This window comes from Schistocerca gregaria, chromosome 3 (genome assembly GCF_023897955.1).
Source record: "Schistocerca gregaria isolate iqSchGreg1 chromosome 3, iqSchGreg1.2, whole genome shotgun sequence".
Lineage (NCBI taxonomy): Eukaryota > Metazoa > Arthropoda > Insecta > Orthoptera > Acrididae > Schistocerca > Schistocerca gregaria.
This window is the reverse complement of record NC_064922.1, coordinates 104009674-104298031: the sequence shown is the minus strand read 5'-3', so window position 1 is coordinate 104298031 and position 288358 is coordinate 104009674. Positions and strand designations below refer to the sequence as shown.

At 41.6% G+C, this 288358-nt stretch overlaps 3 protein-coding genes across 5 annotated transcripts; 2 read left to right on the top strand and 1 right to left on the bottom strand.

Moving 5' to 3' along the window:
• The first annotated feature begins 5453 nt into the window (after positions 1–5453).
• On the top strand, positions 5454–12824 carry LOC126354085 (40S ribosomal protein S2). Of its 2 annotated transcripts, none has more exons than XM_050003465.1 (6): positions 5454–5545; positions 7977–8210; positions 8286–8403; positions 8991–9154; positions 12312–12471; positions 12583–12824. In XM_050003465.1, exons 2-6 carry the CDS (start codon positions 7980–7982, stop codon positions 12741–12743), a joined length of 834 nt encoding a protein of 277 aa, XP_049859422.1. In that variant the 5' UTR covers positions 5454–5545; positions 7977–7979; the 3' UTR covers positions 12744–12824. The 2 variants fall into 2 exon arrangements, with proteins under 2 accessions (XP_049859422.1, XP_049859424.1); XM_050003467.1 differs by having other exon boundaries at positions 5538–5608.
• A 22178-nt stretch (positions 12825–35002) lies between these two features.
• LOC126354086 (mitochondrial translation release factor in rescue-like) lies at positions 35003–39125 on the bottom strand. 2 transcript variants are annotated; one of them, XM_050003468.1, is made up of 3 exons: positions 38953–39125; positions 37725–38030; positions 35003–35379 (listed from the first exon to the last, which is right to left on the bottom strand). In XM_050003468.1, exons 2-3 carry the CDS (start codon positions 37969–37971, stop codon positions 35156–35158), a joined length of 471 nt encoding a protein of 156 aa, XP_049859425.1. In that variant the 5' UTR covers positions 37972–38030; positions 38953–39125; the 3' UTR covers positions 35003–35155. The 2 variants fall into 2 exon arrangements, with proteins under 2 accessions (XP_049859425.1, XP_049859426.1); XM_050003469.1 differs by lacking the exon at positions 38953–39125 and adding an exon at positions 38280–38370.
• Positions 39126–60843: 21718 nt separating this feature from the next.
• LOC126354084 (epidermal growth factor receptor substrate 15 homolog) lies at positions 60844–210219 on the top strand. Its single transcript, XM_050003464.1, has 8 exons — positions 60844–61024; positions 95623–95712; positions 106143–106317; positions 116687–116751; positions 134818–134920; positions 157380–157474; positions 171835–171939; positions 209785–210219. Exons 2-8 carry the CDS (start codon positions 95641–95643, stop codon positions 210004–210006), a joined length of 837 nt encoding a protein of 278 aa, XP_049859421.1. The 5' UTR covers positions 60844–61024; positions 95623–95640; the 3' UTR covers positions 210007–210219.
• Positions 210220–288358: the final 78139 nt, after the last annotated feature.

The following is a 288358-nucleotide window of genomic DNA, read 5'->3' as shown; positions in this document are numbered from 1 at the left end:
ACCAGCGGAGGTGAAGACTGTCACGGCACCTCAGACAAAGACGTCTCTCAACACTGGTGCAGAATTAGCTGTTAACATAGAAGACACGATTGCGCTTGCCTCCTGTCCAGATACGGCCGCATCGTGCAGCAGTTCTATAATACAAGCCAAGTAGGATTACAAGAGCCTACAGAGAAAACTCAATTCCTGAACAAGCGAATGAATGAGAATATCTTGGAAAAGGTAGACTCCCTGGCCAGACAGATGAATGATCTGCTAGCTGACACAAGGAATTCCACCACAGGTCATACTGTCGATCTTCATCAGACCAGTCCTCTGATGACTCGAAACCGATGGGAATGTGCTGCTGGCACCACCAGTTTGGTGAGCAAGCACAGAGCTGCAACCTGGCCTGCATATACATCAGCCAGAAGCATCAGTCAGAGGTAGGAGTTTTTGGCATTCATCCTCACGCCGTTTCATAATTGCCTGGAAGACTGGGCACGAATTCCTCATTGACACCAACTCAGACCTCAGTATTTGCCACAAGGTAGCCAGCACAAGTATCGACCAACCACTACGTTCAACTTGTCAGCAGCCAATAATTCCACTGCCGCAACACATGAATTGTAACACATGGAGCCATGGCTTGGAATTTTACGGTTGTTGACGTGAGAGAACCGATCATTGGTGAGAATCTTTTGGCTCATTATCACCTACTGTTTGACGTCCCGCGTGCCCGCCTGTTAGACACCGTCACTGAGTTGTCTGTGATCAGCTTTCGACAATGTGTTGCCATTTTCGACGCCAAAGTGGTCCAGTTTACTGCAGACAGGTACACACACACAAACTAGAGCAGTTTCTATCAGTCAAGTGCCCCTCTGGGCCCCATAGAAGGTATGTCATAATACGGTACGCTATATTAATACTACTTCTGGCCCACATATTTTCTGTCGATCTAGGCGACTGGCACTCCGCAAATATGCCATAGCTTGATAAGAGTTTGACATGATGTTGAAAGAAGGCGTCATCTATCCCTCAAGTCGGCATGCTCATCACCATTATATTTGGTGCCTGAAAAGAATGGTGTGTGGTGTACATGTGAGGATTTCTGCGCTGTTATTGCATGTAAATCCTGGACAGGTATCCAATTCCGCTTCTAAAAGGTTATAATCATGCCCATTCCGGCAAAATGGGTTTAAGAGTTTTACATTGTGCAAAAGCATACACACAGATCCCTGTTGCTGAAGAAGATATTCCATAAACAGTCATCATTACACCCTTTGATTTATTGAAGAGTTTGTATATGACCTTTGGACTTCGAAATACTGCCCAGAGATGACAGCGATTTGTAGACGCTGTATTGAAAAGATTGCATCACTGCTGCTTTGCCTACCTTTTCGACATCCTCATCTATTCAGATACTCCTGAAGAACATGAACGTCACCTTTTAAAAGGTTTTGATGACTCAACGAGTCTGGAATCGTTTTGAATACAGCAAAGTATGTATCTACCAATGCAGCAATTACATTCTTGAGTAACCTTATTTCCTCTAGAAACGCAGAAGTTACATTCTTGGGACACCTTATTTCATCTGAGTGGTCATGCCCGCTACCAGACGCTATCCTCAGTATATCTCGACCAGAAATGGGTGAGAAATTTGGTCGTGTCTAGGGGTTCTCAGGTTTTACCATTGCCATTTGCCCCATGCGGCAGAGCTAGCAGCAACACTAGCCTAAAGGCAAAGCTCCCATGCCATGGGCCCAGGCAGAGTTGGACGCTTTTGAGCAGGCCGAACAAAGCATAGTCGAGAGGGCACTACTAGCACAGCCTGCATTGGACTCTACTCTCGCACTTGTTGTTGACATGAGCCAATCAGCCATTGGCGCCCCACTACAATAATATGTGGACAGTGGCTGGCAGCTGTTCGCCTTTTTCTCCCACAAGCTGACGCCAATTCAGCCACAATACAGTGTGATCGAGCGAGGTGGCGCAGTGGTTACCACACAGGACTCACATTCGGGAGGATAGCAGTTCAAACCTGCATCTGGCCATCCTCATTTAGATTTTCTCTGATTTCCCTAGATGGCTTTAGGCAAAGGTCGGAATGGTTCCTTTGACAAAGTGTGGTCTGTTTCCTTCCTCATCCTTCCCACATCATAGTTTCTGCTCTGTCTGTAATAACCTCGTTGTTGATGGACATTAAGCACTACTCTCCTCCATCTCCAATACAGTGCTTATTATAGAGAATTGTTAGCCATCTACATCGCTATAAAATACTTCTGTTCGCAACTCAAGGCCAGATTCTATACAATATGTGCAGCTGATAAGCCTGTAACATCAACAGTCCAGCAAAATAATGATAAATGTTCTCCATGAAAGTCTAACCAGCCAGAGTGTACCTCATAGTTTTCTACAGACATTTGGCACGTTTTGGGTCTGATGATGTAGTGACAGACCGTTTATCACAGACAGTTGACTTCATGCAACTGGCTAGAGCTCAAGGAACTGGCAAGGAGCTTCGTGATTGCCTGGATGACACTGTGTCAGACTTACAGCTTAAGCTTGTTGAAGCTCCAGCCTCAGATACTAAAGTCAATTGTGAGGTATCTTATCCCAAAACCAGGCCGTTCGTTCCAGCACCACTTTGTAGACAAGTATTTCAAATTCTACATAGTCTGTGTCATCCAGGAGTTAAGGCAACAGTGAAAATAGTCTGCAACTGTCACCTCTAGCCAGGAGTAGAAAAGGATTGTTGACAGGGTGTCGTCACGTGTACACAATATCAATGTAACAAAAATGTACAGTATGGGCACTCACCAGTAGCCAGCTTCCCAGATACAAATAAGATCTGCACATATGCACACTGATGTCGGGCCACTGTCCCACTCTAAAAGGCAACGTTGCTTACTAACCATCATGGACAGATTTACAACTCTAGCGACCGCAATTATGTCACATTGGGTTGCAAGTTCTGGATGCCTAATCCCTACAGCTGTGGACAAAGGATGACAATTCAAATCTGATTTATTAACCAAACTTAGAAGCTTCTGTGGAGCAGTCCACCACTCTACTATGAGCTACCACACTGCCAACAATAGCATGGTGGAACAGTGGTATGGTTCCCTTAAGCCAGCCCTAATGTGCCATGAGACAAACTGTATGTCAACCTTGCAATTAGTTGTGCTGGGGCTTTGGACAAAGTGCAAGCCAGACCTGGATGCATCACCAATTGCGTCTGTGTACGGTGAAACCTTATGTCTACTGTTAAGTTCGTTGATTTGAGAGCTTTACCACAAGAAAGCACAGACACTCTGCATGTCATTGATGACCTAAGAGACAGAGTCTCACAAATTCACCCACAACCAAAATCCTGATGTAGTGAGCACCAAACTTTTGTGCATAAGGAATAACAGATTTACACAGGTCATGCTATGCAGGGATGGGATTAAGCCAGTGGTAACGCTTCTGTATACTTGCCCACACTGAGTTGTCGCCATAGGCGACAAAACATTGAAGATCATGGTCAATGGAAAACAAAATACCGCCTCCATCGGTCATTGCAAGCTTGTGTTTGTCACAGAAGAACCTGCTAGTATCCACCCCTGTTCTACCATGCCTCGACTGTTGAAGACTGTTGAAGACCAGACTGCGCCCTCGACAATGACGCCAGCTCGTAAAACACGCTCTGGTTGCAGTATGCACTTCCTGGCGAAGTACATGGATAATGCCTAGGGTAACACATAGGACGACACTCCACTCTCCTTTGGGGGGCTGTGTAGAGGTAGAGACTTTGAGAGGTCACAATCGGCTCTCGCCTTACAGTTAGCAATCAGATGATTGCAAAATGTCAACTTTCCGTACAGCGACCTATCTTTGCTTCTCACTTTTTTTAACTTTTAATCTGTTGTTTATGGAGACTGTGTGGTTAATATTGAATGCACTTAATTGAAAATTATTTTTCTTTTTTACTGTGTCTGATGTACACCACACTATGAGTCATTAGAAATAAAGTGTTGAGTTTAACTGTGCACACAGTCTTCTTCGTTATATGGATGCGATGTTCGTTCACTGATTTCGCACTTCAAACCAACACCAGTGACAGTGGTTACAAGGCCAAAAGAATCCAAGGGAAAGTTGTGGGCAGAGAAATGGCTAATGCAAAGCAACAAATTCACCCACACTCTGTTAATAAGGAGATGGGAGAAAATGATTTTCGTAAGTAACTAAGAATGGATGGAACATGCATTTCAGAGCAGCTAAACATCATCAAATGAAAAAGAATGCAGTTATGAGAGAGACTGTAAGCTATGAGAAGAGTATGTGAGCTGCATTACTGTTTATAGAGACTGGTAGAAGTTAAGAGAACCGCAACTTTAGTGTTGTTGTATTCCCACAATTTATATCTAAAATAATTCCTGAAACCTGCAATACGGTTTATAGTTCCATGAGGAAATACATCGTGGTAAAGCAAACTAATTAAAACAAACGATGTGCATGAACAATTTATAAATTTATTGACATATGTAGCATGAAAGGTACCCCTGTACTTTTAAGAAACTAATTTCAGATGAGAAGAAGGAAGACTGCAAATGGTAGAGGTGCATGTCATCTAATAAGTCCAACCATATCTAACAAATGAAGCATTTAGCAACTGTTAGAACTGTAAATAAGATCCCACACCTTTATTTTCATGGCAGAAGGCTTGGACAAAGGTTGGGCTATTTTAACACTTATAACAATAAAGCAAGTAATTTTACAGATAAATGTCTACTGACTGTCTATATTTCGGTTTTACTTCCGATAAGCATCGTAAATGAAATCTAGCGTCTAATCTGTCTATATTTTTGGTTTTCTTTATTTCATTTCCGATAAGTATCGGTACTAAGACCTAAACACTGAAATACAGGAGATCGACGGACTTTTATTAATAAAATGTATAACGTTTACTCTCTGCACTTGTCTCATAACCATTATGGATTCGTTAAAAAATGAAAAAAAGTGCTTCGTTTCTTGCGCCTCTATCACTGTAATCCTCGCATAACGTTTCGTACAAAAATCTCGAGTCTAAATTTCTCCACAATCTCCGTCTTAGTTTTGTCCTCCTCGCACTCTCCAGCACAGCATTTAATCCCACACGCAGTGAAAAAAAACGAACTTTTGTCGAGTGGTTGGCACGACAGCGTTACCTGCCTGCAGCACAATTTGTTAGTGTGTGTACAGGGCTGGACGGCTGTGTGTGGGGGGAGGGAGGGAAGGAGGATTTTGGGGCAGGGGTCGGCTGTAGTGTGCTCCCACCCGACCGACATCCCGATAAGAAAGTTCGTCTATCGGTCGGTCAAAATGCCTACATAAGTTATTTTGTCGGTCGGTCTGTCGCTCTGTAGTTGCATGTGCAGGCCCTTTATTTTCAATTGCTGTCTAATAAAAAAAAAAGTTATAGGGCAAAATACTTCGAGAGATCGATATTTCACTCAGAAATGGAAAGCACCCCTTGTTTCCGGCTGGCACCAGACAACAAAGCCGGAAGTCTTTCTCGTCATTCAGTCGATAGAAGAGTCTACCAGTAAGTAGCGTGGAATTGTGATTCTATTGATTTTTGTGTTATTTCGTGTTTTCTTTTTGTCAGGTTGTGTTTATGATGATAATTGTAGTAGCTATTAAATAGTTACAATTAACAACATGTGTTTTAGTAATATAATATGATGATATGAGTTGGTGTTTAGTCATACAAAGTCGGATAACAGATAAATCTTATTACGTTATAAGCCTATCCCTTATAATTCCCCTTGTGTGTGACACATGCGTTTTTTGCCAGTTCCGTCGTTTTATAGATATTGTGTAAATTTCATTTTGTTGTTGTTTAAAACGGGCTGAATACATGCCAGCAAGGCCACGTGCACCCGTTGTTATGTTACCAGTCACTTAACCGGATAGGAATTTTCTCTCTGTGTTTGCCTGCTTACCGTCTACTACACAATACCTTTTTTCTTTAGGAAGGAAAAAAAGTAATTTCAGCAAACTGTAGATTTTCCTTATTTAATATATCAGTAAATATTTCATGATGGTGCCATTTCGTTGTGAAAGAGAAGTTGAACGTGTAATTGACTAAGCCGCCGTGATTTTGGGGTGGCTACAGGAATCGTATTTGTTGATTGTTTTTCTAACACGTTTCAGAATCCGTCTTCCTCCATTGTATTCTGTAAGCGGTCATAATCCCTTCTTAACTTCCCATTATATCAGCAACGAAATTAATGAAGTTTTGAATCATTATCGCACTTGAAGACTTACCAACTTATAAGTGAGGGAGGGGGGTGGAGACGATACAAGAAAGTGCTGTAAAAATTTGTGCATCAGATTATTAAAGCATAAGGCTGTGACTCCTAAAACATAAGTAAAGAGGAAAACAATCAGAGAATAGAGTATGTTGCGCTAAAAGCTTAACTTGGGGGGGGGGGGGGGGCGCTTGATATTAGTTAAAGGTAGGAAATGAACTTTCCTGGAATAACATTACGTGTTTGTGGTTCTAATGCAGTCTTACAATCCTGTGAAAAAGGAGTTTTATTACTGATGCTGCAGTGCTGTTAAAGTAGCAGGCCTGCATAGTGCTCAGCCTATACACCTCTCTCCTGTTTGCGTGTATACCAGTCATAAGTATTTTGTTTTTGTACTGTATGCTTAGCAGGTGGTTCTAGTTTTTGAGTTAAATTATTTTTCACATTCCCAGCACAGTGTCTGATGTTAGCATATGTAACAGCATTTCACATGTGCAGTCACTCCATCAACTACTGTGCTGCGTTGGCGTGGATTGTGCGAATTGTTACAATTTTCTTTCCGTAATTGTCATTTTTCTTAAAAAGTATTAAATTTAAATATAAGCCTAAATTCAGTTAATTTTCTATCATATTACCGCTATGTGTATGAAAAATACAAGGGTTTTACAAGCTGTGACATGGCCGTGAATCTAACAGTGCCCTGAATATGGAATAAATTTCCTTTACTTCACATCTATGGTCACAAATTTTGTCATCAAATTAAAAGTTTTGGTCTGACGACACATTTCAGATGTGCAGCAAAATATGGGAAAACACAAATACAGTATCACATTATCTACAGCTTAAAATAATAAATAGACCATGATGATAAGTGTTAATGACACATGTGCATTTATGTGCTTTAAATATGGGGAGGCATACCTGTTTCCTAATGTATTGTAGCCATAGTGGCATCGTCAAATGTTAAATGCGAAATCAGCACCAGCATTGTCAGATATCTATGAATAACAACATAAGCAAGAGTCATTTTGTCAGCAGCAGTATTGTTCAAAACAAACTGCCGCACGGTAGCCACAAAATGTTGTGTAGCATGTTCACCAGATGTCACTACTGTAGGCATATGCATATTCTTCGGTTGTTAACTGTAAAGTGTAATATAAGGGGATACAATCAGAAAATTCTCTTAAGGGGTTATAAGGTGTAAGAGGTGTTACAGTAATAAAAAGCAATGAAATAAATTATGATGAAAGTTAGATGTTAAAAAGGACAATAATTGAGAAATTCTCAAGTGGTAATATTAAAGATAATGATTAATTAATAAACAGCTTTCAGAGTGCACAGAACAATATAAAAAATTGTCAGTAATACTTTTCATTGTGGTCAATTTTATTGTTTTAAGGCTTTGATGATTTGCTAGTGTGATTGTGTTCACCCGTATTTTGCTGCAGATCTTAACATGGTCGTTATAAACCAAAACTGGTAGTCTGATGACAAAAATATTGTTACCTTAGATGTGACACAAAGGAAATTTATAACACATGGGTTGGCCATGACATGACTTGTATCAAAATCTGTGCATGGTCATAGGCAGAAAACACTTAGTACATTATTCTTGAGATAGATTGCTTGTTCTTAGTGATAGAACTGAAAGTCTTCAACGCAATAACTATTGTATAAATTTCCATCTATGGCAAACTGTGTTGATTGATCTTCTTATTACAGAACATGGCGGACGCTGCTCCAGCCGGTGGACGAGGGGGTTTTCGTGGTGGTTTTGGTTCCAGAGGTGGTCGTGGAGGCCCAAGGGGTCGGGGTCGTGGTAGAGGACGTGGCAGGGGCCGTGGAGGCAAAGAAACTGAGAAGGAATGGGTTCCTGTTACTAAGCTGGGTCGATTGGTGAAGGATGGGAAAATACGCTCACTTGAGGAAATATACCTCTTCTCACTGCCGATTAAGGTATTATAGCCTTCCTGTGTAATGCTGATAAGAAATAACATAAAGAGAATCTAAATCAATTTTTTCTCTTTCTAGGAATTTGAAATAATTGATATCTTCCTTGGCACCTCTTTGAAAGATGAAGTCCTTAAAATCATGCCAGTACAGAAGCAAACTCGTGCTGGTCAGAGGACAAGATTCAAAGCATTTGTTGGTAAGGAATGAAGCTTTCATTCATCTTTTAAAATATATCCTTAATTTCACAAGATATTGTTGTGAGAACACCTGTACCTTTCCCTATTTGTCTGAAAGTAGCACCGAAAAACCCCATCATGTCTAGATGACTTGTTATGGCAGTTCAGGTGCAAGAGAATCATTTGGCCCTGAACCATTGGGCAGTCCTGATTTGGAGTCTCCACACTGATGTGGGCCATACAGATGATTTTATGTTATGTTATTTCATGTGCTTTTCATTAACAGTTGTTGTAGATGTAGTGTTCAAAGTATTTTTTCCCATACTTCTAATTGGATTCTAAGTATTTGTTTTTCTAAAATTATTTTATCTGTGGCTCTCAACCCAAATTTTCATTCTACAATGTTGTAGTCTGAATGTACTACAGAGCTTGGCATAAGTGTTTGTAAGTGATTGTATTGTAGACAATTCAACTACTGTATGGTGTATTAGGAGTAATATCTTTTTTTTTCTTTTCTTCTCAAGCGGTTTAATAGTTCACTAATTCACTGGCAAATCTTATGTAGAATGTCTTTCCCAATTAACATTATAATTGCACTTCTTTGCAGCTATTGGTGACTCTAATGGGCACATTGGACTTGGTGTGAAGTGTTCCAAAGAAGTTGCTACAGCTATTCGTGGAGCAATTGTTCTTGCAAAGCTGTCTGTTGTGCCAGTTCGAAGAGGTTATTGGGGTAACAAGATTGGAAAACCACACACAGTGCCTTGCAAGGTTGGTTTTAGAAATTAAATAATTAACTAAATTTTAGCACTAGACAAGAATCTTTCAATCATTTGCCAGATTAGAATGTCAGCAGAGTTACACTTTGGGAGCCATATGGAGATGACTTATATATGTATTAGTAATCTACTTCTACATTGGAGATGATGTGAATGTTATTCCGGGTGTATACACTCCGGGAAGTCCGTGTAAAATTTAGGAGTTTCCTAGAATTCTGGGAATTTTTCATTTAGTTTTTCGTGTAATTTTGTCTGGTAAGACCTGATGCAAAATGTGTCGAAGGCTTTACGGCAAAGACTATGGAATGCTTAATAACAGCAAATGTCTTCCGATGAACGTCATGTCACAACTGTTCACATTTAGTTAGTTTTGAGCAGTTGCCTGCAGGCTCATGCGCTTGTGCAGTTGAGTTGTGTATGAGCAGTGCCTTCTCCCACTTCTTGCTACTTGAAGCGCGGCTGCAGCAGTAGCAAGAAGGGGTTATGCTACACAGAAAAATTTTTCTGGTGCACCTAATCTGCCAGATTCACACGTGTCCGTAGAGCAGTCTGGGTTTTAGTGGGGAGTATAGTGAACTGTTTATCTTTGGTGATTTTGCTGTTTTTTGACCTATTTTGTCTTCGTTTGCAGTTAACACATCAAAAGAAAACAAAACTGATTTCTGTGGCTGGGAACTGTCAAGCCAATTTAAAAATGCATGTAATTACAAAAGGCTGTTATTATTTTCAGTTTTATGATTTTTATTTTCACTTTTTTGGCAGTTGCGCATTAATCGCCTTGCACAACATTGGAGTAATTTTTGTTTATTGCTAAATTAATATGGTTTTTATTAATCTTTTATGCAGATGCAGTCAATTTATAAGAAACATTGTTTCATTTCACATTATTGGCTAGTTTTTGTTGTTACTAAATTTCAAGGGCACTTTTTTTATCATCTGGCACATATGGCATTATGCCACAATAAAGAATCAAACATGAGACTATTCAGTACTGGTACTCAAAGAAAATTTTCATTCCAAAAAGTGCACTGAAAAGCTTGATAACAGGTCGGGCCTACTTCATTGTGAATCTGGACAAAATGAATGTGTCCTTAAAGTTGAATTATGCATTTTAGTGTAGTTTATGATAGTCCTAGGCTCTTAGAGTACCCTCTGATGTCCTGTTTTATTTTGACGTCATATAAGGTCTCTTAATGCTATTTGTGTACAAGCATATTGGCTTTCTACATCATCGTAGCTGCCCATGTGCAGTGACATCTGTTTTTGGCAATCTTTGGCTGCTGCTGAAAAGAACGCATGCCTAAGAGGTCACAGGAAAGTACTGCAAATGGTTTCGTTCTTTGAAAGGTGTTATTTTTCAAAGGAATTTTTCTTTTAGTCTAGATGGAGTATGTTACATTTGAGAATGTGCAATGAATTTCTTAAATCACAAGAGCATTTGAAACTTAACTTTCAGGAGCAGACATTGAAGTCATTGTTTAAAATTTTACTGGTGCATTTGTGTGATTATCTTAGTGCAACACACTAAAAGGACCAATGCTATATGTGAAAGCTTAACTTTCCTTGTTACTTATTAATCATAAAGACAAGTATTACATGTGAAAGCTTAGTTTTTCTGGTAGCCACACTAGGTACATTAATTAAACTATTAACTTTGCCTATTTGTGCATTCACGCTACTTAAGTGATGGTGTTGCTATTGGCTAACTAGTACATCATATGTCCTATATTCTGAATATCTGCTGAGACTTGCTGATGTGATCATGTGATGTGAGCTATGATTGGCTACAATAGCACATTGCACTCTCTCTTTCAATGCTTTGGAAACTTAGGTGCTGTGTTTAGTGGAATTCGAATTTATACTATGGAAACATGCAGTGCATATATTGCTGCACATAAAAGATCTTTCCAAAACATTTCCCCGCTCTCCTCCCCTGTGCCAAGTTCCATTTTCTAAAGTGCTGGGAAGTTATCACTGGTGTGTAAAGCCTTTACCATTCAAAGGGTTGGTGTTTTTTACAGCTCTGAGGGAAAGTACACTGTCACTTACGGAAAAAGTTTTATTTTCACTGTGGAAGAAATGTATTTTCACATGGAAAAAAGTGGTATTTTAACTGGGAATTTTTTCTTGTGTGCGTATACATCCTGGTTATTATACTGTAATTTGTAAGAATCCTAAGTTTGTTTCGTGATATATACAAATATCGAAACACTATTGGTCACTTGTACTTTAAATGTTAACTGGAGATAGTTGACATAGAGGCTGATAGGTATCGTTTCTGGATTGCTAATGAAATTCAGGTTTTTCTTTTTGCTTATTGGATGGCAGCTGTCGTGGAATAGGAGTAAAAATATAACTGTAAGCGGGAGAGAGAATATAGTAATGGTAAAGCCTGCCACACTTTTCAGATATGTAAGGATGATTTAGAATAATTCTAGGTTTTCAACAGGGTTAATGTTATTTTCCTTTCACCATATTTAAATGATGTCTGTAGCTTATCTTTGTCACATTGATTGTGATTTTGATGCTCATTGTTAGGACTCTAAGCAAACTGATACTAAATGGTATGTACCACTTAATCAATTGTACCTACTGTCAAGGGATAAAGCTTTTTTTAGACTTTTAAGACCAACCATATAGCTGTGCCAAACTGAAGTAGTTCTGTGTTAAAGGGAAGCCCTTATCCACTGTTGGGGCATGTTTGATAGTGCAATGAAACAACTGCCAGGGTAGCATACAGTGTTCTTCATTTAATTCGTATGAAGTCCAGACCCTTGAGTGATGGAGAATAGACGGGAATTAATCTCTTTGTGGATGGAGTAATGCATGGTGTGACTAATATTGGTGCAAAGTATCTGTCTTTTATGTACTGTCTAGTGGCTTGTGGAGAATATATTTAGATGTAGAACCCTCTTGATTTGTATAGATCTTGTAGAAGCCTCTGATCTGCATAGATCTTTTGGCCATCACCTTCGATGCGTGTGTTTGATCTTAACAGTTTTTTGTTGTGTGATGTAGTTTATTTTAACAGCGGTTTATATAACTTTTTCAAATGTGTAGAAATATGTTATCAAGTTATCCACATAACATTTCTTGCAGATATCTTCCATTTCCTATTGTGCAATTAAAAATTAATCTACTGTTTTCAGGTCACAGGAAAATGTGGCTCTGTTCAGGTGCGTCTCATTCCAGCACCTCGTGGTACAGGTATTGTGTCAGCACCAGTACCAAAGAAGCTGTTGCAGATGGCAGGTATTGAAGATTGCTATACATCAGCTCGTGGCTCAACTGGAACCCTAGGAAACTTTGGTATGTTCACTTTGTATTGATGCTTAACATTTATTGTAACTTTCATGCTGCAGTACATTGTGTTACCCTTTTTATGGGAATATGCCAATTATTTCATTAATTTCTTTTCAGCTAAGGCAACATATGCTGCTATTGCAAAAACATACGCATACCTGACTCCAGATTTGTGGAAAGAGGAGCCCCTCCTGAAGACACCCTATGAGGAATTTGCAGATTACTTATACAAGAATAATCGTCCTGTTGCAGGTTCCAATCCTCAGCGTGATGTATAAGGACTCTGTCAATTCCAGATGGATGAGATTCCTTGTACAAATGTTGCATTTTATAATTTGAATAAATGATACTTGAAAGAATTTTTCTCCCTGTACTTCTTATCAAATGTGTTATACATAAGTGGCCCTGGAAATAGAATTTCGAAAAAGTAAGAAATGGCTAAAGAAATTGCTTTGGTTGTCTTGCCTCTGTTTTTATATGTTGGAGATGTAGGTTCACTTCCAAAAAAATGTGTGGACCTAACATTCAAACCCAACGCTAAACTGTAGTCTTGTCACTCGTATGCCATTGCCCAAAATTAGGAATGAGAATTTGTCATGAGGCCTCTAAAGAATTTTGTAAAGCTCCATGAAATTTGTTGCACAATAATAGTATACAGAAATCACAGTACTTCTTAGTGTCTTAAGTGTGGAGCTGTTGGATTTGTCAGTGTATCTGCTGCAGCTGGCTTTGGATAGGTTGGTGTTGGTGGGAAGTATCCAGATAACCCGGACGGTGTAACACTGCGCCAAGATGTGCTGGCCGTGCATCAAGGCATGTTTAGCTACAGGGTGATCCTCATTACCAACAAACAGTGTCTGCCTGTGTCCATTCATGCGAACTCCGGAGATGGGAAATCGCCCTTCAGTATATCCTCTCTTCTCGATATCCGCCAGGCCTCAACCTCTGCTAATTTCAAGTTGCTGCCGCTCATACCTCACCTGTCTTTCAACAACTTCTTTGCCTCTGTACTTCTGCCTCGACTGACATCTCTGCCCGAACTCTTTGCCTTTACAAATGTCTGCTTGTGTCTGTGTATGTGCGGATGGATGTGTGTGTGTGTGTGTGTGTGTGTGTGTGTGTGTGTGTGTGTGTGTGTGTGTGTGTGTGTGGGCGCGCGCGCGCGCGCGCGCGCGCGCGCGAGTGTGTACACCTGTCCTTTTTTTCCCCCTAAGGGAAGTCTTTCCGCTCCCAGGATTGGAATGACTCCTTACCCTCTCCCTTAGAACCCACATCCTTTAGTCTTTCCCTCTCCTTCCCTTTTTCCTGAAGAAGCAACCGTCGGTTGCGAAAGCTAGAAATTCTGTGTGTGTGTTTGTGGGTTTTATTTATTGTGCCTATCTACTGGCGCTTTCCCGCTTGGTAAGTCTTGGAATCTTTGTTTTTAATATATTCCCATACTATGTTTGAAAAGGGTGGATGATGTAGCTTATAATTTCATTTCAACTTCTTATACTCAGCATAACACGTCTTGAGAAGACAAACCAAAAACTGTAGTTTATGTGCTCAGTGAAACCAAATTAAATAGTAAAGGGTTAATGTTTTATTGTCTCTTAATAGAGTATAACTTTGTAGATTTCACTTCAGTTATCCTTACACCTAACACAGTCGCAACACACAAATGTATTATACTTCCAGCCATAGTAAGGAGGCAGGCAGGTCTTACTTTTTTTAGGAGGTTTATGAGGAGGACTGGAGTTGGAAAGTGCATTTCATTGAAGGAATGATAGCCGGCCGGTTCTAGGCGCTTCAGTCTGGAACTGCGCGACCACTCCGGTCACTGGTTTGAATCCTGCCTCGGGCCTGGATGTGTATGATGTCCTTAGGTTGGTTAGATTTAAGTAGTTCTAAGTTCTAGGGGACTGATGACCTCAGATATGAAGCCCCATAGTGCTCAGAGCCATTTGAACCAGCAATAGATAACTTGGTGTTATTATACAAAGTAATGGAAAATGTGTGAAAAATTGTTTTTGGAATAGTAGTACACAAAGTTAGTGTATTATAGAAGTGGATGAAAATTTTATATCGCAACAAAACAGTGGTACTATGCAAACAGCTTCAACTACTATGTGGTTCCTGTATAACACTTAAAGCAGCTAGTAGACTGCATGTTTTCCTAATATACTGTATGTTGAAAATAGAAAATCTTGCACTGATAGCATCTACATCTACATGACTACTCTGCAATTCACATTTAAGTGCCTGGCAGAGGGTTCATCGAACCACAATCATACTATCTCTCTACTATTCCACTCCCGAACAGCGAGCGGGAAAAACGAACACCTAAACCTTTCTGTTCGAGCTCTGATTTCTCTTATTTTATTTTGATGGTCATTCCTACCTATGTAGGTTGGGCTCAACAAAATATTTTCGCATTCGGAAGAGAAAGTTGGTGACTGACATTTCGTAAAAAGCTCTCGCCGCGACGAAAAACGTCTATGCTGTAATGACTTCCATCCCAACTCGTGTATCATATCTGCCACACTCTCTCCCCTATAACGCGATAATACAAAACGAGCTGCCCTTCTTTGCACCCTCTCGATGTCCTCCGTCAATCCCACCTGGTAAGGATCCCACACCGCGCAGCAATATTCTAACAGAGGACGAACGAGTGTAGTGTAAGCTGTCTCTTTAGTGGACTTGTTGCATCTTCTAAGTGTCCTGCCGATGAAACGCAACCTTTGGCTCACCTTCCCGACAATATTATCTATGTGGTCCTTCCAACTGAAGTTGTTCGTAATTTTAACACCCAGGTACTTAGTTGAATTGACAGCCTTGAGAATTGTACTATTTATCGAGTAATCGAATTCCAACGGATTTCTTTTGGAACTCATGTGGATCATCTCACACTTTTCGTTATTTAGCGTCAACTGCCACCTGACACACCATACAGCAATCTTTTCTAAATCGCTTTGCAGCTGATACTGGTCTTCAGATGACCTTACTAGACGGTAAATTACAGCATCATCTGCGAACAACCTAAGAGAACTGCTCAGATTGTCACCCAGGTCATTTATATAGATCAGGAACAGTAGAGGTCCCAGGACGCTTCCCTGGGGAACACCTGATATCACTTCAGTTTTACTCGATGATTTGCCCTCTATTACTACGAACTGCGACCTTCCTGACAGGAAATCACGAATCCAGTCGCACAACTGAGACGATACCCCATAGCTCCGCAGCTTGATTAGAAGTCGCTTGTGAGGAACGGTGTCAAAAGCTTTCCGGAAATCTAGAAATACGGAATCAACTTTAGATCCCCTGTCGATAGCGGCCATTACTTCGTGCGAATAAAGAGCAAGCTGCGTTGCACAAGAGCGATGTTTTCTGAAGCCATGCTGATTACGTGTCAATAGATCGTTCCCTTCGAGGTGATTCATAATGTTTGAATACAGTATATGCTCCAAAACCCTACTGCAAACCGACGTCAATGATATAGGTCTGTAGTTAAATGGATTACTCCTACTACCCTTCTTGAACACTGGTGCGACCTGCGCAATTTTCCAATCTGTAGGTACAGATCTATCGGTGAGCGAGCGGTTGTATATGAGTGCTAAGTAGGGAGCTATAGTATCAGCGTAATCTGAAAGGATTACAAAAGTGATTTGAGGAAGACACTTCCACAAGTATATGACAAAATGTTTGCAGTATATCAATGAAAGCTTTTTTCAGCATTTGTTGGTACTTTCACAGTAATTCATCCTTGCACAACATTAAATGACAAATTACCCTTGTGCAGGTTTTTAATTTTATAGATATATGCAGTCCATGTTACCATGAAAACTGCAGGAACTAACAAAAATCTGTTCTATGAGTGCCGATTTCAGATGGTGCAGTGAGTGGTTAAAATTTTCATGATATTATTTATTTTTAATATTTTACATGTCATACAAAATATACTACAGCATATTGTTAGTTCAGTGACTTGTCAACTATATAAGTTCCCAAGCTGAAATACATAATGTATGCAATTTACACTTAGTGAATTTTAAGTTAGAACAGAAGTAATCAGATAAGGCTGCTGGAAAGAAAACTAATGAAATACATACTGTTAGGTTTATGGTGACACATTCTGTATGTAAATATAAAAATATTCCAGCTCCAGAAAATTAGTAACAATAGTAATGTCTGCATTAGTAACCTGTAAAGAACAGGTGCTAGCTGGTGACCATAATGTTTCAACTTTCAAAAACATACCAGCGACAAGTACAACTTTTTGTGTGTGTGTGTGGGGGGGGGGGGGGGGGGTGAGAGGTGTCTTTGAAATGTATGCAGGAGCACAATTTCATGCATGTTTTCATTAGTTACAGTACCAGTGTCATTTCTACTCATCCAAAATGAATTGTACAGCTCAGCTGAAATTAATTTTTCCTTGTGTGTTGTCTGTTGAGTCTACCTAATTGCACTTATCATTTGCTGTAAATAGGCCCAACAACCATTTTAAATATTTTCTTTTTCAAGGTAAGTCTCAAGGCTGACATAGTTTTGGTGTCAAATGTGATTACGTTCTCTATACTCTTGCAAGGCATGCTTTGAGGAATACATAGAGTAGTTCTCGAAACAGTCACCGTTTCACATCCCTCAAAAAACTGTATTGTGTAACATTCTAGATTTTTAACTTTGCTCTCTGGAATGAGGCAGTACATAGTGTATTAATATAAGGTCTTTTGTGCCCTACAACACAATCCATCAAAACTTATGTTAAGAAATATATTCGGACTTAAAGGACAGATTGTGACGGATATATTTTCTATTAATGCATACTACCAGTATAAATCAAACAGTGGAAAGTAAAGGATAGAATGTAACAATATTATGAAAAGAAAAGTTGATACTGTATAGTGGAGATGCTGAGTTGCAGATAGGCACAACAAAAAGACTGTCACAAATAAAGCTTTCAGCCAGTAAGTCCTTCGTCAACAATACAGACACACACTCAAACCACACACATGGCTGCTGTTTCAAGCAACTGGCAGTGTGGTTTTCAGTTGCCTGAGACTTCAGTCATGTGTGTCACACAAGTTCTGCTGTATTGCTTTCGAAAGGTGGATTGACAAGCTATTAAGCAGTTATAATGATTCGCCTCTATATATATTCTATGTTAACAGTAGTCCAATGCTGAAAAACCCGGAATGAATGAGTTTTTAAAAAATTGCACCGAACTTGACAAGACTACAACTGATTTTCTTAACAGTAAGTCTTCAGTTTTATGTGTCTTATTTTCAGTCCTAGGTGGATTTTGTAAAGCAAGATGTAACACAAATACAACAGTCTGTTACAGGAAATTTAGAAATTCAGTGGGGAAATACAGTGTGTACATAAAGTCTGGGGACACTTTCAAATATTTATTGCACAAGAACCAAACATTGTACATATATCATTTTGAAGAGAAACCATGAAAGTTTTTTTCGTGTATACTTCCACAGCGTATTTGGTAATTTGCTGATAGTGCTAGTCATGAAAATGGTGAGTTCAGGTGCGTAGCGAACTTTGTGTGTTGGGGGTTCGTGATAAGGTCTCCCCGATCACCAGATCTCACTCTGTGGGGACACATTAAAGATTTGGTGTATGTACCGCCTCTACCACGTGATGTAGCCGAGCTCCGGGAGAGAATATGGGAAGTGACTGCCACAGTTGACGATGCCATGCTGGGACAAAAAACTGTCAGTTTCTCTTCAAAATGCAATATGTATTACATCTGTAAAATGTTTAGTTCGTGTGCTGGGCACATGCAAATGTAAATTAGGTGTTCTTTATTATAAATTGGTTGATTTGACAGTATAGTAAAACAAAGCTCACCGTTAACTGTTCTCATGGTATTTATTATCCCCAGTTTATTAATTTTTTTTATTAATATAGCAGTAGGAGGCAGAAATTCATTAAGATTTTAGTTTTGTTAAGATTTACACATAAACATTTTGTTCAATGATTTATTATTATACCCATGATCTGGAAACATATTAACTATTCAATTTTAAAAGTAACAAAAACAGATTGCTTTCTGAGACTGATTGTACACACAATGCTTGAAAATGCAGCTCACTTCAGTTCAGATATCGTCTTCAGTACTAGTCAAAAATAAACTGGTTTGTCTACTTTCCAAGAAGTAAACCTAGGGTTATTTTTTATAGATTTTAATTTAGAAAAAACTTTTACTGTTGTCCACTGACAGTGAAGTTAGTTTTTACATGTTTTCAATAACTTGAGAAATACTAATATTAAATTCTTTGAAGTTGAATAATTCAGTATGTCTTCACACTGTGGTGCGGTCATCAGAGAAGGCTGGCAAAAGTCTTGTACTGAGGTGACAGAAGTCAAAGGATAGTGATATACTGATGGTGGTAGTATTGCATACTCAAGATATAAAAAGGCAGTGCATCGGTAGAGCTGTCATTTGCACTCGGATGATTCATGTGAATAGGTGTCCAGTGTGATCATGCCTGCATGATGGGAATTAACAGACTTTGCATGTGGAATAGTGGTTGGAGCTAGACGCATGGGACATTCCATTTCAGAAACTGTTAGGAAATTCAATATTCCGAGACCCCTGCTGTAAAGAATGTGCTGACAGTACCAAATTTTTGGCATCGCATCTCAACATAGACAACGGAGTGGCCGACAGCATTCGCTTAATGACCAAGAGCAGCGGCGTTTGCGTAGAGTTGTCAGGCATACAACGAATGTATCTTCTAGTGAAATCTGCTGTTGATAGGCTATGGCAGTAGAAGACCAATGTGAGTGCCTTTGCTAACAGCACATCGCCTGCAGCACCTCTCCTGGGCTTGTGATCAGTCAGGTGAGTCCCAGATCGCCCGACATGAATCTCATCAAACATTTATGGGACATAACAGAAAGGGCAGTTTGTGCACGCTTCTGCAATTTTTGTTGGCTACAGAGGCAGCATGGCTTTATATTTCTGCAGGAGACTTCCAGTGACTATTTGAGTCCATACTATGTCGAGCCAGGCATTAGGAGGTCCTACACAATATTAGGTGGTATCCCTCAGTGTATTTATATATGTGTGGCCATTCTGTCTCCAAGAACAGACACCACACATAACAGCAATGATGGCCAGTGATCCCTTCAGTGCAGATGCCCACCAAGCTTGAACTTCTGCGGGAATTGGCGAGCTGCCACGAGTAATGAGCGTGGGAACTACTGATGTAGTGTGGTATAGGTTGAGAATTTGGGTTGGACGGGAAGTGTGCTACGGTAGTCCATGCAGCTATGGTGACCACTTTATCCAGATGGGATAGTGGTCAGAGCATTTGCCTTGTAAGCAGAAGACCTGGGTTCAAATCCCGGCCTGGCACTAATGTTCAACTTCCCTCATTGATACAAATCAATGCCCACTGGCAGTTAATCTCTTTAATTCCTTTGTGTAATGGTTCTGTTTCATTAAATAGATGGTTTTGATCAAAATACTACTTAGCTGCTGCTCAGTTTATTTCTGTGTCTAGTTTTCCCCAATGATACAGTGTGTATCATAATTAACACCAAACAACTAACACAGAAGAATAAGATACATACTAGTAAACATGAGTCCACAAATAAGCCATTTGTAAAATAATTGCTAATAATGTGTGGTTACAAGTCACCAGTAACTTTAGCATTAAATAGTGTCCTATTTAGTGGAAATGTACTTCAAATGTAAACATTTCCATCGAGTTCCCATCTGATTGCCTTCAAATTTCATTCAACATGAATTACTATATTACACTTCAGCACATTTCAAGTTAAAATTTACTGTATGCTTGTACTTGGTATAAAGTGGTATATCAGATAGCACTGGATACAATACTCTGTGTTAAGGTATTTTCTTTGGTATTCTGATGATGGCTCATTCCCAAAATGCATACATAAAAAGTTTTAACAAGTGGATTGTTGTTGTCAGCCAATAAATGGTGATAAGGACAGGCTCAATAGGTGTGATGAATACGGCCACACAGGCACAATACATCTTTACACAACTGTATTCTGCACATGAGCTACACATCTGCTTCATAGTCACTCAAGCAAAAAAAAGGTCTTTGTAATTAAGATGAGTGATCTTGACTCTTCCTCAGCTCGGTTGGTGGAACTAAGTTGGCTGGTGGTGCTGAAGTGAGCTGTGAATGATGCAGTGGCAATACTGTCTGGAATTACACCACACAGGTATACTGCATTAGGGAAACACTACATTAAAAAAAATATTTTTCAGATTTGGGTAACTGAAATATCATTAATGAGGAAAGGGGTAGATTGCTACTCACCCTAAAATTGAAATGTTGAGTTACAGAGAGGCACAACAAAAAGACTGTTACCCACTTAGCTTTTGGCCAAAGCTTGCTTCAGAAAAGGACACACATGCATGTGTATGTTTATTTACACAAACAAGCACACCTCACGCACATGACTATTATCTCCAGCAGCTCGGTCTGGAATGCAGCTGTGATGTGGAACAAAAGCAGCAATCTGGAGCGAACAGCAGGGTATGGGTGTGGGGGAAGAAGACAGCTGTCTGGTGAAGTGTGTAGGTACTGAATGGAGGCATGAGAAGACTGCTACCAGGCACAGTGCTGAAGCCATGGGGGAAGGGGGGCGGGAGGAGAAAAGGAGAGAAGCTTGGTAGGGGAAGGAGAGCCAGGTGTATTGGCAAAGTACAGTACACAGTCATGATGATGGAACAAGAATAGGGAAGAGGTGACGCAGAGGGGGGGCAGAAACTGTTGGTTGGAAGGTTATCCTGGATTGGGGCTGGGATAATTTCACGAGTGGATTGGTTGGTTTAAAAGAGGGGGGAAGGGGCCAAACATCTAGGTCATTGGTCCCTTGTTCCGAATAAAACAATGCCACAAGGGTGAGAATAAAACAAGCAAGACTCATCGTCATTTAATACTGATTATGCCTTTCAGCGTTCAGTCTGGAGCATAGCCCCCTTATAAAATTCCTCCATGATCCCCTATTCAGTGCTAACATTGGTGCCTGTTCTGATGTTAAACCTATTACTTCAAAATCATTCTTAACCGAATCCAGGTATCTTCTCCTTGGTCTGCCCCGACTCCTCCTACACTCTACTGCTGAAACCATGAGTCTCTTGTGTAACCTTGCTTCTCCCATGCGTGTAACATGACCCCACCATCTAAGCGTGTTCATCCTGACTGCTACATCTATAGAGTTCATTCCCAATTTTTCTTTGATTTCCTCATTGTGGACACCCTCCTGCCATTGTTCCCATCTACTAGTACCTGCAATCATCCTAGCTACTTTCATATCCGTAACCTCAACCTTGTTGATAAGGTACCCCGAATCCGTCCAGCTTTCGCTCCCATACAACAAAGTTGGTCGAACGATTGAACGGTGCACAGATAACTTAGTCTTGGTACTGACTTCCTTCTTACAGAAGAGAGTAGATCGTAGCTGAGCGCTCACTGCATTAGCTTTGCTACACCTCGCTTCCAGTTCTTTCACTATGTTGCCATCCTGTGAGAATATGCATCCTAAGTACTTGAAACTGTCCACCTGTTCTAACTTTGTTCGTCCTATTTGGCACTCAGTGCGTTTATATTTCTTTCCCACTGACATTACTTTCGTTTTGGAGATGCTAATCTTCATACCATAGTCCTTACATTTCTGATCTAGCTCTGAAATATTACTTTGCAAACTTTCAATCAAATCTGCCATCACAACTAAGTCATCCGCATATGCAAGACTGCTTATTTTGTGTTCACATATCTTGATCTCACCCAGCCAGTCTATTGTTTTCGACATATGATCCATAAATAATATGAACAACAGTGGAGACAGGTTGCAACCTTGTCTTAGCCCTGAAACTACTCTGAACCATGAACTAAATTTACTGTCAACTCTAACTGCTGCCTGACTATCCATGTAAAGACCTTTAATTGCTTGCAAAAGTTTGTCTCCTATTCCATAATCTCGTAGAACAGACAATAACTTCCTCCTAGGTACCCGGTCATATGCCTTTTCTAGATCTATAAAGCATAGATAGAGTTCCCTGTTCCAGTCATAACACTTCTCCATTATTTGCTGTAAGCTAAAGATCTGTTCCTGACAACCTCTAAGTGGCCTAAACCCACACTGATTTTAATCCAATTGGTCCTCAACTAATACTCGCACTTTCATTTCAACAGTACCTGAGAAGATTTTACCCACAACGCTGATTAAAGAGATACCTCTGTAGTTGTTACAATGCTTAAAGATTGGTGTGATTACTGCTTTTCTCCAGTCTGATGGAACCTGTCGCGACTCCCAGGCCATTTCAATTATCCTGTGTAACCATTTAAGACCCGACGTTCCACTGTATTTGATGAGTTCCGACTTAATTTCATCCACCCCAGCTGCTTTATTGCACTGCAATCTATTGACCATTTTCTCCACTTCCTCAAATGTGATCCTATTTCCATCATCATTCCTCTCCCATTCTACCTCGAAATCTGAAACATTGCTGATCGTATTTTCACCTACATTGAGCAACTCTTCAAAATATTCCCTCCATCTGCCCAAGGCATCCACAGGGTTCACCAGCAGTTTTCCTGACCTGTCCAAAATACTTGTCATTTCCTTCTTACCTCCCTTTCGAAGACTGCTAATTACACTCCAGAATGGTTTTCCAGCAGCTTGACCCATAGTCTCCAACCTGTTTCCAAAGTCTTCCCAAGAGTTCTTCTAGGATGCTGCAATTATCTGTTTGGCTTTGTTTCTTTCTTCAATATAACTTTCTCTGTTTACCTGAGTTCTAGTATGTAGCCAATTTTGATACACCTTCTTTTTCCTTTTACAGGTTGCCTTGACTGTGTCATTCCACCAAGCTGTTTGCTTCATCCTACTTTTACACACTACTGTTCCAAGACATTCTTTAGCCACTTCTAGTACTGTGTCCCCTGTACCTTGTCCATTCCTGTTCCAATGACTGTAATTGACTACATTCAACTAACTCGTACCTTTCTGAGATCGTTGTTATGTACTTGTGCCTGATTTCCTTACCCTGAAGTTTCTCCACTCTTATCCTCCTACATATGGACCTGACCTCCTGCACTTTCGGCCTCACAATCCCAATTTCACTGCAGATTAACTAATGACAAGACTGACAACACAAAATGGAGAGAAAGGAAAAACTACAAGAACGACGGAAGGGTAACAAACACTTAAATGGAAAAAAGAGGAGAAGACCATGGCTGACTGACCATGAGAATAAAAAGGAGAAGCCAGCCACTCTGCAACACATTAAAACCTCCACCCTAAAAGCACAAGTGTGGAGGACATTCAGGAACAAAGGACATGCACTAAAATTTAGATCAAATGATAAAACCCACCAACACAATTAAAACGTAAAACTAAATCAGCTGATGAGGCGTTGTCAGATAATATTAGCAGCAACGAGTCCACTAACCGAAGATTTCGTTGCTGGGCAGACAATACACCAGAATATGAGGTACTGTCGACCGGGCACTGCATCGACACTGAGGTGGGTCTTCATGGAGCAGGAGGTAGCCATGGGTCGCTCAAGCATGGCCAATGCGGAGCTGGCAGAGAACCACTGAGGCCCACATGGAAGACTGACACACATTCATAGTCTCCTTAATGGCATGCAATTTGGTGTGTGTACTGAGACTATGGCATTCCTTCTCCCAAAGCCGAAAAACTTGGTGATGTAGAAACGAATGCAGGTCAGTTATTGGAAAGCCGATCTCCAAAAGCGGTTTCTGTGTAGCCTGTTTGGCTAGCCTGTCAGCAAGTTCATTGCCTGGGTTTCCGACGTGTCCTGGTGTCCAAACAAACACCACTGAATGACTGAACTGTTCCAGGGCATAGGTTACTCCTGGATGGTCACTACGAAAGGATAACAAGGGTAGCACTACTTGATAGCTTGTAGGATGCCCAAGGATTCACTACATGGATGTGTTCAAGAGCACGAGATATAGCCACTAGCTCTGCAGTGGAAACACTGCAGCCATTGGGTAAGGAATGCTGTTCAATCCTCCATGGACATACGTGAAGCAGACATGACCATCAGCTATCGAGCTGTCAGTGTAAATCACTTCATGACCTTGGTACATGTCAATAATCGGGATGAAGTGACAGCGGAGAACTCCGGGGTGAACTGAGTCCTTTGGACCATGTGAAAGGCCCAGGCAAAGCCGTGGCCTAGGTGTACACCATGGAGGTGTACGCGATTGGACTTTGAGTATAGGTGGTAAAGGCAAAAACTCCAGTTCAGATACAAGGGATCGGACGCGAACTGCTATTGTAAGCCGTGAGGGCTGCCGATGTCGGAGATAAACTACTGTGGGTGGAAAAAGGAGACAGTAATTAGGATGCGCAGGAGAACTACGGACGTGTGCAACGTAACTGGTGAGTAGTTGTGCACACCTGACCTGCAATGGAGGAACTCCAGCCTCCACAAGGACGCTGATCACCGGACTTCTCCTAAGAGCTCCCGTCGCTAGTCGAACACTACAGTGGTGCACTGGGTCGAGTAAATGCAACGCTGAGGGCGTCGCTGAACCATAAACCAGACTCCCATAGTCAAGGCGGGATTGAACAAGGGCTCTGTATAGCTGCAGCAGTGTACGGTGATCTGCACCCCGTATGGTCACCAGCAAGAGATGACTTAGTCCGCTGCATTGCAGGTCATCCGCCCTGATGCCACCCACTCCGGTCAGCGGCTTTCCCCATGGGAGCCACCCAGTCACAGCAGAGGCCTACTGGCATGATGGCCATTGCTGGGAGTCCTGATGCCCCAGGAAGACAGGCATCTACTCCTTGGCATAAGTGGGGAGTTTACAACTCAAGCATCAGTAGTGCAAACCCTGTGTTAACAGGGGGCTACCACCAAATCGGTACATGACAGCCCCACCACAGCAGACTGGCTACCATGCTGGATATTGGATGCAGAGAAATCCAATATTGTCATGGGAGCGAAAGGGGACAGGAGACAATGGAAGAAGATGACATACCCCAGAAAGTGTCCTCGCCAGAATAGTTGAATCGCAGGTGGAGATGCAAAGCCATGACAAGAGATTCAGGAGATCGAATCTAAGGGCACTCGTGCACCAAGTAAGCAGTAAGGCATCCTTCCGCACATGGCCCGCACTTCTGTAGAATTTTGAAAGTGGCAGGTCAAACGATAGAATGGGACCTGAACTCATCGGACTGAAAAGTGAGAGACTCCTCTTACAACGGGGAGGAATAACTCAGGCCTATTCTAACCTCTGGACCTGCAGGGGGGTGGGGGGGGGGGGTGTCAAGAGTAGAGAATGCGATGTAAGGATAACTCCCATCTGTGCAATTCAGGAAAGCTGGTGGTGAAGGGGAGGATCCAGATTGCTCAGGTTGCGAAACAGCCATTGAAATAAAGCATTTTATTTTCAGCTGAAAGTTGTGCTGCAGGGTCGTCTACTGACAACAGTTTGGCAGTAGCCATTCTTCCTGATGTAGTTACTACTTCTGACACCAACTGTTGCAAACTCTTCTTGTGTGGTATCTCGGCACACCATACCTGCTTTCACAGATGGTCTGGTCTCTGATGGGGTAGGATAAGCCTGTGACAGGACTAGAGCAGGAAGTACTAGGTAGGTGGATTGGGCAGACCTTGCATAGGGATATGACCCCTGTGGAAAATTCTTCGGATTGAGAGTGGAATAGGTATGGACAAGGAGGCTATGGAGGTTGGGTGAGCAAAGGAACACCACTTTATGAGGGATGGGAAGTGCCTTGGGTAGGATGTCCCTCATCTCAGAGCATGATTACAGGTAATCAAAGCCCTGACCAATAATGTGGTTCATTTGTTCCAGTTCAGCATGGTATTAGGTGACGAAGAGGGCACTCCTTTGTACTTGGTTCTCGGAGATGGGTGGGGAAATGACACGGAGATCTGTTCACGGACGAGGTCTGGGATAGTGCCTTTCTGTGACAGCCTCACTGCGACCTTCAGCATAATGGGCAAGGGGGTTCTTGTCATCACAGATATGCTGTCCCTAGGTGGCCAGGCTGTATGGGAGGAATTTTTTTGTGTACAAGGGATGACAGCTGTTGAAATGAAGGTACTGTTGGTGGCTGATGGGTTTAATGTGGACAGAGGTGTGAATGGAGCCATCAGAGAGGAGGAGGTCAACGTCCAAGAAGGTGGAAACTGGGACTAGGAGGACCAGCCGTTGCAGATGGGGGAGAAGGTGTTGAAGTTGCGAAGGCATGGGGATAGGGTGTGTTGGCCCTGCGTCCAGATCATGAAGATATTATCAATGAACCTGAACTAAACTAGGGATTTGGCATTCTGGGAGGCAGGACGCTAAGGTCTCCTCTAGATGGCCCATAAACAGGTAGGCATAGGATGATGCTAAGAGTGTGCCCATGGCTGTGATGCAGATTTCTTGTATACTTCGCCTTCGAAGAAGAAGAAGTTGTGAGTTAGTAAGGAGAATGAGGTAATGGCTTTGGAGTCTGAAGGACATTGGGAAAGGTAGTGTTCAACAGTGACAAGACCATATACATGAGGGATGTTGATGTATAGGGAAGCGGTGTTCAAAGTGACAAGTAGGGAACCAAGAGGTAAAAGGATGGGGATGGTGGAAAGATGAGAAGGAAGCAGTTGGTATCTTTGATGTGGGAGACTAGATTACGGACAGCTGGTTGTAAGTATCTGTCAATTTGGGCTGAAATTCTTTCAGTGGGAATGCATAACAAGCTACAATGGGGCATACAGGATTGTAGGGTTTGAGGATTTTGCAGAGCATGTACAAGTGGGTGCACAGGGTGAGAGGAAAATGAATTCAGGGGAGAGGATCTGGGAAGGACCTAAGGCTTTAAGCAGAGACTGGATGTTATGTTTTGACTTCTGAGATGTGATCACTCTGTCACATTTTATAGTTGCATGAGTCAGATCATTAGCACAGGCCTTCTGCCAGGTAGTGACTGTGATTAGTAATTACAGTGGTGGAATCCTTTGTCAGCAGGTGGGATGATTAGGTGATGATTTGTTTTGAGGCTGTTTGTGCCTTTCCTTTCTTCTACCGAAAGATTGGTGTTCTTAGGAGGGGACCTGGTGAAGGATGGCACTCTCCCACTGATCCTCCTCTCTGGCAGCTTCATCCACTCCTCTGTCCACATAAAATCCACCAACAGTACCTGGCATCGGGATGGACTAGGATGTTGTGGAGATTGGGTGGGTGATGGACCATCACTTTAGGAGGGATGGGAAGGATCTTGGATAGGATGTCCCTCATTGCAGGTCATGATGATAGTTTATCAAAGCCCTGAGAAATGATGTGGTTCAGTTGTTCTAGTCTGGAGTGGTATTAAGTGATGGAGGGGCACTCCTTTGTAGCTAGTTTTTGGGGGCATGTGGTGAAATGGCGTAGTACCTGTCTGTGAAGGCCTTGGTGAGACCTCCAGCATGAAGTGCAAGGCAGTTCTTGTCACTGCAAATACACCACCCCTGGGTGGGCAGGCTGTATGGGAATGATTTTTTGGTGTGGAGGAGATAGCTGTTGAGATACTTCTCACCCCTCCTAAAGTGGTGTTCTGTCACTCACACAACCTACACTAAATCCTAGTCCATCCCTATGCCACTTCCAATCCCAATCCCGTGCCACAAGGATAAAATCCTGTGGATGACCCAGGAGCAGGACATGCCCAATCCACCCACCCAGCGCTTCCTATTCCAGGCCTGTCACAGGCAGATCCTGCCCCAACCAGAGACCAGGCCACCTGTGAAAGTAGCCATGTCATATTCCAGCTCTGCTGCAATGGTTGCACTGCTTTTTATGTTGGTATGACTACCAACCAGCAGTCCCCCAGGATGAACAGCCACTGTCAGAATGTGGCCAACAGCACAGTACGCTACCCGATGGCACGACGTTCAGCTGAACATAACATGTTTGATTTCAGTGGCTGTTTCACATTCTGAGCCATATGGATCCTCCTGTTCACCACCAGCTTTTCTGAACTGCACAGTTGTGAGTTATCCTTACATCGCATTCTCCGCTCCTGAAATTATCCCGGTCTCGACCTATGGTAACCTACTGCCTCCACCCCACTATCCAACAGTTTCCCCACTCCTACACCCTATTCACACTTCACCCTCATTGTGTGCTGTACTCTGCCAATGCATCTGCCCATCTTTCTCCTTCCCTGTGCCTCTCCTTTTCTACTTCCGCTTCACTCTCCCTACCCAACAGTTTCCCAATGCTGCAGCTGGTGGCAGTTTGTCATGCCTCCATCCAGTCCCTCTGCACCCTCCACCAGACAGCATTCTCCCCCACCCCACCTACTATCCCTTTCTTGCACCCTCCAGAGAGCTCCCTTTGTTTCACATGACAATTGCATTCCAGTCCAAGCTACCAGAGATGATGGTCATGTATGCATGAGGTGTGCTTGCTTGTGTAAATGTGTGTTTTTTCTTTTCTGAAGAAGGCTTCGGCCGAAAGCTGAATATGTAATGGCCTTTATTGGCGCCTGTCAATGGGTCAACTTCACAGTAAGTAGCAATTTATCCTTTTCCTTATATTGTTGATATTTCTACCTGGAGTTGCCATTAACTGCTTTGACTTATTACTAAATCATCATCAAATCATCTGTCTAAACAGGAGGAAAATAGGGTGTAGTAAAATACCAGAAACAATTACAAACTATACTACTGTCTTTTCTCAGCTATACACACTTGCTGGTCAACTGAACAGGCCTGGAGAGGCATTCAGTGTAACCAGATCTGTGAGCTGATTAATGAATCTGAAGCCTACAGTTAGCCATGTAACAGGATGAATCTGGCAACTCTTAAACTGCAGACCTAAGATTAAAAATATTTTCAGTGTAATACTAATTCAGGGGTGCCATAAGTTGCCCCAAGTGAAATTCTCTCATTTCCAGACGAGTTTTGGCATTTTTCCCTGACGAATTTTGAGATCTCAAGGGTAAATTAAGATACAAATTGACAATCTGTCTTTGCAGCTAGAGAACAAGAGACAATAGTGCAGATGAGGGAATATCTATATATTAAAAAAAAAAAACAACTTGCAAGCAGGTGGCATTTCCTGATGTGAGAAAAAAAACCTTAACTACCAACATCAACATCTTTTGTAATGAACTGTTCTTAGATGGAGAAAGCAAGCCAAATGGTATGTGTATTTCATTGAGACCACTGATGTTATTTTATTTCAATACAACGAAACATATTTGGTGACAAAAATACGCATTTCCTTGGAGTCACAAGACGAATTTAAAATACCTTCACTGATTTAAGAAATCACCACAGAAAAAAGTAGGCACCTTGAAAGTCATGTATAAGGCGGGGAAGAATTGTGTATGCTTTCACTGTAGGTGACCTCCAATAAAATATTGGCTCTACTATATTCGTTATTGTCGGTTATTACCCACTGTATTATATCTATTATTTTACAAGTATTGTGTCATTTTTCTTTCGAGAAATATACGATTACATGTGTACAAACCACCACAAATTTCTTTTTCTCATCATCCACACTTTCAAACATATAAACTACTTGTGAAGTGCAAAATGTACTAGAAGAAATATAATATCTATAAAACACCACACTGTACAACATACTTGCCGCGAGATGATGTAATTCCTGAAATCCATTGCCTTTGGTCTCTGGCCTGCTGAGGAGCACCAGTTTTGCGTCCATGGAGAAAACGTGAAAATCTGCCGCATTATGCCACACACAAACAGATTTGGCCTGCAGGCAGATTAGTGAGACTAGATCCAACAATCAGGGTCTGCACATTAGTGGGACCTGAATGGCTTCAGATCAGCAGGCCTGATCCATTACAGATACCTGCAGAAACAGCCTCCAGTTTTGGTCCATTGCGGAAATCCACTCATGTGGCCGGCTGTTTACGAGCCACAGACAGCACGCTTGTGAAATGAGACCATGGTGATCAATACATGAAACAGATGACTTGTTCAAATACTCTGAGAATCAATAACAATGGGAATAGGTAGCAACTCACCATAAAGATAATTGATGAGCCACAGACAGGCACATAGAAAACACAATCATACACTCAACTAAATTTACAGCCAGCGTCAGAAAACAATAGTGCACACGCACACACACTCAGACATGACCGCAATCTCCAGCGGCTGTATCCACGCTATATGAGAATAAGATCCAAAGAAATCACTCTTCACTACCTCTCGCCGACAACTGATAGGCTTGCTGCAGGAAGTGGTGGCATCGCTGACTGCAAACTGAGGGGAGTGGTAGGACGGGGAGAAGGGAAGCGGCACAGGTCCTCAGCTGCACCCAGCTAACGACAATGGATCACACCTCAGTAAACAAACCATTTCATCTACTAAGACAAAATTATTTTTCCAGTGTATTTTTTTCTTTTTCTTTCAAATTTCCCTGATAATTCCATGAAGTGTTTGAAACTCCCTGATTTCCAGAGCCTGTGGTAACCCCTTAATTGCAAGAGAGAGACTTTTCAGGGCATAAACTATGAAGACACTACTTACCTACTGGTGCAGACACACTAGACATACCCTAGAAGCAGTCTAGATGACACCCAGCTCCAGATGTGAACCAGAACTAACAAACTAGTATCTGGCACAGTTAACTGTAGCATTCAATTCCTACAATCAGAGCACATCAACGGTTTATGACTTTCTATGTAGCCCATTGTAATATGTATAATTGTGTATGGAAGTATATATATATATATATATATATTTTCTTTCTCTTTAAACATGTCATCTGATGATCTGGTAATAAGTCGAAACCAGTTACAGTGGTTGGTGGTGGTGGTGGTGGTGGTGGTGGTTGTTAGTGTTTAACAACCCGTCGACAACGAGGTCATTAGAGACGGAGTGCAAGCTCGGTTTAGGAAAGGATTGGGAAGGAAATCGGCCGTGCCCTTTCAAAGGAACCATCCCGACATTTGCCTGAAACGATTTAGGGAAATCACGGAAAACCTAAATCAGGATGACCGGAGACGGGATTGAACCGTCGTCCGCCCGAATTCAAGTCCAATGTGCTAACCACTGCGCCACCTCGCTCGGTGAAACCAGTTACAATGCCATGGATGTGACCTTAGGCTAAAATATACAGGAAGTATCAAAAAGAATAATCCGATTTTTAAAAAATCATAACTGTTATGTTATTTGAGATACGTGTGTGAACAATGTACAGTTGGTAAGAGCAAACACTTGATTTTTACATGGTTCCCACTAGGCAGCAGCATTGTGTGTTCTACATTTTGCACAGTGCGGGTCAGTAATAACTGTTCAGTGCGACTTTTGTATTAGGTATGGTCTGGATCCTCCTACAGCACAGAGCATTGGTAAGAGCAAACTCTCGATTCCGAGAAACAGGTTGGTTGTGTAAAGGGAAATTGCTGGGCTGTCCCCAAGTGTCTGATGCAGATGTCGAACTCATCTGCCACAGTTTCACAAGGAGTCCCCAGAAATCTGTTCGCCGTGCAGCTCAACAGCTTAACATGCTCCTGATGTCTGTCTGGAGTGTGTTGTGTTGATGTTTACAAATGAAGCCATACAAAATTCAGCTACTGCTAGTTCATCGTAAAGGTGACAAACAACAATGTGTGGAGTTCTGTAATTTCGTTCTTGGCAAGGAGGAGGATGACAGTTTTCTTCCACCCTTATTGTTTAGTGATGAGGCAATATTCCATTTAAATGGAAAGGTGAACAATCATAATGTGAGAATATGGGGTATAGAACAAGCACATGAAGTTGTACAGCACGAGAGGGACTCGAGACATGTTCGCTGCAGTGTGAGGACAATTTGAACACCACATTGACATATACTGCATCTGTGCATATCAAGAGGGACATATTGAACACCTATGCAAAGGTGGGGGAAAAAAAAACTTCGAGTTTTCTGTTCATCAAAAAACAAAATTCATTGTATATGTTTATTAATTTCAGAAATCTAGATGTGCCAAATTGGATGATTCTTTTGACAAACCCTATCAATTAAAAAAAAAAAAAAAAAAAAAAAAAAACCTTAACTACTCGTTTATTATCACACTTAAGTGATAACAACTAGTCTAATAACAATGGAGTAGTAGTGTGCAGCAGTTTCTCCTTTGCTGCTGTGGCATTTCATATCCTTGTTCTTGTTGTAAGTTTCAGTCCATGAAGTGGAAATGTAATGCGTCTTCTCAGATAAATACAGTCACTTTCAGAGAAACATGCAGGTTTCTAATTTTGTCACTTCCACTGATAGCTCAAGATCCAATGAATATGTTGCAGTGTACAAACAACACATTTGTAAATGGATTCATTATGGTCATTCATCTTTCACAACACATTTTTAGTTTATTAAGAAAGTTAGATTATTTATTCGACCTAAGAAAAATGGGATATAACATAATACTGATTTAATCACAGATTTCTTCCTTTTTAGCCTGCTACAACAGTGTGTGTTTTCCACACCACACAGTTAATCTGCACTCTCTCCCTCTCTCAAATATCGTTAATGATGGGCCTATGCTCCATTTGACAACTCAGTTTCTGCCTATGACACTATTGTACTCACTTGTATGTGTAACACTTGGTATATTTCCTTTTAGCTTCCCACATTGAACACTACATAAAAATGATCATCATAAAATATGGCCCTAACAAAATTCCAGAATGGTCCTACTGGATCACAACCCATACTAAATTTTACCTTCTGATTACGAGGATAGAGCCAGTGAGAAGCACTCTTTAAAAATGAAAGATTTTAACGACTGCTTCGCAGTGCGTCCCATCTTTCCACCAACACCAGCTTTTCTGAGTTGCACAGGTGGGAACTCTCCCTGCAAGATATTCTACATTCCTATAACCCTTCTGGCCTCAACCTTCAGTAATCCGTCTATCCCCTTCCCTGTTCTCACTCCAGCATCAACATTACACAGCCCTCTATTCCACCAACACACCCACTGTCTTTTTACTTCTCTCCTTTTCTGCTGGCCTCCCACCCTCTGTCTAACCCCCCCGACTGCACCTAGTTCCTCTACCCTCTCCACCTAATCCTTGTGTGCTCCCACAAGCAGCACTTTACTGCGCATCACCCCTTCCTTGCTATTGCCCCCCCTTCCCCAACCCAGCCTCCTCTTTATCCCAACCACCCACACTGCTTCTGTCATCATGCGCAACTGCTTACAGTCTGGCCTCAGCAGCCAGAGACAATGGTCGTGTTTTCATATGATCAAAATGAAAGATTGTTTTGAGAAGATATCAATTTCTACATTCTTTGCTTCTGCTTTGATAATTTAACATTTCCATTCTCAGAAATGTGTTTCACATGCTAATAACATCTGAGTACACTCTGACTCAGTGGACCAGTTATGTGATAAATAAGAGTGACAGACAGCCAACTCCCAATTATCCAGGTGGATTATCCGTCCACAGCCCGGCGTTGTTTGAATGCATAATAAAAAGCAAGCCTGAAATATTCTCTTAAAATTAAAACAAATATTTTCATTTAGAATATAAATTTCTGGTTGTGAAGACACATGATGAAAACATATCTGAATGGTTAACTAGCAATGCCTATGAACTGAGATTTGAACAGCAGGTACAGTGAAATGAATGTGTCCGCCAGCAAAAGAGAGAAAAAGTGAAGATGGAGGAACTCATTTAAAAAAAAAAAATCTTTTTTTTTGATCTTTCACTGAAGCACGCAAGACAAAATTAGTCAGATTATATCAATGACTTGGGTCTCCAGAAAATGAGAATGCCAGGAAAAAAAAAAAAAAAAAAAAAAAAAAAAAAAAAAAAAAAAAAAAAAAAAAAAACCAACAACACACTTTGTCAGTTATTTCTTGAAAATAATCAGTAATAGGGCGTGTTTTAAATGTAATTTTGCAAGTAACACATAAGAAACACAGTTGGCTTTCAAATGTTACATGTAGTATGTTTTGTAAATGCAGTTTATGGTTAAAACATATATACTGCTCAGAGTCTGCTAACGGCTATCCCACTTCAAACTACGAAAGCAAACCTGGTCAGAAGTAAAGTAGATAATTTTCGTTATATTGTTCAAAATGAAAAATACCTATAAAACTTTCAAGCCTTGATTTGTAACAACACAATTACATTAATTTTATTCCTGACTGTGTCTAAGAACACCTATCAAATTTGTTACAAAAGGTGTTGTTAGTTATTTTTTTATCTGAATATAGTATGACAAATGCTGTTATCCTGGTGCCCCCCTTATCTGCTTGAGATACTTGTTACCTATTAGTAGCTAGTGAACACTGCATAATTTGGGACTTACTTTACTTCCATTTGGCAAATACTGTTCAGTCGTGCAATATTAGCATCGGAAGTTGGGTGTATCTTGTCAACAAATTTGATAATCTATCTGGATATGTCAGGTCCCAATAATAAGCTGTTTAACACTATGTTCTAAGTTACATGTCTTATTCCAGCACAGCACCTTTAATTTATGTTTTAAGAAGGAGGACGAGACTAGGAAGGGTTATGACTATTCACTTTTTTAATTTGTATATACTTTTCTTAAGGATAGTGTTACAGTTCAATCCTTTGAAAATTTTAATTATTTATCTGTTTTTCAGTAAAATACAAATGATAAGAACTAAAATTAGCTGCTTATTTGCTCCCACTTCAGTGCAAACCAACTGATTTACTGATCTATTGTCTTTGTACATCAAGTGATCCCTCTTATGAATTCAACCCTTCACGTTCACGCCAAAGTTTCTTTAGAAGTTCTCGTTTGTTTCGACGTTGCTCTTCCTTCTTTTGCTTTTGCAGTTGAAGACACTTCCGCTGCGCTTGCAAGCTATGTTCCCCATTTACGAGGGCATCCAGTTTCTCTACCAGCAAATCACGGGCTAGCTTCCGATTCTCACTCTGCAGTCTTGAATGATGAACTTTTACAACTAAACCTGTAGATAACAAGCAGTTTAATATTGTGCAATGTTTGATCTAAAAGGTAAAGAACTGATATTGAATTAGTACTTCATATGGAAAACTAGTAATGTATAAATACAGACTTTGTTGTAATAGAAAGTCCTTGGTGGAATACAAATAATTTAAAGACCAAAAGTAACAACCCTTCTAAGAATTAAGGCACAGAGTCGTCGATTGGCAAATAAACACGACACAGAAAACCACTACTTCTCAGATAAACTCTACTACACTCTGAGTTGTTAACCTGATTCCTTAAATTATGCATATGACTGTCAACTTAATTAATATACCTCCAATGCATTCTACATAGAATGAAAATAAAAGAAAATGTATATATTGTTGTGTGCGTAGCTTACCTACTTTATACTGCTGACAAATGGGAATACTATTTTTGGGGCCTCTATGAAAATAATGGAAGACATAAAAATGTTATGATAAATAATATCTATGAGCATCAGTGATGATGGACTGAAAGAAACTGAGGTCATGATAAAGTTAATATAAACAGCAGACAAACTTTCAGTTACATATATCAGTGAAGAACAAGTTGAACATACGACAACAAAGTAAGTCAGCAAGTAATCTAATCATTATATTCTTCGGTAACTGTGACATGTGGAATAAAAGAAAAAGATAAATCACACGGCTAGTACATACAGAAAACACTAACAACAGAAATAATTGTAATGAGCACTATGATAAGCAATTCATCTTTACATAGCTTTATTTGTAGTGTGTCTGCCACATTATGCTGTTTTGGCAGTGAGAATAAAACAATTTCTGTTTGCCTCTATGTGCTTGGTCTATGCCGACCTGACTTGTGAGGAAATAAATTCTTTCTGGTAGAAGTTTACACCCACGGCAAACCCATATTGACATGTTATGTGTAGCAATATTGTCAGTGCTTGCTATGAGGGATCACAGTAATGAAAGTGGGTGTGTCAGCTGCTGGTTCTATGCAGCCAATGAAAGAGGGAGAGATGTGTGTTTCATACCAAGAGATGAAGGAATACTGTATTGAATACCAACATGAATTCAACACATGTCTCTCACATTCATCTCATACCACATTTGTTGGCTTTGCCAACTCACAACAAAATAATCACCTTCCAACCTAACCTAGGCCTTCCGCTACCCTACAGATCAGTGTCACTACAGCCTTGATTCGGAGAGGAAACATCTTTTTCCACAATTTATTGGTTGGTTTTGCCAACTCACAATCAAATTATCGCCTTCTGTGGGGTTTGATATTACTATCTGATGCTACATAAGATTCCACTGAATCCTTTACTTGCTTGGACAGGATATCTGCCTCGAAAAGCCACCATCATGAATTTTGCAACAGATCTTTACAGGAAATACAGTGCTCGTTTGTACTATGTGTATTTTATGCTCAGCCCACTGCAGGTCTTCTCTTAAACAAAAGATACAAGGTGAACTCAAATGACAAGTTCAAATTGCAATGGTTTGTAAGCAAACAACTTAATAATAACAGTGCCCAAATCCAAAGCGGCAGATTACCAAGTTTATTGTCCTACACAATCAAAGATATCTATCAATAACACTCTTTCTTTGCAAATGTCATCATTTTGCCACCTGTGGGTTGATTTAATTCACTAAGTTACGACAAAGATAGACTTTTAGAAACAAAGATATAGTGCTTCAAATGTATGTATGGGACTTACGGCAGCTAATGCTTAATAACAGGTTTATAAAATATACAATATTTATTTTTAAATTAGCTAATGGGATAATTAATTTTGACACACGAGGCCTGTGTCTCCTTATAGAAAAATGACAGTATTGAAACAGCAGAAATGAGATTCCTAAGAAGAGAAGGATGTTTTAGGTTGTATAGGATACACAATCATGAAATAAGAATCAAATGAAATATTATAACTGCAACAAAAATTGAAGAAAATATGAATAAATGGAAAAGTGATACCTAGAAAATGAATGAGAGAGTACTTCCGGACAAACAGAATATGGCAGACGTAAAGAATGAAATTTTGGACAATCTCTGAAATGACGAGAGGAAGTGTCTGGATGAAGCCAGAACAGGCATTCTATCTATTCCATGAACGGAATAAATATGTCGTATTTTCAAGCATCCATCAGTCAAAGTAATGCATCCCTGCTCTTTATCACATATTCATTATAAGAACAGTTTTCCACTTTAAAATAACAATGATCTAATGCAATTTTGGGGAAAGAAAATAATGCAAAAATCTGCAGCGGAACCTTATAACAGAGCAGCATAAATACATTATGTGAACTACTTGCACATTACATAAACACACATGTAAATATATATTGTTACCTGTTGGTTTATGGGTGAGAACAACACAATTATTTGTCTTGTTAACAGCCTGGCCACCAGGTCCACTACCCCTGACAAATACTTCTTCGAGGTCTTCTTCTTGTAGTGTGGGGACACGTGAGTAATCCAAAGTATGTTTGTGTCTTAAAAATGTTAGGGCAGAAGCCAGTTGAGCACTTGTGCGTTCACTCTGGAAAATTGGTCCACTTCTTGAAATAATTTGCCTTATTCCAGTAACAGACATCATTCACTTTGATATTTACTCTTCTAGACAATACGACGATTTTGCAAAAGTCTCAGGCCTTTCTGTAAGGGAAAAATGGGTAAACAACTTACATATTACTGGACCTCAATCAGCATGAAAATTGTTCAGTCTAACTATAACACATTAACAGTGATCACAGCAAAACAAAAAGAACTTTGCAAAATGCTTAAGAGTCAATAAATCAAATAATTCTACGATGATGTATAATGTAATTCGTTACGTTTTTGTAATTACACAAATCTGAACTTGAAATAAAAGCATGTACGAAGTGAATTACTTCAGCGACGTACTTCATACTGAAATTTTACTTCGTCTTCTTCTACGAGCCTTTTGTTTGCCTTGAACTCTGCAGTAATCCTACCACGAAAGTACTTTTTATCCGTTAGTTTTATCTCTTTCCCATACTGAAGTAAACTTTTATATAGCCTTAGAACCTCACGCCCACTTGGTGCTGCCATTATCTGTAACGTTTGAGAAATGGTCCACAGTCATACACATATCAAATCAGTTGACTGATAAATGACGTGTTTCTCGAAATTATGTTATAATTAAGCACTGTTATGCAGCTGTGAAAGTTGATAAGGGCACATCAGAATGTTTACGGCTTACGGGTAATCCTAGCGCCTCTTCCGGAATCTGTACAAACTAGTGCAAGTAGTCTACATACGACATGCATTTGTCTTACTGCGAAGTGCGGACGGCTTTCGAACGCGGAAACATATACTACTGACTGACAATTTTATCTTTAGCTTCGAAACAATTTTTTGAAACATAGGTTGTAGGGACAGACTCATCTGTAGAGTACCCCGACTGCTATATTAGGCCGAAATGTGAGTTTTGTTACGAGTTGGGGATGGGGAAGTCAAGAAATGTGATTCCATGAGAAGCAACTCAGATAATAGCCTAAAAATCAAATACTCATTCAGAAAAAGGTAAGTTACTTGAATTTACTTTCAATCGTACCTTCTGTTCTACAGAATCATTTTTCTTGTTTTGTGACAAATTTCGAACTTTTGAGATTACGGCTCTCTCGACGTTTCGTATTTATGAACGTCACGATGTGAAGGTAAGGGTGTAATGAGAGGAAGTGCACTACAACAGAGAGGCGCGTCAGGACGCTGCTCCAGTTACTGGTACCGCATTTACTGCGGCGGAGGGGCAACATGCAGCAAATTTTATATGTAAGTCGTTCGGCAACCTCCGAGCAAACTGGGCGAGTGGGCGACAGTTGCATCTATGCGATAATGTCTTTGTTATGTCAGGAAGAAGAAAGTTTAAAGCAAAAGCAAGCAAGCGGATGCGCTATTCCGAAAACCAATAGACGTGGAAACAAAACTGGTGATAACTATTAGATAAGCTTTTATAACGCTGATTCAACATATGTAACATTTCGCCGCTAGAAAGCCATTCGAGGTAATGGATATGTGGTTTGTCTGTCCAGATTTACCTCAGAAATTCTTTGAGAAACGTTGTAATAAGTATGTAGTCAAAAACTAAAAACCTAATTGTCCGTTTCACAAAAGAACAAAAAATGTAATTTATAGGTATTTGTACATTATGTTTGACTAAAAATAAATGACTTGCACCAACGCAGAAACAATGTGAAATATACTTACCCTTTATTCCTAGTTGGTAATTTACTTCCAAATGTTGCTTTTTCTGGTACTATTCATACACTGTTTATTTTGAAGGTCATATAACTCTGGATATTCACTTATTCACACAATGAACTTTTCCTCTTGTAACGCCATTTTGGTAAATAAACTTACATTCTGCACGTCAACAGAGTTATGATTTGAATGGCGTGCAATGTCGTGACGCTTGCTGTACCGTACTATACGAACTATATTCCGCTACGCGACGGCTCACGGCACCTTATGGTTGGCCAGTTGGTGAACTTTGCCTCGCAGTGCTGCGACGCGCAATTCCGCTGTACAGGTGAGGCACGGTACTTCAAAGTCGCTTGCAGTGCCTGTATTGTTCTGAATTACACTGAAAAGTCCCTTTGGATATGCGTGCAGTATCGTAATATTTCTCGCATCGTGCTATGCCGCTCTGCTGCAGTGCAGTGTCGCTCAAGGCTTTACCTTTAATTCTGTCGTTGGTTCCGCCATTATGTACATAATACACGAATATACAAGGGGATAGATCGCAACAGTCGACAGAATGGGTACCTTAATTCGTCTCACACCTGACGGGACGAAACGTCAAAAAGATTGCACAGTGCAATTTGTACGTTGACGTAAACTTGTCAAGCACAAGCGACATACTAAACAAAGGGAGCTTGACAAGTTGTCCATAGCTGAGCTTTGTCTGGAAAACGGACACAACACACAATCTGAAAAGACGAGTGTCTTGGATCAAGCATCAATACATTGGGATTCCATTACAAAGGAGCAGCCGAACTTAGAGTAAACAGCAACAATTTTAACAGGGGCCAGGAATAAACACATAGTAGGACGTGGGCATGGACTTTGGACATCGAAAGAAAGGCAAGACGGATGCTTGGCGCTTATTGAGAGGGGGTGGGTGGGTGGGGGGGGGGGGGGGAGTGGTCGTCAGTCAGTCAAGAGCGTTGCCGACGAAAAAGGCAGGTCCTGGTGTCACGTGACCAGGATAGGCCTGAGCTCGCTGGTTCAGCTCAGCAGACGAATGACTTTCTAAATCTATTGACTTGTAATTAGCTGTTTATGTACACAGAGAAATGCATCTTCTACCGGTTTCCGCTATTTTGGACTCTTGCAGATTATTAGTACTGCAACAGAACATAACTTGGCAATATAGTGTAGTTTAACGTACACACTAAACATAAATGATATAACTGCATGTTCTTAGTTCTCAATTCTGTGTTTTTCCGCAGCTTGTGGTCTTGTGGTAGCGTTCTCGCTTCCCGCGCACAGGCTCCCGGGTTCGATGCCCAGCGGGGTCAGGGATTTTCTCTGCCTTGTGAAGACTGGGTGGTGTGTGTTAATCATCATCGTTGATGCACGCAAGTCGACGAAGTGGCGTCAACTAAATAGCGAAGTGGCGTCCGAACTTCCCCGCATGGGGCCTCCCGGCCAACAATGCCATACGATCATTTCATTTCAGTTCTGTGTTTGTTCGTCTGTATTTAGTTATTAGTTTGTGTACCGAAATCTCTATTTCATTTCCATTTCTTACGCTTTCCTATAGATTCACGTAGTAATACCAAACTTCTTTTTTGTACCTTCTACACATTCAAGTTATTAGATCATAAAACGACAGTTTAATTTTAATTTTGAACGCATCTCTCTAAAAGTGCGTATTTATTTCTAATGTATGAGACGTTCGCTTCAATTTTTAGATTGTAACACAACTTTTTTGTTTTCATTTTCAACGGTTTCGTGAAAAAGAACGTATTAGTAGTAGTAGTAGTTTTATTCATCCGTAGATCTCTTTTTACAAGGATATAGGACATGTCAAAGTATTTACAAGCTTAGATCAATTTACAATAAGCTAATTCGTATACACATATATTTACAGACTTCTAGTTAGAGACAATCATTAGATTTTACTCCTGGTATACAATAATTTATTTACAAATAACTCATTAAATAATGTAATGCCACACTATTCACTCATATTTCACTATCAGTCACTGCACACACTATACACACATTGTTTCATAACACTTCACTCACTACATACACACACACACACACACACACACACACACACACACACACACACACACACACACACAGGTGATCCTTGGGCCATTTTCTGTACTGCAAGTTCCCATTTGCTATCCTGAAAAACTGAGTCAGCATCCCTTCATAATGAGTGAGATGTTGAGCTCAGAAATAGGAAGAGGTGTTAGTATTGTGCTATGCATAGCTTGAGGGGAGAGTGTCTCTAGAAAGGAAAAAAGAAGAAAAATAATAAAGTGAAGGTGTTATGTGGAATATTGGATGTTTTATAATCATTATTATTATTATTATTTGTTTCTATAACATTTTTTTATCAAACCCCTACTCTGCTTTATCTAAGTAATCCTTCAATGTATAAAATGTATTGCATAACGGGTACTTTTTAGCTGCCTTCTTAAATAAGTGTATTTTTGAAATTTCTTTAATCTCTTTTGGTAATTTATTGTACAGTTTTATTCCTTGGTAGAAAATGCTGTTTTGAGTTTTATGTTTATTTTTTCTTGGTAAATGTAAGTTGAGTCTATCTCTTGTTGCATGGTCATGGACAGAGCTGTTTGTGCAGTAATTGCCAATGTTACTTTTGATGTGTACAACTGACTGGTAAATGTGTTCACATGGAGCAGTTAAAATTCCCAGTGTTTTGAACAGATCTTTACAATGAGCTCGACTACTATTTCTGGTTATTATTCTTATGGCTCTTTTCTGGAGTTTGAAAATTGTGTTCATATTTTGTGGATTTGTTCCCCAAAAAAGAATGCCATAGCTAAGAATTGAGTGTACATATGAATAATATGTAACTAAAAGACACTGCATGTTACACACAGATGATAGAATTCTAAGGGCATAACATGCTGATGACATTCTGTTTGCAAGTACCTTTGTGTGTTCGCACCACTTCAGCTGAGAGTCAATATTCATTCCTAGAAATTTTGCATTTGTTACACAGTCTATAGAGGTGCCATCTACATTTAATTTAACATTGTCATTTTTCCTCTTCAGACTGAAGTTCATGGCATTAGTTTTCTTTATGTTTAATGTCAATTTGTTGCTTATTGACCAATCGTAAACTTCCTTGAGAGTTTCATTTGCTTTCTCGGTAAGGAGTTCTCTTGTTCTCTCAGTGACTATAATATTGCTGTCATCAGCGAAGAGAATTTTCTCACCATGAGTAACACTACTGGGAAAGTCATTGATGTATATCAGGAATAGTATTGGTCCTAATATGCTACCTTGTGGAACCCCTATGTTAATATGTTTTGGTTCTGATAAGTATTTTACTAAATGTTTAGATCTATTTGAAGTATGTGTTATCTCTACTCTTTGTACCCTATCTGTTAGGTATGATCGAAACCAGTCATTAGCTACCCCTCTTATTCCTAATGCTTCTAATTTATTTAATAGAATCTTGTGGTCGACTGTATCAAAAGCCTTAGAAAGATCCAAAAATATGCCTGTGACACACTCATCTTTATCAAGAGCATTAAGTACAACTTTTGTGAATTCTACTATGGCTGACTCCGTATTTTTGCCACTTCGAAAACCAAACTGTGATTTGCTTAAAAGATTGTATTTATTCAGATAATTCATTAATCTGTCTTTCATAATTGCTTCTATTATTTTTGAGAATGCTGACACCAGGGAAATGGGCCGGTAATTTTCTATGTCTTCTGCATTACCTTTCTTAAGCAAAGGTACAACTCTTGCCTGTTTTAGCTGCTCTGGAAATGTCCCTGATGTGAAGGATTCATTTATTATATTTGTTAATGGGCCTTGTATAATCCCTATGCATTGTTTCAGTACACACATTGGTACATCATCTAAGCCTTCTGACTTTTTATTTTTTAGCTTTTGAACAGTTTTATTGACTTCATTCTCTGTGGTTGGAAGTAACATCATTGTATCTAGTGCAACAATTTTTGCAGGTGTTATATTTGTTTTGGGGAATTTTTGCTGTAACTTCTCTGCAATACTTGAAAAATGCTCGTTTACATAGTTTGCTAAGTGTTGTGGATCATTTATTACCTTATCCCCCTCCCTTAGCAGTATGTTATTCTGCGTTTGTTTGCCTCTCCCCGTTTCCTTTTTTATAACATCCCAGACTGCTTTGCTTTTATTCTCTGCATTATATATTATTTTGTCATTAAATGACTTTTTTGCAGCAATCAGCACCTTCCTATAAATCTTTTTGTATCTATGATAGAAATTTAAGAATTCTGGATCATTGTGAATCTTTTTCATGGAACTGAGGTGTTTAAGTGTTTGGGAGGACTTCTTAATACCTGCTGTTATCCATCTGTTTTTGTGAGATGTTGATACAGTCATGCATACTTTTGGAAATGCTGTTTCAAAGTTCAATTTAAACAATGTGGAGAATTTGGAGAATTTCATATTCACATTGGTTTCCTTATACACTTCATCCCAGCTTTGTTTTTCTAGTTCTTTTGAAAAATCTTTTATTTTGATTTCTGATAGATGTCGTTTATAGGCTTGTAGTTTAGGGAATGATTCGATGCCTGATTTTACTGTTGTTATTTGACAGAGATGGTCTGATAGTCCGAGATCTTTTACAGCTACATCACATTTTTCCCTGTCTATATTTGTGGCCACATGGTCAATTACTGATGCAGTCATTGTAGTAACCCTTGTTGCACTATTGACCAATAGGGACATGCCAAAACTTTGAAGGATATTTATGAAGGTGCTGCTGGATTCATTTATGATATTAGTGTTGATGTTTATGTCCCCACACAGAATTATGTTGACCTTTGTACTTGAGACTTTATCTAGAACTTCTGTTAATTTATTGAAAAAAGTGTCCACACTACCACTGGGAGATCTATACACACACAAAATGATTAATTTCTTGGTGATATCGAGCCCTGATAATTTAATAGCTGATATTTCAATGTGTTTGTCTTCACTTACTGTACTGAGGTCATGTCTAGATTTGAACTGTGTTCCTTTTCTGATATAAATGCATGATCCTCCACCCCTTGAAGTAGTTCTGCAGTAAGAGTTTGCCCTTTCATACAATGATAATACTACATGTTGGATTTCTGTGTCTCTACACCAGTGCTCAGTAATACAAACTACTGTGCAGTTCAAAGATTGGAGCTCAACTTCTAATGCTTGTATTTTATTTTTTATTGATTGCATGTTTTGATGGAGGATTGTTAAGTCTGTGAAATGCCCCATGTTACTCTTTCCGATGGTTTGTTTTTCTTTGTGACATCTGGTATGTGTGATTTTTGAAGTGTTATAATCTGTCTTGTGAGTGATTGTTTCAGTATTTTTTGAACTGCTAGAGATACTCTTTAGGCAGGGGAACCTGTTGTCTGGATTTATCCTAAAAAAGACCTACTTTTCCTACCTATGACAACAGGTATTTGACCATGTGTGGCCCGAGATCCACCCCCTATACTTTCATGAATCAGCTGTACCAATCTTCCCTTCCCAGTCCTGTTTAGGTGTAGGCCATGCCTAGTGAAACCCCATCTGTTGATAGTCCCAACGGGCACCAGAGAAACATGAGCAAAGTTGGCCGTCCTCAGAGCCATCCCCAGCCCCACATTGATTTGCCTCACAGCTCCATCAAGGCGTGGCTGATCATGACGCCGGAACAGCTCAACAAAGTGTACATTGGTGCCATGAGTCAGGGAAGCTATCTTGTCCAGGTCACCACCTACTTCATATGCCCCATCCCTGTCCAAACTGTTTCCCGCCCCACCCACTATCACTACATGGTCCTCTTTTGTAAAATCCTTACATAAAGACCCTAGGTCCTCTATCACATGACTTAGCCCTGCATTTGGTTTGAAGATACTGGTGGCCTGGTACGCTGCCCCTAAACTTTCCTGTAACTGAGGGCCTACACCTCACCCATGGCTACTACCTAGCAGCAGCACTTTCTTCTTCCTAACACTTTGTACATTCCTAGGCTTCTTGGCCTCGGTTGAAGTGTGCTGCACATTTCCTGCTCCTCGTTCTACCTGAGGCTCTTCTCCACTTAACTCTGGCAGTGGCAGATACCTGTTTTTGGTGTTGATGATAAAACTATCAGATCGCGTTCTCTTTCTTCCTATCCTCCTACCAGCTGCCAGTTCCCAACCACCCTCCTCCCCCCTATTTCCCTTGATCCTTATCAGTTCCTTCCTTGCTTCCTCCAACTGTGCCTGAAGGGCACAGATTTTCCTTTCCTGCTCCCCAATCAAAATGTTCCTACTGCATACTCTGCAGTTCCAGGAGAGAGCCTCTTCTGTTCTCCCAACATTCTCCCCACTGCATCCCCCCCAGTGAAAATATTTCCTACAAGATTGGCAACAAATCCCTCTACTCACTACCCTATAACAGCTCCCACATTTCTCACTCATGGTCAGTTTCGAAAGAATAGTTAAGTTTAAAGAATGTTTTAAATTTGTCAAGGTCGCGAGATTGTATGTCTGCAAGCAAAAAAAACGACACAAAGATCTTATGTGCGGTGGTTGTTGTTTTTCTACTGATTTAGAGATGCAAAAACAGAAGAATGAATTTGTAATTACTTTGCTTTTAGAGAATTTAAGTTATCAGGCGTGTTTGGTCAGGTTTTTAAAAGTTTATAACTCGGAAAATTTAGACCTAGATCGCGTCTATCTAACTAGTAAACAATACGAAATGTGTTAGTTAAATACGATTTAGAAATGTTTAATTACACTTTTATTGCGACAATAGACACTGATGAAACTAGTAGCTGTCTTTTTTAAACGATTTTTGCACTGTCAAGAAAACTTGAATAGAATTTGTTGTGTTTATGTCACGCAAAATTACGGGTTATGTCGCGATTATCGGGACCTCAGCTAAAGAACAAGTTTTTTCAAGAACAAGCTCTGCTTGGACGCTAATATTCAGTTGTGTGACAAGAACGGACACTACAGCAAGTAATAAAAACAAAGAATATTTAAACTTGGCACTATTTCCTCTTAAATAAGTTATTTTAGCGGACGAAGAAAATACCTGTGATCTCACTCGGCGGCCATCTTGGCATTCTTGATTAACTGAATGTATAACAAAAATCCGTTGTCGCCTACACGCTCTGCTGAATATTTAGGCCATGAAAGAAAAGTTATTTTCCTTGTGTTCGTTTCTGTTGTCTTTCGACAGAAGAATGTGTTAACACAATGCAGTTTTAAGTTTGTTTTATCCGCTGCTGTACACCAAGTACAGTTCAGGAACCATATTACGTTTTGGGCTCTCATTAAACTTTGACAAAACATAGTACATACAGTTCCACACAGTAAGTGGAATGACACCATTAATAAATATAGACTTCGACCAGAAATCGGTAGTTAAGGCAGAATATTCTAAATTTCTAGGTGTATGCATTGATGAGGGGTTGAACTGGAAAAAACACACTGAAGATCTGCTGAAACGTTTGAGTTCAACTACTTATGCTATTAGGCTCATTGCAAATTTTGTCGATATACATCTCAGTAAATTAGCTTACCACACCTATTTTCATTCTCAGCTTTCGTATAGCATCATATTCAGAGGTAACTCATCATTGAGTAAAAGAGTGTTCATTGCACAAAAGCGTGTAATCAGAATAATTGCTGGACTTCATCCCAGATCATCCAGCAGACACTTATTTAAAGAGCTATAGATCTTCACTGTAGCCTCATAATACATATATTCACTTATGAAATTTGTTATTAACAATCCGAACGAATTCAAAAGTAATAGCAGTGTACATGGCTACAACACTAGGAGAAAGGATGATCTTCACTACTCAAGGTTAAATCTAACTTTGGCTCAGAAGGGGGTAAATTATGCTGCCACAAAAGTCTTTGGTCACTTATCTGATAGCATCAAAGGTTTGACACATAGCCATATAGCATTTAAAAGGAAATTAAAAGAATTTCTTAATGGCAACTCCTTCTACTCATTGGATGAATTTTTGGATATAGTAAGTGGGTAATTTCCCCAACAACCACCAAAAACAAAAAACAGAAACAAAAATTAAAAATATTAAGTGTCATGTAACATTTTGTGTAATGTAATATCTTGTATGGACACCTTTTATTAACCTGACACGTTCCACATCATTACGAAGTGTAGTATTCACGATCTATGGAACAATTACTAATGTAATCTTTTGATTGAGCATGACAAGAGCTCTGACACGTCCTTCAGAGCAACAAATAGCAGAGTACGGAAACAGCGCTCCTACCCAAAACGGCAATTGTGAAGTAATCGGGTAGTAGTTATTATGTAACACTTTTTTTTGGTGGGCGGGGGGGGGGGGGGGGGGGGTGGGGGGCATATATTATGGTGTGCTCAGGGGCGCAAAATTGTTAAATCCGCCACTGCACATCGTCGTCTATGCTCATTTCTCCCGCCGCAACTTGTCACCATGGCTCTTCGAATCGTGTGACATTTGAAGACTGTGGACAGTTTGCATGGTTGCCAGCACAGCTGCTCAGCAGACGGTGCAGACTGTGAACTTTGCTGCACATGTTTCTATGCCCCGTGGACAATTCCCATGACATTTTACTCATTAAGTCGCTTTGTCAAGTGGCTTTTCTGTGCTTGAACATTCTGTACTGTCGTGTGACCCGTTTGTTACCCTTGCTGAGCCTAACCTACAACCCAGCTCACCGGCCGTCCACCAAGATGCCATATTGCCGACATATGCACATAACCTCGTCCTATTTGACGACATCCCACAAGTGTTCAACCCAGTGCAACAGCAGCAGTACATGAACATTGAATTTTTATCAATGAACAATATGACTTTAGCCGTTTCTGCCTCGTCTGGCGCTACTACATCGAGCATTTTTAGCGCCCCTGAACCTGTAAATAATGCACAGTGAAATAAGTCGTGAATTCCGAGCTTTAAGATGACCACGGTAGTTTCTGCTGCGCCGGTCGTGTCTGTTAGAGCACCTGCCGCGCCAATTTATATGCATGTATCTCAAGCATAGTGTAAATTCGAGTAGCCAGATATGGTGCCAGCCTCTGCTGTCTTAAAGCCTTCGTCAGTTTTCTCACCGTCTGTTCTGCTGTCTTTCTCAGGACGTTTACCACAACTGCCACCACTTACTAAGCACAGTCCGAAGATATGGTCTTATCTTATGGACAGCATTCTGAACGGTCACAGCATCATATCAGGCAAAGCATGGTTCATTGATTGCTTATAGATCTTCATGAGCATACGGATTTGACATCCAATCTCATCCTCATGGCATCGACGAAGGACTGCTACGAACATGCTAAATACACAATTTTCCAAACGATTGTCGAGAACCCTGGAAGAGACAAGTCATCACATAGCCCACGAAGTATCATTCAGCGAGCTCTCAACGTCTCAACGTTGGCTGAAGATTAGAGCATTCATAGACACTTCATACCTATCAGACAAAGCGCTGTGGTCGCTCTGGATAGTTCAAATACCATCGCCCTTCCGACTACAACTCTTATTCCATGCTAATGACAAGCTAGAAACCCATTTACGGTTGGCAGACGATGCCTGCAAAATCATTAAACATGATCAGCTCATCTCTGTGCCGATTTTATCTACACTGCCGACCGTTGACAATCCCATAGACACTTCAATTCGCAGTTTCACGCGATTCCACGGGGAGTCTCGCCAGTCGACGATCGTCATCGAAGTGCTACCTGGTGTTGGTGGTAGCAAGTCAGCTGAAGCCACCACTCCTGCTCACCCAGCCTCCAAAACGGCCTCAACCGGGTCACCGCCACAATGACAGATGCCATCCCCAATTAGCAACCACACTCCATGTATCCTCTGTGTTGGCATCACACCATCCTCGGGGATGTGGCTCAGAAGTGCAGTCCACCTTGCTTGTGGGACCCAAACTTGCACCATGGGATCAATTAGGCACATCATCTCATGGGCATTCTACAGGATACCTACGTCAGCACCTGTCATCATATAGTGAACAACTACTGACAGGCAGACTGTACGTTCGTGACTTCATCAGCGACACTCCCTTCCTCGTCGATACTGGTGCAGATACTAACTAGTGTTGTACCACCAACACTGTCTACTACACCACTGGTACCTTTCGCCGTGACTCTGCAGTGGCTAATAATTTGTTGGTCATAGCCTATGGCTTTACTCACCTTAAACTTAAATTTCAGCCAGAATTTTGTTTTTACTGGACATGTAACATGGCTGACATTGATGAATCTGTGTTAGACATAGACATTTTGCGACACTACAGACTCTCTCCAGATCTTTTGATGGCCACACTGTAATGACATTCTTCTGGTGAATACGTCGTGAGTTCCTTCATTGCAACACCTATGCATTTCAGAGTGTCAACTGCTGCCTCCCCACCACAGTTAAATGAACTGCATGTCTTACTTCTGACTTGGTAAATTCATTGCAAACAGCTCAGCCAGCAACATGACATTGCAGCTCCACGTGCGGCAAATGCATCACTGCAAGCACTTACCAACAACACATCAGCAGATCTAGGACATGCACAGACAAACGTCGCTCCACTAGCATCAAGGACACCAATTTCTACCACACATGTGCATCCAAATAACACAACTACAGTCACGCAGTCTCTGAAGGTTCACGTCGAACTGGTATCTTGCTCACATGGCGAGCAAACGTCTTCCTTCACAACAGAGAACTTGAACAACATGTCTGCCTCTGAGGCAGACCATTCCCTCTTTGCAACGGTCGAACCAGCGAGGTATGGAGCTAGCTTTACTGCTCCCGCCGAGCCTGTACAAGCCTGTGCCATGACACCCACTGCTGAGGCAGACCACTTTCCCCTCGCCGAGTCTCCGCTCCATACGGCAGTCAATCCAGCCTCTGCAACTGCGGCTGACAACCACCATATCCATGCTGCACTCAATAGGAGGCAGTCTTTGCAGCCTTCGCCACTTACACTTCAGGTCAGTCCTCTTTTTAACATGGCAGCATGTGAATTGTCACTTGGTCCAGAGTGCGTACTGCTATGTGACTGCAAATCCGGCATCCATTAAGGTTATTAGAAATGGTACCTGCCATACGCTTCATACCGCCGAAAGTCCTGCTGTCCGCACAATAGCACGCCACCTGTTGGCTGAGAAACTTGGCGCTGCAAAGAGTGCATTCAGGAATTGTTAAGCTTAGGGATTGTATTTCCTTCCGTCAGCAATTGGTCTTCACATTTTCATCTCATCCCCAAAAAGAACTCAACTTTCAGATTTTGTGGGGATTGTCATAGGCTTAATGCTTGCACCATTTTATACGATTGCCATATCCCTCACATTCAATTTTTACATTGCAATTACATGGTGCTCGGTATTCCAGCGTCATTGACTGTCGTAAGGAGTATCACCAGATTCCAACATACAAAGATGACTGCCGCCGGCCGGAGTGGCCGTGCGGTTCTAGGCGCTACAGTCTGGAACCGCGCGACCGCTGTGGTCGCAGGTTCGAATCCTGCCTCGGGCATGGATGTGTGTGTTATCCTTAGGTTAGTTAGGTTTAAGTAGTTCTAAGTTCTAGGGGACTGATGACCTCAGATGTTAAGTCCCATAGTGCTCAGAGCCATTTCAACCAAAAACTGCCTTTATAACTCCCTTTGGATTGTTCGAATATTGCTTTGTACCTTATGGACTTCAAAATGCAGCTTGGATGTGGCAATGTTTTGTGGACTTTTTATTTCTACAATTTGCATTTTGTCATGGTTATCTTGATGACATTTTAATTTTGTTCGCCTCCACTGATGAACATGAGCAGCACCTTTCCCAGATATTTTGCGTACTCCTGGATAATGGCGTTGAGATAAATGACGCCAAATCAAAGCTGTATCTAACAGAAGTTACTTTCCTAGGTCACACCATGAACTCTAAAGACATATGTCACATGTCTAAATGTGTGGCTCATTTTTCGAGCTTACCACAGCCCATCACTTTTCGTGGTCTGTTGCGTTTCTGGGACGTGATCAATTTTTTTGTGCGCCATATTCCTCATGCCGCCTCTCTTCAGACGCCTCTAACTGGCGTCTTACAATACAAGCATACCTCCGGCGATCGCAAAGTCACGTGCTCCCAAGACATGACTAGAGCATTTAATGACCTGAAAACAGCTCTAGATGATGCAGTCACGCTAGTTCATACCAGTCCCAACTAATCAATTTTAGTCTATACTGAAGCTTGCGATACCGCGATCGGCGCTGTGCTGCAACAATAGACAAGACGTCTCAGCCACTTTACTTCTTTTTAAAAATACTGTCTGCTTCTCAGTGTAAGTGGGCTGCCTTTAATAGGGGACTTCTTGCAATGTATGAAGCCATACGCTATTTTCCTGAGTACATCAGGGCATGTGACGTCACTATTCACTTGGACCAGCATTCCATTGTCGACATGCTCCGTAATGCTGCCAGTGACCGCCCTCCACAGCGCTTTCGACACATGGACTTCATCAGCCAATATATGACAGACATCCATTTTATCAAAGGCGTGGATAACACTGTAGCAGTCTACATGTCATGCAGTCATACTATCACAAGCTTCTTCAACCTGGCAGTACTCGTTCATTCACAAGCTACAGATCCTCAGGGCCAGTCACTAACTACAAACCACCTCCCTGATATCTGACCATGCTCTTTCCCTGGCGTCGCTCAACTGATCCTTTGTAATACATCGACAAACACACCTCTTCTCCTTCACGAGACCATCTTTTCTTCACAACATGGACTAACTCACTTGAACACCAGCTCGTCACTGAATGTTTCGTTTGATCAAATATTAAGAAAGACTGCCATGAGTGGACTCAAGCATGCAGTGCCAGCGGGCTAAAGCTGGTCGGCAAGTTCAGCCACCTCTTGGACACTTTGAGATTTTGAAGGGACATTTTAAACACTTATTTATGGACCTCATCAACACCATACCCCCTCTAATGGCCAACACTAAATTCTGTCCATCGCTGACTGTGTAACGAAATGGGTAGAGGCGGTCCCTTTGAACGATGTCTTGGCATATACTGTGGCTCGAGCATTCATTACCTGCTGGGTCTCCCATTTTGGTTACTTTTCATCCATCGCCAAGAATCAGGGCCCCCAGTTCATATCTTTGCTCTCTGACCACTTGTGTATTCAATATGATGCCAAGTGATTTCGTTTGACAGCTTATCGTCCATAAAGCTGAATTTGTCGAGGACTCTAATACTACTCATGACGAGGTACTGTGCTCTCCAGTCATGCAAGTCTGCTCTCATATCGCGCACATGCGCATACCACAACACATGGCACACACGCTCACACGCTTTTCTTTACAAAGATCTTGCAAGCTGTGATTTAGTCACGTTACGAGATGACTACATTCATCTGGCCCTAACTGCGCCGTGTTCAGGACCCCATCGGGTTCTCTGTCGGTCGGAAAATACAATGATGATCATGCTAAACAGCAAACCACTAACAGTCTCCCTACAGCAGGTTCAGCCAGCTTGGGTTTTTGCGAGCCGCACCTCAGACGACGAGGACTTAGAGCTCTCCCCAAATGCAGCCACAACGAGCGATTCGATTCCTGGCGAGTGTTCAGAGGCACTCCCTCCTCGCACTCCCTCCCTACTTGTCTGGGTTGTGCTAGTGCTGTGTTCCCAGCATGTGCTAGTGCTGTGTTCCCAGCAATGAAAGTGTCGCATCTGATGAATCAGCCTTACCTTTCTTCTCACTGCACACACCTTCTGGTGCCATGGTTACATTCATTGTCAACGGCTCTGCATATCCCAGCGAGGATATTTTCTTGCAGCATCATAAAGACTATTTGTTTGTTATTCAAGCACCACTACGCTCCCTTGGAGACTCTGATTGTAAGCTAACTCTCATCTAACCTTTCCAATTACACACTAACTTTGCAGACAGCTCTCTTAGAACTTCCATTGGTGAGGACAGTCTGCTTACAGTTCTATTCCGAGAGCAGTTGCTAACTGGAGACTGAACAATCGGCCCACTGTCGAGAATTTCTAACGTTTTTCTGTTTTTGCATGTGTATTTTCTCTAGCTATATGACACATTTGGCCTCGTTAATGTTACTTATTTCAGGTTGATAGGCTTTATTTAGAATCACTAAGAAGAGAAGTATGTGATGTGGAAAGGACGTTTTCCTAACCCATTTAATTCCACTTTTACTGTATTTGTATCGATAGCAAATGAATCCTTAATTCTGAAACCATTGCCTGTTTGCTTACTGGAAAGAAGCAACGCACTCAGGCCTCTCCTCCCCCCCCCCCCCCCTCCCAATCCCTCAGAGTGCGGAGCACAGGGTAGGAGCAGCGAGAGAAAGGGAGCAGTGTCAGAATAACTTTCCGCCTTTTAGTGAAACCATTAGCAATACAGGCCCATTAATGCTCCAGAGTGACAACATTACCTCCCACCCATCGTTATTCACTAAAGCCTGTGAACTACTTGTGACTACACTGGCTAAGCTTACCACAGTGGGATTAAGAGGGAAGTTAGCATTCTTTCTTTTTTTAAAACAATGGTGATGCTTCCCCAGCTAAGAAAGATAGCTGTTGTGTATTTCAGTTATTAGTATTATCGACATAAACCCTTATATATTTATCATAAATAATAGTTAAATATGTATGTAATAAGAGCATAACAAGAATCTAGTTATTGAATCTCCATGATTGGTCGGCAGCTGTGGCTGTGCTGTTCTAGGCGCTTCAGTACGGAACTTCGCGGCTGCTGCAGTCGCAGGTTCGAATCCTGCCTCAGGCATGGATGCGTATGATGTCCTTAGGTTTAAGTAGTTCTAAGTCTAGGGGACTGATGAGCTCAAATGTTAGGTCCCATAGTGCTTAGAGCCATTTGAACCATTTGCATGGTCGTAGAAGGTGTGACTGGAATGCCATGTTTTTAAGTTTCGTTGAATATCAAGTGATTTTCAATGTCCTTTTTTATGTCAAACTGTAGCTAGTTGAAGGTAATTTAAATCGAAACATCTTATAGGGCATTTGTGTGAAGAACGATTTTTCTGAAATTGATGGCTTATTATAATTGTTTAATTTAACAAAACGTTTGATAATGCTGAGTTCACTTAGCTACATCTATAGCACAATATACTGTTGATTCTTATTCCTCACATTCCATATTTTAGAGGATCCTTCAGACTGACAAAATTGTCCACAACCTAGCATTATTCCCATAAACACGTAAACAGTAAAACGAATAGGAAAGTCAGTTTCTTTTAAGAAAGTTATAGGAGATAGCTGTTGTATTTCTCAGCTATTAGTACTATCCTGATAACCGTATCCATATGCATCATAAAGTAATTGTTATCTTTGTGTTGTAAGAAGCTAACATGAATCTTTAGTTATTGAATCTACATAATCATTGCAGTGGAAGGAGTAGCTGGCAAGTTATGTTTTTAAATTTCTCTTGAACTGTCCCATGTAATTTTTTTTCTTTCTTTCAGAAACGACACTGTTCCACCAATGGAGAAGCTATTGTGCCCGCAAAATGCCGTGGGCGCTAGATGCGCAGTTGGCTGCGGGAGTATGGGGAGAGCGGCAGTCGTGGGGGATCGCTCACAGCACTGTAGGAGGGGGGGGGGGGGGGGGAGTGCCGTTCTAAACTGAAGCCTACACTCACAGTTTTGGTAAATATTAAGCGGGGCCCCTTCCACACTCACACTTCCATGGTGGCCAAAAAGATGTGCACCTCTTCTTTGATTAGTATCTAAAATGAGTTCCACCAAAAACGCAGCGATTTATTTCACCTAGTTTGTTAACCATTTGTAACTTTCAGAGAAGAGTCAGGAGTGGGGAATTTCGAGTAAAACCTACACATTTCTCTTCTTCCCAAGTTAAAATTTGCATATTTTGCCAGAACTCACCGGAGATCACTCAGTCACACCTCACTAACATGTTGTGCATACACAATCGTCACAGAATTCTGAAACAATGGTTTGTTAGGTGAGTAACTGAGGACCAGTAAAGTCAGCATCTTATGAGAAAGCTCGTCCTCGGTACAAAATAAAAGAGTAATGACTTCACTTATGTTGTCCCAAAACCCATAGAATTTCTCGTTTCACTAGTTATCGTTGGCACTTAAAAATTACATTATTTCATCATAAAAGTCTGGGATTAGTGGCATAACACGGTAGATAACGAAATTTTGCATAACAAACATACTACAAAATATTCTCTTCTTTGTGTGCTATCATTTGCCATACTCTCATTTCGATATCTTAAACCGTTTATGAAGTATAAGGAATGTTGTGGATATTTCACTTTGCCTTTATCGCTGGCGCGGTACTATCGCAAATGAGTGCACTACTTCAGATCAGTTTTCTCGATACAGAGACCTCCAACCAAGTCCAAACAAGCATTCAATATGTTAGCTAATTTTCACATACACAGTAATATATTATGTAACATGTACCAAACACAAAATCATAGCAACCCCAGTTTTTCACTGCAAACATTTTCGAATTTCGCTCAATGTTCTACTTCCACATAAATATCCTAATACCTATGATCATTACGAAATTATGGGCACATCATAAAGAACCTGACATATAAAGCTACAAGCAAAGCAAAAATGATTTTTTTTCCCTAATACACTCCTGGAAATGGAAAAAAGAACACATTGACACCGGTGTGCCAGACCCACCATACTTGCTCCGGACACTGCGAGAGGGCTGTACAAGCAATGATCACACGCACGGCACAGCGGACACACCAGGAACCGCGGTGTTGGCCGTCGAATGGCGCTAGCTGCGCAGCATTTGTGCACCGCCGCCGTCAGTGTCAGCCAGTTTGCCGTGGCATACGGAGCTCCATCGCAGTCTTTAACACTGGTAGCATGCCGCGACAGCGTGGACGTGAACCGTATGTGCAGTTGACGGACTTTGAGTGAGGGCGTATAGTGGGCATGCGGGAGGCCGGTGGACGTACCGCCGAATTGCTCAACACGTGGGGCGTGAGGTCTCCACAGTACATCGATGTTGTCGCCAGTGGTCGGCGGAAGGTGCACGTGCCCGTCGACCTGGGACCGGACCGCAGCGACGCACAGATGCACGCAAAGACCGTAGGATCCTATGCAGTGCCGTAGGGGACCGCACCGCCACTTCCCAGCACATTAGGGACACTGTTGCTCCTGGGGTATCGGCGAGGACAATTCGCAACCGTCTCCATGAAGCTGGGCTACGGTCCCGCACACCGTTAGGCCGTCTTCCGCTCACGCCCCAACATCGTGCAGCCCGCCTCCAGTGGTGTCGCGACAGGCGTGAATGGAGGGACGAATGGAGACGTGTCGTCTTTAGCGATGAGAGCCGCTGCTGCCTTGGTGCCAATGATGGTCGTATGTGTGTTTGGCGCCGTGCAGGTGAGCGCCACAATCAGGACTGCATACGACCGAGGCACACAGGGCCAACACCCGGCATCGTGGTGTGGGGAGCGATCTCCTACACTGGCCGTATACCTCTGGTGATCGTCGAGGGGACACTGAATAGTGCACGGTACATCCAAACCGTCATCGAACCCATCGTTCTACCATTCCTAGACCAGCAAGGGAACTTGCTGTTCCAACAGGACAATGCACGTCCGCATGTATTCCGTGCCACCCAACGTGCTCTAGAAGGTGTAAGTCAACTACTCTGGCCAGCAAGATCTCCGGATCTGTCCCCCATTGAGCATGTTTGGGACTGGATGAAGCGTCGTCTCACGCGGTCTGCACGTCCAGCACGAACGCTGGTCCAACTGAGGCGCCAGGGGGAAATGGCATGGCAAGCCGTTCCACAGGACTACATCGAGCATCTCTACGATCGTCTCCATGGGAGAATAGCAGCCTGCATTGCTGCGAAAGGTGGATATACACTGTACTAGTGCTGACATTGTGCATGCTCTGTTGCCTGTGTCTATGTGCCTGTGGTTCTGTCAGTGTGATCATGTGATGTATCTGACCCCAGGAATGTGTCAATAAAGTTTTCCCCTCCCTGGGACAATAAATTCACGGTGTTCTTATTTCAATTTCCAGGAGTGTAGTTTCTGAAAAATCTCTTGAGAAAGATTGCAGTGCATGCGCGTCACTCTGTCATCGCCGACCGGCCGCAAGGTGGCAAAGGTTGTCGACTTCCCCTCCTGGACAAACGGGTAAACTCGTCCAGCACTTTGGTCGAAAACTGGTCACTGCACGTCGGTTACAATATCCTATGCGACCTGTACTACTGATAGTCGAATATTTGTCCTGCTGGTGATTTCCGTCTGTCCATTGGAGACTTCATTGGTATTAGCAAGGAGACAGGCATCAGGATTATTAAAATGATGCTTATGACAGCGGTCACCATTGACAAGAGACAGTTTTTTTATTATTTCATTTCTCTGGTGCAATTAAATAAAACGTAAGTAAACAATTTTACATGGATTAATATATTTTTATTCTGAAACATTTGTTTTAATTTTTATTTACTGATCCAAATTTTGAGCTTTATGATGCTCCTCTTTTTCAACGAGCACAGTTCTTCCTACCCTCTCTGTTCTTGTCAAGCTCCTGCAACTCTACTAATTATTTCAAATTGAAAACAGGTATTTTTATTCTGAAAACAAAACTGACAAATCTAAGCTGAGATGACTGTACAAAAGAAGGATAAACACAGTGAAGGCGTCGTGCCTCCACTTACTTCCTCTTCCCTCCCATATCACATATAACTACTGGAGATGATTGCACAAGCCAAAATTATGTATCAAATAGTTACTGTTCTTCAAACATTTATGGTGAGATACAATAACAACAGTCTCCAGTTTGACATGTGCCATAGTAACGTTTATTACCTAGGATTATAAAAAAGATAACGATTTCTTATTGTAAAATTGTAAAATCGGCATATTATTTTTCATATATACCCTCGATATAATTAATAATCACCACATCATAGAAACAGGAACTGCAAAAGTGGATGCACAAATGGTGTTCAATAATTCAGCAAGGGTATTTTCTGTAGAACTTCCATTGCTACTGCAATGATTTTTACCATTCTAAGGTGTAAATACAACAGGAAGCTAGCCAGTAATACCTCTCAAAATTTTCAGTCAAATTAATCTGAAAGATGTCTGTGTTGTCACAGTTTGATGGAGAGACTGAAAAGACCAGCTATTTCAAACAACAGACAGCGTTTCACAGTTTCTTGTACATTATGTACCTATTTACAATTTGCCATCTACCATACAGCTACATTTGATGGAACACTATCGTGTATAGAAACATTGCATCTGAATCGACTGGCTGTGGTGTCCTGTTGACAACTTTATCAAATCATGTATTTTCATAACACACAATTTGGTGCTGACATTCCTCATATGGGGCGCCACCAACATGTAACCTCTGTTACCTTTTCTAGGCACAATAGTTACGTGTTTCTTTCTTTTTCGTTTTTTAATAGTACCTCTGCTGTAGCTGCTCTGTCGATCTATGTGAAGTTATTTGCGAACAGAATCTGGTAATATATTTTCTCATACTTTATTCAGAAATCTAGACAGATCTCTTACTGGTCAAACGACATACCTGACCCTTTCACTAATTTCAAGATGGATTGTTATATTTTTACATGCATAAGTATCCTAACAATTTACTTAAAAGTTTTGTCCTTATACTTTCTTTGAATGAGACTACAGCAGTTTTTGTGTTTGCTGCTACACTCTTGATCTCATTTACGGTATCTATGAGCCTCAAAGTGTTCTCAAGCAAATACTTTTGCGATCTGGCACGCTTATTACTCATGTTTGACACGCTGCAGATGACGACTAACAAGGGAAACTCCCCACCACACCCTCCTCAGATTTGGTGGTAACAGGGCCCAGTGGACAGTCTGTCAAAAACAACACAGATCAAGCACGAAAACAGGAAGAAGGTGTACTGAACTGTGGCAGAAAAAGGAAAATAGAAGTAGTGAATTGTCCAAGATCAACAAGTGCAAGATCGAGCGAGTTTCAGTGAACGAGGTGTCGGGGTCATGTGGTCATGATGTTGGACTGGAATGGTAGAACCGGGTTCAAATCTCCCTCATGCCCCACTTTTTTTCACTCTATTATTAACTGTGCATCTGATCATTGACGTCTTTTCACTGTATTCAAATGTGTGACTATATCGTGGTATAACGTCCGTTTGTAACAGCAATGTGTAATGAATTGACCACCATACGTGCATACCTTCTCCATCTGTTCTATAGGAGTACCACATGTTGTACCTCTTGCGTTCCGTTGTGGAGGTTTTGACTCTTCAATTCCAATTCTTGTTTTCATGTTTGAGAGAGGTCTATGAGGTACTCACCTGCTGCCACTATTCATCACATTTAATTGTGATGGTAACATATTTTTACACATGACTCATATGTTAAACCATAGTATAGCATGAAAATTGCCAAGACTAAAGAAGGAGAATAGACACACCAATGACCAGACGGACAGTTCATAAATTTGTGAAAAAAAGGGGCCATGAGGGAGGTTTGAACACGATCTCCAGCTTCATAGTCCAACACCGTGACGATGTAACCACGACGCCGGCGTTATTGCGAGTCGCTCGATGTTGCACGTCTTAAACTTCGACCGCTCACCGTTACTTTGCTTCTTTTTTAAAGTTCAGTGAACCTTCCTCTTGTTTTCGTGCTTGGTCTGTGTTCAGATTTTGACATACACTGGGTCTTTTTACCATTAAATCTGAGGGAGTGAGATTGGGAGTTTCCCTTGTAAGAAAATATGAAATGACGCACACAAAATACCCAGTGTGCTCTTCAGTTGTTGTCAACTTAAGTAGACATGAATGCTATTTCGGAAATAACTGGGGAATAAAATGGCTTCGTACAACACGCAGTCCAGGTTAACCTGTGGTTAGCCTATTCCTCGCTTAGCTATCTCTAGACTTGTCCTGACAGTGTACAAACGGCCAAATATGTTATTCACATAAGCATTACAATTTACAGCTGTCGCGCATACACGATAGAAATAATGAACAAGAAGCATTCGCAAACAGTAATCTGCTAATGTTTTGGGCTATTTAAGATGGCGGCAAGTACCACCCACTCGGCTTCAAAACAAAGTCTATAGCCCCATCTCCCTTCTTCTTTTTACCCTCATCGGTCTGCTGTGATTTCCGTGCTCTGTTGGTAACATTGTCGTTGCTTAGGAAGCGCCATGTTTGAAATGAAAAGAGTGGCTGCTGGAATAAACAAACACTCTGAGCACTTTGCTGTTAACAAAATCAGAATCATTGCTTGGAGTAACTCAAACATGGGATACTAAAATAAGAAAGGATTATTTCATAAAGATTTTCTATTCTGGTGCAAAAGAACGAGCTAGTGAGTGCAGAAGAAAACGAACACTAACGAGGAAATTACTGTTTTTATGTTTCTTCTGATGGTAGCAGGTACCTTTCCAAAAAATAGTTCAGTTAGGCCTTGAAAATCGTACTGTTGTTGTTTCTTGCTTATTATAGAATAATTAAATATAGGAACATTCAATTTACCAAGACACAAGAGAAACAAAAATGCAGGTTTATATATTGTGGTATGACAGGATAAATCAAAAATCTCTTTTGACGAGATATACACGTGACCTTTTTGTAGGTTGTATATGATGTGAGTACCAGTCATTACCAATGGTAGATAAGTTACGACTAAATTGACTTTGTCATATGACAATAGACAAAACAACTACAACAATAGAGTGGGCGTTATTGTAATCTTACAAAGTACGACCAGAATCTGACATATGTCGTAGGCTGTGGTGGGCACCTCTGGCAAACAGTCTTGTGTCTTGATTAGTCGACAGTGCTGCCCTTGATTACTGGTGTTGTGGTGGTAACTTCGATGTCCCTTCCCGTATGTGTTATAGTTAAGCTTCACATGAATAATGAAGTTGAACAGACATTGACCGTAAACTATCATAACTCCACATTGACATGGGTTTACAAGGTCCATTTTTTGCCAGAATTGTGAAAGGTTGCTGATGACCATGCTAATTAGCACCTAACAGTTTTAGATCCAATCCTTTTCGCCAGAAGTAATTATCCACACTGCTTTCATGTGTAACTGCAACACATTCATGCATCCTGCAGAATAGACCCATAGAATGAAATGATAGCTGATGCAACTGGGAAATGAGGCATAGTTATTTTTTAGTAGGTATTGTTCTGTTACAGTGCCTTTAGGTTTCCTCAGAAGGTAGAAGTTTTATGTCTTTCGCAAACACTACACTCAAGGTAACATTTTCACTTTCGCCATTCACAATAAGCCTGGTTTTCAACGGCTGAGACATTTTCTCATTTGGTGTTATCACTGTTATTTGATAACATAGCACTTACACAGTCAAACTTATCAAAATTTACGGCATGATGTCTCACTGTAAATGCATATTTTTCTAACTTTAAAATTGAAGCAATCACTGTGTCTTGCTTCCTGTTCATCACTGTATTTTGAGTCTTCACTCTGTTAATTATCTTAATTTTTTGCATATGATTTTTTGTGTTCATGCTCCATATGGCTGACAAGACCATGTTATGATGTGTCGTAGTATGAATTATGAAACTGTGAATTTGCTTCAGAGGTGCAAAGACTATCTAAACGTCACCTTTGTAGTTTTAATGTCTCATAATGACACTGCCGACCACCTTAAAGGATTTTATTCAAATACAGATGAGGTTCTTAATACACAAGGCGTAACTTCATTTGAGAACTGTGTGCTGTTTATTAGTAAGTCTTATGTACTAAATCTTCTGATGGGTGTGAGTGAGAAACCTCAAATATGTTAATACAGTCAGGTGCCTAAGCAAAATGACCAAGATATCTGATACATTATTCCTGTTGCACTTTTATTGGGCCTCTAATCATTTCCAATTTGACCATGGGTGCACCTTTATTATTCAGAATCACCTGTGCTACTAAATGCTGCATATCAAAATTAGGCAGGGTTGAGGTAGGTATGGATAAAAAGCAGCTCCTATGTTGAATGCAGAGGGTGATGAGCCCCACTTTCTGCCTCGATGCAGCTTTTGGCATTGGGCATGCATTAGTCATGTCTGTGTCACAGATGCCAATACTCCATGCTTTTCGTCGACCTACTCTGGATTCTAACATGCATCTTAATAACATGCAAGATGTGTGGAGATTTTAGGTCATGGATGTAGCTAGTTGTTACGAAAAAAATTTAACATTATTTGGTGGTACTGAATAACACCACATTACTCTGCTGATGGAAGGAAATAAAAATATTTAGAATTTTCTATCATAATAATTCTACACCTTCAGTTTTAGTAGACAGATTATTTGATTTTTTAAGTGACTTGATATGCCAAACCATGCAATGCTAGAAGCTTCATCTGAACAGAGACATGGTGAGTTTTGGTATCACTTAAGATGTTGAAATTTCACTCTGTGTATTTCAAGCCCTTGGTTTGTGCAATGATTACCATTTACATATAAATAAAAGGTAGGTGTGCGAAGTCTTTTAGTTGCTTTATTGTTGAGAATGTATCAAGTACATGAGTTGTCTCTCTATTAAAGAAAAGGAATGCAGAAAATGCTAAAAAACTAAATTAAAAATAGTAGGACCAGATATGAAAGACACACTAATGAGATACCGGAATGAATACAGCCTTCTTAATGAAACACAGTTGATTTCTAAAATAGCACAAGTACAGTATCAGCCATGACAGACTTTACATCAGAAGTACTGTACTTGAAGCTCTTGATAAGGAAGACTGTACTACAGGCAAATTTTTAAACCTGTCTCAGGTTTCTGACACTGTTGACAACAAAATACTACTAAACAAATTAGGAACATTATAGCTGACAGTCGCAGTGGGCTGGTCACAGCAGTTCCGCATGTCTATTGTAATCTGTCGCACTATGTGATTTTGTAAATCTCTGTGGCAACGCCTCAGTGTTGCCGGAGTTCTGTAGGCAGCTATTATTTTATTTGCCTGCAGCTGTTTGTACTCAGTACTTGAAAGCTGGCGAAAGCGCTGCCAGCTGTTATAGTTCAGTTTACGCCAACTCGACTATAGGTATGAGAGAGAGAGAGCTAATAGGGGGGCCAGTCATACCCGGAAAATAGAGTCAAAAGATAGAGATGGCGAATACTTCCAATGCTGATAAATACTCAGTGAAATAAGTATCAGAGCCAAAATTGTATTGACAGGACAATATTTTGTGATTATTTTTAGTCATAATAAAAGTGAATAGCTTTGCAGATAGTGTAAGACATGGAGAAAAATTCTCTTTTGCTGATTAAAGCAACAATATAGTCACTGCTTTCCTAGTAGGAAACTGGAAACTTAAGGATGTTCACAGTTGGGTAGAGTGTAATGAACTGATGCTGAACATAAGGAAAAGGATAGCATAAACTTCAGCTTCAAGAGGGTAAACAACTCTGTCACATTAAACACAAGTGATAAATCTTTAAACTCATTTCTTAGCTTTGTGGTTGTTCTCTTTGGATCAAGTGCATAAAATGTTGACATAATTTTCAAACAGCTGAAATGCCCCTTAAGAATAAAAACCAAAAGTAGCAGTCAGGCTCATTATAAAAAACGTTAAATAAATTGGTATCCTTACGATAGTAAATGAATGGAGCTGTCACTCAGTGTGCACATCAGGAGAAATATTAGTCAGTTCTACATATGATTGTGGAGGAAGATTCATTTGGACTCACATATACTAACGAAGACTAAATGAAAAATTGAAATACATTGACTAAAAAAATGCAGTCAAAATATACCCCTTCAGTGATGCATACTACACAGATAAAGGTTGCTTAGAAAACTAAGAGCATGGATTGATTAAAAAAAGGTGCCAACTAAAATACCCTTGCTACATTGTAATTTATATTTATTTGTAGTCTCCAATTTAGATCATAAAAGTTATTTATTAACACTTGTTTATTATACTGATACAGAAAATAAATGATGTATTCTTTGTAAGTATGCAGATCCTACGCTTGTCCAGAACTACAAATGACGTAATCAGCAGTAGCATAACTTGAATTGTTGTAGTGAAAACCACTTGTAGGAGAGGCTGAAAATAATCAGTTTGTTGAATGGTATCACAGCCCACCAAAATAGAAGTTAATAGTGGTAAGTGGACACAACTATACACAACTCCCAAGCAAGCTCATTCATATGTAATAGGGTAAAACTATTGGAGAGCCTGATGCAGAGATCAGATCCTGCTACTAGGTCATAGCCAGACGTCAGGTGCTGATCATTGAACTGCATGATCAGCTCCTGTGTCATCAAACTACAAGTGCCAAAACCAGGCAATGGCCCAGCACCACATAATCAGTGCGGTTTGGCTGACCTACTGCCAGTTATGCCACACCTTCTGGATATTGACATACACCAGATGCTTGGAAACGACCCAAAAACACTGATATTACTGTGGAATCAGGAGGGGGAAGCTGTATTTAACTACGGCGCAACCAGTTCATCATCATTTGACTAGCTGGGCAGAAACTGATGTCCAGTTTGTATCAGTTGGAGCCATAGCTTAACTCTGCTTCCACGGGGTCACAAACAAGCGATATCTGCCTGTCTGTCCAGCCTGGGCAGACAACACTGTGCCACCCTTCTCCAGTTGGCAGCTACAGGTTGACCCCGGCCAGTTCCCTGGCTGTGCCAATGGTCTTGGTTGATGCCCTTGGCTGCATCCTGTTGTATCAGCTCACCTCACATACTAGAGGCACTAGCGCGACATAGTGTCTCCTGGACAGTACATTTGCACCATTTGTCATACACAATTGCCTACAGCTGCGGTGCTGGAATATTATGAAAAGAATGAAATGCACTTGAATGGCAGTAGTAGCTGGATGGAATAATTAAAGACTTGTTCATGTTCCGGGAAGAATCAGGTTGAATGAATAAAGTACTGTGTATATGTCCACTGCTAATTGATCTGCCACTTCCCAAAACGTTTACCGCGACACTAAAATCATCTGCGGACCTTACTACACCTGCAGGAAGACTCAGACCCATCATGATGAGCAAAAACTGCTCATTTTTCACTCTTGTTCCTAGACAACTATCCCTGGCCTTCTGCTTGGAAAACAACAAGACCAGGAATAACCAACGTAGTGCAAATTTGTTGCCCATAGTTCAGTTAGCTATGGAGGGGGTTTACGTCAGATAGTGAACAGAAGTGAGTTTGGACCTATGGCTGCTTGGCCATAAAAGGCCAGCTGGTGTGCTCATGTGACTTCCTAACTGGAGATGCAAGCCCGCTGGATGCAGGTGTAGCGAGGTGTATCGATAATGTGGCATCATCTATTGATATGTCCAGACAGATAGGAGAGGAGATATGGGGAAGCACGAGGCAGCAGGGTTATTGGTGCGAATTTATCTGCAAATACAAACCGAACGAGGTAGTGTATTAGTTAAGACACTGGTCTCTGATTTGGGAAGACAGAATTTCAAGCCCTGTCTGGTCATCGCGAGTTCGGTTTTCCTAAATTATTTCAGGCAAATCCCATCAGCATTCCTTCAACAAGATCATGGCTGAAGACTGTCTTGTACGTGGTCAGGGTTGTCATCTCTGTTTGGGAAAAGGCATGATTGTTGGATACACCCAGTCTTCAAAGATCCTGGTATAATGGAAACTGCTCATATATTCCTCTGTGACTACTAAAAGTCAAAGTTATTTCTGCCTGAACATACCTTTTCATACCATTCCATACAAAATTACTTGTGTTATGAACATGCTACTTGCTGCATCAGTTAATCTCTAAAATTATGAGATAGCATTGTTAGCCAGTAATTATCTTCGGTGGCCAGAATTCTTAGTACTGCTGATAGAAATGTACAAAAGTACAAGAAAGTGTCCTAATTTTTGCAACTGTTAATTTCCTTTGCAAACTGAAAGGAGGATTGCTTGGGGAAGGTTAAAGAGGAAGGGCAGATCACTCAGATCATAAGATGAGTGGAAGAAACCTGTTGTGAGGATGAGAGAAACAAAGTTAATCTCGAGATCCCCTCATCATCACAATGGTAGTTTCAAAAGCTATGATAATTTTGTCATATTTTTCTTATTTGCTTATCAGCAGTACTAAGTGTTCCATTTCTGGACCGTAGTTACTGGGTAGCTGTACATTCTTATAATTTTCTCAGTTGACTTTTCCTTTTTATATATTAGTTAATATGTTACTGCATCTCCGTCAATCCTCCGCAAGCCACCTTACAGTATGTAGGTTCTCTCTTCTCTGTTTCATTTCTGAATAATCAGTGGGCAAATGAGTGTCGATAATCTTTTCTATCAGCTCTAATTTCTCTGATTTTTTCATCACAATAATTTTGCGAGATTCGTGTGGGGCATCGACGCATGTGATTTCAGAGGTTGTGTGTCCATACAGTTCACAGGCCACCTGGGTCTGGCCCCTGGTGTGCTCTGTTGAGCCACTAAAGAAACATTATTATTTAAGTGATCACAATTGCTCCATAAATCGTGTTTGTTCTTTGTATAGCAAACTTGATGACGAGTGGTGGTTATGTTTTCTCTTAATGTTAGCGTATGTGCTAAGTCATGCGACGAATGTCTCAATGGAAGGAATACTCCAATGTATCATTGCCCAGTAGCACACTTTTTCAGAGCAATAGCAGAATCTCGCCACTGCTTTACATCAAGTGGTATCAGCGTGTTCACGGCAGGCTACTCTCCCATCAGTGCAAGCATCACCCTTTCTGGCATGCAATCAATCGGCTGAAGATTGGGACTCCTACAAGGCATGGTTATGCCAAAATCCCCAGATTTTTCACGTGGGCGTTGAAAAGCTAAATAGGGCTTTCTTTCTTTCCTAGCTTTCGCCATACACTTATCAGTTGTGCCAACTTGTGCCTTTGCAAGAACCAGCCAGCATATTGTTTGCTGAAATGTGCAAGCTCCTCTCAACCTATTGCAGTGCAGAATGCATTTCATTGTAATGCGTGTAGAATTTTACTGTTGTCAGAAATGCTCAGACCAATCTTACAAAGATTGGGCTGCGGGAGCACCTGGGTTGAGCCCTCAGGTAAATTTTTCACTAGTACCCATCACGAATCCTACGCTGATCACATAGTGCATGGTGTATTATTCTTCTGGCTGTGGATAGGGAAGTCTGTGAAAAAGCAATTCAGTGTGAGAATCCAATGCTTACAGATATGCTCAATCTATCACTGTCCTGTGATGTGGCACAGGCCGCAGGCGATCAGGATGCTGCATGTCAGGAGGTATCAGAAGTCGTGAAGTCAACCCCTGTTAGGCATGCTGCAAGTGTTCAAGATGACAGGGTAGCTTTTGCAGCAGTACAACCTTGCACTCAGCGTCACATGCGGCAGTGGCAGTTACGGCCACAGCACGTACTACTTCATCCAACATGCTGTGTGCCCTAAGCATTGTGCGGTGAGCAAGTGTCAAAGGAAGGCCACATTGCATTGGTGTGTAATTCCTCTTCAAACATGGTGGACACAATGGTACCGATGGACAAATATATATCTCAACAAGGACTGTTTCCCTGAATAAATTGTGTATTGGCTTGCTAATGTGTAATGAGCCACTAAAAATGTAAGTGTACACAGAAGCTGCAGTGACTTTATTAAATGCACAAATGTACCTGGGCTTGGACTCCCCTTGGATCACACAGGTTTTACAGAAGTTGGTTAGCTGCAATAAACAGCAGATTCTGATCCTAGGTCAGTTCTCTGTTCCTGTCACTTTCAAGTCTGTTTTTCACCCTGTCACTTTGTTGTAGATCATTCCTATACTGCAGATCTGTTCAGGTTAAATACGTTTAATGCTTTCCATTTCTCCATTGCCGATGAGGTACATTCTTGGGCTCAATTGTGCTACTGGTTTTCAGCCCAACATTATCATGAAAGAGTCTGCTCGCCCTCATTTTCCTCAGGTGCGAGTCACGCTGCGCGACTCTGTCAAGGCCAAATTAGGCCATTTGATGTCACTCGATGTCATTCGGCTTATTTCCTCCAGTGAATGGGCTGCACCACTGGTCATCATTAAGAAATCTACCGGTAAGCTTCGCCTCTGTCGCGTCTTCAGTGTCATGATTGATGTACAGTTCATGATAAATACCTACCATTTGCTATGCCCTGACAAGTTGCTAGCAAAAGTGTCAGGTGGCCACTACTTTTCCAAGACTGATTTTTCGGAAGTGTACCTCCAGCTCCCCATGGATGAGGTCCACTAAGTGTCTGTATCAATATCAGTGCTTGCCTTTTGGTGTCTCTAGGAGGCTCACAATTTTCAGCATTTTTTAAGGACAGCTGATAGTCTCTGTACCTGGCTGCATCAGTTACAATGACAATATCATTATTTCAGGTGTTTCCACTGAAGACCACCTTCTCTGTTTTGCAGTCTACGGGTCTCAAGTGCAGTCTTACCAAATCTGAAATTTTTCAGCCGTCAATTGAGGTTTTTCGCACAGGGGTCAAACAATTGCGTCACCATGTCGAAGTAATTGTGGCTTTTCAGTGGCCAACGTCCGTTAAGGAACTGCGTGTTTTTCTAGGTAAAGTTGCATACTACCATAAGATCTTACCAGATGCATCAACTATCGCCTAACACCTTCACATGCTTTTCCATACGAATGAGCCTTTTTTCTGGTCCCCAGCTTGTGATTGAATTTTCGCTTTGCTAAAATCTAATTTCCACTCTGCCCTGTGTCTGGCTCCTTTTCGGTCGAGTCAGCATCTCATGTTGGCTACAGATGCATCTCAGCACTGTCTTGGCATGCATTAATGCACAGATACACAGACTGGTATGAACGACCCATTGTGTATGTTTCTAAGACTTTAACTCCTGATAAGCAGTGGTATTATCAGACTGAAAAGGAGGATTTAGTGATTGTGCTTACCCTCAAGAAATTTCAGTTCTTCTTGTATGGTTCTAAGTTCCATTTAATCACGGATCACAAGCTGTTGGCTACTCTTTTTAGCCCTTCAGCTTCTGTGCTGGACAGGGCAGTGCACTGTTTGCAGTAATGGACTCTATTCCTCTCCTGTTATCACTATTAGATCCATTACAGGGCCAACGGCACAACACGCCAACGTCGATGCTGTATCTTACCTTCAGATCAGTCAGAACCCAGCATTCGATCAGGATGAGTTGCTTTGTTTCTATTTGGATACTGAGAACTGGATCACGGTCGATGGTTTTCCCATCACTAGTGCCATGATAGCATCGGCCATTGCTGCAGATCCCGTACTTAGATGGATCCTCTCTTTTGTGCAGCACCGTTGCCCGGCAAAGCCCATGGGCTTTGCCTTGGATACCTTGTGTAATTAATTCTCCCACCAGCACCATCTTTCTATGTTTGACAGGGTTCTTTTGTTATCTATGGAGGACGCTGCTCCCAGGGTTGTGATTCCTGCTTCCTTACACTGTAATGTACTGTAGCTTCTGCATGTCAGTCATTGGGGGACCTCTCGTACTAAAGCTTTGGCCTGCTGACATGTTATTGGCTTGGTATAGCTGGGGCATTATGCGGCTTGTCGTCACTTTCTCTCACCTGTTCAGCAGCAGGTGGTAATGCGGGCGTCATTCTCCCCTTGGCCAACACTGCATTGCCTGTGGGAACATCTAAATGTTGATTTTGCTGGGTCCTTCCTAAATCAGTATTGGCTCATTGTACTGGATGCCTATTCCAAGTTTATCTATGTGGTGTGTTGTCGTAATGTCTGTGGCAACCACTATTTCTGCCCACTGTAAGACTTCACAATTGAAGGACTTCTGTATACCATTGTTACTGATAATAGCCCCCAGTTTGTTTCTTGAGAATTTGTATCTTTTTGTCAGGCTGGTGGTGTTCGCCATCTCACAGAACCCCCCATTTAATTCTCAATCTAATGGTGAGTCCAAATGCATGGTTCGTACATTTAGAACTCAGATGTGGAAATATGAATCTAGCAGGTCCCTTTAAGGGGCTCTAGACCATTTTTTGAGTTCCTACCATTTCACTCTGGTGGGGTACGAGGTTGGCAGAGCAGCTACATGGATGCCCACCATGAATCCTGCTTCACCTGCTGCATCCAACACTATGTCCACTGGCTCTGCAGAGGTTGCACTTGTCTGGGCTCATGGTTTCAGCTGCTGGCCAAGCTGACTTCCTACCGTCATTGAGTGTCGCGGGGACTGGCACCTGTGTGTTGTACACACTCCTGACAGGCAAATGTCCCATCACTTTCTCCAGCTGCAGCTGTGCAGAGCAGGATCTGTTCCGAAGGGCCCACTGCCTCATGTGCACCCACTGCTGCTGATGCCTGTTTCTGTGTTGCAGACAGCCCAACTTGCACTGCAGCGAGTGTTGCTGCCTGGCAGATTGCTGTCTGGGTTTCCAACCTCTGCTCCCAGTCCTTGACTGCCATCGCCGGTGAAGACCTGGCTCCACCTGACACAGCAGCTGTCGCTGCTGTCTCCATTGCTGGGTCCTGTGCGGCCGTTGTCTCCAATGCACCCACTGACGCCTGCAGCACCATCCGCTAATCTCGAAAAGGATGTTGGTATGGAGATGCTGTTCCTGGATGTGCCATACAGCCTCTTACTGAGATGGTGTGTCAAACCGCCCCTTCATCACTTCCTTCCCTGCTTGCCAGTGCTTGCGCAGTGCATGCTTCAGCAATTGCCATCGTCGGGTGATGAAATGGATGCCAATTCCATCGTTGGTGTTTTCCATGACTCTTAATGTCAGTGCTTTTTTCATGGTACTAGTGCTTTTTCAGTACCAGTACCTTTTTTATACCAGTACCTTTTTTTGGTACCAGTGTCTCTTTTTCCATGCATTTTTTATGTACCATCTATTTTTCTGGTATTTATGCATGCGGTTTTCCTGCCCCTGAAAGGGAGGAGTGATGTACCTTCAATCATGACGCGTGTAATTTCAGAGATCGTGCGTCCATACAGTTCACAAGCCCACTTATAGAGGGCGTCTGGGTCAGCCCACTCTGATAATAAAATTAAAGCAATTTGGTATATTATTGAAAGGGAAACTGGGCAACCAAGAGCACAGGAAGACTTTGGTGCCGTAAAACTGAATGACAAGTGTACTAACAAACAATCTGAAATTGAAAATATTTTCAATAATCATTTTTTAAATGTTGTGGAGAAAATAGGATCTAGATCTTCACTAGAAGAGGCAAGGCTACTAATAGAAGAGACCATACCTGTGCAGTTTGAAACAACTGTAATTCCACCAACCTCTCCCTCTGAAATCAGTAAAATAATACACTCACTGAAAAGTAAAAGCTATTACGGAATTGATGGCATTTCCAGCAAGGTACTTAAACCTTGTTCCCCACAAATACGTAGGATTCTCAGCCACATATGTAATAGCTCTTTGGAGCAGGGTGTTTTCCCCGATAGACTGAAATATGCCATTGTAAAACCATTGCATAAAAAGGGGGATGTCGGATGTCTACAACTACCGCTCAATCTCTCTTCTGACAGTTCTATCAAAATTTTTTGAGAAAGTAATGTATTCAAGAGTAGCCGCCCATATTTGTAAAAATGGAGTACCAACAAAATGTCAGTTTGGTTTTCAGAAAGGCTTTTCAACAGAAAATGCTATATACACTTTCACTGATCAAATATTACATGCTCTGAATAACCGGACATCACCCATTGGTATTTTTTGTGATCTCTCAAAGGCCTTTGATTGTGTAAATCATGGAATTCTTTTAGATAAGCTAAATCATTGTGGTTTGAGGGGGGCGGGGGCATTGCACAAATGGTTTAATTCATACTTAACTGGAAGAATGTAGAAAGTTGAAATAAGTGGTTCATGTAATGTTAAAACAACAGCTGATTCCTCAAACAGGGGGCTAATCAAGTATGGGGTCCCACAGGGTTCAGTCTTAGGTCCTTTACTGTTCTTGATCTACATCAATGACTTACCATTCCACATTGATGAAGATGCAAAGTTAGTTCTTTTTGCTGATGATACAAGTATAGTAATAACATCCAAAAACTGAGAACTAAGTGATGAAATTGTAAATTATGTTTTTCACAAAATTACTAAGTGGTTTTCAGCAAACAGACTCTCTTTAAATTTTGATAAAGCACAGTATATACAGTTCTGTACAGTAAATGGCACAACTCCAGTAATAAATATAGACTTTGAACAGAAGTCTGTAGCTAAGGTAGAATTTTAAAAATTTTGGGTGTGTCCATTGATGAGAGGCTAAACTGGAAGCCACACATTGATGGTCTGCTGAAATGTTCGAGTTCAGCTATGTATGCTATTAGGGTTATTGCAAATTTTAGTGATAAGAATCTTAGTAAATTAGCTTACTATGCTTTCTTTCATTCACTGCTTTCGTATGGCATCATATTCTGGAGTAATTCATCGTTGAGTAGAACAGTATTCATTGCTCAAAACGTGTAATCAGAATAATTGCTGGAGCCCACCCACGGTCATCCTGCAGACATCTAATTAAGGATCTAGGGATCCTCACAGTATATATATTTACTTATGAAATTTGTTGTTAATAATCCAACCCAGTTCAAAAGTAATAGCAATGAGTGTAGCTATAACACCAGGAGAAAGGATGATCTTCACTATGCAGGGTTAAATCTGACTTTGGCACAGAAAGGGGTAAATTACGCTACCACAAAAGTCTTTGGTCACCTACCAAACAGCATCAAAAGCCTGACAGATAGCCAACTAACATTTAAAAATAAATTAAGAGAATTTCTAGATGGCAACTCCTTCTACTCATTGGCTGAATTTTTAGATATAAATTAAGGGGAACAACAACAACAACAACAACAACAACAACTTATTAAACATTAGTGTCATGCAATATTTTGTGTAATGTAATATCTTGTACATACATCTTTTATTAACCTGACATGTTCCACATCATTACAAAGTGTTGTATTCATGATCTATGGAACAAGTATTAATCTAATCTGTGCTATGGTGAACCACCAAGGAATCAGTATTATTTAAGTGATCACAAATGAGTGCTTGGCCTATTCTTTACCCTGTTTTATTGTTGCCCAGTTAATATGTTTGGTGCTATGCACAACCTGTCCCTTGCGTGTTGCTCTAAGGTACTATGTTCTATTAATCATGTTTGTTTTTGTAATAGCAGCATGGGAGGAAGTAATATGATCTCCAACTCATGTTCAAATGAACGTTCTCGGAAAATACGTAGTAAGCCTCCCTGTGTTATACAACACCTCTGTTGTAGTGACTGCAACTGCAGAATGTTGAGGATCTCTGTAATGCTCTTGCATTTACTGAACGATGCAGTGACAAAATTGGTGTTCTTTGTTGGATCATTTCTATCTCTTTTGTTAATTTTACTGGATAAGAGTTCCAGGCTAATGAACAGTACTCAAGAATCGATTGAACACTTGTTCATTAAGCCACCTCTTTTGTGGATGAATTATGTTTTCTTGAGATTCTTTTTGATGAACCTCAACCTTGCGTCTACTTTTCCTACAACTTTTTTTTTGTGTTCATTGCATTTTAGGTCGTTACAGGTGGTTACTGCTAGGTATTTTATGGCTGTTACTGTCTCCAGTGATTTTTCAGCAATAGTGCAATTGAACAGTTCTGAATCTCTTTGTCTATTTATGTACAATGTTTTACATTTATTTACATGCTGGGACCATGTCTTCATCGGCAGGGAACAATTGTTCAAGCAGGTGTTGTGCTGTCCCAAGAGTATATGGTCTGAAATGGTGCTGATGCGAACAGAACCACTACCCTGCAAGTGGCCTTAAGGGAGTATAAGTGATGGTGGTGCTGCATACATGTCTACACCCGGACATGCAGTTGACAATGGAGGAACCAGAGAAGACGACAGTGGTGACAGACTGCTGAGTGGAGGCAACCAGGCACTGACTAGTCTGGTGGCAGCAGACCAGAGCAAATTCGGTGCTGAAGCCGGAGGTGTCACGGACCACACCATAGTGGCTGGTGCATATGGTGAAGGCAGCCACAGAGGTGGGGGCTTCTCTGACGCATGGGTGGTCACTTGTGGATGGAGCTGGTTGTAGTGTCGTGACACCAAGCCACTGGAAGTGTGTATGATAGAGGCAGAGACCTTGGCAGTGATGGGTGACCAGTGGTATCCAATTAGGGCGCAGGCCAAACCTGCAGGCCCTGACTGCGGAGCCCAGATGGAATTGCTGCAAGGGGGGCACTCGTAGGTTTGCAGGTGTCGACTGGAACAGATGAAGTAGCATACAGGACTGGCAGTCACGAAGCAGCTCTACCAGGCTACGGATGCTGACCAGTTTGAACCTATGTGAACTTAAGAAAATGTTAAGGGCTTCCTCGGGAGAAGTTTGTGCGATATATATTTTCATCTGGCATACATATCTTCATCTGAGTTTTGAATGTATGGACCAGCCACTCTGTCTCTCCATCAGAATGTGGATGAATAGGAAGAGCCACTCTTTGTACAAAACTCTACAAAATCTTGAGACACAAACTGTGAGCCTTTGTTCATCACAAGCGTATGTGGCTAACTTTCTAAGGAAATAATCCAATGGACTGTGTCTTTAGCCACTGTGTACATGAAGGAGCAATGAAAATTTTGAGAAACCATTAACTACTACGAGCCAAAAGGAGTTAAGGAACGGACTCACGAAATCAGCATGAATATGTTCCCAGGGGCACTAGAGGGCAGGGCAAGGTGAAAAAGATGTCCATGAGGCTACTTGATGTGTGGTCCATTGCGGGCAAGCTGTCACTTCATTTTTGAACCTTTAGCAAAAACTCATGCTCTTTGACTAATTATGTCATCATAACACACAACAAATTATTAAATCACCATACATTCTGTTTAAATGGAAGTTATTTGTGTGAATGAAGATAATTAATTTGTTACTTGCCGTACAGCCATTAACACCTTCTTGTATGTGTTTGGACACTTAAAAAATGCATAATACTTTGAGAGTTGTAAATATTTTTCTAGATGTACAGGATTCTACAGTAGAGACTATAGCTTGCTGTAGTTTTGTTACATTTATATGACATTTGTGCCTGCAGTATTTTCACAGAACTGCAACAAGAGAAAGAGCTGTAAATAAATCAGAAATATAAAGAGTCTATCACGGAACATGTCAAAAAAAAGTTTGAGGGAATATCGAATAGTTGTAGGTAAACAACTAGAATTCTCTCAAATACAGATTTATTCACTCTTAGCTTCTACATAGATACAAGTCCGGAGGCTAACTGCCGTTAGCGTCCAACATCCTGCCCCAAAGCTATCTCCTCAAAGATAGCACACTTACGCACTGAACGAATATCGATATGGAGTACATTCCTGTGAATGGGGGTGGGGGGGGGTGGGGTGAGAAGTTAGGAAGGTAACATACAGTTCTTCTGTGTCAGGCGGAAGCGGTCGACTGGTAGGAGAGGGGGGGGGGGGGGGGGGATGAAACCCGGTACGTCGAAGGCGAAGTCAGCAAGTGACGACGGCGGCTGAAGACGATGTCCCGTCCTGGTGTGGAGGTGTAGCACTTCGTCAGCCGGCAGGCGGAGAATCACCTTGCCAGAAAGCCTAATGCAAATTGCCACAAGCAGCACTTCTGCTCAATTTAAAGCGGCGCACCACACGAGATTCTGCACTTCCTCCCTCAACATTGTCACATGCGAGTACCACACACACCGTATCGCCATCCGATAATTTATGTATGTCATCAGGGTTTACATGTGTTGTGAATTCTTGGGTGGCACCTGTATGAGCAATGGTAGGGGGGCAGAGAGGTGTGGGAAAGCCATGGCAGGGGGAAGCATCTGCTAAGTGGGGGGGTGGCAGGTGCACTGGACTGCGCAGGAGACAACCTCGGGCGATCAGCTGACAGACAAGGGAGCGTGACCAAAGGCAACGAGGAGCCAGCGTGGATTGAACGGCGTGACAAAGAGCTGTCACACGAAGATGGTAACGCTATGGTAGAATCTGAGTGGTTGGCAGTTCGACTGTGAGGAGTGAAGCCCTGAAAAGATTGGCCACTTGAATTAGATGAATGAGGAGAAGGAGCAGTGTTCAGCAGTGAAGCATGCTGTGGAGAATCAGTACCAGAATGCATGGTATGGGGGGATGGATGGCCGCTCTAAGCAGGAGTGGGAGAAATAGGGGCAGAATCAGGGAGGTTCACTTGAGGCTCAACGAAAGCTGGTTTCAATCGGTTGAGTGAGACCGTGGTTACAGAGTCTTTTATGAGGAGATCCATGTTATTCTCAGAGCGTTTGACTACCTTGTAAGGACCTGTGTAGGGTGACTGAAGCGGGGCTTTGATTGAGTCGTCTCTGAGAAACACGTACTCACAAGAGTCTAGCGTGCGTGGTACGTACATGCGCGGAGGTGGCGGCTGAATTTTGCTGCAGTGCAAGCGCACCCGCTCGAGAAGTGAAGGGAGTTCAGAGGGTCATGGAAGTGGGATGGGAGTGACTAATTCTCCAGGCAAAACCAGAGGTTGGCCATACACAAACTCGGCTACGGAACCCTTGAGGTCTTCTTTGAAAGTTGCACAAAGGGCAGTGCCTCTGTCCATAGTGAGTCATGGCAATGCAGGGCAGACTTTAAGGTGCGATGCCATCACTCAACAAGCCGAATGCTTTGGGGGTGGTATGCACATTTTACATAAGTCAGAGAAAACTGAAGACTCGAATTGTCGCCCCTGGCCAGTGGTGAGGTAAACAGGTGAGCCAAATCTAGAGATCCACGAATCTTAGAATGCTCAACTTACTGTCTCAGAGGTAATGTTCGGAATAGGCACAGCCTCAGCCCACCGAGTCATCCTGTCAATAGCGCTGTAAACAAGTAACGGAAACCCTCGGAGGGGGGCAAAGAGCCTATGAGGTCAACATGAACATGGTGAAACCGGCCTGGCGGTTGGGCAAAACAGCCAAGGGGTTGGGAAGTGTTCCTGGAAACTTTGTTATGTTGACACAACATGCATGCCCTTGCCCAAGACTGACAGTTGCGGCGCATGTCTCTCCAGACAAACCGTTCAGCTACCAGACGGGTGGAAGCTTTGACACCGGAGTGTGCTAATGTGTGTAGTTTGTCAAAGACCTGATGTTGAAGGGGCTTAGGAATGAATGGCCGCAACGTACCAGTCGATTCATCACACCACACTAAGTCAGATATGCGAGGGAAAGTAGAGCGTACCGGTTGGAGAGAGGAGCTGTGGTCCGAAATTAACTGCATGGTATCAGGGTCTGCCGATTGCAACCGAGGTAGGTCCGTTAAGTCAATTAAAGTTGAGAGAAAATCAGCAACCACATTGTCCGCTCCTCGGATGTAGCGAATGTTATTCGTAAATTGTAAGATGTAATCGATGTGACGAGAGTGTCGTGGGGGCGGATCAGCCGCAGGATTTTTTATGGCAGGAACCAATGGCTTGTGATCAGTGAGCACAAAGAAATCTTGTCCCTCAACATCAGTTCTGAAGTGCCTTATGGCCTCGTAAACTGCAAGCAATTCTCTGTCGAATGCTCAGTATTTCTTCTGCGCGTTGTTTAGTTTTTTTGAGAAAGACTGCAGGCGGGTCGTAACATCGTTGTCTGACTCAGTACTGCGCCAATAGCATTGTCACTAGCATCAGTAGTGATAAACATTGTGGCGTCCACACGTGGGTGACAAATAGTGACTGCGGAGGCCAACAGCTGTTTGAGTTTGTTAAATGCCTTGTCCATGTCTGGTGTCCATGGGACCTGGTGGGTGTCAGAAGTTTGTGGGCCAGCGAGAGCATCTGTGAGAGGAGCCTGCACCGCAGAAGCGGCTGGCAAATGTTTACGGTAATAGTTAACTGTTCCAATGAACCTGTGTAATTCCCTATAGGTCTGAGGGCGTAGCATCTCGAGAACAGGCTTGATCTTGTCCTGCGGTGGTGTCAGACCGTCCGATGACACAACGTAACTTAGGAATGTGATGGATGACTGGTGCAATTGAGTCTTTTTATTGTTCAGTTCAATACCAGCGGCTGCTAAAATATCTGTCATGGCTTGAACACGCTCCTCACTCTGTTCCAAAGTAGAAGCAAAAACCAATATGTCGTCCATGTATACGAAACAAAAGTCTAGATGGGATAAAGTTTGATAGATGAAGCGCTGCCATGTTTGGTGGGCGTTTTTTAACCCAAACGGCATAAATTTGTATTGGAACACCCCGAAGGGGGTGGTTATGGCAGTCTTTTCAATATCCTCCGGAGCCGAAGGAGGTGGTTATGGCAGTCTTTTCAATATCCTCCGGAGCTATGGGAATCTGATGAAATGCATGCTTACAGTCCAAAACAGAGAAGTACTTTGCACCTATGAGCGCATGATTGAAGTCTGAAATGTGTGGGACCGGATATTTATCAATGATGGTGCGGGCATTTAAACGCCTATAGTCTTCGACCATACGCCAAGTACCGTCTTTCTTTTGGTCAAACAGGATAGGACTAGCCCAGCAACCGGAAGAAGGTTCAATTATTCCCTTTTGTAATAGATCATCCAATTGTTCTTTTGCAAATTTTCATAAATTCCGGCTTGAGGCGGCGTGGACGTTGCGATATGGGCAGCCCATCGGTTAGACGTAACCGATGAACTGTGCCTTTAGTGACTACCGCAATACGTGGCGGGGAACGACAGTCACATGTCCATGAAGCGAAGCAGGCAGTGGCGGACGGGCAAAGCTGTGGCGCTGAGGACACAGAAGTACAGGTGTGCCAACCACTCGTAAAGGCCGCACTCGTGTTGACATGGGCGAGGCTGGTACACTGGTTCTTGGTAGAAGGACGTGCCGCTAAGAGCACTGTAGGCACAAGTGGGCGTGGCCGAACAGCAGATGGCCATAGTTCATTGTCACGAGCTTGGAAAGTTAATTGTCCATTCAGAATGCAAGGAGCATGAGCACTCGGGCATACACTATCATTACAAAAGGGGGTGCTGACACAGTTTACAGAGTTCACAACATTGTCGTTAATGTGCGTGGGCAAGGGGACATCAGATTGGCATGGACTGACCTTGTCTGTAGCGGACGAGTCGTCTGCTTGTAGTGCCGCGAGCCGTTGTAGTGTGGAGGCCAACTCGTGGTGTATGTTGCGGAGGTGCAGCAGCATTTCCATACGTTCCATTCGCAACTTCGAAGACTTGGCGCCCTCCACTAGCCACTTATTTGTCCAAGATTGCAGGTCCAAGGATAGGTTTACACACTTCTTAGCACAGCACACATGTTTGGTGTTAGCCGAACTGTCACTCGGTGGAGCGAAAGGAATATGTTTGTTAAGGGGTGGGTAAAACACAGTATTTTGCACAAAATCTAGTGACAACTGATAGTGCTTGAGGAAATCAATTCCGAGAATAGGTTCTTCAATTGTTGACACTAGAAACGTCCACTCCAGCTTGCACTCGGGCGAAAGTTTCACTGTATACAAAGTGGAACACGAACACTGTAGGGTAGACAAGTTCACTGCACGAAGTACTGTTTTGTGTGGTTGCACTTTATTGGTTGCTAGGCGAACCAGCAGCAAAGAGACATCTGCGCCAGTGTCTACGAGAAAACATACACCTGATCGTAAATCGCGAACATAGACTCGACCACACTTACTGTTGTTGTCCGAATCGGAGTGCAACGTGGGATGGTGCCCATTGTTTACATCGCCGGAGGTGGCACCGTAGCCTACCTGCGGTTGGAGTTTGGGTAAGAACATGGTGACTGGCATTTGTGAGCTTGCTCCCCGAATCTCGTGTGGAAGAAACTGTATGGTTGGGCGGGCCTGTGCTCCTGTGGGCAGTTGCTAGGTGACAGAGTATGTGCCCCAGAGTCTTCAACAGAGGCCGATGCACTGTCGTTGCGGGGAATTGAAGGTGCAGGCAGGGCGGCTAGTTTAACAAACTTGTTATTAGCAGCACCAGACAAGAGCGTGGCGTCAGAAAGCATCTTAATGCGATCACGTCCAGAATGCAGTGCACGAAGCTCACGTTGCCTGGCGGAGTATGCTCTGTCGCGGTGCGTAAACGTTCATTTATTGGCCTATCTTCATACGCAGAGATTGCAGTCTGGACAGGCAAAGGCAGCTTTTCAGTCCAGATTTCTGCGAGCATGTCATCAGGCATAACTTGCTCATCGACGAGAAGACGGATGCACCGCCACAGCTGGGACGGAGACCTGTCGCCGAGACGCTCTTCGTAGATGAGCTGTCGCACATTCTCTCTCCTGGTTTTAGAGACGCTATCCAGTGTCATCTATTTCGCCACAGCATACTTCCCTGCTAGGAGGGGTGCTTTGACCAGGTCGTAAATTAAATCGACGTGGTCGTGAAGATGTTTCATGAGGCAGGCGAAGCGTGCGTCGTTGTCCAAAGCACAGACATTGAATGTTTGTTCAACCAGGTTAAACCAGAATTCCGGGTGAGCGGGTTTGAAGTCTGGTAGTTTCGGCAGATTCGGCACTGCAGTCACTGAGGAGGTGCGCCTATTACTTCGGACGGAAGTAGAGCATGCAGAAGATAGCGAGTCCAAATTATTGGCGTCCTGTAATTCACTTGACGCCGGGAGGGGGGGGGGGGGGGCGTGGGGGGTGCGGCTGAGAAGCAATGGACACTCGAACGGTGTGAGGATCGTAGTCTAAATGTGCATTCTCATTGATGTGGTAGCTCGGAGAGAAGCCACAAGTACTTAAGTATGCCGGTGAATGTCCGTTATGCACACAGTATTCACTCGACCGTGAGTGGTGGGGCTGGTTGTAGATGTCGGAGTAATTACTGTTCAGCACAGAATTGTTGAATTGATTAGAAGCAACACAAGGATCCCACACACGACCACTAGAATGCACACTCGGTGTGATATTTGCTATTTGGCGAGCATGGAACACCTCTTGACTAGCCGGCGCGGAAGGATGCACACGTGGCGGGAACTGATTCGAGTTTGAATTTACTACTGGACTTTCCAAAGTAGCAAAACCTTGCTCGACGCCAAAAACTGTATTGAATTGTGCGTTCGACACAGGAGTAGGAATGTTTCGACCAACACTCTGTGGAGAACACATGGGAAGGTCTAGGCTAACAAAGCCAAAGTCCACAACCGTTGGCGGTTGGAAGAAACTGGCGGCACTCAATGAATTCCACTGCATGTTCTGACTGAAGGATTCTGAAGATTCTTGCGGCATGTTCACTATGACGGCAGGAATGCTGGAGAGATGTTGCTGAAATCCGCGCGGCGGTGAGTGCTGAAAAGCCATTGTCTGGTGCTGAACAATCGCAGAGAAACCCAACGCAGTAGGCACGTAAACAACCATCGGACGATAACTCAGACGCGTATTACACAAAAAACGGGGACACCAGTGAGGGAATATCGAATAGCTGTAGGTAAACAACTAGAATTCTCTCAAATACATCCTGCCCCAAAGCCATCTCCTCAAAGATAGCACACTTACGCATTGAACGAATATCGATATTTATGGCGCTCTACGCTACAAGTTAATTTAATTCTGTATGAAACAAGATATATCACAATTAACAGTAATAATAATAATAATAATACATCAACAGACAGGGTATCTGTGACACAGATTTTTCAAAATTCCTGAATGGATCAGGAGTTGAAACAGTAATCACATATTACAGAGTTTCTTAAATGTTTGATCTCAGCAACAATTGGTCTATTTTATTGAGCTGATTATGGCACTGAAAGCATTAGAAAATTAAGTTAGTTTGCACACATTCCATTCATTAATGTTGTGAAATAATTTCCTGGGGCAATTCTAGTCTTGAACTTCTTGCAAGCAAGTATTTACAAAATTTGGCACACTGACAGCCACTTCACAATACCTTTACTTTCTTATAAATTTTATTGTAATGAGATAGGTACAGTTTCAAAACAGTTGTTACATTTGCAAATATAGCATTAGGGGCAAAAAGAAATAGTGTCTCCACTATCTACAGCTTAACCTTACACTTATGCAGAAGGAGCAAAGTATGCAGGCATAAAAATGTTTGATCACCTCTCTTGAGTGTTAAAGATGCCGGCAGTAGTCAAAGCTTTAAAAACTAAATGAAATAATTTCTGCTTGAAAACTTCTTCTAAAACATAATGAATATCTGAATAGATGCTGTTTAATCAAATGTATTATATTTATCAAATTTTTTTGAAGTTTAAGATTATAAACAATACAGTTATGTAAATGGTCAATAATAGACATGTTTTCACAGAGCAAATGTGTCTGATTTGTAAACCTTCTGACAGACTATGCATCATAGTGAACTGTCACAGATATGGTCTGTGGAACACACAAAAAAAGAGATTTTTTTGTATTAATAAATTGTGAGACTGAATCGCTGGCCCTTCAGGAGACAAAATGTGTAGTATAGCAACGGACATGTATAAAAGTAAAAGTTACACTGTGTTGTGACTGACAATTCGCAGTTTTTCACAAATGCAACTTTTATTGATGTAAGTTCACAAGGTTGGTGACTGAACAACAAACAAAAAGTAACCTTAACAATGCCACTAAAAGTCTCATAACTGAGACAAACAAAAGTTCACTTTTAAATTTTTGCAAAGGTTTGTGGTAACACACAGACACTAGTAACAGTCCAATTCAGAGATGAAAACGTAATCTTCAGTGATCGAAGTACACGAGGTCGGCATCCAGAGTGAACTGAACTTCGGGGCTGGTTCTAGTCCCTAAACAGTTCTCTCCAGCCAATCAGGCTTTGGCGTAGTGATACGTCCTGCAGGCCGTGGCTCAAGCTCCCCCTGCAGGAAGTAGTGCTTGGAATGTCTGTTTCCATTATCTTCTATGTAAATAGCCGGTGTTTACCATGGTGCTTTTGGTATGCCTTGGACATAGACAACCTCGTCCTCTTTGATGTAATATGGGTTGCCGGCCCTCTGGGACTACCTTGGCTCCTGTATAACACACTGTATCTAGCTTTTGGAAGTAACAGTTCCTTCTTCAGGGAGGAGAGGGGGATAGCTTGGGAAAGGTTAAAAAGGAAGGGCAGGTCGGTCAGAACCCTAGATGAGAGAGACCCATCTGTAGTGAGAATTGTTGAAAATTTGTATTTAGGCTTTCTCAGGATAGTTTCTACCAATTTTCACATTCCTGCTAGTTCAGTTTCTTCAGCATCTCCATGACATTCTCCCAAGGACCAAACAAACCTGTGACCATTTCTGCTGCCATTCTCCATATACATTCAATATTCTCTGTTAGTCCTATTTTGTATAAGTCCGATAAATTTAAGCAATATTCTGGGATGGCCACATGAGTGTTTCGTATGCACTCTTCTTTGTAGGCTGACTGCATTTCCCTAGTATTCTACCAATGGACTGAAGTTTGTCACTTGTTTTACCTTAGACTGAACCTATGTAATTGTTCCATTTCATCTCTCTGCAAATTGTTACACATGGGTATTTGTGTGAATTTACTGATTCCAGTTGTTATTATCACAGGATAGTATGCCTTTTTTTGTGAAGCACACAGTTTTACGCTTCTAGGCATGATGAAATTATAATGGCGACTAATTTGGCTTTGGAAGATGTGTGTACACACACACACACACACACACACACACACACACACACACACACACACACACACACACACACTCACACATACACACACACACAAAAGAAGCAATGCTTAGCTTATGATTAATTATTGTGAGTGTTCAAGACACATATATTTCATTCCTCTACTTATAAAAAGCATGTGACAGGATAGACTGGTAACACCTTTTTAAGATGCTGACAGAGAGTGATATAAATTATAAGGGCAGAAGAGTGATGCAGAGATCATATAGAGAACAGTGCATAGACTATATAGAGAGGAGGTGGCTCTGATAAGATGTGGAGAAGATCAAGAAGAAGCTACTACTGTATTAAGCAGGGCATATGATGGCTGCTCACTCTCTCCTGTCTTGTTCAATGGATATATTCAGAGGACAATGGATGAAGTTATGGAGAAACTAGGAGCTACATGTAGAATTAAAGTTTATGGTAAGAAAATAGACATGTTGAGATTTTCTGATGACATTGCAATGTTAGATGAAGAAGCAGAACAATCAGCATCGATGCTGGCCCAGATGAAAACCACCTTCAGTTTTTCCTATAACATGAAAAGTAAGAAAGCTAAATCAAAAATGTTAGTGGTGAGTAGAAAAAACACCATTGCCCATGACTGAAGAATGTTGAATTCTTTGTTTAGCAATTCATTCCTGGGGTACAGGTTTAAAAGTATGAATTCACAAACTGGGAGGAAAACACCATACTGTATTCTCAACAGCGAGAGTTCTAGCATTCAATGAGCTAAACCAATCAAAATGATACACAACCAAGAAATATCAGCAACACACTTAATATGACAAGAGAGAAAACTGAGAAAGAAATAGCCCTAAATAAGCAAAAATCTAAGTGTGGCAGAATATTGCCGTGTGAGATTTATGAGCTAACAAACATGAAAATGACCCGAGTTGGCGGTTACCTTAACTTTGCACCTTTAGATTAGATTAGATTAGATTAATACTTCTTCCATAAATCATGAATGTGACACTTTGTAATGATGTGGACTGTGTCAGGTTAATAAAAGATGTCTGTACAAGATATTACATTGCACAAAATATTGCATAACACTAATGTTCTTTTTTTTGTTTTTTCCCTTAATTTATATATAATAATTCAGCCAGTGAGTAGAAGGAGTTGTCATCTAGAAATTCTTTTAATTTATTTTTAAATGTTTGTTGGCTGTCTGTCAGGCTTTTGATGCTGTTTGGTAGGTGACCAAAGACTTTTGTGGCAGCATAATTTACCCCTTTCTGTGCCAAAGTGAGATTTAACCCTACATAGTGAAGATCATCCTCTCTCTTGGTGTTATAGCTATGCACACTGCTATTACTTTTGAACTGGGTTGGATTATTATCAACAAATCTCATAAGCGAATATATATATACTGTGTGGTTACTATGAGGATCCCTAGATCCTTAGATAGATGTCTGCAGGACGACCGTGGGTGGGCTCCAGCAATTATTCTGATTACACGTTTTTGAGCAATGAATACTTTTCTACTCAACGATGAATTACACCAGAATATGATGCCATACGAAAGCAGTGAATGAAGGAAGGCATAGTAAGCTAATTTACTGAGATTCTTATCACCAAAATTTGCAATAACCCTACTAGCATACGTAGCTGAACTCAGACGTTTCAGCAGACCATCAATGTGTTGCTTCCAGTTTAACCTCTCATCAATGTTCACACCTAAAAATTTTGAAAATTCTACCTTAGCTACAGACTTCTGTTCAAAGTCTATATTTATTACTGGAGTTGTGCCATTTACTGTACATAACTGTATATACTAATGATGATGTAAATAAAATAGAAAGAAACTTCCACATGGGAAAAATATGTTAAAAACAAAGATTCCAAGACTTACCAAGCGGGAAAGTGCCGGCAGACAGGCACATGAACAAAACACACAAACACATACACAGAATTACCAGCTTTCGCAACCGATGGTTGCTTCTTCAGGAAGGAGAGGGAAAGACGAAAGGATGTAGGTTTTAAGGGAGAGGGTAAGGAGTCATTCCAATCCCGGGAGCGGAAAGACTTCCCTTAGGGGAAAAAATGGACAGGTGTACACTTGCACACACACACACACACACACACACACACACACACACACACACACACACACACACACACATATCCATCCGCACATACACAGACACAGTGTCTGTGTATGTGCGGATGGATATGTGAGGAATACGGAGCTCCATCGCAGTCTTTAACAATGGTAGCATGCCGCGACAGCGTGGACGTGAACCGTATGTGCAGTTGACGGACTTTGAGCGAGGGCGTATAGTGGGCATGTGGGAGGCCGGGTGGACGTACCGCCGAATTGCTCAACACGTGGGGCGTGAGGTCTCCACAGTACATTGATGTTGTCGCCAGTGGTCGGCGGAAGGTGCACGTGCCCATCGACCTGGGACCGGAGCGCAGCGACGCATGAATGCAAGACCGTAGGATCCTACGCAGTGCCGTAGGGGACCGCACCGCCACTTCCCAGCAAATTAGGGACACTGTTGGTCCTGGGGTATCGGCGAGGACCATACGCAAACATCTCCATGAAGTTGGGCTACGGTCCCGCACACCGTTAGGCCGTCTTCCGCTCACGCCCCAACATCGTGCAGCCTGCCTCCAGTGGTGTCGCGACAGGCGTGAATGGAGGGACGAATGGAGACGTGTCGTCTTCAGCGATGAGAGCCGCTGCTGCCTTGGTGCCAATGATGGTCGTATGTGTGTTGGCGCCGTGCAGGTGAGCGCCACAATCAGGACTGCATACGACCGAGGCACACAGGGCCAACACCCGGCATCATGGTGTGGGGAGCGATCTCCTACACTGGCCGTACACCTCTGGTGATCATCGAGGGGACACTGAATAGTGCACGGTACATCCAAACTGTCATCGAACCCATCGTTCCACCATTCCTAGACCGGCAAGGGAACTTGCTGTTCCAACAGGACAATGCACGTCCGCATGTATCCCGTGCCACCCAACGTGCTCTAGGTGTAAGTCAACTACCCTGGCCAGCAAGATCTCCGGATCTGTCCCCCATTGAGCATGTTTGGGACTGGATGAAGCGTCGTCTCACGCGGTCTGCACGTCCAGCACGAACGCTGGTCCAACTGAGGCGCCAGGTGGAAATGGCATGGCATGCCGTTCCACAGGACTACATCGAGCATCTCTACGATCGTCTCCATGGGAGAATAGCAGCCTGCATTGCTGCGAAAGGTGGATATACACTGTACTAGTGCCGACATTGTGCATGCTCTGTTGCCTGTGTCTATGTGCCTGTGGTTCTGTCAGTGTGATCATGTGATTTATCTGACCCCAGGAATGAGTCAATAAAGTTTCCCCTTCCTGGGACAAAGAATTCACGGTGTTCTTATTTCAATTTCCAGGAGTGTATATCAAGAACAGTAAAGGACCTAAGACTGAACCCTGTGGGACCCCGTACTTGATTAGCCCCCTGTTTGAGGAATTAGCTTTTGTTTTAACATTACACGAACCCCTTATTTCAACTTTCTGCATTCTTCCAGTTAAGTATGAATTAAACCATTTGTGCACTGCCCCCATCAAACCATAATGATTTAGCTTTACCTCAAAAACAAGAGTCTTTATCCAATACACATGGCACATGTGCTCTGTTGGCCGCTGCCATAACCAGTTCACTGGCTTTCTGCACAATTGGTTCCACATCCTTTGTTGAAATGGCATTGTCAGTAATGTCGGATACCAGGATTTGCCTATTTAGGGAGTAAAATTACATCAGATGAAAGGTCAAGGAAGGATACTGCAGACCAAATCCATGAGGCAAAAGCTACTTTTAACAATACTTTCACATCCATTTGCATTAATATACATCTCAGGAAAGACCTCATAAAGACATTTGTTTAGTGTGTGCTGTTGTATGAAAGTGAAACATAGACACTCTAAAGATGCAGAAAAAACACTAAATAATAGCTCTCAAGATGTGGTGGTACTGCAGAATGCTAAAGATCTCCTGGGTAGGAAAAATGTCAAATGAAAAGGTGCTCCACAGAGTGGAAGAAGAGAAACCAATTTGTTGAAGCTTTTCCAGCACAGAAGGAACACGTGTGTCAGCCATCTGCTGAGACATGGTGGTATCATTAAAAGTATCATTGAAGGTACATTAGGAGGGAAGAATACAAGAGGCAGACCGAGGATACAGAACGTCAATCAGACGAGGATGAGGATGACGGCTGTGCACAACCTGTAGTAACCTCAAGGGCAAGGCTGAAGACAGAAATACCTGGCAAGCTGCTGCCTACCAGTGTGATTGTTGAAGACATAAGGAGAACATTTAAAATAAGTTACCAATCTTTGAATCACTTTGAAATCCTATCAAGATCAGACTTAAAATTTGTGCAGCTTCTTTCAGACAATACTTCACTGTATGTAATTGCATCATCTGCGAAAAATCTGAGGTTACTATTAACCCTAGGATGCCCAAGCCTTTTTTTCTAACTTGGTTGCCTAAGGGGAGAGGGGGGGGGGGGGGGGGGGGGGTTCGGCGAGCCCACAGGTATTAAACAAGTTTACTGATGAAAAATTACAACTTTCAAAATGGTCTATGTATTTTAACTAAAGCATCGGTTTATAAATGCTGTTAATTGTTATAAATATTGGATTGAGTGAATAAAAAATCGACATATTACAATACAAAATACAGATGTGTTTATATACAATAGACTACTCTGAGTCCTCAACTTCAAGGCAAGAGACACAATTCACAATTTTTTCTGAATGTGTGTTACACACATTTTTATGACACTGTCCACAATACTGTTTTGGTTTACTTAGATTGTTGTACTTCTGCTTCTTTGTTTTAGCTTCTCTTACACAAAGATGGCACCGACCTTTCCCTGCAGGAGGCTGACATGCTTCTGTTGTCACTTCTTTGATTTTCTTTTGTAGAATAGTCTCCATTGATTGAACAATTTGGTTAGATAACCCTCTTGCATTGGCACTTCTTTCTTCTACCTGCAATTTCACTTGTTCCATCCCAGCTTGCAGAAGATAAAGTTTCTGTTTGTTGTGTTTCTTTTCATTACATCTTGGATGTTGCTGGGTAAATATGGTGGTTGCATTGATAGCACAAATGTCAATGAGAGTGTAAAATACAGACGCCATTTCTTTGTTCCCCTCTTGCAGGTGTACATACATGTCGTTTGATCAATGGTATCAATTCCACTTTTAGTGGAGTTATAATATCTCGGTTTTATTCTTCTCTCCTCCAACAGTGCGTTTATCTTGGTGTATTGTTGACAACATCAAAAGTTTTTACTGGAGGCCTCAACTCAAAGGGAATATGTAGTATGAAAGTTACTTGGGCAAAAGCAGGGGGCATAAAAAAACTGTGGGTTCAACGAACCCCCCCCCCCCCCTCCCCCCCCCCCCCCCCTGAGGCGTCCTAGGGTTAATATTGTCTGTGAAGTCATAATAGACAACATAAACAGTGAGGCTCCCAATATGTTTCCCTGGGGCCTCTGAATCGCTTTGCTGTCTTCTTTAAATCTAACCTAGTGGGAATCCCAAATGCTTTAGCGGTACTGAAGTATGGATAGCACTAGTGTCCTATTTGCAGTTCCCTTTGTAAATGAGCTACACTTTCCTATAATTCTCCCCAAATAAAACAGAGTCAACCATCCATTTACTAATCTCATGACCTCGCTCCATTTCCTATTGCTTTGCAACATTATCCCTAGATATTTAATTATCAGGGCTACGTAAAGCATCACACCACCAGTACTGTCTTTGAACATTATAGGATTTTTTTTGTTACTCACCTGCATTAACGTGCATTTCTCTACATTCAGAGCAAGGTGCCATTCCAGTAAACACACAAAATAGAAATTCTAAGTCATCCCCCATCATCCTACTGCCACACAACAGTGACACTTTCCTGTACACCAGAATGTCATCAGCAAACAATCGCAGATTGCCACTCAACCTATCCGTCAGATCATGTATGCATATAGAGACCAGCAGTGGCCATATCACACTTCCCTGGAGCACTCCTGACTATATCCTTCTCCCAAATGAACATTCACTGGCAGGACAATGTACTGGGTTCCATTACTTAAGAAGTCTTTGAGCCATTCACATATTGAAATTATTCTGTATGCTTGGACCTTCATTAACAGTATGCAGTGGGGCATTATCTCAAACACTTGCCAGAAACCAAGGGAATGGAAACTGCCTATTGGCCTTCATGCATGGTTTGCAGGATATCCTGATAGAAGAGGACAATCTGAGTTTAGTACAAGTGATGCTTTGTAAATATGTTTCGATTTGTAGGCAGTAACTTCTCTGCCTCAAGGAAATCTACTGTGTTCAAACTTAGAATGTGTTCCAGAATTCTACAGCAAACCAACATTAAGGATATTGGTCTTCAATTTTGCAGGTCTGTTCTTTTCCCTTTCCTATATGCAGAATCACCTGTATTCCCTTTTTTTCAGTTACTTGGGCCTTGTCCTGGGTAAGAGGTTCATGGTAAATACAAGCCAATTAAGTATCTATGTGAAAGAGTACTCTCACTAAAAACAAATCGGGATTCCATCTGGACCTGTTGACTTATTTGTTTTCATCTCTTTCAGCTACTTCTCAGCCCTAGGGATAACTATTACTATGTTCTCCTTATGGGAGTCTGTGCAACAATTAAATGATGATGTGCCCTTACTGTCCTCCTGTGTGAATGATTTTTTTAAATTCTGAATTTTAAAAATTCAGCCTTCCATTGGCTGTCTTCTATTGCCAGCCCAGGCTGGCCAATGAGTGACTGGATGGAAACTTGTGACTCACTTAGTGATTTCACACAAGTCCAGGTTCTTGCCACCAGGTACTCCCTCTAACATATTATGGAGGAAACAAATACTAACAAAGAGATAGAGGGGCTGGCCAGTACTTACCTCAGCTCAGTACAGCCGATAGATACACAAAAAACAACCGAAAATTTACGTTCCTAGCTTTCGGAATAAATGTTCCTTCATCAGGGAGGAGAGAGGGGAAAGAAAGGGAAGAAGGGAAAGTGGATTTAGTTACTCACAACCCAGGTTATGAAGCAACAGGGAAAGGAAAACAGGGAGGGTAGCAAGGATGGAGGGAGGCATCATCAAGGACACAAACCACTTCTTAGAACGCCTCAAATCCATTCCCACTCCTCTCCCACCTGAAACCTTTCTTGTCACCATAGATGCTACATCCCTTTACACAAACATCCCACACACCCATGGTCTCTCTGCCCTTGAGCACTACCTCTCCCAATGCCCGCCTGAAGATCTTCCAAAAACCTCGTTCCTTATCACACTTACCAACTTCATCCTCACCCATAATTACTTCACTTTTGGAGGCCAGACCTACAAACAAATCATGGGAACGGCCGTGGGAACCAGGATGGCTCCATCCTATGCCAACCTCTTCATGGGCCGCATGGAGGAGGCTTTCCTGAAGACCCAACAGCTGATTCCCCTGGCCTGGTATAGGTTTATAGATGACATCATTGTGGTCTGGACTCATGGTGAAGAAACACTCCTTAATTTCCTCCATAACCTCAACTCCTTTTCGAATCTGAATTTCACCTGGTCCTTCTCCAAAACCCAAACCACCATCCTGGATGTTGACCTTCATATTGTTGAAGCTCACATCCACACCTCTGTCCATATCAAACCCACAAACAAACAACAGTACCTTCACTTTGATAGCTGCCATCCATTCCACATCAAACGCTCCCTTCCCTACGGCCTAGGTATTCGTGGCAAACGTATCTGCTCCAGTGACGAATCCCTCAACAATTACACCAATAACCTGACCAGTGCTTTTCTCTCCCGCAACTATCCTGCAGACCTTGTCCACAAACAGATCTTCCGAGCAATACATTCCTCCCTGTCCAACAACAATGTTCCTACCCTCAGACCACACAGAAGCATCCCTCTTATCACCCAATATTATCCTGGCCTCGAATACATCAATAAATTACTCCGCCAGGGATATGACTTTCTCAAGTCAACCCCTGAAATGAGATCATCCCTTGACAAAATTCTCCCCACATCACCCAGAGTTGCATTTTGCCCCCCCCCCCCCCCCCCCAACCTCCTAACATCCTTGTTAAACCCTACAATATTCCCAGACTACCTTCTCTACCCAGCGGTTCTTACCCCTGTAACCGACCCCGCTGCAAAACCTGCCCCATGCATCCCCCCACAACCACCTACTCCAGCCCCGCTACTGGTAAAACATACACAATTCAAGGCAGGGCCACGTGTGAAACTACACATGTCATTTATCAACTGACATGCCTGCACTGCACAGCCTTTTACATTGGTATGACAACAACTAAACTGGCTGAGCGCATGAACAGACACAGACGAACTGTCCGCCTAGGAGATGTCCAATACCGAGTAGCAGAGCATGCCCTCCAGCATAATTCTAGGGACCTAGGAACCTGCTACACCGTATGTGCCATTTGGCTTCTCCCACCCAACACCAGTCCCTCTGAACTGCAGAGATGGGAACTTGCACTCCAACACATCCTTTCATCCCGCCATCCCCCTGGACTGAACCTACGTTAAACAACCTCACTCCCATTTACTCTTCAGTCTTCTCCTCTTTCCCTTTCCTCTTAAGCCATTCATGCACCTCTTTATCCTACATCTTTATACTATATACCCCTTTAGTTCTGTATACATCCTCTTCGGTTTGAAGCTGGCACAGTACTTACAGTAAAATATCTTTGGCTTCCCTCTGACAACCATGCCTCCATCCTTGCTACCCTCCCTGTTTTCCTTTCCCTGTTGCTTCATAACCTGGGTTGTGAGTAACTAAATCCACTTTCCCTTCTTCCCTTTCTTTCCCCTCTCTCCTCCCAGATGAAGAAACATTTATTCCGAAAGCTAGGAACGTAAATTTTCGGTTATTTTTTGTGTATCTATCGGCTGTACTGAGCTGAGGTAAGTACTGGCCAGCCCCTCTATCTCTTTGTTAGTATTTGTTTCACATCTTTATATGAGATTTTCCATATTATGGAATCTTTTTATAGACACACAATTTGTACTGACTCTTACCTGTCAATATTTGCATGTCCCTTTTTTATCTTAGAGTGCAAAAATATCTACATGTTCAGCATTTTCCAAATTTTTGTGTGTTTGTCATGTACTTCTCCAGAGTGATTTACAGTAAATTTCGACTTTGCCAGTCATTCCTTTATATTCAGCATATTTTAACTAAATGATGTCCATTCATTGTATAAGTAGTAAGCTAACATCTGCTTATCTGGTCTCTCCACCATAAAAACTCTCCTAGCGTTCTTGGTGGATTTGTGAACTTGTATTTATTAGTGACATCATGATCACTAATCTCTGTCTCAGGCCTATTTGTAGCTACAGGGTATGAAATAAACTACCCGACAAAAAAAGTGAAGCACCCATAAGAGGAGGTTGAAATGAAATGGATCTTCATGGGTTGAGAGGGCAAGTGATGTTATTTGAGTGATTACAAAATTGAGTCAAACTGATGAGAGCTTGGCAGTGTAAGCCCACTTACCTGTATGAAATTGTACCCCATCTAGCATGGACACGTTTTCTATTCTATTTGGGAAGGGTGTTTTAAATCCATTGTATTACCTCTTCAGGCAAGCTGGCCCACAGCTGTTGTCCTTGATCCTGCATACTGGCACAGGGTCATTGATATCCATATCTATTGGAGACAGATTTGAGGATCTTTCAGACCACAGGAAGACCTCAAAATCGCGCAGACGGTTCCTAGGCATGCATTCCAAATGTGAACAAGCATTGTCCTGTTGGAAAATGGCACCAGATTATTATAGCATTACTAAGTTACATTGACATCTGACCATGTCTTATCATGCAGTGTATTTTGATCACCTGTGCATTGTCAAATGAGCTGCTCTAGTCAGTTTTCAGAAAATGTGCAGAACTACTTCATAAGACTGTCAGATCTGCTATGAATCCATAGTTTACACTCGGTACATTAAAATTGTGTCCAACAGTCATTGCATGATTGGGCTCTTTTGTGCTACTGAGCATAAACTTACTTTGAATGAGTCTGTGGCTGCCATGGTGGACTCTGGTGGCCAATAAAAACAGCTGATGATTAACTAGAGTTATCCAGGCTGGTTACTTACATGCAGATAACTTCTCAGACTCATTTAGACCTTAATAGGCAGAATAATTTTGACATCTGCAATGAATTCTCCCCGCCCCCCACCCCCTCCTCCCCCCAGTGCCATTTAACCCATCTTTTTGATATACGTTCCATGCCTTCTGATATAGTTTGGAGTTTTCTACTTTGTCTTTCTTGCAGTACTCTGTCTCAAGTGTAATTTGAACATGACAGCTTTCCTGGAAGGCAGTAAATTCAGCTACTTAGTTTCGAATGACTTGGCACTTAACAGTTAAAATTTTGACATTTGACGTGTTATTAATTTGTACTCGGTTGGATTCTCCTCTCTGTGTATGTCTGGTGAACATCCTTCAGAGAACCATAGACTATTATTACATTTGACATCAGGATAGTTTCCAAGATTCTGGAACAATGAGTGTCAAGGATATTGGCGGTAGTTTTGTGGATCGCTTCTGCTAACCTTCTTGTAGACGAGTGTGACGTGTGATGTCTTCTACTGCTTGGCAGTGTGGGAGATTGTGGTTGAAAGAGGGGCTAACTCGGCTGCAAATTTGGTATAGAGTCTGTTAGGGATTCCATTGAGCCCTGGTGCTTAGCTTTAGAGGCCAGAGGTGACAAGAATCATGTGAGAAGTACAGATTATTGGTAAGAGTGAAGAATAGTGCAATTATGAATTTTGACAGAAAAAAGAGTTTTAATAATTTTTTATAAAAAAAAAATAATAATAAAGAAGCAGGATGTGAACAGAGAGAAAATCCAGGAGGGTGTCGGGTTGCAAGAATGTGTTGTAGGCCAAGTTCCCATCTATGGAATTCAGGGAAACTAGTATCATATAGGAGAATCCAAATAGTCTGTAAGATTAGTTAGCACTCAGGTCCCTTTAGTCATGCTGTTGAGCTTGTTCAGCAAATGGGTACTGGGCACCACAAGGTAGACAGTTCTTCTCTGCCCATTCATGCACCATCCAGTTTAGTGGTTGTCATACCTATGATGTGTGGTAGGCACAAGTTAGTTGTAACAACATGACCTTTTTTTGTCCTAATTCTCAGTTGCATGTATCACAGCACTACACATTTTGCCACAATTTCCTTCTTATAATTTATTAATTCTCCCAGTTGAAGTTTTATCGATATAATTAACTATATTCATGCTGTCTTTCTTGGCTAATTTAATGAGTGCTACGTTTCTTTTTCCATTTGTCAGTTTATAATTTGAACTGCAAACGTTTATCTGAAAAAAATGTTGTTTTTAAAGGACTGAACATTTTCATCTGTTTTTACTGAAATTTTTATTTATAAGATGACATGATGTTTGTTTTGTTTTAGGGGTTATTTTCTCGTGGTATGACAGAAAAAGTAGTGGAACTTAGTAGTGATCTGCAGACTGTATTAAATAATTTCATTCATCTGAAGGAGGTAATTACAATTATTTCTCTTTTGTGGGCATTCGTTAATCATACAAACATTATATGTATTTTGTAGTAGACTGTTGTGTTGTATTACTATTAAACTGTGTGCCCCAAAACTGAAATAAAGGGGAAAAAGGGAGCATCTTGAAATAACTGAAAAAAAAGTAACACAAACATTTTGTGTGTCATAATTAATTAAAAAAATGCAGGAAAAAGAAGCATCATTCTGTCACATGTAAAATGATTCTGTTAGTTGCTGGAAATCTCTCTCTAAGCAACAAAGTACACTGAGCTGAAACTGAAGTGAAAACTTTGCCTGAACATGGGAAACAGTACCGGAAGTACTTGTAGCTGTGTTGAAATGTTGCTAGCATGTCTGTTCTTTTAATGTTGTAAATATTATTAAAACAATAATCACTTTGTTACTTATTTACATTCGTAGTGTGTGGACAGAAGTAAATTCATTTGCTTCCATAAATGGAAGATGCTTGAACGACAAATGTTTCTTATTTCAGCAAGTTGTAAGCTTCTAGTTTTATATGTGTTACAGCTGTAATCACTGAGGAATGCAACATATATGGGCACATATTTCACCACTGAGTATTAGAATCTTACTGAATTCCAAATTGCTGAAATCAATTTAAACTGGAACATTAGTTGTAGAAGTATGTACATCAGTTACCCTTGTTTTTGGGCATAATCTCCACCTTGCATGTCACAGTATTTCAATAAATTAAATTGCCCACAGGCTATCTTAAGTAGAATGGTTGAGGATAGTATGAATACCAATATTATTTCTCCACTTCCCTCTTCCATTTTGCCAATTCTACATGAAGGGAATAACAGTTGGTAAGCCTCCATATGAGCCTCAATTTCATGAGTTTGCCACCATAATTATTTCGCAAGACATTTGTGACAGACAGTATAATTTTCTTTGATTCTTCTTGGACCATGTGTTCTAGGAATTTTCGGAGTGAATCTCTAAGTGTTGCAGGATGCCCCTCTTGTAGCATCTCCCACTTGAGTTGGATGAGAAACTTGGTGATGCTGTGTATACTTACTAAACACATGACCATGCTTTTCTTTGCGTTTTCTTTGTTAAAATGATCTGTTAATGCTCACAAAAGCCAGTTCTTGTATGCAACAGTGATTCTTTGGTGGTCTTCCTGCATTTCACTACAGTTTTCATGTGTTGTGGGTTCCCCAAGTACCACAGCATTATTTGCTGCCCCATCGATATTACAAAATTATATTCCATATTGTTAATATACATAGTGAACACACTCTTGTGATATGCCTAAAACTAGTTTTACAACCAGCAAGTTCTCCCTAAATTTTATTGGCTGGGAAGTCCTTAATACAGTAACAAATCTGGTCCAATGTTCCATGATCCCATATTCTGTTCACTAGGCAAGAGTACAAAATTGTGTTCAGTGGCTACTAGAAGTCAAGGAAAAGTGCATCACCCTTGTCACCATTATCTATTATCTTCTTGATTAAACTGTGAATAGATCAATCTCAGTTTCACTAGGTAATGGTTTGTGGAATCCTACACATGAGATTTTTGGTCTCCAAAGCCATCACAATATGAAAGTCTAAAATACGTTTCATAGTTCCACAACAGATTGGCATCAGCAGTATAGACTTACATTTACGTACATTTGTCTGATGGCCCTCCTTGAAAACAGCTATGACATGTCTCTTTGCACAGTCATTTGAAATCCTTCATTGCCTCAAGTATTCCATCAAGTCCAGTGAGCTTTCCTTCACTCAAGAATTTTAGTTGATTGTCTGTTCCACTTATTTAAGTATGTGCAATTTTGGCATTCATACAATTAAAAGTAAGAACTGTTCTATGGTCTTTTTCAGTGAACAATTTCAGAACTTGAAATTCAGTATTTTGGTATTGTTTAGTTATTCTTTGTGCCAGAAAGGTCACTGAATGATTGTGTAAATGCTTTTGATGAGTTTACTGATTTTATGTAAGAATAAAGCCTTTTAGAATAATCATTGGATAGAATTTTATTTCTTAATTTATCAAAAACTTTTTGGGAGGCTTTGTTTATGTGGTGAAGGTCTCTTTGTTTTTTAACAGCTTTTAAGTTGGCTATTGAACAATGGGGGGTGTTTCTCACACTTCACAACCTTGCTTTGCACATACATCTCTAAAGTGTACTGCACAATAGCCTTGAATGCTGCCTATAAAGATTCCATATTTCCAGCCTCTATGATGAATGTTTGAAGCTTGCTGTCAGGTAATCATTAAGCTGTTTGTTGTTGTACTTTAAGCAGTAATGTTTTGATATCTTTCTGAACATTTCCTTAACACCTGATGCAATTGATGCTCTAACAGCCCTTTGGCTACATTTATCCTCTGCTTGAACTAAACTGATAAATTCAGCCATCCTGAAATATTTTCTTGTTAACATTTTCAGTGAACATACCAAGGTTCCAGTTACAAAATGAAGGATACTTTGTACCATTATTTGTTCTTTCCTTTTATTTTCCATTCACAAAGTACCTACAGTAGGGCCTTTGATAGTCATAGAAGATCCAGTATCTGTCGGTGCCAGCATATCAAATATGCCAAATTATCAAGCTAATGGAAAGGGCTTCACTAATCTTGTCCTTCACCTACCTATCCCTTTCCCTGCTCCCACCCTAGCAATACATAATATTTTATTTTACCACCTCACCCACCATATTTATTCCTCCCCCCCTCCTCTCTCCTCCCCTCCCCCTCTCCTCTCAAACCTCTTGACTGCACCTAGCAGCCCTAGCCTGTCCTCATCACATCCTTGTACACTCCCACAAGCAGCATTACACCTTCACCCACCACTACCCTGCTATCCCTCCTGTACCCCATCCCAGCCTCCTCTTTAACTTCCACCCTATCCATGCCAGATTGTTTCTCCCAAGAGATGCTGTTGCTATTCACTGTCCGGCCTTAGTGGCCAGAGACAGTGGTTATAGGTGTGTAAGATCTGCTTGTGTGAATTTATGGTTGTTTCCTAGTTCAGAAGGAGGCCTTCTGGCCAAAAGCTAAGTGTATAGCATTTTTTTGTTGTGCACGTCTGTAATGAAATATTTCCTTTCTATGGTGAGTAGTATTCTATCCTTTCAGAATATTGCCAGATTATCAAGGTTATTTGTAAAAACATGGTCTAAAACTATATTGTATATAGTTGAAGATGGAATATTAAATTCAAACAGTGGAAAGTGCAAATTGGAATACCAACAGTATTATGAAAAGAATAGATTGCTACTTGCCATAAAGATGACACGTTGAACTGCAGGCAAGTGCTGTAAAAGGCAGTTACATACCGAGCTTCTTCAGAAAAGAACATTCACAGACATTCACACAAGCAGGCATAACTCATGCGCTTATGTTGTGCCCATCGATAGTGCTTATGTGTGTGAGGTATGATTGCTTGTGAGAATGTATATGTGTGTTTTTTTCCTGAAGATGGCTTTGGCTGAAAATTCGTTGTGTAACAGCCGGTTTTGTTGTGCCTGTTTGCAACTCAGTGTATCATCTTTACAGTGAGTAGCAATCTCCTTTTCATAATGTTGATTGAGTTGTCACATTTTTCCAATCATCTTATGATGTCCAGTTTTTGGTGGATTGTCGATGTCATGTGCTCATGTGTTTGCATTTTCCCATTTAGGTGCACCTTTGCTCTGTTTGGAAAATATACTCACAGTATGTATGAACTATTTACTGTGCTCTAGTCTGTTTGACAGTTGTACAAGTAACTGAATATTGATACAGTGCACTGATTGTATTAAATAACTATTAAATAAAACTGCACAGCACTGATGTAAATTTAGTACTGTAAATTTATATCTAGGGAATGCAGAGTTATTGATCTTACTGCAAAGCTAACAAAACAACTGGCTTATCTTGATGAGTATATAATTTCTCAGTGAGGCAGACTGTTGTCAATGATGAGGTGCCATGCTGAACGATTCCAATGTTTTTCAAAGGCATTCAACTGTACTGCCAACAATGCCCAGCTAAAACTAAGGGAAAATTTCTGAGACATGCCAGGCTATTGGTTCTGCTAGGCCATCAATTGTCAGATTAGTGTGATCTTACTGTATACAAAAAATGACAGTCAGCGTACTTCCATATTTGTTGTGATATCTCTTATATTGTACATATGGACCTTCCATGAGATGTATGATGAAAGCAGTAAAATCTTTTCACTATTTGTCTTGAATATTTCTCGTTCTTGAATAGTGTTTCTTGAGAAGATCATTATCATTCTTCCAGTGCTCAACAGTTTTTCTGTAGTTTGGACCAACAGGAGAAGACTGCCTTAAATTGCATCTACCATGTGCAGTGATAAAGATCATCTGTGCGCAGTAACTGCATAAACTCATATACGTGCTTAAAAGCCAATTCCCAACAGGCCTCCTCCACTGCCGGGTGGTTTCATAATGACTAAAGGCATTGCAACAGCTATTAAGGTTTGTTAGTGGCCCTGCAGTGTCTCAAGTGACATTCCTCACAGACCATCCTCATTGCTTTTAAGCAGCTCTATACCAAGACTCCTTATCTAATTAAACACAGTAAGAAGGAATGCTGAGAGCACTATGTTTCCTCTGTGAGAATGTATTCCTCTTCATGCCAGGACCAAGTTCCACAGTGTACTGCATGGCCAAAGATCAAGTATTTCTACCAAGGTGTCGGTTCTTGCTGAACACCTTGCAACACACTTTGCAACAGTGTCAGCATTCTCTCCTTACTTGGCTACCTTTTGAATGTGTAGAAGACAAGTTGAAGACATCTCTTTATTCTTTACCCTCCATCATGCTGAGTTACATAATGCTCCTTTCACTGATTGGAAACTGCTTCTAGCTCTTGACTCATCACACAGTTCAGCTGCAGGCCTTGATTGAATTCGTAATCAGATAATCAAACATCTGAATGTTACTCAGACTCCATCTACCCAGGGTCTTCAACCATATTTAGCTAGAAGGTGTTTCCCTTTGCATTGGTGAGATAGTATCCTCATTCCAATCCTTAAACCAGGCAAAACTGTATGTTCATAGATAGCTACAGACTGATTAGCCTGACCAATGTGTTTTGCAAATAGCTTGATGGGTTCTTGAATCAGAGGCCCTTTGTCACACCATCATTGTGGCTTCCAGGAGGGCCAGTCCACAACTGACCAGCTTGTTAGATTAGAAACAGCAATCTGTAAGACATTTTATAAAATCCAACACCTCATTTGTAGTCCTTTTTGACCTCAATAAGGCATACACCACTTGATTCCATCACATTTTACTTATCCTCAACCCTCCATGACTGTGGATTTCTATCTTCCCTACCAATTTTCATCCTACTGGTTCTTTCAGGTTGGAGTTGATACATAACTCAGCTGCCCAAAGGTCCAGGGGAACAGTGCCCAGCAGGGTCAACACTAAGTGTGATATTTTTCCTCATTGCCATCGGCACACTGGTGACCTTCATCAGGCAAGTAGTGACCCCTGCGCTGCTACATTGATGACTTTTGTGTTTGGTATCTCTCTCAGTCTGTAGCGCTTTCCCACGGCTTCCAGTTCTCTCCAGCAAAAATGTGAGTCTTACATTTCTGTCATTGTATACCACATTCCATCCTGACCCAGAACTCTAGAAAACTCTACTTGGGTACACAGGCAATTGGAAGTTACTGCACAGTCTTGATTTTTTTGACTACCCTTCTGTAAAAAGCTGACATAGCTGCACCACATTTGTCAGCTAAACATATGCATGTGAAAGCTTAACGCTCTCTGCTTCCTTGCCCACATTACTTGGGGTGTGGGTCACATTACACTATTGCATGCTTACTGGGCCTTGGTTTTTTCTCGATTGGATTAAGTTTGCCAGGTTTTCAATTGGATTGTGGTTCACAGGCTTTTGGCTCAACATTACATTAAGTTTTGAAGTTATTGAACTCAGTCTGTCATCAGGGTGTAAGACTGGCCATGTGTGCCATCATGACTAGTCCTGTAGATGGTCCTTTTGCCAAAGTGGGGATCTTACCTATTCAGTTCTGACTATACCAACTCTAATTTACTTAACCAACCACTATCTGACTCTTTCCTAATAATGCAAATTATCGAGTCCTTTTTACATACAAGGGGCATCTGCTCTCAGGTTGGATTACCTATTCAAATGCACCTTGAGGCCTCCCACCGGAATCTCTTCCTTACTCTCTTAGAATGTGCTCCTTATGTTTCAATTGCTCCCCACCCCCTCTTCCTCATGACTTCATGGCATCTGTTCTTAAGGAGTATCATGTTGATATCATCACTTACACTGATAGCTCTAAAATCAAGAATTTTGAGAGAGCCAAATTGTTGCAGGCCAATTTGCTTGATAAATGTTCTGACTAAAATATAAGAAAAGCTCCTCTTCAGCTGCCCAAGAGATCACGGACAGCTAGCAGTCAGCTGGCATCAGTCACCCTGAGTAATTAAAGGCCACCAAGGATGTGATAAATCATATGCTGCATATTGTCAGCACCTCAAATGACAAATACTTCATTGTCGCAATTATTACATAGGTGATGATACATCTGATAACTTTAGTGGACTACCATGTCCAGCAGACTGACACAGTGGATTGTTTCAGGTGCCTCTTTAACAGCTTCAAAGATAAACAAAACTGAATTGCACCAGCAAGAAAATAATGAAGAACATCACCAAGGGGTCTCTGTGTAACTTAAGAGTTTTGTGGTGTTGATATACACTGAAGTGCGAAAGAAACTGCTATAGGCATGTGTATTCAAATACAGAGAAATGTACCAGGTGTACTGGTCTGAAATGATCGTTAAGATACAAATGTGTCGATAGGCAACATTTGTTGTGAACGAGCCTTAATTTTTTTTGTGTGGTTGGTATGACATCTATTAAAGATATTTAGTATACATCAAGTCATGTAACAAACAACATCATATGTTTTCATCATGTTAACAATGTCGAATTTTGTACCAGAAAGTGATGATTTGCGGAAAGCATTAATTTTTTGTTTTCATTTGAGGGGGGGGGGGGGGGAAGAGAAAAAGAGAGAAGAAGAAGAAGAAGAAGAAGAAGAAGAAAAAAAATGAGCTGCAGAGTTGCATCGAATGCTTTTCGGGGCATATGGTGATCATGCTCTTTCAGAAGCAACATGCAAACGATTGTTTTAATGGTTCAGAAATAATGATATTGATGTGAGAAATGAAGAACGTGGAAGACCACCAAAAACGTTTGAATATGCTGAATTGCAAGTAATATTGGATGAAGATGATACTTTGAATCAGAAGCAAATGGCAGAAATGCTAAATGTTGCACAACAAACAATTTCTGACCGTTTGAAAGCTATGGGAAGGATCAAAAAGTGTGGAAAATGGGTCCCACATGAATTGAATGAAAGACAGATTGAAAACCGAAAAACCATTTGTCAAATTTTACCTCAAAGACATGAAAGAAAATCAGTTTTGCATCGAATTGTTACTGGCGATGAAAAATGGATTTATTTTAAGAATCCTAAATGGGAAAAATCATGGGTTAATCTGGGACAACCATCAACATCCACTGCAAAACCAGATCGATTTGGCAAGAAGACGATGCTCTGTGTTTGGTGGGGTAAGAAAGGTGTGATGTATTATGAGCTTCTAAAACCTGATGAAACTGTGAATACTAATCGCTAAAAACAACAAATGATCAATTTGATCTATGCATTGATCAAAAAAAGACAAGAATGGGCCAGAAGACATGGCAAAGTAATTTTTTTACACGACAATGCACCTGCACACGAAGCAAAACTGGTTCAGGATACAATCAAAACACTTGGCTGGGAGCTGCTACCCCACCTGCTGTATTCACCAGACCTGGCCCTTTCCGACTACCATTTGTTTTCATCAATGGGACATGCACTGGCTGAGGAACACTTCGATTCCTACGAAGAAGTCGAAAATTGGGTGTCTGGCTGGTTTGCTTCAAAAGACGAACATTTCCATTGCCATGGTGTCCACAAATTGCCAGAAAGGTGGTCAAAATGTATAGAAAGCAATATTCAGTACTTTGAATAAAATGTTTTTACTTTCAATTCAAAATTAATGTTTCAGTTTCACAAAAAAATGCTCATTTCATACTGGTACACCTGGTAAACAGGCAGAATATAGCACTCTGGTCAGCAATGACTATATAAGACAACAAGTTTCTGGCGCAGTTGTGAGATTGGTTACTGCTGCTACAATGGCAAGTTATCAAGATTTAAGTGAATTTGAATGTGGTGTTATAATCAGTGCACGAGCTATGGGACACAGATCTATGGAGTAGTGATGAAGTGGGGATTTTCTCGTACAATCATTTCACAAGTGCACCATGAATATCAAGAATCTGATAAAACATCAAATCTCTGACATCACAGTAGCCACAAAAATAGCCTGCAAGAACAGGACCAAGGACAACTGAAGAGAATAGTTCAGCATGACAGAAGTGCAGCCCTTCTGCAAATTGCTGCACATTTCAATGCTGGGCCATAAACAAGTGTTAGTGTGTGAACCATTCAACAAACCAACATCTATATGTGCTTTGATGGCCGGATGACACAAAGCTTCACAACATGCCTGTGTCCATCAACACTGACATTGTACTGTTGATGACTGGAAACATATTGCCTGGTCGGACGAGTCTCATTTAAAATTGTATTGAGTGGATGGACGTGTACGGATATGGAGACCTCCTCATGAATCCATGGATCCTGCATGTCAGCAGGGGACTGTTCAAGCTGGTGGAGGCTTTGTAATTGTTTGGGGCGTGTACAGTTGGAATGATATGGGATCCCTGATACATCTAGATACGACTCTGAAAGGTGACACATATGTAAGCATTACGTCTGATCACCTGGATCCATTCATGTCCATTTTGCATTCCAATGGACTTGGGCAATTCCAAGAGGATAATGCGACACCCCACACATCCAGAATTGCTACAGAGTTGCTCCAGGGACACTCTTCTGGTTTTAAACACTGCCGCTGGCACCAAACTCTCCAGACACAAACATTATTGAGCATATCGTGGATGCCATGCAGAAGAGATCTACACCCCCTCATACTCTTACAGATTGATGGACAGCCCTGCAGGATTCATGGTGTCAGTTACCTCCAGCGCTACTGCAGATATTAGTCGAGTCCTTTGCCATGTCATGTTGTGGCACTTATGCATGCTTGCGGGGGCCCTACATGATATTAGGCGTGAGTGAGAAACTGCACAATATGAGTAAATAACCACCAGTGAAAAGCATCAGTTTACCAGCAACATTTTCCTCACCACTAGTGCGGGTCATGGAGTGGAAGATGGCAGAAAGATACTAGGTGTACAGCAAGCAAGGGTGATTGTGGAAAGGTGGCAAAGTTATTGTGCACAAGAGCTACATTTAAGAAGGAAATTAATGAGTACAACAGAGAATGGTAGGAAATCTGAATAGGCAGACACAGGGAGAATAACTTATCAGTTTCTGTTTAGAGCACGTAATCAAGCCAGTATCCAGTCAAACACTCTGAGGAAATAAGTGGTGGTGGTGAGGGGTGGGGAAAGCAAGATAGTGTCCAAAACAGCCAGTTGCAGCAGAGAACAGTGTTAGCAGTATTGGACAGCAAAGCACAGCACAGTCTGAAATGCCTTTGTCTGCTGATGGTGAGATACATTATAAATAAGACATGTGCTGCCAGTGGCCACAATCATCTCAGGATTCCAATTTCTCAGTCCCAAGACAGATATGAAGCATCTCCCCCCCCCCCCCCCCCTTTAATCTTTAATTGGTGACTTGCTTTTCCAGAGGGCGTTCACTCATGACAACCCACCATGCATTCAGAGAACACTTTAATATCGTGCCTGCAGGTCATGTTCCTGATTCAAAATTGATTGTTACTTGGGTGGACACATTTATGGATGCCAATAGTGTGCTGAAAAAGAAACAGGGCCTTCAGGACCCACAATTACACCAGAAAACGTCAAGAAAGGAAGCCTGGCGGTATTGAATTCTCCCTGCGATCTGCCCACAAACATGCAGTTCCTCTTGCAGTTTCTGACCATACACTGTGATGAATTCTTCATGAAATCTTGAAATATCATCCATAAAAGCTGGCAATGGTATGCACACTAAATTCTTGTCATGGTGCTTATGAAAAAAGATATTGAAGCCTTGACCGAAAACCTTCCTCGTAAAGCCCTTGTGTTCCTCAGCAATGAGTACATTTTTGTTTGTCTGGATGTGTGAATAAACAAAGTAGCTTAAAAGACTGGTGAGTCTCATATCTGTTTCCTGTTGGGACACACAGCCTGGACCCTTTTTGTGAATATGGGCAAAATTATGTGTAGTTACTTGTATTATATAGTGAGTACCTTAAAATTTTTTAAAGATATTGTAATCTATACCAGTTCTTTGTTGAAATTATGTAGTTTTGCCATGAAGCACAAAAACAGCAAGCAAAAATGGAGAAGATGATGGATCAACTGCAAAAGGAGCTGCACGAGTGCCGTGCTGCTGAGAAAGCGGAACGAACAAAACTGGCTGAGAGCAGACATTTGCTAGCAATGCAGCAGGATTCCATCAACAAGCTTCTGTCTGTAAAAGGTTAATTGACTTTGGTGACTATTATTACCTAAGATAAATAAAGTGCTAAATATGTACATAGGTTGTCCATAAATTAAGATCTTCAGTGCTTTTTCACACAGTAAACATCATTTTATTACAGATTATGAAAGCTTGGGCTTTTAGCTATGTTTCAGTGTTGTCTCCATCACAACTGATGTATTTTTGGAGATGCTCTGCAACCTTTTTCATACCTGTGTTGTACCACTCTCCCACCAACTCATGCAGGAAGGAATGGACAGCTGCCTTCAATTTTCATCGCTAGAGAATTTCATTCCCCCAAAGTGTTGTTTCAAGTTGAGGAAAGCATAGTAGTCACTGAGAGCCAAATCAGGACTGTATGGAGGATGGTCAATCATTTTCTACCCGACTTTGGCGATGAGATCTGTCGTGGTCCTGGTGACGTGATGGCGGATGCTGCCATGGTGCAAATGAACTCCCTTTATCAGCCGACCCCTCCTTTTGCTCTGTACTACCCAGTGTAGCTTTGTTAGTGTCTCACAGTAGCTCTTTCGAGGTGATTGATCAGCAGAATGCCTTTCTTATCCCAGAATACTAAAGCCATCACCCTCCCTGTTGATGGTGTTTGCTTGAACTTCTTGACATTTGGAGAACCAGAACCTCACCATTGTTTTGATAGTTCCTTAGTCTCTAGCATGAAGTACTGGATCCAAGTTGTGTCCCCAGTTATAGTTGAATCCAGAAACTCCTCACCCTCTTCCTGGTAACAGCACGGCAACTTCTGAGCACTTTTGATGCACTTACTTCTGTGTTCATCAGTGGGCATCTGCAGCACCCACCTGGCAAACACTTTGTGATCTTTCAAATTGTCTGTCAAACTCTTGTCCATGGTACTCTTAGAGGTGTCCCCTATCAGTTCACAGTCACATGCCAATCTGCATTCAAAACTTCTGTGTCCTGAATGAGGGTCATCTTTAACTTCTGTCCAGCCATTTTTAAACCCTATGAACCATTTGTAACACTGAGACAGCTTAAGCAATTATGACCGTAGGCTTCCTGCATAATTTGTTGTGTCTCTGTAAAGGTTTTCTCGAATTTCATGCAAAATCTAATGCAAATGCATTGCTCCTCTAATTCTGCTATCTCGAAATTCACTAATTGTGCGACACAACATTCTACTCAATACAGCACAGAACAATAGCTAACAGACATATAACAATGAAACTTCCGGCAGTTAAACAATAAACACAGGAGTGTGTGGATGGATGCCAACTGCCTTTCGCTCCAACACACCATTGTCGCAAAGTTATGAATGTTCCGGAAATTTTTGAACAGACCTCATATACAGTCCCTGGTCTCGCTAACTCTTAGATAAATGCTTTTTCTAGAAAAATATATGTATCCAGTATCAGTACATGAATTACAGTTTTGGTAGCAGCTCCCTAAATTAAAAAAAAAGCCTCTACAATGTTTGGTTTTGCTTTTTATTTCTAACTTTCTTTTCTTGTGGAGCAGGAAAGCAACTCTCAATTGCACTAGTTTAATTTTATCTATTTTGTGGCAATACTGTGGCCATGGAAACACTTCTTGTCCATGTATGTATTGACACAAACATTGTCAGCAAGTGGTTGTAATATTGCCAATGTTACTTAACATGTTGCTGTAATTTGTGTTGACAGTATGCAGTTTTTATGGTCCATTTAAATGCACTTTAAAGTGTACCTTTTACTGATCCCATTATCTTATATACTTTAGGAAACAATGTTGATTTAAATAAGCCTCCATTAATGTACAGCGTGTTCACTGTTGTATATCAAATGATACCAGATGTCTCACAATTATTTTGTATGTGATAACAGATGGGACTGTTTGAGTAGTGTAACTGGAAAGTGGCAGTCTCTTTCCAAAGTATTGTAGTGAGTTTTCGTTTTGTAAGATTGTAATGTGCAATCTTTTCAAGTAGAATACAGGTAATGTAATTAAAAGCAAGCAATTTATTTTTAACAAAAGGTAGCTTTTGCTGTAGTTTAGAAACAATTTAGCAACAGTTACATCTCTGTGGCTTTCTCCATACCTCTGATAGTTTTATCTCAGGATAGGTTCAATAGAACATGTGTGAATAATTGTATGAATTAATTAATTTTTGTCCTAGACATGTGTAGGTAACCATCCATTTTAGAATTAGGTTTAATGTATACAGATTATAAACTAAACCTTTTACCCTTTCAGGAATTGCTCACTTGTAACGTGCCTCACCTTCCTTTCCTACATCTCTTCTGAGTGAGACCAACATCACTCCTATGGAACCTTCTGTAACCTGAAAACATTTCCCAGAGAGAAAGGGAGAGAGATCAGAAAGGAGGGGGCGGGGAGATAGGGAAGGAAGGTGGGAGGGGGGGTGGAGAGGGGGAGAGAGAGAGAGAGAGAGAGAGAGAGAGAGAGAGAGAGAGAGAGAGAGAGAGAGAGAGAATATGGCCACATGAAGGGGGCAGGTGTGTGTGTGTGTGTGTGTGTGTGTGTGTGTGTGTGTGTGTGGAGGAGTGGTGGGAGAAGGCAGTACACAATCTGGACAGAGAAGGAGTGCTGTTGACTCATTAGAGAAGAGAAAAGGCAGGGGTAACCAGTATAGTGGAGGTTTAGGCTAAGCAGATTGTGAAGGTCTAGGCCAGGATATGCTGGAGAGATGATTTCCACCAATATAGTTGAGCAAAATTTTTGCTGGAAGAGTGTATCCAGATGAGCTGTGTAGTGAAGCAGTTATTGAAGCAATTAGTGTTGTGTTGCACATCATGTTTGGCAACTGGATGGTCAAGTTTGAGGTTTGCCACAGTTTGGTGGTGGTAGTTCATGTGAGTAGACTGTTGGTTACATGCCATGCTCACATAGAATGTTGTACAGCAGTTGCAGCACAGCTGATATGTAACACATTTGCCTCCACACATGGTAACATATTTGCCTCCACATATGGCCATGCCATTTTGGCCATGCCTTTTATTGTAGGAGATGCCAGTGACTGGACTGTGGTAGGTGGTGGTGAATGAGTGGGTGTATGGGACACATCTTGCATGTGGGTTGTGTAGTGGTAGGCAGGAGAGCCAACACCGTGCTACTAGAGGAGGCCGAAAGGCACGCGTTTTTGCTCACGCAGGCTGGCATGAGGTCTGGAACAGAAAAAGGAAATTAAACTTTAGAAAAATGGATGTAGCAGGTGGAATACTTAACTAATCCATTAATGGTGAACGTCGCTCTTGACATTACGTGATTCACAGTATCAATAGTAAATGATAACGGTGCCTTGCTAGGTCGTAGCAAATGACGTAGCTGAAGGCTATGCTAACTATCGTCTCTGCAAATGAGAGCGTGTACGGACGCAGGAGGAGCTGGCCACTCTTCGCGAACAGCTAAGCGTGTTAATGGCCACGGTCAGCCGTCTTCAGGCTGCTGCCTCAGAGTGTAGTGGCAGTGGGGAGTCTGGTGCGTCGCAAGGTACACCCCAGGTGTTACATGCTTCACCCACTGTCCCTGCTGTCGAGACATCTTCGCGGGTACCGGGCGCGGTTGGGCCACCCTCTCCCCAAGGGGAGTGGTGGGTTCAGCAGCGTTCGCGGCGCACGAGGCGCAGGGTAAATGTGGAGGCTGGCCGTGTGGCATCGCTTGCTCTGCCTGTGAGTGGACATGTGGCTGCTCCTTCAGCATGGTCCGAGCAGGCACACGGGGGGAGGGATTTATTAGTTATTGGGAGCTCCAATGTTAGGCGGGTGATGGGGCCCCTTAGGGAAATAGCGGAAAGGTCGGGGAAGAAGGCCAGGGTTCACTCTGTCTGCTTGCCGGGGGGGTCTCATCCGAGATGTGGAGGAGGCCCTATCAGCGATGATAGAAGGCACTGGGTGCACCCGACTGCAAATTGTTGCTCATGTCGGCACCAATGACTCCTGCTGTCTGGGTTCAGAGGTCATCCTCAGTTCGTACAGGCGGTTGGCAGAATTGGTGAAGGCGGAAAGCCTCGCTCGTGGGATGGAATCAGAGCTAACTATTTGTAGTATCGTTCCCAGAACCGATCGCGATCTTCTGGTTTGGAGCCGAGTGGAAGGCTTAAACCAGAGGCTCAGACGATTCTGCGGAGAGCTGGGGTGCAAATTTCTCGACCAACGCTATCGGGTGGAGAAATGTAGGGTCCCCCTGAATAGGTCAGGCGTGCACTACACGCCAGAAGCGGCTACAAGGGTAGTGGAGTATGTGTGGAGTGCACATGGGGTTTTTTTAGGTTGGAGAATTCCCTCCCTAGGCCCGACAAGACACCTCCTGAGACGCGGCAAGGTAGGAGTAGGCAAAATGCAACAGGGAATGACAATATTAATGTGCTAATAGTAAACTGCAGGAGCGTCTATAGAAAGGTCCCAGAGCTGCTCTCATTAATAAACGGTCACAACGCCCATATAGAACTAGGGACAGAAAGTTGTCTGAAACCAGGTGCAAACAGTAATGAAATCCTAAACTCAGATTGGAATGTATACCGCAGAGATAGGCTGGACAGTGAAGGGGGAGGCGTGTTCATAGCGATAAGAAGTGCAATAGTATCGAAGGAAATTGACGGAGATCCGAATTGTGAAATGATTTGGGTGTAGGTCACGGTTAAAGCAGGCTCAGACATGGTAATTGGATGTCTCTATAGGCCTCCGGGCTGTGACTGAGCACCTGAAGAATAATTTGGAAAATATTTCGAGTAGATTTCCCCACCATGTTATACTTCTGGGTGGAGATTTTAATTTGCCGAATATAGACTGGGAGACTCAAACATTCATAACAGGCGGCAGGGAAAAAGAATCCAGTGAAATTTTTTAAAGTGCTTTATCTGAAAACTACCTTGAGCAGTTAAACAGAGAAACGACTCGTGGCGATAACATATTAGACCTTCTGGTGACAAACAGACCCGTACTATTTGAATCAGTTAATGCAGAACAGGGAATCAGTGATCATAAAGCGGTTATTGCATCGATCATTTCAGCCATAAATAGAGATATTAAAAAAGGTAGGAAGATTTTTCTGTTTAGCAAAAGTGACAAAAAGCAGATTTCAGAGTACTTGATGGCTCAACACAAAAGTTTTGTCTCAAGTACAGACAGTGTTGAGGATCAGTGGACAAAGTTCAAAACTGTCGTACAATATGCGTTAGATGAGTATGTGCCAAGCAAGATCGTAAGAGATGGAAAAGAGCCACCGTGGTACAACAACCGAGTTAGAAAACTGCTGCGGAAGCAAAGGGTACTTCACAGCAAACATAAACATAGCCAAAGCCTTGCAGACAAACAAAAATTACGTGAAGCGAAATGTAGTGTGAGGAGGGCTATGTGAGAGGCGTTCAATGAATTCGAGAGTAAAGTTCTATGTACTGGCTTGGCAGAAAATCCTAAGAAATTTTGGTCCTATGTCAAAGCGGCAGGTGGAACAAAACAAAACGTCCAGACACTCTGTGACCAAAATGGTACTGAAACAGAGGATGACAGACTAAAGGCCGAAATACTAAATGTCTTCTTCCAAAGCTGTTTCACAGAGGAAGACTGCACTGTAGTTCCTTCTCTAGATTGTCGCACAGATGACAAAATGGTAGATATCGAAATAGACGACAGAGGGATAGAGAAACAATTAAAATTGCTCAAAAGAGGAAAGACCGCTGGACCTGATGGGATACCAGTTCGATTTTACACAGAGTACGCGAAGGAACTTGCCCCCCTTCTTGCAGCGGTGTACCGTAGGTCTCTAGAAGAGCGAAGCATTCCAAAGGATTGGAAAAGGGCACAGGTCATCCTTGTTTTCAAGAAGGGACATCGAACAGATGTGCAGAACTATAGACCTATATCTCTAACGTCGATCAGTTGTAGAATTTTGGAACACGTATTATGTTCGAGTATAATGTCTTTTCTGGAGACTAGAAATCTACTCTGTAGGAATCAGCATGGGTTTCGAAAAAGACGGTCGTGTGAAACCTAGCTCACGCTATTTGTCCACGAGACTCAGAGGGCCATAGACACGGGTTCACAGGTAGATGCCATGTTTCTTGACTTCCGCAAGGCATTTGACACAGTTCCCCACAGTCGTTTAACGAACAAAGTAAGAGCATATGGACTATCAGACCAATTGTGTGATTGGATTGAGGAGTTCCTACATAACAGAACGCAGCATGTCATTCTCAATGGAGAGAAGTTTTCCGAAGTAAGAGTGATTTCAGGTGTGCCGCAGGGGAGTGTCATAGGACCGTTGCTATTCACAATATACATAAATGACCTGGTGGATGACATCGGAAGTTCACTGAGGCTTTTTGCAGATGATGCTGTGGTGTATTGAGAGGTTGCAACAATGAAAAATTGTACTGAAATGCAGGAGGATCTGCAGCGAATTGACGCATGGTACAGGGAATGGCAATTGAATCTCAATGTAGACAAGTGCAATGTGCTGTGAATACACAGAAAGATAGATCCCTTATCATTTGGCTACAAAATAGCAGGTCAGCAACTGGAAGCAGTTAATTCCATAAATTATCTGGGAGTACGCATTCGGAGTGATTTAAAATGGAATGATCATATTAAGTTGATCGTCAGTAAAGCAGATGCCAGACTGAAATTCATTGGAAGAATCCTAAGGAAATGCAATCCAAAAACAAAGGAAGTAGGTTACAGTACACTTGTTCGCCCACTGCTTGAATACTGCTCAACAGTGTGGGATCCGTACCAGATAGGGTTGATAGAAGACATAGAGAAGATCCAACAGAGAGCAGCGCGCTTCATTACAGGATCATTTAGTAATGGCGAAAGCGTTACGGAGATGATAGATAAACTCCAGTGGAAGAGTCTGCAGGAGAGACGCTGAGTAGCTCGGTACGGGCTTTTGTTAAAGTTTCGAGAACATACCTTCACCGAAGAGTGAAGCAGTATATTGCTCCCTCCTACGTATATCTCGCGAAGAGACCATGAGGATAAAATCAGAGAGATTAGAGCCCACACAGAAGCATACCGACAATCCTTCTTTCCACGTACAATAAGAGACTGGAATAGAAGGGAGAACCGATAGAGGTACTCAGGGTACCCTCCGCCACACATCGTCAGGTGGCTTGCAGAGTATGGATGTAGATGTAGATTTTGTCAGTGAACCATCACTAGCAAAGTCGGCTGTACACCTGGGGCATGCTAGGAAGTCTCTCTAGACCTGCCGTGTGGCGGGGCTCGGTCTGCAATTACTGATAGTGGCAACATGCGGGTTCGACGTATACTACCGGACCGCAGCCGATTTAAAGGCTACCACCTAGCAAGTGTGGTGTCTGGCAGTGACACCACAGGTTGACCTCTAAGAAATGACCAGTGGGTACCAAGATGGAAGTAGGGTTGGAAAAGGATATTCCATAGGTTGGGTGGGTAGCATAACACTACTTTGGGTTATGTGTGTAGGATTTTGGGTTGGATATCCCTCATGTCAGGGTATGAGGAAAGGTAGTCAAAGCCCTGATGAAGGATATGGTTGAGCTATTCAAAGCTAAAGTAATATTGATCAACAAAAGCAGAGGTTTGTTCTGTGAAGCGTTGTACCCTGCCACAATGGGACAGTCGGTGGGGAGACCTGTGGGGTTGGGTTTTGGGAGTAGGTAAAAGGGGGAGGGGAGACAAGGTGGGAAGTTGTTCATGTGATGAAGCAGATGTATTCAGGTGTCAGGTTTTGGGGCTGCCGTAAGACCTGGAGGTCCTGTTGGACTTCTGGGATAAGATCATGGTCATTAGGTTTCTATGATGAGGTGTTGGAAAGCTTCCAGAGTCGTCAGTAACATATTGACAATGTTTCATGACCACTGTGGTGGAGTGTTTGTCTCTGGGAAGGATGATAAGTTCTGGGTTGGTTTTCAGGTTACAGGTAGCTGTGTGTTCCATAGAATTGATGTTAGACTTGCTGGAGAGGGATTAGGACAACTTACTGTGGAAGGGTTTAGGAAGGGAAGGTGAGGCAGGTTAGAAGTGAAGAACTCCTGAAAGATAACAAGGGGATGAATGGATTGAATGGGTGGAAGATCATGGTTGGAGAAAGTTTGAAACTGTTTTAAACAAAGTTCTGTGTGGGGTTTTGGTTATCTGTTGTTAGTGGGATGCATGGCAAAAAAATGTTTCCACTGCAGAGAATGAATAAAGGAAAGTAGGTCCTTTGCAAAGGCCTGCATGGTAGAATATAGGTTTTGGGATGAAGGTGAGGTCTTTTAGAGATTATTGAGACTTCTGCAGTGGTCTTACTTTTGCCAGAAAGATTGATAACAGCGTTACGAAATGAATGTTCAGGAGCAGTGTGTTTTGTGCAGGGGATATGTAAGGTGTAATAACTGAGCAGGGCATGGCTGGAGAGCTATGAGGGGATGACGGGGAGCTTGGATCATAGTGGTAAGCTCTTTCTTTGGTGTAGGTAATTACATGCTGGCATATGGACAAGAGTAGCTGGAATGCCTTCCTTGGATCGTGGTGGGAATGCTGTTCCAATTGTTGAAGAGCAAGAGTTTCCGTTGCAGTGATAATATCAATAAAGTTGTGGTAGAGGCTATCGAGCAAGGTTTGTGCTTGGACTGTATGATTATGAGGGTGAAGGACTGATAATTTGGAAAATGTGAATGTGCTTGTGGTAGAACGGTTGACAGCTCAAGATTCCAATTTTAATGTTAAGCCAATTAGGAGGGATAACACATGCCAGACAAAATTTCAGGAAAAGGATGTGCACTCAGCATTTTGTAATGACAAAGGAGAGTTTTTGGAATTGGTCGAGGTAGAATGAGCAGGAATTTATGGTTGACCAGTTGGGAGGCAACAGGAGTGACTGAAAAAAGTTAACAGAGGTTGATAATTAGAAGGTGGAAAACTATAGTTGAAGTGTAATAATGGACATAAATGGTAGGCACTTTGTAGAGAGCAATGTAGGAAGTTAGGAAGAGGTCATAAAATGTTTTACAGAAGCAGGGGATAGTGGGTGCACTTGTAAATAGATATATTTGTTTGCAAATTGACACACTTGATTGTACAATATGATTGTGAATAAATGCTTGCCATCGGCTAACAGTCATGTTGGACAGCGTGAGTCAGTAGTTGATAATATGTTAAAAACAGAATTGGAATTAAATGTTCAAAAAGGTGATATATCCATGGGAGCAGGGAGTTGTTGTATGGCACTTTTTAGCATTGTGGGCCATTACAAGAGAGGGCATTCAAATTGTGCAACAGAGAGTGGCCAGCATGTGTTTTGAGGTCAGATTCTGTAGAGGAGAAAGAAGTATAGTCATACTAAGGAATAACGACTGTACAAATGAATTGTGGATAAGTAAAGAAAAACATAAACAAAGGTAAAAGTGTGTGGTATGAAAGAGAACTGAATGGCAACATATAACAATAATGGAAATTTTCTATTATTCCTGTTATAAATTGAAGTCACTTTGCACATTTTTCTATCTGCATGAAGACAAATTTCAGGAGCTACTGTTTGAGATGGTTTTCACTAATAGTTAGATAATTCATGAGGAAAGTTTGTATGTATAATTTACGAGGGGTTGCTGAAAAGTAATGCCTATGAATTTTTTTTGTGAAAACTCTTTAAGCTTTTTGAATGAAACAAATGTTATTAACATTCTGCATCATGAGTCTTCATGTTTACATATTTATCTCTTTATACAGTCACCCTGGTGATGAACAGGAGACTAGTTTGTCACTGTAGAATGTTTGACTTTGTTGATGGAGCTACTACATCACCTCTTCTTGCACTGCTTCATCACAATCAAACTGAAGTCCTCAAAGGTGTTCTTTAAGTTTGAGAAACAGATGAAAATTGGATGGCGCGATGTCTGGACTGTATGGAGGATGACAGTGAACCCACAATGTCGGGTTGTGAAGATTTAGCAGCACCCAAGTGTGGCATGACATTGTCATGCTAAAGAAGAGGGTGCTCCATGTGTGGATAAACTCTTTGAATTCGAAAGTCAGTTACAGCATGCTGTTTCTCATGCACTGACACAGTTCTGTCACACATCGCCATGTTACACACTACTATTCAGAGCCCTCTAGTGCCAGAAGGCTGTGAATATGTAAAAATGAAGAGTAAATATGTAGAATATTAATAAAGTTTGTTTTATATACAAAGCTATAAGAGTTTTCACATAAAACAGACATTACTTTTTAGCATGCCCTCATATTACTGCTACACCAGACAAGCTGTCCAGCTGCAGGTAGTTAGTGCTACCCAAGCAAAGTTGAGGCAGGTTGCTAATGTAATTTACATTATACATTCTACACACCCACTGTAAACTAGAGTTAGAAGTCTCATGTTCTAATTTGTGTATTGGATATATTTGGTATGTTACATGCTGCATAATATTTTTCAGCTGAAAATGCCAAACTGTCAGAAACAGTTAAGAACCAGGAACTGAAACTGCGGCAGTTGAAGTCAGTAAGTTTCAAAGTTGTTCAGTCATGGTAGTATGAATAGTTGTGAAATATTTTACAGGCCCCAAGAAGTAACTTCCTGGACATGAAATGACAGAATAAAACATTAAGACAAATAGTCACTGTATGATATCATAGTTGTTATACGACATTAATATTGGTGATGATTTCTTTTTCTTTTTTGTATTTATACACATAATTTATTTCCATAACTTAAAGTCTGTAAACAACATGAGGCACAATAATAATACATTATAGCAGAAGGATTTGTAGCAGCATTGTAACTGTGTAAAGCATGTATAAGGTATACTGAAAAATTGTGGTACAGTGATACTTTTTCACTAATATGAAGGGTGCTGCACCCATGCATGAATACAGAGAGCACAAAGTCTCCTGTACTGTGGGTGAGGATTCCCGGCATGGCTTGCGGTACTACTTCACACTCCTGGACAAATGGTCTCTGACGATCATCAGTGTTCTTAGGGTTGCAATCCATTGGCCTAGAACATGTTCAATCAGATTCTAGTCTAGAAGGCACATTGACCACGTTAACACATGAGGCCTTCTTCATGCAAGTAGTTCCCCACTGAGTCAGATCTATGTGTACCATGTAGAAAGTGTACATATTGTAGGATGTCATCCCTATAAATTGCAACTGTGACAGTTCATTAGGAAATGAATCTAGTGGTGTATGTGCTCCAAAGAGGTGCCATCTCACACAAGAACCCTAATTATATTTGCCACTTTCCACAGTATTGTCAACACTGTAACATATCCAAGTGCCGCCAAGGTAAAGGAATGATGCGAAACTCTCTTTGGGTCTTGTTGAGATATATGTAATTTGGTCGCTACCCCACTGTTCCCAGGTCCATTCGTGATTAGCTAGACACCATACCTGCCTTTGTGTAAGGGGAATGTGTCTGGTGGGTTATTGACCATAAAGGGTGACCTCACTGTTGGCAGCTCATTGCTCACACATTGCATCTCGCTGCTTACCAGGAGCCTTGTTAAATTTACACTGCAGCCTCACTGCTGTCACATTGCTGCTTGCTGGTCACTCAGCATCTTGCATTTGGCATGAAATGTTTAAGATTTGGGCTACATGGCTGTTCCTCAGTTTGTGTTCCAACGCAGGATCGTGCACTACTGGTAAAGCTCTTTTACAAGAATGGTGGCTACCTGCCAGGAACTCTACAGAAGTCTCAAACACTCAAGGCTATGAAAAAGGACATTGGTCCAATGTCTGCCAAGGGTCTGGAGAAAATGATTATGAAATTCAAAAAGACAGGCTTATGTGAAGTTCAATGTGGCACAGGGAAGAAAACGATCTGATGTCAGCAGATAATGTGGCCACAACAGCGCAAGAGGAGTTGAGTGGTGGTCTACAAACATGCAGTACATGGGGAGTTCCCCGAACTTTGAACACACGCATCAGCATAGTGCTTAAAGTTCTATGAAACATCCTGCATCACTATCCACACAAAATTACCTATGTTCAGGAGTTGCTTCATGCTGACCTACCACTAAGACAAATGTTTTCTAGAACTTCTTGCTCACATGGAAGTGGACAGTGAATGGCTGTGGAACATTCTGTGCACAGACAAAGCCCATTTCCATCACCAAGAATGTGTCAGTACATAGAATTGCAAAATATTGCAGCAGAAAATATGCTGTCACATCAACTTCATTCTGCAAAGGTAACTGTGTTTGTGGATTGACAGCAGCATTTATTGTAGAACCTTTTTTTCCCCAATAAAATGGGTCCTGTGCATCTTTTTACCTGAACCATAATTTGTAAATGCTATGAGATTAGTTTCTGCATCATCATTCTGTCCCTTCAACAGCATGGATATATGGGTATGATCATTTTTATGCAAGACGGCACTCCTCCGCACATTGCACAGCCAGTGAAGTAGCTACACAGAAGCATTTTGAAATTGCTAGAATTATCAGCCACCATTTGCTGCAACCTTGATGTCCAGATCACCCAATTTTAATATGCGACTTCTGGCTGTAGGTTTATGTGAAAGATGCTGTGTTCAATGCTGCTCCGATTCCAGACACAGCTGAATTGAAGGCATGCATTCTGAATGTGATCTCTGAGAGACTCTGATCTGCTGTGGAACATTCCCTTTCAACTTGTGGCCAAAAACATTCTTGAATTATAACTGATTTCGTTGTTGCCTATTATGTGGTTTTTGGCCTCAGGACAATTAAAAACCAATTTTTTCCATCTGATGTGCTACAACCTTGCCTTAGTGGATGGGCTTCCTATATAATTATGCCACAACTGATGATGGCAAAACTTGTATGGTCATGTGCTTTGCCCAATATGGTTGGTTTAATATGCAGCTCACACCGTAGTCATTGTCCGTCATTTGCAGCCGAACCCATTTACGCTGTGACATGGCATCATTCTAGTGGGAAAATTTTCATTAATTGTTTTTGGTTCCATAACATTTTCCCCTCCTTTCATAATATTCCATCCAAATTTGACATTGTTCTGAGCAATGGTTCCCCTTTTGCAATGCTTTGAAATTGGAACTTTAATTGTCATCACTCTGTACTACAGCCGACAGCAGTTCTTGCAGTGCTTTTGAAGATAAAATTAATCTAATTAAAGCTTACACAGATGTCATTTTCCCCATGTTCCATAGTTTAATGTATGATAATACCCTGTGCCATGCACTTCACAGTAGTTTGCAGAGTAAGGTTGAAGATGGGGATGTAGAAGTACATGCTTGCTGTTAATGGATTCTTCTGTTACTTCTGGTAGAACAATTCCATATTTCACGTTGAACAAGTACACTGTTCTTGTTTTACTGAAGTCAATAGGGTAAAAACAGTGTACTTCTTATTCAACCTTAAAGATGTATGCTGTGTGGGAAACCACGCAACAAGGAGCAGTCAAACAGGGCAGTACTTGACTAGCCTTGAGGCAACCAATTGTGGCTCGAGTTTGGGGATGGTCGTAGGACAAAACACAAACCAGCTTGATATCATCACCTTATGAGGATCATAGTGAGCAGTGGGGGTGTAGTGATGGTGCATGTTAAATGAGTGGTAAGACTGTATGGTCTTGTTTCATCACTGCCAGACCATGACGACAAGCAGCAAGATGACACCATAAACACACCCTAAAGCATGTAAGAGGTTTATACAAGGGGTAATTCATAAGTTTCGAGGCTTAACTCAGAACTAGAAATTTATTGGACATTTAAGTATAGCAGACAAAAATTCTTCAAAATATGATCCTTCAGCATCAACACAGTGCTGCCAGCATGTCTTACACTGTTCGTAGCCCTTCTGGAAGGCCACGGGCGTCATGCTATCATGGGCTCTCGTCGAAGCCTGCTGGATGGCATCGATGGAGTTGAATCGCTTCCCTTTTAGGCCTGTCTTGATTCGGGGGGAGAGCAAAAAGTCACTTGGAGCCAAGTCGGGGCTGTAGGGTGGCTGAGGAAGTGTAGTCACATTGAACTTGACCAAAACTTCGGCGGTGGAGCGCGATGTGTGAGTGGGTGCATTGTCGTGGTGGAGAATCCAATCCCCTTTGATCGCTGGGCAGATGCGGTGAACTCAGTCCCTCAAACGGCGAAGCACTTCAGCATAAAAGTCACCTGTGACAGCCTGTCCACTTGCAACAAACTCCTTGTGAATCACTCTTTTACCATAAATTAAAAAAAAAAAAAAATCAGCATGCACTTCACACACAACTTACTCATTCATTGTGTTCTATCCATTGCTGCTAACCGCCATCTGTCCACATTATTGATGCTCGGTTTAAATCTTCATGGAGGCCATCCCACCAACACTTCTTGGGTCTCCCTGGGGGTCTCTTTCCTGTAGGTGTGAAATCCAGGAGCTTCCAAGGCCATCTGTGATCCTCCGCCTGGGCCACATGTCCGAGCCACTACTTTCTTTTGGCTTTGACAGATCCTGTTATATTGGGCTCCTGGTATAGTTCCTCAAGCTCTTGGTTGTATCTGATCCTCCATTCCCCTGTGTCTGCATCCAGAACTGGACCAAAGATCTTCTGAAGTACTTTTCTCTCAAAAACGAGGAGCTTATGGAAGTCCTGTTTCTGGATACTTCATTACTCACAGCCATCTAGAATAACAGGCTGGATCAGGGTTTTGTACAGTTGAATCTTGAACTGTCTGGAGAGATATCTGAACTGAAACAGTTGTGCTAGGCTGTGCTAAGATTGGTTTCCTGCTTGTATTCTGGCATTGATCTCTGCTTCACATGACGAGTTTTCAGTGAAAATTGCTCCTAGGTATTTGAATTCATGCACTCTCTTGTAGGACTGTGATTATAGACGACCAGCAGTCTGACTCTGACCAGACGTCATAATGAGGTGCTCTGTCTTGGCTTTGTTATGTTTAGCCCAGATTTGCTGGCAGCCTTCTTTAGTGCTTTGGTCATTTGCACAAACTCCTCTTCAGACCTAGAGAGTAAACAGATGTTGTCTGCATAGGCTAAGTATGCCAGTCTCTTTCCTTCAATTTCAATCCCTTTGTTCTGTTAGAAGGTCTTGCTTATGATCTTTTCGAGGGCAGAGTTGAACAGGATAGGGGACAATCCATCTCCTTGCCTGAGTCCTATCACAGTTTCAAATTCCTCAAAATCCCAAACATAACACAACCCATAATTCCTGATGTGAATGCTCTGGACAGTAACTCTCTCCGTGGCTGGGATCAATATGATTCCACAGCCAACAGTCCATCAGACTGGTATGCGCTTCTGTTGTGTATAGTTTTTGTGACTCCTCTGAATCCAAATTGGCTCTGCTTTGTTATCAAGTCATCTTGGTTTCTCACTTGGTCGCTCTTTGAAACCTGTTTGCTTGTCATTCACCTGTTTGTCTTGTGTTGTCATCATGAATGCCTCGTGTAGAACACATGCCATTTGTTCTTTCTGTCAGCCTCCAGATCTGCCCAGGACTTTCCTGACTTCAGTCTTGAATTGATCCTGCTTACTTTGTCTGTGTTTCTGCCACATTGTGGCTACAGCATTGATGAATAGAAAAAGAAAATTGTCCAGCATCATGGAAGCTACATTGATGTACATTGATGAATAGAAGCTACATTGATTTTTCTTCTGGAATGTCATTATCATCATCATCATCATCAGCAGCAGCAGCGAACAGTTTTTACAGAAGTCACTCCAATTACTGGCAGACAAACCAATAATACAAGAGGGCCAATCATTGTAGCCCTAGTGAATTCGACGGTAGAAACTCTCACATGTCTTCCAGCATTTCCACCTTTTAATGACACTAGGGAAAACTGGGACACATACTTGCAAATGAGATCAACAGGAGGTGCAAAAAGGCTTAGCAGGAATGGCTAGAGAATAAATGTAAGGATGCAGAAGTATATATCACTAGGGGTAGGATAGTTGCTGCCTACAAGAAAATTAGAGACACCTTTGGAGAAAAGAGAACACACCTGTATGTATATCAAAAGCTCAGATGAAAAACCAGTCCTAAGCAAAGAAGGGCAAGCAGAAAGGTGGAAGGAGTATATAAAACGCCTAGACAAGAGCAATGTATTTGAGGGCAATATTATGGAAATGGAAGAGGACATAGATGAATATGAGATGGGAGATATGATACTTTATGAAGAATTTGACATTGTGCTGAAAGACCTAAGTTGAAACAAGGCCCCAGGAGTAGACAACATTCTGTTAGAACATTCTGTTAGAGCCAACCATGACAAAACTCTTCCACCTGGTGAGCAAGATGTATGAGGCAGGCAAAATCCCCTCAGACTTCAAGAAGAATATAATAATTCCAATTCTAAAGAAAGCAGGTCCTGACAGCTGTGAAAATTACCGAACTGTCAGTTTAATAACTCACAGTTGCAAAATACTAACATGAATTCTATATGGATGAATGGAAAAACTGGTAGAAGCCGACCTTGGAGAAGATCCGTTTGGATTCCGTGGCAGTACTGACTGTATGACTTATCTTAGAAGATAGGTTAAGGAAAGGCAAACCTACGTCAATAACAATTGTAGACTTACATAAAGGTTTTGACAGTGTTGAGTGGAATATTCTCTTTGAAATTCTGAAGGTAGCAGGGGAAAAATACAGGGAGCGAAAGGGTATTTACAATTTGTGCAGAAACCAGATGGCAGTTATAATAGCTGAGGGGCTTGAAAGGGAAACAGTGGCTGAGAAGGGAGTGAGACGGGGTTGTAGCCTATTCCGATTTATTCAGTCTGTATATTGAGCAAGCAGTAAAGGAAACAAAAGAAAATTTTGGTGTATGAATTAAAATCCAGGGAGAAGAAATAAAAACTTTGAGGTTCGCCAGTGACAGTGTAATTCCGCCAGAGACAGCACAAGACGTGGAAGGACAGTTGAATAGAATGGGCAGTGTCTTGAAGGAGGATATAAGATAAACATCAACACAGGCAAAATGAGGATAATCGAATGTAGTCAAATTAAATCAGGTGATGCTGAGGGAATTAGTTTAGGAAATGAGACGCTTATAGTAGTAAATGAGTTTTGCTGTTTGGGCAGCAAAATAAATGATAATGGTTGAAGTAGAAGGATATGAAATGTAGACTGGCGAAGGGTAGGAAAGCATTTCTGAAGAAGAGAAATTTGTTAACATTGAGTATAGATTTAATTGTCAGGAAATCTTTTCTGAAAGTATTTATGTGGAATGTAGCCATGTTTGGAAGTGAAACTTGGATGATAAATAGTTTAGACAAGAGGAGAATAGAAGCTTTTGAAACATGGTTCTGCAAAAGAATGTTGAAAATTAGATGGGTAGATCACATAACTAATGAGGAGGTACTGAATAGAATTGGGAGAAGAGGAATTTGTGGCACCACTTGACTAGAAAAGGGATTGGTTGGTAGGACATGTTCTGAGGCATCAAGGAATCACGAATTTATTATTGGAGGGAAGGGTAGAAGGTAAAAATCATAGAGGGAGACCAAGAGATGAATGAATACACCAAGCAGATTCATAAGGATGTAGGTTGCAGTATTTACTTGGAGATGGTGAGGCTTGAACAGGGTAGAGTTGCATGAAGACCTGCATTTAACCAATCTTTGAACTGAAGACTCCCAACAACAACAAATGTATGGATAGGCTCTTCTGAGTTGTCCCATCTTCTTGGTGTTTGTTAGCTTACAGTGACAGTTGCAGCACCCTTCAGAGTCAGTTCTCGATCACTGAAACCTACAAACAAGTCACAATGCCAACCATCTAATTTGTCATTTATTACCCAAAAGCTACCAACATTTTCGGCTTAGACACATTTACATTATTTTGGTTCTTGATCTCTGATGAGGTCCAGTTCATATTAGATACAGCCTCATTCTGAAAACTGGATATCTGTACTGCGTTCACACCTATATTTAAATCAGTTTGGGGTGTGCCTGGTGAATAAACCTTCCAAACTAATGAAAGGTGTGGTAGATACTGTTTATCAATCAAGCCTTCCAAAGGGTGTGAAGGCAACAGTGGAATGTATCATGTTGTTCAAGCTCATTGGGACAGTACACCAGAAAACAGAAAGTTGAAAGTAGATTGACTAATTTTGGAATGTCATATCTATGGCAGTCATAAAAGACCATTAGGATCTCATATCCATAATAAGTAGACAGTAAAAGAAGAGCTATGGGAGTTAATGACAACTATGAATGTCAAACATAGATGACAGGAGGTACCATCAAATATTCAAGAAAAGATATTTTGATCTGTGGAACCATTACCTAACACCAGAAAAACCCATTTTAAAAAGTAAATTGGCACCTCTGATTTATGCTGCAGATGTCAAACAGCAGCCAACTTTAGAGCAACTAGTCCCATTGAAATATCCAATGCAGTGGAGAACAACAAGAATTTAGAGGGCAGAGGGCTACACACAGAGTTTTTTTCCTCTGTGGGAATCTTGAACATGCTGTTTACCACTTTTGATAAAAGTAATAGTGGGCCTATTGAGTTACACACCTCAAAATGTCATGCAGAGGTTCCAGCTGCTCAGGTAACTGCCAAAGTTGGGAATACTATATGAGTCAACAATCTATCTACAAAAGACTAGAACTGATGGAGATCCTTCAAGGACAACAATTATCTTTGGGATTACGAAGTGCAGTGTCATTGGTACTATTCTGATCAATCAATTGTGGCATTTATTACCTCTGAGACTTTCTTTTCTGTGATATTTAATGTCTTTTGACACCAGCTAAGGAGAAAATGTGGACATTGTATTGAAGGTTACAAGTAGGAAAATACATCCAATCAACTGGTACCCAACCAACTGTTACTTTTACTGTGAGGAACTATCAATGATAGAACACAGATCTGTGAATTTACATTTTTCCAGAATGCAGCCAAAATGAATGTTGTTATCAAATGGTATTTCTTGCAGACATCAAAATTTGTTATAGACTGTGGAAGATCCGAGTTTCAGATTGACAATCTCAAGAAGCAATAGCTGATCTGGCTGGTTGATCTCCTCTGAAGACACAGTTGTCTTGCTGTTACAGACTACTATCCTATTGCAAGTGGCCGGGCTTGACCATGGAGTAATGTTGATGAGCGTTCTGCACTCCCTATTGTCCAAGTAACTGATTGCTTTAAAATGCAGAGTGGAGTTAAAATGTACCAGAAGACCCATTGTGAATCATCATATAAACTCCAGAATTTGTCTTCTCATTAGTCAGCACTCAAACTGGGCATCTTCAGCTCACAAGGAGACTGTGCCTCCTCATTGTCACCGATTTCATCCAAATGTATGGTATATGCAGGGCTTGACAGAAGTGGAAGGAGCTCCAGATGGCCAAGCATTTAGCATTTTTGGCACAGGTAGGGCAACACACAAGCCATTAATGTGAGCACAGTTTCCAGGCAGCTGTTGTCATGAGAGAAAGAATATAGAATGGTAATCTGCAGCTGAAGGGGGCAAGTTCTATATGGAAACATTTTTTGTGTTTTCAGTTTTTACAAATAAACCCAAAAAATGCTCAGTACAGTGTGTTTATTAATATTTTCATAAGAAGTATGAAAAGGAAAGGCAAAGGAAAATTTGGAATTTCAAATAAATTTCCAGAAGTTACTGTAAGGAGTACATGAGAACTTCATCTATAAAATTAAATATTTTATTATTTTACAGTTGATTTACATGTGCGAGGATGATATTCATTGTAAAAAGAGTGGAAGCAGTAATTTTCTCATGAATGCCAAATCTTTACAATTGCATGGTTGTTGTAAAGTTTCTATCAAAAACAAACTCAGTTTACAGTCAGGAAAGGTTCTCTCTCGTCGCACAGTTTGGCAGCAAACCACACATAATGCATCTTGTGGCCAAATATTGGCTATTATAGCAGGCGATGTACAGTGAAATGTATTTTGATGCAGTCTTCTTTGGGTGTGATTTTTTTTTTCTCTCTCTCTCTTGATGAGATAAGGTTAGTTTTTGATCAAATTCTTTGCTGGGCCATAGAAAGAGACATTGAAGAGTTGCACTAGTGGAGTGCTTTTGCACAATCCCACTTCATCTTGAAAAATCACACATAATTGTAGATTTGTTTTTCCTCCCTGTGAGTCAATTAACAGGAGAAATTTGTTCTCCTGGGTGTAGGGCTTCATCCATCCATCCATCCAACCATATATAACGCTGTTCAAAGTTTCCAAGATTTTGAAAAAAAATGATGACATTTCTGTATTTTTCCACCTGCTCATTCCATTTCTTTGATTTCTCAGTCCAAAAGTCAGTACTCCCTTTCAGTATTCATAGACTGTTGGCAATAATTTTCCAGAAAGAGTTATGGCATATTGTGCTGTATGTGATTAAGTTATTTTGTTTTTGTCCTGTCATTACACGAGATTTACATTTGCCCCTCTGTGGCCCATGATTTCATGATAAGTTGATTGCAACTGGAAATCTGGAAATAGAACATATGAATGAAAGTTTTTATTATGCTTGATGTTAAAAAGAGTATTTTAATTGACACCGACAAATGAGAATTCTCGACTTATCTGTTTGATTAGACACTTCAGTTACAATCCTGCCTTGGAAAGTTTTTTGCTCCGTATTTGGAATGATAAAATGCAGCTTATGTAAATTTTCACTGCACTGAGCAGGAGCTCTCGTGAACAACCAATCCTTTCTTGGAAATTTATTTGCATTACCAGATTAGTCTTCACTCTTTATTTTCACACATTTCATGAAAATATTAGTAAATACAATTCTTTCACATTATTTCAGTGTATTTTTAAAAATATAAAATGAAAAATGTTTCTGCAAAAGGACTCGACCCACCCTCAGATTACCATCTTGTATTCTTTCTCCTGCACCAACCACTGCCTGGAAACTAGATTAACACAGATGACTAATGCCTTGCATGACCTGCCCCAAAAATACTATTTTTCTCTAAATGCTTAGCCGCCTGGATGTTCTGATTCTGTCACTTTCATTTCTGGCCAAGCCAAGCATATTCCATAAATCCATAAATTTGGACGAAATCAGTGATGACAAATTGAGGTGGTCCCCGTGTCAGTGATGAGTAATTCCAAAGGAAATGGAGAAGATGCTGTCAAATGAGATTATTCAACTGATATAGTCCTTGCTCCTTATCTGTTATCCATGTATGGCCCCATTACACAGGCTTGGAACTGAACTCTTGGAGCAGTTTTTGCAGTCAGTAAACAGGAAGAAATTGATAATAGTGTGCACTGACATTGTCACCAAGACCATGTCAACTGTCAAAGCACCAGAAATTGCTTTGTGAAATATGCAACTCTGCAGCAAGTAGCACCAAGTGTAATTATCTCTGATTGTGAAAAAAATGAGGCACAGGTAATATCACATTGGAATATTACCCACAGAAAAATGTTTTAGGGAATGTTTAGTTGAGATGATGATATGTACATGGAAGATTAACATAGGAGACTGGGATATAGTATTGCACTAATAATTACTGCGTGGTACTTATAGTAAATGGAACATTCTGCTGCTAATAATTGGTGTACAACAGGAGGAATCTGTTTGAGCCAGTGTTTCAGTAGCAATAAATAACCAGAATGAAAAGTGCTCCTATCATAGCACAGAAAAATGCGAATGTGTCCTGGGCAGAGTCAGGAGTGTAAAAGAAGGGTACTAGCTTTTTGTTTTACCTGGCCACTTCAAGATCATTTACATCAAAACATCGTGGCATATCTGCACTCTTTTACTAGTTGGTATTAGTACCCATGTCATGTAATATAATGCACTGTGTCAAGTAAAGTAACATGACACATTCCATCATGTCATTCAACATGCCATTTTTCATGTTGTGCTGTATGACACAATGTGTCATTAAAGTTTTTGATGCATATATCTCGGCTCTGGGATACGTCCTATTACATATGCACCTCCACTCTTAGATACTTCCTATTGTAGGTACATCCCATTCTCTAGAACCACATAAATTTCTGTCTGTGTGCTCTCAAACTCTTCACCATACATGTAACAGGGGGTGGGTCTGGGGGAAGAATGGTCCCCTGGGGAAAAAGTCTCCCCCTCCCCTCCACCCAGAAATCAAAAAATTGTTTAGTAGTTGCAAAGAAACCCACAAGAACCATGCAACCAACTACGTGGTGAAATAGTACAGAATAATACACACATAAAATGTGGGAATATCTTTATAATGAATCATGTTTTAGGATAGGCTGGCACTTTGACATCCAGTGATTTGACGACCAGCTGGTAGAAGCATAGTCCAGTGAAACTGTCAGAAAAAAAGCCTGTACTTTGAAAAAGGTGGGGTAGATGCTTTTATTTTTTTAACTCGTTCATATTGTTGGAATAGTTATAAAACCAAGTTCTGCCAACAAAATTTCTTTTGGGAAAACTTTCTGCAGTCAGAAAACTTCGAAAATTTCGGACTTTTTTCAGATTTTTCACAATATCTCAATTTCATTTGCTCCTATCACTTTGATGTGTATTTTCTTTTTTAAAGAGCACAAACTTCTCTACAAATTTGATTCTTACCATTTTTTTTCTACTCCCAGTATCTAAAGCACTACAGCGCGTCAAAAAATACCAATTTTTCAAATTTCGAGCAAAGTGGCAAATTACCTAATTTTTGAACACTGTCATTTCAGTTTCTATTTGTGTAGTATAAACATATTACTCATCATGTTATTCATTGGAATTTACCATCTCACTCTGCTGCAGGGCCAGGACAAACAGCATCATATTCAGTAACTATGAACACATTCATGTCGGATTGCGTGAAGTTTATTTGTGTTACAATTTGTAATACGATTGCATGCAGGTGCCGTACATTTTCTACAGTTGATTGACGTTAATGATCAGTTATAAGAAAAAGTATGTAGGAATTGTTCTTTAGCGGACAAAAGTGTATTTATTCCTTGGTGGGCGGCAATATTGTGTATATGTCTATCAGCAGTGGTGTTGTCGGAACGGAGGATGTTAATTGTCATATGTGTCACAAAGAGGGGGAGAAAGGCATGAAAAGAATAGTTGGTGACAATTTCTATGATGTAAAGTTCGGTAGAAAAGATAAAGTTGTGACTCTCCTTTCTGTGTTCAATTCTGTAAAAGCTGGGAGCACTAAAATTACTCCTGTTGATCCTTTAACTCTTTTCCAGACGATTTGTTTAATGAAACAAAGTGAAGAAGAGTTAAAAGCCTTCCTGAAACATGAACTTTCTCCTTACCCAATGTCCCTATTCTCAGAAAAAGGCATGCGAAAAGGAACAAATTCTTCATTCTACAATGCCTTCGTTCAGTGGAAGATGTGAAGTCAGGTGGACCGAGTAAATTTTTTGTCATTGATGGAGGGTACCTTATCCACAAAAGTAACTTGGACTTGAAATGTTTGCTTCAAGTCAATAGCCCAAAGCTAGAAGATGTTGACCTGCTTGTGCTCATGACCGATTTGGGGCAAGGCATTGAAAACTTATTTTTCTTAAAGCCAGGAAGAGGAAATGCAGAAGACAAGTGGTTTTCCACTGCATCTTACAAGTTTGACAGTGAATATGTTCTGTTCACTCACGCCTTTAGCGGATGTGAAACAACATCAACCTTTTTTTTTTTTTTTGGGTCAAGGAAAAATGAAGTGCTGCAATACTGTTGCGAAAAATGAACGCCTTACCTCATTGCTTTGCACGTTCAATAAATCACATGCTTCCCGTGAAGAAATAATAATAATAGCAGGAGAACAGGTTACTATCGCATTGTATAGTGGAGGTGTCAGCAGTTCCCACACACTAGACCATTTGTGGTACCAGCTATTCGCCAAGTCTGCCATAAAAAGCAAACTGAATCTTGCACGGTTGCCACCTACACAAGATGCTGCACATCATTCGTTGTGGACTTGCCAACAAGTCCAAAGTTGGATGGGACTCTGGAAACCTCCTGAGAAATGGGGCTGGAATCACAGTGACCACAGTCCAATACCTGTTATAATGAGCCAAGATCCAGCACCTGAAGCACTTCTTCACATTGTTTCATGCTCATGCAAGCTGAACCGTGGCGGAGCATGCTCCTGCAAAAAAGTGGGTTTGAAATGCTCTTCAATTTACAAGAAATGTATTGGGGTCAACTGTGAAAACATGCCGAAATTTTTATATGAAGACAGTGAAGAAGATGTTATGGAGGATGTTCGGGAAATCGCTGATGAAATCAACGAACTTGCTGGGGCTGACTTGCTGTTTATAGAAGAGGTCAATCTGGGATCAACTCTATGTACAGACCCTGAATCCGTAACTCAAGGTATTTTTGATGACACTGAGGAACCTGGCCCATCAAAACGTTGGAAGTGATGCTCATATCTGTCTCAAGTGTGCTAAAGTGTGATATTATAAGTATTACTCACACAGAACTGTCAATATTTTTTTAGTAGCTGACAATGCATTTTATTTGTAATAAAGCTACTTATTTTTAATGTCAACTGTGTGGCTTTTATACACAAGAATAATTACCTACGTAATTAGGTTGCGTATTGCAGCTAATAATAGTTCAGTTTCCTGAGACAATTTATTTTGTGGGCGTGTATATGTAGGTGTGTGTGTGTGTGTGTGTGTGTGTGTGTGTGTGTGTTTGTCTATGTCTCTAATGATGTATTTTTATATTTATAGTTTTACAAATACCAGGGCTGAGGTGGCCCATAGTGAACTTCAGCTAGTGATGTAAGAATCACAATAGTTGGGTGCCCAGCAATCCTCATGTTGCATGCAGAGAAATTGATTACCCGAAAGTGAGGTGGTAAATTCCAACATATAACATGATGTATAATGTAGTTATACTACACAAACAGAAACTGAAAAAATAGTGTTAAAAAATGAGATATCTTGCCACTATGATTAAAATTTGAAAAATTGGTATTTTTAGAGGCACTGTAGTGTCTTAGATATTGGGAGTAGAAAAAATGGCAAGAATCAAATTTGTAGAGAATTTTGTGCTCTTTAAAAAAGAAAATAAAAGTTAAAGTGATAGGAGAGAAAACACTGAGATATTTTGAAAAAACTGAAAAAAGGCCGAAAGTTTCCAAGTTTTTTGACTGCAGAAAGTTTTCCCAAGCAAAATTTTGTTGGCAGAACTCAGTTTTCTAATCTTTCCAACCATATGAACGATTTGAAAAAATAAATTCTCCTACCTCACCTTTTGCAAGGTATATCTGCAATCTGACTGGACTAGCATCCGAAGACACAAATAGAACCAACTGAAAATTTAATTAATTTGACTAACTGATAATTCATCTGATCATTGAACTAGTTGAAGATTTAACCCGTCACCAAATAACTGATTGACCAGATTTGCTCAACTTAGTGCGAACACAGCTGGTCTGTGGTTAAATCTAACTTATCTATCAGCTGAGTAAGTGTACTGTTTTGAAGCATTTGAAAGAAAATTTCCCAAATGATGTTCCCAAATGATATTACATCTGGGACGGGGGGTGGGTGGCTAGTGGTTGTGTAATGAATCATGCTCTACATGAACGCTGAATAATTCATGCAGCAATTAATACACTGTTGAGAAGCACACATCTTGATATTATCCTGTATCTTAAAATTCTTGTCATTGTTTATTTAAATTATGTAATAATCAAAATTGAAAATTAAGAAACTGCTGGTAGAAAAACTCTGTGAATAATTTTCGCATGAAATGAGTAAGATTGGCGGAAATAAGCAAAAGGAATGTGAAACTGTCAACTTTTTGACCCTGTACAGAAATTGACAAACTTAAGCATGTTTTGTCTGAGAATTAATTTTCTACAATGTAGCATAGTAGTTTTTGAAGAAAACACAGGTGGTTAGAAATAATGTGACCTTTATTCTGACAGTTATTTTTATTGCCATTTTCTGATTAATTGTATTTTCTGTGTCATCACTGATAAAGCTTTAAATGCTCAACCAAACAATACAGTGTACCATTTTGTAGAGGGCTGGGCATAATTCTGGCATGGTGCATGCATTGTATTGCAGGTCCAAAGATTTTTCAGTGATTGTGAGTCACTGGTGAATAAACTCTTTAACATACACTGAAAAACCAAAGAAACTGGTATGGGCATGCATATTCAAATACAGAGATATATAAACAGGCAGAATACAGTGGTGTGGTTGGCAATGACAATATAAGACAACAAGTGTCTGGTGGAGTTGTTAGATCAGTGACTGCTGCTTCAGTGACAGGTTATCAAGATTTAAGTGAATGTAGTGTTATAGTTTGCACATGAGCAATGGACATGGCATCTCCGAGGTGGCAGTGGAGTGTGGACTTTCCCATACGACCATTTCACGAGTGTATCGTGAATATCAGGATTCCGGTAAAACATCGAATCTCCAACATCGACCATCCCATCCCATCTCATAGCAGGGTAAATTTATTAACGGTTATGGTGATTACTTTGTGTGTGTGTGTGTGTGTGTGTGTGTGTGTGTGTGTGTGTGTGTGTGTGTGTGTGTCTGTGTCTGTGTGGTCATTTGTTTGAATGTGTGTTTATTTAAAAAAAAGAGCTAGTTCTTGAAATCTAGTGAAAATACTGTTTTCTGTTATGTGTTTTTAGGCTCCATGCATTGATCTGCTATATGTGAATGGTTGTCTTTCCCTTATATTATGTATTGTTCCGTCTAGGAATTTCCATTATTGTTAAACAGTTTACTTAATTTTTTCCATATTTTTCGTTTTATTTGACTGTTTTTTGTATAAAAAAAATCCAGTCAAGCCACTCATAATGTCACAAGTTCCATGTCAGTCTCTCTTCTGTATTTATTTTAAAAATTATGAAAACATTGGATTTATAATTACAATAAAGATTTTATGTTTCAATGAAATTTGATGTTGTTTATACATAGAAACACCCCCTGTTCACAGAATGAGATTTTCACTCTGCAGCGGAGTGTGCGCTGATATGAAACTTCCTGGCAGATTAAAACTGTGTGCCAGACTGAGACTCAGGGCCTTTGCCTTTCGGGAGGTAAATGCTCTACTGACTGAGCTACCCAAGCACGACTCATGCCCCATCCTCACAGGTTCAATTCTGCCAAGAAGTTTCACCCTCTGTTCATATTATACACTCCTGGAAATGGAAAAAAGAACACATTGACACCGGTGTGTCAGACCCACCATACTTGCTCCGGACACTGCGAGAGGGCTGTACAAGCAATGATCACACGCACGGCACACTGGACACACCAGGAACCGCGGTGTTGGCCGTCGAATGGCGCTAGCTGCGCAGCATTTGTGCACCGCCGCCGTCAGTGTCAGCCAGTTTGCCGTGGCATACGGAGTAGCATCGCAGTCTTTAACACTGGTAGCATGCTGCGACAGCGTGGACGTGAAACGTATGTGCAGTTGACGGACTTTGAGCGAGGGCGTATAGTGGGCATGCGGGAGGCCGGGTGGACGTACCGCCGAATTGCTCAACACGTGGGGCGTGAGGTCTCCACAGTACATCGATGTTGTCGCCAGTGGTCGGCGGAAGGTGCACGTGCCTGTCGACCTGGGACCGGACTGAAGCGACGCACGGATGCACGCCAAGACCGTAGGATCATACTCAGTGCCGTAGGGGACCGCACTGCCACTTCCCAGCAAATTAGGGACACTGTTGCTCCTGGGGTATCGGCGAGGACCATTCGCAACCGTCTCCATGAAGCTGGGCTACGGTCCCGCAAATCGTTAGGCCATCTTCCGCACACGCCCCAACATTGTGCAGCCCGCCTCCAGTGGTGTCGCGACAGGCGTGAATGGAGGGACGAATGGAGACGTGTCGTCTTCAGCGATGAAAGTCGCTTCTGCCTTGGTGCCAATGATGGTCATATGCGTGTTTGGCGCCGTGCAGGTGAGCGCCACAATCAGGACTGCATACGACCAAGGCACACAGGGCCAACACCCGGCATCATGGTGTGGGGAGCGATCTCCTACACTGGCCGTACACCTCTGGTGATCGTCGAGGGGACACTGAATAGTGCACGGTACATCCAAACCGTCATCGAACCCATCGTTCTACCATTCCTAGACCGGCAAGGGAACTTGCTGTTCCAACAGGACAATGCACGTCCGCATGTATTCCGTGCCACCCAACGTGCTCTAGAAGGTGTAAGTCAACTACCCTGGCCAGCAAGATCTCCGGATCTGTCCCCCATTGAGCATGTTTGGGACTGGATGAAGCGTCGTCTCACGCGGTCTGCACGTCCAGCACGAACGCTGGTCCAACTGAGGCGCCAGGTGGAAATGGCATGGCAAGCCGTTCCACAGGACTACATCCAGCATCTCTACGATCGTCTCCATGGGAGTATAGCAGCCTGCATTGCTGCGAAAGGTGGATATACACTGTACTAGTGCCGACATTGTGCATGCTCTGTTGCCTGTGTCTATGTGCCTGTGGTTCTGTCAGTGTGATCATGTGATGTATCTGACCCCAGGAATGTGTCAATGAATTCAAGGTGTTCTTATTTCAATTTCCAGGCGTGTAGTACAGTTTCATCTGTGCTTTATGCTTTATTTTCTAATAAACGTGTTTTCTGTACTTATATAAAAACAATTGTGTCTGCAGATATCTTTGACCAAAATGTGTAGATTCCAGCTGGTTTCAGGACCTGGAACAAGAGACATTCATGTGGAAGCAGAAAATGGAAGTGACATGTCAGGAACATGCAAGACGTCTTGAAGAACAAAGGGTTGCACTGCAACAGAAGGGTAAAGTATTTGTTGGGAAACTGTGAATGAAACATATAAATGATTATAAATAGCTGAAAAGCTCAAAATATACATCCGCACAGAATATATAAGCACACTTTTATGAGTGGTCGGCCGTGGCCTTGATGAAGACACTATCCAAGTACTTGCCTGAAATGTCCCCCCTTCCCCCCTACTAGTCTTCCAACTGGTTTGATGCCCATTAAAAACTCCTCTCCTGTGCCAACCTTTCCATCTCAGAGTAGCACTTGCAACCTATGTCCTCACTTATTTGCTGGATGTATACCAATCTCTGTCTTCCTCTACAATTTTGACCCTGTGCAGCTCCCTTGAATACATATGGAAGTTATTCCGTGATGTCTTAACAGGTGTCCTATCATCTTGTCAGTGTTTTCTGTGTATTCCTTTCCTTGATGATTCTGTGGACAACATGCTCATTCCTTACCTTATTAGTCCATCTAATTTTCAACATCCTTCTGTTGCATCACATCTCATACGCTTTGATTCTCTTCTGTTCCTGTTCTTGCACAGTCTGTGTTTCACTACTGTATGATGCTGTGCTCCAAACATACATTCTCAGAAATTTCTTCCCCAAATAAGGCCTATCTTTGACACTAGTAGATTTCTGTTGTCCAGGTATGCCCTTTTAGCCAGTCTGCTTTTTATGTTCTCCTTGCTCTGTCCCTCATGTGTTATTTTACTGCCTAAGTACAGAATGCCTTAAGTTCATCTACTTTGTGATCACCAATCCCTATGTTAAGTTTCTCACTGTTATCATTTCTCCTACTTCATTACTTTACTATTTCTTCAATTTAACCTTAATCTACATTCCATTCAATACATCCTGTAAGTCTTCTTCACATTCACTGAGGAAAGCAATATCATCAGCAAATCTATCATTAATATCCTTTCAATTTGAACTGTAATTCCACTCTTGAACCTTTCTTTCATTTCCATCGTTGCTTCTTTGATGTACATATTGAACAGTAAGGGTGAAAGACTACATGTCTGTCTTGTACCCTCCCTTTTTAGTCTGAGTGCTTTGTTCTGGATCTTCCACTTTCATTGTTCCTTCTTGGTTCTCATGCATCTAGTGTTAAATTATGTGTCTTACCATAGAGCTTATCCCTATTTTCCTCAGAATTTCCAACATCCTATACTATTTGACATTGTCGAACACTTCTCCAGGCCGATAGATCCTGTGAACATGCCCTGATTTTTCCTTAGTCTTGCTTCCAGTATCATTCGCAACATCAGAAGTGCCTCTCTGGTGCCTTTACTTTTCTTAAGCCAAGCTGATTGTCATGTAACAGATCCTCAATTTTCTTTTCAATTCATTAGTTGTTTCACGCATGTTGGCTCTAGTAATTTTTGGAATAGTAGCAAAGAAGTTTTTCTGGAAGTTGGATGGTATAACACCGGTGTAATACATTCTGCACACCAACATGAATAGTTGTTTTGTTGCCACTTTCCCCAATGATTGCAGAAATTCTGATGAAATTTTACCTCTCCCTTCTAGCTTACATGATTCTAAATCTTCCAAAGCTCTTTTAAATTCTGATTCTAAAACTTCATCCCCTATCTCTTACCTAGTGTCTCCTGTTTATTCCCCTATCACATCATCAGAGAAGTCCTCACCTCCTCAAAGAGGCCTTCAGTGTACTCTCCAACTGCCTGCTCTCTCCTCTGCATTTAACAGTGGAATTCCCGTTGCACCCTTAATGTTACCACCTTTGCTTTTCATTTCATTGAATGTTATATTGACTTTCTGTATGCCAAGTCACTACTTCCGACAATCATTTCTTTTTTGATTTGTTCACTTTTTTCATGGAGCCATTTCGCCTTAGCTTCCCTGCACTTCCTATTTATACCATTTCTAAGTGACTTGTATTTCTGTATTCCTGAATTTCTCTGAACATTTTTGCACTTCCTTCTTTCACTGATCACTTCTGTTATCCATGGTTTCTGGTCAGTTACCTTCTTTGTATCTGTGTTTTTCTTTCCAAAATCCGTTACTGCCCTTTTCAGAGATGTCCCTTCCTCTTCAACTGTATTGCCTACTGAACTATTAATTATTGTCATATTGTAGCCCCAGATAACTTCAGGAGTATCTCTTCATTCCTTAGTACTTCTGTATCATATTTCTTTATACACTGATTCTTCCTGATTAATCTCTTAAACTCCAGTCTACTCTTTATCATTGTTAAATTATGATCTGAGTCTACTCCTGGAAATACCTTACAATCCAGTATGTGACTTCAGAATCTCTGCCTGACCACGATGTAATCTAACTGAAATTTTTCCTTATTTTCTGGCCTTTTCCAAGTATACCTCTTCCTCTTGTGACTCTTGAACAGAGAATTTGCTATTACTAGCTGAAATTTATTGCAGAACTCAATTAGTCTTTCTCCTCTCTCATTCCTAGTACCAAGCTCATATTGTTCCATAACTATTTCTGCTAATCCTTCCCCTAGAATCACATTCCAATCCCCAATGACTATTAGGTTTTCATTTCCCTTTATGTACTGAATTACCCATTTAATATCCTCATATATTTTGTTTATGTCTTTGTATTCTGCTTGCAACCTCAGCATGTATACTCAAACTATTGTTTTCAATGCTGGTTTGTTGTCGATTCTGATGAAAACAGCCCTGTCACTGAACCATTCACAGTAACCCACTTTCTCCTGTTCATAATGAATCATATTCCTGTTACACTGTTTTTACCCTTTTCTGCATCTGTTAATATTACTCTATACTCTTTGACCAGAAATCCTTGTCTTCTTTCCATTTAATTTCACTGACCCCAACTATCTCTAATTTGGGGCTTAGTGTTTCCCTTTTTGAATTTTCTAGCTTTCCTCCCCCATTCAAACTTCTGACATTCCAGACCTTGACTCATAGAACATTATCTCTTTGTTGATTATTCAATCTGTTTTTCATTATCACCTCCCTCTTGACAATCCCCTCCTGGAGATCCAAAGAGGGGACTAGTCCAGAATATTTTGTCAGAACATAATGACAGATTTTCAGTTGCAGGTCAAATGTCCTGTGGATACAAATTTAATGTCTTTGATGCAGTGGTTTCTGTTGCCTTATGCATTCTCATGCTGTCGAACATTGTTGATTCTTCCACCTTTTATGGGCAGTTTCCTACCCCAAGAGCAAGAGAGTGCCCTGAACCTCTGTCTGCTCCTCTGCAGTCTTTGACAAGACGTCCACCATTGCTGATGATTTTTATCCAAAGTTCGAACAGTGGCAGCTCTCAAACATGGGACAGGTGATGTTTTGATTACTAATAAAAGATACTACACCTAGGCCATAGGCAATGGTTTAGGAAAATCTAAATCATGGTGGTCCTAGACCATGAACATGCTGCTGTACCCCTTGCATGAACTCTGGCCTCTTCAGAAACCTGACTCCAGGCTCATAAATATGCAATTATGCTCATTACATGTCTTCAAGTCCTCTTGTCAGTCCCCCTAAAAAAATTAGTCGACCTCCATGATGAATGAGATGTTGAACTCAGGAGAACGACATCTCATCACAACATGCATTTTATGTTTTCAATAAAATCTTCTCAGCCTACAAGCCATGTCATTGTGAATAAAACACTCAAGCCTTCAGTAGCCTTCTTTGCCACTGTCACCGGGAGTTAAAAATCACTGATTTCTAGGGCTGCACAGTATTTCATTTATAGAGATGTAATGGCAGCATCTGAAACCTTCCAGAATAGGCCGGAATGATGGGAGGCAAGATGAGCAGCTTCTGACAGCTCCATCCCACCACAGAACTGAGTGTTGTCACATGACGTGATGGGCCTGCACCATATTTAAAACTGCTGCTCCCACATCTCTGCAAGTGTCAAGCTTACGGCTTTGATTTCACTCTGTTCAACACTCATCCCCCATGCCCAACTAAGCGTGTACCCCTAGTTTCTATTAAAATTGCTTCTCTGTATTCCAATCTCAGCGAGTTTTTTTGATCACATAATCCCAGTATGATGGTATTTGAGCCAAAACTCTCATCTTTTCCAATCGTATTTCGTGCTTGTTTTTAGGCAGTGTTCAGCCACTGCCGACTTCTCAATTTCCCTTTGTTTGGCATGTCAGGAATGCCCTGCGCAATGCTCATCAACACTGTGACCACTTTGACCTATGTAAATGCTGCCACATTCACAGGAGACACCAAACATGCCAGGAACTAAAAAGCCTATTTTGTGTTTAACAGGCCAGAACACCGGTCTCTGTCCCTGTCTCTTCAGCATGTGTCCCATCTTGCTTGTAGTTACTACATAGTGTGGAAGGAATGCTGCCAACTTGGCCTCTTGCTAGCTTGGGTCTTATAAACCGAGAAGATTTTATTGAAGCATTTGACACATGATTTTCTTGTAAAAGCAGTACATTTTGACCATGTATTGTAATGTGACAGTGCATTGTAGCTATCTCCTTTCATTATTAAAAACTACTTTGAAACTTATAAGTAATCTTTAATTTAGTAGAATACATCACTTAGAAAGAATGCTTTAACTACCTAAAAACAGACATATTTTAGTAATTTTTTTGTTTCATTGGACAGTTTATTACGCAATTTCATTCCTTGGTAGAAAAAATTGTTTTCAGTTTTTTTGCAGGTTTTTCCTTGGTAAATGCAAATCCAAACTGACTTTTGCTCCATGATTACATATAGAGCTATTAGTGAAGTGCTTAGTAATTTTTTTTTCTGATATGCACAAGAGATTTTCAGTGGTCTTTTACAGTGAGCTAGATTGCTACTTCCAGTTATTATTCTTATGATCCTTTCCTGCAGTTTAAAACTTGTGTCTATATTTTGTGCCTTCAATTCCCTGAAAAGAATCCCATTGATAAGAACTGAATGCCATAGGAATAGTGTGTCACCACAAGACATTGGAAGTTATTGTAAAACTCAAAGATCATAACATGCTGATGACACTGTTTTAGTCAGTATCTTTGTGTGTTCATTCCATGTTAAATTAGTTCGGCCTAAACCAGTAGGTGAGTGAACCACTGCTGCCGCACACACCACTACTAAGGCCGAAGGGGAGAGCTTGTGAAGAAGTGTCTTGCTATGCTAGAGGCAGATATAGCAAATTGTTGCTTTGTTATCACAATTGTCCTGTTTCTCCATGCCACACAGGGGCAGAAAGTCAGGCAGAAGAAAGTTGCCACCATAAAGGAGCCATTGGTTGTGCAGCTCACTGAGAATGTTGATTGACCCAATAAGAACTGTGAAGAAGCGCCACAGCCTGTCCTCTTGACACAATGTCGAGCTGGTCTAGGCATAAAGTGATCTTCGAGTCTGTTGACTCAGGCTCACTGATCTGCATCCAAGCAGCGAGCATGGCCAACTGTGGAGCAATAAAGAGGACTGTGGCCGTCTATACCATCAATGCAGCACCAACATGAGACAAGACAACCAGAGCACTCCTGAGAGAGCTACCTTGGTGTTGTGATGAAGCAGCAGTCCAGGAAGCATTGTTCCATGCTGATTTTGGTAATGCAACTGTAAACTGCTTAATAGGATCAACAGGAGAATATCACCCCTATTTGCCATAGCGATGCAAATGGCAGACAATGCAAGCAATGTCTTCTCTCTGTGGAACCTGCTCGGATACCCTATGACAATGGGAGCTCTCCTGACCAGCATAGACCCTCAGACCCAGTGCTACAAGCACCAGGGCAAAGACCATGTGGCAAAGTAGTGCTATTCCACAGCACAGTGTGTAAAGTGCTTTGGCATACATGACAGCCAAACCTGCAACTGTGGCAAAGAAGTTTTTCTAACCTGCACTCAGTGTGGGGAGCCACATGTTGTCAGCTGATGTGGCTGCCCGGCTTTCTCAAGCTACAGCCAGACTGATGGCAGCACAGCAGCTGCAGTGATGTAAAAGCGTAGAAGACAACTACAATACTGATTGGCAAGCATCAGCCCGTCACACTAGAGGGACAGTGCGGAAGCAAGCCTCCCTGCCAACAACAGGGAAAACTGGCCAAAGGCAGTCGGTCGGGAAGCATATTCCATCCCTGAGAAGAAGATGAGCAACAACCTTCGCACCGTTGTAGAGGATCCAACAGCGCCCCTTAAAGCTGTCAAGTGACAGAGAGGACCATGTTTGCAGCTGCCCTGGCTGCTGAGCAAGAGGAGGCCTTGAGACGACTGCATGCAGTGCTTGCACAAGGCCTCAGACGAGCCACAGGGGTGCCAACCTCAGTGCCCGTTCTGCACCATCGCAGAAGGCCATCGCCAAGAAGATGACTGTTGTAAGGGTGCCTGACCCTCTGACTGCTTCAGCAGCTCAGTGGGAGAAAATTGCCATAAAGACATATATTGCCACATTGGCTATGCTGTGCAAGCCACTGGGTTGAACTGTGCCAAGGAAGAGAACAAAAGCAGTACTCATCACAAAAGCATGAGAAGTGGCATGCAGCTCACCAAAGAGAACACAACACAGCTATGCTACAAGGCAGCCGTGCCTACTTGAAGACCAGCTGCAGAAAAACTGTGCCATGCAGTAACGGAAGAGGCTGGACACCAGTGAGCTGCCCCTGGCTAAAGCCAGACTGATGCTGTGCAAAGTCATCACTGACACAGCGCAGCTGAAGAGCTCACAGCAGGACACTGTGCAGATGCACAGGACCAATCGTACTATGATGAACACTAGCTCTGACATGGTATTGAGATGCACGATACCCACTACTAACATAACCTACTCTTGCATGATCAGTCACCCTCTTACAACCCATCCAGACTTTCACAGAGGTCTTTTTCCCTTTGTGCTCATCTTGGCACTTTTTTCCCTCTGTCCTTAAAAACCTCTACTCTTCATCGCTTTTCGACCAGTTCTATCATCCCGATGGGCCTGTGTCAGTGGGTAATCGTATCCAGATGTATGGACAACAACATGGCCCCGCATCTCATGAACTCCTCTATTTGTAAACAGTACAGAGGTGACAGTAGGTCTATTGAGATGATCACTACATTGGTGTGGGTGTGGAGAGGCTCCACCATTAAAGCTCATGTTAAGTGACAGTATCCATTCCTAAAAACTTTGTGTTTGTTATACAATTTATAGATTTATGGTGTATGCTTAATACAAAGAAAATCGTTTCATTCTTTATGCTGAAGTGCATACTGTTTGTTTTCTATAAGTTCAGTGTTAATTTATTAGAAACTGTCCAATAATAAACATCCTTGACGGTTTCATTTGCTTTCTCTAATAGTAGTTCTGTTGTTTTATCATGACTGCGATGTTGCCGTCATTAAGAACTGAATTGGACCCAATACACTATCCTGAGAAACACTTATGTTTACATATTTCTCCTCAGACAACTGTTTTACTCCAAATTATTCATCAGCAGATGTGTAAACTATTTCTACCTTTTCTCCTGTTTTCCAGGTAAGACTGGAAACCCTCATTCACTATTCCTCTTACATCTATAGCTTCTAGCTTGTTTAGCAGTATTTCATGGCGAGCAGTGTCAAAAGGCTGTGGGCAAATCTAAGAATATTCCAGTAACACAACCATTCGTGTCCAGCACTTCACTTATCACTTCTGTAAACTCTGTAATGGCCAATTTTGTACTTTTCTCACTTCAGAAACCAAATTGTGCTTCATTAAAAGATTGTATTTATTCATGTAACTCATTAGTATATCTTTCATGATTAATTCAGTTATTTTTGAGAATGAAGAGAGTAGTGAAACTAGCCTGTAATTTTCAATATTCTCCACATTACCTGTCTTTAGTAAGGGCACAACTCGTGTGCAGTTTAGGTACTCTGGAAAAATACCTGAACTAAAGGACCCATTTACGTTTGTTAATAGGGCTTTTATGCTGTCTATGCATGCTTCATATTTTTTAATTTCTGTATTGTCTTCCAGACCCTGTTGTGGGAAACATCAGTCTTGGTGTGTGGTTCTACTTGTGGTTTAGAAAGATTTTGTTGCAAGTTCTCCATAATACTAGAGAAATGGTCGTTTACAACAGTGACAATCTTTGATTTGTGTGTTTTTGTGCTTGTGTCTGTTTGTGAATCACCATGGAAGTTAGTAATTATTAACACATGGGCAAATGGCATTTAATTGGATTAAAATTATTTTTATCTTAGAGTAGCAAACTGTGTTAGTCATTGATAAAATGTGTTTCCTAACAAAATTAAATGTGCTATTAGTTGCACGGAAACCTGAAAATTAATGGTATCCCAATATCGTAGTATCAGTGCTTCTTTTAGACTTAAAGGGAGAGAGGAAGTACAAGAAAAACACATCAAGTGCTAAAAGGATATGGATAAGTGATTTTTAACCATGTCAAAAGGCACATAAATGATAAAGACTGAACAGAAGTTGAACAATGTGGTTCAATATCAGGATTAGTATTTCCCAAAACAGGAAGTTTATGTAGCAGTTATGATTTTGTAATGGTAGTGACAAACAGTTTTATAAAATCATCAACAGTTAATCTACTAAATTCATTTTATTGCTTTAAGCAATAAATAGAAAACTTTCTTGTTTCTAAAATCCAGACCTCCAGATGTCAGACACTCAGATCTATACCAAATGTTGTATGTTGATAGAATATCAACCAAAACTTTGATTTAGTTCATACTATGCGCTGTTATCCATCAGAACGGGGATAAACATTAATTAAAGGTAACACCAGAACTACCAGAACACAGGAGTAGCTATCTGTGAGCAATTGATACTGTGGGTTCTGTAGGTAAGTTGGTAGAGTGATAGTTCATCATGCTAAGGGTTCCAGGGCATTTGACCCACTCCTACTGAAACTGGCAGCCAGCCTAAATGGTTAGCAAATTGGAGCACAAACGGTTGCATGGCCTATGCAAGTGAAGTGGGAATTTTTGTCAACAATGAGCAGGATATTGATAAAATATAGCCAATCATAAGAACTTTCCAAAACGCATCATGAGCATGGGTGAATCCCAGGAAAACAGTGTTGCTACCCATTGACAATGGGAGTGTGATAACCAGCAGGCTCGGGATGGAAATACAAAAATGCCCACTAAAGGCTGTGGCACAAAGCTGGCGAACAATCCTACATACAATGAGAGGGCTTTGTAGGACTCATGTGAATCGTTATCTAATGCTGGGACAAAGAGTCAAACTCATCAACACACCAATCATGGTGGAAGCCTGGTATGTGGCACAGATACTATGCACACCACACTAACAGAAATTACACGAGTGATACAAGGGGGTGTCTGTTACCTGTTGTAGAGGTGGGAGATATTCAGTGTCACAGGCAATGTGCTTGTTGAGAAAGGAGGAAGGAGGGCTGGGATTGGTTGATGTGAAGATGAACTGTGCAGTGCTATTGCTGCACAGAGAAATCCAAATGGAAAACAAGAATAGAGACAGCATCACAGCCTACCTAATACGAGGGTGAGTCAAATGAAATCCTTAATATTTTTTAAAATATTATTTATTGTGCAGAAGTTGTACAAAGCCATATCACTTTTCAACATAAACTCCTCCATGCTCAATGCAAGTCCTCCAGCACTTACAAAGTGCATAAATTCCTTTAGAAAAAAATTCTTTTGGTAGTCCACGCAACCACTCATGCAGCACATGGCATACCTCTTCATCAGAAAGGAACTTCTTTCTCCAAACATATGGAAATCTTTTGGGACAAGGTCTGGTGGATGAGGAAGACACTCAAAATGCAGGTCTGTGATTGTTGCAACTGTTGTACGGGCAGTGTGGGGCCTTGCATTGTCATTATGCAAAAGGACACCTACTGACAGCAATCCATGTTGCTTTGATTTGATTGCAGGCCGCAGACAATTTTTTAGGAGATCTGTGTATGATGCACTGGTTACAGTGGTCCCTCTAGGCATCAAATGCTCCAAAATGACGCCTTTTTCATCCCAAAAGAGAGTCAGCATAACCTTCCCTGCTGATGGTTCTGTTCTGAACGTCTTTGGTTTTGGTGATGAGGAATGGTGTCATTCCTTGCTTGCTCTCTTCATTTCTGGTTGGTGGAAGTCAACCCAGGTTTTGTCCCCAGTAACGATTCTTGCAAGGAAGCCATCACCTTCTCGTTTAAAGTGCCGAAGAAGTTCTTCACAAGCATCAACATGTCGTTCTCTCATTTCAGGAGTCAGCTGCCATGGCACCCATCTTGCAGACACTTTGTGAAACTGGAGCACATCATGCACAATGTGGTGTGCTGACCCATGAATAATATGTAAACATGCTGCAATATCATTCAGTGCTGCAATGGTCTGTGGAGTCACAACTCATTGTGCTTGACCTGGACAAGGAACATATTCCACTGAAGTCACACCATCTGTGAACTTCCTACTCCATCCATAGAATTGCTGCTGTGACAAACATGCATCACCCTACTGAACCTCCATTCGTCGATGAATTTCAGTAGGTTTCACACCTTCACTACACAGAAACTGAATAATAGAACGCTGTTCTTCCCTGGTGCAAGTCGCAAGTGGGGCAGCCATCTTTATAGTGATACTGCGACGGTAAATGTGCATGTGCACCATACTGCCACCTACAGGCCATTCTGCATGCTGTTTGTAGCACACTTACCAACTTACAAGACAAAAGTGCAAAATTTCAATTTGTTATTATAAATTTAAGGTTTTCATTTGACTCACCCTCGTAAATACCTACAAGCCACAGTCGGAGGAAGCGCTGCTAAACACCAGCCATATCTCCTTCAAGATACAACAAATAAGGTAACTGACACTCAGCAAGAGCTACGTACTGCACACTGTGGCTAATCCACAACTATGGACGGTGAAACGCATCTGTCGTGCACTAAGAGGGCAAATGAGCAAAACAAGAATCGAGACAAAATTTCCAGACCATGATTGGCCAGTAGTCTGGAAAAACATCTCAGAACGAGCAATACCGGAGCATGCCAGATCTACGTGGTACAAGGTTGTCTACAACACCATACCAACAAATGAGAGGCTGGCCCTAATCCATATAAAAGAAACAGTGAACTGCAAAACTTGCAATGAAAAGGATACCACAGAATGCCAGTTCCTATGCAGTGCAAGCAGTGATATATGGGCAACATGCAAAACAATGGTAGCTCACGTACACAAGAGCAATCAACGCAACATACTCATCATGGCAGTCATTGTCCCTGATGTGAAACCATTCCCCAGACCAAAACACAGCCATATGCGGATACACATGCAGTCATCACCAAAAAACAATCAAACAGTGTGCAGTTCCTCATGGACTTTGCAAAACTTCCTGGATATCCTGCTGACTGATGCTTTCAGGGATGCCCTGTCTGCTGCCACGTGACATGCCCATCGTTGCCAACCCTCACAACCCCCATGCCTCGTCGCCACCACCGATGCCCTCCTACATCCCAATACCACACAAGCATCAAGAATTGATACGTGTGTCCAAAAGTGCAAAAAGTGACAGTGAAAAGTACTTTTTTTCCTTATAGTTCTCACATGTTAAGTTTCCTTGTAGTACCATCGTAATCTTTGTTGAGTGTGATTTATTTCCCTCGTGTTGCAAACAATATATATGCCAAACAGTGAGTACCACAATATCTTTACAGCTTATCAGTGAAATCAATTTGCCTTTACATGTTTAAATGTGCCCTCTCCTTCGCCATGACTGTCCCCCTCTTTCTCCTTCAGTCTTTTTACTCTCACTCCTCCTCTTTATCAAATGTGATTTATATTTGCTTTTCCATTGCTTCCCAATGTTTGTTTCCTACTTGATCTGTCTAAATGTAATATGGTATGTATCTTGACACAATGTAACGTGTTTCTTGCTTCCCATTGCTTAGACATTATATTTAAATAGTTGAAATACCACATCATTTTAGATGCTGAAACAGTTCTAAACATATAGTGAAAACCAGGAAATATCCTTCATTGATTTGCTAACAAACCTAAAAGAAAGAAAAAACAATTGTTAGCTGCTCCCTATTCCATTTATGCAGGCCCCAAAATAGAAATCATACACAACATAAAATATCACTATAGCCAAACTAGTAATAAGAAAAAAGACATTACTATTGTTATTATTATTATTTACATTTTATGGCCTTCATTGTACCACTCTATCCAACTTTATACAAAGAATTTTTCAGTTTTCTGTCAGCCCAGTACTTCATCGTTCTCTCGGATCTCATCCTTCTTTCTCCATTGGCAATCACCCTACCTATTGTATGTTTGCTGATTCTCGTTTGCAGTCTGGTTTGTTTGTCTGTGAGTTCCTGAGTTTGTCAGTTTTGTTTTTTAGGTCTTCCAATGTAATCTGTAGCTCATCCATATCTATTATTATTATTATTATTATTCCTCTCTTTTGTGTAATTTAGCTCCTTATTGCATTCAATGTTTTCTGATTTCCTTCTATTTAATAAACGTATAAATGTAATGCATCTGTTTCACAAAAAACTAAACTAAATGGCATAGGCAAGCATTAACAAACTCAGTTTGGAGGCACTCACAAAATACAGAGACCCATTTAAAAAAATTCTTAGTGAAGAGCTTAACATGTAAAGTGTTTTTTAAAACAATTCGTTATCTTGTAAATGAAAGTATATGTAAAAGAAGAAGAAGATAAATTCAAATCCCAATATGCGTGAAAGTGTTATATAGGACAACATGTTTGTCACATGTGAAAAGGCTATTTTGAGTTTACAGCAGTGTCATCTTGGCAGTATGCTTTCACTTTGGTTCATTGAAAGTAGTAAATATACAGAAGAATACACTTGTAGTTTCACAAAATATGTGATCAGAACAGAAAAATAAAGAAATAATTGTGTCATATGTGTGGAAGTAATATAATAATAATAATAATAATAATAATAATAATAATAATAACAAAACTAAGATCAGTAATACTAAACAAAAAATAAATAAGATTTACACACACACACACACACACACACACACACACAGTGTCATTCATTCAGGAACAGAGACTTCACAATCATGGTTGCATATGAAGAAGTGTGTGAAGCAAATTACTTTTGTACTGTGAATTGGAGAATGAAAGCTTGTGTCTGAAACAGAACTTTGTAGAAGTTTCAAAAAATCTGGTTTTGTCGACGAGCTTAGCCACTACATCCATCTGTGGTGGTGAGAATTAAAGAAACATGGAGAATGCAACTTATTGCATGTTGGGGTGCCGCAGCTTAAGAAGATTATTATGTTGCTGCAGATTTATCTCTTCTGAAGAATCTGGAGCAGCATCAGATATTTTATCAGTCATATGCTTGTACATTCTGAAGAAATGAAGATCAAAGGATTGAAAACTGGAGCTTGTATTTGCTGGAATTGTCTGAATTGTGACATTGTCTTCTGGTAGGTTATTTTGTATTTGCACATCATGAAGAACACTAGGTCTAAGGGGACCATAAGAATCCAGTATTAGCAGAAGTTTCCGACCACTGATTTGTTCCATTACCACTTATCGTAGAAGTGCAGGAGGAGTAAGGGTAGATGAGTAAATTTGGTGCTGGGAACATGGATTGATGTGTATAAGTACTCAAAGAACAAGGCTCTTGCTTTGGAGCAAGTTTGCCCATTTGTGAAAGCAATGGAATAACCGTGTACTTATGGGTTGTCACATGAATGAACTGTACAACCTTTGCAATATCTTTAGAATCTCTATTTGCAAGAGTGCGGTCCACAGACTTCCCCTTGTGGAATTCACTTTCGTTGACATTGTAAATATTTGCATCTGTGTAGGCTGTCCAGAATGCATGAGTTGCTGCTTGCTAGTCATCTACCATTTTCTGGATGTGGTTTCTGTTGTGGTACATTTTCACTGTAACAAAAGATTTGATTTTACAGCTTACAATATAATTTTTACACTTCCAGTACAAGACCCAACTGTCACTGGTGTCAAATCTTGGGAAATTTAATTGTCTTGCATTTGTTTTTGCCCACTATTTGACGTCTATATAGTGAATATGTTTACCTTCCTGGTGGCGTTGTTTGTAGGTCTCCATCACATGCATTGTAATATGCTTGTACTTCTCCTTCACAGACATTAACTCTCCACTTTCCCATTGCCATTTTCATTCATACGTCATACACATGCAGGACATCTAGTGCAAAAGCTGATTTTCATTGCAGACATTGTGCGATGTGGAAATGTTTGGGTTGGCTTTGGCTGTTTTTTGACATTAAGCCAATAGTTGAGCGTTTTGATTTTCTCGTTTCTCGAGGAAAACACTATCCCTTTCTCCTTTTTTGGTATTTCATCATTTCCATGACTTGAGGATGCTTCTGGTGATGATATCAATTATGTTGACTCTAGTCCATTCACTTGGTCACAAACAAACCATTCCACTCCACCTGGTGTGCGCTCGTTGATATTTAATGTTTCCTCTGGTGTGACATTCCGTGCAGTCCATTGATCATTTATGTCCAGTAGGAATGCTGCACACTTTCTCTCACCTTCAGTTATTTCAGTTGTACGTACACAACAGTCACTATGCAACATCACGTGTGGTGCCTGTTCTTTAGCACATGTCTGACAGAACACCCTACCTTTTTATACTAATGTACTCTTATAGGTTTGCTACTTTCAACTACTGAAGCAAAATCAGAGTGCCCAAAGAACATTTCTACAAACAATAAAAAGTCTCTTTACATGTCAGGAATATAACAGTTTCACACTGAAACAGTTAAAAAAATTGTCTGGAGAGGGGTTTGAACAAAGGACCATTGTAACAACAACAACAACAACAACAACCTATCACTCTATCAACTCACCTAGGGAATCCACACATACTGATTACACATGGATAGCTTTTCTTGTGCTGTGATAGTTCAGATGTTACTTGTAATTAACGTTTAAGCCCATTCTGCTGCATGACAGCACATAGTATGAACTAAATCAGAGTTTCGGTTGATACCCTATTGACATACAATGTTTGGCACCGATATGAGTGTCTAAGATCTGAAGGTTTAGGTTGTTGTTGTTGTGGTCTTCAGTCCTGAAACTGGTTTGATGCAGCTCTCCATGCTACTCTATCCTGTGCAAGCTTCTTCATCTCCCAGTACCTACTGCAACCTACATCCTTCTGAATCTGCTTAGTGTAGTCATCTCTTGGTCTCCCTCTACGATTTTTACCCTCCACACTGCCCTCCAATACTAAATTAGTGATCCCTTGATGTCTCAGAACATGTCCTACCAACCGATCCCTTCTTCTGGTCAAGTTGTGCCACAAACTTCTCTTCTCCCCAATCCGATTCAATACTTCCTCATTAGTTATGTGATCTACCCATCTAATCTTCAGCATTCTTCTGTAGCACCACATTTCAAAAGCTTCTATTCTCTTCTTGTCCAAACTATTTATCGTCCATGATTCATTTCCATACATGGCTACACTCCATACAAATACTTTCAGAAATGACTTCCTGACACTTAAATCTATACTCGATGTTAACAAACTTCTCTTCTTCAGAAACGCTTTCCTTGCCATTGCCAGTCTACATTTTATATCCTCTCTACTTCTACCATCATCAGTTATTTTGCTCCCCAAATAGCAAAACTCCTTTACTACTTTAAGTGTCTCACTTCCTAATCTAATTCCCTCAGCATCACCCGACTTAATTCGACTACATTCCATTATCCTCGTTTTGCTTTTGTTGATGTTCATCTTATATACTCCTCTCAAGACACTGTCCATTCCATTCAACTGCTCTTCCAAGTCCTTTGCCGTCTCTGACAGAATTACGATGTCATCGGCGAACCTCAAAGTTTTTATTTCTTCTCCATGGACTTTAATGCCTACTCCGAATTTTTCTTTTGTTTCCTTTACTGCTTGCTCAATATACAGATTGAATAACATCAGGGATAGACTACAGCCCTGTCTCACTCCCTTCGCAACCACTGCTTCCCTTTCATGTCCCTCGACTCTTATAACTGCCATCTGGTTTCTGTACAAATTGTAAATAGCCTTTCGCTCCCTGTATTTTACCCCTGCCACCTTCAGAATTTGAAAGAGAGTATTCCAGTCAACATTGTCAAAAGCTTTCTCTAAGTCTACAAATGCTAGAAACGTAGGTTTGCCCTTCCTTAATCTAGCTTCTAAGATAAGTCGTAGGGCCAGTATTGCCTCACGTGTTCCAGCGTTTCTACGGAATCCAAACTGATCTTCCCCGAGGTCGGCTTCTATTAGTTTTTCCATTCGTCTGTAAAGAACTCGCATTAGTATTTTGCAGCTGTGACTTATTAAACTGATAGTTCGGCAATTTTCACATCTGTCAACACCTGCTTTCTTTGGGATTGGAATTATTATATTCTTCTTGAAGTCAGAGGGTATTTCGCCTGTCTCATACATCTTGCTCATCAGATGGTAGAGTTTTGTCAGGACTGGCTCTCCCAAGGCCGTCAGTAGTTCCAATGGAATGTTGTCTACTCCAGGGGCCTTGTTTCGACTCAGGTCTTTCAGTGCTCTGTCAAACTCTTCACGCAGTATCGTATCTCCCATTTCATCTTCATCTACATCCTCTTCCATTTCCATAATATTGTCCTTAAGTACATCGCCCTTGTATAGACCCTCCATATACTCCTTCCACCTTTCTGCTTTCCCTTCTTTGGTTAGAACTGGGTTTCCATCTGAGCTCTTAATATCCATACAAATGGTCCTCTTTTCTCCAAAGGTCTCTTTAATTTTCCTGTAGGCAGTATCTATCTTACCCCTAGTGAGATAAGCCTCTACATCCTTACATTTGTCCTCTAGCCATCCCTGCTTAGCCATTTTGCACTTCCTGTCAATGTCATTTTTGAGACGTTTGTATTCCTTTTTGCCTGCTTCATTTACTGCCTCCTTTCATCAATTAAATTCAATATTTCTTCTGTTACCCAAGGATTTCTACTAGCCCTCGTCTTTCTACCTACTTGATCCTCTGCTGTCTTCACTACTTCATCCCTCAAAGCTACCCATTCTTCTTCTATTGTATTTCTTTCCCCCATTCCTGTCAATTGTTCCCTTATGCTCTCCTTGAAACTCCGTACAACCCCTGGTTCTTTTAGTTTATCCAGGTCCCATCTCCTTAAATTCCCACCTTTTTGCAGTTTCTTCAGTTTTTATCTACAGGTCATAACCAACAGATTGTGGTCAGAGTCCACATCTGCCCCTGGAAATGTCTTACAATTTAAAACCTGGTTCCTAAATCTCTGTCGTACCATTATATAATCTATCTGAAACCTCTCCAGGCTTCTTCCATGTATACAGCCTTCTTTTGTGATTCTTGAACCAAGTGTTACCTATGATTAAGTTGTGCTCTGTGCAAAATTCTACCAGGCGGCTTCCTCTTCATTTCTTTGCCCCCAGTCCATATTCACCTACTACGTTTCCTTCTCTCCCTTTTCCTACTACCGAATTCCAGTCACCCATGACTATTAAATTTTCGTCACCCTTCACTATCTGAATAATTCCTTTTATTTGATCATACATTTCTTCAATTTCTTCGTCATCTGCAGAGCTAGTTGGCATATAAACTTGTACTACTGTAGTAGGTGTGGGCTTCGTATCTATCTTGGCCACAATAATGCGTTCACTATGTTGTTTGTAGTAGCTTACCAGCATTCCTATTTTCCTATTCATTATTAAACCTACTCCTGCATTACCCCTATTTGATTTTGTGTTTATAACCCTGTAGTCACCTGACTAGAAGTCTTGTTCCTCCTGCCACCGAACTTCACTAATTCCCACTATATCTAACTTTAACCTATCCATTTCCCTTTTTAAATTTTCTAACCTACCTGCCCGATTAAGGGATCTGACATTCCACGCTCCGATCCGTAGAACGCCAGTTTTCTTCCTAATGATAACGACATCCTCCTGAGTAGTCCCCGCCCGGAGATCCGAATGGGGGACTATTTTACCTCCGGAATATTTTACCCAAGAGGATGCCATCATCATTTAATCATACAGTAAAGCTGCATGCCCTCGGGAAAAATTACGGCTGTAGTTTCCCCTTGCTTTCAGCCGTTCGCAGTACCAGCACAGCAAGGCTGTTTTGGTTATTGTTACAAGGCCAGATCAGTCAATCATCCAGACTGTTGCCCCTGCAACTACTGAAAAGGCTGCTGCCCCTCTTCAGGAACCACACGTTTGTCTGGCCTCTCAACAGATACCCCTCTGTTGTGGTTGCACCTACGGTACGGCTATCTGTATCGCTGAGGCACGCAAGCCTCCCCACCAGCGGCAAGGTCCTTGGTTCATGGGGGGAGGGGGGGGGGAAGGTTTAGGTATAAGAATTATTACAGTTGTAGCGTGGTTGTCTGTGCCAGTACTATCATAAACTTTGAATGTTATGCATGTTTTTGCTCCACTCTCCTTTGCATTTATTTTCTTGCTTGCTTGACTATCAGAAAATAAATATTTCCTGTAGATCAGCGAAAGGATTTTAAGAGGAAAATAAATGCACTTTTAATTTCTGGTTATAATCTAAGTTATTTTTTAACATAAAACATAATACAGTTTTTTTATATGAACATCAAGTAAATTTCAGGGAGAAATACTATAGAGGTATGAGCAGACTTCAAAAAGCAAGTTGTTTCATTATGGCAGGCCAAGTAACTTTTCTTGTATGCAGCACTACACTTTAGTGTGACAGATACATGACAATGTTTTTCAACACGGTAATGGTGCCTTTATAAACAGTGATCAGAATGAGATTTTCACTGTGCAGCAGCGTGTGCGCTGATATGAAACTTTCTGGCAGATTAAAACTGTGTGCCAGGTCAAGACTCAAATTCGGGACCTTTTGCGGGCAAGTGCTCTACCATCTCTGTGTTTTCCTCTCTCTGGAGTCATACGAGGGCTATGCCGAAAGTTTTTAGCAGAATGTGTGAAAAATTTTATTTGCCAAAAAACCGTTTACAACTTTTCAAATAACTCTCCGTTAGCATGTATAAATTTTCCATTCTCTCTGAAAACACTTAGAAAATGTGTCAGTCCAAGCTTTTTTTGGGGTATCACTTAGTGCACTCTCGTACACTACAATGGCCTCTTCATCTGATGAAAACCGCTGTCCTCAAATTTTTTCCTTAGTCTTAGGGAACAGAAAGAAGTCACAGGGGGCCAGGTCAGATGAACAGGGAGGATGGGGTAACACTTGGACTTTTTTGCTATCCAGAAAGTACATCGGTCTGGCAACCCTGTGCTCAGATGCATTGTCGTGATGCAGCAGAAGGTGCCCACTCTTGGACTTTGGACGCTGTGACTTCCATGTGGCGATGACTTTTGGAAGACAATCATTCATGTACCATTCAGAATTGACTGTACGATGGGTCCCAAGGTCACAGAGGTGAGATGCCTGATCTTTGTGAAAAAAGCTCCGACTTCATCAAACTTTTGTGGTTGGTTCCTCCCCTGGAAAGCACCACACAGAAGACTGTCTCTTTGTTTCAGGGTCATAATGGTAGACCCACGTTTCATCACCTGTGACGATATTGTAGGTGTCTTGGGACTTCCCTCCGTTGAATTTTTCGAGCATGAAACGACACCAGTCCACTTTCGCCTCCTTTTGGCTTTCTGTCAGGGAATGTGCCACCCAACGAGCTCATCTCTTAGTAAGGCCTAAGTGACTATGAACGATGGTCTGTGCTGCTGTTGATCCAATATTTAGGGTCCCTTCAACGTCGCAAAATGTAAGATGTGGATCTTCTTTGATCATTTTCCTCACAGCATCAATACTTTCAGGAGTCACAGCTGTTGCTGGCCGACCAGGACGATGTTCATCTTCATTTGACTGCCGACCACTCTAAAACTCGCGAAACCAAATTACAACTGTGGCACTAGAAGGGGAAGCTTTACCAAAAACATGCAGCACAGAAGAATGGCTTTCTTCAGCACTTAAACTCTTTTTATGATCATAAAAAGTCATGGCGTGAAAGTCGCGGCGCAACAGCTCAATTCTGCACCGTCTCTGACTCAGCACTGCCTGTGCATTCTTACCGTGCTGTGGGGTGATCACAGCTAGCCAGGGGCTGCGCGCGCATGTCCCTAGGTCGAAAAACATCACTCTTTCGAATGAAAACAACCCCATTGTCCCCCGCCTTTCAGTTTACGGGCTGCTAAAAACTTTAGGCATAGCCCTCGTATAGAAGGGGCACCTAATTTTCAAATGAAATGACCTTGGAAAGGTGAATGTGAGGACATGATTTTTTTTTTTACAGAGAATTCCTTTACAACTGAATGGAGAACTACACAGCTAATTTCACATGTCTCTGAAAGGTATCATGAAGTTTGATAAATATATCATAAGGAGAGCTGTGCCTGTCCTGTGAACACTGCCATTGCTTTCCTATAAAACAACTCAATTTGTCTTCTGGGTGTAATATGGAAGGGCACAAATAAACATTGTCTGCTGGAATATGTTAATGGAAAGGAACGTGTTCTCAGCTGACCAACTCTTCAGCCTAAACAAATACTTCAGTATTGTTGAAGATAAAAGTGTCCCTCAATGGACACCACAGAGAGTAATCATGTGGGGTTTGTGCAGGGTAACTACATTGACTAATCCATGCTTGTTTCAGTAAATGGGGGATAGTGTTAAGCAATGAGCTAGTTACAAAAATATTGATGCAGAGAGGCTCAAACAAATAGGCTGTGGTGTAGATGAGCTGGATCTTCTATGAATCATGACACACCTGGTGGATCCTCCAATGTTCGTAATGCAGTACAGGATGTTTCAAAATTATCATCTGCTGTTCACCAGTGACCATTATGTGCATGGTAATATAACCATTGATCCCCTCTCTGGGTCCTGCAGGCCAAATGGCTAGGTTTGAGAGATACAAAGGCTGTAGTTGACATAAATGGGGGTTTGGGTGCACATACTGTAATTGGCAATTTTGTCAGTGCATGAAACCATCCAAACTTCACTCAACTGCACAAACTGGTATAGGCTAGTGTCATCGTATTTTGTGTGGAAACATGTAGCAGATTGTATTGATGGGATTCAGACTTTACATGTTAATGGACTGTCTTCGCTTGCGCTAAATAATTGTGCCTACAGTTGCAACATTATATTTTGTAATTATGGTTCACCTGAGGCAAGCATTTCCCACTAATGTATCTTCCACACTATGTGACCAGTAGCATCCACACAGCAGTCATCTCACACAATATGATACTTTAATTCACTGTTCACTTCGTGTATATCTGCAAATGCATGCTTATAAAACTGAATATTTTGTGAATTGATGTTAAACTAGTTCACAAAGCTGATCTTTGGAATCTATAATAGACATAATTCATCACTCCATTAATTCAGTAAAACTGGTAAGCTTTAAAATGGTCATCATTACACAGCACAGAAACAAGCATCTGTAGCTGCAATTCCTACACAGTCAGAATCATGGAGAACTAATGGAACTATTTAGTAACTTAGTCACAAGACCTAGCAAAGCATAAAAATGAATTAGTAACCTCTTAGCAATGAACTTACCTGTAAATAGACCACATTGATAAGAGTTATTATTTCCCTATATCTCAAAATATGCATTACTTCTGCAGATCTAGTTCTCATAGGCTGAGTCAGTGTCATATCATGTTGTTGAGGTTTGTCTCACAGAGTGAGTACTACTGGTTAGAGCACACAAAGCAACCAGAAATACCATTGTGAGAAACTATTGTAAAGAAAAAGAAGAAGAACCAATTAAACACAAAATGGACAACATACAGATGTGAAAATGGAAACACAAATAATTTCTACCTCTAGTTTTAATATGGCAGGTGATAATGTGCAATATTTTGGAGGTGTGTTGAATATGACAGTAAGAACAATTTTTTTGTAAACCATATTTTCTGAGTTGGAGATTGGAGATGAGGCCAGCTTTTGCCAAAACAAGTGTGGAAAGCTGCATAAAAACCACACTTAGGCTGGCTGATGTAGCGGACCCATGATCGTTAATATGGTATGTGGATTTGATCTGGTTCTGCCTCTTTGACCTCATAATAATTAGAATAACCTCTGTTATAATGAAAAATAACCTCTGTCAAGATATTTAGGCTTTGATAAACCATTCTGTTATTTGTGGGGGGAAAAGCAATTGATGCTTTATCATGACATAAAGATGTAGACTGAGGTTATTTCATTCATTATGAGGTCAAAGAGGCAGAACCAGATCAAATCCACATGGCACATTAGCGATCATGCATCTGCTAAATTGGTCAGCCTAAGTGTGTTTCTTAGGCAGCTTTTCATACTTGTTTTGCCAAAAGTTGGTCTCGTCCCCAATTTTCAGCTCAGAAAATACGATGCTCAAGAGTTCCCTGCTTTAGGTTAAGTGATGACTGTGGTGACAGGAAGAATCTAGCCACAAAGTTAAAATAAATTTGCCAAACTGTGGAAACAGTAAACACTGGGAAAGATAGATTAACTTAATAAAATAAAATAAAGTAAAATTATTTATTGATTATTTCAAGATAATTTCTCTGGCTGTCAACAGGAGACAGAATGAGCAATGAGCTGATTCATGTTCGAGCACAGCTGAAGGCCTTGCAAGACGAAAAAAATGAGAAGATTAATCTTATCACACAAACAGTAAGAATGCACATATAGTAGCAATAATAATAGCAGTTAAAACAATTTTCATTTATAATTGATTTAATTTGTTCTTAAAAATATTTGCATGGATATGCTTTACATAGGGTTGCACAGACTGTGGCCTGCTGTTGATCTGGTGGCAGTCCTCCTACCCCCACTCCCGGCCCCCCCTCTCCCGTTTTTCATTCCGTGTTGTTATTGTCTTTGTTAAATAAAGTGAATATTTATGAAATAAATATGAACTAATTATGTAAGCTTCTGTTCCCCCTCCCCCTCCCCTCCCCCTCGCCCAGCCCTTAAGTAGTCATAGTGAGGGGTTTGAATTCTGCAGTACTAACAAGTCTGTACATCCCAGCTTTGCATCATGTGCCACTCTATTAAAGAAATGTTGTCCAGCAGCAAATGAACTGTGACCGTGTACTCTTTTGTTACTTGGTCACAGTGATTGCTGAAGGCAAGACAGTGTGTATGGTTCCATTAGTTCTGCACACAAGCTGTGAAAATAAATACATCTTTGAATCAGAGCTTGTTGACTGTATTTTCTACAGAGGGGACATTTATGCGGGACATTTCTGTATACCACAACAGAAAATTGGAGATGGGAAGACATCAGTTTCTCAGTGAGTGTCTGTGATCTTGAAGAGATAACTGAACATGGCTTCTGAGGGAATCAGTCACTTGCTGTGAAACAGATTCTTCTTGGAGTTAAAGCATAGGGTGGATGATATTAATATTGTACTGGTGAAAGCTTCGGAATGTTGTCAGGGCATAGAAGTGCCATTTTGTGTCCTGAAGGCTGGCTCTAAATGCTCAACAGTTACATTCACCTTAATACATGGCAATGGACCTGTTCATGTAATGGGTAGTCATCTGGGTTAAGAGATTAATGTTGAAGTGGATGAAAAAGAATTGGGTGATGATAAGGAGGGAGGGGAGAAAATGGTGAAATTGCTGTTGAGCCAGGGAAAAGAAAATTAACCTCAAATTAGAATGAGTTTAACAACAAGAATTTTAAGTTTGTTGAGGATCCAGAGGAAATGTACAATAACGAAGATGAAAACTTACGGAAGAAAGAAAAAAATGATAATGATAAGCCTGAGCAATAAAAGTTGGAGAAGAAGAAATAGAGTTACAGAATGACTGATTTTTAATGCTGTAATTCATAAGTCCCATTTCTCATAGTTGTGCGGAAATGTGTTATTATGTAGTGTATCATCAGAAGGATACAGATTCTTCTGGAAGTACCTAGGGTATTCAGCAGGAACTGTTTGTGTTATACTTATCAGTATTTGACTGTAGATCTCATTATCTTAATGCTTAACTATTCATCGTAATTTTATTAAAAATAATAAGTTGATGTGTTTTTAATATCTCAGTGTTCATATTAGTAAGTAATATTTGATAATCAGCACTGTCCCACGTATTGTAATGTTGAATAACTCCACTCATTGTGTTACCTCTCCTTTACAAACATAATTGTCTTAAGAACATATACAGAATACATTGTTAGTATCAAATGAATTGTGCAAATATACATTTCCTAAAATATTAATTTTTTACAAAAAAGCAATTATTGTAAATGAAATATGTTGTAACCTTAATGGCCTGTCCGTGTAGACTGTAAGTGGTCCACCAAAATCTCAACCCCATCGAATCAATATGTCATTACTAAAATATTTGTTTCATACCAGGCCTTTTGTGAGTAGTTACCTAACCATTAGACTGTCTGAAAAGCCCTCAACTCCTGACTCAAAGTTTCATTGTTTCCGATGTTTTCGTGTGTGGTTTCTGAACAGTAAAGTGTTGCTAGTCATTTGCGTATGTGGTATGTGGAAGTAGCACCAAGAGGTTAAAATTTTAAGGTGATGGGGGACTGGACTGGGAATAGACTAGGGGAAAGGAATGAAATGGGAAACCCCCTTGTAGAATTTTGCACATAGTGTGATTTAATCATTGCTACAGTTAGTCTGAGAATTTTCCAAGAAGGTTCTATATAAGGAAGAGATAGGGAGAAATTGGGAGGTTTCAGATTGGTTAAATATTGGTAAGCCAGAGGTTTTGGAACTAGATTTTAAATTGCAAAACATTTCAAATGGCTGATGTGGGCTCTGTATAATTTATTGGCCATAGATGTAGATTAAAACTGAAGAAATTGCAGAAAGATGTAAGAAATTAAGAAAGTGGGACTTGGATAAATTGAAAGAACCAGAGATAGTTGTGAGTTTAAAAGGGAGCATTAGGCAACGAGTGAACAAAACATGGAAAAGCAATACAACAGAACAAAAAAGGATATCTCTGGAGATGAAATAATGAAGGCAGCAGAGGATCAAATAGGCATAAAGATGAGGCCCAGTAGCACAGGGGATTCTGAATTTAGATGATGAAGGGAAAAAATAAGAAGCAGATAAAAAGGAACTTAAACACTTAAAAAATGAAACTGACAGTAAATGCACAATGGCGAAGCGGGGATGATAGAGAACAAATGAATGACTGCAGAAACATGCATGATTAGAGGAAAACCATCTGATGCATTTGGTATCTCCACATGCGTAACAACAATACAAAACCGTACTGTCAGCATGATGCTAGCTGACAGTGGTTGATCAGCCACAAAGCCAGGGAGCTGAACCCCAAAAGAGGGTAAACTTGAAAAGGAGGTCAATCTACTGTGAAAGGGAGTGGAAGCAGAGAGCCTGATACCATGTACAAACTGGCGTGGTGTCAATGTATGGGCAGTTCTCTCTGACATACATCAAATGACTGTTGGAGCAGGAAAGCCGACTTGCCTATTGAGCAAAAGTAGATGAGGAAGGAAAGTGATGCCGAGAGGCTACAAACATCATGGGCAGGGAGATGACTTACTTGTACTCACCCAGCTCACCATGTGCAACCACACTCGAACTGTCAATGACGTCAATACATGGGGGGGAGCTCAGCATTGCCAGCTGTCAGAAAGATCTAAGATCTCTCACACAAGTTTGGGTTTGAATGTCCCCTGTGTGCTACCTCATATACGCACTTGCTCATTAGGGTCCTTTTTGTCTGATTAGCGTCTGACCCCAAGGTCCAAACTTGGGCATTGGCCTCGTCCGACTCTTCAGCTGAAGTTGTCCATATTGCTGAATAACATCGAACTTACGGTATTGTACTCTGAACAACCTTGGCAACATGTGGTCCTGCCTACATTTTGCCATGGTTATTTTGACTGTGCTACAGGAGTTTCTCTGGGAAGCCCTTACACATCCTCCATAACAGTGCCGATCTCTTCCCATGTAATTTCCATGTTTTTGGAGCCCTGAAGGAAGACATTCATGACCATTGATTTGCTTTGGACAAAGAGGTGCATGTTTGGGTACAATCTAGCTTCCATAGGCACCCTCATTTTTCCATGAAGGCATTGATGATTTTCTCTCACAGTGGGAGAGGGTTGTTAAAAATTATGGCAATAATTTTTGAAATAATAAACAGTTTACTTACTTTTTCCGATCTGTCTCATTTTCACGTGACTGCCCTTTATAACTTAATTCAAACTGAGGTTGCTGTTTAGCAGTCAGATTGAATCACAACAATTGCTGACTTCATTCGTTTTTGAATGATTTATTATAGTCACTGAACATAATGGTTCTAATGGAACCCAGCCTGACATTACTAACAAATAAACCTACCCTAGTCATATACTTGAATTTCAGTTGACTTTGAATATGTCGTAGTGTAGAGAAAAATAAGACACACATAGTTTTATTACGCATGCCTGTCAGCCATTGAAGGGGTGAAACACCCACATGAAAAAACTGTCTTTAATGTTTCTGAATGAATGCCACTTAGACGGTAACAGATAAAAAAAAAACTCTTCTGATAAAGTTTCTATAGTTTTTAATCCACATTACAACAGCAGGGTTGCCACAAGTTCTGAAATCAGGGAATTTCAAATGTATCAGGGAAATATCATGGAAATGTGAAAAAAAAGTAAACACTGGAAAAATCTTGTCGAAAAATCTTGTCTCAGTAGCATGAAATTGTTTGTTTGCTGAGATGTCATGCTTCATTGCTGGCTGGATGCAGCTGAGTATGTATACTGCTTCCTCACTCTCTCATTTTTACTGCTTCTCCCCTTCCCACCCTCCCATCAGCTTGCAGTCAGTGCTGCCACAACTATTTGCTGCTGGTCTAGCAGCTGCAGATGAGAGGCAGAATGGCATAAGGAGTGGTTTGTTTGGATGTGATTCTCAGAGCTTGTTGATGCAGCGCCCGCAGACAACGGTCATGTGTCTTGAGTGAGTGTGTGAATGTGTGTGCACTCTATTTTCTGACAAAGGCTAAAGCCAAAAATTTAGGTGTGAGAGTGTGTCTGTTTTTACTATGTGTTGGTCTGTGGCTCAGCAATCATCTTTATGGTGAATTGCTACCTATCCTCATTAGTATTGATTCTCAGAGTATTTGTGCAAGTTATATGTTGCGTGGGTGATCACCGCATTCTCATTTCATAAACATGGTGTCTGTGACATATCAATAGCTGGCCAAACGAGTGGACTTCCATGATGGGACAAACCTGCAGGCCATTTCTGTGGGTATCTATAACGGATCGGGCTTGCCAATCTGAAGCCCATAGTTTCCCACAAATGTATGGGCCATTCTGCCCACAGTCTGGGACTGTCTGTGTGTGGCGTAATGTGGCAGATTTTCATGGTTTATCCATGAACCCAGGACTATGATGCTCCTCGGCAGGCCAGAGGCCACGGCCGATGGATTTCAGGAATTGCGATTGTCTCACCGCAAGTACTTTGTACAGTGCAGCATTTTATAGATGTTTTATTTATTCTAATACATTTTTGCATTGCAAAAGTAGTTTATATACACTCCTGGAAATTGAAATAAGAACACCGTGAATTCATTGTCCCAGGAAGGGGAAACTTTATTGACACATTCCTGGGGTCAGATACATCACATGATCACACTGACAGAACCACAGGCACATAGACACAGGCAACAGAGCATGCACAATGTCGGCACAAGTACAGTGTATATCCACCTTTCGCAGCAATGCAGGCTGCTATTCTCCCATGGAGACGATCGTAGAGATGCTGGATGTAGTCCTGTGGAACGGCTTGCCATGCCATTTCCACCTGGCACCTCAGTTGGACCAGCGTTAGTGCTGGACGTGCAGACCGCGTGAGACAACGCTTCATCCAGTCCCAAACATGCTCAATGGGGGACAGATCCGGAGATCTTGCTGGCCAGGGTAGTTGACTTACACCTTCTAGAGCACGTTGGGTGGCACGGGATACATGCGGACGTGCATTGTCCTGTTGGAACAGCAAGTTCCCTTGCCGGTCTAGGAATGGTAGAACGATGGGTTCGATGACGGTTTGGATCTACCGTGCACTATTCAGTGTCCCCTCGACGATCACCAGAGGTGTACGGCCAGTGTAGGAGATCGCTCCCAACACCATGATGCCGGGTGTTGGCCCTGTGTGCCTCGGTCGTATGCAGTCCTGATTGTGGCGCTCACCTGCACGGCGCCAAACACACATACGACCATCATTGGCACCAAGGCAGAAGCGACTCTCATCGCTGAAGACGACACGTCTCCATTCGTCCCTCCATTCACGCCTGTCGCGACACCACTGGAGGCGGGCTCCACGATGTTGGGGCATGAGCGGAAGACGGCCTAACGGTGTGCGGGACCGTAGCCCAGCTTCATGGAGACGGTTGCGAATGGTCCTCGCCGATACCCCAGGAGCAACAGTGTCCCTAATTTGCTGGGAAGTGACGGTGCGGTCCCCTACGGCACTGCGTAGGATCCTACGTCCTTGGCGCGCATCCGTGCGTTGCTGCGGTCCAGTCCCAGGTCGACAGGCACGTGCACCTTCCGCCGACCACTGGCGACAACATCGATGTACTGTGGAGACCTCACGCCCCCGTGTTGAGCAATTCGGCGGTACGTCCACCCGGCCTCCCGCATGCCCACTATACGCCCTCGCTCAAAGTCCGTCAACTGCACATACGGTTCACGTCCACGCTGTCGCGGCATGCTACCAGTGTTAAAGACTGCGATGGAGCTCCGTTTGCCACGGCAAACTGGCTGACACTGACGGCGGCGGTGCACAAATGCTGCGCAGCTAGCTCCATTCGACGGCCAACACCGCGGTTCCTGGTGTGTCCGCTGTGCCGTGGTGTGATCATTGCTTGTACAGCCCTCTCGCAGTGTCCGGAGCAAGTATGGTGGGTCTGACACACCGGTGTCAATGTGTTCTTTTTTCCATTTCCAGGAGTGTATTAGAAAGTATGGACGATAACAAGAAGAAAATTGTGACAGTCGCTGGCAGTTTGTACAGTATGTACTCATGTAATACTTCAAAGAAAAATCACAAAATACCTGTAGAATAATAGACATAACACAGCGCATAATAACCAGCAATAATGAACATAGTAGAAACAACATTTTATTCATGGTCACCTGCAGTGTTGGTTTATACAACTCTTCCCCACCCTATACATTTCTTTCAAGAAGCCTACTGTTTTCTGAGATTATTTCTGAAAGCAGTGAAGGTATTTTAAATCTGTCTTGTGACTCCAACAAAATGCATGTTTTTGTCACCAAATGTGTTTCAGTTTATTGAAATAAAATGAAACATATATACCATTTGGCTTGATTTCTCCATCTAAAAGCTGTTCATTACACAAGATGTTGATGTTAGTACATAAGATTTTTGCTCACACATTTAGAAATACAGAAGTCCTTACTTTTTTGTCAATGTACATCTTTATCTACCCTTGAGATCCCAAAATTTGTCAGGAAAAAATTCTAAAACTTGTCTGGATATCAGGGAATTTCACTTGGGGAAACTTGTGACAACCCTGAACAGTACACCCAGATTTGTTGAAAAAGCCATTTTTTATGAAAGTCCTCATTCCCCCCTACTATTTTGTTTTTCATTTCGACATTTGACTAATAGCATAATTATAACATCACTAATACCAAATTCAATCATATATGATGAAATGGTATTGCAACTGTTCAATGTGCTTGGTGCACAAAATCAAATTGTATTCAGCAATTTTGTCACCTAGACAATTCTGCAGTTCCTCATTATTGTCCAGATTTACAGTAAAGTGCAAACAATTTCAAATATAACATATTTAATTTTGAAAAAATTACTACCTGAAAACAAAAAGTACACCAAGTGTAAAAAGAAAACACAAATGCAATGCAAGGTATTTTATATTTCATAAAATTAAAAGAAAAAAATATGGAACAATATATGTAGAATATACATTTAGAATATATTTACCAGGAAAGACATTAAACAACCCAACATGACAATTGTCTTGAAGCGAATACATATTGGGCATGCGTACTTTGATATACAGATATTTCTAGCTTATTTGCGACAGGTGCGTTTTTGGAATCAATCATATATGAATCAATCATTTATGAATCAGTTTTATATGATTGAACTTTGCATTAATGATGCTATTTGTTTTGCTATTCATCAAATGCCAAAATGAAAGACTAAATAATAGCTGGAGAAGATTTAGCGAAGAACCTGTCCCACATAAAAAAACGTGTCTTAGTTTTCTCTATACAACAACATATTCAAAGCCAATCAAAATCGAAGTGTATCCCTTGAGCAGGTTTGCTTGTAAGGTATTTATGCCTAACTTTATCCTTACTACCACTGATTCAAAACCCTTCTCCACAACAAATTCGTCTGACCAAGGGTGCCCATAGCCACAGAAAGGGCAGACCTGGCTCCCCCTAGCTATCAGGGAAAGGAAAAAAATATTGTGTAGCCAGGTGTTTTTCTTTCAGGAAAATGATTTAAAAGTAAGTATTATGCAGGTTTTAACAGGACTGGAATTGGAACTTTTTTGATGGTAATTATAAGTTGCCATTCATCTTCCAAAATATTAAAAGTACTCCATGCCCACAGGCCTTGGCTCCACCTCCCACCTTGCAAACTGTTGTATGAGTACCCTTGCATCTGGCCAATCAGTTTTTCCACACTAAATGTTATTTCTAGTATAAATGTGCACATCACCATCTTGTTATTCTTTCTGTAATACATGTGCATATTTTTATAATGATTTAATTTTCTTCAATCTTGGATCTATGTTCATTGACAGTATAGAAGTAAGGCTTACTCTCTGCTAGATATTCCCTAGAAATTACTCTGTTTGTTCTATTTTAAATCCCTTAACTTAACATTTTTTGTGTAAAAGTGTGTGCAAAAATTTCCAATTTTTTATTGGAACATTCCCATTTACATCCTGAACTCAGCTGCATATCCCAAATATTTTCGTAGTACTATGATTCTTTGAAGTAGATGAGATGAACAATGGGAAATGACAGTCAGTTAGATGAATAGGATTGGTGGTCTTCGATGGATGATGGGCTACTTTCAAAGAGAATTCCTTCCTATGATGTTTGCCTGTCATCTTCTCAGTCACTGCTACATGAGAATCGAGAGCATTCTTTGTTTCTCCATATTTCTTGTGCAATCTGAATGAATTTGAGAGAGCCAGTTTAAGGAAATGAAAAAACGTTTTTCGTTATATTTTTCCACTCTTTTCTGTATTACTGAATTGTGTGCTATGTGCTGGTCAACTTTATCCCCTCCTCCCATTGTGTCATTATATGATCTGACTACTGCTGGTTTTATTTGTTTACCCCTCTTATTTACATTTTTCATGTCTGCATTGTGGATAGTACTCAAAATAAACATGTCATACTTATCTGTCCATCTCATTCCTGTAACTGTACCCCTGTGAAAAGCAACGATATATCTCTTCTTGAGTTTCATACTGTGGAAGTTTGGTGGCAGATCTTTTCAAGATCATGCAGTCTAGATCATCAGTTTTCTTTGCAGTAATGAGATCTGCGAGTTGGGGAAAGGTGTAAAAATTATCAATTGTAAGGCAGTAGCATTTGTTCAGGAGAGATTTTGTTTGGGTCAGTACTATTTGAGATGTCTAGGACCGAACAAATTTTGTGCATTTAGCTATATATAATCATAAATCTTACCTAGACAGACTTGCACTCACACAACATGTATGTCTTTATTCCAAATCTTGCTATCTTTAGTGATAGATATTGAACCCAACCTAATCTCCATTTATATAAGACTTTCATGTATGGAGTACAAAGAATTTTGAATTTATTTTTGAGCTGTTCTAAAATGGACCAGGTTTTGTTTAGCTTTGGCTGTGGATGGCTAGCAGGGTCATATCTTGATTTGTCTAAAAAAATGAAAGTACTTCTTTAGTATCAAAAATCATCTTTAGCTAACTAGCAAAATACTAGAGTTGCAAGTAGTGGATGTTTAGACCAATACATCTGGTAGTGTGGTTTCTTTATACTTCTTTGTAATTGGTTTCTTTACACTACTTACTACAGTATTTTACTAAAGAAGATTCTTATTTCATCACTGGGTTCTTCTTAACAGCAGTGTTCTTTCCTTGAGCATATCTGTTGGTCTCGGTGACTACAGTATTGACTAACTCATCATCTGTACCTTCCTTCTACACGCAAGCTTGTATTTCATCCTACCAACACCTCCCCACCTCCCTCTGTTTCTCGTCTCTGATTCCAGTTTGCACATACTAACCTCACCTAATCTGGTCTCATCTGCTGTCCATCTTTTTTGTAAATATCAATCCATTGACCTGCAGTTCATATTATAGTCTTTTTATTTATTTTTGTCTTTGATCTCATTATGTTTTTATTTCAATTTCAGTTTGATTTCACCTTTCACTATGGGCTCACTCCCTCAGGTTTTACCTTGTTTCCCTATACTTTATCATTTCTACTCTTTTCATGATTTTCCCACATTTTGGCATTTTAAAGACACAGTCATGAACCTTTCCTCCAAAAGCCTTAGTCCCATATAAGTATCAGTCCTTTCCAAAGGCCTTATCTTTTGCCCAACTCCCAAATTCAATCATGCTGTACTTGTTAAAGAGCTTCTCTCCTCCTGATGTTCCCTGCAGTGGAAACACTTTTTTGCCACCAACCCTACCAATCAGATTTGAGCCCTGTCTGACTTAGTCCACTCTCCAGCCAGCTGTGATCCACCCCCACTTCTCCCAAATTACCCCCTGTTAACTTCCTTAAATTTCTTAACCTCTAACCTTGCTTCATTATCATTCCGCAAATCCCTCAACATGCAAGCAAATCTTACATTCACAGGAAGAATCGCAATCCATCACCTAAAAACTGGTCCTGACTGCTGACAAGGGCTCCATCTCCATGGTTTTGAACAGCAAGGATTATTTGACAGAAGGACTCTGCCAGATGTCAGATTTTTCCAGCTACAATCTGTGCAACAGTGACCCCATTCTAGAAATCTAGCAGGATCTCCAATCTCTCCTCAAATCCTTAGCCCCATCCCAGTACCTCTCCCCAGAGTCTCTTTCTTTCCGAACCTCTACCACTCCTCACACTGCTACCTTCTGCATGCTTCCTAAAGTCCATAAACCCAACAACCCAGGATGCGTCATTGTGACCAGTTACTGTGTCCCAACTGAGAGAATCTCTGCTCATCCAGACCAACACCTTCAGCTTATTACCTGCAGTCTACCTTCCTATATAAAATGCACCAACCATTTCCTCTACTGACTCTCCACAGTTCCTGTTCCTTTACCACATGGTGCCCTGCTTGTAACTGTTGATGTCAGCTCCCTTTACACTAATATCCCTAATGCCCATGGTCTTGCCATTACTGAGTACTATCTTTCCCAACACCCAATGGATTCCAAACCAACAACCTCATTCCTGGTCACCATGACCAGTCACATCCCACTCCTAATTATTTCTCCTTTGAAGTGGAGGCATCACCTATAAACAAATCCAATGTACAGCAATGAGCACCCACTTGGCACCCTCCTGTGCCAACTATTCATGGACCTTCTAGAAGAATCCTTACTAACCACCCATATTCCCAAACCCCTCAACTGGTTCAGATTGATTGATGACACCTTTGTGAACTGGATCATGGGTGAGGACACCATATCCACATTACTCCAGAACCTCAACAACTTCTCCCCCATTTGCTTTACCAGGTCCTACTCAACCCAACAAGCCACTTTTGTAGATGTTGACCTCCACTTCAAAGATGGCTGCATGAGTACCTCCGTCCATGTCAAACCTACTGACCACCAGAAATACCTCCATTCTGACAGCTGCCATCCATTCCATATCAAGAAGTCCCTTCCATACAGCCTAGCCACCTGTTGTTGTTGCACCTGTAGGGAATCAAAATATTCAAAGGGCCTCACTGAGGCCTTCACAGACTGTAATTACCCTCCCTGCCTTGTACAGAAACAGATCTCTTGTGCCTTGTATGTCCAGTCACCCACCACCTCCAAAAGTCACACCATCAGGCCACAGAGGAGCTTTCCCCTCATGACTCAGTACCCCCCAGGACTGGAGGACTGGAACAAAACACATTCTCCGTCAGGGTTTCGACTACCTTTTGTCGGGCCCTGAGATGAGAAATGTCTTACCCATTATTCTTCCCACCCCTCTCATAGTGGTAATCTTCTATCCTTCAAAGTTACACAATATCCTTGTCCATCTCCACCCAACCTCTGCTCCCATCTCCTTGCCTCATGGCTCATATTCCTGTAATAGACGTAGATACAAGACCTGTCGCATGTGTCCTCCCACCACCATCTACTTTAGTCCAGTCACAAGCATCATCTATCTGATCAAAGACAGGGCTATTTGTGGGATCAGTCATGATCCTCATGCTAAGCTGCAACTACTGTGCTGCTTTCTATGTGGGCGTGACAACCAACAAGCTGTCTGTCTGCGTGTATCGCCACTGACAAACTGTGGCCAAGAAACAGCTGGACCATCCAGCTGCTGAGCACACAGCCCAATCAAGTGTTCTTCATTTCAATAACTGCTTCACAGCAGGTTCTATCTCGGTCCTTCCTAACAACACCAGCATTTCTGAATTGCGCAGGTGGGAGTTCTCCCTACAGTATAGCCTACATTCCCGTATCCCACCTGGCATCAACTTTCATTAATCACTGTCCTTCACCCCTTCTCTGTTCCCAGTCCATCACTGCACAGCCTTCTGTTCCACCAACTCACATACCCACTTTTTACATTCTCTCCTCTTCTGGCCCCCAACCTCCATCTAAGTTCCTGACTCCAGCTAGCTGCCCTACCCTCTTCCCACCTCATCCCTGTATGCCTCCACATGGAGCACTTTACCATCCCCCACCCCAACCCCACTACCCTCCCCCCTCCCTTCCCCAGCTTCCTCCTTAACACCACCCAGATTGCTCCTCCCATCATGCACTGTTGCTCGCAGTATGCCTTGACAGCAAGAGACGGTGGTCATGTATATGTGAGTTGGGTTTGTGTGGGCATGTGTGTGTATGATGTCTAATTCAAAAGAAGACCTATTGGCCGAAATCTTACTTGTTTAGCAGTCTTTCTGTTGTGCCTGTTTGTGACTCAACATCTCCACATTATGGTGACTAGCAATCTATTCTTTTCATAATATTGTCATCATTAATTATTTTTCTTACTTATTCCATCACATTTGAAGAGTCATTTTGTGTGAAGTCTGAAGGCATTCCAGTAAAGAGAAATCTTGGAGGTGTGGGAGGCAATTCTGCAGTCAATGTATTTCATATCATTTTCAGATTCTGGAAAAACTAACGTCACTTGAATCACTTTATTGATCTGTCATTACTTCACTAACACTCTCAGTGTTGGAAGTGTCACTTTCTGACCCTCTAAATTCCATATCAATCTCTTCATCACTTTTTATAATGAAAAAACAAAGAGAAAAACCAGCGACATTATTATGCCTTTAACAGTGTGAGCAAATGGCAACTATTATCTCTTCGCGTCTAACCTTGACTTCAGCTAGCCAACAGAGGGCACCAGGTAGCTGTGGAACCGAGGAAAGTAGCATTTTTATGTTCTCTTGTGCTCTGTTGTGACCACGTTTGTAACTAACTAGATGCAATGATTTTCTGCAGGGTTTAAGTTTCTGAACAGAATATTGTCAATATAGACAAGTATTCCTGGGCTTTTAAGTTTTTGTAAAAATTAAAGCTCTGAGTATCCTTGAGCTTTGTCTGTATGAGTTTGTCATCACTACTGATTTTACACTTCTGTATGGGTGAAAGTTACTGTCAGTGTAGCTAATAACAAATCCAAAATGTGTGCTGAAGATGTGTTGTTAAATTCGTGTTACCTGTTTAAAGATATAAAAAAAGAGAAAAAAATGCTACAAAATGAAATAAGCTGTATTGGAAATAATTAGGCAAATCAATGATAAACAGCAAAGAACAAAAAACCAAATAAAAGAAAATTAAATATATACATCAGATGTGAAGCAGTAATTCTGAAGTACATTACAGTAGTGCTTCTATAATGAAGTGCCTTGCTCTTGATTTCAGGATACCTAATTTAGAGACAATGTTTCATCACAATATTCAGTAAACTTTCTGTGAGATTTCACTGTAGCGTGACAGTATTTACTATTGTATGTTTACTCCAGTCATATAAACTGACAATGGCCAGGAGTGCAGTGTGCTGACCATATGCCCCTCTATATCCGCATCGAATGACACCTAAGGGCTGAGGATGACATGGCAGCTGGTCGGTATCATTGGGCCTTCAGGACATGTTCAGACTTCTTTTTTACATAAATATATTTGCTACTACAGTATGCTAAATACTATGTACATGACCTGATTCTTGCCAGCACAGTGCACTTCATACCTGTATTTCTCAATCCTCCTAAAATAGAAATGAGCGTATGTCATTGTGGGCCGGGATTCCTCCATTCGGGGAAGTTCGGCCGCTGAGGGTCAATCCTCCTGAAATCTTTTAATTCAATAATTTTATATGACCTCACATCCCAGATCTTTTTATTTTCTTTGGTATACCAACAACATACATATTCTATAGGCTAATGCCTTGTTGCTGCAATTACTCTGTTCTGTAATTGGCTGTTTGTTTCAGTTCCATGTAACTGCACATCCTATGCCATTATCTTTCTTTCTTTCCCAGCCCTTTCCTTTCAAGATTATTAATAATGAAGATGTTGTGCCTGACTACACATCCAACAAATTTTGTTTTTCTCTTTCTCTTTTCTTATAATAGTCTCCTTTCTTCGTTTACTCCCCTTAAGAAAAATGCCTCCTCTGTGATCTACTGAGAGATATACGTTGAAGAGGAAGATGTTTACATTACAGTTAATGCGTTCCTAAAACTTTAATTCTAACATAGTGTAAACTACCTGAGTAATATTTGGGTTAAACAGATCATCAACATTTTGTTCAGAAGGAATGAACTGGCTCAAAAGTCTCACTTCTTTCTCCTTCAGTATGAAGAAAAAATTACATCACTGGAGAACCAGTTAAATGCAGCAAAGAAAGAAAATCATCACTTGGCAGAAAGATCTGCAGCCAGTAGTGCTCTTTATAATCAGGTAAGAATGTATTATTAAAAAGCAGCAACTGTTATTAAAGTCCCTGGATATCTGTCATTGTTTGCTATCATCACTTATACCAGAATATTTATTACATTTTGGATGGACCCCATAGAGTGGGGATATCTATGGAGTGAGCGTAGCATTCTGCATGTTGCAAACATCAAATTGGGAGTGTTACTTAACTTTAGTATAATGCAGATTGTTTATATTTTGTGTTGAGAGCAATAGTTTAATTAGTAATATATTTTCCATATTTTTACCCATTTATTTATTAGTAACAATAATGGTGATAAGTGTTGCTGCTAAAGATGCAAATAAAAATGTGTCTTGGGAAGGACAGCTACTTTTCATAGTTAAGTGCCACAGTGGTTTTATTATAGTTACTATATTAGTAATAGGTACTTTATATGTTGAAACATATTAGCACAAAGTGCAACTATGGAAAGGACTAAATGTAACAGCTCTTCATCCATTGAAATGTTGACCGATTAATAGTCACATAGACAAAACTTGAGGACATTGCTAAGCTTTAGGACGATGACCTCCTCCAGAATTAACTTATCCGGAACCCCCCCCCCCCCCCCCTCCCCCCACATACACATGTTTGTGTGTGTGTGTGTGTGTGAGAGTGTGTGAGTGAGAGAGAGAGAGAGAGAGAGAGAGAGAGAGAGAGAGAGAGAGAGAGAGAGAGAGAGAGAGAGAGAGCTACATTGTAGCAGTGCTGCAGCTCAACTAGTGTGAGGGGTTGTGTCAGTATGACTTAGAGGAGGAAAGACGGGAGGGAAGAGTGGTTGATAGCTGGGCAGGAGAGGTAACAAGAGGATAGGATAGGAACTGAGTACCAGGTCACTCATCTGGGAACAGGCAGAAAGAGTTTCTTGTGGCACAAAGTGGAGGTGTGGTTCTGGAGGGGAGGATAGAACAGAGAAAGAAGGAGACAGTGAAGGAGAAGGTGTGAGTACAGAATGAGTGAATTGGGGCAGGTATTGGTGTGCAACAGTAGCTAACAGAGATAAAGGACAGAAGGGTTAAATCTGTAGGGCTAATTTATATGGTTTTGTGATCAAATAGTTATGAGAAAAGTGATAGAAAAATTTGGTAGTGTGAGAGTGAGTTGCCAGTCACTCAGTTAAGTGAGTGTACACACATCCTCAGCAATGTTCACCTGCAGATAATATTGTTAGATGATAATCCGAATCATTTTCTCATTGTTATCCAGATTTTAAAACCATTGTGCTTATTTCAAGATAGTCACTATAGGAATCTATACTACTAGTGTTCATGATGTGGAGAATGATTTTGTACTATTAATATTTTGGTTTCCCTGAGGATGAACAAAAGTTAAAAATATGACACCTGAAAATTAAAGTGCTGAGATTTTATTCCTAAATATATTTCAAAATGTGTATTGTGTGGAGGACGGGGTGAAATTATGTAGGCTAGTGCCTATGTAAATACTCTCTGTAATTCAATGGTCAATTTTACATAAAATGAGCCAAATAGATGTAAAATATTTATTATAGACCTGTATATTATAAGGAGAGAAATGAATAAAGAAGAAAAATTGATAAAAGGTGAAAAACAAGTGTAAATTGTTAATTTTTTGCATGTCTTAGCTCCAAGTCAATGGTTTTTGGCACAATTTCAATAGCACTAGCATGCAATTAAGCCTGTCCACAACACTGTCAAAGCATAATTTATTAAAACAGGGATTTGGCAGTATTCAAGTGCAGAGTTAGACCTTATAAAAGAAAAATGCAACCTTGGATATGACTCTTGCTGCAAACAAGCAAAGTGCCCTTGGATTTATCTCTTCAAAATTTTAAGCCAAGTTCATTTCAGATGGCCAGTGAAAACTGCCTCGGAAACATATGTACAAAATCCAGGTTTGTCTTTACTGGTGGTGTAATCAGATTCAAAATCTGCAGAGCTTTTCTGGACCAATTTATGCCCTACAAAAGGTACATGATGTAAGAGCAAGGTATGCGGACAACAAATCTGCACATCTGAATGCTTCCTCCTTTGTTGGTCTCAGGAGATGACATATTCACCAGACCACCACAGATGTTGCTTGCCTGCACATTGGAGCCAGAGCCACAGCAGTAATGCACACTGTTATACACGGTTCAGTCATGTTAATGTGACCACCGATTACGTTCGATGTCAATGTGCAACCACTCACAGACAACTGGCGGCAGCAGTAACATTGCAGCACTAAGACACTTCTATACCTGTATACTGTGCCTGCTAGATTGACAGTGCCAATGCTATTTATTGGCAGATGGCCTGATTGTGGTGGGATTAGTGTCAGTTGATGTGAATAAGGGAGAGGCAGATGGGAGGCAGGTCGAGAGACTAGGTATGGGCAGCTAGTGGCTTGGAGGGAGGTGGCCAGTTTGCCAGCTAGGAATGCAGCATGGAGAAGTGGCAGGTAAATGGGCAGGCACGATCATAATGGCTGGGGCAAGTGGCACACATAGTCACACTGAATTGAGAGGAGATGACAGGACAGATGCAGGGGAAATCGTTGAGAGGAGGGTGCAGGGATGGTGGGTTACTTGACATTGAGGCCAGGACGATTATGCTGTAAGGGTAACAACCATATGTGTAAGTTCAGAGAAGCTAGTGGTGGGAGGAAGGACCCAGATGGCTCTGGTTGTGAAGCAGCTATTGAAAGATATCTCTTTTGAGGAATCGTAGACAGTTTATTAGGCTTTACAGTTGTATAAAATATTTGAACTTCATTTGCAAGGCAACATGGGAATAATAACCCTTTAAGTGGATATAGAGCTGATGTGAGTCCAGAGAATCACTTGAACCCACGGTCAAAACTATAAGTAAACACCCAGCATTGCGCAGAAATCTGTGAGTAGTGCATCATGCCATTATTCTTCATGAGTCGCTGAATACCCATCTCAGTCAACCTGGCAAAGCATGCTGCAGCCAAGGTGACTACCCAACCTCAGATGCTTTTTGACGCACACTAAATGTGTTTTCCCACCAAAATGAAAAGGGCAAGTATTGCCACAAAACAGGTGATCTGTTCAGTGTACACCACAGCTGTAGTACAACAGCGGTAAGTGCAATTATGACTGTGTGGGATCCAGGAATGTGCAAGTCATATAAATTAATAATCAATTTGCAAGAAAAACATTTGTCAATTTTGTTAAAAGTGAACACTGTCATCAGCCTTTCGTATAAGTTCGGCAACATATATTTTCCTTGGCTTTGTAATGTTACATCAATGCAAGAGAGTTTTTAACTTAAAGCAGATAGTAAACTCCTACTCAGATCCAAATAACAGTAGAAGTGTTGTACAAAATACTTGCTCATACATTAACCATCTTAGTGGGGTCATGACCTATATCGCGAAATAATTTTTGTCTTGGTCGTTTACATCTACATTGATACTCTTATGTTCCTGCCAGAGGGCTCACAGAATCACCTTCACAATAATTCCCTATTGTTCGAATCTCGAAAAGTGCGTGGAATAAACAAACACCTATATCTTTATGTGCAAGCTCTGATTTCACTTATTTTATTATGAAGATAGTTTCTCCCCACGTAGATCAGCACCAATAAAATACTTTTGCATTCAGAGGAGGAAGTTAGTGTTAAAATTTTGTGAAAAGATTCCATTGCAACAAAAAATGCCTTTGTTTTAATACTGTACACCCAACTCCTGTATTATGCCAGTGACTCTCTCTCCCCCGTTTCTCAACAAACGTGCTACTTGTCTTTGAACTTTTCTGTTGTGTTCCATTAAATGTATCTGGCAAGGATTCTACACCACACAGCAGTACTCCAAAAGAGAACAGATAAGAGTATTGTAGGCAGTCTCTTTAATAGATTTGTTGCATCTTCTAAGTGTTCTGCCAATAAAATACAGTCTTTGGTTCACTTCTCACACAACATTGTATATGTGTTCTTCCGAACTTAAGTTGTTCATAATTGTAATTTCTAGGTATTTAGTTGAATTTATGGGCTTTGGATTTGACTGATTTATCATATAATCAAAGTTTAATGGATTCCTTTCAGCACTCATGTGGATGACCTCACACTTTTCATTATTTAGGGTCAGTTACCAGTTTTTTCACTATAAAGATATCTGCTAAGATTGTCTCCTAAATCATTTGTGTAGATAAGGAACACCAGAAGGCCTATAACACTACTTTGGGGAATGCCAGAAATCACTTATATGTTACTTGACGACTTTCCATCTGTTATTATGAGAGTGACCCCTCTGACAGGAAATCATGAATCCAGTCACATAAATAAGACACTATTCCATAATCACACAATTTGACTACAAGCAGTTTGTGAGGTAGTGTCAAAAGCCTTCCGGAAATCTAGAAATATGTAATCAGTTTGAAATCCCTTGTCAATAGCACTCAACACATTGTGTGCGTAAAGAGCTAGTTGTATTTCACAAGAACATTGTTTTCTAAATCCATGTTGACTGTGGGTCAATAGACCATTCTCTTCAAGGTAATTCACAGTGTTTGAACACAATATATGCTTCAGAATCCTACTGCATATCAACGTTAACAATAAGGGCTTGTAATTTAGTGGATTACTGCTTCTGTCTTCTTTGAATATTGGTGTGACCTGTGTGACTTTCTTGTCTTTGGGTATGGCTCTTTCATTGAGTGAGCAGTTGTATATGATTGTTAAGTATGAAACCATTGCATCAACATATTCTGAAAGGAACCTAATTGGTAGAACTTTTCATTTCTCTGCCTGTGGACAAATTAATATGGTATCCACAGCAAATGGTTTTCCTATCCTGGACAAGACTCCAAGGAACTAAGGTGATCTCATGGGTATAAAAAAATTTGGAGCCCTGTACAGACAAAATATATACAAATAGAGCAGGAAACATTGTCCATTGTGTATTAGATGTGTGAATTTCACCTTTTCTTGTATAGCCTAAAATTTCATCCTGTAAGCAGTCATAAATCACTATTCATTACCTCATTGCCAGAACACACTATCTGGGGAAGAGGCCACAAAGATTGCAGTGGTGGTCATTATTCACAAGTAAATACAGTTATGAGTTTTTATGCAAAAAAATGTTGCAATACCTCAATGCAGAGGCTCTCTCTCAACATCCTAGGGGGCCCCTACCCTGAATTTGACACCCAGCAGGTCATATGTTAGAGATGGTTATGGAACCCATACACACACTGCATTACCTTGTGGGAATAACTGTAGTATGTGTCAGGATTAGAACAAAGTTTATATCTGAACTGACTCTCACCCTTGTGATATTGTACGTTGTTTTCAAATGTATTTGTGAAGAAACAAGGAGTCCTGTACACTATGTGCATTATTTTATGTGGCATATAAGTGTTACCCATATAATTGGTGACCTTGTCAGCAAAGCATAAAATATAAGTGTGGACAATTCATATTGTGGGCAGTTAAATGTGGCACCACACCAATGGAAGAGCCCTCAGGGACTCAGCATTTGTTTGCTAAGTAGGGGCCTGGCGACCCCGGGGTTCCTGAGCTGGGGAACGGTAAGCGCTGCCAGTCTCCTGTTACCATTAGCTCTAAGCATGTGTCAGTGATCACTGTATGGCACGGCAGTGGAACGTTGTGTGCTGCAGGGAATGGGGATTGTGGCTTAACTGCCCAGATCATGGGGATGGTAAAAACCTCATATATATATTGATGTAAAGAAAATAGAAAGAAACTTCCACATGGGAAAACTATATTAAAAACAAAGATCACCCTGTGGCTAAACATGCCTTGGTGCACGGCCAGCACATCTTGGCACAGTGTTACACCGTCCGGGTTATCTGGATATTTCCCACCAACACCAGCCTATCTGAACTCCGGAGATGGGAACTCATCCTTCAGTATATTCTCTCTTCTCGATATCCGCCAGGCCTCAACCTCCGCTAATTTCAAGTTGCCGCCTCTCATCCCTCACCTGTCTTTCAACAACTTCTTTGCCTCTGTACTTCCGCCTCGACTGATATCTCTGCCTGAACTCTTTGCCTATACAAATGTCTGCTTGTGTCTGTGTATGTGCGGATTGATATGTGTGTGTGTGCGAGTGTACACCTGACCTTTTTTCCCCTAACCTTTTTTCCCCCTAAGGTAAGTTTTTCCGCTCCTGGTATTGGAATGACTCCTTACCCTCTCCCTTAGAAACCACATCCTTTCGTCTTTCCCTCTCCTTTCCTCTTTCCTGAAGAAGCAACCGTTAGTTGCGAAAGCTAGAAATTTTGCGTGTGTGTTTGTGTGTTATTTTATTGTGCCTGTCTACCGGCGCTTTCCCGCTTGGTAAGTCTTGGAATCTTTGTTTTTAATATATTTTTCCCATGTGGAAGTTTCTTTCTATTTTATTTACATCATTAATTTGAACCCAACAATTACGTTTGTTATTGTCTCTGTTGCATTTCGCAATCTTTTCTATCATCTTACTTTCTCTTTTTGTTTGTACAAGCAGTTTCACTTTGTATTCATCTTCCCCGTTTTCTGTAATCTACCATACATTTTATCCTGCCTAATTGTACTCAATAATACGTAATTTACTTCCAAACCATAACCTAAAAACTTTAACGCTTTCAACATTACCGCTGCTATAAAATCCACTGTTCCAAGTTTACAAACATTTCGTGTAAACTCGTGAATACTATTTCACAGCTTCAGTTCCTTTCACCCATTAAACAACCATCTCAGCTATTTCCAACAACTTTAGTTTTATTTCCATTCCCGTTTTTCCCACATAACCGATCATTTTTTAGCAGCTTCCCACAGGTTTAAACGTTATTATTTCATCATCAAACAATTGTTAGCCTCATTTTCATAACCTGCCAGTACATAACCAGTCCTTTGAATACATTTACACGCATTTTTTTCGAAATTTTCCCCACCCTTTAACGTGTTTTGGAGACAACACAAGTACCTAACCTTTGCACCCATTGTTGTTCACCAACTTCAGCACAGGATCAACATAGCTCATCTCAAACCAACACTTTTTTGACTTTTTCGATTTTTTTCCCACATCCTTTCGTCTTTCCCTCTCCTTCCCTCTTTCCTGAAGAAGCAACCGTTAGTTGCGAAAGCTAGAAATTTTGTGTGTGTGTTTGTGTGTTATTTTATTTTGCCTGTCTACTGGTGCTTTCCCGCTTGGTAAGTCTTGGAATCTTTGTTTTTAATATATTTTTCCCATGTGGAAGTTTCTTTCTCTGTGTATGTGCGGATGGATATGTGTGTGTGTGTGTGTGTGTGTGTGTGTGTGTGTGTGTGTGTGTGTGTGCGCGCGAGTGTACACCTGTCCTTTTTTTCCCCCTAAGGGAAGTCTTTCCGCTCCCGGGATTGGAATGACTCCTTACCCTCTCCCTTAAAACCCACATCCTTTCGCCTTTCCCTCTCCTTCCTGAAGAAGCAACCATCGGCTGCGAAAGCTAGTAATTCTGTGTGTGTGTTTGTGTGTTTTGTTTATTGTGCCTGTCTGCCGGTGCTTTCCCACTTGGTAAGTCTTGGAATCTTTGTTTTTAATATATTTTTCCCATGTGGAAGTTTCTTTCTATATATATATATATATCAAAGATTCCAAGACTTACCAAGCGGGAAAGCGCCGGCAGACAGGCACAATGAACAAAACACACAAACACACACACAGAATTACTAGCTTTCGCAACCGATGGTTGCTTCTTCAGGAAGGAGAGGGAAAGACGAAAGGATGTGGGTTTTAAGGGAGAGGGTAAGGAGTCATTCCAATCCCAGGAGCGGAAAGACTTCCCTTAGGGGGAAAAAAAGGACAGGTGTACACTCGCGCACACACACACACGCACACATATCCATCCGCACATACACAGACACAAGCAGACATATTTAGGCAAAGAGTAAGGGCAGAGATGTCAGTCGAGGCGGAAGTACAGAGGCAAATAAGTTGTTGAAAGACAGGTGAGGTATGAGCGGCGGCAACTTGAAATTAGCGGAGGTTGAGGCCTGGCGGATATCGAGAAGAGAGGATATACTGAAGGGCGAGTTCCCATCTCCGGAGTTCGGATAGGTTGGTGTTGGTGGGAAGTATCCAGATAACTCGGACGGTGTAACACTGTGCCAAGATGTGCTGGCCGTGCACCAAGGCATGTTTAGCCACAGGGTGATCCTCATTACCAACAAACACTGTCTGCCTGTGTCCATTCATGCGAATGGACAGTTTGTTGCTGGTCATTCCCACATAGAAAGCGTCACAGTGCAGGCAGGTCAGTTGGTAAATCACGTGGGTGCTTTCACATGTGGCTCTCCCTTTGATCGTGTACACCTTCCGGGTTACAGGACTGGAGTAGGTGGTGGTGGGAGGGTGCATAGGACAGGTTTTACACCGGGGGCGGTTGCAAGGGTAGGAGCCAGAGGGCAGGGTAGGTGGTTTGGGGATTTCATAGGGATGAACCAAGAGGTTATGAAGGTTAGGTGGACGGCGGAAAGGCACTCTTGGTGGAGTGGGGAGGATTTCATGAAGGATGGATCTCATTTCGGGGCAGGATTTTAGGAAGTCGTATCCCTGCTGGAGAGCCACATTCAAGGTCTGATCCAGTCCCGGGAAGTATTCTGTCACAAGTGGGGCACTTTTGGGGTTCTTCTGTGAGAGGTTCTGGGTTTGAGGGGATGAGGAAGTGGCTCTGGCTATCTGCTTCTGTACCAGGTCGGGAGGGTAGTTGCGGGATGCGAAAGCTATTTTCAGGTTGTTGGTGTAATGGTCGAGGGATTCAGGACTGGAGCAGATTCGTTTGCCACGAAGGCCTAGGCTGTAGGGAAGGGACCGTTTGATATGGAATGGGTGGCAGCTGTCATAATGGAGGTACTGTTGCTTGTTGCTGGGTTTGATGTGGACGGATGTGTGAAGCTGGCCATTGCACAGATGGAGGTCAACGTCTAGGAAAGTGGCATGGGATTTGGAGTAGGACGAGGTGAATCTGATGGAACCAAAGGAGTTGAGGTTGGAGAGGAAATTCTGGAGTTGTTCTTCACTGTGAGTCCAGATCATGAAGATGTCATCAATAAATCTGTACCAAACTTTGGGTTGGCAGGCTTGGGTAACCAAGAAGGCTTCCTCTAACAGACCCATAAATAGGTTGGCATATGAGGGGGCCATCCTGGTACCCATGGCTGTTCCCTTTAATTGTTGGTATGTCTGGCCTTCAAAAGTGAAGTAGTTGTGGGTCAGGATGAAGCTGGCTAAGGTGACGAGGAAAGAGGTTTTAGGTAGGGTGGCAGGTGATCGGCGTGAAAGGAAGTACTCCATTGCAGCGAGGCCCTGGACGTGTGGGATATTCGTGTATAGGGAAGTGGCATCAATGGTTACAAGGATGGTTTCCGGGGATAACAGACTGGGTACGGATTCCAGGCATTCGAGAAAGTGGTTGGTGTCTTTGATGAAGGATGGGAGACTGCATGTAATGGGTTGAAGGTGTTGATCTACGTAGGCAGAGATACGTTCTGTGGGGTCTTGGTAACCAGCTACAATGGGACGGCCAGGATGTTTGGGTTTGTGACTTTTAGGAAGTAGGTAGAAGGTAGGAGTGCGAGGTGTCGGTGGGGTCAGGTGTTTGATGGAGTCAGGTGAAAGGTTTTGTAGGGGGCCTAAGGTTCTGAGGATTCCTTGAAGCTCCGCCTGGACATCAGGAATGGGATTACCTTGGCAAACTTTGTATGTAGAGTTGTCTGAAAGCTGACGCAGTCCCTCAGCCACATACTCCCGACGATCAAGTACCACGGTTGTGGAACCCTTGTCTGCCGGAAGAATGATGATGGATCGGTCGGCTTTCAAATCACGGATAGCCTGGGCTGTGGCTGTGGTGATGTTGGGAGTAGGATTAAGGTTTTTCAAGACAGATTGAGAGGCAAGACTGGAAGTGAGAAATTCCTGGAAGGTTTGGAGAGGGTGATTTTGAGGAAGAGGAGGTGGGTCCCACTGTGATGGAGGACGGAACTGTTGCAGGCAGGGTTCAATTTGGATAGTGTCTTGGGGAGTTGGATCATTAGGAGTGGGATCAGGATTATTTTTCTTCGTGGCAAAGTGATATTTCCAGCAGAGACTACGAGTGTAGGACAGTAAATCTTTGACAAGGGCAGTTTGGTTGAACCTGGGAGTGGGGCTGAAGGTGAGGCCTTTGGATAGGAGAGAGGTTTCGGATTGGGAGAGGGGTTTGGAGGAAAGGTTAACTACTGAATTGGGGTGTTGTGGTTCCAGATTGTGTTGACTAGAATTTTGAGGTGTTGGGGGGACTGGAGCTGGAAGTGGGAGATTGAGTAGATGGGAGAGACTGGGTCTGTGTGCAATGAGAGGAGGTTGAGGTTTGTTGGAAAGGTTGTGCAGGGTGAGTGAGTTGCCTTTCCGGAGGTGGGAAACCAGGAGATTGGATAGTTTTTTGAGGTGGAGGGTGGCATGCTGTTCTAATTTGCGGTTGGCCTGTAGGAGGATGCTATGTACAGCCGGTGTGGATGTGGGAGAGGAAAGATTGAGGACTTTGATTTGGGATAGGAGTTGACGGGTGTGTTCATTGGCCGAGTCGATGTATAGGTGAAGGATTAGGCGGGTGAGGGCTATGGATTGTGCTGTTTGGAACTGGTATAAGGACTGATGGAAAGAAGGATTGCAGCCAGAGATGGGAACTTTAAGTGTGAGGCCTTTGGGAGTAATGCCAAATGTCAGACAAGCCTGAGTAAATAAAATAATGGAGCGTAATCTGGCTAGGGTGAAGGCATGTTTGCGGAGGGAATGTAAATAAAATTTAATGGGGTCGTTGTAGGGATGTTGTAAGATTGACATGGTATTAGAAGGTGGAAAGGGTAATATGAGGTTAAAGTGAAACTAAATAGAAATTTATATAGGGAGAGATAAAGGTGTGAAAAAAGTCGAAAAAGTGTTGGTTTGAGATGAGCAATGTTGATCCTGTGCTGAACTTAGGTTGGTGAACAACAATGGGTGCAAAGGTTAGGTAGTTATGTTGTCTCCAGATCACGTTAAAGGGTGGGGAAATTAAAAAAAAATCGATAAACATTTTTCGACAAAAGTTTCGAAAGAAAAAGTTTCGAAAGAAAAAAGGTTTCGAAAGAAAAAAGGTTTCGAAAGAAAAAAAAAAGTTTCGAAAAAATAATTTCCGAAAAAATAAAATTCGAAAAAATTTTTCGAGTAAAATCTCGACAAATATGTGTGTAAATGTATACAAAGGACTGGTTGTGGACTGGCAGGTTATGAGAATGAGGCTAACAATTGTTTGATGAAGAAATAATAACGTGTAAACCTGTGGGAAGCTGCTAAAAATGATCGGTTATGTGGGAAAAACGGGAATGGAAATAAAACGAAAGTTGTTGGAAATAACTGAGATGGTTGTTTAATGGGTGAAAGGAACTGAAGCTGTGAAATAGTATTCACGAGTTTACACGAAATGTTTGTAAACTTGGAACAGTGGATTCTATAGCAGCGGTTATGTTGAAAGCGTTAAAAAAATTTTAGGTTATGGTTTGGAAGTAAATTACGTATTATTGAGTATAATTAGGCAGGATAAAATGTAGGGTAGATTCGGAAAAAGGGAAGATGAATACAAAATGAAACTACTTGTACAAACGAGAAGAGAAAGTAAGATGACAGAGAAGATTTCGAAATGCAACAGAGACAATAACAAACGTAATTGTTGGGTTCAAATTAATGATGATGTAAATAAAATAGAAAGAAACTTCCACATGGGAAAAATATATTAAAAACAAAGATTCCAAGACTTACCAAGCGGGAAAGCACCGGCAGACAGGCACAATGAACAAAACACAGAATTACTAGCTTTTGCAACCGATGGTTGCTTCTTCAGGAAGGAGAGGGAAAGACGGAAGGGTGTGGGTTTTAAGGGAGAGGGTAAGGAGTCATTCCAATCCCGGGAGCGGAAAGACTTCCCTTAGGGGGAAAAAAAGGACAGGTGTACACTCGTGCACACACACACATGCACACATATCCATCCGCACCTCTGCTCCTCCTCACTCTACAAGTGCTTCACCTTCGCAGTGCAAAGATAGGGGTAAATTAAAACCACATCAATGAAATGGCTCCCATCCTACAGTGGAACTTGCATGGGTTCAGGACGTATGTGGAGGAACTCTGTCTCTTATCTCAGGGTAGACTACTCTATCTGTGTCTTCAGGAGACTCATTTCCATCAGTCATACACCCCTGAGGTACAAGGATATATACTCTACAAAAAGGATGACCTGAGTGGAAAGGGAGCTTTAGGAGGCATAGGTATTTTTGTCAGCACCAACTACCACTCCTCAACTCTCTCACTGACAATGACTTTACAAGCAGTTGCTGTATCAGTGCATGTGCATCATCCATTGACAATATGTTCCCTTTACTTGCCACATGATGCACTTGGTGAGAGGCTCTAACTGACCTTATTACACAGCTCCTGTACCCCTTCATCCTCTGTGGTGATTTTAATGCACACAATGTGCTTTGAGGCTCTACAACTACTTGCTACAGGGGTAGAGTGATTGAGGGGCTTCTTGTGTTATCATGTGCATACTTGTTAAATGCGGGACAGAGAACTCACTTCTGCATAGCAATTGGATCATTCTCTGCCACTGATCTCTCGCTTTGCTCTCCAGCTGTTGCTCACAGTGCTCAATGGAAAGTGGTCGATGACTTGCATGGGAGTGATGACTTCCTGATCTGGATTCACCTTTCAAATGGGGTGGAACCCAAAAAGAAACTGCCGCAACTGGTGCTCAGAAGGGCCAACTGGACACTTTATAGCCAGTTGGCCCAGTTTGAACATTGTGAGAACATTGAGGCACAGGTGGATCATATTACCAAAATGATCCACTATGCCGCTGCAGCATACATTCCACAGTCCACGGAACAACAGAAGAGGCAACCTGTCCCTTGGTGGAGTGCCAAATGCCACTCTGTAATCAGGACCAGGTGTGTGGCTCTGCATAGCTTTCAGTGTGGGTTCAGGAGGTATCGCTCCATCTTTGATAAGATTGCCCTCCTGGAGGCGGCTATACAACAGGCTTTTCTACGTCAGCATTACCTTCTAAGTATATTTTTTGACATCGAGAAGGCCTACTATAGTACTTGGAGGCATCTTATCTTGGAGCAGCTCCATGAATAGGGTTTTTGTGGTTGTCTTCCAATTTTTATTCAGTGCTTCCTCTTGCCACAATATTTTAGACACATAGTTGGTGACATCCTTCTGATCACTTTGAGCAGGGAAATAGTGTCCCTCAAGGTTAGCATTTTAAGTGTGACTGTCTTTGTCATAGCTATTAATAGTATTAAGTCCAAAGTGAAAAGTCCTGTCCAATGTTCTTTGTAGTGTATGACTTCTCTGTGTTTTGCTCTTCTTCAAGCCTCCCCCTGACAACATGTCAGTTGCGACTAACTCTGCAATGTTTGGGTGAATGGGTGCAGAGGAGTGGCTTTAAGTTTCCCACCGAGAAGTCTGTATATGTTCTTTTTAACCATTCTCATTCCATTTTAAACTTTCTTGATTTGAGGATGAGGGTCACTGTCCTTACTTTAAAAGACACAGTTAGGTTTCTGGGCCTCATATTTGATTCTAAGCTTACATGGTTACCACATCTTAAGGACATGAAAAAACGCTCACTTAAGGCTTTAAGTATTTTAAAATGTTTTATCCACTTGTCTGCTCGAGTTTTACAGGGCATTTGTGCAATCTTGGCTCGATTATGGGTGCACGGTGTATGTATCTGTGAGACCCTCTTATTTAAAGATGTTGGATGTGGTGCACTGGGGCATTTAGAACAAACCCCATACCAAGCCTCTGTGCAGAGGCTGACTTGTTGTTGTTGTTCCACTGGCAGAGGTCGCGGCCCAATTCTCGCGTGCCCTCTGGTGGACGGGACTCTACTTGCGGCAACTACCGTCCATGATGCGCCGTGCCAATGTGCACCTCCCGCGATCTTTCTGGTGGCTACTGCACTGTGCCTACACAAATCCTGGAAGGTCTGCGAAATAAACTGAGGTCCATTGTGCGAGACCAGGGTGACTGGCAGACCTTCCACAGAAAAGATTTTTGCTAGTGCCTGGATTGCAACTTCTGAAGTGGTTGAGGAGCAGCGAACCACATATGGATATCGGGAATAAGCATCAATGACAATGAGTCAAAAGCCATTGAGAAACGGGCCTGCAAAATCGATGTGAACCCGTTTCCATGCCTGGGTTGCAGGCGGCCATGAAGAGAAAGCTAACCTGGGAGATGCCTGTTGGCTCATACACTGGGAACAGGTGGCCACCAAGTGCTCAATTTGTCTGTCAATACCGGAGCAGTATACATGTCTGCGAGCCAAGGTTTTAGTACGGGGAACACCACAGTGCCCCTCATGTAATAACGTGAGGACTTCCCTTCGCAAACTTGCAGGAACAACCACACGAGGAGCTGTATCATCGGTAGCCAGAAGGAGAACTCCTTCCAGGACGGAGGGGTGGTCTCGTAGAATAAAATAATTACGAAGAGGATCCGAGGCCTGGCCTGGAGGTTGGGATGACCACCCCTGCTGAATGAGGCGAACTACTTGCCGGAGAACCGGGTCAGCTGCCGTTTCCCTGGCAACTCTAGAACTAGTGATCGGGAAGCCATCAACCGCTTGGTGGGATGCCACATCCAAATGAAAACACATAATCTCCTCACGATTGAACTTAGGATCCGGGCCCACCAGAAGACGGGAAAGAGCGTCTGCATTGGCATGTTGTCCGGTAGGGCGAAAATGAATGTCATAATGGTACTTAGAGAGGAACAAGGCCCAGCGCTGTAGTCTGTGGGCCGCCCTATCCAGAATCTGAGAGGTGGGGCCAAATAATGATATTAAGGCTTATGGTCAGTAATTAACTGAAACTTTGTGCCATACAAGAAAGGGTGAAACTTGGTAACAGCGTAGGCAATGGCTAAAGCCTCTTTTTCCATCTGGGAGTAATGGGCCTGTGTGGGACAGAGTTTTAGACGCAAATGCCAGTGGCTGCTCGGAACCATCCGTGTTGCAATGGGCCAGGACCACCCCCACCCCATACTGCAAAGCATCTGTAGCCAGGACCAATGGCTTATGGGGGTCGAAAGTAGCCAAACACGGCGCTGATGTGAGGAGGCCCTTCAATGAGGTGAACGCTCGCTCGCATGCAGGCGACCAATCAAAAGGAACAATCTTGCGCAGAAGGCAGTACAGGGGGCGGGCGATGGTGGAAGCCCTGGGAACGAACCGGTGGTAATAGGCAATCTTGTCTAAAAAAGCTTGTAACTCCTTCAGCGAAGCGGGTCACAGAAGGTCGACGATACCTTGGACCAAACTTACTAGCGGCTGGATGCCGTGCCGAGAGATTGTGTAGCCCACAGACTCAGTGGATGGTTGGAAGAAGTTTGTCTACCCAGGTTGCAACACAAGCCCACGGACCTGAATTTGAGAAAGAGGGTGCGAAGGTTGTGCAAGTGTTCCTTCGTGCTGGGCCCGTGACAATTATGTCGTCCAGGTAATTAATACAATGAGGGATTGTCGACATGACGTGCTCAAGATAACGCTGGAATATCGCCGGGACACTGGATATTCCGAAGGCCAACCGCTGGTATCGGTAAAGGCCAGCCGCTTGGAGTCCTCATCAAGAGATGTCCAATGATAAGCCTCCGAAAGATCGATTTTCGAAAAATATTGATCTCCCGCCACGGCGGAGAACAATTCATCAGCACGAGGCAAAGGATAGGTTTCCACCACCAATTGTGAATTAATGGTGGCCTTGAAATCGCCACAAAGACTTAATTTTCCCGAGGGTTTCCTCACAATAATGAGGGGCGAAGCCCACTCACTAGAAGAAATGGGAAGAACGACCCCTAGGGCTGTCAGCCAGTCTAGCTCTTCTTTTACCTGAGGGCGAAGAGCCAAGGGGATGTGCCTCGCACGTAGAAAACGCGGGTGAGCTGATGCCTTCAACATTAAGTGAGCTTCAAAGTCTGAAACGCACCCCAGGCCCTCCTCAAAGATATCCAGAAAGTCAGAGATTAAAGATTTTAATGATTGATAGGGAACATCTTCGGAGACCAACTGTATGGTGTCAGTGATGAAAAAACCGAAAGCTTGAAAGGCATCCAAGCCAAAAAGGTTAGCGGAGCTCGCATAACTGACAACAATAAAAGTAAGTCAAGTCAGTAGTGAATTGACCCAGTAGGGGAATGAACTGTTTGCTATAACCACGTAGGCGCCGGTAAACTGGTGCCATCGGGGGCGACCCAAGGTCGGAGTAAGTTTGTACATTCAACAAAGAAACTGCCGCGCCCGTATCTACTTGCAGTTGTAATCGACGTGACCGAACCTACACCTTGATAAAGAGTTTTTGTGCCGATGCGTCGGGAGCCTGGTACGATGAAACTTCCTGAATCTCAACGTCCATGTCCTCTGTAACTGCTTCCTTTGATTCTTTTGAGGCCGAGTGGCAAACTTTAGCAATGTGTCCTTTTTTATTACATTTGCAACAAACAGCCAAATGCTGGGGGCACTCTGACCGATCGTGATGTATATAGCACGACGCACAGGACGGTAACAGGGGCCGGCGGCCGGAACTCTGTTTACGTGCCGTGCGGGAGCGGCCGTAACGGCTGGATGGTACCACGCGCAATTCGTACACCCCGGACGCAGTGGATGCGGCCGCGCCGCCCTGATCCGCCGCGACGTCGCACCACGCTTCCAGCTGTTGACCTGCAGCGTGAGAAACTTCATGGGTTTGAGCAATGGACAGGACTTCCTCAAGGGAAGGGTTTTCTAACTACAGGGCCCATTGCTGGACCTCCCTATCAGGGGCCGAATGAGCAATGACGCTGCGCACCATAACGTGGGCATACGACTCTCGCGACTGTCCCGTGACAAAATTACACTTGTGACTAAGACCGTGCAGGGTAGTGGCCCACGCCCGGTAAGACTGACGGGACTGTTTCTTGCATTGATAGAACTCGACACAACATGGGTGCGGCGGCGATAATATGAAGACAGTAGTGAACACAATTTGTCAAAAGACAAGGACGAGGGTTCTTGCAATGGTGCTAGCTGCAGCAAAACTTGATACAGCGAGGGAGATATCCAAGACAAGAAAAGGGCACGACAGACCTCCGCATCGGCAACATGAAACGCCTGGAAATGTTGCTGAAGGCGAAGTTCATACGCGTCCCAATCCCCCGCCGTCTCGTCGTACGGGGGAAAGGGAGGAAGGAACGGCGCTGGAACAGACGGCATGGAGAGCAACGCCGGAAGCACTTGTTTCATGGTTGCGATGAGCTCCATCTGCTCCTCAACCAAAACCCGCACAAAATCCTCCATGCCTCGGATAAGCTGCGAAACCTGAACAACGACGCAACACGCGGAAGAATGACCCTACTCGTTGCCAATAGTGTAGTAACACGATTCACGTTTTCCATCGCACTTCACAGTAGACCAGAAACTGTCTCATAGGCATGCCTGATGTGAACTGACTGGGCACGGCCCGTGCTGCCTGAGTTGTTGTTGTTCCGCTGGCAGAGGTCGCGTTCATATTCTTGTGTGCCCTCTGGTGGACGGGACTCTACTTGCGGCAACTACCGTTCATGGCGCGCTGTGCCGATGTGCGCCTTCCGCAATCTTTCTGGTGGCTACTGCAGAGGCCCTATGGGATTTGTGCACAGGATTGCCTTCTAGAGACAGGTGTAGCCAGTCTTCATGTTTTACATTGTGGTGAGAGCAGATTTCCACTTCTCTGGAGGCCCAGACTTATTTTAGACTTGACAAATTTTAAAAAGATCATACATCAGATTTTACATTTCAATCTCTGTTTTTTAACATTTTAGATGTGCATCACGGTTTCACAATAGTGTACACTGATGGTTTCAAGCAAGGGAATTCCCTTGGTTGCTGTGTCATGATGCCTGACCATGTCACCAGGATTCGCCTTCCTGACCGGTATACCGTTTTCTCAGCAGAGCTTCATACGATCTTGAAGCTACTGGAGCAGATGCATTGTTTTCAGGGCAAATAGTTTCTCATTTGGTCTGATTCCCTTAGTGCCTTACAATCGTCACACTATCTGTACCCAGTTTAGGAGCTGGTCTGGCTGATATATGACCAACTGTACTTGCTCCATTGGCAGGGCAAGCAGGTGTCATTCTGCTGGGTGCCAGGTCATGTAGGAATATGGGGAAATGAACAGGTCTATCGGTGTGCCGAGGAGGCTTGCAGAGGACAGGATGTCTTGATTAAGTCCACCATGACAGGCTGCAATCAAAATCCTGGCAGTGACTTTTGAAGCACCCAGAGCAGAAGGATGAAAAAAGTAAAACTTCTCTGTTTGATAGTATATGTGACGTTATTGTAAAGTTAAAAAAATTGAATCAAGCTGACAAAGAACTTGACAGTATGAGCACACTTATCAGCATCATGTTGTACTCCCCCTGGCCTGGATGAATGCACTTATTTAGTTGAGAAGGGTTTCATAAAGCCATTGTATCTTCTCCTGAAGCGCAACTGTTGTAACTGGTTCTTGATATCCTGGATACTGTGCTGGGATATGGTTGTCACCCAAGTGCACTTGTCATTATGAGGTCTTATCGGTAATTTAGGACTGATATCAGTCAGTAATGTGACCCCTCACCACTGACATAAGTCATGGCCGTAAAGTAGTATGTCCTATTTGGAAGTGGCTATGGCAACACTGTGGATGAAGATGCCTAGTTTGTTGGTGTATCAGTGTGAACTGTCCAATGTATTTGCGATTGGTCATTGTTCCTTATATCCATACTAACACAGCTCAAGAACTGTGGTTGTAAAAACATCCTGACAGGGATTGGAGACTAATGTTGCACCTTGTCAATGACAGTTGGTTTCAGATGCGAGACGGATTGTTGCTGTGAGTGAATGCAAATCCATCTGAATCAGTTACTGTGCAAACACTCCAAAGGGGACTGCCTGCAAAGGACATCTGAATGGGCCTAAAAACAGAAACTAAACATTTGCAGAATGGAGGAGCATAGTGTTGTCTGAAGAGTTACGATTGTCCCTATTTTCTAACGTTGCAAGGCATCAAGTGCACCAATTGTCCAATGAGGTTTTTAACCTGCCTCTTATGGGGGGTATAGCCCAAGCCAGAGGTTATTCTCTGATGTTTTTTGGGTATTTTTTATTCCATGAATTGGGCCCATTCATTTAATTTACAGTGAACATGAACAACATTCTCAGTGATCTAGTGTCACTGTTTCTTTTACACCTTGATGGTGAGTACTTTTACACCTTGATGGTGAGTATGTTGTCACTATTGTCTTCCAAGACTGACAGTAGCTGTGTTCACAGGGCTGCACACATTTGTTCCTGGTTTGAGAAAGGTTCAGCCTGCAAAGCCATCCAATCTTAACCCTATAGAAAACGTGTAGGACTACGGTATTTGGAACAGTGGCTGAAATATGACAATTAACATCTACACAATTTGGTTGCTGTACAGGAACCAATAATTAGTAAGCAACTTCAGTTGGATATGAAATACCTGAAGAAGCATGTGGATTCTCTTTCTTGCTAAACTGAGGCTTTTATAAGCCTAGAAGAAATATTACACACTATTAGCATGGTGTCTTGCCAGGGTCTTGACCACCAAAATTGGGATACACACAGTGATGTCATCATGACTTGGCAGTGGCCTAATTCTAACTTGGCAGTGGCATAATTCTACTATCTGCTGCAGATCTTAACACATCCAATGACAGCTACAGACACTCAGTTAACATGGGAAAGCCATGGGAAACATAGCTGATGAAACTTAACACATTATGTGTGGCAGACGTGGGTTTACTTGTTATCATGTAAATTTACATTTTTTGTTCTGCGCGCATTTTCTGAGACCTGTTACTCATGCTAGTAACTGGTTCAATTTAGAATAACTTATGTGTGAATTGGAGCATTCAGCACAGTGAGCAGCAGTATTAATTTATTTTTATCTTTTCTTTTACTGTCAACTTCCAGTACCACGAAATAGTCAGTACTGTTGTTGTTGCCTTGTGCAGTATAGCATGGAAACAGTTGATGAAAAGCGAGGCTCTTGCTGAACTGTTTGTGGACAATTGTTCTGATGTTCCAAGTGACTCAGTTGATGTTACCGGCAGTGGTAGTGGAGGTGAAGGAGAAAAAACAAGGCTGTAACCAACCAAAGTGAGATAATCGTGAATGATTTAAGTGATGAAGCTTCTGAGAGTGAAAGTTGATTGAAGGAGGACAAGATCATTATTTTAGAAACATTTAGAGGTATTCCAGGCCAGTGAGATCAGTAGTGTTGTAAGTACTGATGAATTATTTGAAGGGGATGATTTGTTTGATCAGATGTCAACACAATCAAACTTGTATTAGGAACAAAACAAAAATGTTTATAAAGGATCTCCGAAGTCTCCCATGTTAGGCGCGTAATGGGGCCCCTTAGGGATATGGCGGCTAAGGAGGGGAAGAAATCCAGTGTGCACTCCGTGTGCATTCCGGGAGGAGTCATTCCTGATGTGGAAAGGGTCCTTCCGGATGCCAAGAAGAGCACAGGGTGCAGCCAGCTGCAGGTGGTGGCACATGTCGGCACTAATGACGTGTGTCGCTTTGGATCTGAGGAAATTCTCTCTGGATTCCAGCGGCTATCTGATTTGGTGAAGGCTGCCGGTCTTGCTTACGAGATGAAGGCAGAGCTCACCATCTGCAGTATCGTTGACAGAACCGACTGCAGACCTTTGGTGCAGAGCCGGGTGGAGGGTCTGAATCAGAGGCTCAGACGGTTTTGCGACCGTATTGGCTGCAGATTCCTTGACTTGCGCCATAGGGTGGTGGGGTTTCGGGTTCCGCTGAATAGGTCAGGAGTTCACTACACTCAGCTGGCGGCTACACGGGTAGCGGAGGCTGTGTGGCGTGGACTGGGCGGTTTTTTAGGTTAGAAGGCCTCGGGAAAGTGCGGGATGGGCTGCAATGTCAAAGGGTGCTTGGCAATTACAGGACGTGCTTGGATCAAGGAACAGTCGGAATTATAGTTGTAAACTGTTGTAGTTGCGCTGGAAAAGTCCCTGAGCTTCAAGCGCTAATAGAAAGCACAGAAGCTGATATCGTTATAGGTACAGAAAGCTGGCTAAAGCCTGAAATAAGTTCTGCAGAAATTTTTACGAAGTCTCAGACGGTGTTCAGGAAAGATAGATTAGGCAGAATTGGTGGTGGAGTGTTGGTGTCTGTCAGTAGTGGTTTATCTTGTAGTGAAGTCGAAGTAGATACTCTGTGCGAATTGGTGTGGGTGGAGGTTATACTTAACAGCCGAATTAAGTTGATAATTGGCTCCTTCTACCGACCCCCAGACTCCGATGATACAGTTGCGGAACAGTTCAGAGAAAGTTTGAGTCTCGTAACAAATAAATACCCCACTCATACGGTTATAGTTGGTGGGGACTTCAACCTACCCTCGGTATGTTGGCAAAAATACTTGTTCAAAACTGGTGGTAGGCACAAAACGTCTTCCGAGATTGTCCTAAATGCATTCCCCGAAAATTATTTAGAGCAGTTAGTCCACGAACCCACGCGAATTGTAAATGGTTGCAAAAACACACTTGACCTCTTGGCCACAAACAATCCAGAGCTGATAGAGAGCATCATGACTGATACAGGGATTAGTGATCACAAGGTCATTGTAGCTAGGCTCAATACCATTTCTTCCAAATCCATCAGAAACAAACGCAAAATAATTTTATTTAAAAAAGCGGATAAAGTGCCACTAGAAGCCTTCCTAAAAGACAATTTCCATTCCTTCCGAACTGACTATGCGAATGTAGACGAGATGTGGCTCAAATTCAAAGATATAGTAGCAACAGCAATTGAGATATTCATACCTCATAAATTGGTAAGAGATGGGACGGATCCCCCGTGGTACACAAAAAAGGTCCGAACGCTGTTGCAGAGGCAACGGAAAAAGCATGCGAAGTTCAGAAGAACGCGAAATCCTGAAGATGGGCTAAAATTTACAGACGCGCGAAATTTGGCACGTACTTCGATGCGAGATGCCTTTAATAGGTTCCACAACGAAACATTGTCTCGAAATTTGGTAGAAAATCCGAAGAAATTCTGGTCGTATGTAAAGTACACAAGCGGCAAGACGCAGTCAATACCTTCGCTGCGCAGTGCCGATGGTGCTGTTATCGACGACTGCGCCGCTAAAGCGGAGTTATTGAACGCAGTTTTCCGAAATTCCTTCACCAGGGAAGACAAATGGAATATTCCAGAATTTGAAACACGAACATCTGCTAGCATGAGTTTCTTAGAAGTAGATACCTTAGGGGTTGCGAAGCAACTCAAATCGCTTGATACGGGCAAGTCTTCAGGTCCAGATTGTATACCGATTAGGTTCCTTTCAGATTACGCTGATACTATAGCTCCCTACTTAGCACTCATATACAACCGCTCGCTCACCGATAGATCTGTACCTACAGATTGGAAAATTGCGCAGGTCGCACCAGTGTTCAAGAAGGGTAGTAGGAGTAATCCAGCTAACTACAGACCTATATCATTGACGTCGGTTTGCAGTAGGGTTTTGGAGCATATACTGTATTCAAACATTATGAATCACCTCGAAGGGAACGATCTATTGACACGTAATCAGCATGGCTTCAGAAAACATCGCTCTTGTGCAACGCAGCTAGCTCTTTATTCGCACGAAGTAATGGCCGCTATCGACAGGGGATCTCAAGTTGATTCCGTATTTCTAGATTTCCGGAAAGCTTTTGACACCGTTCCTCACAAGCGACTTCTAATCAATCTGCGGAGCTATGGGGTATCGTCTCAGTTGTGCGACTGGATTCGTGATTTCCTGTCAGGAAGGTTGCAGTTCGTAGTAATAGGCGGCAAATCATCGAGTAAAACTGAAGTGATATCAGGTGTTCCCCAGGGAAGCGTCCTGGGACCTCTACTGTTCCTGATCTATATAAATGACCTGGGTGACAATCTGAGCAGTTCTCTTAGGTTGTTCGCAGATGATGCTGTAATTTACCGTCTAGTAAGGTCATCCGAAGACCAGTATCAGCTGCAAAGCGATTTAGAAAAGATTGCTGTATGGTGTGTCAGGTGGCAGTTGACGCTAAATAACGAAAAGTGTGAGATGATCCACATGAGTTCCAAAAGAAATCCGTTGGAATTCGATTACTCGATAAATAGTACAATTCTCAAGGCTGTCAATTCAACTAAGTACCTGGGTGTTAAAATTACAAACAACTTCAGTTGGAAGGACCACATAGATAATATTGTCGGGAAGGCGAACCAAAGGTTGCGTTTCATTGGCAGGACACTTAGAAGATGCAACAAGTCCACTAAAGAGACAGCTTACACTACACTCGTTCGTCCTCTGTTAGAATATTGCTGCGCGGTGTGGGATCCTTACCAGGTGGGATTGACGGAGGACATCGAGAGGGTGCAAAGAAGGGCAGCTCGTTTTGTATTATCGCGTTATAGGGGAGAGAGTGTGGCAGATATGATACACGAGTTGGGATGGAAGTCATTACAGCATAGACGTTTTTCGTCGCGGCGAGACCTTTTTACGAAATTTCAGTCACCAACTTTCTCTTCCGAATGCGAAAATATTTTGTTGAGCCCAACCTACATAGGTAGGAATGATCATCAAAATAAAATAAGAGAAATCAGAGCTCGAATAGAAAGGTTTAGGTGTTCGTTTTTCCCGCTCGCTGTTCGGGAGTGGAATACTAGAGAGATAGTATGATTGTGGTTCGATGAACCCTCTGCCAAGCACTTAAATGTGAATTGCAGAGTAGTCATGTAGAATTTACAAGTATCACTGCTGTTGAATGGTAAAAAAAAAAAAAAATCTGGGCAAGATTATCTTGATGGGGCAAATAAAAATAGATTATTGGAAGGACTATTGGTCAACAGGTCCTCCAATAGAGACACTGATTTTTGGCAAGCTAATAAGTGGAAGTCGATTTGAGCAGATACGGAAGTTGTGGCATTTCAATGACAATTCATTACAGAGCAGTCAGGGAAACAACTCTAAAAAGTTGAAGCTGTGCTAAAGTACTGCCTAGATAAATTTCAGACTGTATACAAACCTGAAGAGGAGCTTTCTCTTGATAAATCAGTGATACCATGCAGAGGGCAGCTTCGTTTCTGGACATATAATCCTGGATAACTTATGAGATATGGTTTGCTTGTTTGTATGGTTTGTGAAAGTGTAAGTGGATATATCTCCAGCCTAGAAATATACACTGCGGAAGGAAGAAATCTTCAAGACACTATTCTCTCTGTATTTTCACCTCACCTTGGCATGCAGCACCATGTTTATCAAGACAGTATTACAACAGTACACCTATTACCAAAACACTAGAGAAAGAAAAACAAGAGTTTGTAGTACAATATGAAACAATAGAGGTGTCCCTCAATGTTTACAAACAGAAGCAAATTCTCTAAAGGATGTTGACACTACATTTGAAGACAAGGTGCCATTTTGCTACAGGTATGGAAAGATAAAAGGGAGTTGAGAATGATAACAGCAATTCACAGTGTATCCATGGTTGTGACAGGAAAAAAACATGACAAAGGGTAATCATTCAGAAACCAAAATGTATTGTGATGTACAATAAATTTATGAAAGGCGTGGACAGAGTCGATCAATATCTTTCATATTGTGGGATAATGTGGAAAGTTAATAAATGGACAGAGAAAGTAATTCTGTTTGTAATAAATTGTTCTTTGTTTAACACATACGAAGTGTAAAAAAACCTAAATCCTGATTTTAAAAAGTATAAGACGTTTCTAAAATAAGTTGCAAGAGCCTGGACAAGTGATCAACAAGTTGGTGCAACAACTGTGGAGGAAACTGAAGCAATCTGACCTACAAAATCAACACCTGCTAAGGCTCACCTGGCCAGTTGTCAGGGAACTTGAAAGGGCTGTTGTGGGAAGTGGAAAAAAGAGATATCCAGGAAGGCCATGCACAATTTGTGCAGAGCATTGTAAAAGGAATGAACCAAGATACTACTGTCAGTTTTGTGAAATACCATTACATAAAGGCACATGTTTCCACAGATATCACACCTTTAAAGAATATTAGAACATCATAGAAACATGTCTGCCCAGTTTCATCAGCAGCAGAGACCGGGAAGTACAGCTACATTCAAATAAGAAAGGCATGCTCCTTTCATGTGCATCATATGAAAATTGCTGGGAACTGCAACAATAACCATGCCATGGCATCCAGTTTGCAATGTGTTAAGCTACTTGCAGCATACTGAATGTTCAAATAACTTATATGACTGAAACCAGGTAACATCTTCATCAACTGCAAATATTTCAACAGGTGAACATCCTGTCATTTTCAGGGCACAAATAAAATGAGAGACAACTGTTAATGTCATTTGAAGCCCAGTGCCCAAATGTTTCCCTGTTGTTCATTTTATATTTTGTTGAACAGTATGTTTTTAAACTACTTCTGAATGCAATTGAGGAGGTTAGAAGAGAAGCAAATCTTATGCTGATGACGGTACATTTGCTGAAGAGTCGTATAGCAACAGCAGAGAGCTGAGCTTTGCATTCTCTCAGAGTGGATCCTAATATTGTTGTCTTACCTGTGGATTAGAGTAATGCTACATCAACTGGAAACAAAGTGCAGAAAGACAACACGTGCTGTAAACAACTAACATTACAACGCAGTCAAAGGTAACCAGCATAAGATGTTATCAATAGTTAGCTTAGCAAAATGTTACTCGGCTGCATTCCTGTAAGTTGTTTGAACATTTGGTATGCCAGGAGGAGCTCAAGTTTCACATTTCCTTTACGGGGTGCAAATGTATCACTGATTGCAAAAGTTAGTGAGACTGCAATGTGCTCTTTTGTTTTTGGTGCAGTGTTGAGACCATAATATTATTTCAAGGTTTGCCAAAATAGTACATCACTTTAATTCTCTTGTCACTAATTGCATCAAGCAAGCTCTTTTTCATGGGAGAATCCGTTATACTCAGCCAACAGTTGGATTTTGTTTCTAAAGGTCTGTTTTGGTCCAACTTGAAGGTTGCTTCAGCATATTCTTCAGACTGGTTGGATGAACAGTGCTTCCCAGGCTCAGTTTTGCTGCATTGCTGCCTAGCATTCTGCTGCTTAGTTTTAACTTTCCTGTGGTTTAGATTGTAATATTACATTTTGATGTTCTGTAATCAACCTTGCTGACAAATCTTTGAATGATGCAGCTTTATCTGTGCCAAGGAAAAGTTTGAACTTTGCATTGTCATGCAAACATTTGCCAGTTGTTATTTTTAAGTTCTGTCGAACAAGCTGTTTTAAACCACATCGTGGATGCTGCTGAGGTAGTTAAGAGACAAGCATATTGTATGTTAATGAGTGTACGTTCACCCAAGAGTAATATTACAACAGTAGAGAGGTCTGCTTTATTCTCTTTGAGTGGATGCTGATATTACCCTCTTAGCTGTGCTGCAATTGTGTTGGACAAGAGGAATTATATTAGTAAGATGCAGTGTTTACTATTTGTCCCAACAATTGCAGATGACCTGACAAAAAAGATTGAGATGGAGACTGACACCCTTTTGAAGAAAAGTTCCCTGTCACATGATATTATCAAGATTATTAACTTGTGTTGTTCTGTCCCTCTGATGTTCTGAAGACCCATATGGAAGGAATCCATCTTAGATTGTATGGTGTTACAAAGATATATAAGGAAGGAATCACTCTTAGACACATTGTCAGCAACAGTGGTGCTCTGACTTACTGTGTAGCATAACACCCTGCTAGTCTTTTGAGCCCTCTAGTTGGTCAATGGGTACATCATATTAGGAATTCAGGATATTATATATGGCAATTAGAGGGAGTCTGTTTGACTGACTGATATTTTACTAAATTTTGATGTGGTCTCCCTCTCTTGTAATACAGGTGCTCTTGATGTACTATGTACTGAAACACAGTAATACGGGTGCTTTAGTGAACTGTGTAGTACATCATCTTGTCACTCTATTAAGACTACTAGTGATCTGGATCAGTGTAAAGGAGTGCCTTGCATTTTGGTTCATACTACCCATGTCATCTCGATCCTGAAAGTTTGTCAGTTGAGTTAAACCACTTTGAAGTTACTTTTCACCAGAATGGTATAGTGAGTGACAAATCAGCCACATGTTGTGCCTTTGACCAAATATAATTTGAGTGAGTGATGAGAGTGTACTGCACGTAAGTTTGCAGCTTTCTTTCATTATGCAGGAAATATTTCTAACAGGATTGATGATATTCTGAGGAAGCATGGCTTGAAGTGTTTCTTGTGACCACCATCAAAACTTAGGATTCTTTGTGGCACTGTAGTAGACAGTGGTATTGATCTGCATAAGGTTGGTGTGTACCCTATCCCGTGTAGTTGTGGCAGATCATACACCAGTCAGATCATCAGGACACTGTATGGAGTTTAAGCACCACACACATTTTCAACTGCCAAGGAAATCTGTGGTTGCAGAACATTGCCTAGTATCTGCAAGTGATGGAACTCAACACAGAGGTTCTTGTGTGCACTTCCAGTTATTGGGATAGTGTTATTAAGGAAGCAGTTGAGATTAAACTGGCTAGTGGCCTTATAGGTAGAGACACTATTACTATTAGTGTTAATTGTTCTCACATTGTTAGTTAATGTTTTACTATTGATAACATCTGGTCTTGGATGTCTTTGGTTGTGTGTAGCGCTATTTCATTACAGTGAGTGCTGTTTTCTGCAAACATTTTATTTTGTTTGTGGTTGCTGTAGTCCCACCCACCAATGATTTAAGTTGCCATTCACAGTGTGGTATTTTATTTCATTTATGTCTTGAAAATGACAGGTATATACTTGTTGAAATATTGATGTTGAAGATATTTCACAGCTACATTCCTATAAGTTGAACAATGGAGGCAATGACCACTGAGTTCCTCAGTTGCATCAGTCTTTCCACCTTTTATCAAGGTAAGGTAGAGGAGACTGAAGCATATTATAGTAGGCTGAGCAAGAGCTTGTCAACTGCATTCTCATTCCACCCTACCTAGGCCAATGAGAGGAGACTTGCAGAACAGTACACATGTAGAGTCTAGGTTTGGAAGGACTCAAATGAGTGGTATGGTGTTTGGATCCAGTACACCTTTGACCAAAATGCTGTGTCAAAGCTAAAACAGTCTCATATATGTCATGAGTTAGATCTTGAATGCTACTGTGAAGCAGAGTGCTGTGACTGATATGCTCCAGATTTGGCTGATTAGGTACGGTAGCTTGTGCCTTCTATTGTGGCACTGGCAAATAGGAGTTTTGAAAATTTGGAGGCATTGAAAATTGTGGCTGTTGATATAAGTATTGAGAACAGCTTTAGTATCTATAGCATTATTGTGGAAATACCTGTTGTGTTGGTCTCCTCTGTTACTGTTAATTCATAGCACTGATTCAGGGTGGGCCCAAAACCATACCTCCATCAGCACTTATCACATGGTTGAATGCAGGCTGTGGTGGGTGCTCTACCAGCGACTATTGTTGACATCAATTGCTTGGACTTCATGATCAGAAGGATGAGAAATGTTGATTGACTACATGAGCTGTGTTGGCCATATAAATGAGAACGTAACAGTGATCAGTTGTAACTGTATTAGCAAATAAATAAGAATTTACTAAAGCTAGACCTTCTTGTCATGAGATTGTGTGATACTGTGTGCATTATCTGCTGGTGACGAAAACCTTGCCATTGCAGTTTACATTTCTAGCAAGAGGTGTGAGATGTGATTTTTAAAATCTGGTGTGTTACGAGACTGAACTCAATGGGAGCTATAACGGTTGTAGTATCTGGCTTGGCTCTTGATTTTCCCCCCTGATATGTCCAAAGTGGAGGCAGCTGAAGCTCTGTTGTACAGCAATGAGTATATTGTGATACCTAGCACTGCATTTCATGAATATTAACACAAGTTGGTAAATCTCAAAAATATAATGTGAGCAAGTATGTCTAAAGTTCAAGAATACTCATCTGTGATGCAAAAAGAGACAGTCAGTGTTGCATCTAAAATGGATGTTTATGTAGTCAGATAGCTGAAACTCAGGCTGTCTCTTTTTGCATCACAATCTAAAATCAGTTGCTGTGCCACAAAATCCAGCATGCTGGAGCTATGCAAATACACATTTGACTAGCTTGCACCATACTCATGTTCTCTAACAGGTTGACATTCATGTCTGATTCAGTTCTGTTTGATTCCTGTTTCTTCCAGCTTTTACAAAATTATTAATGATATCATTCATGAATGGTACTTTGGATTTTGAAGTAATTCCCTATTAGTCATTGCAAGAAATTTCTTTATATTTTCTTCTTTCTTTCCGTAACAATATTTAAATCTCACCATGTTGATTTACCTGTACAAGTACTTCCGGAAAACTTTTACAAGAATACAGGACTAGGTGCACTATTCACTATCATGTCCTGGTTACTCAGTAAGGTATTGCTAGAGCAGTTTGTGAATGCTTTAACATTTGTTGTTGTTGTGGTCTTCAGTCCTGAGACTGGTTTGATGCAGCTCTCCATGCTACTCTATCCTGTGCAAGCCTCTCCATCTCCCAGTACCCACTGCAACCTACATCCTTCTGAATCTGCTTAGTGTAGTCATATCTTGGTCTCCCTCTACGATTTTTACCCTCCACGCTGCCCTCCAATACTAAATGGGTGATCCCTTGATGCCTCAGAACATGTCCTACCAACCGATCCCTTCTTCTGGTCACGTTGTGCCACAAACTTCTCTTCTCCCCAATCCTATTCAATACTTCCTCATTAGTTATGTTATCTACCCATCTAATCTTCAGCATTATTCTGTAGCACCACATTTCAAAAGCTTCTGTTCTCTTCTTGTCCAAACTATCCATCGTCCATGCCTCACTTCCATATATGGCCACACTCCACACAAATACCTTCCGAAATGTGTTCCCGACACTCAAATCCATACTCGATGTCAACAAATTTCCCCTCCTCAGAAACGCCTTCCTTGCCATTGCCAGTCCACACCTACATCCTCTCTACTTCGACCATCATCAGCCATTCCGCTCCCCAAACAGCAAAACTCCTCCACCACCCCAAGTGCCTCACCCCCAAATCCAACTCCCCCAGCATCACCCGACTCAACTTGACTACATTCCACCATCCTCGCCCCGCTCCTGCTGACGTTCATCCCACATCCTCCCTTCAAGACACCATCCACTCCGCTCAACCGCTCCTCCAAGTCCCCTGCCGTCCCTGACAGAATAACGATGTCATCGGTGAATCTTAGAGTTTCCATTTCTTCTCCATGGATTTCAACACCCACTCCAAACCCCTCCCTCGTCTCCCCCACTGCTTGCTCAATATACAGATTGAATGACATCAGGGAGAGACTACAACCCTGTCTCACTCCCCTCCCAACCACTGCCTCCCCTTCATGTCCCTTGACTCCTTTACCATATCCCAGTTTTTTTGATTTTGCGCTATGTTACTCAGCAACTGGCTTGTTCAGTTGGTTTTGGCACTGATCTAGGGTTGGGTCAGCTGTGGTAACATCTGTGTTATACCACGTTGTGACGCTGATATGCCCAATGCTCTCTGGTTGGTTGACAATCTGATAGGTTTCATCGAATTCTTGTGCTTGATAGTTCTGTAGAGCTTGTTGTGAAACTGCAGTCACTTATACAGGGTGTTACAAAAAGGTACGTGCAAGCTTCCAGGAAACATTTCTCAGACACAAATAAAGAAAAGATGTTATGTGGGCAAGTGTCTGGAAATGCTTAATTTCCATGTTAGAGCTCATTTTAGTTTCGTCAGTATGTACTGTACTTCCTCGATTCACTGCCAGTTGGCCCAATTGAAGGAAGGTAATATTGACCTCGGTGCTTGTGTTGACATGCGACTCATTGCTCTACAGTACTAACATCAAGCACATCAGTATGTAGCATCATCAGCTTAGTGTTAATCATGAACATAGTTTTGCAGTCAGTGCAATGTTTACAAGTGCAGAGTTGGAAGATGTCCATTTGATGTATGCATTAGCACGGGGCAATAGCCGTGGCGCGGTACGTTTGTATCGAGACAGATTTCCAGAGGTGAAGGTGTCCTGACAGGAAGACGTTCGAAGCAATTGATTGGCATCGTAGGGAACACGGAACATTCCAGCCTATGACTCGGGACTGGGGAAGACCTAGAACAACGAGGACACCTGCAATGGAAGAGGCAATTCTTCGTGCAGTTGTCGATAACCCTAATGTCAGCGTCAGAGAAGTTGCTGCTGTACAAGGTAATGTTGACCACATCACTGTATGGAGAGTGCTACGGGAGAACCAGTTGTTTCCGTACCATGTACAGCGTGTGCATGCACTATCAGCAGCTGATTGGCATCCACGGGTACACTTCTGCGAATGGTTCATCCAACAATGTGTCAATCCTCATTTCAGTGCAAATGTTCTATTTATGGATGAGGCTTCATTCCAACGTGATCAAATTGTAAATTTTCACAGTCAACACGTGTGTGCCGACAAGAATCCGCATGCAACCTTGAAATCACGTCATCAACACAGATTTTCTGTGAACGTATGGGCAGGCATTGTGATGATGTCTTGATTGGGCCCCATGTTCTTCTACCTATGCTCAATGGAAAACATTATCATGATTTCATACAGGATACTCTACCTGTGCTGCTAGAACGTGTGCCTTTACAAGTACTACACAACATGTGGTTCATGCAAGATGGAGGTCCTGCACATTTCAGTCGAAGTGTTCGTACGCTTCTCAACAACAGATTCGGTGACCGATGGATTGGTAAAGGCGGACCAATTCCATGGCCTCCATGCTCTCCTGACCTCAACGCTCTTGTCTTTCATTTGAAAGCTCTTATCAACACAATCCCGGTACCAAATGTAGAGACTCTTCGTGCTCGTATTGTGGATGGCTGTGATACAATACGCCATTCTCCAGGGCTGCATCAGCACATCAGGGATTCCATGCGATGGAGGGTGGATGCATGTATCCTCGCTAACGGAGGACATTTTGAACATTTCCTGTAACAAAGTGTTTGAAGTCATGCAGGTAGGTTCTGTTGCTGTGTGTTTCCATTCCATGATTAGTGTGATTTGAAGAGAAGTAATAAAATGAGCTCTAACATGGAAAGTAAGTGTTTCCGGACACATGTCCAAATAACATATTTTCTTTCTTTGTGTGTGAGGAATGTTTCCTGAAAGTTTGACCGTACCTTTTGTTAACACCCTGTATAGAGGGCTGTAACCTCAGCTCAAAGTTTCCACCCTCCTCGTACATTCCACCAAACAAGGTAAGTTGTTTCTGCAACTCAAAATAAGCCAGCTAGCATATCTTGCTCATGAATACTGCTCTCTTGAGCACTTCTTGAATTGACCCAAATAATTCAAATTCACTAGGGTAGCAAGCTGTTTTTTGTAAACAGTAATTGATTGTGACAGCTTTCTCCACAAGGTTGGATTGAAACTGGAGCAGGGCAATGTCTGAGTCAACAATTTGATGCTATCTGCAGGCTAGACAGATGGCATGTGTACCTGAACACCATCTTCCAGTGTTCAGAAAACACAAATGCCTCTTGCTGCAGTGATCACATTGGTGGTAAAATGTATTATTTTTGGATGAGATATGCTTCACCTAGGGCTACTGTGATAGTTTCAGATGTATTAGGTGCCTCTGTGGTGACTGCAATCTGGCAGTCTGCATTGTTGAGGAGCATAGCAAACAAATGCAAATATGCTATTACGGGGCACCACAGAATGTAACATGCAGTTCTGGCCATGTATTGAAGTTAACTTCAGCAACATATGCTAGATCAGGACAGATTTAGAACCAGTAGTACCGCTACTCTTTCAAGCAACTTAACTTTGCATGTTTTCATTCTTCTACAGTGCCTGGGATGGGGCAGCAATTTGTTCATCATGCCCTCCATCGAGAACAATTGGTTCTTTCAGGACTTGCATACACATGGGGTGGGGGGCATTCTTTGATCCCACGTACGGCACTTACAGGGTATAATTGCAGTGTGTAGTGGGTTTGCCCCATAGATGTCCACAGTAATTTAGACATCAGGGGACAAGATTCTAAAACTGCCTTTTTTGATGTAACTACTTTATTGAGTTGGATATCTTATACTCCAAGAACTAAATTTGAAAGTAGGTATGCAAAACTTATTGTGCTTCATATGGTTGATACTTATGCAATCAATATTTTTTTAGGGTAGGTTGCTTTGATTCCTAAAAAGTAATCATATTTCATTGGTATATACAAAGTGCATAATTTAATATCATGCAGGGATACCACCTTTTTCAGTTAATTATCTGAAATAATATCTTCATATTAGAAAATTCAGCATGTACTCAGCTAAATGATTAACAGGTTAGGAAATTAAACATAAAAATATTCACAAAAGTTGTTTTTATTCATGTAGTAATAATCTAAGGTTGACAAAGAAAAATTCAAAATAAAAAAGAAAAAATAGGAAAGTTGAGAAAATTCTGTTGGATGTCAATAGAAATAACCAGCAAAAGAATGACATTGAATAATACTTCTCAAAATGAAAAAGCAGAAAGTAAACTATAATAAATTTGCTTTTCAGCTTTCCTGACATTTATAATACTTTATTTCCTTACAGAATTTCACAGATGATCAGTTTAATAGATGTATTGTATTGTATTATTTTCATGTCTTCTATTTTTAAAATATTGACAGGCATCATTAAAATCCAACAGTTGAACAAATATGTTTCTAACTGTGTATGTTTTGTGTTGTTTGGGTGAAATGCATCCCAAACTGAGCATTTGATAAAATGAATGTTGGAAATCTCCTACAACCTTGCTCAAATTATGTCATGATAATAATGTATAATGCTCAAATTGGCCAGCAAAACCAACTCTTAAAAGCTTAGGACTGAACCAAGGCAGTCCTTGATTTTCCAGTTTACCAATTAGCAGCCTTGCCAAATGGGTTATGGTATTCATAACTCTTTGTTCTACTTGAATGGTGATGCAAATAGACAAGATTGTCTATTTATATAACTACAGTTCTGCAGAGAAAGAGAGGGTGTGAGGAGGGGAGAGAGAGAGAGAGAGAGAGAGAGAGAGAGAGAGAGAGAGAGAGAGAGAGAGAGAGAGAGAGAGAGAGATTTTCTGTGGGTGACGTCATATATTTCTAAGTCATATTAGCACCTTTAATTATTTTGAATATTCATGTGTTTGATTAATTTTGTATTTAGTGATAGATGGCTGGGGACTGTGTGCTGTGCATGGGCTAAGGAAAACTGGGCACTTTTCATAAGCAGTGGCATACTGTCTTGCATATGGTCAAAATGCTTCAGTCTGCTGTTCATGGATGTGATAGTGATGATGCACTCAGGTTACTAACTGAAGCAACTATGTTCCTTGCACACCATCTAAGGGCTGTGACACTGATGAATTGTCTATTTGTCTAACTTGGCTGGTTGGACAGGTAACAGATTTCAGGAAACATTAGATATAGATGTCTAATTATACACTCATATGTTAACTGAAAAGTGATATGAAAGATGTGGAATAGACTCTGCCAGCAGGTACTGAAGGTGAAAAGTGTAGTTGGATGCATGTCAAGGTTTTGTTGCCACCATCAATATGTATAACCCAAGCTCAGCTCATTTTGGCACCTCATTAGTGAAGACCGCATGCCTTGCTAATTTCTTAAAGACAAGGAATGGCTCTCACATTTCAAAATTAACGTTTACACACATTCCAGGCTGAAATTTTCACTCCGTGGCAGAGTGTGCACTGATATGAAACTCCCTGGCAGATTAAAACTGTGTGTTGGACCAAGACTTGAACTAGGGACCTTTGTCTTTTGCGAGAAAGTTCTCTCTACTGACTGAGCTACCAAGCATGACTCACCACCCATCTTCACAGCCTTACTTCCCCGGTACTTTATCTCTTATCTGGTGGCAGATTGTGGCTAAGCCATGTTTCCCCAATATTCTTTCTTGCAGGGAGTGCTAATCTTGTAAGTTTCGCAGGAGAGCTTCTGTGAAGTTTGGAGGTTAGGAGATGAGATACTGGTGGAAGTAAATCTGTCAGGATGGGTTGTGAGTTGTGGTTGGGTAGCTCAGATGGTGGAGCTCTTCCACTCAAAAGGCAAAGGTCCTGAATTCAAGTCTGGGTCTGGCACACAGTTTTAATCAGCCAGGAAGTTTCATGCACACACATTGTCTCTTGAGCAACTAAACCTTGATGTTTCAAAGAGAGATAATGCACACTGCAATTATAGATTGAATTACAGGGGAAGTGGTGAAATATCAACTTAGAATGCAAAATAAACTGAGTGAAAATAAACATTAAAAGTGATCAAAAAATTGTAACTGTTTGCTCTGTTGGTTAGTGCATCTCCTATCAAAGCAACAGAACAGTTCAAAATTTTGGGATTTTCCTAATGGTGCCAAATAAGTAGAAAGTAATTTCTGTGTTTCCAAAATTTACTTTTAACAGGTATTTAGTCAATCTACAATATAGTAATAAAGACCAGACAACAAAGATTTGTGGACACTTTGACTTGATGGCAACAAGGATTACTTGGGGTGATAAATAAATATTTTCCTGATACTGTATGACTTTCTGAAATTAAATAACTCACCTGTAGGAATAGCTATGGATTATGCAAAATGCAGTTTCACAAAATGCAATTTACTCAATTTATATGATTCAGAAGACAGTAAATGTTGACACTAGGATTGATTGCCAATATCTGGGAAGTCAATATTAATGGTGAACAAAATGCCTTTGTAAGGAATATTGAGAAAAATATGAGGTATATTCGAAAAATTAACCTCCAATTCATTGTTAAAACAAAGTAAAATATAGTATTTTTAAAAATGTAGAACCTGTACTTATATGTTGACATTACTTCTCCACATAATCACCACCCAAATTCAAACATTTATTGTACTGTGACACCAGCTTCTTCATCCTTTCATCAGGGAATGGTGCCACCTGTGCATCACCCAGTTTTTGACAGCGTCCTTGAGCTCATCATTGGTTGTGAAATGTCAAATAGCCAGCCAAGTCTTCATCTTGGAGAAGAGGTGAAAGTCATTCAATGGCAAGTGATCACTATAGGGAAGGTGTGGAAAAATGTCCCAGCTAAAAAAAGCCTGAGATTTTCCTTCATTCAGTTTGCAATATGGGGTCAATGAATTTTTGTAAAGCAGAAAGATTCTTTCAGTAATCATCCAGTGATACTTGTTCTGGATTGGCCTTCACAGTTCTGTATGAGTCCCAAAATGATGTCACAGTATTCTCACTTGTTACTCTCATGAAATCCATTGTCAAAACTCGTTTGTGATCCAAAAAAATGTATCCATCATTTTGCAATCTGACAGCCTCTGCTTGAAGTTTATGGGCTTATTGGGAGAATGAGTGTGTATCTATTGTTTGGCTTGTTCCTTAATTTCAGAGTTCACATACTGCACCCATGTCTCATCCTCAGTCATTATTCTGTTCAGAAATTTCTCCCCCTCTCCATTGTAGTATTGAAGTAATGTCAGTGCCAAACGCATTCTTTCAGTTTTGTGAACAACAATTAGACCTTTTGGTATCTCCTTTGCACAAAACTTATAGTAACTTGACCTCCCTGTGATAGTGTTACAGAGGGTTATCCTTGAAATATGAGACACATTTTGAGAAAATTCAGTGGTTGCATACCCAAGTCTCACATTCACAATTTCATCAACATGTTGCACACATTCATCAGTCACATGTGAATGACTTCCTTGACTACTTTCATCATGAACACATGTGCGATCAGCCTTGAATTTTCTGCATCACTTCCTCACATCATCATCACTCATAAACCCAAACATATATACAGGACAGAATTGATGATGAATCTCAGTTGATTGCGGGAAGTGGATGACCTCAGAACTGACTGGAGATGCAATAACACTGTCCATTTCAATTGCTTGCTGCTTACAGACTGACAAACACAACAGAGATCTGACAGACACAATGTGACCTTCAAAGTCTCTTTTTCCAACTACTCAAACACCATGAAGCTGCAAGCACTTGTTTTAATTTCAATAGTCAGTCGACGTTAATTTATGAATAGCCTCATGCATTAACAACCCAGATGCTTCAAAAACAATTCAGGCCTTACAAAACAAGTTTTTGTTAAGTAATTGTATGTAAATGGTTGAATGTTTTAAGGTAAGGCTAATAAAATTTTGTGTAAGATAGTGAATCTACCATGAATTTTTTGAACCAGAGTTTGAGAGCTCTGGGTGAAAAGATATAGTGATATAATGTTTGTTAATATTTCCACTGAAACTATCCATGAAATTTTCTACATATGGTACCAAGACTCCAATCTGATCCCAATTATATGATTTCCCCCAGGCAATAGAAGTTTTGGCACCCTTTGTTTCTTTGCATCTTACTTCATAAAATATGACTGTGTATGTTTTCAGTATAAAATGTAAAAAATTATGAACTGACAACTATTTGCTTATGCATTATACAGTATTAAGAATAAGACGCATACATCCATGTGTTGCAATTGGCAGGGTCCACTTTTCTTTATTAACTATAATGTGATGTTTTTCAAATTTGATATGAAAGATTCCTTTCTTTGAATAAATGTAGGGTCTCAAGCCAATTCATATGACACCAGTTTGAAATTTATCATTCATATTCATAAGAGAACACTGTCTACTTTTTGCCATGTGAAGACCAGTCATTTCTCTACATAAAATATTACATTATCATGTTGAATTTTGATCAGAATTGTTCTCTGTATGAGTTTACAATGTGTTTTTTTATTGCCAGAAACTGCTGGAACTAGAACAGAAGATCAATTCAACTGCCACACCCACAGTGCAAGTTGATGATCCACTCCAACAATCCAGATGGAACTCTGTAGAGCTGAGAGAAACCACTGAAGATGGGCCAGCACAACTCTCTAAGCCAGCTATACGTCGCTCCGGAGTGACTTTTCCAGCTATCAGAAAGAGACGCTTATTTACAAATAATTCACTTAACTGCCTGTAATGTTTTGGATTGATATTTCGTCTCTGTAACAGATATAGAGGCAAATACTGCCGGCAGTTGAAATGAAATCTGTCAGTTTAGGAATGACAAAATCATAATGACAACAGGGAGAGCTTCACCAAATGGACTGTTGGAGTATTTTAGTATTATGATGATAGTTGAGAAACATTCCAATTTTTAATTTTGTGTGAACTTTCTATGGCTTACTAAAAGTGTCCAATTTGATAATTTTGAATAATGTATTTTGTACAGAGTTAGTTATATAAAGAACATATCTGAGATATATAATGTGCATCATGTTTCTCTTCCTAAAATGCTTACTCATATTCTTTGAATCAATATTTGTGGTAAGAAATGAATATTATAGAGTTGTACGTGAGAATGCCTGTGTAAAATTATTGTTTTCTTCTCCTTGTCATTTTAAGTAATAAAGACTCTAACTTATAATATTATCTTATTTTAATTATTAATATTTTCAAAGGTTCTTCTTGCTTGGGTTGGCACCTTTGGTGAAGTGACATAATGTAACAAGGCAGTAATAGGTCAAACGTAGCTGAAAGTTAACAGAAAGTGATAGAATGGTAGTCATATTGAACTACTAATATACCATCATATTGTTCTCCTTGACAGACTGACTGTGAGTCTATATTCCTAGATAAAAGTGTGTAATTATGATCTCAGCTCCTGTGTTTGGGACATTTGAAACAGTTTTGGTGTTACTAAGTTCATGAGATAATGATGAGGAAATGTAATGTAATCATTGGCCAACAATCTTCAGAATAGCTATAATGTTAACTAGAATTCAGGTTCCTTAATATTGAGTTGTATAATACATAGCTGAAAACTTTAACTTTTCCAAATCAAATGTTAAAGTTTTTCATAAGTGCCTCTATAACCTAATATTAATGAGCTCCTTGTCAGTATTTCATTGTTAATTTAGTTAGCCCTCTGGTTGCACCGTGCAAGATACTGTAGCCTTGCCAAGGGCGTGGTCATGCCTGCTGTGCTCCAGGTGCTGAATATTTCCAAAGCACTTGACATTTTTGTCTTCTTTCTTTCTTTTAAGAGCCTACTCTCCTCCCTGAAATAGGATTCTTTCGTTGATTGTAGTACTCATCATGAAGGAGAATTTTCAGGAGTGTGGAATGAGTTAAGGTATACGTTAGTGAAAGAGAAGTAGATCTAGAAAACTTTATATGAATACTGTATTGCTTAGTACTATTTATACTCATGTCAGCTAAATTTTGGCTTCTTTTCTACAAAAATGTGAACCATCACTTTTGAACTCAAGTATTGAGCTTATGATTTAACATTGCCACTACAGTGACCTTTGCTTGGATTCTGCATTGGTGCAAGTAATCCTCTCATCACCAGTAACTCTATAGGAAAACAAATCACATCCATCATGTTGATAACAGTCCAGAAACACTTATATGTTGCACATTCTTTGCTCTTTGTGTTAGCTGGCACCTTTGTTATATATTAGCCTTCCCATGATAATTGCATGCTGTAAGGCAGCATATGTAGTAGTGTGTCCAACATGAAAAAATTTATCAGCCATTACACCACTTATCAAATCAAATCACAGGTTTTGATCCACTTGTTGGATGGTTTCATTCATGTTATATAAAGCCTGCCACTCTGCTCTTTATCATGAACATTAGTACAGCCACTTTTAAAGGTGTGACGTTATTGTTGATCATTCCCTTCACTCATTCACTAGGAACAACTTATATGTTGAAGTATGGCAGCTGTAGATTCTTTTGCACACAAAAATTGAATTACACAACATGCATTTTGGAATTGGCAGGAGCAGCAATTTTCAAAGCAATCAGTGTTTGTTTTCACCTACAATCAAACAACTACTAAATCGAAACAATAAGTACTATTGTCAATGAGTACTGTGCTATGGTGCTGCATTTGTTCTACTTTGTCCTGGAGTGCCAACATTTAAATATAAGGAAATGGCCCTTATCTTTAGAATAAGTCTTATATTTTCATTAACTAATTTATTTTGGCATATTGGTGAGCAACTCCTCACTGAGAAGAAAGCATTTGTTGCACTGAAGAATATTATAAGGTTGATAGGTGTTTCACTCTAAAATCTCTTGTAGACAGATCTTTAAACAGCTGGGCATGTTCACAAATCTCCACAATACATTTGATCTCTTATGAAGTTTGTCACCAACAATCAGTTACATTTTGAAAGTAACAGTACAGTTCATAAATATAGGACTAGAAGGGGAAATAACTTTTTCTATCCATCACACAATCTTAGTGTGGCATAGAAAGAAATGAGATATTCAGCCATACAAATCTTTGAGACCATTCACCCAGTGACATGAAAACTGTAATCGTATCGGACTGATAAATCCTTTTCCACCGCAGAAAAAACTCTGAATGTGTACGAATATAATGGTGCGTCTCTACAACTGAACATAGTTATGTGTAAATCACTGTTCACAAAAAGTTTAAGTTTGCTCAAAACAATAATCTAACCGTGGTTCTGATACTTTGCACCATGGTGCTCCAAAGGGCTGCAGCTATTCTAGAAGCATGTCCTCGAAATATTACAATACCATATGTCTTCCGCAACAGTACCAAATATAGAGAGGATGAATAAAAATCTATTGACATATGTTCATGATCGGTTTTAAGGTAAGTGCTATGCAGTTCTGATTAATGTAATAATGAATATGTGTAAGAGAAACCAAAACATTGATGTGCTTAGTTTCACATTTGCAGTAGTCTGATAAATCAGTGTAATAAATTGTTTGTGAATTCGACATGTGTGTTTCATTTATAATAACATTTTTAAATCAACCTAATTTCATCTGCTGTGCTCTTCACTTGCATTAAGTAGAGAAGTGTTCATGCTCATGGCATTTTGTTGTTATTCATCAAATTGACATTCTAATTCCCCCTCCAGAGATCCTCTATATTGTCATTAACTTTTTGTATAAATTGCACCCCAACCTCCTTCTTAGAAACAGATAATTGCTGCTTATAACATTCCTAATCCTCTTTTCTTTTGGACTAAATTGGACTGGACTGGACTGATTCGGGGGAAGGGACCAAACAGTAAGGTCATCGGTGTCATTGGATTAGGGAAGGATGGGGAAGAAAGTCGGCCGTGCCCTGTCAAAGGAACTATCTTGGCATTTGCCTGAAGCGATTTAGGGAAATCACGGAAAACCTAAATCAGAAAGGCCGGACTTGGGATTGAACCATTGTCCTCCCGAATACGTGTCCAGTGTGCTAACTACTGTGCCACCTTACTCTTTTCTTTCTTTTGCCTTATGGACCTTCTCCTCTTCTCTCATTGTCAGTTCTCTCAGATTCCTGTATTTCTGTTCTGTCTGATCCCTGCCTTTATTTTTCCTTAATAACTTTCTTAAGTTCTTCCATTCCATTCAGTTTTGTAAAAAAAATTGGTTGATACTAGATTATACATATGACAAAAGAAGTGAAGCACTCATGAGACAAAGTCAGATAGTCAGATGTTGAAGTAACTTTGTATTAGAACGGCCAGAAGAGTGCATTATTTGAAGTGTTGTTACCATGCATGGTAGCATATATGAAGGTGAAGGGCATGTGTCAGATGTTGAGTGATCACTGTGAAGGACATGGCAATGCTGTGTACTCCTATGAAACAGTGTCAGCAGCACCTCACAGAGTTTGAAAAGGTCCTCACGGGGGGCTCTATTTAGCTGGCTGGTTGAGTTGTGCAATTTGTAGCGTATTCTGATGTGACAATGGCCTAATGTTGGACTCCATGGGAGTAAGAGGGCATGCATATTCGATAACAATGTTTCATTCAGCCAAGTCTGACCACCACAAGGAAGGATAACCATATTGTGGACCGAGCTCACTGTAACCCCTTAATGTCACATCTGCTATCCCAGAACAGTTAATGGGCTCCCTTAAACATCGTGTGTCATCCGAAGCTATTGATCAGAGACTGGCAGCAGCTGGCCTAGGGAATCATTGTCTCTTGCATAGATTACCATTAACACAAATCACTGCATTTGGTGTTGTGCTGTGACCCAGGAAGTTTGGACTGCTGATGGATGGTGTGGCATTGTGTTCAGCAGTGAATCACAATCCTACACTACTTTGAATGAGTCTGTGCCCTCATGTGTTTCCTCATAAGCAACAGTACAGTGGTGCCATTTTTCAACAGAACAGAGCTTGTGCACAGATAGCATGTGACTGTTTGAATTGTCTGCATGATGTTTAGGTACTCTCATGGAAAGCAACATTCTCAGATGTGCTGATAGAACGTGTGTGGAACCAACTTGGATGTTGACCCTCTGGTACCGAGCGCCGCAGGTTTCAAATCCGCACAAGATGGCATGGACCTTGATTACCACTAGAGGTCTCTGCAGCCTTCGCGCCGTAAGCCATGGCTGCACATGCTCCTGGCCCGTGTATAATGTGAGGGTGCCACTGTGGAGCACGTGGTCCCAGTGGCCTATATTGACGTACCCTATCATGTATTTAAGTGCCTGCCTCTCACCCAGTGAGGCAGTCTGATATTTTATCGTGAATCTCTCAATATCTCGCTTACAGACATCGTGTTTACTTGGCGTGTTTCCACGTTGTTGATTTCCTGAGGTTTTTGCTTGGGACCCTGTTGCTTCTTGCGTGTTGCTGTTCTTGGTGTCTTGCTCAGTCATCTGTCATTGTGTGTGTCCACCCTTTCCCGTTCGTCTGTCTTGTTTGCTCATGGGCTGCTCCCATTTGGCCCTGCTGCACTTAAGTTTACGGCCACCCCGTGACCAGAACAGTCGCAGTTACAACATTTTGGTGATGAGGTAAATGGTGGTAGTTGTTGGCATGGAGGCAAAATTGGTCTGTCTTCTGGAGCAACAGTAGCATCTCATGAAGCAACAGCAGCTCCAGTTACACATCTTACAACAGTTGCTGTGATTGCTAATGGACATAGTTGATGCATGGAACGCATACCACAACAGCTTCTGAGTCCTTGGGTGTCCAATTCTTTTCCACATCCGCCGTCGTTCCCCCCATTTAATGATTCTAAAGAAGACGGAAACATACTCACATCAGCTGAAACAACATTTCACTTCTTTTCAAGTCATGGATGACTCCTTGCAGTGTTCTTCCTTCTCCACAAGTTGGTACCATCGTCCAATCTTGTGGCTCTCTCTTTCCAGGAGATATGCTTCCTCAGGGAAGCGTCCTGGGACCTCTGCTGTTCCTGATCTATATAAATGACCTGGGCGACAATCTGAGCAGTTCTCTTAGGTTGTTCGCAGATGATGCTGCAATTTACCGTCTAGTAAGGTCATCCAAAGACCAGTATCAGTTGCAAAGCGATTTATAAAAGATTGCTGTATGGTGTGACAGGTGGCAGTTGACGCTAAATAACGAAAAGTATGAGGTGATCCACATGAATTCGAAAAGAAATCCTTTGGAATTCGATTACTCGATAAATAGTAGAATTCTCAAGACTATCAATTCAACTAAGTACCTGGGAGTTAAAATTACGAACAACTTCAGTTGGAAAGACCACACTGATAATATTGTGAGGAAGGCGAGCCAAAGGTTTCGTTTCATTGGCAGGATACCTAGAAGATGAAACAAGTCCACTAAAGAGATAGCTTACACTACACTCGTTAGTCCTCTGTTAGAATATTGCTGTGCGGTGTGGGATCCATACCAGGTGGGATTGACGGAGGACATCGAAAGGGTGCAAAAAAGGGCCGCTCGTTTTGTATTAACACGTAATAGGGGAGAGAGTGTGGCAGATATGATACGCGAATTGGGATGGAAGTCATTACAGCAAAGACATTTTTCGTCACGGCGAGATCTTTTTACGAAATTTCAGTCACCAACTTTCTCTTCCGAATGCGAAAATATTTTGTTGAGGCCAACCTACATAGGTAGGAATGATCATCAAAATAAAATAAGAGAAATCAGAGGTCGAACAGAAAGGTTTATGTGTTCGTTTTTCCCGCGATCTGTTAGGGAGTGGAATGGTAGAGAGATAGTATGATTGTGTTTCTATGAACCCTCTGCCAAGCACTTAAATGTGAATTGCAGAGTAGTCATGTAGATGTAGATGTAGAAGATGACAAACTATTATTCAAAATGAAACTTCCTGGCAGATTAAAACTGTGTGCTGGACCGAGATTCGAACTCGGGACCTTTGCTTTTTGTGGGCAAGTGCTCTACCAACTGAGCTACCCAAGCACGACTCACGCTCCGTCCTCTCAGCTTTACTTCTGCCCGTACCTCGTCTTCTACCTTCCAAACTTTACAGAAGCTCTCCTGCGAAGGTTCGCAGGAGAGCTCTGTAAAGTTTGGAAGGTAGGATGGTATCAGCGCACACTCCACTGCAGAGTGAAAATTTCATTCTGGAAACATCCCCTAGGCTGTGGCTAAGCCATGTCTCCGCAACCTTCGCAGGAAAGCTTCTCTAAAGTTTGGAAGGTAGGAGATGAGGTACTGGCAGAAGTAAAGCTGTGAGGACGGGTCATGAGTCGTGCTTGGGTAGCTCAGTTGGTAGAGCACTTGCCCGCGAAAGGCAAAGGTCCCGAGTTCGAGTCTCGGTCCGGCACACAGTTTTAATCTTCCAGTAAGTTTCATATCAGCGCACACGCTGCTGCAGAGTGAAAATCTCATTCTATTATCCAAGATGCTACCATGTGGTCACCTCTCGGCTGGAGTTCCACCAGTACCATAAACAGCTTGGTCAATCGTATTGTTCCTGAGTCAGGGACTTGCAGGGTCTCAACCGTCAATGTTATTTTACATGCACCAAACAGCAGTGTCAGGCTTCGTGTGCGGACTCTCTAGTATGGGATGTGGTGGTTCGGCTGGTTCCCGATCCGGAGGTCCACACTGCGGCATTGAAGCTCGATAACCCCTCCTTGGAAGAGATTCTCTGCATTGCCCACTCATTTGAGATTGCTCTGGCGGCTAACGGGTGTCTCATGGCATCGCTGCAAGTGGTGGCAATCGATGCGTCTCTGTGGTTTCCTCACTCACGACGCTGATGTGGCCCGGCCACCAGAGGCCAGCACTGGCGTCTCCGGTCACCCCTCATCGCTGATTGCACGACCCACTTCCATCTTGCCCAAAATGCTTTACCACACGTTCATGAGCTGATTGTCTCCACTGCAGGAAAATGTGCTCGCTGTGTGACTTGGAGGGCCACATCCGATCAGTTTGTTGTAGTCACTCGACTCATTCCAGTCCTGGCCCTCCTGGGCCTCAAGATACTGTACATGCTCAGCAATCAGTTGCCCCACTGGATGACCAATCAGTGCAAAAGCTTTTCCTGATGCTCCACTTTTTCACTGAGGATGTCAGTTTTCTGATTGATGATGGGGCCACCGTCTCCCTGATTAATATGGTGACATATGCCCGACTGGGCTCTCCTGAGTTGTCACCTCCCTCTCGGCATATGGTCACCTACCGCAACAGTTCCATTCCCCTTCGTGGGTAGTTCATCGTCCAGGCGATGTACAAACATGTTCCCTGTTCCTTACCCTATTTGTCATCAACCATCCGCCGGCTTCGAATATTTTTGGCCTGGATGCATTTCAACTGTTTGGCTTTTCAATTTCCGATGAAGTTAAAGTCATTTCCATGGCTGTTCCTTGGATGATCTGTGCTCAGCTTTTGTATCATTGTTTCCAATGGATCTCGGACGGGCTTCTGATTTTCAGGTGCACATCACACTTCGGCCAGATGTGCAGCCTCGCTTTTTCCTGGCCCAATCCCTTTTGGTGCCTTAGGGCCAGCAGTCAAGTGGGAACTTGATCAGCTCTGGGCTGCTGGCATTCTGGAGCCTGTGACATACAGTGCTTGGGCGACACCATTGGTGGTCACATGGAAAGCCAATGGGTCCCTTCGGCTGTGTGGGGACTTCTGTGCTACTGTCAATACTCAGTCCCTTGTAGACACTTACCCCATTCCTTGACAGGAAGACCTTCTCGCCAAGCTTGATGAGGGGAGAGTACTTTTCAAAGATTGACCTGGCTGAGGCATACCACCAGTTACCCTCGGATACTGATTCCCAGACCATCTTGGTTTTCAACACACCTTTAGGATTATACAAGTACAGGTGCCTTCTGTTTGGTGTCTCTTCAGCACTGTCCATTTTCCAGCGGTTCCTGGAGCAGCTTATGCAGCCTATCCCTGCCTTTGTGAATTATCTGGATGACATCTCTGGTCACTGGGCGTTCCCAGCAGGAACATTTGCAAAACTTCAGCACCTTATTTCATGCTCTGCAATCTGCAGGCTTATGCTGTTGGCTGGACAAGTGTTGTTTTTTTTTTTTTTCAACCGGAAGTGGAATACTTAGGCCACTGGCTTAACAAAGATGGCATTCGCCCACCGGGTCATAATGTCATGGCCATTGTGGTCCTTCCTCGTCCCAAGGACTTATCTGAACTCCAGTTGGTTTTGGGCAAGGTTACGTATTACTTAAAGTTCTTACCTCAGGCTGCCTCCATTGCTCAACCCCTCAATCACTAGCATGATGAAGGGGTACCTTTTGATTGGAACCCTGCCTGTGACCAGGCTTTTCTCCATTTAAAAGCAATGCTGAAGTCCACTCCTTGCCTTACTCCCATCTCTCAAGACCGCCCCTTGGTTTTGGCAGCTGATGTGTTGGTATATGGCATCAAGGGCGTCCTCACGCATCAGAATGCCGATGGCTGAGAACATCCCGTTGCTAAAGCATCTAAGACATTGACCCCGACACAACAGATATACTCCCAGATTGAAAAAGTCCTGGCAATAGTGTTTGCCATCCAAAAATTTCGCACCTATCTCTTTGGGGCGAAGTTCACCCTCCTGATGGACCATAAACTCTTAGTTAAGGTTTTCAGTCCCCACTCTCACCTTCCAGAGTGGACGGCTCAACGTCTCCAGTACTGGGCATTATTTTTACAGAATTATGCTTACACCATCCGTTATAAGCCCACTGTCCACCATGCTAATGCAGACGCTTTGTCACATCTCCCAGCAGGCCCCAATCCTGTATTTGACCAACAGGAGGTTCTCTGCTTTCATATTGATTCCGTACGCCAGGATGTGCTGGTCAGTCTGCCTCTTATGGCTGCTTACATTGCCATGGCTATATGCCGAGACCCTATCTTGCAGCAGGTTCTCTGCCACATGGTCCACAAGTGGCCCTCCTATATAATCCGTAAGATGCGGACTGATTTCAGCCCCTGCCGCCACCTGTCCCGCACGCTCTCCATGTTCGATGATGTCCTTCCTTTGGCCACGAGTTGGATGCCCATCAGGTGGTCATCCTTCTGGATCTGCAGCATCAAGTCCTCAGTTTGTTACACTGCGGGCACTAGGGTACGTCCCACATTAAAGTTTTGGCTCACCGGCACATGTATTGGCCCGGCATCAATGGTGATACTGACCGCCTGGTCCATAGGTGTGCTGTGTGTCACCATTCAAGCACCCCCCTCCCCCCCTCCCCCAGTTGTTTGCACCCTGGCCTGTGCCTTGCCGGTGCTGGGTTCGCATCCATCTCAATTATGCAGGCCTGTTTTTGGGGTCCTTATCGTTGATGCCTACTCCAAATACCCATATGTCGTCTGCATGGTGTCCACCACCATGGAGTCCACACTCACGGCCCTGGCCCAGGTCTAGCCATTGAGGGCCTGCCTCACACATTGGTCTCTGATAATGACCCCCAATTCACGGCATCCTCCCTCCACGACGTCTGTCAGGCTAACGGTATCAAACATGTCCGTAGCCTGCCTTTCCACCCTTCCTCCAATGGCACGGCGGAGAGGCTTGTCTGCACATTTAAAGAACAGTTGATGAAGGCGGTTTCAACATCTCCCATCACATCTGCCCTCACCCTGTTATTGAGCACCTATTGCACCATGCCAATTGACGGATTTAGTCTGGTAGAGTTCCTCCATGGGTGACAGCTGCGGACCCTGCTCCATTTGCTGATGCCATCAGCCTCCCGTCCCACTTCAGGCCCTCTCAGCGTTACACCCCTCGGCGCGGTCGTGTGGGCCTGCGTGTACAGGAATAAGGCAGGTTGGACGCCTGCCACGGTCGCCCATGGGTGGAGTGTGGCATCAGTGCAGACATCAAAAGGGTTGGAGCGCTGTCATCATAACCAGCTCTGCCCATGTACCCCTGCGGGTCTCCCGCTGCCTCCTCCTATGCTGCCTCCTTTGGGTACAGACATGGTCCTCAAGTCGCCACCACTGCCCCTGGCTGCTGCCTGCCCTCAAGCCTGCTGCTGGTCCTCCCCGCCCCCAGGTGGATTGGCGGCTCCCTCTGTTGCCCTGGCCTCTGGGTGAGCCATCATGGGCACCTCGAACGTCCCTTCCATCCCACCAGTGGTGGTTGATGAGCCCTGGTCTTCTCGCATGTGCCCACCACCCTGCCACCGTCCGGGGCATTTCCACCCCTACGTGCAAGATTCAGTGGGGAGGGATCTGGTACCGAGTACTGCGGGCTTCGAATCTGCACCAGACCTCATGGACCTCAATTACCAACAGAGGTCTGTGCATGGCCATAAGCCATGGCTGCATGCACTCTTGGCCTGGGTATAATGTGAGGGCGTCACTGTGGAGCACGCGGTCCCAGTGGCCAATAGTGATGTACCCTGTCATGTATTTAAGCACCTGCCTCTCACTCAGCGATGCAGTCTGATATTTCCATGAGTCTCTCAATACCTTGCTTACAGGCATCATGTTTACTTTGCCTGTTTCCGTGCCCAAGTGGACATTGTTGATTTCATGAGGTTTTTGCTTGTGAACTCATTGCTTCTTGCATGTTGCTGTTCTTGGTGTCTTGCTCGGTCATCTGATATTTGTGTCCATCCTTTACCATTCATTCATCGTGTTTGTTTGCAGGCTGCTCCCATTCGGTCCTGCCATGCTTTCTTTCATGGCCGCCCCGTGAGCAGAATGGTCTTGTTTACAACACACCCCATCTCAGTGGCAGTATCCAGGATATCAAGGACCATTTACAACAGTTGTGGGCCAGTTTGCCTCAGAATACAATGGCTTTAAGACAACTGTTGCAAACAAATCATTAGATGAATCTGGGCCAGATGGCATGCAACATCATGCTTGTAAGTGGGCTCATACTGCCAGAAACTTTCTAAGTTTGGCTTGATTTTGCAGCCACTGAAATAACATCATGTACCCTTTAAACACATACAATTTTATTTTGTTTCCTCCTCCATTTCTGGGCACCTACTTTTTTTTTATCAGGCAGGTTACAATAAAGTAACTACAGACACTGCTGTGAAGTTTTTAATGACCAATCAGACAAAGTTCTCCGCCACCAAAAATTACAGTTCACTTAATTGTTTTAATTAGTATAAATTGATATCAGAAAGAACATTTTCACCACCAACCAGATATCTATATAAAGCCATCCAGGCGATAGCAGCATCATCTGGAGAGAATGACTGGTAATCAGACACATGCATGGTGCATGTACTATCAGTGAGCAAGCTGTCCATGTGTAAAATGGGAAAGGTACACAATCTATTTGAGTTTGAGAGAGGGCACATTTTGATAGCCTAAAGGTTTGGCACAAGCATTTCAGAGTCTGCATGACTCTTTGGGTGCTCCAGGAATGCTGAGGTGAGTGTCTTCAACACGTGGCGAAACCAAGGTGAAAGCACATCCAGACATCATGGGGATGGGTGGCCATCATACACATTATAGGCAGACAAATTGGTAAAACATGACAGATGGTGAACTGTGGTGGAACTAACATCTGATCTTAATGCTGGGCAGAGTACAAGAGTGTGTGAACACACATTGCACTGAACACTCGTAACGATGGGCCCACATCTGACGACCTATGCATGTGCCAATGTTAACACCACAACATCGGCAACTACAATTGAAATGGGCACGTGATCGTCTGCACTGGATTTTCACACAGTGGCAGAGCATTTCATGGTCTGATGAATCCTGATACCTTCTTCATGATGCCAATTGGAGGGCGCAAATCCGTCAAATTCCAGGGGAACAGCTCCTTGATACCAGTACTGTGGCAGCAGCTCTATTATGCTCTGGGAAACATTCACGTGGGCATCCGTGGACCCAGTGGAGATCATGCAAGGTATCATGACAGCCAAGGAGTGTCGTACACTGATTGCAGACCATGCACACCCCATCATGACAATAATGTTTCCTGATGGAATTTTTTAACAAGATAATGTGTGATGTCACAAGACCAGGAGTGTGATGTAGTGGTTTAGGGAACACAGTAGTGAGCTCCAATTGATGTGCTAGCCCTCCAGCTTGCTGGATCTGAACCCGATTGAACACATCTGGGACATGATTGAACATAGCGTCAGAACTCCTCATACCCCTCCCCGAAATTTACGGGAATTAAGTGACTGGCGTGTGCAGATGTGGTGCCAGCCCCCTTCAGTAACCTACCAAGGCCTCGTTGCTTCCATGCCATGAAGTATCACTGCTGTTATCCATGCCATAGGTAGACATACTAGCCATGAGGTAGGTGGTCATAATCAATGTACATACATATGCATGTTAATAGACTTACTATGTTTGGGTAGGGTTGTGTCGGCCGCCGTACAGCAGCCGTCAACTCGCCGTGGCGCGCTACAACATGCGCGGCACACAGCGAGTACCGCTGGCGCCGCACACGATGTCAACAACTGGCACAAGTGAACACCTAATCACGGGGTTAGTGGGAGCTTACACACCACTATCGATACGGATTACCCTGGCGGTGCTGCCCTTGCCACCAGAGTGAGCAAACATAAAAGGGCGCCATCTACCAATACTCTGATTGGCTGGACCTGTGAATTTAAGTGAGCTCCCTGAGGCCGTTTAACCAGTTCAATCTTTGCCAATGACTGTGTTACTACCCGGCTGCCAGATTCACAATGACTAAACCATACTGTGACCTCCTTGCCTGGAAACTTACAACGCGTTGGTATCGACTGGTTGGCAGTGGTTTGGACTTGTATTCTCTACTAGTGACTCTGATTTCTCCTTGGCGCTACAGCCAGCGGTAGTTGAACTTAAGTTTTGTTTGAGTGACATGAAGGTCAAATAAATTTGGTTATCATGGAATATTTGTTGTGTTATAGTGCGGACATAACAGGTACCAATGACAGTTAGCCCTTTCTGTCCTGAGATTTACAGCTTATATTTTCAATATCAGACTGCTTATTCAAGTCCACAATTTTCCCATCATTCACCACTGCACCTCAGTTGTTGTCAATTGTTCCTGCTTGTCTGGTGGCAGTAATCTGTTGTTATGTGTGTATTTGGGGATATGGTGTACCCTGAAGAGACATACATACACAGCAGTAGTTGTTCCAACAAAAGACTTACAGTTTACATTTATGCAATGTTGGCATAACTCTTCTTGTATCATTCATTGTAACCTCTGTCCTTGTACACTTTATTGTTATGCTGTTGCTGTCCTCCTACAAAAGTCTGATCGTAATTCCTCCATTTGCCTCCCTTTTATTGCCGATAGACCATGGCCACTCCATTAGAAATTTTCACCAAAGAGAAACAACAAGAGGTGATTCGGGTTTTGTGGTCAGAAGGTGTGATGGGGGCTGCAGTCTCTTTGAAGTATTTCAGCACAATTCAGGGACAGTGTCTTGCCACAGTGGAGCATCTAAGAATGGATTGCAAAATTCAAAAATGGTTGCCAGTCTATTACTCATGAGGAAGGAGCTTGATGACCATCCCTGGTCACAAATGGTGACAACATTGAGCGCGCATGTGACACAGTTTTGGTAGACAGATGATGAAGTGCCACATTGTCTGAACATTAGTCATGGTTCTGCCTGCAAAATCTTCCACAATAGACTTGGGTTTCATAACGTCTGTGCGAGACGGGTCTGAACAACTGATACTGTTGCATAAACAAATGCACTTGGACATCTACCAAAAACATTTGAATCACTAAGGTAATGAACGTGATGAGACAGAATCATTACTGGTGACAAAACATGGATTCACCATTACTAGCCAGAGAGTAAATGGCAGAATATGGAATGGAAACATCCACAATAAAAGTTCAACCATCTGCATGAAAACTGATGCTTACCATTTTTTGGGATGCACTAGGCCCAGTACTGGAATGTTAGCAGGAGAGTGGCACAGTAATAAATGGTGCACCTTACAGTGAGATGCTTATTGACAGGCTGAAGCATGCAATTTGAAGCAAACACCAAGGACTGCTGTTGAAAGGTGATGTATTGCATGACAATGCCCAGCCACATACAGCTGCTGATGCTGCTGAAACACTTCAGAGTAGAAGTAATGGCTTATCTTTTGTACAGTGCTGATCTTGCCCCTTCCAACTACCACTTGTTCAGTCCACTCAAAGAGCAGTAAGGGGTTGTTTATTCATCTTGGACCAAGAAATGGACCAGTGCATGTGTGGCCTGCTACTCAGGCAAAACCCTTCTTTTCTGAGGGCATCAGGAAGCTTGTGCAATGGTGGATCAAATGCCTTGAAAAGTGATGGGACTATATTGAAAATTGATGTTGAGGTATATGTCCTATTTGTATTGCAATAAAAGGCATAGCTACATTGCAGACAATTTTTTACTTACCCTCGTATACACTCATAAAAGATAATAATTTGAACTCTACACTTAAAAAATCGTTTTACAGTGATACCAGTATGTTCAAAATTATGAAAACATTGGAAACATCTCTACTAAATTGCAAAAGTTGCAAGACAGTACCCTGAATATAAATCTGTCATTTATTTTGATCACCAGAATCTATGTACGTTGCTGTATTTTTTACTGTGAAAACATGTAACTGTAAACTGACTTCTTCCACTTCACAGCAAAGGATTACAATTATGTTCCATAGAGCATGTGACTAATGAGCACACTGCCCACAAATGGTAGGACTCTGAGTTTGACCATAAATGCAGCGATAAGTTTTAACTTGTCACCTACAATGAACAAAGCAAACATCTTGTATAAGGGCAGTGTAATTCCTTTTCAAGCCAATAGGAGGTTGCATGATGTGTTTGACATTACTGAAACCAGTAGAAAGTAATGAACTAGAATATTATTTGATTTTATGTTCAAAAGTACCATACCTTCAGATCAGTGAGGACTTACAGAACACCCATTACAGCACAAGATGGAATGACATTTTCTAAACTCTTAAGAAGGATGAGACTGAATGACAGAGACAAGACACATAATCTACATTAATCAAATGGGGCCAATGAGAGTGGAAAATGTAGAGAGATGAGAATATAAAAGGGTATTAGCTTATTGTCATTGCTGTTTCACTTGAAGCAATGAAGTAGATGAAAAAAATTAAGCATCAACGATTTACCAGATGCACTATAAGAGTGTCTGATGATGATACAGTTGTGTACAGAAAAGTATCATTATTGGGAGGTCATAAGGAATTGCAGAGAGATTTGGACAAAATTCCCATGTGGTAAAGAGCGACAGCTCTCTTTATACGTTAATCAATGTTAGATAATACCTACAACAAAGAGGAACAACCATTTGGTATCTGATTATAATATTGTTGTTGAAGCCCTGCAGCCAGGTGACTAGTGCAAGTTTTGGCTTTCTCACAAAGATAAGTCATTTTAGATTATAAAACATATATTTTTGTACTGATTATGTGGTAAACAGGTGTATTAGCGTGCCTTTTAAGTGTACCATTAAAGGTTTAATTTTTCTTTACATAATATAGCAGAAAATGCGAAAAGATTGTACAGTCGTATTTTCTGTTTACGTTTTGCTGCAGCAGATCTATAGGATTTCGTTTAGTTGTTCTTTGCTCTCTCCAGCAATTTAATTTAGCGTACCTCTTCATTATTTAACTAGTAAAGTTTAAGTTGTTGTTTCAGAAACTTTGTAGTGTTGTTTTTCTTTACACACAGTTGCGTGTACGCCAAATTTGTGGAACCATATTTTCGTGTTTATCTGTAATTTAACTGACTTATTCTTAATAAACTATTACGTTTATCATGAGTGAAAAGTGATTGACTTGCCGTAGGATTGTTAGTTCGGGGCTTTTGTGTGGTGGGTGCTGTAGTTTTTTCCATGTGGGCGACTGTAGTGGTGTGGGAATAGGGGAGGTAAATGAGACTCATCAGTGGTTTTGTAGGATTTGTAGTAGAGATAGGAAGATACTAGAACAGGAGGGGAAAATTTCCGCCCTTCAGGCTGAGTTAGGCAGGGCCAGGGGAGATCTTGACAGGTTAAGGATGGAGAAGGGTAAAGAGAGGTGGGATGTGGCAACAGGCAACAGGAGGAACAGGCCTACAATTTTGTCTGAAGCTTTGTGGTGAATGTGGGAAATAGATTTGACCTGTTGATTCAGTTAGAAGCTGGTGAGCCTCAAGCAGTTGCAGGTGTAGACAGGGCACAACAAACTTTCAGCAGCAAATTGAAAAGTACGACTGTAGGACAATCAGTACAGAGAAAGAAAGTGGTGTTGTTAGGTAGTTAACCCACTTTTGCAGGATGAACTAGGATCAGAATACCAGGTCACCAATTTTTTTAAACCTAGTGGTGGTCTGGAGCAGGTGACAGAGGATTTAGGATCACTTTGGAAAGATTTCACTAAGGAAGACACCATGGTTATAGTGGGTGGGGCAGGTAACAATATTGACAGAGGTCCTGGGTATAGTATAGAGTGTGACCTGGCAAAGATTGCATCAGCATCGAAGCATACTAGTGTTGATTTTGTATCTGTTCGGGGCACCATGACCGACCTCATTTGAACTCTTCTGTCAAGAGAGTTAATTTGGAGCTGGAACGGCTGCTTATGTCGGGTGCAGGGTCACACATTGATGTGGTTTCTGTTCTTTCTCTCAATTGGTGGAATTATACTAGGCATGGCCTTCACTTCAACAGGAAGGGGAAGGGTAAATAGTAGGAAAGTTAAAGGAGGGAGGCACTGTCATGAGTAGTATAATACCAGTGGTTATAGGATTCAGAAAAGACCCTTTTTGGGGTAGGAAGGACAGAAAGAAACCACAGTTTAAGAGAGGTTAGAACTGAGACAAACGAGTTTGAGAAAGAAACCAAAAAACATAATTCTAGCTTATTAAATCAGCATAAACAGGTATTGGTTAAGAATTTTCAACAGTCAGCAGATATTTTAACTCTACCCAATTTTAACTCAATCAGTGTGAAATGTCAGCCATCTTTATTGCATCAAAATGTTCGAGGTCTGAGAACTAAAATTAATGAATTCACTATCTGCATAGATGAATTAGAGCCTTCAAACCCAGCTGACATAATCTGCCTCTCTGAACATCATGTGACCACTGGTAAAGAACTTTTAAGTGTTACAGGGTTTAGCTTAGCATCTTACTTTTATAGATCAGAAATGGAGAAAGGAGGAGTTGCCACATTCATCAGGAACTGTCATAAATTTAAGAACCTAGACATTCATAAATTTTGCCTAGAACAGCATATGGAAGCATGTGCGACAGAAGTAGAATTACACAAAAAATCCCTCATAATATTAAGTGTATATCGAGCACCTGCAGGTAACTTTAATCTGTTCGTAAACCACATTGAAGTTGTACTGGCCCATTTAACAACCAAAAACCGAGCGAGGTGGCGCAGTGGTTAGACACTGGACTCACATTCGAGAGGACGACAGTTCAATCCCTCGTCCGGCCATCCTGATTTAGGTTTTCCTTGATTTCCCTAAATCACTCCAGGCAAATGCCGTGATGGTCCCTTTCAAAAGGGCACAGCTGACTTCCTTCCCCATCCTTCCCTAATCCGATGAGACCGATGACCTCGCTGTCTGGTCTCCTTCCCCAAACCAACCTAACAACCAAAAAGAAATAGTGGTTGCTGGTGATTTCAATGTAGATTTCCTTAAAGACTCTCCCAATAAGAACTTATTTGAGTTAGTAACACTAGTATTCAAATTAATTCCCACTGTAAGGTTCCCCACTAGGGGAACCAATTGCTCACAAATAGCCATTGATAATATCTTTATAGAAAAGTCCAATGAACAAAATTATATTACAAAACCAATAGTCAATGGCCTCTCAGGCCATGACATGCAGTTCCTTCTGTTAAATGTTAATACTGAACACGATATAAAATCTGTTATATCTGAGCTCAAGAGGGTAATCAATAAGCCAAAAATTGATTATTTTAGAACACTCCTCAGAGACATTCACAGGACTGATGTTTACGGTGCTCATGGCATGAATGAAAAATATAACACTTTTGCTAATAAAGTGCTTACCTTATTCGAACACTGTTTCTCCCCAAAACTTATTAAGGTTAGAGCAGAGTCTACAAAGAAGCCATGGATTACTCAAGGAATAGGGGTATCTTGTAAAACAAAAAGAAAACTATATCTGTCAGTCCGAAACAATTCCGATGTTGATGCTATAACACATTACAAGAAATACTGAAAAATATTAAAGACTGTAATATGGAAATCAAAACATATATATTACAAGGAATATGTCTGCTTGTGTCTGTGTATGTGCGGATGGATATGTGTGTGTGTGTGTGCGAGTGTACACCTGTCCTTTTTTTCCCCTAAGGGAAGTCTTTCCGCTCCCGGGATTGGAATGACTCCTTACCCTCTCCCTTAAAACCCACATCCTTTCATTTTTCCCTCTCCTTCCCTCTTTCCTGATGAAGCAACTGCCAGTTGCGAAAGCTCGTAATTCTGTGTGTGTGTTTGTGTGTTTTGTTCATGTGCCTGTCTGCCGGCGCTTTCCCGCTTGGTAAGTCTTGGAATCTTTGTTTTTAATATATTTTTCCCATGTGGAAGTTTCTTTCTGTTTTATTTACAAGGAAAAGATAGTCATATAAGATAACAAAATGAAGACAATATCAGATATAGTGAAGGAGGAGACCAGTAGAACCAGACATGAAGAGGAACAAATAGCGTTAAGAGTAAATGATACATTGGTGACAGATGTGTATAATGCTGCAGAACTTTTTAACAAACATTTTATAACTGTTACTGAAAAAATGGGGTTGTCAGGTTCAGTAGATGCTGCTATGGGATACCTCAGACCAGACATTTCAAGTAATTTCCATAATATGAATTTGACCCTCACTACCCCAGCAGAAATAGTGTCCATCATAAAATCTTTAAAATCAAAAACATCTATTGGATATGATGAAATATCAACAAAGTTAATTAAATAATATGATTCTGGGATAAGTAACATATTAACCTATCTATGTAATCAGTTATTTATCAGTGACATATTTTCTGAATGGTTGAAATATGTTGAAGTTAAGCCACTGTTTAAGAAGGGAGATAAAGAAACAGCATCAAATTTCCGTCCAATTTCACTGTTGCCAGCATTGTCAAAAGAATTTAGAAAAAGTAATGTACAGTCAGCTTTATAGCCATCTTATCTCAAATAACATACTGCCAGACAAAAAATTGCAGGCAACTGGTATATTTTGTGACCTGTTGATGGCATTTGACTGTGTAAATCATAATATACTTTTAAATAAATTAGAATATTATAGTGTAACAGGAAATGCTACAAAATGGTTCAAATCTTACATCTCTGGCAGAAAACAAAGGGCGTTATTACGAAAGCGCCATGTATCAAGCTATCTGGAATCATGCAACTGGGAACTAATTACATGTGTGGTTCCACAAGGTTTCATTTTGGGCCCCTTACATTTTCTTGTGTATATCAATGACCTTTCATCAGTAACATTACCAGATGCCAAGTTCGTTTTGTTTGCTCATGATACAAACATTGCAATAAATAGAAAATCAAGTGTATTCTTTGAAAGATCAGCTAATAAAATATTTGTGGACATTAATCACAGGTTCCTAGCCGATTCTTTGTCACTAAACTTTGAAAAAACACACTACATGCAGTTCAGAACTTGTAAGGGGTGTCCCATGAGTATATGCCTAACATACGATGACAAGTAGATAGAGGAAGTGGACAGTGTTTAATTCTTGGGATTACAACTTGATAATAAATTCAACTGGGAGGAACACACCATAGAACTGGCGAAGCATCTTAACAAATCTCTATTTGTAATGCGAATTGTGTCAGACATACGGGATATAAAAATGAAAAACCTGGCATACTATGCCATAATGTCATATGGGATTATTTTTTGGGGTAATTCATCAAGCCAAGCTAAAGTTTTCTGGGCACAAAAATGTGCAGAGTTATATGTGGTGTGAACACAAGAACATCCTGCAGACGCCTGTTTAGGGAACTAGGGATACTAACTACTGCTTCTCAATATATTTATTCCTTAATGAAATTTGTCATTAAAAATGTATCACTTTTTCAAAATAACAGCTCAATTCATTGAATCAATACTAAAATAAGAATATTCTTCACAAGGATTTAAAGTCACTTAGTCTTGTACAAAAATGTGTGCATTATTGAGGAACACACATTTTCAATAGCTTGCCAGCAGCCATAAAAAGCTTAACAACCAATGAAATTCAGTTTAAGAGAAGCCTAAAGGATTTATTGGTGGCCAACTCCTTCTACTCCATTGATAAATTTTTCAGTAAAGCCAACTAATATAACTTCTGCACAATTTCAGTGCAGTAATGTGTTCACTGTATTATAGTAATTGTATCACATGTTTATTACCTTAGAAATAAATAAAAAACTTTATCTTAAATTCCGTGCATTAGTATTTGTAAAATGACTCTTTCACATAGTGTTCATTAAAAAATGACGATCATTCCACTTGGGACCTTTGGAATGGTAAATTAGCTTATTTGTTTTAGTTGTAAATATTTGTCATGTATTGTTGTTTTTCTGACATGTTCTACTTCCTGGAGGACCTCCTCATAATGGAACAATTGGAATGAAAGTAAATCTAATCTAATCTAATTATTAACCATGTCACAACATATAAGTGATTAAGGGTAATACTAAGAAGCAATTTGAAATGAGCCAATCACATCAAATCAGTATTAGCAAAGATGAATGGAAAACTTAGATATATTGGAAGGATTTTGGGAAACGCAATGCATTGATATTTAGGAATCTACAAGAGTGAACAGTTGCTCTGCGTAGACATTCCCCGTGCTTAAGCGTGCCCCAGTCTCCCGAGCTTCACAGTAACAGGATACAGATATGTTTTACTGACGCCGACTCTGCTAAGCCTCTTAAAAGACAGTTTTAATATTTGTATTTAAAGTGAAGGTCTTATCACTAACTCTCTACTGGATACAATAGGAGAAATGTCATCATGAAATTTCATCGTGATCCTAAGTTCTTTATTTTTCCGATATTCCTCACAGGCGACAGGTATGAACAAAGGTTGTACTGCTCACAATGCGTCTAGAAATTCCTTCATTTCATGAAACCGCGAAAGCGCTGCGAATAAACAGTGTCAGTAATTGGGTTACAAAGCCTCTGGTCCTCACAATGTCCGTTGTAGGGCTTCTTTAGTCTTTTGATTCCTTTGTTAGGTAGGGGCTTTGTCCTAGGTGCTCTCACCACTCTCAGATTCTGAAAGCTTCGCAGCAGCTTGTTGAGTGATCCTTTGATGCTTCTTATTTCTGACATCGCTGTACATAACAGATCAAATGCACAAATAGTGTTCGTACTCTCGAACTGCAAGGCCTTAGATTTTCTAGTACTTTGTAGGGAGTTACTAAAAGTTACAGGAGTAAGTCTTCTTTTTAAAAGTTATTGCTACATTGCGTTCATTAAATACCTGTCTCATGAGATTTTTAATAATTATATTTGCCAGAGCCTTATGAAGGACAAAGAATCTTTTTTTAAACGCACAGAAAACTTCATATATCGCAGTAAACTTCTGAATACTACGAGGGGCTTTCGGTAAGTAATATAACACTTTTTTCCTCACCTAATTTCAGTTGAATAAAATGCAGCATTTGTTATGGAACATCGTAGAATATTCCCACTGCAGCCCCTATAGTTGCATGAAGTCCTGATAGGCAGCGGTGCTATAGGTAGCCTTCAAAATGGCGTCCCTTACGGAGGTGCGTTCTAAGAACAGAGCTGTCCTTGACTTTGTTATGGTGGAAAACCAGAGCATCGCAGACATTCTTAGGCGCTTGCAGAATGTTTCTGGAGACATGGCAGTGATCAAAAGAGTGGTGGGTCTTTGGGCAAGACATCTGTCACCATCACAACATGGTCATGTCAACCTGTCCGATTACACTAGTGCTGGCCGCCAGCACACAGCTGTGAATCCTGCAGTGTTTCAACGTGCGAATACTCTCATCCGAGGTGATCAACAGATGAGAGTCAAAAAACTTGCTGCACAGTAGGGCATCTTTTTTGGTAGCACTGACACACTCATCCACCAGTTAGAGTACTCAAAGGCATGTGCCCACTGTGTTCTTCGCTGCCTAACAGAAGACCACAAAGAGCCACGAAGGGCATATTGGTCCAGAATTATGTGTGCATTAGAGGCTGCTAGTGACAATTTTTTGTCAAATATCGTCACAGACAATGAAAGATGGCTTCATCACGTTGAAGCGGAGAAAAACGGCAGTCCGTGGGGTGCCGCCACACTACGAAGAAAAAGTTCAAAGCTGAACCATCAGCTAGTAAAGTAATGGCGACAGGCTTCTGGGGCTCTGAAAGGGTTATTCTCCTTGATGTCCTCTGATGGTGCAATGATCAACTCTGAAAATTGAAAACTCAGAAAATTGAAGAAACGACTTGAGCGTGTTCGTCGCTACAAAGATGGAAACGAACTGCTCCATGACAATCAAAGGCCTCCCAGAAGTTTGCGCACCCGAGATGAGCTTTATTCCTCATCCTCCCTACAGCCTGGGTCTTGCACCTTCCGACTTCATCTGTTGGGCCCAATGAAGCACGCACTCCATGGGGGGGGGGGGGGGTGGATGATGAGGTGCTTATTGATGCAGGAAGTCGTTGGCTCCGGCATCCAACAGTAGAGTGATACCATGCGAGCACACAGTCCCTCCCAGTAAGCTGGCCTCAAAGAAGGCACAACTGCTAATGCTCTCAATATACAATACATAAACATTGTCTTAGAAAGGTTCAGCTGACTTTGCTGAAGACACTGTTGTCTACGGGAAAGTAGAAGTAGTAGATCTCTGTTTACAAGGATATAGGACATGTCAAAGTATTTACAAATTTAGATCAATTTCAAATAAGTAAATTTGTACACACATATATTTACAGATTTCTAGTTAGAGACAATCATTAGATTTACTCCTGGTATAATATACTTTTTTTTTACAAATAACTTACTAAATAATGTAATGTCACACTGTTCATTCATATCTCACTATCAGTCACTGCACACACTATACACACATTGTTTCATAACACTTCACTCACTACACACTCACACACACACACACACACACTGGTGATCTCTGGGCCATTTTCTGTACCGCAACTTCCCATTTGCTATCCTGAAAAACTGAGTCAGCATCCCTCCATTATGAGTGAGAGGTTGAGCTCAGAACGAAGGAGAGGTGTTAGTATTGTGCTAAGTGTAGCTTGCGGGTAAGTATTTATAGAAATGAGAAAAAGAAGGAGAAAAACATAAAGTGAAGGTGTTATGCGGAATGTTGGATATTTTATAATTATAATTATTATTGATTTATTTGCATAACATTTTTTATGAAAACCCTTACCCTATTTTAGCTAAGTAATCCCTCAACGTATAAAACATATTGCATAACAGGTACTATACAGCTGCCTTTTAAAATAAGTGTATTTCTGCAATTTCTTTAACCTCTTTTTGTAATTAATTGCACAGTTTTGTTCCTTGGTAGAAAATGCTGTTTTGAGTTTTATGTTTATTTTGTCTTGGTAAATGTAAGTTGAGTCTATCTCTTGTTGCATGGTCAAGGACAGAGCTGTTTGTGCAGTAATTATCAATGTACAGCTGACTGGTAAATGTACTCACATGGAGCAGTTAAAATCCCCAGTGTTTTGAACAGGTCTTTACGATGAGCTCGGCTAGTATTTGTGGTTATTATTCTTATGGTTCTTTTCTGGAGTTTGAAAATTGTGTTCATATTTTATGCATTTGTTCCCCAAAAAGAATGACATAGCTAAGAATTGAGTGTACATATGAATAATATGTAACTAAAAGACACTGCATGTTGTTAGAAGAACTGCAAAGACTGAAAGCTGAAAATGTCACATTGTCTGCCAGAAGTCAACAGAACAAAAGTGAATCCCAAGACGAGAGCACAAATTGTCACCAGCCCAAGAAGATACCAAAACATCTCGTTTCTCAGCAGTTATATCATCTGAATACAAGCAACCGTTTTAGTGCCTTAAGTGATAAAATTGATGAAACAGAGAAATCTACTAAGGTGGTAGGACGAGACAATGTTCCTAAAAATTCGACAAAAAGACCAATTGAGAGTCAGCCAACGAATAAGATTTTATTACTATCGGACAGTCATGGGCGAAACTGTGCATCATTGCTAAATGAATTTTTGAAACCCAAGTACTACACATCATCTGTTGTTAAACCAAATGCATGCCTCAGTGGTGTAGTTGAAGGGGCATCAGATGTTACTAGTGATTTCAATTTGGACGATGCAGTTATTATCCTTGCAGGAATAAATGACATTCGTAAGAAAAACAACTTTATTCCAGACTTAGAAAAGTTGACTGCAGCACTTGATCATACAAAGCTATTGTTATGTACCGTTCCCTACTGTTATGACAAGCCAGAAGTCAACGAAACAGTGTACAGATTTAATGAATATATAATGAATTTGTCATCTAATCTTGTTAATGTGAAAGTAATTGATGTCAATTTATTCTTGCAAAGGCCTGATTACACTAATCATGGACTACACCTGAACAAAACAGGAAAGCTCAGACTGTGCAGGAACATTGCTTCATCAGTATCAAACCCATGGTAACAGTGTGATGTAGTAAAAACACTTACAACCAGCTCTGCAAGAAAGGTCAGATTTTGTACCGGTACTGTAGAAACCAATTCATGCCAAGATAGACAGGGAACCAATGTGAATACAAGAAACAGATGTATAGCTGTGTCTCACCCTGTCACTGCCAATGACATATTAATACCATATGATGAAGTTCCACCCAAAGAACCTCAAGGACTGTAAAATAATTCCGATGCAGTATCTCCAAGGATAAAAGGTAATCCCCGATTTTCTACGAGAGAAAGAAGAATTCCAAAAAGAAACAGTGATTTTTTATGGCCAGCACCCACCCGACCTCGCCAACGACATCTAGTGAACAAATCTCCAGCTGCGACATAGTTCTTAATGTATCCAACACAGTTTTGAGTGCAACGGGGACAAACGGTGTTAATGGACAAGCAGACCAGCAGAAGGACAGTAGAGGTAGCTATAAGAACCTTATTATTCTTCATCAAAATATCAGAAGTCTCAAAAGTAAATTAGAGTTTTTATCTGTAAATTTAGGGGACATGGACACTGTTGACCATCCTCATGTTTTATGCCTTACTGAGCATCATGTAACAGTTGGAATTGATGGGCTGCAGCTTGATGGGTATGATCTAGCTACTCATTACTGCAGAACAAGTAAGGAGAAAGGTGGTGCTGTAATTTATATAGACAGTAAAATCATTTATAAATCTTTAGATCTAAGTAAGTATTGTGTAGATCAACATTTTGAAGTTTGCGGGACTGAAATTTCTGCAAAGGACATGTTACTTACTGTGCTTGCAATTTACAGAGCTCCAGCAGGGAAGTTTTGCATCTTTATGAATAAGTTAGAATCTCTTTTGACCAAATTGTTCTCTAAAACTAGAAATTTAATAATTGTAGGTGACTTTAATGTCAACTTCTTAACTGATAACAACCTCAAAACTGACCTGGACCACTTAATGAATTCTTACAACTTAGCTGCGATGGTTACCTGGCCCACTAGAGTTACAGAAAATTGCAAGAGCCTTCTAGATAATATTTTCATTCACAAGAATAGAGTCAACAGTGCTAGTGTGAGCAAAGTAATTTATGGCCTGTCTGACCATGATGGACAACTTCTGAAAGTAAATAACATCAGTTTGTGCAATAAAATCTCCCACACCTATAGGTCCTATAGATGTATAAACACTGAAACTGTGTCTGCCTTTAACGACTATTTGTCACAGATAGATTGGGAGCCAGTGTACAGCACATCAGATGTTAATGATAAATTTAACCTTTTTTAAATGAATTTATATCTGTATTTGAAATGGCTTTCCCAAAAAAAAAACTGTCAGAAAGAACAATGAGGTTTCTTCCAGTAAACCATGGATTACTGGAGGTATAAAAATTTCTTGCAGGACTAAGAGGGAGTTACATGCCTCACTAAGAGTATCAAATGATCCCCTTGAAAGGTCTCATTATAAGTTATATTGTAAAATTTTAAAAAGGGTGATAAACAAATCCAAGAGCCTGTTTATTAAGTCTGAAACTGATAAATCTGAGAACAAAATAAAAGCAGTTTGGAATGTTATAAAGAGAGAGTGTGGCAAGAGTAACAAGAATGTTAATACCACAGAGATAAGCTATAAGGATGAGGTTATTCATAATCCTGTAACAGTTTCCAACATATTCAACAATCACTTCATAACTGCAGCAGAACAAGTAGGTTGTAACGGTTCCTTAAATGCTGCTACGCATTTATTACACAGAGCTAACCCTAACACGTATGACCCAATTTGTATTGCCCCAGTTACTATTACTGAAGTTAAAAATACCATCAAGGCCTTAAAAAACAAAAATTCCACTGGTATTGACAACATTACACCAAAAATACTGAAGCATTGTAGTGACCACATATGTCAAGTCCTGTGTCACATTTTTAATGAGTCTATCCAGCAAGGTGTTGTCCCAGAGAGATTAAAGCTTGCCGTTGTGAAACCACTTTTCAAGAAGGGTGACAAAACTAATTTATCTAACTACCGTCCAATATCACTACTAAGTAGTTTCTCAAAAGTATTAGAGAAACTAATGTATACAAGAATTGTAGAACATTTTAACAGCCACAACATACTCAACAGAAACCAGTTTGGTTTCCAAAAAGGTAGATCAATTGAGCAGGCTATTTTTTCTCTCACAAATGAAATTTTAGAGTCAATAAATAATAAAATGTCACCTATTGGAATTTTTTGTGACTTGTCTAAGGCCTTTGACTGTGTGGACCACAACATTCTCTTACATAAGGCTAATTTTTATGGCTTGCGAGGTAGCATTGGTAGTTGGATAGAATCATATCTGCAAAACAGAAAACAGAAGGTGATAACTAATGGTGCCAATGATAGTCTCATTTCTTCTGATTGGGGCACATTAAAGTGTGGTGTGCCTCAGGGGTCCATCCTAGGACCTTTGCTTTTCCTTATCTTCATCAATGATCTCCCACTCTGCACAGACACCGAGTGTAAATTTACTCTTTTTGCCGATGACACCACTATTCTGCTTGAAAGTCGAACTAACAGTGACCTAGAAAATAAATGTAATGCTGTACTCGTTGACATCCTACACTGGTTTAAGTGCAACGGACTAACTCTAAACATTCAGAAAACTCAGTATATGCAATTTCACACATCTCAACAAGAAAATGAAGTATGCCACTTAAACTGTGGTAACCAAAATATACTACACTGTGAATTATCTAAGTTCTTGGGCATTCTAATTGATGGCAAGCTGAACTGGTCTGAGCATATCTTAGACCTACATAGAAGGCTCAGTGTGGCAACTTATGCTCTGCGTGTAATCACCCCCATTGGTGATGAGGACGCTACTAAAGCTGCCTACTTTGGTTATTTTCATTCTATCATGTCGTATGGCATAATATTTTGGGACAACAAGCCTTTAGCCAAAAAAATATTTACTGCACAGAAGAGAGCTGTTAGAATCATGAGTGGTGTTCATCCAAGATATTCTTGCAGAAGTCTGTTTCATAAGTTACAAATATTAACACTTACCTCTCAATTCATATTTTCTTTGATGATTTTTGTTTCTAACAACCTATCTCTTTTTAAAACTAATAGTGAATGTCATGATCATAATACTAGGTCTAAAAATGATCTACACAGGGATCTGAAACATTTAAGTCTTGTTCAGAAAGGTGTTCATTATTCAGCCACAAAAATTTTCAACTCCCTTCCATCAGGTATTAAAGATCACATTAATGTCTTACCTACTTTTAAATGTAAATTGAGAGAATACCTAATGGTAAATTCCTTCTATTCTCTTGATGAGTATCTACAGATAAAGCAATGATTTTTTATACTGATAAAAATTTGTTTGCTATAGATCACATTAACTGTTTAATTTGGAAAATGTACTATATTTTCTTTTTAGGTATTGTTTTATATTACTTGAGCTATACCTTTGATTTGATTTTAACCTACAAACTTATTCATAATCTTATGGTACATTTTTGTCATTTTATATATGTGTATTATTTGTTTAATTTGGAAAATGTACTATATTTCCTTTTTAGGTATTGTTTTATATTACTTGAGCTATACCTTTGATTTGATTTTAACCTACAAACTTATTCATAATCTTATGGTACATTTTTGTCATTTTATATATGTGTATTATATCTGTTGTATGTAATCATGACTCATTCCACATCCTTGTGATTTATCACAATACGGATGAATGGAATACGAAATAAATAAAATAAATAAATAAATACACACTGAGGATATGATTCTAAGCACATAACATGCTGATGACATTCTGTTTGCAAGTTATCTTTGTGTGTTCACACCACTTCAACTGAGAATCAATATTCACTCCTAGAAATTTTGCGTTTGTTACACAGTCTACAGAGGTGCTATCTATATTTAATTTAACATTGTCATTTTTCCTCTTCAAAGTATCGTCGGTTAATGACCACAAAGTAAAACAGAATGCCTTGGACAGTATTTTCTGATAGTTTATTGAAGACCGTGTTCTGTAGAAGTGGGCTGATATAAAATAATACCCGTAAAAAGGAAAAGAACCCAATTTTGTTCGATTATCGGATCAGCTGTGAATTTATGGAGGCGTGATATTCAAACACGCAGGGACAAAATGAGATTCTATGGGAAATGAAACCGACACATGAAGTCAATAATAAGAGAAAGCGAACGGATGATTTAGACCTGTTGAAAAGATTTTAGGAAAGTTAAGTGCATTTCTAGGGAAAACTGCACAAGACGCAAATGCGACTAATTCGAATGTTTCGCTACTATCGAAGGAATTCAAAGGCGCGCTGCTAGGGTCGTCAGCACGAAAGTGTTAGGGAGATCCTCATTTAACTGGAGTGGTAAGCTTTGGAAGGAAGACGACTTTTTCGTGGGATACTGAGTACACTTAGAGAAATGACATGTGCCAAGAGATGGACTAAGTACTATTTACTGCCTCGCTATTATGCTAATGTATCTGTGAAAGACATGGAAACAACATTTTCGATAAATGACTGCTCAAAATGGTGCAACTTCTTTACTGCTTCAGTCTTAACATATTTTTTTATATATTGAGATACTGGAGCAATTATTGTAATTTCCTAAAAACAATGATGTGTTGTTGTTGTTGTGGTCTTCAGTCCTGAGACTGGTTTGATGCAGCTCTCCATGCTACTCTATCCTGTGCAAGCTTCTTCATCTCCCAGTACCTACTGCAACCTACATCCTTCTGAATCTGCTTAGTGTAGTGATCTCTTGGTCTCCCTCTACGATTTTTACCCTCCAATACGAAATTGGTGATCCCTTGATGCCTCAGATCATGGCCCACCAACCGATCCCTTCTTCTGGTCAAGGTGTGCCACAAACTTCTCTTCTCCCCAATCCGATTCAATACTTCCTCATTAGTTATGTGATCTACCCACCTAATCTTCAGCATTCTTCTGTAGCACCACATTTCGAAAGCTTCTATTCTCTTCTTGTCCAGACTATTTATCGTCCATGATTCACTTCCATACATAGCTACACTCCATACAAATACTTTCAGAAACGACTTCTTGACACTTAAATGTATACTCGATGTTAACAAATTTCTCTTCTTCAGAAACGCTTTCCTTCCCATCGCCAGTCTACATTTTATATCCTCTCTACATCGACCATCATCAGTTATTTTGCTCCCCAAATAGCAAAACTCCTTTACTACTTTGTCTCATTTCCTAATCTAATTCCCTCAGCATCACCCGACTTAATTCGACTACATTCCATTATCCTCGTTTTGCTTTTGTTGATGATCATCTTATATCCTCCTTTCAAGACAGTATCCATTCCATTCAACTGCTCTTCCAAGTCCTTTGCTGTCTCTGACAGAATTACGATGTCATCGGCGAACCTCAAAGTTTTTATTTCTTCTCCATGGACTTTAATACCTACTCCGAATTTTTCTTTTATTTCCTTCACTGCTTGCTCAATATACAGATTGAATAACATCGGGGAGAGACTACAGCCCTGTATCATTCCCTTCCCAACCACTGCTTCCCTTTCATGTCCCTCGACTCTTATAACTGCCATCTGGTTTCTATGCAAATTGTAAATAGCCTTTCGCTTCCTGTAGTTTACCCCTACCACCTTCAGAATTTGAAAGAGAGTATTCCAGTCAACATTGTCAAAAGCTTTCTCTAAGTCTACAATTGCTAAAAACGTAGGTTTGCCCTTCCTTAATCTAGCTTCTAAGATAAGTCGCAGGGTCAGTATTGCCTCACGTGTTCCAACATTTCTACAGAATCCAAATTGATCTTCCCCGAGGTTGGCTTCTACTAGTTTTTCCATGTTGTATCTTTTTCGAACAGCATTCCGGAGCTCCTTGAAACGAAGATGTGATGTTGTTGGCCAGTCTACTTTTGTACAGCCCCTGAATCAGTAGATAGTTAAGAGAATGATATTGATTTCTGTGGGAACGTGCTTAAATGGATGTGGTTCTGTTCATCTATACAAACTCACAGTAAGTTTTCGGAAGCAGATGTATAACTCGTGCTTATTTGAGAACAACAGTTTCATTTTTAAAGTTTCTAAAATGTGTGCATCAGTTGGAAATAATTTGCCTAATGACCCCTTTCAGCTGTATTTTTTTTTTATACATTGAAGAGCCATAGAATCTGGTACTTCTGTCTAACATTGTGTAGGACCCCCGCAAGCACACAAGCGCCGCAACACGGCGTGGCATGGACTCGACTAATGTCTGAAGTAGTGCTAGAGGGAACCATGAATCCTGTAGGGCTGTCCACAAATCAGTAAGAGTACGAGGGGGTGAAGATCTCTTCTGAACAGCACATTGTAAGGCATCCCTGATGTGCTCAATAATGTTCATGTCTGGGGAGTTTGGTGGCCAGTGGAAGTTTTTATACCCAGAAGATTGTTCCTGGAGCCCTCTGTAGCAATTCTGTGGGTGTCGCAGTGTGCTGCTGGAATTGTCCAAGTCCGTCGGAATGCACAATGGACACGAATGGATGCAGGTTATCAAACAGGGTGCTTAAGTATGTGTCACCTGTCAGAGTTGTATCTAGACATATCAGGGGTCCCATATCACTCCGACTGCACTCGCCCCACACCACAACAGAACCTCCACCAGTTTGAACAGTCCCATGCTGACATGCTGAGTCCATGGATTCATGAGGCTGTCTCCATACCCGTACACGTCCATCCGCTCGATAAAATTAGAAACGAGACTCGACGGCCAGGCGGGCCCAGGCGAGAGGTAAAGCTTTGTGTTGTGCAGTCATCAAGGGTACATGAGTGGGCTTTCGTCTACGAAAGGCCATATCGATGATCTTGCGTTCAATGTTTCACACGCTAACACTTATGGTGGCCCAAATTGAAATCTGCAGCAATTTGCGAAAGGGTTACACTTCTGTCAGGCTGAACGATTCTTTTCAGTCGTCGTTGGTCCCGTTCTTGCAAGATGTTTTTCCTGCCACAGCGATGTCGGAGATTTGATGTTTTATTTCATATTTATTTGATATTCACGGTACACTTGTGAAATGATCGTACGGGAAAATCCTCATTTAATCCCTACCTCGGAGATGCTGTGTCCCATCGCCCGTGCGCCGACTATAACATAACGTTCAAACTCACCTTCTTGAGAAGCTGCCTTTGTAGCAGCAGTAACCGATCTGACAACTGCGGCAAACACTTGTCGTCTTATATAGGCGTTTCCAACCGCAGAGCCGTTTTCTGCCTGTTTACATATCTCAGTATTTGAATGCACATGCTTATACCAGTTTCTTTGGCGCTTCAGTGTATTATATTATGTAAAATTCATAAACTGTGGGAAATATTCGTCCACCATGTGAATAGCACTCAAACTGACATTATATACAAATTAAGTTAAATGACTGTAAAATGAATTGTACAGTTTTAATCACGTAAAATATTTGTAACAAGCAAAAGACTGCGAATATAAAAAAAAAAAAAAAAAAAAAAAAAAACTTGTGAACTACAAAAATTAAGACAGTCATTAAAATTAGAGGTTTATTCGTACAATTTTTGTAAGAGTGACTAAATTGATCTGTACCATGGCGTGCTTTTGGTTGGGGCTGGCGTTCGGCTGTAATCGGTAATAGTTCACGTACAGCGCTTTCTATTTTCATTTCCTCGTCTTTTTTGTCTTGGCGCCATCTTTACCAAGACACAGGTCATTACAAAGGAATACGTAGTTAGTGCTAGTTGGAAATCAACTGGAGATCTGACGAGTGACCATCGTGTTCTGTAATAACGACGTAAATCTCTGTAAGAATAAGAAAAGAAAATATAGTTAAAATTAGATGAAGGAAGACAAATTTTTATGAAGCATTCGATACGGACTTTGAAATTTCTGAACTGAGAACCCAGGAGAAAATTATGAAGGAACACAAACAATGGCTATTAGTCTCAACATTAGATTATTGTGGTTCCACTTATCAAATTTTTTTTTACCAGAATGAAAAATACTTTGTAATAGAACTACAATGGCGAGTATGTCCTGGGCAGATAGGGAAAGTCTTAAAGACATTTTAATTTTATTGTTTGACTGTTACGTCCGTTATTGGTAGAATATTTTACACATTATGAATGACCACACACAACACTGGTAATATTTACAGTTATTATCTGTGACACGAACCGGTTTTCGGCTGTTACGCCATCATCTAGTGCAAAGATAAATGTGTGGTACAGTAAAAACTTTTTGGATCAAAGATTTTAATCTAGTGCATCTACATATTATCTCCCTTTCCAGAGATGAAAAATGTTAATTAGGAATAAAACAAGCAAGATTATTTTATTGTAAACGTGATGTAAGATTATTTAACTAAGATAAAATATGTGGCACATTAATTAATGAACTATAGACGAATTACAGCAGTTGTAAATGGAAGAAAATAATTGAACAATAAACTTAACAGATTAACGAAGCAGCAGTGATTATACAAAGAAAACTTTTTTTTATCACAACAAGAGAAATTACAGTAACTGAAATAAGGAAAGTGGAGCATGTGAGCAAGAGGGGTAATTTACAACATGGCCTGTATGGAATTTTGAGTAGTATTTGCAGTTAGAGGTCATTCAGTACTAAGCTTGGGTTGATGGACATGTGTTTATTAATCTCCGTTATTTTAAGATGTTCATTTTCCTTTCTTTATGGATTAATGTAATAATTCATATTTCATCTTATTACTATGGTCTTCTGTAAGCAGGTGGTCTGCAAATGTAGAATCTTCTTCTCTAAGATTCCAGCTTCTGTGGCGTTCCTTCACGTGGGTACATATTACCCAGCCAGAGATGGTTGAAAGCGGGGACTATACAACCGCAAATTTTGCATAGAACCTGATATTGATCCCCTTTGGCAGTGAAGTTTTATTCCATTTTAGCTATTTCAGCTGTTATCTCAACGCCACTGACACTGGTATCTATATCACTCATATTTACAGCAGTTTGAGATATAAAATAGGCATATACTCCTGGATAATGTTTTCTAAAGGAGCTCCTTCACATTGCTCATTGTGTTGGATAAACGACTTTTTAAATCCTTTCTGACCTAAATTTTTTCTGGAGGAAGGAAGATTTTTCTTTACACGGTAATGCTCTTAAATGATTTCTTAAAGTGATTTTAGATGCAAGATTTATAAAAGAATTTCTACCATTTCCAAAACATTCTTTGAACATTTGGCTTCATTTAATGGAGTAAATTAACTAATTATGAAATATTCTGTATTATAATAGATAGTAAAATAATCATTCAGTTGTTACCACGCAAAATAACGATAAAAGTATTCAATTATACAGTGGAATGTAGCGAACTAATCACATCCGTATATTCTGGTTGTCACGAGTGGCTGATTTTTTCATACTGCTGGCAGCACTTGACCATGATGAAAAGGCTGAACATTCACAAATGTGTACCCCTGGTTTCCATTGGGAAAAAATACTTTCGTTGCAGCTAACAAGTAAGGCATAGTAAAAGTTATGTACACAATTGTAGCGAGGGGGACTGAAAAGAATAGAAAAGAATTATAGCTAATGCGTGAAGTGGTGACAACTGACTATGTAAGCATATTTTTCACCCATCGAGAGGGGAAAGAGGGGGAGGTGGAACCGGGTCACAGCCACGTACAAGGAGGACAACAGAATTGCTTTAAATCCTGACATCGTTTTGCTGCAAAATCTTAGAACATATTCTGAGCTCAAACGTAATGATGTATCACGGATGGAATGACGTCCTGCATATGAATCAGCATGGATTCAGAAAAAAATTGGTAATGCAAAATCCAACTCGTGTTTTTCTCACAGGACATCCTGAAATCCATAGAACAATGTGGACAGGTGGATGGTATATTTCTGTGCTTACGAAAAGAATTTGACTCGCAGGGAGACTACGCGGCAACTGCATTTTTGTAATTTCTTATGTTTTCCAAAGCAATTCGGTGCAACTCTGAAAAATTCTAGAGGAATCGACTTTGTAGTTACCGAGCGCCTATAATACCATAAAGGTAGCTCGATTTCTTGACAGGCAGCATGGCCTTTTCCCGTGTGGCAGGCATGGGTTCGATTTCTGGTGGATAGAAAGTTTTTAAAAAAAGATGCATGTTCAACGAGCATTTCTGTGAAGTGTAAAATACATGTAGATGGAAAAAAAAATTAGCCGCGCTCGAGACTTGTAATCACTAGTTCCGGTCTCGTTCCGTTATTTTTTCAATTGTTTTCCAGTCTGTTCGAAAATTTGCCTCATTTAATTATAGAATTAATGGAATATATGCTAATTAACACACATGTAATTGAAACATCCTGGCAGATTAAAACTGTGTGCCGGCAAGCACTTTCCTGCGAAAGGCAAAGGACCCGAGTTCGAGTCTCGGTCCGGCACTCAGTCTTAATCTGCCAGGAAGTTTCATATCAGCGCACACTCCGCTACAGAGTGAAAATCTCATTCTGGACACATGTAATTGTTATTTTTATGAAAATTAACGTTTTATTATTTCTAACTACGTATCACACACAAAAATCCAGTTTTCAATACAGATATAAATTCTTCTACTCTTATATAAGATTTTTAATAAAGATTGTCCAAATTAAAAAATTATTACAAATTAGTTCTTTTCATCTTCTTTGACTTTAGCCTTAACGGAAATGTTAGTGGAAAATTGACTTTTGTATAAAAATTCGAACCCAGGCCGTCAATGCGGTAGGCGAGCATTTTACCTCAGTCACGCAGCTCGCCCAGAAACCTACCTTGATTTAGGGCATTAAAGCATCTCGGAAAATTTCAAAGGCGATTTTTTCGAGATTTTTGAGAGTTCCATCGAACTACACTCCTGGAAATGGAAAAAAGAACACATTGACACCGGTGTGTCAGACCCACCATACTTGCTCTGGACACTGCGAGAGGGCTGTACATGCAATGATCACACGCACGGCACAGCGGACACACCAGGAACCACGGTGTTGGCCGTCGAATGGCGCTAGCTGCGCAGCATTTCTGCACCGCCGCCGTCAGTGTCAGCCAGTTTGCCGTGGCATACGGAGCTCCATCGCAGTCTTTAACACTGGTAGCATGCCGCGACAGCGTGGACGTGAACCGTATGTGCAGTTGACGGACTTTGAGCGAGGGTGTATAGTGGGCATGCGGGAGGCCGGGTGGACGTAAAGCCGAATTGCTCAACACGTGGGGCGTGAGGTCTCCACAGTACATCGATGTTGTCGCCAGTGGTCGGCGGAAGGTGCACGTGCCCGTCGACCTGGGACCGGACCGCAGCGACGCACGGATGCACGCCAAGACCGTAGGATCCTACGCAGTGCCGTAGGGGACCGCACCGCCACTTCCCAGCAAATTAGGGACACTGTTGCTCCTGGGGTATCGGCGAGGACCATTCGCAACCGTCTCCATGAAGCTGGGCTAGGGTCCCACACACCGTTAGGCCATCTTCCGCTCATGCCCCAACATCGTGCATCCCGCCTCCAGTGGTGTCGCGACAGGCGTGAATGGAGGGACGAATGGAGACGTGTCGTCTTCAGCGATGAGAGTTGTTTCTGCCTTGGTGCCAATGATGGTCGTATGCGTGTTTGGCGCCGTGCAGGTGAGCGCCACAATCAGGACTGCATACGACCGAGGCACACAGGGCCAACACCGGCATCATGGTGTGGGGAGCTATCTCCTACACTGGCCGTACACCTCTGGTGATCGTCGAGGGGACACTGAATAGTGCACGGTAGATCCAAACCGTCATCGAACCCATCGTTCTACCATTCCTAGACCGGCAAGGGAACTTGCTGTTCCAACAGGACAATGCACGTCCGCATGTATACCGTGCCACCCAACGTGCTCTAGAAGGTGTAAGTCAACTACCCTGGCCAGCAAGATCTCCGGATCTGTCCCCCATTGAACATGTTTGGGACTGGATGAAGTGTCGTCTCACGCGGTCTGCACGTCCAGCACGAACGCTGGTCCAACTGAGGCGCCAGGTGGAAATGGCACGGCAAGCCGTTCCACAGGACTACATCCTGCATCTCTACGATCGTCTCCATGGGAGAATATCTGCCTGCATTGCTGCGAAAGGTGGATATACACTGTACTAGTGCCGACATTGTGCATGCTCTGTTGCCTGTGTCTATGTGCCTGTGGTTCTGTCAGTGTTATCATGTGATGTATCTGACCCCAGGAATGTGTCAATAAAGTTTCCCCTTCCTGGGACAATGAATTCACGGTGTTCTTATTTCGGTTTCCAGGAGTGTATTTTTATGGCTGGTGTTCGTGTTCTTAACTTAGTGTACCACATGATGAAATTTATGATTAGATTCAGGATTTCTTGGTAGGAAGGATACAGCATATTGTGTTGGATGTGGAATAATCGAAGTAGAAATAAGCTCAGGCAGCCCAGGGGTTTGTATTAGGACCCTAGTTGCTTCTGTAACGGTAACCTCAGATTTTTCGCAGATGATGCGGTTATCTGGAATGAAGTACTGTCAGAGAGAAACTGCACAAATATTCAGTCAGATTTTGATAAGATTTCAAAGTGGTGCAAAGTTTGGCAACTTGCATCAAATGTTCATAAATATAAAATTGTTCGCTTCAGCCAATGTAAATTTGCACACCTCATAATATGAAAAAAGAGTGGTCTCCTGTGGCTATAATATCATCGAGTTGCAATCGTAATCGATCAACTATTACAAATATCTGGATGTAATAATGTGTACAAATATGAAATGAAATCATCACTCAGTCTTTTGTAAAGATGTGGCAGACTTCCGTTCATTGGTTGGACACTAGGAAAATGCATTGCATCTACAAAGAAGACTACTTACGAAACACTCGCGCGACCCACCCTAAAATATTGCTCAAGCTTGTGGGACCAGCACCAGATATGACAAACGGTGAATATTGAACGTATACAAAGAAAGCACAACTGCACGACTACTCTAGCACGCCTCTCGCCTAGGATGGTCGGTGCAGAGGCGCTGACTGCTCTGTCTGGATGGTTTATAGGGCAGAGCTGGATTCGAATCTCGTTCTGACACAAATTTTCAACGTTCCTCACTGATTGAAATAAATGCCCACTCACAATCAATGCCTGTAATTCCTTTGTTTCTTAATTTGTAGTGGCTGCTTGGTCACAATGGTGCCTGTCCTTTCGGACGTCCGAAAGTACACAAAGAAAAACAGTGCAAATGGTCACAGGTTTGTTTGACCCTTGGGACGTCACGGAGATGCTGAAAAACCTGACCTGGCGGATATTTGAAGACGCTCGAAAAGTATTGCATGAAAGCTTCCTTACAGTTTTTCAAGAACCACATTTAAGTGAGAAATCTAGGAGTGTAAGTAATACAGGGTGATTCAAAAAGAATACCACAACTTTAAAAATGTGTATTTAATAAAAGAAACATAATATAACCTTCTGTTATACATCATTACAAAGAGTATCTAAAAAGTTTTTTTTTCCACTCAAAAACAAGTTCAGAGATGTTCAACATGGCCCCCTCCAGACACTCGAGCAATATCAACCCGATACTCCAACTCATTCCACACTCTCTGTAGCATATCAGACGTAACAGTTTGGATAGCTGCTGTTATTTCTCGTTTCAAATCATCAATGGTGGCTGGGAGAGGTGGCCGAAACACCATATCCTTAACATACCCCCATAAGAAAAAATCGCAGGGGGTAAGATCAGGGCTTCTTGGAGGCCAGTGATGAAGTGCTCTGTCACGGGCTGCCTCGCGGCCGATCCATCGCCTCGGGTAGTTGACGTTCAGGTAGTTACGGACAGATAAGTGCCAATGTGGTGGCGCTCCATCCAGCTGAAATATGAATTGTTGTGCTTCTTGTTCGAGCTGAGGGAACAGCCAATTCTCTAACATCTCCAGATACTGTAGTCCAGTTACAGTAGCACCTTCGTAGAAAATGGGACCAAAAACTTTATTGGCTGAAATGGCACTGAAAACGTTCACCTTAGGAGAGTCACGTTCATACTGAGTTGTTTCCCGCAGATTCTCAGTGCCCCATATACGGACATTGTGACAGTTGACTTTCCCGTTAGTGTGGAGAGTTGCTTCATCACTAAACACAATCTTTGAAACGAAAGATTCATCTGTTTCCATTTGAGCAAGGATAAAATCACAGAAATCGATTCTTTTAACCTTATCAGCTGCAGACAGTGCTTGAACCAATTTCAGATGATAATGTTTCATAACTAACCTTTTTGTAGGACTCTCCATACAGTTGATTGTGGAATTTGCAGCTCTCTGCTAGCTCTGCGAGGCGATTTTCCTGGGCTGCGAACAAATGCTTTCTGGATGCGTGCTACATTTTCATCACTCGTTCTCGGCCGTCCAGAACTTTTCCCTTTGCACAAACACCCATTCTCTGTAAACTGTTTATACCAAAGTTTAATACACCACCTCTCAGGAGGTTTAACACCATACTTCGTTCGAAATGCACGCTGAACAACTGTCGTCGATTCAGTTCTGCTGTACTCAATAACACAAAAAGCTTTCGGTTGAGCGGTCGCCATCTTAGCATCAACTGATGCTTACGCCTAGTCAACAGCGCCTCAAGCGAACAAATGTACAACTAAATGAAACTTTATAGCTCCCTTAATTCGCCGACAGATAGTGCTTAGCTCTGCCTTTTGTCGTTGCAGAGTTTTAAATTCCTAAAGTTGTGGTATTCTTTTTGAATCACCCTGTATAACCACCTACGTAAGCATAAATTTAACAATATTTAACAATTTTTTTTCCTAAAAATGGTGAATGTTCAACAGTAGCACTACAGCGGTTCCCTCATACATGGAGTCTTTCACGTTGTGTGCAGTTTACTTTATTGACAAAATACGCTCTTACAAAACACAGCTCTTTCAGCTACAGACAACAATAAATAATAATTTTAATTATGTTTCAAATTATGAATTTAGCTTTTAAAACATTGTAATATATTTGTAATTGAGAAGCGGTTCACTTGGATGACATGATTTTGCTTGGTTCTGTTGATATATAGTTACACATACCCAAAAAACTTCAAAGTTTTGTTTTATTTAGTTTTTGAGCTGTGAGTGAAACGGAACAAGAAAACATTGCTAATGCATTTTTCGTACCTTTGTTCTTGTATTAATGTAAATCAGAAACCACCAGCAGAGTAGATTGTCCCTTCTAATGATGATTGTTGGTCTGTCTTCGCTAATCTGAGCTTTCTCCTTCTTTATCTGGCTTTTTTTTGTTGTTTCTAGCTTTCTTGTCTCTACTCACTTTATTCACATTATCCATTTGGTTCGTTGCAAGTTTACGAAACTTTCCAGGTTCGATTACTAAAAACTTAATTACTTTCAATCTACCTTTAAAGCGTTCATTGAATGTAATTACTTATCATTAGCTGAAATTTTAATAATAATTTCCCCATAAAATCCTGTTTCGGGACGAACTTTCCACATTTTGCCGTTCAGTGACTCATTAAACTTTTGTGTATTAGCTCCAAACCATTTTTAAGAGCTCTGTGGCAACTAGATTATTAAAGTCAGGCTTGATAGCTTCCATCACTGCTGGTAGTAAAGCATTTTTGTGCCTATAACTATTAACAGTTCCTTCAGATGCTAACACGTTGATATGGACAACATGACTCATTTCCCCTCGGCCAAAAATTATACATCGCGTTGGAGCCAGAACAGCATTAATCAGAAGAGCATTTCTGATACCACACAATCCATATAGGTGCTCTCATGATAATAACAGAATCAGAATTTTCTCTAATTACATTTCCAAAATAGCCTCTGAGGCTGTTACATTTATGACAGCATCTGCCAGTCTCTTCTCACCACATAATAAAAATCATAAGCAAATATTTACGAATTACTGCATACAAGACAGCTGCAAATATGAGAAATTTAGCTTCCAAACTGATCACTACAAGTCTGAGAAATTATGGGATGTTTTATGAAACGCAAAATTAGACTCAAGGAAAATTAAAAGTTACTGTCGGGGGGCGTTGGCGCTCGACGGATACACCGGTCGGCGCTGCATTACTATTCAATCGATAATTAGAAAACTGTTACATGTTGTTGTTGTTGTGGTCTTCAGTCGTGAGACTGGTTTGATGCAGCTCTCCATGCTACTCTATCCTGTGCAAGCTTCTTCACCTCTCAGTACTTACTACAACCTACATCTTTCTGAATCTGCTTAGTGTGTTCATCTCTTGGTCTCCCTTTACGATTTTTACCCTCCACGCTGCCCTCCAATGCTAAATTTGTGATCCCTTGATGCCTCAGAACATGTCCTACCAACCGGTCCCTTCTTTTTGTCAAGTTGTGCCACAAACTCCTCTTCTCCCCGATTCTATTCAATACCTCCTCATTAGTTATGTGATCTACCCATTTAATCTTAAGCATTCTTCTGTAGCACCACATTTCGAAAGCTTCTATTCTCTTCTTGTCCAAACTAGTTATCGTCCATGTATCACTTCCATACATGGCTACACTCCATACAAATACTTTCAGAAACGACTTCTTGACACTTAAATGTATACTCGATGTTAACAAATTTCTCTTCTTCAGAAACGCTTTCCTCGCCATTGCCAGTCTACATTTTATATCCTCTCTACTTTGACCATCATCAGTTATTTTGCTCCCCAAATAGCAAAACTCCTTTACTACTTTAATTGTCTCATTTCCTAACCTAATTCCCTCAGCATCACCCGACTTAATTCGACTACATTTCATTATCCTCGTTTTGCTTTTGTTGATATTCATCTTATATCCTCCTTTCAAGACACTATCCATTCCGTTCAACTGCTCTTCCAAGACCTTTGCTATCTCTGACAGAATTACAATATCATCGGCGAACCTCAAAGTTTTTATTTCTTCTCCATGAATTTTAATACCTACTCCGAATTTTTCTTTTGTTTCCTTTACTGCTTGCTCAATATACAGATTGAATAACATCGGGGAGAGGCTACAACACTGTCTCACTCCCTTCCCAACCACTGCTTCCCTTTCATGCCCCTCGACTCTTATAACTGCCATCTGGTTTCTGTACAAATTGTAAATAGCCTTCCGCTTCCTGTATTTTACCCCTGCCACCTTCAGAATTTGAAAGAGAATATTCCAATTAACATTGTCAAAAGCTTTCTTTAAGTCTGCAAATGCTAGAAACGTAGGTTTGCCTTTTCTTAATCTTTCTTCTAAGATAAGTCGTAAGGTTAGTATGGCCTCACGTGTTCCAACATTTCTACGGAAGCCAAACTGATCTTCCCCGAGGTCCGCTTCTACCAGTTTTTCCATTCGTCTGTAAAGAATTCGCGTTAGTATTTTGCAGCTGTGACTTATTAAACTGATAGTTCGGTAATTTTCACATCTGTCAACACCTGCTTTCTTTGAGATTGGAATTATTATATTCTTCTTGAAGTCTGAAGGTATTTCGCCTGTCTCATACATCTTGCTCACCAGATGCTAGAGTTTTGTCATGACTGGCTCTCCCAAGGCTGTCAGTAGTTCTAAAGGAATGTTGTCTACTCCCGGGGTCTTGTTTCGACTCGGGTCTTTCAGTGCTCTGTCAAACTCTTCACACAGTATCTTATCTCCCATTTCGTCTTCATCTACATCCTCTTCCATTTCCATAATATTGTCCTCAAGTACATCGCCCTTGTATAAACTCTCTATACACTCCTTCCACCTTTCTGCCTTCCCTTCTTTGCTTAGAACTGGGTTTCCATCTGAGCTCCTGATATTCATTCAAGTGGTTCTCTTCTCTCCAAAGGTCTCTTTAATTTTCCTGTAAGCAGTATCTATCTTACCCCTAGTGAGATAAGCCTCTACATCCTTACATTTGTCTTCTAGCCATCCCTGCTTAGCCATTTTGCACTTCCTGTCGATCTCATTTTTGAGACGTTTGTATTCCTTTTTGCCTGCTTCATTCACTGCATTTTTATATTTTCTCCTTTCATCAATTAAATTCAATATTTCTTCTGTTACCCAAGGATTTATATTAGCCTTCCTCTTTCTACCTACTTGATCGTCTGCTATCTTCACTACTTCATCCCTCAGAGCTACCCATTCTTCTTCTACTGCATTTCTTTCCCCTATTCCTGTCAATTGTTCCCTTATGCTCTCCCTGAAACTCTCTACAACCTCTGGTTTAGTCAGTTTATCCAGGTCCCATCTCCTTAAATTAGCACCTTTTAGTAGTTTCTTCAGTTTTAATCTACAGTTCATAAGCAAATGATTGTGGTCAGAGTTAACATCTGCCCCTGGAAATGTTTTGCAATTTAAGACCTGGTTCCTAAATCTCTGTCTTAACATTATATAATCTATCTGATACCTTTTAGTATTTCCAGGAGTCTTCCATGTATACAACCTTCTTTTACGATTCTTTAACCAAGTGTTAGCTATGTCTGTGCAAAATTCTACCAGACGGCTTCCTCTTTCATTTCTTCCCCCCAATCGATATTCACCTAGTATGTTTCCTTCTCTCCCTTTTCCCACTGACGAATTCCAGTCACCCATGACTTAAATTTTCGTCTCCCTTCACTACCTGAATAATTTCTATTATCTCATCATAAATTTCATCTATTTCTTCATCATCTGCAGAGCTAGTTGGCATATAAACTGGGCTTCGTGTCTATCTTGGCTACAATAATGCGTTCACTATGCTGTTTGTAGTAGCTTACCCGCACTCCTATTTTTTAATTCATTATTAAACCTACTCCTGCATTACCCCTATTTGATTTTGTATTTATAACCCTGTATTCACCTGACCAAAAGTCTCGTTCCTCGTGCAACCGAACTTCACTAATTCCCACTATATCTAACTTTAACCTATCCATTTCCCTTTTTAAATTTTCTAACCTACCTGCCCGATTAAGGGATTTGACATTCCACACTCCGATCCGTAGAACGCCAGTTTTCTTTCTCCTGATAACGACGTCCTCTTGAGTAGTCCCCGCCCGGAGATCCGAATGGGGGACTATTTTACCTCCGGAATATTTTACCCAAGAGGACGTCATCATCATTTAATCATACAGTAAAGCTGCATGCCCTCGGGAAAAATTACGGCTGTATTTTCCCCTTGCTTTCAGCCGTTCGCAGTACCAGCACAGCAAGGCCGTTTTGGTTAATGTTACGAGGCCAGATCAGTTTATCATCCAGACTGTTGCCCCTGCAACTACTGAAAAGGTTGCTGCCCCTCTTCAGGAACCACACGTTTGTCTGGCCTCTCAACAGATACCTCTCCGTTGTGGTTGTACCTACGGTACGGCCATATGTATCGCTGATGCACGCAAGCGTCCCCACCAACGGCAAGGTCCATGGTTCAGGGGGGGGGGGGGGGGGACTGTTACATATATTGCAATAAGTTTTTCACCACAATGTTCCTACACACTTGAAGCATAACGAAAAAGTATTTTTGAAAAAAAAATTACTTTTGGAAGGTCTTAGGGTATATCTAATCCAAAAGTAGTCATCATTTCCGCGCTCCGGACACGAAGCCCTATTAACTCGTACATCGGGAAGCTTACTTTGCCATTTACTGGAGTACAGATGTGGATCTAGATGTATGTGGATGTAGACTTACATTGCACGATGACATCAACTCACCTGCTTGCTGCTTTACTTATTTTGATGTAAATCTTTTTAGTAGAAGACCAGAGGCCGTCCGGAGTGGCCGCGCGGTTCTAGGCGCTACAGTCTGTAACCGCCTGACCGCTACGGTCGCAGGTTCGAATCCTGCCTCGGGCATGGATGTGTGTGATGTCCTTAGGTTAGTTAGGTTTAAGTTGTTCTAAGTTCTAGGGGACTGATGACCTCAGAAGCTAAGTTCCATAGTGCTCAGAGCCATTTGAAGGCCAGAGGCTAAAGCTTGCATACAGAAGGCAACAAACTGTTGAGCTACCTACGCGCCGTCCACGAATGTGTCAACAGATAGTACGATGTCTTTTCAGTTTTCCATTGGCGACTTGCAAAGGGAGTGTTAATACGATTTAAAGCCATAGTGGCCGGTTAAAACCTTTTTAACAATTAGTGAGAAAAAGTGGTAGGATTAATAGAGGAGATAAATGTATTCCGAAGAAGAACAGTACATTCTATGAGGAGTTTACGTAGGCAGACGCTAATGAGTACGTTATGAATCAAAGAAAGGATTACTATTAAAATTCCTAGGACGCACATTCTAAAAACTCTTAAGCAGTTTACTGCATGGTGTCCATAAATTATCTTTACAACTGTGGACTTTAATAGAAGATGATAACAACTGGTTTTCAACATGTGACAAGATAACTCATTAAGTTGTGTTTTCTCATTTATACATGTCAGTGTCTCCACACTAGTGCCATGGACAACGTTCAGTTGGTATTCAGTTTCTCCCCATGTGCGACGATATATTCATGCGCATTCAGAATGCGCGTCTTCAAGTCCTGTAAATCTGTAACATCGGTTCGACACGCCCGGTCTTTTATAGAACGCCATAGGAAGAAGTCCTGTGGTGTGTGGTCAGGTGATCGTGACGGACACCGAATGGGACCCATCTCGTCCGGACAACCTATCCCGAAACTTTTCATCCAGAAAGTGAGGGACATATAGAGACTAGCGATGTGGTGGCATATTCTGCTGTAATATGAGTTCAGGCTGCCGGTGTTCCACTTGTGATACGACGAACTTTAGTAACACGTCCAGATAAATGCCACTGTTATTGGTAGACTCGCTGAAAAAGCATGGAACAGTAATTCAACTGTGCATAACTACTCGCCAGACATTGTCTTTGGGACTGTCTCTTTCCATTTCACGTGTAATGCTAGGACACTCTGATCCTCATGTACGAACGTTATGACGGTTCAGTTTGCCGGATACATGAAAAGTTGACTCAGCGAAGAAACATATCTCTTCCAAGAAACCATTGTTTGTATCAGTCATGTCTAGCATATCCAGTGCAAACTGTTCGCGCTGATGTTTGTTCGTTGGCCCTACTGCCTGAAGCAGCTGCATCTTGTAGACATTAAGAGGAAGCCTCTCATGTAAGACTTTGTGCACTGTAGATCGTAGCATTTCCAACTCTCTGGACGCCGTGCGCTCTGATTTTCCAGGATTCCACGCAAACGTCTTCCGTACCTTGTCTCGTGGGCGGTTGAAGCATATGGGCAATTTATATTTATATTTATCGTGTCAAAAGCAAACTAAAAACATAATATTAGATACATTACTACAAACATACATACATACATTATGGTTTATAAATTAAACTAGTCAAGAATGAAATAAATAATTAGACACAGATTGTGTTGTCAAACATAAGGTTATTTTAATCTATACAGTGGATTCCCAAAAATTTGCAACGCCCAGTGCACTTTGCGTAGCGTTTACGAGGTCCTCCGTGGTGCACACAGTTGGAGGTAATGTGTATTGTAGTAGATGTGTTGATGTGTGCACGGCAGCCCCGCAGTCACACTGGAGAGAGTCCACCTGGAAGCCCCACCTCTCCAGACTACTCTTGGATCTTGTGACAGAAGAACGCAGGCGGTTGAGTGTCCTGCAGGATCAGCCACTCCTCCAGATTCTGGCATCTGACCTGCCATCTCTTCTCCCAGTACTGATGTGGAGTGTCAGGGAGTGGTTCTGTGCTGTGAAGGAAGCTCTTTCTAGACACAAGTCTTTGCTGAGCCGGTTGGTGGCCATGTAGTGGGTGGGCTTCGGATGTTAATGCCTTCTTCATTTCACTCCGTGCTGCTGTATCTCTTCGGATGTCCGGGGGGGCTATGCCGGATAAGCAGTACAGTCTCTCCACAGGTGTGGCTCTTAGACAACCCGTAGTGATACGACATGTCTCATTCAGAGCGACATCAGCTTTCTTTGCATGTGTAGATCTGCACCATGCTAGGCATGCCTACTCAGCTGCAGAGTAGCAGAGGGCCAATGCGGATGTGAGCACTGTGTCTGGCTGTGCTCCCCATGTTGTTCCAGTCAGCTTCCTAACCACATCGTTCCTGGCTGCAATTTTTTGCTTTGTTTTTAAGCAATGTTCCTTATACGTAAGAGACATGAGAGAAGCCTCCACGAAGGGTGTGTCCTGACAACTAAGCCTTACACATCCGGGCATCCCCTGGGCGTCATACCTAGACGGGTGAGTCTCTCACACCAGAAGCAAACATGCGAGTAAATCAACGGTCCTTATCAGAGACAACTTGAACTATCATATCTATAACTATTGTAGGCACATCATCAGCCAAAGAACATCTGTTACCCAACCTATGCCGAGACAAAAAATGCGACGTCCTGTGTATACAAGAGACGCATAGAGATGAGCGTCAGAGACGACCAAAAATACCGGGCATGAAACTAGCTGCAGAAACACCGCACTCTCAGTATGGAAGTGCTACACTCCTGGAAATTGAAATAAGAACACCGTGAATTCATTGTCCCAGGAAGGGGAAACTTTATTGACACATTCCTGGGGTCTGATACATCACATGATCACACTGACAGAACCACAGGCACATAGACACAGGCAACAGAGCATGCACAATGTCGGCACTAGTACAGTGTATATCCACCTTTCGCAGCAATGCAGGCTGCTATTCTCCCACGGAGACGATCGTAGAGATGCTGGATGTAGTCCTGTGGAACGGCTTGCCATGCCATTTTCACCTGGCGCCTCAGTTGGACCAGCGTTCGAGCTGGACGTGCAGACCGCCTGAGACGACGCTTCATCCAATCCCAAACATGCTCAATGGGGGACAGATCCGGAGATCTTGCTGGCCATGGTAGTTGACTTACACCTTCTAGAGCACGTTGGGTGGTACGGCATACATGCGGACGTGCATTGTCCTGTTGGAACAGCAAGTTCCCTTGCCGGTCTGGGAATGGTAGAACGATTGGTTCGATGACGGTTTGGATGTACCGTGCACTATTCAGTGTCCCCTCGACGATCACCAGATGTGTACGGCCAGTGTATGAGATCGCTCCCCACACCATGATGCCGGGTGTTGGCCCTGTGTGCCTCGGTCGTATGCAGTCCAGATTGTGGCGCTCACCTGCACGGCGCCAAACACGCATACGACCATCATTGGCACCAAGGCAGAAGCGACTCTCACCGCTGAAGACGACACGTCTCCATTCGTCCCTCCATTCACGCCTGTCGCGACACCACTGGAGGTGGGCTGCACGATGTTGGGGCGTGAGCGGAAGACGGCCTAACGGTGTGCGGGACTGTAGCCCAGCTTCATGGAGACGGTTGCGAATGGTCCTCGCCGATACCCCAGGAGCAACAGTGTCCCTAATTTGCTGGGAAGTGGCGGTGCGGTCCCCTACGGCACTGTGTAGGATCCTACGGTCTTGGCTTGCATCCGTGCGTCGCTACGGTCCGGTCCCAGGTCCACGGGCACGTGCACCTTCCGCCGACCACTGGCGACAACATCGATGTACTGTGGAGACCTCACGCCCCACGTGTTGAGCAATTCGGCGGTACGTCCACCCGGCCTCCCGCATGCCCACTATACGCCCTCGCTCAAAGTCCGTCAACTGCACATACGGTTCACGTCCACGCTGTCGCGGCATGCTACCAGTGTTAAAGACTGCGATGGAGCCCCGTATGCCACGGCAAACTGGCTGACACTGACGGCGGCGGTGCAGAAATGCTGCGCAGCTAGCGCCATTCGACGGCCAACACCGCGGTTCCTGGTGTGTCCGCTGTGCCGTGCGTGTGATCATTGCTTGTATAGCCCTCTCGCAGTGTCCGGAGCAAGTATGGTGGGTCTGACACACCGGTGTCAATGTGTTCTTTTTTCCATTTCCGGGAGTGTATATTTGTAAGACCAGGGCTTCAGATAATCAGTGCTCACTGCACCGTAGAAAATAACATCGAAGTCATTTCAGTGGAGCTGAGTAACTGCGCCGTTACCTCTGTGTATAAGCCCCCTTCAGATGAATTTTCCTTCACATCACCCAGGAACTTCCATAACAGCAAGACGTCTGTAGTAATCGGTGACTATGACATAGATGGTGACCTGGAAAAGATAGCCACTCACACTGGCAACACGAATGTGCATTTCGTGGAACTGTTTCAGCGTTACGATCGGCCTCATCTTAATACAGCCGTCAGGCGTAATAACATGAGACTTGGGGGCGCGCTGATGACAGAAGGCATGGGTCACATTTCAGTGGTGTCGGTGGAGTATCAGCAGGACGGGTTTCACTAGACATGGCCTGCACCTCAACAGGTATGGGAAGGGAAGGTTAGCAAAGCTTATAGGTGACAGCATAGGTGGGGGGTGGTGGGATCACTCATGGCAAAATTCCGGTAGTTGTGGGTGTTAGAGCTGTAACTTTTTTAGATTGAAGTCAGCCGATAGGTATTCCTGCTTATGGGAAGTCTCTATAACAAAGAAACCACTTTCGACAAAGCTTAGGTATCCGATTAATGAGGGAATTAGTATATTTCATCAAAATATACAGGGTATTAGAGATAAAGTCAGTGAACTGCTTATACACTCCTGGAAATGGAAAAAAGAACACATTGACACCGGTGTGTCAGACCCACCATACTTGCTCCGGACACTGCGAGAGGGCTATACAAGCAATGATCACACGCACGGCACAGCGGACACACCAGGAACCGCGGTGCTGGCCGTCGAATGGCGCTAGCTGCGCAGCATTTCTGCACCGCCGCCGTCAGTGTCAGCCAGTTTGCCGTGGCATACGGAGCTCCATCGCAGTCTTTAACACTGGTAGCATGCCGCGACAGCGTGGACGTGAACCGTATGTGCAGTTGACGGACTTTGAGCGAGGGCGTATAGTGGGCATGCGGGAGGCCGGGTGGACGTACCGCCGAATTGCTCAACACGTGGGGCGTGAGGTCTCCACAGTACATCGATGTTGTCGCCAGTGGTCGGCGGAAGGTGCACGTGCCCGTCGACCTGGGACCGGACCGCAGCGACGCACGGATGCACGCCAAGACCGTAGGATCCTACGCAGTGCCGTAGGGGACCGCACCGCCACTTCCCAGCAAATTAGGGACACTGTTGCTCCTGGGGTATCGGCGAGGACCATTCGCAACCGTCTCCATGAAGCTGGGCTACGGTCCCGCACATCGTTAGGCCGTCTTCCGCTCACGCCCCAACATCGTGCAGCCCGCCTCCAGTGGTGTCGCGACAGGCGTGAATGAAGGGACGAATGGAGACGTGTCGTCTTCAGCGATGAGAGTCGTTTCTGCCTTGGTGCCAATGATGGTCGTATGCGTGTTTGGCGCCGTGCAGGTGAGCGTCACAATCAGGACTGCATACGACCGAGGCACACAGGGCCAACACCCGGCATCATGGTGTGGGGAGCGATCTCATACACTGGCCGTACACCTCTGGTGATCGTCGAGGGGACACTGAATAGTGCATGGTACATCCAAACCGTCATCGAACCCATCGTTCTACCATTCCTAGACCGGCAAGGGAAGTTGCTGTTCCAACAGGACAATGCACGTCCGCATGTATCCCGTGCCACCCAACGTGCTCTAGAAGGTGTAAGTCAACTACCCTGGCCAGCAAGATCTCCGGATCTGTCCCCCATTGAGCATGTTTTGGACTGGATGAAGCGTCGTCTCACGCGGTCTGCACGTCCAGCACGAACGCTGGTCCAATTGAGGCGCCAGGTGGAAATGGCATGGCAAGCCGTTCCACAGGACTACATCCAGCATCTCTACGATCGTCTCCGTGGGAGAATAGCAGCCTGCATTGCTGCGAAAGGTGGATATACACTGTACTAGTGCCGACATTGTGCATGCTCTGTTGCCTGTGTCTATGTGCCTGTGGTTCTGTCAGTGTGATCATGTGATGTATCAGACCCCAGGAATGTGTCAATAAAGTTTCCCCTTCCTGGGACAATGAATTCACGGTGTTCTTATTTCAATTTCCAGGAGTGTAGATGTTGACTCTGAAATTATTGGTATATCTGAACACTTCTTAAATAAGGAGATAATTCAGAGGCTTCCTTTACCACGATACAGGTTGGCTGGCAGCTTTTCGATGAGCTCTTTGCGATATGGGGGAGTAGCCATGTATGTGAAAAACGGCATCCCATTTGAGTCAATTGATGTTTCAAAGTACTGCACTGAAAAGCTGTTTGAATATTGTGCAGGTGTGGTTAAATTTAGTGGAGATAAACTTCTTACTGTTGTTATTTATAGATCCCCAGACTCCGATTTCACAACATTTTTGCTAAAGCTAGAGGAGGTCCTTGGTTCACTTGATAGGAAATACAAAAGTTAGTTATATGTGGTGACTTCAATATTAATTGTATAAGTGATTGTGCAAGGAAAAGGATGCTGGTGGACCTCCTTAATTCATATAATCTTATGCAAACCGTATTCTTTCCAACGAGAGTGCAAGGGAACAGTAGAACAATCATAGACAATATTTTTGTTCATTCCTCATTACTAGAAGGGCATTCTGTTAGCAAAAAGGTGAATGGCCTTTCAGATCATGATGCACAAATTTTAACTCTAAAAGATTTTTGTGCTGCATCACGTGTTAAATATAGTCACCAGCTGTTTAGGAAAGCAGATACAGTTGCTGTTGAGACATTTGTAAACCTCATCAAGGAACAAGAGTTTCAAGTTTTTTATAGCGCTGAAAAAGTAGACGATAAATATAATGCTTTTCTCAAAACTTTTCTCATGCTCTTTGAAAGTTGCTTTCCGTTAGAACGTTCAAAACATGGTACTAGCACAAACAGGCAGCCTGGGTGGCTGACTAGAGGGATAAGAATATCTTGTAGAACAAAGTGGCAATTATATCAAAACGTTAGAAACAGTCGCAATCTAAATGCAGCAGCCCATTACAAACAGTATTGTATGGTGCTTAAAAAAGTTATTAGGAAGGCAAAAATTATGTGGTATGCAGATAGAATAGCTAAGTCTCAGGATAAAATTAAAACCATATGGTCAGTCGTAAAGGAAGTGGCTGGTCTGCAGAGACAGGTAGAGGATATAGAATCAGTGCGTAGTGGGAATGTCCGTGTTACTGATAAGTCGCATATATGTACAGTATTTAATAATCACTTTCTGAATATAGCAGGTGAACTAAATAGAAACCTAGTCCCAACAGGGAATCATACAGCGCTCGTAGAAAAAAGTGTTCTGAGACAGTTACCTGAAATGCTCCTCCATGATACTGACAAGAGGGAGCTTGAGTTGATAATTAAATCACTAAAGACCAAGAACTCTCATGGATACGACGGGGTATCTAGCAGAATACTGAAGTATTGTTCCATGTATGTTAGCCCAGTACTTAGCCATATCTGTAACTTTTCCTTTAGGAGTGGTCGGTTTCCTGACCGATTAAAGTACTCGGTAGTGAAGCCACTTTATAAAAATGGAGACAGGGATAATGTTGACAATTATAGACCTATTTCTATGCCGTCGGTGTTTGCTAAAGTTATCGAGAGGGTTGTATATACAAGGTTATTGGAGCATTTAAATTCACATAATTTGCTGTCAGATGTACAGTTTGGTTTTAGAAATGGCTTAACAGCTGAAAATGCTATAGTCTCTTTTCTCTGTGAGGTTTTGGACGGATTAAATAAAAGGTTGCGAACGATAGGTGTTTTCTTTGATTTAACGAAGGCTTTTGACTGTGCTGACCACAAAATATTACTGCAGAAGTTGGACCATTATGGAGTAAGGGGAGTAGCTCACAATTGGTTCGCCTCTTACTTTAAGAACAGAAAGCAGAAGGTAATTCTCCGCAATATTGAGAGTGGTAGTGATGTTCAGTCCCAATGGGGCACTGTTAAGTGGGGCATTCCCCAAGGGTCGGTGCTGGGGCCACTTCTGTTTCTTATTTATATAAATGATGTGCCTTCTAGTATTACAGATGGTTCAAAAATATTTCTGTTTGCTGATGACACCAGCTTGGTAGTGAAGGACCTTGTGTGTAATAATGAAACATTATCAAATAATGTAGTTCATGAAATACGTTCGTGGCTTGTGGAAAATAACTTAATGCTAAATCACAGTAAGACTCAGTTTTTACAGTTTCTAACTCACAATTGAGCAAGAACTGATATTTTAATCAGACAGAATGGGCACATTATAAGCGAGACGAAACAGTTCAAGTTCCTAGGCGTTCGGATAGATAGTAAGCTGTTGTGGAAAGCCCATGTTCAGGATCTTGTTCAGAAACTAAATGCCGCTTTATTTACCATTAGAACAGTATCTAAAATAAGTGACATTTCAACAGGAAAAGTAGTCTACTTCGCATATTTTCATACGCTTATGTCATATGGTATTATTTTTTGGGGTAATTCTTCTGATTCAAAAAGGGTATTTTTGGCTCAAAAACGGGCTGTTCGAGCTATGTGTGGTGTAAGTTCGAAAACCTCTTGTCGACCCCTATTCAATAGTCTGGGAATTTTGACATTGCCCTCACAGTATATACTTTCTTTAATGTCGTTTGTTGTTAGCAATATTAGCTTATTCCCAAGAGTTATTAGCTTTCACTCAGTTAATACTAGGCAGAAATCAAATCTGCATGTGGAATGCACTTCCTTGACTCTTGTGCAAAAAGGAGTGCAGTATTCTGCTGCATCCATTTTCAATAAGCTACCACAAGAACTCAAAACACTTTTAAGCCTAAACTGAACAGTTTCCTCATGGCTCACTCCTTCTATTCTGTCGAGGAGCTCCTGGAAGAGCTAAAAAATTAAGCAAATTCCAGTATTACATTCTTGATTTTCTTTATTTAAACTAACGACTTGTCGCCTGAATATGTTTCTTATATTTCATTTTATCTGTTTGCACAATTTACAACTGAATATGTTTCTTATATTTCATTTTATCTGTTTCTACAATCGTGTTATAATTTCATCTATTGACTCGTTCCATGACCATGGAGACTTCTCCTTAATGTGGTCCCACGGAACAATAAATAAATAAATAAACAGCCATAGTCATTTGTGGGGATACTCTGAAGATGACGAAAATGGGGAGGCAGTCCGCTCCTGGGCTGAATCCTGCCAGTTGTCTCTTATACATGACAGCAAACAACCCCCTTCCTTCAACAGTGGCAGGTGGCAACGTGGATTTAACCCTGACCTCTTTGTGAGTGAAGACATCACACAGCTTTGCTCCAAATCAGTATGCTCGCCCATACCAAAGACGCAACACAGACCACTACTGTGTCAAGTTCTTCCAGCAATAAGGCCACAGGAGGTGAATTTCAAACGGAGATACAATTTCAAGAAAGCTGATTGGAAAAAAATTTGCTAAGATGCTGGACAAAGAGATTAAGTCTGTGCGACCTATTCCTGAAGAGTATGACAGTTTTGTTCATACTGTCAAACATTGCTCACGGGTATCAATTCCAAGAGGGTGTAGGACAATGTATCTGAAGGGTGTGACACCTGAAACAGCAACTCTTTTGGACGAATACTGTCTACTATATGAAGAAAACCCTAATAGCGAGGAAACTTATCTGGCTGCGCAAAATACTCTCTCCTCAATCTCTGAGGCGAAGAGAGAACAGTGGATTAAACTGATGACAGAATGTGAGATGAGTAGAAGTAGTCAAAAGGCCTGGAGATTGTTACGGCACCTTAACAATGATCCCTCCTAACCCAATACGCATAAAAATGTGAAGGCAGACCAGATCGCATACCAGCTTTTGAAAAATGGTAAACCTGACCATACCAGTAAAATCGGGAGACGAACCCTGGAAAGGGAGCCCGAACAAGAGGGAAACATTCTGTCTCGACCATCCACTTTGAATGAGCTCGACTCAGCTCTAAATAAGTCCAAAGTCGGAAAAGCAGCAGGGGTAGATGACATAAGAAGTGAACAGATCAAGAACTTTGGTCCAGGGGCAAAGTGCTGGCTACTCGAGCTAATGAATAATTGTGTCAAGAGCGGCAAGATACCAAAATCTTGGCGGAAAGCAAAAATTATAGCTATACATAAACCAAGGAAAGACCGGGAAGACCCCAAAAGCTTTAGGCCAATCTCCCTCCTATGTCACCTGTATAAGGTATTGGAAAGGTTGATCCTCCAAAGAATTACAGACATGATACAACCATTACTGATCCCTCAACTGGCAGGATTCAGACAAGGGAAGAGCTGCACAGCACAGGTGTTGAATTTGACACAGCATATAGAGGACGGCTTCCAAAGGCGGCAGATAACAGGAGCGGTGTTTATAAATCTTTCAGCCGCCTACGACACTGTCAACCACAGACTCTTGTTGCTGAAGCTATACAACCTCACCAAGGATTACAAACTAACCTGTCTAATTAGAAATCTTCTGCAGAACCGAAGATATTTTGTGGAATATCAAGGACAAAGATGCAGATGGAGGCAGCAGAAAAATGGGTTGCCACCGGGCAGTGTACTGGTACCAACCCTCTTCAATATATACACTAACGGCCAGCTGTTACCAGAAGGAACACAAAGCTTCATATATGCAGATATCCGAGCAATCAGAGCACAAGATCACAGCTTTGAGATGGTGGAGCGGAAGCTAACTGATGCTCTGAAAGAATTAACTGCATATTAAAGGGACAATCAATTGAAACCAACCCCTTCTAAAACCCAGACCTGTGCTTTCCACCTCCGAAAGAGACAGGCTAATAGAACCTTGCAGATAGATTGGGAAGGAACCTCTTTAGAACACTGCAAGACTCCAAAATACCTCGGAGTCACTCTGGACCGTGCTCTTACATATATGGGCAATATGCCCCTTCTTATGGAGGACACTACCTGTTTCCATAGACGACTTTCGTAATTTCGTTAGTTGATCGGGACGATGATTTCCTTCTATACGCGTCCGAAAGTTTTGTCCCCCTCGGGCATCGAACTTCGTTCTCTATGGACCAAACTACTCACAGAGCTCTCTGCTATGGCGTCCACATTTTTCACCATACGTAGTGCACCTGGAAAATGAAAAATAAAGTCTTCGTTAGTTATCTTGTGATGTGTTGTGAACCAGTTGTTATTACATAGAATAGGTTTGTAATCTTGAATTATAAAGTTTACTTATGGAGATCCTGTATGTCTAGCGAAAAAGTGGAGACCGTAAAATCAGAGAATCTCAAGTGATTTGGAAAGATTTAAAGCTTTATAAGTGGTGCCTGCTCTATACCATCGTGTTTCACTTTGAAGAGCAGGAAAGAGTGTTGTAAGAGATAGGGATCGAATTCACGGCGACATGAAACGTGTGCGACAAGAGGATACGCGGTGCGTGGCTTTGCAGAGGCCCCTGTTTGTACTGCACCAGCTGCTCTTACAATGGAGCAAGTGTGCGGCAGCTACACACACACACACACACACACACACACACACGAGCTCACGCACCTGTGCCCTGCGCTGGGTCGTCTCTGCCCGGCGTCACATTTCCCCACGTGGAGCTGTGAGGTGAGTGCAGCAGAGCCACGATCGTTCGTGCCTCTGTAATACTAATTTTTAATTTACGTTTTTATTTGTTTTATTTTGATGACGTACACATCTTCCATACTGTTGACACATTTTCCATACTGTTTATAGATAGACTCGACTACTTATCGAAACATTCACGCTTGGGTCGTCGCATGAGACAATATCGAAATGATCACTTGCATATTTGAAGTTAAGACGTTCTTGAAGGAAAGAAGAAACGAATATCAGAATTTCCTGTTTGTGTCGTTGCGTTGCTGCAACAGGCACACAATCGTCGTATTTGTTTGTGCATTCTTCTTCTTCTCCCGCCTCTCTACAGGCTCGTCATTACTATACAGTGTGATTGAGCTGCCCCTACCGATGTCGTTTTATGCAACCTGCAATGTTATATCTGTCCTTCAAAAAACCACGCGAGAGATTTTCATGTTCTCTCGCCCGCTACGCGGAAACCGTTTGACCTACAGAAAAAATGAATGACATCTTTTTGTAGGAAATTTAATGTAGTTAAATTTTGTACTGGGGTTCGTTTTCGCTAGACGCCGTAGTTTTCGAGTTACTCGAGAGAAAAGTACAAAAGTGACCTTCAAACGCATCCCCGCTTCCACACTCAACCCCCACCAATCAGGATTTCTAGTACGTTGTTCGTGGCACTTTCTCCTGTCACAGTACAAAAATTTGCGACTGCATGTATTATTTCCCACATTCGATCCTTTTTAGTCTTCACTGACTGGCTTTATTACGCCATCGGCTTCGTCGAGTACTCACGTATTATAAAATTGACGTTTGTGTAAATTTTACCTAATAGTTTTGTAAATTTTAACAGTTAATATAAACAATTTCATTGCTGTATTCATCAGGCCTCCTGATTACGAAACTACTGTGCTTAAGGGTTGGATCGAATTGGCAACGAAATTAGTTTTACGTAACGTTTACAAAAGTTGCTTTTCTTTCATTACCTTCACGGACACGTTTAAACTGATAATATTAACGAAATAGCCGGCTGTGCTGGTGGCGTAACAGCCGAATCAATGGAGACCAAAACGGGCTGAATATCGGGAATAGTTTCTTGTAATTGGAAATATTTGTACAGTGGTAGGAGGGAGTGCCGCGAACAACATACTAGAAACTCTAACTGGTGAGGGCCTAGAGTGGGCCAGAGGTGCAGAAAAAACTGTTAGTAGGGCAAGTTTGGTACTTTTATGGCTTCAAGATGGCATCACTGGGATGAGCCCTGATCAGCTGATGTATCAACATTGTTTTGTTTATAACCTCAAAATTGCATTTCAAGATGGCGAATCCTCTTGAAATGTCCACATTAGTTGAACAACGTTGTGTTATTCGCTTTTACTTGCTGAAGGCTAGAAACCAGTGAATATATACTGTAGACTGTCTAAAGTTTATGGTGAAGGTTTTATGAATCGTGCAAATTTTTACAACCGGGTAGAGCATTTCAAAAATGGTCGCAACTCAGTGACTGACGAACACCGTTCTGGCAGACCAGTTGCAGTTTCAACTCCCTCACTTGAATTGATGACATTATTCGTGCCTACCACCATGTGACTGTGGAACTGATAGTTGATAAGGTTCAAATTACTACTGGCACAGTTCATAACATTATCTGTAACAAGCTGAAGTATCGTAAAACATGTGCAATATGGGTCCCAAAGGAGCTGACGCGGCTACACAAGGATACAAGGTTGAGAGTGTGCACAGAGCTAAAGGAAAAATAAACGCTTTCTTCTCCAGACCAGTTTGTCTCTTTAATTATTGGATGACTCTCGTAGTTTGCTCTAGCGAGAGAGATAACATCAAAATACAGCATGTGGTTTGCGAAGGCCAGCTTCAACATCGCGGGTTGCATAAAACGACATCGGTAGGGGAAGAGTGGCCAGGTACCCTTCTAGACGTAACACCCAGCCCTCCTCCCCTTTTTTCGTGGGGAGGGAAAGTGTAGCTCATCTGTCTGAGTATAGCGTAGATCTCATGTTCTAGTGTCTGTATAGAGTGTGTCTGAGGCAAGACAGTTTGGTATGTAACTAGTTGAAGTGAAAGACCAAACTGGGGCTAGCTTAGGGCTCTCCACTATTCAGACGGGTTGAACCTGTTTCTATTAGGGGGAGCGGAAAGTAATTTCGTTTCTGCGCATGTCGATATTCGTTTGTCATCTATCACTGTATACTTCAAAGTCGTGCCGTAGACATTTTAAGGTTGGATTGACATGTTTACTCGTAAATAATTAACTCTTTAGTTTTTTTGTAGCCCGTGGTCTAGGGGCAGCGTCTTTGATTCATAATCAAAAGCGTTTTCGGTCCCGGGTTCGATCCCCGCCACTGCCTAAATTTTGATAAATAATCAGCATTGGCGGCCGAAGACTTCCGCATAAGAAGTCAGCCTCCTTCTGCCAACGGCCTTGTCAAAGAGGGCGGAGGAGCGGATAGAGGTTCAGGGCACTCTCTTGTCCTAGGGGTGGGAAATTGCCCCTAAAGGCGGAAGAATCAGCAATGATCAACGGCATGAGGATGCAGAAGGCAATGGAAACCACTGCATTAAAGACATGTAACGTGTATCCACAGGACATGTGGCCTGTAGTTGAAGAAGTGTCATGATGATCTCTTCATTGGCAAAAGATTCCGGAATAGTCCCCCATTCGGATCTCAGGGAGGGGACTGCCAAGGGGGAGGTTACCATGAGAAAAAAATTAAATAATCAACGAAAGGATAATGTTCTACGAGTCGGGGCGTGGAATGTCAGAAGCTTGAATGTGGTAGGGAAACTAGAAAATCTGAAAAGGGAAACGCAAGGGCTCAATCTAGATATAGTAGGGGTCAGTGAAGTGAAGTGGAAGGAAGACAAGGATTTATGGTCAGATGAGTATCGGGTAATATCAACAGCAGCAGAAAATGGTATAACAGGTGTAGGATTCGTTATGAATAGGAAGGTAGGGCAGAGGGTGTGTTACTGTGAACAGTTCAGTGACCGGGTTGTTCTAATCAGAATCGACAGCAGACCAACACCGACAACGATAGTTCAGGTATACATGCCGACGTCGCAAGCTGAAGATGAACAGATAGAGAAAGTGTATAAGGATATTGAAAGGGTAATGCAGTGTGTAAAGGGGGACGAAAATCTAATAGTCATGGGCGACTGGAATGCAGTTGTAGGGGAAGGAGTAGAAGAAAAGGTTACAGGAGAATATGGGCTTGGGACAAGGAATGAAAGAGGAGAAAGATTGAGTTCTGTAACAAGTTTCAGCTAGTAATAGCGAATACCCTGTTCAAGAATCACAAGAGGAGGAGGTATACTTGGAAAAGGCCGGGAGATACGGGAAGATTTCAATTAGATTACATCATGGTCAGACAGAGATTCCGAAATCAGATACTGGATTGTAAGGCGTACCCAGGAGCAGATAGAGACTCAGATCACCATATAGTAGTGATGAAGAGTAGGCTGAAGTTCAAGACATTAGTCAGAAAGAATCAATACGCAAAGAAGTGGGACACGGAAGTTCTAAGGAATGACGAGATACGTTTGAAGTTCTCTAACGCTATAGATACAGCAATAAGGAATAGCGCAGTAGGCAACACAGTTGAAGAGATATGGACGTCTCTAAAAAGGGCCATCACAGAAGTTGGGAAGGAAAACATAGGTACAAAGAAGGTAGCTGCGAAGAAACCATGGGTAACAGAAGAAATACTTCAGTTCATTAATGAAAGGAGGAAGTACAAACATGTTCCGGGAAAATCAGGAATACAGAAATACAAGTCGCTGAGGAATGGAATAAGTAGGAAGTGCAGGGAAGCTAAGACGAAATGGCTGCAGGAAAAATGTGACGACATCGAAAAAGATATGATTGTCGGAAGGACAGACTCAGCATACAGGAAAGTCAAAACAACCTTTGGTGACATTAAAAGCAACGGAGGTAACATTAGGAGTGCAACGGCAATTCCACTGTTAAATGCAGAGGAGAGAGCAGATAGGTGGAAACAATACATTGAAAGCCTCTATGAGGGTGAAGATTTGTCTGATGTGATAGAAGAAGAAACAGGAGTCGATTTAGAAGAGATAGGGGATCCAATATTAGAATCGGAATTTAAAAGAGCTTTGGAGGACTTACGGTCAAATAAGGCAGAAGGGATAGATAACATTCCATCAGAATTTCTAAAATCATTAGGGGAAGTAGCAACAAAACGACTATTCACGTTGGTGTGTAGAATATATGAGTCTGGTGACATACCATCTGACTTTCGGTAAAGTATCATCCACCCAATTCCGAAGAAGGCAAGAGCTGACAAGTGCGAGAATTATCGCACAATCAGCTTAACAGTTCATGCATCGAAGCTGCTTACAAGAATAATATACAGAAGAATGGAAAAGAAAATTGAGAATGCGCTAGGTGACGATCAGTTTGGCTTTAGGAAAAGTAAAGGCACGAGAGAGGCAATTCCGACGTTACGGCTAATAATGGAAGCAAGGCTAAAGAAAAATCAAGACACGTTCATAGGATCTGTCGACCTGGAAAAAGCGTTCGACAATATAAAATGGTGCAAGCTGTTCAAGATTCTGAAAAAAGTAGGGGTAAGCTATAGGGAGAGACGGGTCATATACAATATGTACAACAACCAAGAGGGAATAATAATACTGGACGATCAAGAACGAAGTGCTCGTATTAAGAAGGGAGTAAGACAAGGCTGTAGCCTTTCGCCTCTACTCTTCAGTCTGTACATCGAGGAAGCAATGATGGAAATAAAAGGTTCAGGAGTGGAATTAAAATACAAGGTGATAGGATATCAATGATACGATTCGCTGATTACATTGCTATCCTGAGTGAAAGTGAAGAAGAATTAAATGATCTGCTGAACGGAATGAACAATCTAATGAGTACACAGTATGGTTTGAGAGTAAATCGGAGAAAGACGAAGGTAATGAGAAGTAGTAGAAATGAGAACAGCGAGAAACTTAACATAAGAATTGATGGCCACGAAGTCAATGAAGTTAAGGAATTCTGCTACCTAGGCAGTAAAATAACCAGTGACGGACGGAGCAATGAGGACATCAGAAGCAGGCTCGCTATGGCAGAAAAAGGCATTTCTGTCCAAGAGAAGTCTGCTAATATCAAATACCGGCCTTAATTTCTGAGGATGTACGTCTGGAGTACAGCATTGCATGGTAGTGAAACATGGACTGTTGGAAAACCGTAACAGAAGAGAATCGAAGCATTTGAGATGTGGTGCTATAGACGAATGTTGAAAATGAGGTGGACTGATAAGGTAAGGAATGAGGAGGTTCTACGCAGAATCGGAGAGGAAAGGAACATGTGGAAAACACTGATAAGGAGAAGGGACAGGATGATAGGACATCTGCTAAGACATGAGGGAATGACTTCCATGATACTAGAGGGAGCTGTAGAGGGCAAAAACTGTAGAGGAAGACAGAGATTGGAATACGTCAAGCAAATAATTGAGGACGTAGGTTGCAAGTGTTACTCTGAGATGAAGTGGTTAGCACAGGAAAGGAATTCGTGGCGGGCCGCATCAAACCAGTCAGTAGACTGATGACAAAAAAAAAAAAAAAAAAAAAAATAATAATAATTTGTTATTGCAATTTATGGTGAAACGGCTGGACAAATACCAGAAGAATTGCATATCCGTCATCGTATGCTTCTTGAGTTTCGTAAGGATAGTAACGCAATAGTTGCTACCAAAACCATTTGCGATGTTTATCCAAGTGCCAAAAGTGCCAAATCCGGTAATTTTGATCTTTCCGACTCGGTTCGATCAAGAAGACCAGCAAACTTAGACACTGATATGTTAAGGGCGTATGAGGAAGCAAATCCTTGCGAGGTAATATCAACCTAAAACGCAAAGGGCGTCGGGTCTCTCTGAATGGATCACCACGAGGTACAGCTACGAAGCCAGGTTTACTTTCCAAAAGGCGCTTTTTTGTGTTTGGTTGAATGTTCGCGGGGTAGTTTACTTTGAAGTGCCGAAATCTACACAAACTGTGAACGCACACCTTTACTGTGAACAATAGTATGGAGTATATGAATCTTTAATTGACAAATACTGTCAAAAGAAAATGCGTTATTCTGCAACACGATCGGACTCCGCAAGACGAACCTTGGGGAAAAACATCACTGGATTGGGTTGGGCGGTATTGCCTTATCTACCAAACTCGTCATCAGATTGCCATTTATTCCGATCGCTACAACATTTTCGAAATGGCAAAAAATGTGAAAACATGGATCATATCCAAAAGCCATTTTCAGATATTTTGCACCAAAAAGATTTAATTTTTATCGAATCGTCACTGAAAATTTGCGCACTAGATGGCAAAATATTGTTGATGATAAGGGCGATCACATCATTGATTAAATATAAAAACTTGTTACAACTTATATGTTTGAATGTAATGTAAAAACGTGGCATTACTTTTCGCCCTGTAAAATATTACCTGAATAATGTTTCAACACTTTGGATAAATAGTAATAATGACAACAACAATATTAATTTTGCAAATATGTGTTGGTATAAGACACAAATTTACAAGTGTTGACAGTAGGCTGGAAGGAGGTGACGACCACTGCACTCGTCTTGTGAATAATTTACGAAATCTGCTGAGAACTCAAATCATAATAGCTGTCCCAAGTTACAATCCTCTGTACTCACAACAACCACAACATTGCCTATATTCCATTCTTTTTAATGATTTGCCGTTACGAAGCTAGAAGTTAATATGACATAATTTTCTCACAAAGAGTAAGGAGTTTGTAGAGAGAAAGACCCTTCCACATGGTGTCGATTATACACGTTTTCTTCCCTGACTTTCATTTTCTTCTGAACGCCTATTGAATACAGATGCTGCAGATAGAACGGTATTATCCTAAACAATAAAAGAGGATTTACGTCTCACATACACATTGTTTCTTTACATCGTATACAGTTTGGTAAGGTCAGCCAAAACATGTCCAGCCATCTAGATCTTGGTCGGCCCTCCCTTGTGTTGGAATACAATATGCCTTTCATTACTCATTTGGGTTCCTGCCATCTGTCATCCTCTCCGTATGTACTAACCAGTGTATTTCACTACATCTTTCTCTGGCATAAACTGTCGTATATCATGGTTATGTTTTATTCTCCAACCCTCTGTCTTCCTCACAGGTGCACAAAATTTTCGGAGCATTTTTCTTTCAAACGCCCTTAGTTGTTCCTATCTGCTTCTGTCATCGTCCACATTTCAGATCCATATGTAACAACTGGTTGTACAAGGGAAAAGTATACTTTTAACTTGTTGTTCTTGTAATTATAGAATTCTTAAATATCTGTAAGTTTGCATAATACGCTGTTTCCTTATTGTCTCCTTTCTTAATACAATGTTTCATATTATTATCGCTGGTTAAGAGGACACTTATGTAACAGAAGCAGCTGACAGGTTTAAAACATCTATTAGAGGCCTTCAGGCCACGTGGCGTTCTTCTGGCCTTACGATAGCGCATTGCTATGTATTCTGCTTATTTACGTTTACAGTGGGAAGTCAAATTTCTTCTCCTTCGGTTTACATTATCTCATACATTTCTTTAAGGCTGTTTACATCATATGCCACAATTGCAACATCACCTATAATATGCACAAATTTTACTGGATTTCATCTTTATTTCTCCTCTCTTGCCCATTTTTTTGTATAAGACTGTGCAGTGCTAAGGTAACACGACTGCAGAGAGCGAGCATCACCCTGTTTCACTCCATCTGTAAAATTAAAACTCTTCGTGATTTTGTTGTTCACCTTTACGTTTGCTTTTGTGTCTTTCATCGTTAACTTTCTTTTAGTGCTTCATAAAATGCTGATCTGTAACCACTGTGCCAGTTGGGATGGCCGAGCGGTTCTAGGCGCTAGAGTCTGGAACCGGGCGACCGCTACGATCGCAGGTTCGAATCCTGCCTTCGGCATGGATGTGTGTGATGTCCTTAGGTTAGTTAGGTTTAAGTAGTTCTAAGGGGGACTGATGACCTCAGAAGTTAAGTCCCATAGTGCTCAGAGCCATTTGAACAATTTTGTTAACACTATCAAAAACTTGTTTAAAATCAAATAGTGAGATGTCATTTTCACAAAATTTCTCCGTTACTTGTCTAATCACAAAAATTTGGCCAGAAATGCCTCTATTTTATCGGAAACCACATTTTTACTCTCCAAAGACATTTTCAGCACCCCGGGAAACATATTGTAAGCTGTAATCAAGAAAGTTATGCCTCTATAAATTTAACAAGCTAACTTTTCTCCTCTCTTATATACGGTGTTTCAAAATTACGACGCCGAACATAGAAGGTTTGTAGAAAGTGTGTTGAGGGACAAAACGAGGATACGAACTTGTGTCCTGAAATGCCATCAAACGCCGCTACAGAGCGTCCTAGGTATAGGCGACGGCGGCTCTGTATGCACAAATTTTCAGGGACGATGAGAAGCATAAATGTATCAGTTTGAGTTAAGGTTCCCTGGTCCGGTACGAACGAGTCGAAAATTCTACTTGAAAATAATTCTGATACCTCTGACAGTGGAATACATGTAGCGGTACTGTTGTAGCTACGATTGTAGGGTAGGCGACTTTCAGAGATGGCGTTACAGACCAACAAAAGAAAAAAAATGCCCAGTAAACATGGGCTCTAAAATGCATAGCTGAGGTGGTATGGGCACTTTTCATCTTCGCTGTTGTGAAACATACCTCCTTTATTGAGAGGTGCTCACAACTCCTCAGATATGCTTTTTAGAACCTATGTTTATTCAACACTTTTCTCTTGCTTTGGTCCATACAAACACCTCAGAAAATTGCGTACCCTACGACTTAAGCAACAATAGTACAGGTACATGTATGCCAGGGTCAAAGGTATCAGAACGAGTTTCGCTTATAACTTTTGACTCGTCCCTTACGTCGAATTGATACATTTATCCTTCTTCATCGTTCCTGAAAGCATATAGCATAATCACGGAATTACATTGTATATACATACGTACATAGCCAGAGACTGGCGCCTACAACTTCCGATGCTGTATAGCTTTTCTGGACACCACAGGTTTCATCCTTATTTTGCTCCTCAGTACGCTCTTTACAACCCCTCGAAGTTTGTCGGCGCAGTTTTGAAACACCCATTACATAGGACGTATCGTTCCAGTATTCCAGTCCTCAGGCATGCTTTCATTTTCTCATTCGCTATATACGAGGGGTATTAGTGCATGTATTTCACGTATTAGATGTTGACCGTCAAATTTGATAAGCTCTGACACCATCCCATCTTCACCATGTGCATGCTTATTCTTCAGTTTATATAACACCGACTGGTCTTATTGGTTCTTCCCTTTCCTCTTCTCTTGCCTCTGCATTCCCCTTCTGTCCTTGTGGATCTCTTGATACTGAGCATATCTTCAAAGTATTCTACTGATCTCTGCAATATTGTTTTTCGTTTCTCATTATCTTAGCATTTCTAATTCTCCATATATTTCGTCTCGCTTGAAAATTTTTACAAAATATTACTTTCGAATAAATTTATTTCTGAAACATTGTGATTTATTAAATGTGATCGTGCCTAGGAAACGACATGTAGAGTTGCTGAGACACATGTAATAGTGCAAGTAATAGAATCGATAGTTAATTACGAATTATTTACAGAGGAATAGAAAAACAGGTAGAAGCGGACCTCAGGAAGGATCAGTTTGGGTTTTGGAGAAATGTAGAAACGCACGAATTGATACTAACCATACAACTTAACTCAGAAGATAAAGTGATGAAAGGCAAACCTGCGTTTAATGCACTTATACACTTTGAGAGAGCTTTGCCAATGTTGACTTGAATTCACTCTCTGAAATACTGAAGGTAGCACCGATGAAATACAAGTAGCTAAAGGTTATACACACCTTGTACAGATGAGTTTTTCTATTTGGAGAGCAAAATAGCACAGACGATGGACGAAGTAGAGAGGGTATAAAATGCAAATTGGCTATAGCAAAGAAAGCATTTCTGGAAAAGAAGGAATTGTTTAAACCGAGTATAAATTTAAGTGTTTGGAAGTCGTTTCAGAAGTTATTCGTCTGGGTTGGAACCTTGTATGGAAGTGAAACAAGGACGATAAGCAACTCAGACGAGAAGAGAATAAAAGTTTTTGAAGTGTGGTGCTGTAGAAGAATTCTCAAGATTAGATGGGTAAATCGCGCAACCAGTGAGAAGGTACTGAATCAAACTGGGGAGAAAAGCAAGTTTTGCACACCTTAATTAAATGAAGAGGGTCTGCTGATAGAACACACCATGAGGCCCTTCTACGAATCATCAGTTTGGTAATGGAAGGAAGTGTGTGTATGTGTTTGTTTAGGAGAGGGGAGGATGAATACACCAAGCAGGTTGAAATGGATCTAGGTTGCACCAGAGTTATTTGGAGATGAGGAGACTTACACAGGGTAGAGTAGCGTGGAGAGCTACATCAAACCGATCCTCGTACTGAAGACCACAACAACAAGAAGTGGAATATGCATGTAAATATGTATTTAATGGATACTTGCAAAATTCATCCGAATCAGTTTTATGAACTTCAAAAGATGACTTGAAAATCAAATCTAGATACTTCTCCTCTCCATGAATATAATTTTCAGTTTCATTAATATCAGAATCCTCATCACTGAACAGTTACTTTTATCTTATACACCCAATAAATTAGATTCCTACAACCCCGGTATCACCATCGTAATCGCTGCGTCTGTATGAACTCTTCCCTCTAAACATACATTTATGTGTACTCAGCATCCACAATCAACGAAACTTCAAACTGTAATCTGTTCCGACTGAGACCTTTGGCCCACTTCCACCATCCTTTATATTCCTATTGAAAAGATAGGTAAGTAATTAATCGTCGGACTATAACTACAAAGGTCTAGATATAGGTTACATTCTTCAATCTATCATTTGTCATTTCTTCTCTACATCCACATTTACATATATACTTTGATATCTTTGGTGTGTGGAGAAGGGTACTTTGTGTACCAGCGTCGCATTCCACCCCCTTTCCTCTTCCAGTCGCGAATAGTCAGAGGGAAAAACTGTTGTTGGTATGCCTCCGTACATGAGAAGCCCAATGATGCGGACACGTGCTGCACAGGTGAAAGTGATATTGAAACACATGTCGCGCCATATAATTGATCATCCTTCATCTTTCTCGGACAGGAAGCCACAAATCCCGTCTCCAGTAAAAAGTAGTCCAAGGAGCGGGTACTAAACATAGTTAGGCACGTGGAAGATCATCCGCCGCATTAAAAGAAATATAAAGAGAAGAAATATAAAGAGATTTCAAAAACGTTCGCAGCAATACGAAAGCAATATGACCGTGTAGTGCTTTAGGAAAACTACGGATATTCAAGGAAGGACAACGCGCACTTGTTGCAAAAACTGGTATTCGCGCGTTTCAAGGATGCTCCATACAATTTGCAGGATGAGCGTGACAGTGGCCTGCTACATTACGCACATCAAATTGCGGGTGACATAGGCTACAGTGATTTCGAGGGAAGCAGTGGATGGTTGTATAACTTGAAAACAGTGCTACAGAAGTGGAAGACATAAGATAATGAAATTTCAAATAAAGCATCAACTTGACGATTCACAGCAAACTGCGGAATCGGGCCGAAAATTTTTAGATGAGATAAACAAACTTATCCCGTTGTTCAATAAGCTATTTGTTTTCCATTCCTACCAATCGGGATATCAAGGGGAAGTGAATGTGAAAGAAACGCTGGAAATTAGAGGTGCCAAGAGAGTTTTTTGAAGATAAACTAACTTCAATGCCTCCACGCATTCGTATACAATTATGGCAACTGTTAATCTGGATGGTAAATTGGGTAGAAAACTATTTATTTTTCTGCGAGAATTTGGAGGTGCTCTGCCCCCTACTTTTCTTTCTTTCTTTGCAAGGCAGTAGCGCTTATTTATGTCACAGCAAGCAAAATTGGGAAAATGGGCCTTGGGAAAATGGGCCTAAGAGAGCTATAACTAAGGTATGAGCTCTGGCTTTGGGTCATAGCTGGTCAAAATAACTTATTTTTGCTTGATTCCTGGTCTGCTTATAGAAATCACACTCATTTAGAGCAAATTGTCCCTCCAGAAAAGTGTGAGGCATTGCAGTTCATACCATCTGGAACCACTGAACCAATTCAGCCTTTGGATGTTTGTTTTCTCCGCGGCTATAAAACATACCGTCACACTACCTGTTTTGAAATTCATGGACATTTAGTAGGAGTGAACAATATATTGCATGACTCCTCTAGGAGTACACACTCTCGCAATTTTAACCGTAGACCACATCGTGATACACAACGCCTCTCTTGCAGTACTTGCCGCTGGACTTGGGTGAGCATCTTCGTAACGCTTTCGCGCCATCTAAAGGAACGTGTGTTAAAACGCGCTGAGCTTCTTCGGATCTTCTATGTTTCCTCTATGTGTCTGCCTGTCTCCCTCGGCTGTACAGGCTCATCATAACCAAATGAAGCTTCATTAAGATCCTCCCACGTTCTACATGTAAAGCCGCGACGTCTCTGTGTTTGTCGTACGACATTTAAATGATGCCGTCATTGTGGGTCGCCAAGCGTCTCGAATGCCTTAAAAAAATCGGGTATATGACGCTCAGTGGCTAAAATGTGACGCGCTTGTGATTAATAAATGACGCAAAAAAATCACCAAGCAGGAGTTGTGCGACATAAGCGAAAGTTGGTAGGCGTGTTCCTCCTACATCTGACAGATGCTGTTTGTTAAGATTTCGCGCCAGTCGCATAAGAGTGGCGCTAATAGCGCCGCTATGAGTATGCAGATCAGGTTGACTTTAAATATACGCTGTAACGGTCGTGAGCGTTAGTTACTTTTGAGATTGGACGTGGTGAGTTGATGTTAGTCAGCAATGCCTTTAAGGCGACAAAGACGCCGTTATCCTAACTGAGTTTGAACGAAGATGTGTAATGGGGCTACTAGAAGGTCGATATTCCTTGTGCGATACTGCAGAAAGACATGGCACAAAAAAAGGCTCTGTACCTGATTTCTGGCAGCGGTAGTCGTGGGAAATGGCCGCAAGAAGACCGGACTCTGTCGCGCTACCGAAAGGGAAGACCATCGTGTTCGGCATATAGCTCTGGCGTATCGCACTTCACCTGCAGCAGTTGGTACCTCAGCGAGACAACAAACTGTTACAAAGCGAAAGGACAGCTCCGAGCCAGTCGCCCTCTAGCGTACATTCCACATACCAAAAACCACAGCCATTTCAGTGGTGTCAAGAAAGGGCTCATTGGAGGACAAGGTGCAGGCCTCTTGTATTTACTGATGAAAGATGGTTCTTCCTCGGTGCCAATGATGGCCATGTGTTGGTAAGAAGGAAACCAGTTGAAGGCCTGCAACCACCCAGCCTGCGTGCTAGATGCACTGGACCAATATGTACTGGACCTATGCCTGGCGTTATGGTCTCGGGTTCGATTTCGTATGACAGCAGGAGCACTCTCGTGGTCATCCCACGCACCCTGACTGCAAATTTGTATGTACGACACTGGCCATTAAAATTGCTACACCACGAAGATGACGCGCTACAGACGCGAAATTTAACCGACAGGAAGAACATGCTGTTATATTAAAATATTTAGCTTTTCAGAGCATTCACACAAGGTTGGCACCGGTGGCGACACCTACAACGTGCTGACATGAGAAAAGTTTCCAACCGATTTCTCAAACACCAGTTGACCGGCGTTGCCTGGTGAAACGTTGTTGTGATGCCTCGTGTAAGGAGGAGAAATGCGTACCACCGCGTTTCCGCCTTTGGTAAAGGTCGGATTGTAGCCTATCGCGATTGCGGTTTATCGTATGGCGACATTGCTGCTCGCGTTGGTCGAGGTCCAATGACTGTTAGCAGAATATGGAATCGATGGGATCAGGAGCGTAATACGGAAGGCGGTGCTGGATTCCAACGGCCTCGTATCCCTAGCAGTCGAGATGACAGGCATCTTATCCGCATGGCTGTAACGGATCGTGCAGCCACGTCTCGATCCCTGAGTCAACAGATGGGGACGTTTGCAAGACAACAACCATCTGCACGAACAGTTCGACGACGTTTGCAACAGCACGGACTATCAGCTCGGATACGATGGCTGCGGTTACCCTTGACGCTAAATCACAGACAGGAACGCCTCCGATGGTGTACTCAACGACGAACCTGGGTGCACAAATAGGGAAACGTCATTTTTTCGGATGAATCCAAGTTCTGTTTACAGCATCATGATGGTCGCATCCGTGTTTGGTGACATCGCGGTAAACACACATTGGAAGCGTGTATTCGTCATCGCCATACTGGCATATTACCCATCGCTATGGTATGGGCTACCATTGGTTACACGTCTCTGTCACCTATTGTTCGTATTGACGGCACTTTGAACAGTGGACGTTACATTTCAGATGTGTTACGACCCGTGGCTCTACCCTTCATTCGATCTGTGCTAAACCCTACATTTCAGCAGGATAATGCATGACCGCATGTTGCAGGTCCTGTACGGGCATTTATGGACACAGAAAATGTTCGACTCCTGCCCTGGCCAGCACATACTCCAGATCTCTCACCAATTGAAAACATCTGGTCAATGGTGACCGAGCAACTGGCTCATCACAACACGCCAGTCACTACTCTTGATGAACTGTGGTATGGTGATGAAGCTGCATGGGCAGCTGTACCTTTACACTCCATCCAAGCTCTGTTTGACTCAGTGCCCAGGCGTATCAAGGCCGTTATTACGGCCAGAGGTGGTTGTTCTGGGTACTGATTTCTCTGGATCTGTGCACCCAAATTGCGTGAAAATGTAATCACATGTCAGTTCTAGTATAATATGTTGTTCAATGAATACCCGTTTATCATCTGCATTTCTTCTTGGTGTAGCAGTTTTAATGGCCAGTAGTGTAAATGTGTTGATACGACCTTTCATGCTGCTGTTCACGAACAACATTGTACAGGGTGTTTCCAACAGAATAACGCTCGATTATATATCGCTGTTGTAACCCAATATGCTCTACAGAGTGTCGACGAGTTGCCTTAGCCTTCTCGATCGCCAGATCTTGCTCCAGTCGACTAATTGTGGAATACCATCGGACGACAACTACAAAGTCATCCACACCCAGAAATATCCGTCCCTGTAGTGACCGACCAAATGAAACAGGTATGGAACTCCATTCCACAGACAACCATCCGGCACCTGTGCAACACAATGAATGAACGTTCGCACGGTTGCATTCCATTCAAAATTCTGGCTGTTGCACCTCTTATTAATGTATCAGCATTTCACATTTGCAATGACTTATCTCGTGCTTGCATTAGCCTGTGAACTTCCAATGTTAAACACTTAAATGTGTTACCTAGACAAAGGTATCCCAGAATTTTCGTTGCTATACGTTAATTGTTTTTTGATGTTGCGATTTCTTTTTCCGTCAGAGTAGTATGGAAGTATGGGTTTAACATGCTAGGGATTGTATAAGCATTGTATTCTTTACGCTTAACGCATTATGTAGAGCGTATTGTTACGTCTCCTTAAAAAAATTATCAATTACTGTGCTGGTAAACTTCTACGTTATTTGATTCAAAGACAGCTGGGCAAAACTGAACGTACTCAGACAGTTCTCTCTCTACGTATTCTGGTCATCACCAAAGTGACACACAATATATTTTAGCGCAACGCAATCTGAGTTTCAATAATCCCTACAAAAGAATGGCCCTGTCTAACAATAACCTATACCTTTCATGAATCACTTACCTCACAAAAATCTTCGTTACTCGAGCTACTGCAATACAGTGAGCACCACTACTGCCAGCTAAATAAAATATTCAAACTACTGAAGGCACTAACTACTGACAGGCATAGTTAGCAAATGAGATTTTGATAGAGAACAAACAATGTATTTACCTTAATAGCGTTCAAAAGTCATAATATATATAATGTTGTGACTTCCAATTAAACAAATTTCCTTTTCCTGACGCACACACGTCCAGATCGTCCGCTCAAAACTCTTGCATCTCTCTCTCCACATCCACCACTGCTGGCGGCTCACCTCGCACTGCACAACGGTACCCGCTGTCCACATCCAACTGTCCAACACTACGGAAGCGAATATTCCAACAATGAGTCCAACCAGCCACAAACAGCACACAGCGCAGTCAGTGATTTTCACACAGAGCGCTACGTGGCGTTACCAACATAAAAACCTAAACAGTCTACTTACAGTATCACACAATAAGTGCACTTCACAAATATGATAAAGTTCAGAAGTTAAAGGGTAAATATCTTCTTCAAAGAGCGATTATTGGCCCATATGTCGCGTTATGTTCTTCAAAGTAATAAATATCTTGTACTACATTCTTTATGGAAAATTTCAAAGTCGATTCTCTCGAAAAATTTTGAGAGCTAGATTCACTTGTTTTCGATGATTGGTAGACTCTAAGGAAAAAAAAAAGATAAAAAGGAAAATAAAAACGACGCACCACGAAGGAATCATCGGAGTGGGACGGAAATCAGAAGATGTGACGTACATGTGCAGACAAACAAATGATTGCAGTTTAACAGAATCGATGATTTATTCAAGAGAACAAGCTTCACAAACAGACCAAGTCAATAACGCGTTCAAATGGCCCTGAGCAGTATGGGACTTAACATCTGAGGTCATCAGTTCCCTAGAACTTAGCACTACTTAAACGTAACTAACCGAAGGACATCACACACATCCATGCCCGAAGCAGGATTCGAACCTGCGACCGTAGCGGTCGCGCTGTTCCATACTGAAGCGCCTAGAACCGCTCGGCCAACCCGGCTGGCTCAATAACTCGTTGTTCCACCTCTGGCCCTAACGTAAGTAGTTTTTCCTCTTGGCACTGACTGATGGAGTTGAAGGCTGTCCTCCTGAAGGATATCGTGCCAAATTCTGTCCAATCGGGGCGTTAAATCGTCAAAACCCTGAGGTGGTTCGAAGGCCCTGCGAATAATGCTCCAAAAGTTCTCAACTGGGAAGAGATCCTGGGAATTTCCTGGCCAGGGTAGGGTTAGGAAGCACGAAGGCAAGTAGTAGAAACTCTCACGTGTGCGGGCGGGCATTATCTTGCTGAAATGTAAGCCTAGTATAGATTGCCATGAAGGGTTGCCACCAAACAGTGCGTATAATAACGACGAAGTACACTTCATCAAGATAATACCCGTCCGCATACGACGAGAGTTTCTACTATCTTGGCCAGCTAGGTCGTCGGATCTCTCCCCAACCGAGAACGTTCGGAGCATTATGGGCAGGGCCCTCCAATCATCTCGGATTTTAGACGACCTAACACGCCAATTGGACAGACTATGGCACGTTATGCCTCAGGATGACATCATACAATTGTACCAGCCAGCACCAAGCAGAGTAACTGCTTGCATAAAGGCCAGAGGTGGAACAACACGTTATTGACTTAGTCGCTTTTTTCGTTTTGGGTTATGAACTTAAGGAGTGATCTAACCCAGATGACCGCTCGATGCCGACAGGCCGCCATGTTATCCTCTGCGACGTGGCGCCATTCGGATGCGGTATGAAGAAGCGTGGTGGCAGCCCACCATCCTTTCAATCATTGTCGGCTTCCCAGAGGCAGGAGGCTTTTTAGGATTCTGTTCCTGAAACGGTGCAAACAAAATTCTTATAAGATCACTTTTTTCCTTCTTTGTCTGTCTCCCCATTCGACTGTTAGGACCCGTTTTTCTCAGGATCGAGTAGCGGTATCAAATTGAAATTTACGTCACATACGAGAGTGAGTCAAATTAAAACCTTAAATTTGTAATAACAAATCGAAAGTTTGCGCCGTTATTCTGTAAGTTGGTAAGCATGTTACAAACAGCGTGCAGAATGGCCTGTAGGTGGCAAGATAGTGCAGATGCACACATACCGTCGCAGGATCAGTACAAAGATGGCCGTCCCACTTGCGACTTGCACCAGGGAAGAACAGCGTTCTGTTATTCGGCTTTTGCGTAGTGAAGGTGTGAAACCTACGGAAATTCATCGACGAATGAAGGTTCAGTATGGTGATGCATGTTTGTCACAGCAGCAAGTCTACGAATGGAGTAGGAAGTTCGCAAATGGTGTGACTTCAGTGGAAGATGCTCCTCGTCCAGGTCAGGCCCAACCAGTTGTGACTTCACAGAACATTGCAGCAGTTGAAGCCGTAGTGAAGGAAAACCGCCGAGTGACACTGAATGACACTGCAGCATGTTTACAGGTTAGTCATGGGTCAGCACACCACATTGTGCATGATGTGCCCCAGTCTCGCAAAGTGTCTGGAAGATAGGTGCAACGGCAGCTGACTTCTGAAATGAGAGAACGATGTGTTGATGCTTGTGCAGAACTTCTTCGGCCCTTTGAACAGGAAGGTGATGGCTTCGTTGCAAGAATCGTTACTGGGGACGAAACCTGGGTTCACTTCCACCAACCGGAAACGAAGAGAGCGAGCAAGGAATGGCGCCAGTCCTCATCACAAAAACCAAAGAAGTTTCGAACAGAACCATCAGCAGGGAAGGTTATGCTGCGTCTCTTTTGGGACGAAAAATGCGTCATTTTGGAGCATTAGATGCCTAGAGGGACCACAGTAACCAGTGCATCATACACAGATCTCTCTAAAAAATCATCTGAGAGCTGCAATCAAATCAAAGCGACGTGGATTTCTGTCAGCAGGTGTCCTTTTGCAACATGGCAACGCAAGGCCCCACACTGCCCGTACAACAGTTGCTATTCAATACCTCCTCATTAGTTATGTGATCTACCCATCTAATCTTCAACACTCTTCTGTAGCACCACATTTCAAAAGCTCATATTCTCTTCTTGTCCAAACTATTTATTGTCCATGTTTCACTTCCATACATGGCTACGCTCCATACAAATACTTTCAGAAACGACTTCCTGCAATTTGAGTGTCTTCCTCATCCACCATACTCGCCAGACCATGTCCCAAGTGATTTACATATGTTTCGACCACTCAAAGACGCAACTGGAGGAAAGAAGTTCTGTTCTGATGAAGAGGTACAGTCATGGACAAAATGAAGCGAGACCCCTCGCCTTTCCGTTATGCTGATCTGCACAGCTTTAAAGTCTGCTACACAGCATAACAGGCGAGGCGACGAAGTGCTACCAACATACCATGCACAGGCGTGAAACTGACAAACTATGTGAACTTTGTCAGACTGTTTTCAATCATGTGTAAGACTATGTTAATGCTGAATAGTGTGTTAAACACAACACGTAAATATAAGATATAAATGAAAGAAGAAACGCTAGTTAGTATGAACAGTACTAATAACAATGAATTTCAGCTTATCGAGATAACACAACTGTACTAGTAAGAAAAAGTACCCCAGATCGTTACGAATTAGCGAAATATTATGCGCATTCGGCCGCGAAACAGTTTGTGTCATCTTTCAGACCAGTCATAGTGGATTATCGTTGTTGACCTACCATGAGTGTGTGCAAATTTAGCAATGCGTGAAGATTAGTAACGACATTCAGATATTCAGTGCCACACGTAAGTCAATTCAATTATTGACAGAAACGGAAAAAGGAAGGCAGTAACAAGTATGAAATTCTACAAGAGTTTCATATTGACATCCACTGTGGGCCAGTACAGAATAAATGTAGCAATTAAACGTATTGGGGGGGGGGGGGGGGGCGAGAATTTCTTAAAATTGCTTTACTGCCTCCATCGAGATTAGTACCGAAAACAAACCAGACCTCCCTTGCAGTAGTAAACACCTTTCACTACGCTAGCAGACAACCCAGGCAAACAGCCCTCTATTGTTGCCCCAGACATGAATAAGACAGCAACGCAATGGAAATGGCAAAATGATCTGCAGTTTCTGTTGCATAGAGCTTTATGTACTCTAAAACATGAATTTTCTACCTTTATGTCACTACTTATGTGACAATCATTCGGGATGTTAATCGAGATAAGAAAATAGTGTTATTACCTAGTCACGGCAACTGGTTCTACACAAAGCTGGAGAGTACTCTGAAGGACAGTAACAGGTGCAAACATGTAACTCTTTTGTATAGGTTGTGAATAAATAGTTGCCACTATTGAAGATCCAATCCTCGTATCGTCTTACATATGATTGAAAACGATCTGACAAAGTTTGAATGGTTCGTCAATTTCACGCCTGTGCATAGTATGTTGGTATCACTTCGTCGCCTTGCCTGTTATACAGTGTAACAGACTATAAAGCTGTGCGGATCTGCATAACGAAAAGCCGAGGAGTCTCGATCGTTTTGCAGACGACTGTACGCCACACGGTGCATGAATGGTTGCGTGGACTACTAAAATAATTTATTTCTAAAGGAATTTATGCACTTTGTAAGCGATGGAGGACTTGCATTGAGTGTGGGGGAGATTATGTTGAAAATTGATGCAGCTTTGTACCACTTCTGCACAATAAATTATATTAAAAAAATATTGAAGGTTTTGATTTGATTCATCCTCGTACTCACGTCTACGGTCTCCGAGCCGTATAAAATATTTAATTTTGTACGTTAATGAAGTCAAAAGGTACCGCCATTTATGTCACGTGTTTTGATCCTCGCAAACTCACTCACTGAAACTTATAGATGAACTACCTGTCTGTAAATATATAATTCAAATAGTTCAAATGGCCCTGTGCACTATGGGACTTAAGTTCTGAGGTCATCAGTCCCCTAGAACTTAGAACTACTTAAACCTAACTAACCAAAGGACATCATACACATCCATGCCCGAGGCAGGATTCGAACCTACGACTGTAGTGGTCGCGCTGTTCCAGACTGTAGCACCTAGAACCGCCCTGCCACTTCGCCGGGTAACTATACAGGGTGTTACAAAAAGGTACGGCCAAACTTACAGGAGACATTCCACACACACAAATAAAGAAAAGATGTTATGCGGACATGTGTCCGGAAACGCTTAATTTCCATGTTCGAGCTCATTTTAGTTTCGTCGGTATGTACTGTACTTGCTCGATTCACCGCCAGTTGGCCCAATTGAAGGAAGGTAATGTTGACTTCGGTGCTTGTGTTGACATGCGACTCATTGCTCTACAGTACTAGCATCAAGCACATCAGTACGTAGCATCAACAGGTTAGTGTTCATCACGAACGTGGTTTTGCAGTCAGTGCACTGTTTACAGATGCGGAGTTGGCAGATGTCCATTTGATGTATGGATTAGCACGGGGCAATAGCCGTGGCGCGGTACGTTTGTATCGAGTCAGATTTCCAGAACGAAGGTGTCCCGACAGGAAGACGTTCGAAGCAATTGATCGGCGTCTTAGGGAGCTCGGAACATTCCAGCCTATGACTCGCGACTGGGGAAGACGTAGAACGACGAGGTCACCTGCAATGGACGAGGCAATTCTTCGTGCAGTTGACGATAACCCTAATTTCAGCGTCAGAGAAGTTGCTGCTGTACAAGGTAACTTGACCATGTCACTGTATGGAGAGTGCTACGGGAGAACCAGTTGTTTCCGTACCATGTACAGCGTATGCAGGCACTATCAGCAGCTGATTGGCCTCCACTGGTACACTTCTCATTTCACTGCAAATGTTCTCTTTACGGATGAGGCTTCATTCCAACGTGATCAAATTGTAAATTTTTGCAATCAACATGTGTGGGCTGACGAGAATCCGCACGCAATTGTGCAATCACGTCATCAACACAGATTTTCTGTGAACGTTTGGGCAGGCATTGTTGGCGATGTCTTGATTGGGCCCCATGTTCTTTCACCTACGCTCAATGGAGTACGTTATCATGATTTCATACGGGATACTCTATCTGTGCTGCTAGAACATGTGCCTTTACAAGTACGACACAACATGTGGTTCATGCACGATGGAGCTCCTGCACATTTCAGTCGAAGTGTTCGTACGCTTCTCAACAACAGATTCGGTGACCGATGGATTGGTAGAGGCGGACCAATTCCATGACCTCCACGCTCTCCTGTCCTCAGCCCTCTTGACTTTCATTTATGGGAGCATTTGAAATCTCTTGTCTACGCAACCCCGGTACCAAATGT

Bases quoted from the DNA above. Each gene is read 5' to 3' on its own strand.
- LOC126354086 (XM_050003468.1), bottom strand. From the start codon at position 37,971: ATGATGTCTGTTACTGGAATAAGGCAAATTATTTCAAGAAGTGGACCA. The intron at 35,380-37,724 runs GTAACAATATAT...TGTTATCTACAG, and splicing joins TCTCACCCATAAACCAACAG to GTTTAGTTGTAAAAGTTCAT.
- LOC126354084 (XM_050003464.1), top strand. From the start codon at position 95,641: ATGACAGAAAAAGTAGTGGAACTTAGTAGTGATCTGCAGACTGTATTA. The intron at 95,713-106,142 runs GTAATTACAATT...GAAATTATGTAG, and splicing joins ATTTCATTCATCTGAAGGAG to TTTTGCCATGAAGCACAAAA. The intron at 106,318-116,686 runs GTTAATTGACTT...AATATTTTTCAG, and splicing joins CAAGCTTCTGTCTGTAAAAG to CTGAAAATGCCAAACTGTCA.
- LOC126354085 (XM_050003465.1), top strand. From the start codon at position 7,980: ATGGCGGACGCTGCTCCAGCCGGTGGACGAGGGGGTTTTCGTGGTGGT. The intron at 9,155-12,311 runs GTTGGTTTTAGA...TACTGTTTTCAG, and splicing joins CACACACAGTGCCTTGCAAG to GTCACAGGAAAATGTGGCTC. The intron at 12,472-12,582 runs GTATGTTCACTT...ATTTCTTTTCAG, and splicing joins TGGAACCCTAGGAAACTTTG to CTAAGGCAACATATGCTGCT.